The following is a 266,491-nucleotide window of genomic DNA, read 5'->3' as shown; positions in this document are numbered from 1 at the left end:
AGAAACATCAACACTCCTTCTTAGGAGTATATCGTCCATGCCCTCCCCTTATTCTGCCTGGCCTGCCTTTCCTATAATTGGTCTCAGAGTAGCAGCCCTGTTAATCTGTATTCACAAAAAGGAGGACTTGTGGCACCTTAGGGACTAACCAATTTATATGAGCATAAGCTTTCATGAGCTACAGCTCACTTCATCGGATGCATTCCGATGAAGTGAGCTGTAGCTCACGAAAGCTTATGGTCAAATAAATTGGTTAGTCTCTAAGGTGCCACTGGTCCTCCTTTTCTTTTTATAATTGGTCTGCATCTTTAACTCCCATTGAAGTTGATGTGAAAACACTACAAGGCCTGGTTCTTCTTGGTTTATAGATGAACAACATACCCCCATATCTCAATGTCTGTCCTTGGACCCGTTAACCTTTTACCCCCAATCAGGGAGATTGCAGATTATGTATTCCTTATGCCACCCGTTCCTAAACTGAATTTCGCACCTCTTGATAATCTGTACCTTATTGCCTGATAACCAGAAACTTCTATGCTTAAACTCTGTACCGTTTTCTTTTTAATTCAACATCATCTTAAATAAAATTATTATACCCCACTCCAGAAATTAGATCTTATCTTGCTTCCAAATATTTGTTGTCTACCTCCATCTTGCCTTGAGGGCAAGTTTCTTGATAAAGAATGAAATTCTACTTCTACTTTTCTGTTAACCTACAGCTATGTTTGTATTGATTCTCCAGTCCTGTGTATTATTGTAGCCCATCTCAGTAAAGCCAACAAAATCAAAGAAACGAGTGAGAAAAGTAGATGGCTTTCCTCTTCCGGCCAGCCCAAACTGTGGCAGGGTGTGGAGTAAGTTGTCAGTTTCAAGTGCCATACCAAGAACACAGATTTTACATCCTCCATGAAATAAATGCTTTAAGAACAGCTACAAAAATGGTATATAGAAAATGTGAATGAACACATATTTGCTACACAATTCAGAGGTGTGAAGGCCACTAGTAAAACTAAGCCTGTGTTAATGGTCACCTGCTAACTGCAGTCCCATGTGCTAATTGCCACTAAACTCTCTGGCCCAGTGAGAGTTCCTCCATATTAATCAGAATGTAATGCACCCACCTGGTAAGATGACTGGAAAAATAACTGTGTCCATGGTGTCCATCATGAAGAAGTTTCATGGTTGTCGTCCCCTAGACACACACACATTTAGCAGGCTAATTTTTCAAATGTTAACCTCTGATTTGGGGTATCTACATTTTTGGGCTCTGTGATGGGGTATTACATGTTACCAGTCTGGGTTCTAGGAAGTGCCACCCTGGTAGAAGGAGAATCCGCACCCCTGCTTTCTATGCTGGGTAGGCCAGAATCTGACCAGGACAAATTAAGTGACTGTGTAATACATGCAGCTGGGCTTATTACACTACATTAAAATAATAGGCAGGAAAGAAAAGGGTGGGAGTGTGTCATAAGCAGGAAAGGGAGGATTTTTATTTGGGACTCTGCTAAAGTTTGCAAATGGTAGGCAAACCTTGTTTTATTTGCGGACCTTTCTCACAGCTGGAAGGGAGAGCCCTTGACAGGCCCCAACTTTAGCTGTTTAAATCTCAGGGGGAATGGTATTTATATTGACATGTTAAGTGGTTAGATGTTTAACTGATGGTCAGAATGCACACATGCAATTTATGCATATAGATTAGAGGTTCAATCAGAGGCCGAGCTGAGAGCTATTTGGAAACTTAGCCCAACACATATGGGAATTACATTATGAGATGCTCATTAGGAAAGAAAGAGGTTGCATTCATATTGATTTTTTTTAGTTTAAGTCATAAAGTGAAGAAGGAAGGAAGGCTAATGTTTACAATCAAGCATGCTTATGCTGTCAAATTAATGAAATACACCAGTGCTGAAAGAGGCAGTAAATAAAAAGAATTGAAACCTAATAGTGTATTTATAGGGACACTTGACCACAGAGTGGAATAATCAGAAATGTAACTGTTTGGTAATGCACGGACTCCGTTCAGCCATTAGACATACATACCAAGGTCCTACCTTTGTTGTTAAAACAAGGAGAACCAAAAAGGAATATTTACACAACTGTTCCGACCTGCTGGAAAACCACAGGTCTTCAAGTGACTTTCTATTTTATAATGGACTACTAGAACAAGTTTAAAGAGCATCAATGAATATGGAGAGGACTTTGTATAAATTATAAGAACGGCCATACTGGGTCAGACCAAAGGTCCATCTAGTCCACTATCCTGTCTTCTGACAGTGGCCAATGCTAGGGGTCCCAGAGGGAATGAACAGAACAGGTAATCATCAAGTGATCCATCCTCTGTTGCCCATTCCCAGCTTCTGGCAAATCATATGAACTTTAAACTGTCCAGTTAAGCAGCTAACAGAGAAGGAGAAACTGCAACTTGAGCAAGCATAACTGCAAAACTGGCCAAGGGATGCACCACAAAGGGGCCCATAGAAAGTGATTTGTGGAGGTTAGTTGCTGACTGGACCAAGCCAGCTTGTGTTCAAGGTATGTAGCATAAATGCAGTACCAACAGTTATGGCCTAAGTTGTCTGACACAAGCTGGTGTGACAAGATGTGTTGCACAAAGAGACTAGAAAATTCCAGTCCCAGTTGCAAGAACTCAAAACCCAAAGTTGGTTCTTCCCTGATTGGATGGTGAGAAAGGATGACTCTCCTTGTGGTTGGACATTTTGAATCTTCAGAAGAAGTATGGCTCACCATCTGATTGCTTCATGCCAGCACCTCCAAAAAGAGGAATCAAGTTGTACTGCCCAACAGAAACAGGATAAAATGGCCTGTGTTCATCAGCACATTGCTTCCTGAAAGCCAAAGATAGCTGGAAGGGACAAGATTCATAGTCCTGCCTGTCCTTTGTTCCGCTTCTGTTTGGCAGAGTCTTCTCTTGCTGTGAATGATCACTGAGCTGAAGATGGACAGGCTTATTAAAGATCTGGTGATAAGTAACACCCACAGGCTTTTTCCTGGATGATGACCCAAATCAGTTAATTTACCACTTCCTAAAACTGAGTAGTTTAACTCAGTTATTAAGGAAGTGTACATGCTTGTGTATGTGTTTTAAAGCGTCTCACGGAGTTACAATATGTGACTTTGTTTTGTAACAAGTTCCAATCAAGACTGATATAAAGTAGCTTTAAAACTGAATAAGTTACTATAGTTAACTAGGTTTATAGAACACTGGTTCTATAATGGTTAATGGTTTCACACTGCCTTTCAAGTTCTAGATGTAGATAGACATGAAAGAAGACCAAGTGTGCAAGCTTTTTGACCTACACTTGGGGTATGTCTACACTATGAAATTAGGTCGAATTTATAGAAGTCAATTTTGTAGAAAGCATTTTTATACAGTCAATTGTGTGTGTCAAATGCTCTAAGTGCATGTAGTCAGCGGAGTGTGTCCACAGTACCGAGGCAACCATCAACTTCTGGAGCGTTGCACTGTGGGTAGCTATCCCATAGTTCCCACAGTCTCCACCGCCCATTTGAATTCTGGGTAGAAATCCCAGTGCCTGATGGGGCTAAAACATTGTTGCAGGTGGTTCTGGGTACATATTGTCAGGCCCCCCTTCCCTCCCTCCTTCAGTGAAAGCAAGGGCACACAATCGTTTTGCGCCTTTTTTCTTGAGTTACCTGTGCAGACACCATACCACGGCAAGCATGGAGCCCGCTCAGCTCACCGTCACCGTATGTCTCCTGGGTGCTGGCAGACGTGGTACTGCATTGCTACACAGCAGCAGCTCATTGTCTTTTGGCAGCAGACAGTGCAGTGTGACTGGTAGCCATCATGGACGTAGTCCTGGGTGCTCTTTTAACTGACCTCAATGAGGTCAGGGGCACCTGGGCAAGCATGGGAGTGACTCAGCCAGGTCATTTCCCTTTTAAGTTTCGTCTCATGGTGATTCAGTCCTACCGGCAGTGCACTGTCTTTTAATCTGCAGCCAGCAGAAGACGATGGCCAGCAGTCATGCTGCTCCGTCTTCTGCCGAGCACCCAGGAGATGACGATGGCTAGCGGCCGTACTGCACAGTCTGCTGCCAGCAAGATGTATAAAGATAGATGAAGTGGATCAAAACAAGAAATAGACCAGATTTGTTTTGTATTCAGTTTCTCCTCCCTCCCTGCGTGAAATCAACGGCCTGCTAAACCCAGTTTTGAGTTCTATCCTTGAGGTTTTGAGTTCTATTCTTGAGGGGGCCATTCTGTTTCTCGAAAAGCCACCCCCTTTGTTGATTTTAATTCCCTGTAAGCCAACCCTGTAAGCCATGTCATCAGTTGCCCCTCCCCCCGTCAGGGCAACGGCAGACAATTGTTCCACACCTTTTTTCTGTGCAGATGCCATACCACGGCAAGCATGGAGCCCGCTCAGATCACTTTGGCAATTAGGAGCACATTAAACACCACACACATTATCCAGTAGTATATGCAGCACCAGAACCTGCCAAAGCGAAACCGGGCGAGTAGGCAACGTCAGCGCGGTGACAAGAGTGATGAGGACATGGACACAGACTTCACTCAAAGCACGGGCCCTGGAAATGTGGGCATCATGGTCCTAGTGGGGCAGGTTCATGCGGTGGAACGCCGATTCTGGGCTCGGGAAACAAGCACAGACTGGTGGGACCGCATAGTGTTGCAGGTCTGGGACGATTCCCAGTGGCTGCGAAACTTTCACATGCGTAAGGGCACTTTCATGGAACTTTGTGACTTGCTTTCCCCTGCCCTGAGGCGCAAGAATACCAAGATAAGAGCAGCCTTCACAGTTGAGAAGCGAGTGGCAATAGCCCTGTGGAAGCTTGCAATGCCAGACAGCTACCGGTCAGTCGGGAATCAATTTGGAGTGGGCAAATCTACTGTGGGGGCTGCTGTGATGCAAGTAGCCAATGCAATCAAAGATCTGCTGATATCAAGGGTAGTGACCCTAGGAAATGTGCAGGTCATAGTGGATGGCTTTGCTGCAATGGGATTCCCTAACTGTGGTGGGGCCATAGACGGAACCCATATCCCTATCTTGGCACCGGAGCATCAAGCCGGTGAGTACATAAACCGCAAGAGGTACTTTTCAATAGTGCTGCAAGCTCTGGTGGATCACAAGGGACGTTTCACCAACATCAACGTGGGATGGCCGGGAAAGGTACATGACGCTCGCATCTTCAGGAACTCTGGTCTGTTTCAAAAGCTGCAGGAAGGGACTTTATTCCCAGACCAGAAAATAACCTTTGGGGATGTTGAAATGCCTGTAGTTATCCTTGGGGACCCAGCCTACCCCTTAATGCCATGGCTCATGAAGCCGTACCCAGGCAGCCTGGACAGTAGTCAGGAGCTGTTCAACTACAGGCTGAGCAAGTGCAGAATGGTGGTAGAATGTGCATTTGGACGTTTAAAGGCGCGCTGGCGCAGTTTACTGACTCGGTTAGACCTCAGCAAAACCAATATTCCCACTAAAAGAAAAGGAGTACTTGTGGCACCTTAGAGACTAGCCAATTTATCTGAGCATGAGCTTTCGTGAGCTACAGCTCACTTCATCGGATGCGTACTGTGGAAACTGCAGAAGACATTATATACACAGAGACCATGAAACAATACCTCCTCCCACCCCACTCTCCTGCTGGTAATAGCTTATCTAAAGTGATCATCAAGTTGGGCCATTTCCAGCACAAATATTCCCACTGTTATTACTGCTTGCTGTGCGCTCCACAATATCTGTGAGAGTAAGGGGGAGATGTTTATGGCGGGGTGGGAAGTTGAGGCAAATTGCCTGGCTGCTGGTTACGCGCAGCCAGACACCAGGGCGGTTAGAAGAGCACAGGAGGGCGCGGTGCTCATCAGAGAAGCTTTGAAAACCAGTTTCATGACTGGCCAGGCTACGGTGTGAAAGTTCTGTTTGTTTTTCCTTGATGAATCCCTCCGCCCCTTGGTTCATTCTACTTCCCTGTAAGCTAACCACCCTCCTCTCCTCCCTTCGATCACCGCTTGCAGAGGCAATAAAGTCATTGTTGCTTCACATTCATGCAGTCTTTATTCATTCATCACACAAATAGGGGGATAACTGCCAAGGTAGCCCGGGAGGGGTGGTGGAGGAGAGAAGCACCGAGTGGGGTGGTGGAGGAGGGAAGGACAAGGCCACACAGCACTTTAAAAGTTTAAAACTTTAAAACTTATTGAATGCCAGTCTTCTGTTGCTTGGGCAATCCTCTAGGGTGGAGTGGCTGGGGGGGCCGGAGGCCCCCCCCACCACGTTCTTGGGCATCTGGGTGAGGGGTGTATGGAACTTGGGGAGGAGGACAGTTGGTTACACAGGGACTGTAGCGGCAGTCTGTGCTCCAGCTGCCTTTCCTGCAGCTCAGCCATACGCTGGAGCATATTAGTTTGATCCTCCAGCAGCCTCAGCATTGAATCCTGCCTCCTCTCATCACGCTGCCGCCACCTTTCAGCTTCAGCCCTCTCTTCAGCCCGCCACTTACTCTCTTCAGCCCGCCACCTCTCCTCCCGGTCATTTTGTGCTTTCCTGCACTCTGACATTATCTGCCTCCACGCATTCATCTGTGCTCTGTCAGTGTGGGAGGACAGCATGAGCTCAGAGAACATTTCATCACGAGTGCATTTTTTTCGCCTTCTAATCTTTGCTAGCCTCTGGGAAGGAGAAGATCCTGTGATCCTTGAAACACATGCAGCTGGTGGAGAAGAAAAAGGGACAGTGGTATTTAAAAAGACACATTTTATAGAACAGTGGGTACACTCTTTTCCCGGTAAACCTTGCTGTTAACATTACATACATAGCACATGTGCTTTCATTCCAAGGTCGCATTTTGCCTCGCCCCAGGGCGTGGCTAGCCCCTGCCCCCTCTCCCTCCCTGTGGCTAACGGTGGGGAACATTTCTGTTCAGCCACAGGCAAACAGCCCAGCAGGAACAGGCACCTCTGAATGTCCCCTTAAGAAAAGCACCCTATTTCAACCAGGTGACCATGAATGATATCTCACTCTCCTGAGGATAACACAGACAGATAAAGAACGGACATTGTTTGAATGCCAGCAAACATACACTGCAATGCTTTGTTCTACAATGATTCCCGAGTACGTGCTACTGGCCTGGAGTGGTAAAGTGTCCTACCATGGTGGATGGAATAAGGCTGCCCTCCCTAGAAACCTTTGGCAAAGGCTTTGGGAGTACATCCAGGAGAGCCGCAAATGCCAGGGCAAATTAATCATTAAACATGCTTGCTTTTAAACCAGGTATAGTATTTTAAAAGATACACTCACCAGAGGTCCCTTCTCCGCCTGGCGGGTCCGGCAGGCAGCCTTGGGTGGGTTCAGGGGGTACTGGCTCCAGGTCCAGGGTGAGAAACAGTTCCTGGCTGTCGGGAAAACCGGTTTCTCCGCTTGCTTGCTGTGAGCTATCTACAACCACCTCATCATCATCATCTTCCTCGTCCCCACGACCTGCTTCCATGTTGCCTCCATCTCCATTGAAGGAATCAAACAACATGGCTGGGGTAGTGGTGGCTGAACCCCCTAAAATGGCATGCAGCTCATCATAGAAGCGGCATGTTTTGGGCTCTGACCCGAAGGGCCGTTCACCTCTCTGGTTTTCTGGTAGGCTTGCCTCAGCTCCTTAAGTTTCACGCGGCACTGCTTCGGGTCCCTGTTATGGCCTCTCTCCTTCATGCCTGGGATATTTTGACAAATGTTTGGCATTTCGAAAACAGGAACATAGTTCTGATACCATGGATTCCTCTCCCCATACAGTGATCAGATCCCGTACCTCCCATTTGGTCCATGCTAGAGCTCTTTTGCGATTCTGGGACTCCATCATGGTCACCTCTGCTGATGAGCTCTGCATGGTCACCTGCAGCTTGCCATGCTGGCCAAACAGGAAATTGAAATTCAAAAGTTCGCGGGCCTTTTCCTGTCTACCTGGCCAGTGCATCTGAGTTGAGAGTGCTGTCCAGAGCGGTCACAATGGAGCACTCTGGGATAGCTCATGGAGGCTAATACCATCTAATTGTGTCCATTATCCCAAATTCGACCCGGCAAGACCGATTTCAGCGCTAATCCCCTTGTCGGGGTGGAGTAAGGAAATCGATTTTAAGAGCCCTTTAAGTCAAAAAAAAAAGGGCTTCGTCGTGTGGACGGGTGCAGGGTTAAATCGATTTAATGCTGCTAAATTCAACCTCAACTCCTAGTGTAGACCAGGGCTCAGTCTATATAGAGACAAGGTGTGTGAGGTACTATCTTTTGTTGGACTGAACTTCTGCTGGTGAGAGAGATAAGCTTTTGAGCCACACAGAGCTCTTCTCCAGGTCTGGGAAAGGAACTCCCAGCATCACAGAAAAATGCAAGTTGAAACAGATTGTTTAGCATAAGTAGTTAGCACATTGTAAGGGACCATTCAAGGTAGAGTGGCCCATTAACAGCTCTGTAGTCATGGAACAAAAAGAGGGGTCAGTGGGTTACAGATTGTTGTGAGAAGCCATACATCCAGTGTCTCTGTTCAGCCTATGATTTTTGGTGTCTAGTGGAGTAATGAATTTAAGCTCCCAGGCTTGTCTTTTGAAAGTGCTGTGTGGGTTTCCTTTGAGATTGAGGGCTGATAGGTAAGATATAGAGTCTATCTAAAGTGTCATAAATGTCGGAGTTTATTTTAGGTAGTTAGGAGTGTTAGGCAGAGCCTCGGGTAAATATTCATTGGGAAATAGGTTAAAAAGGATTGACTACAATAGATCCACTAGGAAGGAGACCTGGGTGAATTGGCCTGTAGGTAAACTGGCATGACCCCACTGGCATGTAATCTAGTTTTGGATTGTTTTTCCTCTGTTGTGTTAGCAATACCAGAGATGGAGTTGATAACCAACTGGCACAAATGAGGCCCTATTCTGAATCAAAAATCTAAAAAAAAAAGTCCCCTCCCCAAGATTGTAATTGAGAATGTGTTATTTTCTATTGTGGCTATGTGATTCGATTCTGAAAACGTGAATGGTTATACCAACCAAATTTCTAGTTTGTGTTAGCCAAGTCATAGTCCAAAACCGTTTTTGCCTTCTGATGTCCTTCGCTATTAGTTAGTATTGTTAAGAGTAGCTAATAAAACATTATACAAGTAAACTCAGCTCTTGGGTCCTTTTCTTTAGTTATGCAATATACATTAAAATAACTTTAAGAAAGGTGGGACGGTCAATCAGTTAAGCAGTTGCTTAGCCCAGGTTTGCTTTATACCCTATCTTTTTTACACAGGGAAATAGGAATCCAGGAGGGTATGTTCTCTGTGTGTTTAGTGAACAATGTGAAAACTGCACACACCTGAGTAGGAACGAGACGGACATGTCTAAAACTAACCCTTCTCATTTAAAAAAGAGCAAATTAAAGGATCATTGTGTAAAGGGAAGCTTAGGCACTATTTGTTCATCAGTAGATGCTAACTCCAGACAGAAGAGAGGCTCACTGATTATAAATGGTATTTAGATGTCAAGGAGAGTGTGCCCTTTAGTTTGCAACAGTATCTTAAATCCATAGTAAGCAATTATGCACTAAGGTCTGACCGTCAGCTGCAATGTTACTTTTGGTCAGAAAGGAAGTAAGTAGCTTTTATTTACATATGTTGAATGAGGAAGTTGAAATTAAGTACATGGATGTTTAAAATGGTCTTAAAAGAGCAATAGGTTGGAGGTAGAATCTGTCATTCTGGTGAGTGGATGGTTATAATTTATTACATCAGTGATTCTGTACGTAGATTTTTCCTGCTGCGTAAAGTAATGAAGCTACTCCAGCAAGAAGGACCAAACAGATCTAATTTGCTCCATGCTATTCACACTCACAGGCTACCACTGCCAAAATGCTAAGAAAATTAAGCAAGCAGCCTGCTTAGAGACAAATCAGTCCTAGTCCTTCTGGAATCCTTGCATGCTCAGATTGCTGATGAAGGCTTCCATTACATCAGTTGAGGAAAAGCTAGAAACTGGTGAAACAAGTGGCATCTGTAGCAGGTTTGGGGACCCGATCCTGTGCTGAAAGATTTGAACACTCTGAGCTCTAATTGCAGTGCCCACTGAGGGAGCTGAGCATTTCATGGAGTCACGTCCACCTGTGATAAAGTTATGGATGGATGCAGCAGAATTAAAATTGTAGGTGTACAAGGAACACACACTAAAGAGCTCTAAGAACTATAAAGGCTGAAGAAAGGACACAGGCCCAAAGTGAGGTTACACAGGTTACTGGAAACTCCCCCCACCTCTCCTACCAAAATGCAGAATGTCTGACTACTTAGAGATTTCAAAGAGCGGTGAATCTATGGATCCTACTATTTTAACTGCTTGAAGTCTGGATCTTATCCTCAACTTCTGCAAGATGCTGCTGTATTTATAAACATGCACCCATTGTACTCAAGCCTCTGGGTATTTTTAAATTCTTAAGTATGATTAGATTCACAATCAATCTGTGAGAACATACCACTTCCTTTCACAAGGAAATAAACATACCATCTGAAAGAGGGGAAGATGTGTAAACAAAGACACAAAATGGCCACAGTAGAGTCACAGCAGCTTGCCTCTGCCAAATGTAAAGGACCAGCCCACAGAAAGCCATGCTGGGAAAAGTTCTTATAAGAGGGCAGGGCAACCCTACACTGAGTGATGAGAATTGGTAGAGACTTGGGAGTCAGAAAACAAGATGCTCATGAGGAATGGGATATTTCTGTGTGTTTAATTTCCCCACTATATCTCATGATGCTGGCCACAAGGCAATAATATGGGCACAGCTGGTGAGAAACTGAAATTTCTGTTCTACAAGACATTCTGAATTCCCCCCCCCACACACACACACCCCCAATTGGAATGAAAAGCTGAAATTTCAAAATGTCCCATGGAATGGGAATTCTGAAAAATTTAGATGCAGAACTATCAAAATGTTTTATTTCAATAACATTGAAACATAATATAAAATATTTAAGAGAACATATTACACATCATGCACTATATAGAAATATTAAAATTCCAAACAAGCTGAATCAAAATGATAGTGAAGACAAAATGTTTCAACATTAACAGACCAAGAAAATTGAAAACAATTTGTTTCAACTTTTTCCCACTGAAAATTTCATTGACATTGACGCGTTCCCACGAAATGTTTCAGTTTCAACTAAACTGCATTTCCCGATGGAAAGCTGTTCCATTGAAAAGTGCTCGACAGCTCTAAATATGAGAGATCAATCTGTTGTACTTAACAAATGTGAGTTCGGTCACTGAGGGTGTAATTTATACACACAGATTGATCTGCTGGCAATCTGACTGAGCCCTGCACTACACCCAGTTAACTGCCATTGCCTTTCTGTAGGAGCACTGTACCAGACCTGGAAAGGCTCGGTTTAACATTGCTTTAGTTGTATCTTTACAAGCAGCCCCTTCACTGAGGTAAAAAAAAAAAAAATTTTAGGTCTGTTCCCAAGAACAGGAGATGATTGGCCATGAGAGAATGAAGTTCCTAAGTGGAAGAATCACTCAATTTGCTTTCTTTTTTGGAACAGTATGAATTTTTGAAATATGTGATTGGCTTGTCCCCCGCACTGAAACAACTAGCTATAACAGTCACACCATATACCGTCAATAAACAATCCAGGTATGGATGGAGACGTGTTTCAAACTTCCAGGGAGACTGAGGAAGACAGAGAACTAGGGGCATGGATCAGTTACAGCCAGAGAAGCTTATAAAGTCTGAGACAAAGGGATGCCCAAGTCTATATCTGACAGGGAAATGAGTGTGGTGGGGCTTGCACCCTCCTGCAGACACAGGGATGGGTCTGTGGGGTGGAAACGTGTGGCGTTCCCCTTGTGGAGCGTCCCCTTCTGGGATTCCATCAGGGGGCTGGTGGGGTTGACGACTGCAGACAAAATAGAGGCTTCATTCTCCAAACCAGGCAGATTGTCTCACCACTGGGGCTTGGGCAGTCATGCCTAGTGGTCAGAGCTGGAGTCAGCGCCGTAGGTCAAAGCCAGGGTCAGGCTTCCAAGAGTGAGCCGAGAGGCAGATCCGTCACTACGGCAGACCGGGAAGTCCGCCTTGTTACACAAACACTTCCTGGAACATCTCCTGGGCTTCAAGCAGGGACCATGAGGGAAGCTGTCAGTCTGGCCTTGTGATGAGGCAGTACTTCCTGTGGTAATTATTTCCACAGGGTCTATGTAGTAATGCACAGAGGCCTTCCACGGCTGCCAGCTAGCGGCCCAGAAGCGTTGGCTGTCCTGCAGGCCCAAGTTCCAGTCCCATCCCTGCACAACCTCAAACAGATTCCACCTCAGATCTAGGCCAGAACCACTGGCATGGAGGCTTCTGCAACAGTCCCTGCCTGGTACGTTCCCACCCCACAACAATCAGATCCCTGGGAGGGCTGTGGAGAAGTTAACATTCCTTGCCATGGTGATGGTGCAGGGGGGTGGGAATTATCTGCATAGAACAACTAGCCCACCTCATATATAGATTCCTGGGCTTGAGACGCATCCTTCAGTGGGTCAGAAATGGGAGAGGGAGGGATAATGCCCTGGAGGTAGCCATGTAGGAGGGGACAGAATTGCCTATAGAGTCTGGGGGAATGATTACCTACCCCCCCTGTTAGAACCTGTTTAACAAGAGCCACACTCAAATGCCATGAGTGGTTTTTCCAAGTATTTGTTGCCAAACCCAGAGCACACATATAAATAATATCCTTAGCCAGCGTGCTGCTGGAAAACCAGGTGCCAGCTCATGCCAAGGCCCCTAGGTCTCAACTGAACATGGAAAAATACTTAGCTGGACCCAGTCTGACTCACCTGTTTTAGAATGAGAAGACTGTGTTTTAGACTTTTTGAAATTCTTGTAAGGCGCTGCATGCATTAATCTCATAATATCTGTATCCCATATTGTAAGGTAATATTTAAGTGTTTGCATTGTAATCCTCTGTAACCGTGTAAATCACCAAACATGAGAAAGACATTGACGAGTCTGAAATTCTGCCCAACAGAGAAGTCCCATCAACACCAGATGAACTATTATGGAACACAAAACAGGACAAATGACTGCTGATTATTCTTCCCTTCCCCTTGGAGATGGGAGGACTTCACTTGCAAGACTCATCAGCTGAGAAGCACCAGGAGGGAATGGGATAAAAACCCCTAACAAGAAGAAACACTATCTCTATGCTGCTTGGCTGCTTGAAGGCAAGATTTTGTAGGCATAAGTAAGAGAACTTTATAGGCAACTTTGTAACCTGGGTTAGCCCTAAGGTACAGATAGAGCTTGCTTAGTCTAGAAGCTTTTATTACATTTTGAAACGTAAGATTGTAACTCATTTGTGTATGTATGTTACCTGCTGTCACCTTGTAAAAAACTCTCCATTTCCTTTTCTAGTTAATAAATCTTTAGCTAGTTTATTATAGGATTGGCTACAAGTGTTGTCTTTGGTGTGAGATCTAAGGTGCAATTGACCTGGGGTAAGTGTCTGGTCCTTTGGGACCGGGAGTAACCTAAATATTGTGTATGGGACCATCTATCACAAAGGTAGGCTTATCTGGGTGATGAGATGGGTGTGCTGATCTAAGGGGACTGTCTGTGACTCCATGGTTAGGCTGTTATAGTGCCTGAGGAGGTTACACTTAACAAATTGTTGGTGAAAACAAAGGCCAGGTCTACACTACAGACTTAGATCAGTATAACTCAAGGACATGAGAAATCCACACCTCTGCTCGGTGTCTAACCCCCAGTGTAGACAGCACTGTGTCAATGGGAGAGCTTCTCCTGTCAACATAGCTACTGCCTCTCATGGAGGTGGATTAACTATGCTGACAGGAGAAACTCTCCTGTTGGTGTAGGCATGTCTTCACTTAAGCGCTCCGGGCGTGCAGCTGCTCTGATGCAGCATTTTAAGCGTAGACCTGCCCTGAGTACAGAACTCACAACCAGTCCGGGGTTTGTGCCCTGCTTCTAAACAGTCTGTCCTGAGGCTGGTGCACACAGTCCTCAGTCACCGCAGGGCAACTTGACAGCCAGGTAAATCAACTGAATTATTTCTAAATCTAAGCCCAGCTAAGAAAAGAGAGTTGCCAGCCAAGAAGCTGACACCTGATCCTCCGCTCCCCTGTAGACTGTGCTGCAGATTGAGAGGTTTGCACATTGCATTGATTGTTGTTCTGAAAAATAATTCGAATTGCTATACTGTTGCCTCTAGGACAAAAATCTGTGAAAAGTAACATTCGTGTTTTCAAGCCAATGAATTAAATCATTAGTGATTGGCTTAGATTTGCTTTCTGATTGTCTCACTGGCAGTAAGAAGGTTAAACAGATATCTTGAGTCCTGGTAAGTTTTCCCTTTTGAAAGGATAAACATAATTCAGAGACGTTAATGCAATTAATACAGCCCCTTTCTGTGATAGCTGTTTTCTTTAGTGCTGGACTCTGATCCCATAATGCGCTCAGATATTAAAATTAACTTTACATGTAATTTAAATGTTCTAACATTAAATTCAAACTTGCATTATAAACTTTAAAAACATCATATGTATCACAGACTCCTCTTACACTTTACCACCATTTTAATAGGAGTCCTATCTCTAGTCATATCCTCCTGACATAGTTTGGCATATATCCTTTATTGCACTCACATAAGAAATCTTCTTTCCTGTTTAACTTTAAGCTTTTAACTTTGCTATTACAGTATTTAAACTTGAGTGGTTATCTGTCAACTGTCAACAACTGTGTTTGTACAGCGCTTTTCACAATGGGCCCCTGATTTTTGATCAGGTTTCCTAGGCACTACCATAATATAAACAATTAATTATTATAATAATAAATCCGATGCTAGCACAGCCAGTGCAATTAGATAGCACTGTCTAGCAGTGTGTCCAGTGCAATCTGCCAGTCACTCTTAAAAATATGGATCCTCGGAATATTAAAGGCTGTACATGGAGTATACCTGCCACTGCCGACACCCAAGGTATTACTAAGAGAGCAAAAGGAACTTGCTGTGGTGAACTAGGGCTTTTTGGGGTGACGTATAACGGAGGCAGCTTTCTACGCAGCCAAGTTGAGAATCACTTGAGTCTAAGCTGCATAAGTCAGGAGAAAAGCTTCTTCTGTTCTTGCAGTTTTGAACAAAGGAAAAGTAACTAACTACACAGAGGAGACGTGGACTCAGACTATGAGCTGCATTCCGACTTTGCATTTCCCAGACTGGGGGGCTTCCAGCTTGGCCTGGCATGGCCATGGTCCATGTTCGGGCAGCACTGAGAGCTGACCTAAGATATGCTACTGCAGTAACACAGAATCACCAGCAGTGCTGTTGCTAGCCCCTTGGGGACCCTAAGCAGGAATATTTCCCCTCCCCCCCACAACACATACTAATTAATAGAGGGGCCCCTTGGAGCTGCTCAGGGCCCCTAAGCAATTGCTTAGTCGCTTGTGCCTAGCGCCAGCTCTGATCACCAGGGCATAATAACGGCTTGGTTACTTTTCCTCCTACCTGCAGTAGAACCCACAGGGGGCGCATCAGTGGGTGCTCCCAACGTAGAGGGGAGGGAGGTGCATAGAAGCAGGGCAGGATTGAATTTCCCCTTCTGAGCGCAGTCCTTGCAGTCCCTCCCCACTGAGGCAAAGCTTCCACTGAAATCAAGGAGAGTTTGCCCAAGGAAAGTATGATATAGCATCTGACTAGCCACAGAGGAGAAGTTTTCATTTGAACCAAGTGTTTCAAAAATGAGCGGCCACTGAATTTGGTGCCCAACGTGAGAAGTTGGAGCTTGATTTTTAGAGGCACTGGGCACCCAGAACTCCAGGTGACGTCAGTCGGAGCTGCATATGGCCAGCATCTCTGAAAGTGAGACACATAATGACTCAACTTGGACACCCAAAGACTGAGGAACCCAAAATCAAGGTCCTCTGCTGAAAACCTGGCAGCTGATGTTTGTGTTGCTTGTGTGAGAATTAAAATCCAGAGGCCTGGGAACATACTGGCCTAAAAACCTGTTATGAATACACTTTAAATACATAATAATTTGCTCTTGGTAATGCTAGGTGTTATTTGGTTGGGGCTTTTTTGTTCTTTAGCCTCTCTTCTTATATAAATAGTGATGGGTAAGTGGGTTCCTTCTGTTCAAACAGATGGTTTATTTACGAGCATAATTATTACTTAGTGAAAAGCCCGATTTGACATGTGTTCTGCAATCCAGGACACTGGTTTTCTCCTTTATTCTTCCTCCTCTAACAAGCGCTTTTGTACAGGTTCTCTCTTGCTATACCTCAGCTTGGATTTGTTTATTTTGGGTGGGACCGCTGCCTTTTGACCTAGTTCTGATAACTGTAGCCTGCAGTTGTTCTAAAGCCGGAAGTGGGGCACATAGGACCCAAATCTGAACAGGAGGAAGCAGGGTTGGACTGCCACAATTTAGTGATGATCTGAGTTTGTGATCTTGTGTCACTTTAAAAAAAAAAAAAAAAAAAAAGCTCTTAAGCAATGTAGGTGAGCTGCTTGGATTCGGGTGTGACTGTCGCTGCCGGGAATCACCTGCTGCACTGATGTTAGTCAGCACTTCAGGGGAGTTTGCTGAGTAAGAGCTCTGGCTTACTGCTCTGGGCAGATTACCCCACCCAGCTCTGTACTTTAAGCCCCAGGCATCTAGGCTGTCTCAGCAGGCCACCAGGTTTATCATAGGTAGTGCAGCAGCAACACCCATTGTTAAGATCAATTAGCACTTTCTAGTTTAAAAGAAAAAAGAACAGGAGGACTTGTGGCACCTTAGAGACTAACCAATTTATTTGAGCATCAGCTTTTGTGAGCTACAGCTCACTTCATCGGATTAGTCACTAAGGTGCCACAAGTCCTCCTTTTCTTTTTGCGAATACAGACTAACACGGCTGCTACTCTGAAACCTTTCTAGTTTAAGTTGCTGTGACATATATGAGACCCTGGAAGCACGGATCTTCCACAGGCTGTTCTACTGAGATGTGCCACACGCGATCAGCTCATGGGATATTCATAGTCTTTGGTGGTTAGAGTCCTACTGTGCTCTGTGAAAGCTGGCTGGCCACTGGTAAGCCTGTCCTAGCCCATACCACAGGACAGAATGGCAGGTACTAGACACAAGTCAAACCTGCTGGGATCAGGGCAGTGAATTGCAGGATGACTGCAAGGCTAGATCTGAAGAGGTCTGAAGCGGGAGGGCAGATATATTACCCCTGTGTCTGGCCATCTTCTCAGTGTTCCACCAAGGGGGTCATGTGGGGGTCTCTGCCGAAAGCTAAGAACTAGCTCAGGAGTGGCCAACCTGAGCCTGAGAAGGAGCCAGAATCTACCAATGTACATTGCCAAAGAGCCACAGTAACACATCAGCAGCCCCCCATCAGCTCCCCTCCACCCCTGCTCCCAGCGCCTCCCGCCCACCGGCTGCCCCACCAATCAGCGCCTCCCACTCCCTCCCCGCACCTCCCGCTCAGCTGTTTCGTGGCGTGCAGGAGTCTCTGGGGGGGAGAGGGAGGAGGTAGGGCATGGCAGGCTCAGGGGAGGGGGCGGGAAGGGGTGCAGTGGGGGCCGAGCCTGGGGTGGAGCAGTGAGTGCCCCCCGGCACATTGGAAAGCTGGCGCCTGTCGCTCCAGCCCTGGAGTCGGTGCCTGTACAAGGAGCCGCCTATTAACTTCTGAAGAGCTGCACGTGGCTCCGGAGACACAGGTTGGCCACCCCTGAACTAGCTGATCATCATGGTTATTGTGAGATGTTTGTATGGGAAACAATTTTAGAGTGAGGTAACATATAGGCTGGGTTTCAGAGGGGCAGCCGTGTTAGTCCGTATCAACAAAAACAACGAGGAGTCCTCGTGGCACCTTAGAGACTAACAAATTTATTTGGGCATAAGCTTTCGTGGGCTAAACCCCACTTCATCGGATGCATGGAGTGGAAAATACAGAGGCAGGTATAAATACACAGCACATGAAAAGACGGGAGTTGCCTTACCAAGTGGGGGGTCAGTGCTAACGAGCCAATTCAATTAAGGTGGAAGTGGGCTAGTGTGCTCCCAGCCTGTTGGGAGTAAAACCTGCTGCCATCTGGGGAGCGGGAGTCTAAGAGCCGACCCAAGCGACAGGAGGACAATAGACAGCAATGGAGTCGGCCTGTGCTTACTGTCTGCACTAGATGCAGGCTGGAGATTTACGAAGTGTCACACAGTGGGGTGTGTGAATTGCAGAGGGATAGGGCATGGCTCACGGAGCACCGGAGCGGAGTGCCTGTGTTTGCCAGCAGCCGGTGCCAGTGGGGCACGGTTCCCCTGGTGGGCACAGAGAGGGCGCCCTCTTGCTGTGAACGTGTGCTAGTGACTCATCCCGGACACCTTTGATCCCTGACTGATCTTGAAATTCCTTTCTGTATTGTCGTATCTATGTTACTATAAGCCAAGCTGCTAAAGGAAACGCTATTATGAAAAAAAGGGAGAAACGTGCTCTCAAACACTTTTTAAAATAGGCCTGGCAGTTGTTGTAAGTTAGCATGAGTGTTTGACCTAGGTTCTAGGGGCTCTTTGTAATATGTATCTTGCGGTAAACAAGAAAACCGCAAAAGAACAAAACCAAGCTTGAAATAACAGATTCTTAGGGGATTTTTGGTACACATAATCATCAGATTAACCATATTAAGGTGGGGGAGATATTGGGAAATGTATTGACACAAATAGCTTATGTCAACAATTGGAATCCCAGCTCTGGACAGCCACACATAGACATGAGACTAAGAGACAACCTCAGTATCATCACTGGACATGTGCGGGAAAAGGTATAAATTAAGGTGTAAGTCCAACCTCTAATGGGCATATCTGGGTGACAGGCTGGTGGAAGCCTGGATCGTTATATCTCACTTGTGACCTTCTCTGCTTACTCTTCTTTCCATCCTCTCCCTCTCTGATACATCTAATGGTCTCCAGGAGGTTCTGAGTATGCACAACGCAGGGGATTGTTTTGCTTAACTTATTTTGCTTTTCTATGATTGCTATTATACATGCATGTATTTAAGGACTAAAAAAGTCCTCATGTCTTTTGTGATTGATCAATCTCATCTCCTGTAATAAACTTATATAGCCACCTGAGTAAAATAACCGGTTATTAGTGACCTGTGAATTTTGCACTCTAAATTAATCAAAGGCTACAAGTGGTATCATGAACAGGATTGGTGAGACATGCAGTAGGGATTGCCGTGGTTTCAAAGGTCACAACTTTGACGGGATGAGGAAGATTTTCCAGGCAAAAAGTATCTGGTTTGTCTCCTCAGCCCGTATAATAATTGGAAAATAATTTGCAGAACTGCAGTGCAGTGAAAAGGAAGTACAGACACTTCCTCTTTTTGAATTCCTCTCTCTAATGTGAGACGACAGAAAGAGTAAAACTCCTCTGTGCTGTTCTGGTCTAAACATGGCTGATGGCATGAAAAGACAGCAAAGGTAGAATTCCTCCCTGTGGTTCCAGCTTAAGACGGCTGATGCCCCATGTGTAAAGTGGGAAGGTGGGAGAAAATCCAGAAACTGGATGCTCCCTGCTGTCAGCCAGGAGACAAAAAAATTCCCCTGGATCTGTGCTGACCACAAGGGGCATAAACAGGAAAGGAAAACAGCGTTTGAGCACTTTCTCTGTTATAAGCACAGAGATGCAAAATTCCTCTGGTTCTGCTCCAGCTGCAGACTGCTGAAGGCCCCGTGGGCACACCCAGGTATTTCACTTAAGGCAGAAGGAAAACAGCAGTGGGGTACTCCATGCTTGGTTAAATTGCAGTGAGTAAGGTGGGGATGCCCTCAGCTGCTGGTGCTGTTGTGGTATGTTCAGAATGGCTGGGGCTCAGCTAAATGACCTTAAAGCTTTGGAAACATATTATATTTCTACCCAAGAGGGTGGGCTTCCTACCTTGGAGGACGTGGTTAACTGCTCCGAACACTGGATATTTGTGTGTTTTGTTTACCACAGAGGTGAAGAAAAAGAACAAAGCCAGGAACTTAAAAAAGGGAATTAAATGGGCTTTTAAAGATTCCACTAAACAAAGGCGGATTAAGATCTCCTGGGTCCCTGGGCCACAGCAAGTGGGGGCGCCCCGGCGCTGGAACCATGGCCCTGCCCCACCCCTTCCACCTGCAGCCCTGCCCACGGCCCCACTCTGGTCTGCCCCCTACACCCTTGTTCCACCCATGGCCCTGCCCCCATTCCGCTCCTTTCCACTGTGGTCCTGCCCCCATTTTACCCACAGTCCCGCCCCATTCTGCCCCCCCATTCGCTCCTTTCTCCCCCGCACACTGTGGCCCCAAGACCAGAGAAACTCTGTCCCTCCGCCATGGCCCCGGGGCCACAGTGGGGAGTGAGAGCTCCTCCAGCCCTGAGGCTATGGCAGGGAGCGAGAACTCCTGCAGTCCCAGGGCTGCAGCTGGGGTCCGGGTGCTGGGGATTCCCCCGGCCCCCCCACCTGTCGATTCTGCTGAGCGCTGGGGTCCGGGTGCTGGGGCTTCCCCTGCCCACCCCGTGGCTTCTGCTGGGGTCCAGGCACTGGGGCTTCCCCAACCCCATGATTCTGCTGGGGACCGGGATCGGGGTGCTGGGGCTTCCCCTGTCAACCCTGTGGCTTCTGCCAGGACTCTGGGCTTCCGCTGCCCCATGGCAGATTTCTGCTGGGGGGCCCATTTTTCCAGCCCCCCCCCCAATTAGCTGGAGCCCCTGGGCATGGGCCCCATGGGCCTATTGGCTAATCCACCACTGCATTAATGGAGCTGTGCCACTGTAAGGTCTCCCATGGAGCTGCTCTGCCAGCAGGAGAGTGCTGTCCTGCTGGCAGAATTAAACCACCCCCATGACTTTGAGCGGCGTTCGCTGTGTCAGCAGGCGTAGGTGCTGGAACTAGGGGTGCTGCTGCACCCCCTGGCACCTTGAAGTGGTTTCCGTCATATCCAGGGTTTACAGTTTGGTTCAATGGCTCTCAGCACCCCCACTAGACAAATTGTTCCAGCCTCCCTGTGAGCAGGCGAGCCTCTCCTGCTGACATAGGTCTGTCCACACCAGCCCTTTTGCTGGTGAAACTTATGTCGGTCGGGCGGGTGTTTTTTTCAAAAGTGGTCATGCAGACAAAGCCTAAGAACGTGTTTGCCCTAATAATTAAAGTGTTAGATAATTGTAAAGGTGAGATTAATTTATCTTGTTAAAATAAAGATATTATTCAAGTAATTCTCAGAATAATTTAAAGTTAAAGGTATTAAGTCCTCAATTACAAAGCAATCCTCAGAATTCCTGTGTGATCCGCAGGTCCACTGGAAGATAAATATGAAATTAAAGAATTAGAGTTATCTTATGTTTGGTTGAGGAAATATGTAGGTGGTGTAAATGTAGCTGTTCTGCCAGGTGGAGTCAGCAGCCACAGGGGCTGGGATCAATATCCAGGGGTCCCTCTTAACAATATAACACAGAACCGGCTCGAGCCCCCACCCCGTAGCTGGGAAAATTAAACACCACTCTTGGGCACCTTTAAGGCTTGCTCTACATTACCACTTTTGTTGGTAAAACTTTTGTCGCTTAGGGGTGTGAAAAAAACCACCCCCCTGAGCGACATCAGTTTCACTGACAAAAGTGCCGGCGTGGCCAGCGTTATGTTGGCGGGAGACACTCTCCCGACGACAAGCTACCGCCGCTCATGGGGGGGGTGGTTTAATTATGCTGGTGAGAGCCGTCGGCATAGAGCGGCTACACAGGAAACCTTACAGCAGCGCCGCTCTAGTGGTACCGCTGTGAGGTTTGTAGTGTAGACATAGCTTAAGAGGCAACACAGCTCTGTGTGCTGGATACCGAGGCAGAGTAAGTGTGTTCATGTGAATACAGTCCGGTCCTGAAGCCTCTTTCCCCCGCAGTTCATTGCTAGCTGTCAGGGGAGAGCTCCTTCAGACCTTGTGGCACCTTAGAGACTAACCAGTTTATTTGAGCATACTAACATGGGTGTTACTCCGAAACCTTCAGACCTTGCTTCCACAAAGAAAGGCCGTGACAAGGAAGGAGAAGAAAAGCCTTGAAAATAATAAGTAACAAGCCCGGAAGGAATGAAGTAGGGAGGATGTCTGGTTCACAGAATAACTAATGAGATCGGGAGAAATTTCTACAGAGGCGGCCTCTGGCGGATAGGGATGATTTGCAGATAATTTGAAATAAAACTAGGCACTTCCCAACCCCCACCCCCATGTTAAAGCCGATCAGCAGTTCTCAAACTTCATTGCACTGCAACCCCCTTGTGGCAACAAAAATTACTGCAGGACCGCATGCCACAGGGGGCCCCCAGGAAGCTAACTTGCTCCGGCTTCAGTTTCACCCCCACGCGGTAGGGCTCAGGCTTTGGCAGGGCTGACATTAGACTTGCTGTGGCCCAGGGCAGAAAGCCACATGCCGGGGCTCGGGGTTCGGCTTTCTGCCCTGGGCCCCTGTAAGGTCTGAGGCCATATTAGGAGAGCAGCAGCCATGAGCCAAGAAGCAGAAAGTCGCATCCTCGGTGCAATATCGGGCTGTTCAGAAGGAGATCCTGTCCTAATAGCACCCACCATCACCAGATAAAGAAACGGATCTTAAGATGTTTAAACAAAACTCTGTCTGATAGCATTCTGTCTGGCAAGGAATCGCTTATCAACAGTTGTGGGTGTGGAATCTATACATTTTTATTGTTTTGTCTTTATGGTCCCTACTTCTCTAGTCATCTGGATCCCCCACTGAGCCACCCACACCCAGATTGCCCCACACAGAAGCCTCTCAACCCACACCTGGACCCCCCACCCCCACTAAGCCCCTCCACACTTGGATCCTGCCGGGCTGAGCCTGCCTGCCCACACCTGGTGCACCTGGCACAGAGGGGCAGGGCCCTGGGGTGTTTCTGGGGCAGGCCCGGTCCTTGCGCTGTGTCAGGGTTGGGTGCAGCCCCACCGCTGAGTCCATGTCCTGGGGGGGAGCTGCACAGTGATCTCCCACCTCTGTGCAACCAGTGGCCTGTGTTCCTCAACCATGGGGGGCGGGTGAACCCCCACTTTGGGGAGGCTAGCCCGCTGGCTGTGCCCCTTCCACCCGAGGCCCTGCCCCCTGCATGCTGGTGCCCTAAACCTCCTTCTCCCACAGAACAGGAAGAGCCCTGAGCGTCCCATTCCCCCCCCCCCCCCCCCGCAACTGGAGGAGCCCCGTGGCCTGCCCACCCCAGCCATGCTGGGCTGCCCCCCTCTTCAAGTGCCAGTCCGGTCCCAGCCATGCTGGACTGAGCTGCCGGCCCCCCTGGATGGGCCGAGCGCCGGGCCGAGCCACCCCCTGGAGAGGCCAAGTGTCAGGCCAAGCCGCTCCACGGCTGAGCCGCCAGCACCCACCCCGAGCACCGGGCCCAGCTGCCAGCCCCCCCGAGCCAGGATGTCAGGTCAAACCGCCCCCTGGACGGACCAAGCGCCGGACCAAGCTGCTGGCCACGGCCCAGTGGCCATGGCCCTGATGAGCTCCAGGCCAGCCCCAGCCACACCAGGCCGAGCTGCCGGCCCCCCCACTCCCAGCCAGCCATGTCCGGCCAGCCTCCCCCCTGTGCCCTGCCAGCCCAGCGCCTGGCCAAGCGAGCTGCCTCACTCTCCCGCCCACCGCTGCCTTGCTACGTTCCCGCCTCACTCCCCAGGCCCCGAGAAGGAGGGACAAGGTGAGCAGCGGCAGGCAGGCAGCAGCAGACAGTGTGGGCTCAGGGAAGGGGAAGGGACTGGGCCACCACGGCCCACGTGTCCAGTGGCAGGTAGGTGGCAGCTGCACCAGGGAAGGCTTAGCCTTCCCTGGCCTATTGTAGCTGCCACCCGTGTCCCCAGTGCCATGCCGGGGCCTCCACGTTTATTTAGCAAATAACATTTGGAGAATTTTGCAGAATTTTAAAATATTGTGTGGAGAATTTTTAGTTTTTGGCACAGAATTTTTTGGCGCAGAATGCCGTCAGGAGTAAATGGTGGATCCCAGAACACTCAACTGAACAAGTGCTAGAATGAACCAGTGGATAAGAAAAACCTTATTATACTGGAAAGTAACCGGTTGATGAGTATAGGCTAGAGATTACAGTTTATGTTTTTCTTTTACCTGTAACCTTAGGTTTCCACATGCTTAAACTCACTTTCTTTTGAAATTTATCTCAAGCTCTGTTAAATAAACTTCAGTTTGTTTTTACTATAAACCTGTCTCAGGGTATGTCTGCACTGCAATAAAACCCTGCAGCTGGCCCATGCCCGCTGACCCGGGCTTGGGCTAAGGGGCTGTTTAATTGCAGAGCTCTGGGACCTTCCCACCTTGCAGGGTCCTAGAGCCCAGACTCCAGCCAAGCCCGAATGTCTATACCACAATTAAACAGCCCCTACGCCTGAGCCCGTCAGCAAGGACTTTAATTGCAGTGTAGACCTGCCCTAAGTGCCTTGTGCTACGGAGACTATTGGACCGAGGTGAAACCGGTGAACTGGAGATGCACTGCTTTCGTGGAGGCACTGTGCATTGTGGGTGACCAAAACATAAGGGACTGGGCACTCAAGTGTAACCAACTGGGGTGTGTACATTGCTAGCCTGCACTGGCAGCACCTGCGTTGCCAGCAGCCAGTGGGTGGCGAGTGTTTCCACTGGTGGGCACGGAGAGGGCACCCTCCGGCCGTGAGCAGGCAGAAATGATTCACCCCAGACTCCTTGGCTAAGGAAAAGTCTCACAGTCCCCACCCACAGAGAAGCGATGGCTGGACTTAGGGTGACCTAACCAGGTGTCCTGACTTCATCAGGACTGTCCTGACATTAGGGGCTTGGTCTTACGTAGGACCCTATTGCCCCCCCACCCCCATTCTGATTTTTCACACTTGCTGTCTGGTCACCCAAGCTGGAGTCCTGAGACCTAAAGGGATGCCCTGGAGGAGACCATGGAGCGGGGAGAGGCGCAGTTAACTCCAGAACTGTCACAGTCCCTATCTACAAGGTTGACAGCTCTTAATGCCAGCGTTTCCTGCCTTTTGAGTGCTTTGCATTCTTCCCGAGACTCTTCCCATGTGGAATTCGTTCATAGACCCTCAAGGAACAGGTAATGCAAACAGAGCAGGAGATCTGGCTATCCACTAGTCTCAGAGCAACAGACACAGTTTCCTGCCAAAACCAATCTCCTCACCTGCAGAGGTGCTCTGGGCTGTAGCTGTCGGGACGAACAGATCTTGCGCATGTGAGCACTTCTGTGATTTGGTCTCAAGTCTCTCTCCCTTGTGCCTACACTGACTCCTGGGTTCAGAACCCACCAAATCCTCTCCAGGTGGACATGGCTTCTCTTTGGCGAGGCTCCCAAGTTAACAGAATCCTTCTCTTGCTGGGGTCAGTCATACACCGTCACACTAGATAATTATGACATGCCCTAGATAATTATTTTTTGCCTTCTCAAATCCTTTGAGTTTCCTGTGTTAATGACAAGTTGTGTCCTTCCTACGGGAAAGCCAAGAAGTCAAGAAAAGTCAGTGCAGTGGAAGAACCAGCTAAAAAAACTGCACGTTCTATTCCCTTGTGTGACATAATACCTAGGACAGGTAGAGTGTGTTGCATCTCCGAAGTGCTATACATCAGCTAATTAATCCTAGCGTAATTAGTAAAAAACGCCATGTTTTGGAACGGTACAGTGAAAAGCCAATGTGTGAGAGATGTAAAAACCCCTTGAGAACAGCAGGTGGGGTACTTGAACTTTCAACATGCTGCATTGGGATGGGCCTGTGTTTCTAATGAATAAGAAACATGGAATGACTCTTGCCTGATTGCAATTTAAGTTAATTTAGAGATGGTGATTTAATTTCCCCCCTTTTGTTCATATGTACTCAGGGAGTAAACACATGCAGGAAACAAAGAGCTTTATATGAAGAATATGAATGATTTAAAAAATGAAATCACTGTTTCTCATGCGCATTAATAAAGTATGTAGTATTTTTTTTGTCAAAACCTCCTGGAAATACCATCAGGTAGATCTGGGGAACTTTTTCTAATAGCAAAATGGTCTGTCCATGATACATATTTTAATCAGTAGTGGTATCAAACATTTCTGTTTGTTTGTGTGTGTGTAAGAGTCCTTAAACCCCTTTTTTAAACCAACAGCAACTCCTGCGATTTTGTCCTATATTTCCTGCCCTCTTCCCCCTCCCAAACACACCACGGAGCCTTCACATCATGACAGGAGAGCTAGATGCGGGGTTTCTTTAGCCAGTTATTACTGCTTCTGAATCAAGCAGCTAAAGAATAACTCAGCGTTTGCTAACTCTGCAGTAATTCCAATCTCTGACAACCCAGCAGTGAGGTGCCAAGTAGGAGCCTCCAATTCAAGCCACTGTTAAATCTCTGGATTGGCCGCTTTTCAGTATAGCAGGTTCAGGTATTGTTCCCATTGGAGTTAACGACACAGCACTGATAGGGTTCATTGGGAGCAGGATTTTCCCCTGGGTATATTAACACACTTGTATGGTGTTGGCTAAAGTGAAGTGAAGGTGTCAAAGTGTGTGGAGGCATTTGAAAAGGGAGGCTAGAGCCACGTTAGGGTGTTCACTAGCTCTGGTTTGTATTTCGTATTTTAATTTGGATTCCCAAACACTCGGGTGGAACAGGACGACCCCCCACAATCAACAGCCCTGTTGGGACAGAGTCTGAGTGTAAATCTATGACTTGCTGCTGTTATTTGCTAAACAACACAGGTGCCGATTCACAACTCCCCTTGGGGTCACGCTCCCCCGATTGAGAACCCCCCCTCTAGAATATAGCTGAGTCTCAGTCAATAGCTTTGCAGTCAAGCCAGTAACCAATATGTTCTGAACGTCATAGTAAACTGACTGAGCTCTACTGTTGTCTCTTGGTGTGTTGCTGAGAGATCAGTAATCTCATTCCGCTGATGGAGATAAGGCTGCAGACTACATTTTCTGACCCCCACTTTTACTTTGAGACACACATTGATTCAGTTTTGACCTATGGGATTTTTGGCTGAGTATGACCCACAAGTGCAGGTACTGTGCACCCTACTGGGTTGCTCAGATACGCTTCACGGGGTCCAGGGGGCCAGCGATTTATTTTATTTTCGTGCGTGGAGGTCCCTGGTTTTTACTCAAGACTGTTGAGGTCAGTGGGGAATGCCGCGCCTGGCTCCACAGCCGGATATCGCCTGTAGGTGTTTCTCACTGAAATAGCGGTTAGGAACTTCAGGCTGGTGGATCTGTAAATTCATCAGTATGCTCCAGTACTTCAGGGTGACTGACCGTGCCACTAAAGCCTTCTTCCCCACTTCACGGGGCGCTGATGGCATGAATGGTTAATCGGACCCTGATCCAAGGCTGGGACAGTGGGTTTGGCTTGTAAGGCTTCGAGCTGTGCGAGCCTGTTCTTTATGATCGGAGTTGCAAAGACTTGGTTGCACTGACCTGAGGGATGTCCTTCCCAGAGACACATCAAATGGCAGGTGAGCACATCGAAGTCCAGGAAGAAGGACGGGCACAAAATATGCTGCTTAAGCCTGCTCTTTCTGGGCTAGCTCAGAACTGATTCCCCCTGAACCATGCTTGCATCCATAGGGACCCTGTCCCTCCTTCTCATGCCCAACCCTGCTCACCTTCCTACCCCTGCCTAGTTATCCATCTTCCAGGTGATGGGTTTGGGCTGGGACTAGTGGTTGGCTCAGGTAACCTGGCATAGAGTGATGGGAGCCCAGGGCTAGAACTTCCTATAGGAGGGAGCCTGCCCTAGGGTGAGAGGGAGACCAGGGGCTAGGAAAGACCATGGGGAGAGCTCTTGGAGAGGCCCAGAAGCTGGAGTGGGCCTAGCAGAGCTCCCCTGCTCAGAGGCATCTGGGAAGCTGAGAGAGTGGGGCTCCTACAGGGGATCTAGAGGGAACCCAGTGTCAGAGACATCAAAACAGGAAACTCTCCATGCCAGCCAGAGGGAAAGGCCTGACTAGATCTACCTGCTGGAGGAAAACCCTTAAGAGGAAATTAGAGGTCTAGGGGGCATAGTGGATCGGTGAAGCTGGAGAAGAAGGCTGGGGGAAACTGGCTATGAGGTAAGGGAGTGTGATTGAAAAGCAACAGGCATGATAGGGTAGGTGGCGGGGGAAGGAGGGTAGCTGAGGCAGCAGAAGGGTCTGACTGTGGATGAAGTAAGAGACTGTTACATCTGAGATCATGGCAAGCAAAGTGCCAGGTGCACACCGTCCACACCACATGCCACTTCTTCACCTCGCGAGCCCCAACCTATGGCAGCAGCAGTGAGGTTCACGGGCTGCTTCACAGTTCACCAAGAATCTGCTGCAGCCATAGACAGGGCAGCAGGGGGCTGAGCTGTATGGACCACTCCCACCTCCCCATGGGCAGCACCACCCCTGACTAAGCACAGAGCCTGGTCTCAAGCCCCCTAGTCTCCCTCCCACCCAATTTCCTTTCAGACCGACAAAGGCCTCAGTGCACCAGACTCTGGGGCCATGTCTAACGTTCCTCGTCATCTGCCCACTCACACAATGCCATGACCATTCACAGCATGCCCACCCAGGAGAGCGGCTGCTGAATACCTGACGGTGCAGTGAGCACTGCCTTGCCCAGTCCAGGTCCAAACACACCAGGGGTCGACTCACCCACTGGTGAATGTGCACAACACCCCATAAGCACCCCATCCGGAGGCTGTCTCAGGGCAAAGGCCAGTTAACACCAGCATGGGAACAGGCAGGATTCCATAGGGGCCCAATGAAAATAACGGCCACGGCACGCCCTTGTGGGCACATGCCAACCCCGGAGTCACCCCGAGGAGAGCCCCCTTTTTGCCCCCAGGAAGTGCACCCAGAGAAAAGTATCAATTCCTACTCTCCACAGTGCATTCAGAGCACCTGACAGGGAGAGCAAGACATCAGAGTGTGCAGCCAAAACAGCAAGGGCCCTGAGCCAGGGACACAACCACTGAGAGACAGGACCAGCGCGCCCAGTGGGTGGAGCAGGCCGTGCCCGGCCCTGGAGAGCTCAGAGCAGAGCAGAGAGCCCAGCGGGTGGAGCAGGCCATGCCCGGCACTGGAGAACTCAGGGCAGAGCAGAGAGCCCAGCGCGTGGAGCAGGCCGTGCCCGGCACTGGAGAGCTCAGGGCAGAGCAGAGAGCCCAGCGGGTGGAGCAGGCCGTGCCCGGCACTGGAGAGCTGAGGGCAGAGCAGAGAGCCCAGCAGAGAGCCCAGCGGGTGGAGCAGGCCGTGCCCGGCACTGGAGAGCTCAGGGCAGAGCAGAGAGCCCAGCGGGTGGAGCAGGCCGTGCCCGGCACTGGCGAGCTGAGGGCAGAGCAGAGCAGGCTGGAAAGCAGTGCAAGAGATGCATGGTTTTATATATGTCCAAAGCTACTATAACATAAAGCACAAGCTTCTGGAGTGGCTCAGGTCACTTCCAACAAGATGCTCACAGCAAAATAGCTGTTTGGGCAAGGGAAACTACCAAGATCGGGGATCAAATGCCAGGCCTCCATCCTTGGATCAGGAGGCCCAAAGCTAGAAATTATAGCTACCAATGAGTTTGGGCCCAAATGCTACATCACTGGATACCCAGGTAGAATTCGGGCGGACCCTGGGGCACAGGTTTCCATCGCACACTCACAGTTGCGGGGAAGTGGTACCCAAGGAGATGGGAGAAGCCTAAAACTGTTCAACAGCGTGGCCCATGGCTTAGACTTCTGTAAAGAGGGGGGAACCATCGCTATACCAACACTAGATGGGGCTGAGAGCACCACCGACGATTAGGGCTGGCCAGCGCCTCCCATTATTAAAGAGACTTTTCAGTTGTTTCTAACTTCACCAAACCATAACCCTTTGGGCTGAAATGTTCTGGAAAATATTCAGCCAAAACAGTCCAGCCATTTCTGAGCTTGAGGCTAATGAAAAATATGTTTTCCTCTGTAGCAGGTCACTAACTCGCCAGCGTGGCGCCTCCTGCTGGGTAGTTCGGGAATTAGCTCTTTTCCCGTACTCAGAGCACCTCCTGCTGGCCAGCATCTCTCCTGCCTCAGGCCCCGATGTCACTTAGATGCTTTGGATCAGGAACTTGAAATTTGGCAGGGGAATTGGCTTTCATGTCAGGGAAAGGCCTGTTGCCATCCTCTTGAAAAGCCATCCAAATGTGGCTAAATTATAAATCTTTGGAAAATTCACCAGGGGGAGGGCACGACTGAGACAGGGATTTGGAATGGGGGAGACAGGGACTGGCTGGGCAAAGAGACTGGGACTGAGAAACAACATGGGGGAAGCTAGGAGGAAGGGAGGACAGATCTGATGAGTAACCCGGGTGCAGGGGGAAAACTGGGGCTGGCTGGGCAAAGAGTCTGGGATAAGGAGCCTGGGGAAGGAGGGCACTGACTGAGGATGAGCCTGGGGAGAGAGACTGGAAGCCAGTGGGATTGGGTAATGCGGGGAGGGGACACTACTGGAGGTTGGGGGGTGGGGGTGGGAAGGAGACAGACAGATCAGACAAGGAACTGGGAGGGGGACAACTGGGGCTGGCTGAGTAAAGAGATGTGATCTGAGCAAGGCAGGGAGGTGTGAAATCTAGCAGCTTTGGGGAGCCTGGGACAAGGAGTCCAGGGAAGTAGACTAGGATATCTGGTGCAAGGAGATTGGGATGGCAATGAGAGACCTGAGGAGTGGAGACTGGGATCAGCTAGGTGCAGAGAGAATGGGACTGGGATGAGAAGCCAGTGGTGGGGTAGAGACAGGACAGGAATAAGTTGGAGAGGATGAGGTGGGATGAAGGGATCAAGCTGGGGATGTGTGTGTGTGGGGGGGACGGACGGCGACAGGCAGAAGAATCTGTGCCCACTAGATCACACTGCCCTCCTGAGCCTGGAATGGAACCCAAGATTCCTGAGTCTTATCATTCCTCTGGTAGCAAGTATCCGTGAAACCCCCTGACAAAGTGTCTCATTCTCCTCTAGTGCAGGACCCCAGATGGGATGTCAAGTTGCTCGAAGGCTACCATTTACTCTGTTGTGGTGGCAGAGGTCTGTGTGGTGGATCTAAAAGTTCCAACCCTGCTGATGACCCATGTGAGGATCAATATACCAATAGGATTTAATTTCTTTTCCCTCCCCCATGTACGTTAAAAGAACATTATTAAGGTTGCAAAGTCAAGCACTCAGAAGTTCGGAAATACCAGAATTAAGGCTGCCTGTTCAGACTGTGTTGCTGGTTTTCTGACTCACTCTTAGCTCTGTTCACTAAGTCAGGGAGTAAAACCAGGCTAAAAAGCAGCACGATGAATAGGAGTTATTTTTAAATTAAATTGCTGCTTCTCATGGCCATAAATACAACATATTGTTTTTGTCTAAACCTTTTGGAAATATTTGTCTAGTAAAGCTGATTTTTCTAATAGTGAATTCTCCCTGTGTGATACACATTTTAATTTGTAGCAGTAAAAAACATTTCTATTTGTAAAAAGAAAAGGAGGACTTGTGGCATCTTAGAGACTAACCAATTTATTTGAGCATAAGCTTTCGTGAGCTACAGCTCACTTCATTGGATGCATTCAGTGGCATGCATCCGATGAAGTGAGCTGTAGCTCACGAAAGCTTATGCTCAAATAAAGCTTATGCTCAAATAACAGACTCCTCCAATGGCACTGTACATCTCCTGCTCCCTCCCAAACCCACCATGAGTGCCCGCATCATGGTGTGACGCTTTGGGGGTTCCCCCAGACCAGTAAGGGAGTGTCTCACTCCCTGGGTGCTTGTGTGGGGCACAGCTTTGGCCCTGACACCAGCAGCCTGCTCACATCACAATGGCCTCACCCTGGCTTCCACCAGCCTGGGCACTCCATGCAGGGTGACACCGACAGCCCTTCCACTCGTGAGTCTCCCCCAAACCATCTCCTCTGTAGTGCTCAGCCCCCCACACTGTAGCACTCCCAAAACCCCACCAAGTTGCCTGCGGCTTTAAAGAGACAGCACACAGTACCAGCCTGCTAGCTTGGCCGAGGATTTTACTCTTCAGTTTGAAACACAGCACGGCGATGGTTGGGTGACAAAACACAGTTAAGTTTATTAACACAGACCGGCTATGCAAGTGACACCACACAGAAGGAATTGGGATAGAGATGGTTGCCACCAAACAGTAAACATACACTTATCAGACTAAAACCTCACTGAAGCTAGAGCATTTTGTTCAGAGGTTTTCTCACCACAGTCGTTCTTTCTGGCTGGCCAGGATCCAACACAGAGCTCAAATTGCTGGGTTTATCTCCTCAAGTGACGGATGCCAAAATGGCTCTCAGCCTGCCGATAGCCTCAAAGTTTCTCTTTGCTTTCGAAGTCAGGAAGCCCTCCCGGTAGGGTTCCCAGGTGTCCCGGTTTTATAGGGACAATTCCAATAGTCGGGATTTTTTCTTCTATAGGCACCTATTACACCCCCTCCCTTTATAGCCTCAGGTGCAGCCCTGTCCTCTTGATTGGTCAAACTGGGAGCACCTGGAGTGCACAGGGGAACCCGCTTCATTTAAAGGGGCCTGCCACTCTGTGACCACAAGGAGCCATAGTTTGATGTTGGTCCCACAATCGCCCACCCAGAGTTGTACAGAATGACAAAAAGAGTCGCCTTCGCAACCAGACGGCTTTATCATCACTTGAGGAATTGTACCACACCATGCTGAATTTGTTTTAAATATTGTAAACGCTATCTGCTAGCCACATTTATTTTGCTTTCTGTCATTTCTTATTTGCTTTAAATCTTACTTTGGCTAGTAAAGCCCATACCTTTACAGTAACGCTCTAGTCTCTACTTTAGCTAAGGAATAGAGATCCAAAGATACAGTGAGAAACTGAGCAGAGGTAGCTGAATAATTACAGTTATTTAGCCAAGGTGTGTTTTATAATGAGTCTTTCTCACAGCTGTGTATCATCACTGGCATTGTGTGAATACCCCATGAGTTAACAGCAGTGACTGGTTTCAGAGGAGCAGCCGTGTTAGTCTGTATTCGCAAAAAGAAAAGGAGGACTTGTGGCACCTTAGAGACTAACCAATTTATTTGAGCATAAGCTTTCGTGAGCTACAGCTCACTTCACTGGATGCATGACAGCAGTGACTGTAAACCTCCATGCACCTTTCCCCATAGCCCTACTTATTTTAATACCAGACACTAGGGTGACCAGATGTCCCGATTTTATAGGAACAGTCCCGATTTTTGGGTCTTTTTCTTATATAGGCTCCTATTACCCCCCACCCCCTGTCCTCATTTTTCACATTTGCTGTCTGGTCACCGTACCAGAAACCCACATCTCAGTATGGTTAAAATATAATAGAACAAGACTGACTTTAATATTAACTATGACAAAGGTGTATGAAGTACCTGTTGAGTCAGAAAATGTATGTTTGTAAAAAACAATTAACGACCTACTTTTGGAATCGGAATTATTACAAGTTTCCATTTACCTATTAACATAGATTAAATCGGTTGTGGCCCCCCTTAACCCTGTCCAGACACCCCCACCCTCCTCTGGAACTAGGCTATGGTTGAGGCTGCAGCTGGGGGTGGGTCTGGGGCTGGGATGGGGGATGGAGCTGCAGCCAGGGGCTGAGGCTGGGAGCAGGAACAGAGCTGCAGCCCGGCCATGATGGGGGCCAGCAGCCAGGCTCGCGGCCATGTGTCTCCATTCGTGGCTCTGCCTCTGTCCCCAGCCTCCCCCTCTTCCCGGACTGGGAATGGAGCTGCAGCCAGGGGCCAAGGCTGGGAGTGGAGTCATTGCTGGGCCGTGGTGGGGGCTGGCAGCTGGGCCCCCAGCCACATGCGGAGCCGTGCCAAGGCTGGGGAGGGGGCCAGGCGCAGGGCTGGGAGCCGGCACAGAGCTGGGGGCAGGGAAGGGCTAGGAGGAGCTCCCTCCTCACCCTGTGGGGGCTGGCGCAGGCCCGCTGAACATTCCTCTGTACCCCCTTAGGGGGGTGTGCACCACAGTTTGGGGACCTCTGGATTAAAAACAGGACGCTCAAGACTTAGCCCCCCAGTCCTGCAAATGCTTACTCACATGCTTGATTTTAAGCCTACAAGTAATCCTACAACCTTCAGTGGGATTCCTCATGTGTTTAAAATTAAGCACGTCTGTCTTTACATAAACCACTGTTGAGTGTATTAAGTCACCCCTCTCTGATCCCCAGAGGGCATGAGTTGTTACAGCTACTGAGGTTTGGCTCTTGGTCTCAAGCTGTAGCCATTCATGCTTTGAGGGCCCAGCTTCAGTCCCTGCTGCGCCCGCCAAAAGGGGGCCAGGATTGGGGCTACAATGATAGACCAAAACAAGAGGAATGAAATCCTGGCTCCATCAAAGTGGATGGGAGTTTTATCTCAGCTCTTTAAATGTGAACGATTCCCAGGCTCTTCCCAAAGATACTAGATAAAATTGTACCATAATGATTAACAGTTGCCATTTATATATTAATAAATCTAGAATGTATGAGTAATAAAACAGTGCATTTAAGCTTTATCAAGTTTTCTATCTGTATATTAGTTTTATTTGTCCCATGTCTGACCTGTTCTGTCCTTCTGGAGCTTGTACAGGACATTGACAAGAAAACTCATATATACACACACACATTTGCAAATCCATAATTTTCATTTGTCAGCTTTTCAAGAGTAAATCCTTAGCACAGGACTGGTTTTTGGTTTGTTTGTTGTTGTTTTTTGGCCTGTGTGATTATGGAATGACAATCAGAGGGGGCAAAATGCTTCACACAACTTCCCATAGAAAATAGTCACCAAAAATTGTTAACCTAACCACCCCCAAAAGCCCCTTTAAGCTATCCCAGCTCTGCTGGTGCTGGCTACAAAGATCGTGCTACGGGCTTTGTCACATGGAAAAAGAGGCCATTGCAATTGCTATGATGTCCTCCAGGCCAAGATCAGCCCCATGGCAAACGAGAGCAACTATACGGCATTCAGTGTGCAGCTTCCCTCATTTCATTTTTTTGAGGGTGGATTAGAGTTTCTCACTCACCCTCTCTCTCTTTCCTTCGTGGCGGTATCTCTTGTTTCTTTCTCCCCTCGGTTCCCTAATATTTTTGTCCCCGAGGACAGCCTCGGGCTGAGGAGGCCTTTACTCTGCGTGAAGTCCCATTGGTTCCACCAGGACTACTTGGGGAGTAAGGGCCTCCTCATTGTCTCCCTCGGTTTCCCTCTCTCTTGCTCAGTGTTGCAGACAGTAGTTGGTGACGGCTGTACGCACATACGGATCATGCCAGGCAAAGAACCAGAAGTTTCACTGGCCAATGTGCTAACAGAAACTTTCTGAACGGCTAAATTAATATTCCATTCTTATCAGGTCCCCTGTTTCCCAGCCTGCCTGGTGTTTAATGATGGCTATTTATCTCCTTGTGCTTCAGCCACGTGATCCACCAGCCAGTGAAGAGATTATATTGTATCATTCAGATAAACTGCAAACACCACACTTGGCAATCAGCATCCTGCAAAAGTAATTAGGAATCTCATTTCCAAACGATGACTCATTCATTATGGTCTCGTTAACTGCATGTTTGAGGGGGTGCTACAACCACAGAGTCTGAAATAGATCGGACACTAGCAGCAGCTTTTCCATTCAAACAGCTCCTTTTAAATAGCGTTTGGGTCCAAGGCTGTCATTAATTCCTTCCGGCGTCGCACTCTGAGAATTTCAATATATCTCAGTCAAGGACTCTAAGGGCCAGATCCCCAGCTAGCGTAACATGGCTCAGTCCCACTGACTGGACCAGAACTCACTGATCTACACAAGCTCAGGATCTGGCTCTGTGTTTTGGGACTTACACTACAGTAGGGTTGCCAACTTTCTAATTGCACAAAACCGAACACCCTTGCCCCGCCCCTTCGCCGAGGCCCCACCCCCATCGCTCCAGCCCCCCTCTCTCAATTGCTCTCTCTCCTCCCCCCTCACTAACTTTCACTGGGCTGGGGCAGGGGGTTGGAATCGGGGGGTGGAGGGGGAGGGCTGAGGGCTCCAGCTGGGGGTACAGGGTCCGGAGTGGGGCCAGAAATGAGGGATTCAGGGTGTGGGAGGGGACGCTGGGTTGGGGCGGGGGTGTGGGGGCAGGTGAGGGTTCCGGCTGTGGGTGCGGGTTCTGGGATGGGGATGGAGATGAGGGGTTCTGGGTGCAGGCTCCAGTAGGGAGTTTGGATGCAGGAGGGGGCTCTGGGATCTGGCCCCTAACTCCTGCTGCAGCCACAGGGCATGAGGATTCACATCCCAGTCTGTGACAGAGAAGCTAGTAGTTTTAAGCACTAGCAGTTGCCAACTGAGCACATTTCAGAGCCTTCAGAGAAGAGACTGGGGTGTCGGTTCATTCATTGGGCTCATCAAGTCAATGCTTTTCCCTGCTGTTGTAGCATCAAGTTTGGTACCGTTATATTACACAACTTATTTTATTCTGGAAAGAGTTTAAATATTTGCTCAATCACACAAGGAGGAAACTCAAATAACGCAAAACCAGGGCCTGGATTTGTCACCTAACTACTTTCCAAATGAAACTCATTTACTTACAACGAGTTCCTTTTTTCTTTTTAGCAAAAACTTTTTAGCAGAATGGAAAGGTCCGTCTATTCCAGGACTCACATCATGAAAACAATAACCATATAGCAGCCGCCATTACACCCAGCAGCCCCACCTGCATGCAGTAGAAGAATGGCATATTATCTGTAAGCTGAAGGGCTTTCCCTCCCCTCCTCTGCCCCCCCCCCACTTTGGTATCTCAGGGCCAAATGAACTGTCAATGAATTGATGAAACGAAGTAAGTTATCCTCTGTCTCTACCTTCCGGGATGCTAAGTACCTGGAATTTTGTTGGACTACTTCTAAATATACTGGGCTAATTCCTCCCCCAGCTAAACCCTTGCAAACCAATTAAAGTAATAAGGTTACTCCAGTGCTGGACTGTGGAGGCAAGGATCTACAGGGAAAGATGGCAGTAGTGGGTCACCATAACCACAGGAACATATCTTCTCCTCTCAGAGAATGGTTCTGGAATCATTGCTTCACGTTGTGGTTCTTTGGAAGCTGTATGATTAAAGATGACCATTTATATCATTGATATTACCGCTGTTATACAATTGCAACACATCTTGCACAAAGCGTATCATGTAAGGTGTCAATGGAAAACTTACAATCTATGGAGTATGGTTATCCTGATTAAATCCATGTATCATCTTTATATCTGAAGCTATGAATATCGGATTTGTACTTGTATCTTAAACATGTTTTGTTCCTGGGTGACATCCTCCAGACAGATTTACATCAGGACTAGACAGCTATGTACTGACAGCCCTTTAAGGACACTCAGCTCACAATGGGCCATTGAAGAAATTCATCCCACCCAGTAAGCCTTTCCTGTGGACACCTCAGAAAGAATATGGGCAATGGCTGCCTCTGTGAGCTGGCAAAGCATGTAAGCACATGTGATACAGACATGTGACCCTGGACTCCATCTTGGTCCAGTAACTCTCCATGCACTAGGTCTGTAGGCTTTGTTTGGGACAGTAAATTTCCATGCACATGGCAAAGGATATAAAAGACCCCTGAGCCACCTTGCCTTTGCTCTTTCCTGCTCTAATTCTCTGAACAGTGGATTTTCAACTAACAGAAGCATCTTGAACTATGGGCTGAGGACCTTCCAGAGAGACTTTACAAGCCGTCAGTCTGTTCCATCCCAGCTACAAACCCAATATAAGAACTTTGCAATCATTTGTATGTATATGGTCTATTAACCGTTTACAACTCTTCTTTTCTTAATAAATCTTCAGTTAGTTTACTAAGGATTGGCTGACAGCATGATATTTGGGTAAGATCTGAGATTCATATTGGCCTGGAGATAAGTGTCTGATCCTTTGGGATTAGTAGAACCTCTCATATGGTGAAAATGGGTTTTCAATAACCCCTCACTATATTAGACTTGGTTGTCTGGATGGGAGCCAATGGCTAGAATGCCTAAAGGGGACTGTGTTTCCTGGTTAACCAGTGTGGTAGTGCAGAAGCCCTTTTGTTACTGGCTTGGTAAATCTAACTATAGAGTAAACCACCAGCCTTGGGGATTGTCTGCCCGGAGTGTGGCATTCCCAGTGTGGCCCATCCCAAGCACCTGATAACAGGTGGGCTCAGCTGCCTAAGTTCTTGCTTTGCCACATGCACCTGCCTTTTACTGCCTCGCGTTTGAACTTAGCATGGCATTTGTGTGTGTTGGAGATGATATACAATGCATAACATTGTACATTTAAACACAGAAGGCAACAGAGGATTGGCAGAGCCAACCTCCATCCTCACACTAGTCCCCAGCTTCTGTACTACCTGGGTCACACTCTGCCAGAAGATGGGCCCCTTTTGTGGGGCCAGTACACCCCGTCCCCCTGGGGTAGGGCCAGGGCATGGTAGCCCCATGGTCAAGTCCAAATGGCTGTCCGCAACCTCTGGGCTGTGGGGCCCAATGGCTGGCACCAACAAAACTCCCCTTGGCTACAGGGAGACACGGCCTCGGGGCCAGAGTCAGTAGGAGGGAGTTCAATGGGCTGCCCTGCAAAGGGGGTGGCCGGGTAGGGGGACCTAGGCCCTCCCTACTCCACTGGGTCCCAGCCCAGGGCCTGGTAGTGGCAAATGGGTTCACCACTAAGTCAGCGGGGAATCCACCCGCAACACGCCAGCTGCCTCTGGGACACTGGCTAGTCCCTTCTTGGGCTGCTCCCTACCATGACTGCTCCAGTGTGGGGCTAGTACACCCTGTTACTGCCCCACAGCTGGATCTGTGGATCTCAGGTCTCTTGGGCCCTGAGCACCCCGGTAGCCAGGATTTGAATCCACAAACCAATGTGCTTAATCTGCCCCTGCTTGAAAGGGTCCAAGTCCTTGGATCTCTTCAGAATTTCCCCTGCAGACATTCAGTGTGTACGTACCTGGGACATTGGCCTGTGGGATCTTGAATCTGAATAACTTTTGCTGATGATGCTGTGTTACCAAACAATGGATTCCTTAGCAAATACCATGGCTTACCAATGTCCCAGCAATTGTTTAGCAGAACTCCCTATTAATTTTGTTGAAGAGCTCTGCTTAAAAACCAGTCCGCACAATGCAGCCCCCTGTAATTACGTTGTAAGTAATTACATGTTTCTGTATTTGGCTTGGTAATTAATTAGGCTCACTGAGTCCAAAGAGCAATTACTATGTAATGCAGGCTGTGATTTAGAAAGTGGAAATAATAATTACTGAGTAATTACATGATACTGTATGAGAAAGTTGGTCATTTCCGTAGAATTAATACCTGCATAAGCCAGGGCTGAATTTGGCCACTGAAATATATTGTTATAATTAAGTGGTTTCCAGTTAATATGTGAGTAAAATAACATTATAATCAACCAATGCTATGTCTTTGTCTACTCCAGAATCTAGGGATCAGACATTCTTATGAGCTAGACAGGCCCATAAGCAGTAACATAGATAACCCGCCTTGCATTGCAAACATCAGCGTTGGTTGTTTGTATTCTAATGAACTGGGCCTGCCTTCCGATCTTTTTATGCTATGCGAGAGATGCTAACAGAAGTGACAGAAACAGCTGTATTACATCTCCTAAAATTAGGCAGTTACTGATGGCTTCTTCAACATAACCCCACCTTCCCACCAGGTTCCAGTAGGAATAGCTCTATTCAGCTTCCCCCCCATCCCCTCCCAGACCATTTGATTCACTTCACTAGTGCAGATGTTCTCTTTAATAATTGATACCAAACTTGGGGGGGGGGTGTTAATAAAAAAAATTCCTCCTTGATCCCCTAGCTTGCAGAATGCCTCTTTTCACGGTGCTCATTTGTAATTCAAATGTAATATTAGCTGATGTTTTATTAATGAAGGCGCACGGCCGGCGCAGTGGAAATGGCGAAATCTCAGAGGAGTTCAGCCAGTCCCCAGGAAAGGAGACAAGAAGGCAAAAGGACCTTCTGGGGTTTCTTACTGAAATCTTGCCCCTGGGCCCACAGGGATGATGAATAAAAGATGATGCCAATGTGGCCTCAAAGACTGTGTGGGTCACATCAAGGAACTTAGCCAGAAGCTTTTATTGAGACAAAAATCCCATGGATTTCAACTTAAACCTACTTTTTGATTACACAGAACTACGACTGTGTGTCCTTTATCATCTTGTGTCTTGTATCATCTTGCAGTTTCCTAGCTTGTGACCATAGCCTTAGCAAAGGGTCATGTGCGAGTTGCCCCCCCCCCCCGAAAGTGGCAGCCCCAGCAGGCATTGGGCCTCAGAGACAGCCCTTTCACCCCTCTCCTGCCCCATCCTTGCGCCGGAGGTGCTAGAAATTCACTGCTGGCCTATAGCAACAGTAAATTACTCCCTCACTACTACTGCACTGGCTCAGCTACCAGAAGGTCCGCCACAGAGAAACGCAGCCAGCTGCCCAATGCTCTATACTTGCCATGAAAAGCACTAGGTGGGAGGCTTAGGGAAACCCAGATGTCTGACAAGTGGACCGCATTACTGAGGCACAAGTTCAGGCGCTCTCCCAAAATGTATACCCCAGATGCTGCAGGTGACCGGCAGCCTGAAGATGGAAGATTTCACGAGCGCTGAATAAGAGCTGGCTCAGATAGGACCTCCCTCAGAGAAATGATCCTTAGCCCTCCTAGGCCATATCACCCTTCAGACCCTGAGGGTTGTGTTCCTTCTGGAAAGCTGCACCCTAAGGGCGGGTCTGAGGGACCAGGGTGCTTCTAAACTGGACAGAACTTGAGTAACAGGAAGCTAACACATAAGTGAACCTGGACAACCTGTTCTCTTGAAGGCTGGTGCAGCAGGCAGTCAATCTCACAGTAGGAGGCGCTCTCTGTGCAGGAGGAAGCCAGCCTACAGCTGGATCTGAACAATCAGTTTTCTTGAAAGCTTGTGCAATTAGCTGGCCGTGAAGGACATTAGTTAAGGGCGCCGAGATGTGATGCAATAAGGAAAGCAGTAGAAAGCTGAGAGGCATGTCTTGGCTGGCTGGCCAGTAGGAGCCCAGCAGAGATTCCTCTCCTGGGCCAGGGAGAATGCAGCCCCAAGCGAATTAGAGGGAAAACTGCCAGAGAAAAGCATGGCGGAGAGACATGAACCCTTGCTCAGAGGCCTGAGAAAACAACCATGTTTCTGTTTTACCGAGAGACATTTGGGGTCGCTGGGGCAAAGCAGAAAATGGAGGGAAAACCTGCTCCTGAAAACGAGGGCAGCAGAGATGATCCTTTCCCTGTGATTGAGAGATACATAGAAGCGTGGGTTCCTGCATGCCAACTTTGGAGCCCTCACTCTAGGGCCTGGCTTGGGAGGGGGGCCCTAGGAGAAGGGATGTGCAGCTTGCCCCTTTATGGTAGGTCTACACTGCAGCTGGCAGGGAGCCCCTCAGCCTTAGTAGACAGACTCGTGCTCGCGGGGCATGAGCTAGTGTGTTGAAAATGGAAGGGTGGATACTGCTGCACCAGTGGAGGCTGGGGCTAGCCACCCGAGCTCGGACCAACCTGACCCTGGGTGGGTGTGAGCTCAGGTGGCTAGCCCCAGCCTCCGCCAGTGCAGCAGCCTCCACTCAGCTATTTTTAGCACAGTAGCTGGAGCAGAGCTAGCTCATGTCGGTCTTCTAAGGCTGGGGGGCTCGGTCCCAGCCACAGGAAAGACATACCCCGGAAGGCCAGAAGGCCTTGGGCCAGTTCGGCCTGTGTAGGGTGTGGAACTTAAAAAGGAGAAAAGCCCAGCAGATGAGGGCTTGCTGGGAGGAGACTGAAGGGGCTGATCTGGGATAAGCAGCTGGGCTTCAGCTAGCCTGAAAGAGGCTGGAAGGCCTGAAAAACTGAGGCTGCTCTAATATGAAGCAAGAAGCTGGTCTCGCACTTGGAACTGGCTGAGGGCTTTGAGCTGAGAGGCTCTTGGTAGGCAGCTAGGCCTGGCGTGGATAGTTGGGGTGATTGGTGCTCAGGAGCCAGCGGTCAGGTTGCAAGATGGGCTGTGGCTCCTGGCAGCCTGCCCATAAGGGGGGGGGCATGGAGGGTGGAAGGCTGAGCCCAGAAGGGCTGAAGACTCTTGTTTTCAGACTTGAGCACTCTGGTTCCTGGAAGGCCTTGAACACTTTAAAGTGGCTTGGCTGGGGGGCTATGCCACCTCGACAGTGAAGTAGGCCGAATATTATTGTGGGGAAACTGAGGCAGAATTGCTGCAATACCAAGTTTTGCCATGAGGGGGCGCTCTCAGGGGGTGAGTCCTGTAACAGGGGGCTTAACCAGCATGTATATAAAAACAGGGCCTCAGTTTACATTGCATCTGAAAGATTCTTCCCCTTTCCCCAGCCAAAAGCAGGGTGATCGCTTTGCTTCCTGGGCTGAGGTTTGAACATCGGGGTGCAGCGATTTCAAACCTCCATCTTAACCCGAGACGCCAGGTCCAGAGGTGAGCTAGCTGTAGTGAGTGGGCCTGGGGGAGCTTGGCAGCCAGCACAGGGCTTTGCAGTGGCATTAGAGGAAAGGGAAACCACCCAGAAAAGCACAAGGAAGGCAGAGAAGCCTCAGGCCTAGGCACCCTTGGGTCCTGGAGTGGGTGGGGAGGCTGCTACTGAGGGGCTGGACAGCATCAGATCCCTTAGATGAGGAATTGCATTGTTTATATGGGGCTGGGCTAGCGGGGGGAAGCAGAGTCTGAGGAAGGGGTAGGGGATCTGGAAAGGTAGAAGGAGGGGCAGGAGAGTTACCCACCGAAGCAGAACTTACCAGAGTGAGGGCTGGCTGGGACACCTCGGGGCCCGGACGCTGTGGAGGTCGAGAAGTTGCTGTGGAGCACAGCTGCAAGCTGAAGCAGGGGGCCGGATACCAGGCAAGCCAGTTGCTAGGACCATGCGTGTCCCTGCTGCGGACAGTCACTCCTTTTTTCCAGAGGTTTGAGGAAAACCAGACACATGGGCACCTCTGAGGTGGGCACACTATGTTCATATCCCCCCGCTGGGGACGCCCACTCTGTTCAGAGGTCTGGGGAAGGCCAGAGAGACTGGCATCCCGCTGAGAGGGGGAATTCATGATCTCCAAGCGACTCGCTGGCCTCGGTGGATACCCCTTTTGGGGGCTGTGCTCAGGGGCAAACTCTGCCTGACACACTCCCCTTGGGCTATAACAGAACACGCAAGCTCCGTTTCTTTCCCTTCCTTTCTTCTGGGGGGAGAGCGAAAGCAGGCAAAGCCCCCATGCTCCCCTGTGGAGGAGGCAACGAAAAGGGAGGGAGCATGCTGTGGCCTTGGATTAGATAATCAGGGGTGGGGACTGTTGGGGGTTCGGAGCTCTGTCTCCCTCTTACTGCCTTGCGCGGGCACCCAGTCTAGCCCTGAGAGTGGCATCGCAGGCCCTGGGGCCGCTCCAGAGAACACAGCTGGGTTTGGATGCGCGGGGGGTGGTTCAGCCTGTCTGGGCAGCCAGAACGTTATTTGTGTATGTGATTATGAGCATGCTGTTCCTAGCCACCTCACTGCTCTGACGGCCTCTCGTATCACCGCAGGGATCCCGTCAGCGCTGCCGGGACACGCTGCAGGGTTAACCCAACTGTCTGCAGCGTATCACTATCACCGGCTCACAGCAGGAGGGAGCCCTGTCTGCGCCCACCAGGGGAAAACGCCTCAGCCATCATCTGCTGACAACACAGGCGCTCCGCTGCGGGCTCCAGCAGCCCTGCTCTCTCCTAGTTCAGGCTAGTAATTCACACACCCACTTTGTTACACTCAAACGCGCAGTCCCTTGTCTTCTGGAGAACCCGCAATGCATGCCAATCCGCTGCCTCTCTAGAGGCAGTGCATCCCCCGTTCACCGGTGTCACCTCAGTTTAACACTCTCCTTAGCACAAGGCACTTAGATGTGTCTATAGTAAAAACAAATTGAAGTTTATTTAACAGCGTTGGAGGTAGATCAAATAAAAGTATGTACAGGGGTTTGGAAACATAAGGTTACAGGTAAAAGAAGAACATACAAGGCTATCTTTAGCCTATGCTTCTTAACAAGTTCCCTTCCTGTCTAATACGGTATTTCTCACCCAATGGTCAGTCCTTACCGTGCTTGTCCAGCTGAGAAAGTTGGGATCCCCCTCACAGGAGAGCCTCCCGCGGGTAGAGTGTCTCCTCCCTAATGGATAATATCTTGTGCCATCTTCTTCTCCGATACAGCTACAGACTACTGGCATGTAGCCGGGGGGGGGGGGGGGGGATGGTGGGGGTGGTGGTGTGTGTGTGTGTGTATTTTGTCTTTGTAAATGCTCAAGCCTGCATCTGGGCCAGACAGTAAACACAGGGCTTGCGCTGGCCCCATGGATATTGAGTGTACTCAGTGCTGACTGCGTCAGTTCTGTGACCTCCCCCGCCTCAGGTGACAAGTTTCACTTCCAGCAGTTTTGGAGCACAATAGCCTACGTGACATCACTCTGAAGTGGTTTCCCGTATGAACATCTCGCAATAGCCACGACGATCAGCTAGTTCTTAGTTTTCGGCAGGGACCCCCCAAGACATCCTTCAATGAAACACTGAAAAGACCGTCGGCCACAGGGTAATACACCTGCCTGGGCATGTCTGCACCGTTGCCACTGCGGGCTTCCCAGGGGCAGTGTCTGGAAAGGAAGTGGAGAAGTGAGTCCTACCATCTCCTGCTCTCTTCCCTCTCCCATGTGGAGCCCACACACCAGGCCCAGCTCCATTTGCTCCCTGTGCTCTGTGTACGGGGGGATCCTCCCCGGCCCCTTGCCCTGGCTCCTGCTCACACCTGCTTACCGACACGCTCGTCCCTGTGTCAATGGCACTGACACGCAGGCCTCCTTCCTGGGGTCACGGAGAGCGCAGAAGGTGGCCAGCTGGCCTCTAAGTATCTCCTGCTCCGAACACAGGAAATTCTGTCACTACGGTAAATACCCCCAGTGACTGCACAAGGAGAACCGAAAGACACTCGGGGGACCCAGGCAGTTCTCTCATAAAAGTCATTTATTAGAACAGCGAACACTTTTCTTTAGTACAGCAGCTGTACGCAGCTATGATTGCAGTACAGCGTCCACTACGTGTTACAAGTCACTAGAAATCTAATAAGCATCATGAACATCATAAAGAACTGGGAATATAACGACTATGAAAAACGAGTCCACAGTGGCCCGGCAACTGAGTCTCATAAGAAATTAAACAAATAACAGATCAGCGTTGTCCCGCAACACAGCTCTTCTGTAGCTGAGATAAACTAATAGGTTTAAATGAACAAGATAGCACCCATTCAATAAATTAGGTAAACTTAATACCAGAACAACAATATAACAAATAAGAACATTCTAAATAGGATGGTAAGCACTAAAAGGAAATGATTATCTATTTACATGTGTCTTTTTGCTGGAACATTATTCCATTAGCTTCCCCTCCCACCCCATCCCCAGTTCAACTAACTATGTTTTTTCAACAAACCCAATTGCTTGGCAAGTTGGCAAATGGTTGGGCAACAAAATGGAATCTTTCTCCAGCCCCTGAAACTAATCTAGAGAGTGTCATCAACCAAAGGAAAGCGTAATAACATGCGGCATGCAGTCTCTTCACTACAGAAACGGTAAAAGTTAACGTTCTGGCATTTAAACACAGTGGTAATCATCTGTCGTTTTTACATGTGACATTTGTCTGAATTACCAGAAAGTTAAGTTTGTGAATGGAAGCAGAATGTAACTCAAGTTGATGTTAGGCACAGGTAGGCATGGCAACAAGCATATTTATTCCTGAGAATGTGAATGCCATGGACTGTGATTCCAACTCTCTTTCCCCTCTTCTTGCTCTGTTCTCTCCTGATCCCCAAGTGATGCTAACCTCGGAACAGAATGAATCCTCTCTATGAAAAAAAGGACACTGTCGGGTGGTTTTTTAAGGCTAGGTTTTCGCTGTAGCTATAAAAAAATAAATGCTAATATCAAAAGGGCCAACTGCAGGCCCTGTGAGATATGGCAGCACTGTGTCAGCTGGCACTGTTATGTAGAGCGCAGATTATAAAGCCACTGAGTGGGTGCAAATGCTCGTATCAAGTCCTCTTGCAAATCCGCACTGCCTTGCAGTGCTTGGGAACAGGAGGATGGTAAACAGCCCGGTCCACCTACTGAGCTAAACAGAAAAGCCTTTGGAAATGATAAATTATAGAACCAGAGCTGTTCAATTAACATCTAATTATTCTGCTGAAACCAAGTGATCATCACATCAGAAATGTAATTATCTTCTCAGGCTGCCTATCCATCTTAATTACAGTGGTCTGATGAAGCCCTGGCAAATCTCTTGGTATTTAAAAGTAATATCTTTGGGCCAAATCCTGCCCAGGGATGCACTGACTTCAGTGTGAGCCACATCCACGCGTGAGGGAAGAATTTGGCCCTATCTGCTATAATAGATATGATGGTCTCCCAATACTTGATGCATTCCACCTGGCTCTGTATAGACTAACTGGTAATCCAAGACCAATGTCTACAAATATGCTTGAGGGTGCTCCACAAGAAAGGCTGCAGGGAAAGTAACATCACTGGAGGTAATTTGACTGGCATCAGAAAATGCTTGCCCACAGAGGGTCCCCCCCCCACTCCCAAGTCTCTCCTTGGTTTCTTTAGACAGCATCTTTTGTCTGATGTATAACTCAGTCGAAAGTAATTGGAAGGGTTTCACTTGCGACGGCAGCAGCTAAACTGGTCAACAGCAACCACACTGTGAGGAGGAAATTAAAAGCCCACATTTAAAAATAACAGCAAATCAAACCAATGACCCAAACCAAAAAGCTGACACAGAGTAACATCTCAGGCTATCTAGGTACTTTATCAGCCAAAAGAGCTAAACAGCAAAGCAAACGCGCACAGTACAGTGCCAGAGTCGCCAAGCGGGTTTGCCGTGTGGTCGTGGAGTACAAAGACTGGAGAAGGCCAGTTTCTTCTCTTCTCGCTTGTGTTTCTTTTTTTGGTTTTCCAGTTACCAGCTGACCAAAGATTCCCCGGCTCCTAGGAGGTCTCTTCTTCACAAAGTAAAGCAGCTGTCTTGACTCATCCTGAGAAAAGGCAGCTGGCTTCAGTAGTCTCATTACTGCATGGATGCCCTGGACGTATAGAATTCAGGGACCGGCAAACCAGTGTGGAGAGTCACCTGCAACAACAGCCCTGTTACCAGAGAGCAATCGGCATTCTTACACACCTGGAGCTAAATCCCGACTTTGCTTACGTGAGTAAGGGGTCTAAACTCCACGTGCAAGCAGCACCGTGTGCAGCTGGCCTTCTGCTCTGGCATACAAGAGTGCCCTGGCTGCTCTGCTTGACCACTGAAACAGGCTACAGGCCACGGCGCATCAGGGCTGTGGCGGACCCGCAGTCCCTGGAGCATGCCTATTGCCATCAGCAGCGCACGTAGCGGAAGCAGCAGGAGCAGCGTGAGAGGAGCAGCACAGAGCGCTCGGCAGGACACGCCTCTGGTGACATTGTGGAGGCGCATGGGCTCCCTGACTGGACCTGGCTGAGAGTGTACAACTTGCACCGTTCTCATCCCACGATGATTCAAGCTTTGTTTCCCATCTTTAAAAACCACCAGTCTTCCAAAACGCCCAGAGGAATCTGCAGCGAGGAAAGGTCCCCGCTGTGATAGAGGGCAGCCAAGTGTATCACTGGGAGCCCTGGGCCCCCAGCCATGCATCCTTCCCCTGTAATATTCATCGTCTCCATGCTTCTCCTCCTTGTCCCCTCGTTTGGTATTCCCTGCTGCTGCCTCATGCCCAGTGGCGTGTTCGCTGCCTGCTCCCCCTTGTACCCGTGGCGCCGAGAACACCAGAGATGCTCTCCTGACACCTTTGGCAGGCCTGTCCTGACACGGTGCCTTTAATTCCCACTCATCTTTCCATCCCCGTGCAGAACCAAGAGCAGGACGCAAGGCAAAAGCCACAGAGCAGGAAAGGCTGGGTGGCACCAGAAAAGCATCACCCACATGTTGTCGGTAATCAGAGGAGCAGGGATCACACGACTGGGTGCACTGAGCTCCCGGAGGAAGGCTCTGTGCGGATGCTGGGTCCCTAGAACAACTGTGGGCTCCAGGAATTCTGCCTGCCCTTAGCGCCTCTGCTGTGTTCCAAGGCATCACTGGTCACCGCTGGTCTCCAGCAGCAGCAGGTCCCCTGGTAGCATTTTCTCTGGGCGGGAATATAGACATGGGAAGGGGCTGTCCCCTCATTGATAACTGAGCAGCTACAGATGCAGCAATTGTGTCAGAACAAGGAGTATGCAATGGAGAGGATTTCAAAGGCACAAAAAGGAATCAGGAGCCCAACTCCCTCACTCCCCTTTGTGTCTGTGACAATCTCTGCAAATACACGGGAGAGAACTTTCTATGCACAGATTTCACTACAGATCCAGGGAATACAGAAGAGCACTTCTCTTTCATCTGTTATGACATGCGTATTAGAGAAACCGATATTTGCTTTTCTCAGGAAAATGATTGACAAAGAGAAGACTTCATCAGTCAACCAGAGAGATGGCCAAACCACTGCTGGATTTCTGTTTAGGGAAAATAACCCATCTGGTTGTTTGAAGGGTTAAAATCCATTGCTGATGTAATAACCTGGTATATGGATTTGTGTACAGGCCCGAAGTCCAGAGTTTGGTCAAGAGGTCAGAGGCATAGCAATAGCTAAGAGAAAGCAGAATAACCAAAGATAACCTTGCTTTTGCAAAGATATGCCTGGTCAGCAAATGCCAGATGTTGGGGTCAATAATTGTGTCTTATTCAAAGTTGCAAATAGAATAAAGAAGCCCTGTTTCTGTTGTGTTAATTTCTTCTGTAGGGAGATGTTCTTCCCACACATCCAACCTTGAGTTTATAAAAGGTTCAAGCATGCCAGTATAAGATATGGCCTCCTCCCACCTCCCTTTCCCAGGAACCAATGCCTGCCTTAAAACACAAATAAGCAACTTGAAAGACAATCTTTATTGCCATATACTTTCACTGTTTCTTTGTTTTTACCCCTAGATGTGTATCTGTTGGACAATCAAAGGAGCTACTTCATTCCTATGGACCCCAAATTGAATCCAACATATATTCTGTACGAATACATTTATTAAAGTACTAATTAAATGCTAAATGTTAATTTGTTAACTTGAGACCATGGGCGGAGACATTATGTAACCTTTTGACCATTGGCTACTGTGCTATCATGTCTTGCAGCTAAACCTATCCGGGGGTGTGGAACTGCCTACCCTGTCACTTTCCCCACCCATGGAAAATCCATATATTCCATTGTAATCAATTGATTGACAGTCTCTCTGAGCCTAATAAGCGAGGTGACACTCCGTCAGCGCTGTACGTAATAAACTCCTATGCTTGACCTCTACTCGGTGTGGATTTATGTCCTTCATTGTTCTTGTAATTGGCTGACCTACACTCTCAAAACCTATAAGGATTGCCCGTTTTTGTGAGCAGTGTAACAGAGTCTGTAGCTTGCTTTATTGTCTAGATCACTGATATGCATACAACTGTGTAGAGTTGTCCCTTCTCAGATTTATTCTCCTTTATGCACAGTTTAATTCTCACATTCATCATGGGAAGGAAGCATAACTCATTTCTTTACTTACAAAATAACGTAGGGGTTTTAGAGTCAAATTTACAAATGAGTTTATCCAAAATAAAGTCTTCTGAATCCTAATAAAGCCATTTGAGTTACTCACACACCTTTAGGGGAAAAGGATAATGAATGTCTTGAGTTTATGAGCAGTACTTTTATCAGCATGTCCTTGGGCTTCTCTATTATTTGGGGATTTTAAACGTTACCTCTTCTATTGATCTGTCAGGAAGCAATGGGGTTTGATAAATATTCTCCTCTCTTAGGACAAAGTAAAGGATGTAGAGATGGGAATTAAACTCATCCAGCAATGGTGCTTGTGTATCACACCCATGTACACATACAAAGATACACATACAAGTACCACAGAGTGTTGAACACAGTGTCACGGCTCAATATAAAATCATAATGTTACTGAGGACTGCGTTGCTTAGCAATTTAATAACGGTATTCAGAATAATCACCAGAGTCTCAGATCTCCATAAAATCCGGTTAACGCTGGATCAGCTGTGAAGAAAGGGCCAGGCTACGGTTCTTAGAGCCTGTGGGGCACAGAGATGGGGGATGCCCTTTATTCAGGCATAATGCTACCCCAGTAGCTGGGAAAAATTCAACCACCAGCTGCATTCGCTCCGCCCCTAGAAAACGGGATGCAAAGGCTCCTCCCAGGGCTGCTCTCCTGTCACTACAGGTATGTTCCTGGGCAGGCTATGCCTACAACCTGCCCAAACAGCACGGTGCAGTAATGTTTGCACTTCTAGCCAATTCCCCCTTTATGCTCAAAGGCCTGATCCAAATCCCACTGAAGTCAATGGGACTCTGATTCATGGGTGCTGGATAGAGCTCATGGCTGCATTGTGTCTCTCTCTCCTGCCGAGGGAAGATTACCTTTGATGTCCATAATATAGTCCCAAATAAATAACTGAACCTACCACGTGGGCACCTCATCAAACTGCCTGAAAGGTCCTGACTTAACCGATTCAAGCTTATTTCTTCCTGGCATCTTCTAGGAAGATTTTAACAAGCCTTTGGCAATGGTGCAGCGCTTAGAGAAGCAAAGGGTGATGGCTGACCAAAACCAGGCTCAGTGAGTGTCTGCCGAGTGAATGAAACCAATAACGCCCTGAAGAGGACAATAAGGGGGATGGAAGCAAATAAAAATTGAGACTAAAAATACCAGAGTAGCTCAGAGCAAGACAAATATTAAACAGTCTTCCAGTCTTCATTGCAGAGATAGAGTTCGTGAATGGTCAAGAACTCAAAAGAGAGCCTGTGTTTGAAATTGCTGTGTAGAACATCCTTGGTATCACACAAGTGCATTTTAATAACTAGTGCGATTCCTGGAGGATGCTGATAAACTGAGTGGCCAAGCTCCTCTGAGCCAAAGGCAGCGGCACTCCCGTTCTCCTGCCATCCATGGGAGAGAAGAAGGATAAGGAACAAGCTATGCGCTGTCCAAAGGCACATCTTGATGTCAGTGGCTCACCAGTGACCTGGGTCATTACATTTAATCTTCCAAACTGCCCTGTTCCACAAAGGCTCTCACCCCTTCTAGCAGCTGCTGAGGTTTTTCTTACACTGTTGAGAACGCTCTAGTGGATAAGAATGGTGCTAAATGTACAGAAAGGCAGGAGGAGTTCGCCATCAGGTTCAGATCTTTCATACGCTGCTGTTGTGAAAACGCTTTCTTTGACAAAGCACATACCTGCACATTCCTGTTCAGACTGACGGCAGGGAAGAACAGGCCCTCCATGTTCTCAAAAGCCACAGGACCTTGCTGATCTTCGTTGATGGAAAATGTTAGGGTCCTCCTGGTTAAGTCAAGGAGCACTCCAACTGTGGCACCTTTTGTTATTCCCCCTTCGGTCCTGTTGGGGAAAGAGGAAGTCAGATGATGTGCATCACTTAATGCCATCACAGTCCTTGCTACAGAGTTTGTACAGAATGGCTTCCCTGAAATGCACAAAACAACACCCCTAATCAGAGCCGGATTTACACCTTACTCGCCGCTAGGCACAGCATCTTCAGCGCCCCCACGCCTACAGCTGGCCTTTGTGTTCCACAGTTTTAGAGAGGTATGGCACCCCTAATTTGAAATCCAGCCCCGTCCCTGATTCCTGGCAGTCTTCAGTGAAACAGTGTAATCTAAAAACACTTCAAGGGACAAATACATGTGTACACACTAACTGCACAGTACTGTAGCCTAGTGATGGGGATGGGCCAGATTCTGCCCCTTGGATACAAACACGGGGCTCCCATTATCTTCAACCGAAGTGTGTGCAGGGAGGTGTGTCTCAGGGCGGAATTGCGCCTCAGAGGACAATCACACAGTTTGCAGAGACTTGGGAAAAGACTGGCTTCTCTGAACTTTTAAAACAGCGGCTCAGCCATTCATAAGGAGTCACCTGGGAAGTCAGTGGGCGTTTGCCAGGCTGAGGAATGAGTATGGATCCCCGAATTTGGCCCAAACTGTGGATTACAGAACCCATGATAAAAGAAGTAAGGCAACCATTACACAATCAGAGCATCTCCCGGAATCGTACACACTAGTGCCGTAAGACTGTGCCACACGCCAAAGTCTGGTGTTCCACAACACATAACGAACATCACAGTCTATCACCACCTTTAAAATTCTAGTCTGTATTACTACGGAGTCTCACTTTTCACTTAGCAGCTGAGGCCCTGATCCAGCTCCCATCGCAGTCAATGCAAAGACTCCCAAACCCTATGGGTGAGTCCCAAGGGCCATAAAATAGCTTTGCACTGTACGGGGAACTCTTGTTCCCATGTTAAGATTGAGAGTAACAATGGACAGCCTAATGGACCCAACTTAATACCATTCCTCCACTGTATGGTGCCCGCAGACACTGTCCCTTGTTCCTTTCCCTCCAGGTAAGGAAGAGTCATAGGGAATTATGTGGAAGGAACACGTAGGAGACACAAAAGGGTAACATGCTGTCACTTTAAAAGTACGGCAGAGCCACAGGAGCTATGAGACCCCCTCCAGAGTGTATTCTAAGATGGTTGAACATGCCAGTCTCATCTCAAACACAAACACAATCAGAATAATTCTCTGATCTCAATGCTAATGGCATCCGGGTGGGTCTCACCGACCTACAACCCCCTAGGTTGAGCACAGCACGTCCATCTACTCATCTGGTCTAGTGGTGGCCAACTGCACTCAGTTGTTAACCATACGCTACCAGTGACAGGGCAGAAGAGCCTGTGGGAAGAATGCACTGCTTACAAAATAAGCGTACGATCCTGACACACTGGCCTGCACGGATAAATGGAGACAGAATTTCTACACCTCAGCACAGCACTCCGGATGGTATAAAAGTGATAAAGGTTTATTGGCACGAGTGTGGGATGAGTGCATTACTCACGGGTGGTGAAATATTCTGCAAGGATAGACGGATGAATGTTCAGAGGACTAGGAAGCAGAGATAGACCAGGATCATTTCATTCTTAGTATAGTAGGTGAAGAGTTCTTGTAGCAGGTACAATACCAAGGATGCCTGAACTGCCCCTAGTTTATGCGAAGCATAAGGACTTCACTTTAGGCTCTAGGGAGCAAATCCATTCCCAGTGTACATGTGTGCAGCTGCCATTGAAGAGTGGCTTACATCAGGGTTGAGTTTGGGCCTTGATCTCTGAGAGAAAGACAGTCTAGAGAAGACCTGATTCCAGGGTTTGTGGCATACCTGTTGGTGTGTGAATTGTTGTGCATGAACCAGCTCCGGTTATTGTCCACATACATTGCCCAGGCTTTGTCGTCCTTTCCTAGCATGACATCCTTGAGGACATCAACACGAGCCACGCCAAAGGCCGGGTCTGGGTGGTTATCGTAACGATCGATCGACAGCTCCCAATAATGGAGCCCTTTGGAAAAGCCAGTTTTCCCCAGCACAACCCTGTCATCATAGCTGTTACAGGTGACAGTCAGGTTGTCATTGGAAAAGAGGATGTCAGAGTGTGCAGAGCCGGGATCGAACGAAAACCAGGCCACTGGAAATACACAAAGGATAGCGGTTTAGTATGGCTGAAACAACCCATTCCAGCAACAAAGCCACACAGATGGGATGAGAAGCACCATGCACCACCTTGCAGGAAGGAAGCTCAACCAGCAGTGGGCTTAGGCTGTGCTTATCACCAAGTACAGCAGGGAACTGGCTCTCTATAAACTCAGAGGAAAGTAGAGAGAGACTAGACTGGCTCAGTAGAATTTACCCATGGGAAAAGGTCTCCTTGCTCACAAATGATCCCTGCGGTCATGGAATCACTGATGGAGCCTATTGATACCTGGGCCTGGCAACTGGCAGACCAGCGACACCAGGGTCATGGAGCCTGATCGTGCAAACTTTTACACAAAGGTTGGGGGGTAGGGCACAGGACTGGGATGCTGCAGAGCCCATTTCTATTCCTGGCTCTGCCACTGACTTGCTGTGTGACCTTGGGTGAGATACACTGCTTCCCTGTGTTCCTTCCCACCTGTTGCTGGTCCTATCTATTTAGCCTGTAAGCTCTCTGGGGCAGGGACTGCCTTTTGCTACATGTTTCTACAGCACCTAGCACAATGGGGACCTGACTTTGGTTGGGCCTCTAGGTAGCAGTGTAATACAAATATCAGTAATAGTTACTCTTACGACTAAAGATTACTCATGTGAGTAACGCTTTGAGGTTCAGTGTGGGAAGGGGGATTAAAGATTAGCAGACACTCTGTGTGAGTGTGCGTGAGGGGGCAGTGCTTGCAGGTCTAGTAATCAACAGCACACACAAAAATCTACATGGATAGACAGATTAAACAACACCGAGTAACTTCCCTAGCGAACCCTCAACCTTATTTTTATAAAATCTAGTTCATGTGAGCTCTGAAAAATGTTGAGAACCTCTAAATACACTGCAACTTGGATACAGTAAACCGGACAGGTGGAACATCACTTTTTTGACAATACACAGAGTAACAGAATTTCATAAACCACTAGCCACGTTTCATAGGTGATTTGTTCTCTCCTGTGGTCTGTTGTGCATTTACTGTAGTTCAAACGTGAACTGACATATCCACAACACAGTCTCACACCTGGGCACATATTCTCACCCAAGTAAACACTGCTTGAAAATAAAACAGATTTATTCATTGCTTTGCTGAGTCTTTTCACAGGCTAGCTCGCTTACTGGTTTTATAGCTCAATATAAAGGGTTCCATACCTGCCACCAGTTTTTTAATGTCAACTGTTGTCATTCCAAATGAAAGGCATGCAGGAAAGAAACAGGAAGTAAAATTGGCATTTATTAAAATAAAGAATTCAGAAATATATTTTTGATCACATACTTTTCCATGTACTGCACGTATCTTTTTTTTTTTTTCCATGTCCTGAAATTTGTGTATACACAGACTCACCATGGGCCTCCACTGTAAATGAAGTGCACTTTAAACTACACGGTGCACAAATCATTTGGTGAATTTAGCTGAGGTGGGTCATCTGAAAAGGGTTTGCTTTTTCCAAAAAGAATTAAGGGGCCTGATTTTGCAAGCTGCAGACCACGTGCGACTCCAACAGAAATCGCCAAGAAATGCAGATTTTCAGCACCTGTAAAAATCAGACCCAAATTCCTGATTCAGCCAGGTCAATGTCTAACTTTGAGTGCATGAATAATCCAATTAGCTTCAATGGGACTAATCATGTACTTAAAGTCTGACACATGCTTAAGCACCTTAGTGAGGTACAGTCCAAAGGTATTTTATTTTAAGGATAAAAGTTTGATGGGGAGTCCATTTCCACAGCCCAGTTTCAGGTTTCTCTTTAAAACCAACAAGTGGAAGAACTTAAAATTCCTTTAATACCAAACCAAAATGACTGCTCCTCATTCAAATCACTGGGATGGCATTTGAGAAACAGGGTGTAAAGTAGGAAACAGTCTTTGATTATAGCTAGCTGTTTATTTACTTTGTCAAAAAAAGGCTTAACGTAAAAATAAAAAAAAAAAATGACCAACAAAGTATGAACCACTTAATTGTAATAAATATACTTGCCTAATTGAGAGTAAGGCGCTGACTGTGTCTCAAAATTGCACCCTATAAAGAGATACTATATTTCACACATCAAAGCTAAGACGTAACAACCAGTCTCACAAAAAATATTTGTAAACACTTACAAAATTATCCATTCGATCCGATCACTTGAGGCCTGATTCATTAAAAGCCAAAGACCATGTTCAAGATTTTCAGAAGTGACTAGTGATTTTGGAAAAAGAACAGGAGGACTTGTGGCACCTTAGAGACTAACCAATTTATTTGAGCGTAAGCTTTCGTGAGCTACAGCTCACTTCATCGTGAGATGTAGTTCACGAAAGCTTATGCTCAAATAAATTGGTTAGTCTCTAAGGTGCCACAAGTCCTCCTTTTCTTTTTGCAGATACAGACTAACATGGCTGCTACTCTGAAACTAGTGATTTTGGATACCCAATTTAGAGACTCCTGGAAGGGGTTTGATTTTCAGAAAGAGCTGAACACTTGCTCTCTGACAATCAAGACCCTTTGAAGTGTCTCTGGGTGGGAACCTAAAAACCAAAAGTACCCAAAATCGGTGGACACTTTTGAACATCCTGGCCTCTATTTTCATAAGAGTCCAATGGATTGTACTGGCCTCTGAAAAAGAGCCTCTAGCAGCAAAAAGTAAACGTTTTCCCCATTCAGTAAATCTCCTTATGCACGGCACGTTCAAAAATACTGTCCACAACTTCCTCTGGGGAAAGAAATCAGAAAAAGATGGGTAGACAGCATCTGACGTAGAGAGAACTTTCTCCAGTAAGATGGAGAATATCTAGTTATTCTGCAAAAATCATTTGAAATCCACCTCCCCCCCCCCCCACAAAAAGAGCACGTGGATTAAGGTTGACCGAGCATTTGATCACTTTTCATGTTAATGTAGGTGAGTTTTACGTAGCTACATAACTCTAGTTTAGCTATTGCCATATTTGAAGAATAATTATGCTACAGTGCCTCTCAGAGAGAGCTAAGCGTCATTATACGACATTACACTGAACATTTACTGATGGCATTTGGTACTTATGAAAATTAGAGGCTGATTACTGAGCAGAGCCAGAGTGAGTGTGCACAGGTGCCATGCAACCTCCTTCCATGGTTCCCGTGACATATCCTGGAGCTCCTAGGTTCAGCCAGGAGACTGCTCTAACTACTGGCTGCAGACAGCTCCAAAGGGCTGAAACAGGGGATTGCATAGTGTAGGAGTTCACCACCCATCTCCTCTTTTCCCCAGCTTCACTGATGGCCAGGGAGGACGTGGTGTAAAATCCTCCATATTGTCTGCGTGCGAAGGAAGGGTTCTCCTTGCACTGGGGTAATCTGACTAGGGTCATTTACGTCAACTCTACAGCCAGATTCTGCCACCATCACAGGGCAAAGTGGCTGCACCACACCAGAGAATGGGGCCCAAATGTATCTAATTTGATAAAGACGCTATTGTAGCTTCATACAAACTGTTCTTCCCATATTAATCCGTAGTGATTTGTCAAGAAAAGGGGATATCTTTGCCCCGGGGGGAAAGAAGAACCAGCATGGGAGTGATGCGATCCCATTTTGTCAGACTATGTTAGGGCTGGACTGCTCCGGATGGGTCTGTGACAGGTTTCTATCTATTTGCATGTAAAAAAATGGAGGTGTTTTCTCTGTGCCAATGTTTTCCTCTAGCACATTCACACTGGTCCCTCCAGTCAGGGTACATCTTGTGTATTTCTCATTGAACCTCACGCAGCACTTAACTCCTGCTGTGTAAAATGGTGCAATGGTAGCTGAGGCAGTTTTAATGAATCATGCCCTGTGTCCCCTTTCGAAAGGGTTGTTTTTTTCCCCCCAAGGTTTCTGGGGTCGACTGTAATACAAATTACCCATCAGCAGGACAAATAAGAACAAAGTGGTCAGATGTGTTTGTAAAAATCCAACCCCTGTCCCCCGTTCCCACCCGTTTCCCAGACCTCAGCCCGTGATCCCGAAGATACACGCTCCACATACAGGTATTAATCAAAGCCGCTACAACAGATCTCGGTACATTGGATACAAAGTCAAAACGTCCAATAACAAAACATAGTTCAAGCCAGCAGCAGTACAATGAACAACAGAAAAGCACAAAGGAAGAAAGACTGCTGACAGGGGGTAGGGGCCCCTGTATGTTCTGGCAACGGTCATGCTGCAGCATTCCTCAATCCGAGTTGTGAGATGGAAACAAAATAAAAGGGACCCCACTCTCCCCTTGCTTAACCAGAGTAAGTGGGGGGTCACGCCACTGGAGTGACACTGGTTTAAACCCGGCACGACGGGAGAATGAGGCCCTGGGATCTTAGAAATAAGAAATGTGCAAAAAATTGTTCTCCATGATTACGAAACAGCACCAAAGAGATCAGCTATGCCTGCCGCTCCTTGTGCTAGTCGCTGTTCACCGCAAGGCAAAGGAGACTCTGGCTGCACTTTGCACAGTGAATCAGCCTAAACCCTTGTCACAACCCACTAAAGCAAGGAATATGGAGGCAGGCAGGGTACCTGGGGGGCTGTGCTTATAACCAACTGTCCTGCACGCTACTCGGAATTTTATTCATGTTCTTATTTCCTCCCCTCTGCAGAAAAAGAGGCTTTAAATATCAGAGGGCCTGATTTTGCCAGGTGTTGAGCACCCACCACTCAAAGTTAAGTCAGAGGGAGCGGTAGATACTCAGCACCTTTTAAAAAGGGACTCTACCGTCTTCAGATGAGAAGAGGTGTGGCTATGACCCACTCAATGCCCTGCTTGCTTTTGTGTTTGTTAACATATCTTTTTAAAAAGGTCTGTTGAGTCGAGCCTTAAAAAGAGTTGCAATGAACAAATCTTACTGCAGCAGCTGGCTTTCCTGGAACCTTCCCATATCTCCCCAGCATTCCCTCAGAGGCTTGTGCTAGGCCTATTCCCGTAATTCCAGCCCGGCTCCTCCCTTGGTCATAACAGCTATCACATAAGGAATTCTGTACTGCGCCGGGGCTTGCTAATCAATGCCGTTAAATGACAGCGACAATGGTATTGTTGTTACATAGAAATATACACCACAAAGCTACATCATCCAAATTCCCTTCACTTCGGGAGCAGGCCACTGACAAACAGAATAACGTGTCCCCCGGCATATGAATGTCATGGGAAAAAAACAAAACAAAACAAAACAAATACTTCAGAGCTGCCCAAAAGCACAGATCAAGAGGAAATGCCAGACGTGCTCGGCTCACCGGCTGAATTCAGAGACTGCAAAGAAGAATGCAAGCTCAGCGGGTGGGACGAGGATCTTAGCTCAAAGTAGGATCTCCCCGAGAAGCTGGGTTGTAGATTAAGTGTGGAGGAGAAAGGACTCATTCTACGGAGCTGAAATCTTTCCAAAGGCACTGGAAAAGGGAGGGTCTGTTCTTCTGACTCTGTGTCTAAACGTAAGATCAATGCAAACCCCACATCAGAAATCTGCGGGCTGACTTCAAACCATTACCGGAGCTGAGCCCCCGGTGCAAAACACAGACACTTTAGCATGCATAGGCTCAGCATGTGTGCTGGGCAGGAGGCCACAGGAAGTTCTGGAGCACAGATATCACTCAATAATACTGTATCATTGACACTGTGACCAGTAAACATATCTGGATCTTCAAAAACATGCTTGTGGAGCTGAAGACAAATCTGATCAGCGTTTCTTAGGCTAAATCTTCTTTGTAGCAAATGCTGGAAGGTGTCACAGTAACGTATCCCACCGCGGGAGATGCACATCTTACCATACCTAAGGCCCAGCAGATGTATTTTAAATGCTATCACATACTCTCTTGTCCATTGTACTCCTCACAGGAAAGGGCATGCTGCGCAGGGTTTGTGTTGGGCTGGTAACCTGTCAGTGCAGTTCTGCAAGGCTGATCTAAACTGTGTTACTAAAAGTGCCCTCAAAAACCCACCTTACCCAAAGGTGGTACAGGATGGTGTGTTTAACAACATCAGAAGAGCCAGACTGGGTCAGACCAATGGTCCATCTAGCCCAGTATCCGGTCTTCCGACAGGGGCCAATGCCAGGTGCTTCAGAGGGAATGAACAGAACAGGTAATCATCGAGTGAACCATCCCCCATTGTCCACTCCCAGCTTCCCATCTTGGCTAACAGCCATTGTTGGACCTATCCTCCATGAACGTATCTAGTTCTTTTGTGAACCCCACTATAGTTTTGATTTTCACAACATCCCCTGGCAATGAGTTCCACAGGTTAAGAGTTTCTGGATAACTCTTTGTACCTATCAACACCAACACCTGATCCTCCCAATAGGAGTTTTGTTAGGAGTTAACCCTGTGATCTGAAGGCCTGATCCAATGGCCACTGGAGCTTCTGGGAGTCTTCCCATTCACTTCAATGGGCAGCGGATCTGTCTCACAGTGACTGCAGGCTACCACGCTGTGTAGGTGAGATTTCATTGTCACACCATGGCAATCCAGGTCTTTTGTGACCACCCTATTCCCAAAGTGCACTGTCATTATCCTGATGTCTGCCCCGACAACCTTTCCGTACGTCATAGGCAGGCAGCTGTGAGCAGAAGCTCTCGATGAAGCTGAGGGCATCCCTTGTCTGGTGATTCTGAAGGCTTGTGATACCCATGGGAAACCTAAGCTCCAACCCTTATTCTAGTTTGCTTACCTTTCAGAGGACTTCACGGTAACCTGCTCCACCAGAATGGGCTCCAAGTCATTCAGAGCCAGCATGCAGCAGCCCATCCTAGCACAAAGCCTTACATGATAATTGGGTCTTATGATGGGGCCTGGATGCAGCTTGGTCGAATGAGAATATCGAGCTGATAGAAAAGGCAGAGGGATGCTGGGCGATAGCGGGAGGGAAGGAGGAGATGAGATCTGAGCATAAGGGTCTGCAACATGTACACTTGCCTTAAAGGGTATTTGATCTTTTGTGTCTGCCAACCCTACAACAGGGTAACAGCTTTGGAGAAGCCCGCTGTGCTGTCAGACTGCTCTGGCACTCAGTGTCTGGATTAAATTCTGCCCTCACACAGAGTCATGCTGTCACACTTCTGTTAAACCAGATCTAAGGTCTCCATCCCCAGCAATACTGCTCCCTACTGGGGAAGGCAGGTTGCCAGTCAGTCCTGTTGTGTTCTAATCCTCACCTTCTGCACTGCTCAGTGAATCCGAGTTACCTCTTGCCTGGCCTGTCCTTTGCCCTCATGAAAACCGGCTGTTCGTGTGAGGGTCTGTTTGTGTCCTAATCAGATCTGAAGGTTTTACTGAGCAGTGCACTAGAACCAGGCCATTCTCTAAGACCTCTCTTGGAAGCCGGTTTCACTGGAGCTCTAAAACTTCTATGAAATCACCTACTCTGGGCACCACAAAGATAAGAAAAGACAGACCGAAAAATAAACCAGATCCTCATCCAAGGATCTCATCAGCAACCAACGATAGAAAATTAAGTCTGGCTAGTCCACATTTACAGTACCAATGCCCTGTAAACCTGCTAAGGGAGGGTGACATAAATTGTTATCCGAGAACAGACAGGAGACGTGTCTGCTTGAATACCTCTTTCTAGGGCTACCCATAAAATAACCTGCCACCAACTTGGGGAGATGAAACGATCTCAAGCTATCATGCAGCCGCAATTGCGCTCAGTTCCTTGCTAACAACAGCAGACAAATAGCTGCCATTTTTAGGTTGGATGGTTAAATACAGGGTATGTGGCTCTTCCTGTCTGGGAAACAAAAAGGCGACTTGGAGAATGTTTTTGCTCATCTTGTGGGACTGTCTGCTCAAAAGGGCTCTGAGCATTTAACCTCCTCATAGCTAGGAGTCCATCCGGCCCTGCTGCAGGCATCTAGCATGACCCTTAAAAGAGCAAATTGTAATCTCTTAAAACGGACAGCAACATTGCCCTTTCAGACAACCGAGAGCACGTTTATGAAGATTGTCAGTCTGTCAGATTTACGAGGTCCCTACCACCTTGGGAATCTATTGCCTGGGAACAGTCCCATTGGCTTCGAGGAGCACTCTCACGTGTGTGCTTACAGCTAAGCAGGGGCTGAAGTACTGAGCTGGATCGAGGCTTATGTCTACAGACGCTGTGACACTTGAGCTTATCACCCTTGCCCTGTTCATAGATACTCGAATCCCCGTGGAACCTGCCTTGAAACTCAACATTTTTACTTTACAAAACACGCCCTACCAATCTCCTGCAGCTTGGACCGTCCTATTCTTCACGCAGGGTGAAAGTGCCCAGAGATATACTAGCACACCGCTACCTCCTCCCCCCGGTGAGGTTTCCCCAGATCGTCCCCTCTGAGCCTCCTGCCCCACTTGCTCCTCACACTGTCTCCCTAGTTAAGGGAGAAAACGTATTTCACTGCTCCTGCGGCTGTACGACAGGTCGTGGTGGGGGCGTGGCACATGGTTCCCTTGGTCTATTTCAGCGTGCACTGACGTCAACAGAAAGACTCCCCTTGACTTCAGTGGATTTTGGATCCGTCCCTTTATGCCAGAGCTGGAAATCAGTAATTAAACAAATGAACCAGACCTCCAAGTGCCTTCAGCTGAGCAGTTAGTAACGAGTTACTAACAAGAGATTAACCACGGTAACAGCACGGCCTTGTTCCGAACCATCTTCTTCTCTTTGCGCCTTCCTCTTCTTTTCTTCTCACTTCCCCTCCTACTAAAATGCTCCAGTAGTTTGCGGAGCAGAGCAGAAGGGAAAAGCACTCTGCCAAACCCATGCTCATGCAAATCTGCACCCAGCAGCCCAATTCTGCGGTATAGGCCAGAAATTATACCCCAAACCACTTGTCAGTGCAGCAGGGGTCTGTTCAATGATTCACTCAGATACACTTAAGCTGAATACAGGCACTATTTGTTTCTCTGTTTTGGGCCCAAAGAGCTCTGAGTGCTTCTGAGAGGAGAAAATGCTTTGGGACACATTTAGCTCTTTTTCTTTTTCATTGGAATAACAAAAAAGGAGCCATTCAGTAAAAAGACTCCAGTGAACAAAAGATCGGTTTCTGAAAGCCTGTCTCCTGGCAAATGCTGGAAAGAAGGCTCCAAGCACCACACCATTGCGCTGGGACCATCAACAGAATCCTTCTGATGGGCTCCTTTATCTGGGGCCTGCGCCATGTGGACCTTGGATACCACAATGCAAATATCCACCCAGAGGAAACCTGAGTCACAGGGACTGAGCAGGGGCTCCTGCACATTCCTGACCTGGGCTAGTTAAAGCAGTTTAACCCTGGCCGCCCCAGTTGTTTTGGTGGACAAATTCCATTCCCCAGGTTTGACTGATTCATGTAACAAGGGTTTTCCCTTTGCCATTGCTTTGGGCAGGAAGCTGAATATCAAAAGCTGCTTATGGGATAAAAATTGGAGAGGAATGGGAGGCCCTGTTGTGTGTTGTAAAGGCCCAATCCAGCTCCCGGTGCTGTCACTGAGAGTCTCTCTCTTGACGGTAATAGGGGGCCTTGACGATCCTCGGTATGTTCTGCACTATTTTCTCTTTGCAAAATAACAACTACGGGTAGAAACTTCCGAAAGTGGCTAACTGAGTTAGGATCACAAATCCCACTGACTTTCACTGGGAGCTGGGGGTGCAAGAGGTTATGGTACTCTGGCCACACCCCTGCCTGTCCCTGGGCTGGTGAGGGTTGGGACTGGTTGGTGTTGAGCTGCCACAGCGCTCTAAGCCAGCTGGAAAATCTCTGCTTAGCGCAGCTGTCCAGCTTTCCCTTTGGCAGCAGGAGTGGTGCAGAAGAGCTTTGTCGAGGGCCCTCAGTGTTCCAACTCTTTTGGAGATGGTTTGTCGTTCTGTACATCCTGTGAGCTCTTGGGGGAATACGGCACTTTTCATGGGCCCCACATCGGTCTGCACCAACACACAGAGAACTCATGCGGACGCCAGCGGGGGACGCATGGATGTGTCGGAGGCCAAGATATGGCCCATGATTTGTAATGAAAAGGCTTCCTTCTCCAGCCGCTCAGATAAGGAGGAAGAGCAGCCCTTGCTCCAGCTTCTCTCTGCTCTGTCTTCTGAGACATGTCACTACACTTCATCCATCTGTATTGCCGACATACTCAAAACAGAGGGAAGCATTATGGCTTCCTTCTGAACAATAGGCATCATCTCCTGACGCACGACAAGTCAGAGACGTGAAAATGGCTACATCCGAATCTGCTGCTATGCGTCTGTGCTGATGTTTCTGATCACAACACCTTTTTCCTTGGCAACACTCAAAAACCGCAGCTCCTGCGTACGGACAGGCTGTGTTTAAACTGCCTTATGCACCATCAACAGAATGACTAGTTACAGTGGTTTGAGCACTGGCCTGCTAAACCCAGGGTTGTGAGTTCAATCCTTGAGGGGGCCATTTAGGGATCTGGGGCAAAAACTGGGGATTGGTCCTGCTTTGAGCAGGGGGTTGGACTAGATGACCTCCTGAGGTCCCTTCCAACCCTGAGATTCTATGATTCTGGTTCCAGTATCTCTAGCGCTAACGATAACTGCATGAAGCGGAAGGCAAATGGCTTGGTTTTCTCGAGCCAGGCTAAGCTTGCAGTGCTGGCGGTTAGAGACACCTGGATTTGGCTTGAAAAATGGAGCGATGTGGGTCTGGAAATTATGGAAAGGGAATACTGGTAGGTGTGGAGAACTACAAAGAAAGGGTCACTTTTCTGCTAATAACTATACTTTAAAGGACTGCAGATGTGCTGGCACTGAGATGACAGCCCTTATCATGAGATTATTACCTGCTGTTTCTAACTCCCAAGTCATTTGTCTAAACTAGCCGTCTGACTCCTGACCTGAATGTCAGAATCAAGCCTATCTTCCAAGATGGATAAATTGCTTGGTGTGACAGATGTATTTGAAGGCAGGAAGAGAAAGGTTTCCCTCTGGTTATGCTTAACAGCAGCATTTAATATTCTAACCAAGGCAGCTGAAGGAGGTGGCTGTAATCAGCTTTGTACATGGAACTGGTGCGGCTTTGCTGTTATATAGAAAGAACCCCAGACAGTCCCACAGTCTCTCTCATCCTTACAGCACACCACAGAGTGCATCACTAAACACCATACATGACAATCATAGCGCAGCCAAGCATGGTCCTTGGTTTCTCAGCAATTTTTTTTTAATTTAAAGGGAATTAAAGACATTTGAGCTTCATTTTAAAATAATATAACTCCATCCAAGGTGCGAACCTGTCGTCATTCAAATCCTAAATGCTCTTCTCTGAGTCAATGCCTGTCATTACATCACCAGCTCTCCTCCCAGGAGAACGCTGTAATTCACTAAATATATTCAGCGAAGGAAAGGCCTGGAAGACAATTGCTGACATTGCTCTGGCCTGCTGACATAACCTTTACTCTTCCTGTCACAGTCACTTGTTTTGCAGTGTTTGGCTTTTTAAATCTGGAGCCATGGAATTACTCCTTGCATCGCAATGCTAAGCGACATGGATTTTATGGACCCTATGTGTGGGCAGCACTGTCTCTGGTGTATCATTTCACAGTGACATTGCTCAAGCCTCTTACCCTCGGACGTCTGTAGGACCAGGGTCTTGCTGTACTGGCTGACTCCTGTTTTGTTGAAGGCTTTGACGCGAGCACTGTACGTGCTGTTGAAGTGCAGACCATCCACAGTGCACATCATCTCTTTCCCAACGTACACCTCCTAGTTAGCAAACAGAGAGCTGCGTTAGGGTTGGAAGCACAGGCTCTGCAGTGCAGACTTCCTACGAAGATTTGCTGTACAGTGTTTCCACAGCTTGCTCAAACACAGACACGCAAGCAATGCACTTTTTGGTCATGCTACGCTGTCTGCAACGGGGCAAGAGATGGATGAGATTCACCAGCGCGGGATAGCACAACATGATAAGATTCGGTCTCGATAAAATGATCCTATGGGTTGCCACTGGAGCTCTGACAAACCTACCAGGTAAAACCAGTTGCTGTACGGTAAGGCCATTGCTGTTCATGTTGGACCAAATCCTGAAATCCTTCCTCAAGCAAAACTCCCAGAGAAGTCCAGGGGAGTTTTGCCTGAGTGAAGAAAGATTATAAACTCAATGAAGTTCTGTAATTGGAAACTTGCACCTAGATGCTACTTCCTTGTAAACTCAGGTGGCAGGACCAATGCTTTACTGAACATACATAAGAACGGCCACATTGGGTCAGAACAAAGGTCCATCTAACCCAGTGTCCTGTCTTCCGACAGCAGTCAATGGCAGGAGCCCCAGAGGGAATGAACAGAAGAGGTCATCATCAAGTGATCCATCCCCTGTCGCCCATTCCCAGCTTCTGGCAAACAGAGGCTACTGAAAGATAGGATTATTCCACAGATCCATGGCCAATTCACCAATGTGTTATTTTGATGCCAGTGTAACTCGGTTCAAATGAACAGAGTCACAATGGCCTAATGCTGGAGCGACCAGCAATGTATCAAGCCCACAGACTACTAAATCCTCGAACACGTCAGTTACAGTATTTGCTTTTAATCAGAGGGGATGTGATTTAAGCTCCTGCCTGCTTTCGTTTGTGTTGCTGGGGAAGGGTTTTTCTTGGTTTCCTTGGGAAATATCCTCCACTCTCTCCTTTCTTCCAGGAATCCTTTGTGTATCTCTGCTGGGAGTAACAGACTGGAGTAGCATGCGTCTGTTTAAACAGTCTCTGCTTAAATATGGACGTCTTGTTTTCAAGGTACTGCACATTTCACCAGGACTTTTGGGCCTAACTGACCCATGAGACTCCTTTGGGAAAAGTCCCATGGACAAAGAACACAAAATTCTGCTCTATATCTTTTCTCTCAGTCTTGAGCAGATTAATTAAATTAGGCACCATTGCTGGCAGTTACGTAAATTGCAGCTCTGCTCAGGTGCCGTGTTACCTGTCAGCACTCAGTAGTTAGCAGTGCAATTTGAGCTGTGAACTCACTTTACTGAGCAAATGTAATAAAAAGTGAAATACACCTGGCACTGGTTTACAGAAACCGCCTCACAGCTGTGTTCTAATGCTCTTACAGAAACGCGGGGTTTATTACTGCCTCACTTAACATACTGGGTTCCCACTTTATCATCTTATCACTGTCCAACAGGACACTCATTTGATGTGATTATTAGAAAACGAACTGCCACTGAACAGCTTAATCACTTTGAGTGCCCTGGCATGTGGGTCAGCCCCGACCATAAACACTTCAGCTCACTTTTACATCAATTTGTTCTCGGTCTTTTTTAATGATTTCATAGAATCTGGCTGTTTGGATTTAATGCACCGTCTAACCTAATGATCGGTAAATTAGAGAAAAGCCACACCCAGAACTTCCAGGGGCGGGGGGCCAAATCTCTGGATTCAAACTCTTCCCTTCTGGCTTGGGGTCCAACTCAGAACAACTCCGGAGGTGCATACCTTTTGGTTTCAGTTTGGATAAGGCCAATCTCATCCATTGTACTGGAGCCAAAATCTCTAAACTCACTATTCACATCTTCCCCTGGCCCCCACAAAATAACCCCAGCTACTGATGCTCTCCCACATCATGGAGATGTTCATGAGAGTTAACTCATTAGTGAGTGTCAAGTGCTTCGAAATCCTCAGATAGAAAAGCAAAATATTATTCGCTGCAGCACATAAACAGGTCAGACCTGTTTTTGGCAGACTCTGACATGCCTCACGGACAGAGTGCTTGGCTATACATTGATTTGCACTTCTGCATACGTGGCAATGGCTGAGATGCTGGCGTGAGGAGAAATAGCAGCTGCATCTCCGAGCACAAGTGGATAACACAACAGATCTGGTCGGCCATGTCAGGAGCAAAGCTTTAAGGACTCAGGCAAACCCATCATTCTTTATTGTTGCAACTGCGATTGAAAACCCAGAATTGCTCTGATCGGGAGTAATAATGCTTGAGACAGTCCAGATTGCCAAGTCATCTGTCAAATAAACTATGTGATAAGATTTCAATTTTGTATCGTAAATGGCTTCTGAAGATGTGACCCCAGGGTTTGGAATCCACTTAGTGATTTGATTGGCCGGTGATGCTTTTCTTCTGGATAATCTCCACTGTTATCTGAAAGATCCTACGACTTAATAAACAGCTGTGCCACAGGGGAGGCAAAGCTGATTCTAAACCACCTTTTGCCTCCCACTATCAAACGAACCCCCGTCACAAGTTAGAGCAGCCTCAGGAGTGCTCTAATCTCTGTCAGCTGGAGCAGTCTTTCATGACGACACCAAGCTGGGAGGGGTTGCAAGCACTTTGGAGGATAGGTTTAAAATTCAAAATGACCTTGACAGATTGGAGAACTGGTCTGAATTCAACAAGATGGAATTCAATAGAGACAAGTGCAAAGTACTTCACTTAGGAAGGAAAAATCAAACGCACAACTACAAAACGGGGAACAACTGGCTTGGAGGTAGGACTGCTGGAAAGGACCTGGGGGTTACAGTGGATCACAAGTTGAATACGGGTCAACAGTGTGATGCAGTTGCAAAAAAGGCTAGTATTCTGGGGTGTATTAACAGGAGTGTTGTATGTAAGACACGGGAGGTAACTGTCTCAAGCTGCTTGGCGCTGGTGAGGCCCCAGCTGCAGTACTGTGTTCAATTCTGGGCACCACCACTGAGGAAGGATGTGGACAAATAGGAGAGAGTCCAGAGAAGAGCCACAAAAATGATAAAGGTTTAGAAAACCTGACCTGTGAAGAAAGGTTAAAAAAACAGGGCCTGTTTAGTCCTGAGAAAAGAAGACGGGGGGGGGGGACACCTGATAACAGTCTTCCAATATGCTGACCATTATAAAGAGGATGGTGATCAGTTGTTCTCCATGTCCGCTGAAGGTAAGACAAGAAGTCATGGGCTTAATCTGCAGCAAGGGAGATTCAGATAAGATATTAGGAAAAACGTTCTAACTGTAAGGGCCGTTAAACTCTGGAATAGGCTTCCAAGGGAGGTCATGGAGAAAGGCCTTAGTGGGGGACGTGTAGCTAAGCACCCCCTTAGCACGACTGGGATCATGGCTAGTGATCATCCAGTCTTCATCCTTCACCACCTTGTGCAATGGTGAGCAAGGGCACGGCCACATGAGGGATGTGATTTCACCCACGCTGGAGCACTGCAGCCCCTTGCAAGGACCTGCAGGCTCCAGCCCTATCGGATTACATGAGCTGGTTTTAAAGCACTAGGTCACTATGCGGCTGGTGGTGCATGACTCCTGGGATCATGGGCACATTATGGAGGCAGCCCTCTCAGCACTGGGAGAAAGGAGGTGGAGAACTTGGCGCGGCTCGGCATGCAGAGACCCTGTCTGATTCTGGAGTGGCAGGGACTCGAGGCAGCCATGCCCAGTCCTGCTTGATTGGAAGGAACAGGAGGCTTTGACAGTGAGGCAGCTAAAGTAAAAAACTTGGTGGTCTTGAGGCTTTGAGAGTCCTCTAGAGAGGACACTGAATAGCTGAGTTTAATTGTCCTCCAGTCACATTGTGAATATATTTACTCCTGAGGGCATTCTGGGCAAAAAAATTAAAAAATTCTGAGCCAACAAATTAAAAATTCTGTCCACAATATTTTAAAATTCTGCAAGTTTTATTTGTTAATAAATAAATGCAGAGGCTCCAGCATAGCAGTGGGAACACAGGCCACTGGCTGCACTGAGGTAGGAGGTCGCCTTGCAGCCTGCCTGCCCACCCCCAGGACACGGACTCAGCAGTGAGGCTGCACCCGACCCTGACACAGCAGGGCCTGGGCCTGCCCCAGAAATACCCTGGGGCTCTGCCCCTCTGCACCAGGTGTGGGGCAAGCAGGCTCAACGAGGCAGGATCCAAGTGTGGAGGGGCTCAGTGTGGGGGGATCCAGGTGTAGGGTGAGAGGATTCTGTGTGGGACAATCTGGGTGCAGGCAGTTCAGGGCGGGGGTCTAGGTGTGAGGGGGATTTGGATGCACAGAGGCTCATTTTGGGGGGCAGGGTTCCAGTGCAGGGGTAATGGGACTCTGCAGGGGCTTCCAGGTGAAGGTGGCTAGGGTTCAGTGGAAGGGTCTGGGGGTCTCAGTTGGGGGTTTGGGTGCTGGGGAAGTGGGGCTTGGTGGAGTGGGGATCTGAGTGCAGCTAGTTGGGGGTTAGTGGTGTGGGGGCTCAGGGTGGTGCAGGGGGTGGGGCATCAGGGTGGGGGGTTAAGCGCAGGGAGCTCAGTGAGGGGTGGTCTGGGTGCAGGGGTGGAGGTCCAGAGGCAGGGGGTCTGGATGCAAGGGGGCTCCAGATGCAGGGGCTGAGGTTCAGTGGGGTGGGGTTCAGGTATAGAGGGCTAGGGTGGTTCTGGATGTAGTGGGTGAGGCTTGGCAGGGGTGTCTGGCTATGGAAGATCCAGATGCACGGGGGTTGGGTGGATGGGGGAGCATCTCCCTGTACAGTGACCCCTCCCCACCACAGCTGAGGAGCAATGGGGGCAGGAAGCAGGGGAAGATGCTGAGCTCCTTGCAGCTGGGGGAGGTTTCTTGGGGTGGGTCTGACACAGCCCCAGCCACTCCTTGCAGGAGAAGAGGAAGTCCCATCCTGTCCTGCCTCCAGCCCAGCTGGAACTAGCACCTGATCCCAGCCCAGGATAGGAGCCACTGGCTGGGGTGTCCCCAGCCCCTTGGTGATTTACCTCTCTGCCAGCTGCCTGAAACAATGTACCTGCTCTGCTAGGGAGTGGTGCGGGACTGCTCTTGCAGCTTCCCTTTGCTTCCCTGCCAGAAAGACATTTTTCTGCAGGAAAGCAAAGAAATCTGCAGGGGACATGAATTCTGCACACACGCAGGGGCGCAGAATTCCCCCAAAAGTAATACATCTGTGGGATTCTGAAACAAAAGGTGATTTCCTTTTACTTCCTGGCCCCAGCTAGAAAGCTTTATTCCCTGCACCTTTCTCTCATTAAACTCAATACATCCCCTCTGTCAACTGCCCAGCTTCTGCTCTGGATCTCGCCCGGCTGTGTCATGCGCAGCTGGAGTTCAGGAAACACGGTGGGCTGCTCTCTCCTGCCTGCTTTGAATGGTGATGAATATGCTAGAGAATAATTATGAGCATGTCGGATCAGAGAAAAATCACATTTTAATTGTATAATTACAGCAATTTAAAAGTCCCCAAGCCTTAAACGCCTCTGACTGCCTGTAGTCTAGCAAACCGCAATCCTCCATGGGAATTAGCAGCCTTTGCAAGAGATGTTTGGCAGCCTACTTTAAGCTGTTCAAAAATTGCTTTAAAATGAGTTCTTCTCATTTCCAAAGCATGCTGATCATCAAGGCAGATATTATCCAACAACAACAAAATACTCTGCCCTGCAGCCTCAGTTCACCTGACCTCCCAAATACCATTCTTTGACGTTAGTGGGAAGGAAGGATGAAGAGTTTGGAGAAGTTCTCAATCACTCATTATAAGGGTTAGGCATAAGCATCACCTGATTCTGCAGCCATTATGTGAGTAATCTTCCTGCTCATGTGAGTAGGAGCTGCAGGCTTCAGCCTTAAGTGAACTTCCACTCTCCTATCTACCCCCAGTAAACAAACTACACACACACCTGGGGCCAAATTCTGCGCTCGACGACAATGGGAAATAAAGTGAGTCAGACTGAACAGTGTAACCAGGGGCAGGATTTTGTGAGTATTTGCAGTGCAAATGCGTTTGGAAGTGGATTTGAAAACAAGAAAAAAATCCACCCGCAGTTTGGAAATATTTTTGCATAGATAAAAAAGGCAGGAATGCAAACTGATTAAAAAAAATTGAAGACCAATCCTTAGGTTCAGCCACCTCTGTGCTCCCCTGATCCCACGACTGGCTATTGGTCACCTTGCCCCTATGTGTAACTTAAATTTTTCAGCCACAGGAGGGCTCCTTCCAAGTGAAGGAGAGAATCAGATACAATGTCTGAAATGAAAAGTAGAGAGAGAGAGAGAGAGAGAGAGAACAGGAGTACTTGTGGCACCTTAGAGACTAACCAATTTATTTGAGAGAGAGAGTTTCTCCAAGAGGGAGCCTGATGTATGTGGTCATGGCTAAAGACTAACAGCTTAACTGTCTAACAATGAAAGTTACCGGGGAAGCCATTTCCCTGCAGGGTCCTGCTATCACTACTGTATCTTTGCAGGAGTGACTCTCATGTAGAATTGGTAGGCCCTGTGTAATAATCTATCCCGAGCCACTGCTACAGAACAACTGTGCGGTGTCTTCCATCATGGCAAGCACTCTTTGGCTGATAGTTTCGACAATCTCTGAACTGGTGTCTACAGTCGACTGTTGTGAGACCACTTCACTTCCCCCTGCAAGGTTAGCAGTTGGGTTTTCAATCCACAGACTTTTAAGGCCAGAAAGGACCATTCTGGCTATCTGGTCTGATCTCCTGGGTCACACAGGCCACAGACTATCACCCGCATCAAGTCCCTCACAATAAGAATATTCATTGGAATAAAAACCAGACTGAAGCTGTTGACAAAAAGTGAAAAATTCAGTTCACATCCGGCAGAAGCTTTTACTGTATAGAAATAAACAACATACGAACTCTTCTAAAAACAATACAAAACCGGCCTGATGCCCCACTGCCGTGTGCCTCGTGGGATCATTTACACCTGTGTAACCTGAGTGAAAACAGTACATGAGGCTTAAGATTTCTCTGATTCTACAAGGCAGTGGCAGGCTCTCCAGCCCAGTGTATCTCTGCAGAATAGAAGCCTGCTTCCTGTCTATCCGCAATGCTCCTGTGTGGCTCACTCATCACTGGCCTGGTCTTCCAAGTAAGGCATGTTTTATCAGTGAAACAGGTGCTCTCAATACCTACCCTGAACTGACCACCGTTCCCATCATCCAGCTCTAGAATATATCCTTCCACCTGCACGGTCGACAAAGGGGGCTGTTTCCAGGACAACGTGGCGCTGTTGTTGTGGGTGCAACATTCTTCTAGCTGTAGGATTGGGGGTGCCGGCACTGGAGAGGAAGCTAAACAAAAATTAGTGTAACCCTGGCTTCTACGACCACAGTGGACATCCGGCGTAGCAAGCGCATTCAAATAGCATGTAAACTCATGCACACTTTCGCCAGTATATGGAGGCCACGTTTATAAGCTTGTTACCTAGTCTGCATTTCGCACTGGATTTAAGGTAAAATCTCATGGGACTGAGGCACAGAGGAACAAGAAGGGACAGGGTTTTCTCACTTACTTCCCGTGAGAAGCTTTGCAGAATTTGGGTTTTCATCAACTTGTCAACGTGAAATTTTACTGGGGCTACTTCATTTTCTCTTACATTTGCTTTCGAATAAATTTTGGATGAGTGTGAAAACATAGCACCACACCCCCAGGTGTGAGAGCGAGGCTCCCATACATAAGCCTCCCATCACAACGGCATAACCAAAGACCAGGAAGGTCATAGGAGCACCTTCCCAATGTACTCTGAGAGTCTGGCTTCAGAGGGACAGGCATTATCATTCACGGATGAGAACACGGCGACTGGTTGCAGCATCGGGGAAAGAGTGGGTCTAATTCACCTCTCTGTTACCCCAGGCTTCCGCCATGCAAGTTCATTGCAATCAAAAGAGTTACAGCAGTGTATCAATAGAATAGCAGAGGGGTGAGTCGGGCTCACGGCCTTTGCGATGACTTGTGGCTCGAGGTGCACCTGATCTTCCTCACGGTGGGTCATGAAGGAGCAGTAATTCGGGGGTGGGGGGGGGGGGGGTCGCTGTGATGGGTACAGTGAGCCACATATAACAAGAGATAAATATGTTTTCAATTGTGCTAATTCAGTGCGAGTAAATGTTCTGGGTGGACATCGCTGTTGACCAAAGTTGGCCAACAATCTTCAAAAGAAGTACAGTGAATTTCACCACAAAATCTTGCGACTGTACCTCAGCCAACCCACAGTCACCATTCCAGAAGCGAACATAGTATGGACTCCATGGGTACGTCTACACAGCAGCTAAACACTCACAGGTGGCTCAGGTCAGCTGACTCGGGCGCACAGGGCATTGGCTGTAAAATTACTGTGTAGATGTTCGGGCTTGGGCTGTAGCTCGAGCTCTAGGGCCCTGCAAGGGGGAAGGTCCCAGAGCCCGGGCTCCAGCCCGAATCTCAACATCAACACTGCCGTTTTACAACCCCGCAGCCCGAGTCAGCTGACCCCGGCCAGCCGCGGCTGTGCTGCGGGTCTATTGTTCCAGTGTAGACGTACCCCAGGGGGCATTCATGGCTGGGCTTCTTTGCTGACTCACTCAAGCAAATTGCCAGAGTCAGCTGTAGGGGTGGGTTTTGTCGGTGCTCATGTCCATTAGGAAGTGTACTGAAACCATAGCAACAAATTCATTTCACGGAGGCCACCAAACATGTATTCTTAATGCAAAGGGAAAGGGAAAGACAGCTAAGCCAGCGGCAGACTTGCTTTTGCTAATTAAAAACAAACCCTTAGGCTAAATTATTAATACAAGGGAGGAAGGAGACTTCCCACGGCCTGCACGATTTGTGTGCAAGCTGCAGAGAAAGTTCAGCCCTGACTGAGTTTGATCAGACTTTCAGTCTTCACTGCTCTATTAAAAATACAGCTGGTGCTTTAAAACAATGGTCCAATTAAGTAACGGTGAGTCATGGGTGCGCTAATTGTCAAGGTGTTTGTCATGTATCAACTAATTGCATATCAGAACATCCAGCTGAGACAGCAATGAATGCCCAGGGCCAGATCCTGAGCCGGTGACCTTGAAGTCACTAGAGCTACCCCAATGGACACCACAAGCAGTCAAGAGGTGTAAGCTTGGCTCCACCCAATCACAGTTTGTTGTGTCACAGCCAATTAGCATCTTCTTTCAACTGCCAGGGACTTCACAAGTCGGAAATTGCTCCCAGGTTGCGACGGATCTCTGCGCTCTGTGAATTAATGAGACTTCGCAGAGGTAGACCACCGTGGAACCAGTTGCCCACGAGCAGAGAATATAATCAGGAGGAAATTAAAATTAAGATGAAGTGCTTAAAAAACAAACAACAAAGAAAAACAAAACACAAAAAACAAACAAACAAAAACAAACCCCAAGGAAAAAGCCAAATGATCTGGATGTTGTGGTTCTTTGCTACAATGTAGCGTGCAGAATGTTTCTGGCATGTCTGAGATGATAACGCTCTCGGGCTCAGGCAAATTTGCATTCTTGTTTGAAAGCTGTGCTTTCAAGTCAAGTCATTCAGACTGGAGATAGACAGCACATTATCTAGGCAATGCAAACCACCACTCAGCAGCGTGTGTGAGAGCTGTGGGTATGTGTGAGGGATGTAGGAATTTCTTTACACTGCTTCAAAACCCTCCCCACTTCACACGCGTGAGAATTCCCACTGAAGCCAAAGGGACAGCGCACATCAATCAGTCAAGCAGGATTTGGCTCCGAGTGTGAAAAACCTCGTCTTCTTTGAGATCTGCACAATTGGGAAGCAGGTGGCCTCAGCATCATGGGTTCGGGAATGTTTCCAAAGCACGGCCAGGTGCAGCTGTGCTCTCCCTGACTCTCGTTTAGAAGAGAACACCCTGGGCAGCCAGAGATGCAGGGACAGCAGGTTGTTCCTCCAGTTAAGACAAAATTGAGCCAGGAGGCAAAGAAAAAAAAGAAAACAAAGGCTGGTTCTGATTTCCTGAGCGATCTCATATGAGTCATTCAGCCTCTTTGTGCCGTGGCTTAATAATGCTGATACCTATGGGTGTTGTGAGGCGAAAGCAATTACAACTTGTGAAGTGCACTGGCCTTTTTGGAGGGAAGGTACTATATCAGATCCCAGTGCTGGGCACCTCCTGCAAAACACGGGCGGCCCCGCCATTTTCAATTGTTTGTACATGGTGCATGCGCACACATGCACTGAGCAAGAGACAGTCCTTCCCCCAAAAACTTCTCCTCTAGACACAAACGGTGGCAGAAAGGAAGGATTACTTTACTACCCCTATTGTACAGCTGGGAAACTGAGGCACAGAGCGACAGAGTGACTTAACCAAGGCCCCGGAGGGAGCCTGTGGCAGAGCTGAGTATTGAATCTGGAACTCCGGAACAGTTGCTTAACCATAGGACCTTCTCTGAGGTTTTAAACCCACCTTCTTAATTTTTATTTGTAAGGAAACAAATATCTTAAAAAACCAAAGTCCCTAGTAGATAAAATTAGCTCCAATGTGTTGCCCCTTTACATCCAGTGATTTTTCATTAAACCCAGAGATTGTGGTGCGCACAAGCCAATGACAGGTGAGTGTTATTTGTTAAATGTACTGAAGATAGGCTTACCTTTCATCTGCACAAAGTCGAGCTGATGGATGGATTGCAGCAAAGGCGCACTGTCCAGGTTTAAATCAAAGTCTGTGGTCATCCTTGGGGTTAGCGTCCCTTTTCCCCACTGGTCCTCGGTCAAGTGCACTCTCCTGATCAGAGCATCGGAAATCTGATTGCAAGAAAGACCTCAGCTATTACACGCCACTCCAGCAAGTGCTTTGTGCCCTAGAAAGAGCTGGTTCTTTATGACAGTAAAAGTCAACAGGTCTTGAAATCAAAGGCTTGCCCACGTTGAGTTTTGGAGTCACTAAAGTTTCATGGTGACTTGAGTTTTGCCATTGACTTCAATGGGGCCAGGGTGTCACCCAAGGGCTCTACCAAGGCCATTCATTTTAGGTTTAGATTTTGTACAGTACTTCAAGCAAAACCAAATCATGTACCTGGAGCTACTGAGCATCTTAGTTAGGCCAAACGAATCAATGCCATCTTATAGGGGTGACCCAATGCCCAGAGACGTCAATGCAAGGGCTTCTACTGGCTGCAGTGAAAAGCCCTCCTTATGAACTATTATTGTTCTTGTGAGCCACGTATTGAGTCTGTCTCCCATTAGGGTCCTGGAGGGCTGCGTGTTGTAATATTTATTCTGGAGATACAATAAGAATCTTCCTCCAAACTCTTCTCCCAGTGTCTGTGTTCCAGTGTTCTCACAGGATGAATTCATTCCTGTTTTGCTTCCTACCTTACATGCAGCCTTCTCCAGCCTGTTTCAGTCTCTGACATCCATGTAAGATTTTTTTTTCTCCTTACAGAGGGCCAGTTTCTGATGTCCTTGCTCACTATGAGTAGTAATTTCGCACAGTGCCATTGAAATCATGCAGAGAAAGGTGCTACTCACGTGGGTTAAGGGTATCAGGACCTGCCTCATAGCTAGTGCCGCTGCGTTTCTTGTGACCAACCAGCAGTACACACTCTTAGAGCACAGAGATATGTCTCCCTTGTTCGGTCTTCATTGACAGGTAAAATCTCTAGAAGTACACAGCTAATACAGGATCTGATCCTCCTCATGCTACAGCTGATGGGAGTTTAGCTGCTGAGTTCCAGTGGAACAGGACTGGGCCCCAAAATTAAGGAATCTTCTTAACATCATGCCTATGCTAGACTGAAATTGGCAGGAAGAAAATCTCCCTAGATGACTGGGGCCAATCCAATATGCCACCTGGGAGCCCTCTTCCACACCCCACAAATCCCTAGGGTTGCATCAGCAACCTTACACTAGCTGGTAACTGTGGGGCCTGTTACACTAGAAAGCAGAAGCACCCTGCTGCTGGCCATGTCTCCTCTCCGTGGCCAGGCCCCTGACATGGCTCCTATGCTGGTGGCAGGAAGGGGATGGGGTTGGGGTAGAGCTTTAATAATTCTTTACAAAGTATTTTTAGACCATTTTATTTATATATATATATATATATACACACACACACACACACACACACACACATATATACATACATACAGAGAGAGAGAGAGAGAGAGAGAGAGAGAGTGCGCGCGTGCGCTATTATTAAGTATTACTAAGTATATATTATTAAGTATTACTAAGTATTATCTAGTGCCTAAATATTCCTGATGGGATTGGCACTTTCTTCTAATGACAAAGAATATGGACCAATCAACCTGGGGCTGTACTCCTCCGTGGTGTAGCTCCACTGATGTCATCCTAGTTACACCGGGGATGAATGTGGCCTCTGGATCTGCACTCGCTCACCCTCCCAGCCAGCCCAGCTCTTCCGTCCAAAGGCGCCTGGAAGTGAACAGCCACACACCCACCTGTAAAAACCCACTGGGGTCGTTCTCTTTGATGACCTCCAAACAGTACTCCATCAGGCCTGTGGTCTGGCGCAGCTTGACTGTGCAGTGAGAGATCTGGTCTCGTACCACCTGCAACGGGATGAGGAGAGGAGTTTCCAAGTGCAGGTGGAAGCAGTGAGGGTTGAAGGGCATGCGCCCGCCCCTAAAAGGTTAACAGGGGCTTTGCCATTGGGAACAGGATCAGACTGAAGAACTCTATCAAAGGACGGGAGCAAAAGACTAAAGAGAACATCAAAGACAGGAGTTAAATAATTGGCCTCCAGAGCCCTGAATCCATGAAGAGCACACAACTGGATTGGATTAATTATTCAGACTAGTGGGTTAGATGTATCTCTGCTCACAGCACACCATTAATACGAGGACACAACACAGAAACAGCTGAGTTACAAATAACTGTTTACTCACTATACACAACACACATGGCCCAGCTACAGATAGACACTCTGGTAGGGATCTAGTGGCTTCTGCAGCAGAAGACAGGGAGACCCACTAGAGGGTTTCCAAAGTATTCTAAAAGGGGGCTACCTAATTCCTATCATCCCCAGCTGGTGTCAATCAGTGAAGTGACTCTGTTTCCAAGGAAGACATGCCTGTTTATCAGCTGAGGGTCCGGCCCTGTATTTTTAAACTAAACACATATAAACTTCAACATTATCGATTACTATTAGCAGTAATAACACCTAGTCCTTATCTAGCATGTTTCATCAGCAGTTCTCAAAGCGCTTTTCAAAAGAGGTATCACAATCCCCAATGGGGAAACTGAGGCACAGACTGGTGAAGTGGCTTGCCCAAGGGCAACCAGGAGCAGAGCTGGGACTAGACCCAAGGTCTCTTAAGTCCCAGTCTAGTGCCCTTATTTACTTACAAGGCTACACTGCCTCCTTCCCCTAGTGGTGGGCTGTAGTGAAACTAACTTCTTGCCAAATGCCAGTGCTGTCAGTAAAAATAGGGTCCTCAGACGCCTCCTTCCTTTATTTTAGGGCTACATCTTTCTCCATGAACTCTTTCCACCTCGGCAGAACTCAGCCCTCCCTCTGCTTTGAGAGCTGCAGGTGGGAAGTGCTAGATAAGAACGAGGTGGCACTACGGATAGTAGCTGATAATGCTGCAGTTTATATTTTTTGATCAACATATAATCATGTCTTCAGTCTTGCACGGTGCTGAGTCAGAGGCACAGGGCACATCAGAGCAGGCCCTACGTTTGCAGGATGCAACCACTGGTGTCACTGGGTAAGGAGAACCGTGGAAACACATGCAAATTAATCCACAGATCTGGAGGACAGGTCAAGGTGAATTACTTAGCGCTACCCACAAATGACCAGCAAGAATCCGTCTGCAAGAATGCCTGGCACTCCACAGATACAGTCACTACATTTCTCTTTACAGTCCCTGTAAAATCACTGCTTCTTTATGTAATTTACTCTGTAGCTCTCCAGACCATGTTCTCTATGAAGACGCATCAGTTCAACTGTAGGGGGTCCCTAGAAAGGGAAGTGCTGCATGACCCTAGTAGTAGAATACAAATGGGTGCACTGACCCTGATCTACCCAGAAAAATAGCAACAATTTATATCAGATGTCTATACAGGCAGGAAATCACAGAACATCACCGTGCTGAATCCTAGTAACGGGAACATTAACATGCCCATCTTTGACCCTTCCCCATGGTCCTTTTTCACGGTGAGTCACTGGAAAGAGTCAATCTTTCTCAGCTCTGGCCCTTGGGTCTCCTGACAGTGAGTTCTGGGAGATGGTGTCAGTGCTTACGATCGGCTGGCACTTCAGGGCAAAATTCTCCCCTCTGACCTTTACTGCCAATCTCTTACCTGCCGCAACGGATTTTTGCTGCATACTCTGCACTTATTCAGCATACAGGACTTCAGCTGATGTCGATGGAAGTTTTGTGCACAGGGTACGCAAGAGAGATGTTTCGCGGAGGATAAGAGATCTGTAGCACAGGTCAGTGAGAGTAATTTTACCCTTTTGGCTGAATGCTCTAATGGAAGATCTGAGACGTTTTAAAAAAAAGAGCCCAAAGCTTTGTAAAGTTCTCCTTTAGGCCTCAATCAAGCTAACCGATTCAGTAGATCCTATTTGTTTAATGTGGACAGTACAATGTGGACAATGTTTAATACAGACAATAAAGCACAGAATCAGAGAAGATTAGGAAGGGACCTCAGGAGGTCATCTAGGCCAACCCCTGCTCAAAGCAGGACCAGCCCCAACTAAACCATCCCAGCCAGGGCTTTGATGGGATGTTCCATCTTCATATGCAGCAACAAACCATTTGAAAAGCCTGCAGTCAACGGAAATGGAGGTCACAGTTTTGCATTCATTGCTACAGTAGTTACACCACAGTATCTATGCACCAGCCAGGTATGTGAATACACAGCCTTACTGGCAAGGTAGCTTCATCTGATGACAAGTGAAACGTATCACCCGAGCATCCTCCTTGCTCAGATACCGTAAGGTGAAAGGAAGCATGCGCTAATCTTCTGCCCCCAATGTGACTGGCTGTTAAGAGTGCAATTACTCCTTCAGGCCAATCAAGGAAATCTTGCGTTTCTCAGGTATAATTTAAACCACCTATACAGAATTACATACCACACTGAAAACTGTCCAGAGCTCCATGTAACTCAGGCTGATATGCCCACTTATGCAGCAATGCATTAGTTAAAGGATTGCCAACAAATAATTTTCTATATAGCTCCTGATTTGTATCGACTCTCCACTGTGTGCAAAAACCCTTTTGCTGGTTTTATCCCTCTTTCTAGGAAAACATTATATTCAATTGGATTGCTGTGAAACTGAAGCCAGAGTAATCCCCTTTGGTTTAATTCTCTGGGTCTGAATTTGCTTTCACTTACACGGATGCAAACCAGGTCCAAGTTCACTGAAGTCAGGAGTTGCACCAATGTACTGAAAAGACAACTCTAGTCTGTCCATGCACCAGCAACCCTAACCATATCAACCCAAGAGGATTCACAACTCCAGAAACAGTGTTAACTAGTGCACTGTTGAGGTAAAACCAGCAGGGGGAGCTCACACATTGTTTTTTGGTATGTTCCACTATACCAAAGTGAAAAGAAAAGGAGGACTTGTGGCACCTTAGAGACTAACCAATTTGTTTGAGCATAAGCTTTCGTGAGCTACAGCTCACTTCATCGGATGCTTATGCTCAAATAAATTGGTTAGTCTCTAAGGTGCCACAACTACTCCTTTTCTTTTTGCGAATACAGACTAACACGGCTTCTAATTTGAAACCTGTCATTATACCAAAGTGGTGAATGCTAAAGTTTGCTTTTAATTTTGTGGCAGCAGGCAGTAGCGATGGGTTATCTTTCAAGGCCAGGACATAATGCAGAGAGGCTGCCCTCACCAAGGTATGGCAATTAGAAGAGCACATCAGAGTTTTGCCCTAGACATATTAAAGATTTCCCTATAATTTTGAGGAAGATGTAATTCAATGGTAATTTGACACCCAAGTGAGCAGAAACAATTACCCTGAGAGGGAGGAGCACGGCCTAGCGGCCATGCCAGTAGACTAGAGCCCTGGGTTCTACTCCTGGCTCCGCCATTGACAAGCTGTGTGACCGTGCCCAAATCACATCCCTTCTCTGTGCCTCAGTTTCCCTCCTTTGTCTATTTCGATTGTGAGCTCTTTGGGGCAGGGACACCTCTCACTATAGGTTTGATCCGTGCCTAGCATAGAACCTCTTAGCAAAAGTGTAATATAAATGATAATATATTGCCTATCTTCATAAAATACACTGTCTTCTAACACCAACCAGCCCCTCACACCTCTTCTATTCCTTCTGCCAGCCATTTCTCAAGAAGCTCCTCTGTATCCAGCCTTATGAACTGGGGTTTGGCTCTTGTTGTCAAAAAGCTGGTGCCTCATGGGGAGTAATGTTCCTGGCTCAGCCGCTGTTCTTTCCACAGCACACTTCAGCGAGTGAAGGTCACGGCTTCCACTCACTTTGGTCGCTTGATATACTTTGACATTTTAAATTAGCCAGTTTTAACGACAGCCCCATGCACAGCAGCTGTTTGCAGCACGATGTGTGGCCCTAAACTCAGGGGGCTAAAGTCTGCTTTACCTTTCGGGGGAACGGTGCGTGAACAGATTCCCTGCCAGCCAAGGCGTCAGGCTGGTTTCCCTAGTCGCCGCAGACATGGCCTGCCTCTGCTCTGCAGTCCAGCTTTTTAAACCACTTCAGAGCATAGTTAGGGCTAGTTTACAATGGCCAGGGGAATCAAGCTCCTGCCTTGCCTGCACTGTAAAGGGGAAACAGAAGTAGGACTGGGCCCCGAGAGTTTCATCGCCTGAATAAGCTGAGAGTAACTTGTTCACGGGCCAATAAAAATCTAACCCCGTCTATACCTTTAACACTGCTCCTCTGGGACTTGGCATCTCACTCCAAAGCCATCTCTGCGGCTCTCACCATTGTGTCGAGCATATTCACTTCATGTAAAGTCCTGAGACACCGCATGGATTATCGTTAGCCCTTAGTTTCTTGGTTCTTTGGGGCTGATTCCCTGTTGCCTTGTAACCTGGTCTAGTCATTTACATTGGGCAAAGTGGGTGTAAAAGACTTCTTGGGCCAGATTCCTGTCTCAGGTGCTTCGGTTCTAAACCCCTGTAATCTGACCGTCTTCAGTGGTGGTACACTAGGGTAAGTAAGGGGATGTCTACCCGTGGCTAGCCCGGGTCCGCTGATTCAGGCTCGCGGGGCTCAGGCTGCTGAGCTGTCAAATTGCAGTGTAGACATTTGGGCTTGGACTGGAACCTGGGCTTTGGGACCCTGCAAGAACAGAGGGTCCCAGAGCTTGAGCTCTGGCCCAAGCCCGAACGTCTACACTGCAGATTTGTAACTGTGCACCCCGAGCCCCATGAACCTGAGTCAGCTGACCTGGGCCAGCCGCGGCCACGTCTTTTATCACAGTACAGACCCCGTGGCTTTCTCAGATTCTCTCCTCATTGGCAACCTTTTGGACGACCTGCTTCTGGCCATACAGCTGCTCTGCATGATAAGAAGTCACTGCCCAGTCATGGAACCTGCTCTGGTTCCTAAAGTGCACGTTGCCCACAAACACCAACGCCCAGTGAACGCCACCTGAAGAGACTGTGTGTTTCTCTGTCGGTCGGACCACTGATGGGCTGTATAATCGCCAGGCCAAATGCACATAAAAGCAGCAGCCTTCCCTTCATCCCATCCTGCTGTGAAAACGCTCCCTTGGGAAATGCACATACTGCTAGGGAGGCAACAAATATGGGATTGGAAAAACAAATCTCCTAATCTTCTTTGCGACTTAAATCTTGGTTCAGTTCTTGCCGGATAATGAATTCATGGGCTTCTCCCTACAAAGCCAATGCTTTAATATCATCATCAGTGGAACCACCATCTGCTATACCTGGCAATGCATGTAAATCTCAGACGGTTTTATTTCGGCTAAGTGTTAAATTAAGAAAATGGTTGCAAGGAGAGACTAAGGTCAGTGGCAAGCCAGTCTAACCCAGGAGCCTACAACAGATCAGAAGCCCAATGCTGGTTCACATCAGGCCTTGTACTCTTCCTGCACTGCCTGTGTTACTCGCCGCAAAGCAGAGCACACTGAAGCGTACGTGCAATAGACAATGCGAGTGACCGTACGGGTTGCACTGCAGAGCGCAGGCCCTGGATGTGTGCCGATGAAGCACAAGACTGAACATGGGAATTTTAAACCTACAACATTATGCAAAGTCAAAACATTTACAGTGGTCATCAGCAGTGTGATTAGCTGGGCCTGGACCGGGTCCAACACGTTTATGAAGCAGGATTAATGAAATTCCTGCGTATGTCAACAGACACTGAGCGTTCAGCTGTGAGCACAATCGTCCTGTAATTTGGGCCCACTGCTCACACCCACAAAGCTGGACTCATCTGGGCAGGGCAGGGGAGACTGCACCAGTCTGCAACTGCAGGGCCTCCCTGTAATTCATCTGCTTGAGCAGGAGGGAGCACTGGAGCTTGCATCCCCATGGAAGAGGCTGGGGGGCTCCACCACTTCAAACCTGCAGATCCCACCAGATTATATAAGGGCCTGATCCAAACCCCTCTACGGTCAATAGAAAGATTCTCATGGACTCCAGGGGGATTTGGAAAAGCCCAGAAGAGTCCAGCAACTCTGCTGCACGCACTACTTTGGAACGATACAAACCAAACCTTGCTGAATTATGGAACACGCTGGGAAGAGGCTAATAGGATGTAACTGACTGGGTAAGTCATGTTGGGGAGTTTGGCAGTGCTGGGCTGGTTGGGAAAGAGTTCAGAGCAGCTGCTTATGATTTGGTGGTGATCTCTTTGACAACGCAAAGGGATTTTTTTCTTTACATGCTAAAGGGGGGTACCAACCAGAACCCTCTGTTGCTAATTACTGCCTGTCATGGAGCATTTTTGTCAGCCCCTGCAGCTCACTGCAACCTTAAAATAGGCAATTTATTCCAAAAGCTTTTCTTCCCGGTAAGATGACATTAGCTGTAATTTACATTTTAATACAGCCCCTAAAAGACAATAACATCTGCACTCATCTCTGCACAAGGGTCTGCTTTCCTTTTCAGTATTCGACACCAGGTTACTGGATTTTGCAACCTTCACTACCAACTCTTAGCCCCTCAGAGGTCCAAAGGGTGAGCTAGGCCGGAGCTACCATGCAGGAGGACTCCAGTTTAGGGCACCCCATGAGACTCCAACTCCTGCATGTCACCTGTGATCACTCTCAGGGCTTGTCTCCATGGTGCATTGGTCTGCACCAAAGGTGTGTAAATCTTAGTCTGCACTAGTGTGTTATGAGCTAACTGGCTCATGCAGATCCTGCTGGTGTGCATGAAAAGTTCCCTAGTGTGGGTTAACATAGTACTGTTTGAAACAGAACTACATTAATGCACATTAAGAAACTTTTAGTGCATGTCAGCAGTGTCCACATAGGTCAGTTAGTGTGTGATATGCTTATGACTAAAGCACCGTGTAGACAAGCCCTCGATCTCCTGAGATGATTATTGCAACAGTCAGGAAGGAATCACCCTATACAGCATTAGCCAGCAGCATTATGCTTTTTCCACGAGTGGAGGCCCATCGCCAAAGACAGCCCTCAGTTTGATGGACCAATGATTTGATCTGGCATGGAAAATCTTATGTCCCTATTAGATCTGGCTGAAAAATGGCAGTGGGATGGGGTGGGGATGGGATGTTGATTTTTGATTTTTGGCTGACATTCAATACTGAAAAATTGTGGTCAAAACTAGGAAAAAGTCAATGTGGAATTTCTGCTGTGGTGCCTCGTGCTCCTGTTCTCCTTTATAGACTGGGTTCTCTGGTCAGACTACATCTCCCACGATGCACCATGATCTACTCTCTTGGAGGCAGACCCTGTGCATCATGGGAGTCCTTGACCATCGTGCAGCATGGAAGATGTAAGCCGGTGTAGGAGCTTGGCCCATAGAGGAGAATCATAGAATCACAGAACATTAAGGTTGGAAGAGACCTCAGTAGGTCATCTAGTCAAACCCCTGCTCAAAGCAGGACCAATCCCAACTAAATCATCCCAGCCAGGACTTTGTCAAGCCGGGCCTTAAAAACCTCTAAGGCCTTAAAAACCTCTAGATTCCACCACCTCCCTAGGTAACCCATTCCAGGGCTTCACCACGCTCCTAGAGAAATAGTTTTTCCTAATAGCCAACCTAGACCTCCCCACTGCAACTTGAGACCATTGCTCCTTGTTCTGTCATCTGCCACCACTGAGAACAACCTAGCCCCATCCTCTTTGGAACCCCCCTTCAGGCAGTTGAAGGCTGCTATCAAATCCCCCCTCACTCTTCTCTTCTGCAGACTACATAAGCCCAATTCCCTCAGCCTCTCCTAGTAGTCATGTGCTCCAGCCCCCTAATCATTTCTGTTGCCCTCCACTGGACTCTCTCCAATTTGTCCACATCCTTTCTGTAGTGGGGAGACCAAAACTGGATGCAATACTCCAGATGTGGCCTCACCACGGCTGAATAGATGGGAATAATCATTTTCCTTGATCTGCTGGCAATGCTCCTACTAATACAGCCCAATATGCCGTTAGCCTTCTTGGCAACAAGGGGACACTGTTGACTCATATCCAGCTTCTCATCCACTGTAATCCCTAGGTCCATTTCTGCAGAACTGCTGCTTAGCCAGTTGGTCCCAAGCCTGTAGCGGTGCATGGGATTCTTCCGTCCTAAATGCAGGACTCTGCACTTGTCCTTGTTGAACCTCATCAGATTTCTTTTGGATCAATCCTCCAATTTGTCTAGGTCACTCTGGACCCTATCCCTACCCTCCAGCATATCTACCACTCCTCCCAGTTTAGTGTCATCAGCAAACTTGCTGAGGGTGCAGTTCACGCCATCCTCCAGAACGTTAATGAAGATATTGAACAAGACCAGCCCCAGGACTGACCCTTGGGGCACTCCGCTCGATACCTGCTGCCAACTGGACATTGAGCCGTTGATCACTACCTGTTGAGCCCAACGATCTAGCCAGCTTTCTATCCACCTTATAGTCCATTCATCCAATCCATACTTTTTTAACTTGCTGGCAAAAATACTGTGGGAGACCATATCAAAAGAATGGGAACATGCGGTACCTAAACTAAATCTCCCATAGTGCACTGCAGCGGCATTCCAAATCAAAGTATTTTGGTTTTCAGGCATTCATTTTTTGATGAAAAATTGAGAGTTTCCACAGAAAGTGGAGACTACTTGTGAAAAAATTCTCTTTACAAAATCCAATTTTCTGTCAAAACCCAATTTTGACAGAACATTTTCGAGCTGCCTTAGACTCTGAGTTAATAAGGTGATGTTCTTGGTGCCCTGAGAGAAGAGTGCCTAAATTGTTCCCTGCTCTTAAGAGTCCCTTCTCCTTTCACTGAACATCGTCCCACATACCGAGTTGAGGAAATTCCCATATCCCACCCTTCCAGAGGGAAGAACATAGCATCAATGGCAAAGGTTGGTCCTACAGAAAAGGGGGAGGTGGGTCTGACAGTCAGCCTTACCTACTAGCCAGAACAGAGCTGCACCAAAATCTTGTGTCAAATCAAAAAGGGGTATGACACACGAGCAAAGACAATACACTGCCCCCCTCTGTCTGCTGTTGGTAGTAACAGGGCCTGTGTCCTAGAGTGGAGAAGCTGAGCTCAGACATCACTGACTTATTATTATGGCCTGATGATGCTCCCAAGAGAGGTCGTTCCATAGTGCACTGTGATGACGGTAGTTTCACTTAACCAATGAGATTATTTTCAAAATCCAATAGCCCAACTGGGACTTTTCACAAGAAACCCTATAAATCGAAAGCAATGGGCCCATAGGCATCACAAGGCATTTTAATAGCCAGCCAGACTGAAAGCTAAGGCCGGTTAAATTATTGACATTTGCCTTGTCTCTTTCTCTTGTTTAAAGCTGCTGTTCATTTCTGGCTGATATAAAAATCAAATACCTAGTGCCCCCATTAACCATTAGACCAGGGGTCGGCAACCTTTCAGAAGCGGTGTGCCGAGTCTTCATTTAGTCACTCGAATTTAAGGTTTCGCATGCCAGTCATACATTTTCACGTTTTTAGAAGGTCTCTTTCTATAAGTCTATAATATATAACTAAACTATGGTTGTATGCAAAGTAAATAAGGTTTTTAAAATGTTTAAGAAGCTTTATTTAAAATTAAATTAAAATGCAGAGCCCCCCGGACCGGTGGCCAGGACCTGGGCAGTGAGTGCCACTGAAAATCAGCTCACATGCCGCCTTTGGCATGCTTGCCATAGGTTGCCTACCCCTGCATTAGAACAAATAAGCAAGAGGTGGGGTAAATTCTCTATCACCTGGAGTCTTTGAACCAGCCTGGGATGTCTCTTTCGACAAGACGTGCTCTAGGTCCCCCACAAGTTGGGCCAGATGTGTAGGGTGAAGTTTCTGGCCTGTATTATGAAGGAAGTCAAAACAGATCATCATAATGGTCCCTTCTGGTCTTAAAATCTACAACTGAAACTAAAGAGGGGTTGTTTTCTCAAATGCAGACAGAGAAAAGGGTTATCAGTCAGGGGAGGAAGGGTGCAATGCACCTTTCATGGTACAGAACTAATGGGAGCAGTGGTTAAAATGCAGGTGGAAAGAACAACTGGAAAGAGTCTGACATTCAGGCCTAACTTACAATGCCTATGCGTAATTTGTACAAAGTATTTCCAGTCGGACATGTTTCAGTGGAGATCAGAGGGGGTTTGTAACTGGAACAGCAGTGGCATTAATGGTCATCACGATGCCGGAGGTACCATATGTAGGAAACTTGAATGATCTCATTTGAGATGAGAGGAGATTGAGATGACCTCTCGAGGTCCCTTCCAATCCTATGATTCTACGATTTCCATCTACGGATTTGTAAGGTGCAGTTCCGAGCCCAGATTCCAGTGCAAAATACACAAATGGAGAACAAACCAAAAAGCCCCGGGGAAGTTAGTGCTAATAAAACAATGTAGTAAAAGCAGCAGAAAGCAAAGTGGTATGAGAAGGCTAGAGGCGTAAAACCTCATTAGTAAAGGGACAACTCAGGGTAAAAATAAATGTTGATAGAAAGTCCATTTACATTTGACTTCTTTAACAGGTTTCCCAAGCTCATGCATTTTGCAATGTCATCTCTTTCTTCTGCAGTGCTTGCTGCCTCTCCGGATCAATGAGCCAGCTCTCTGTTCTAAGAAGAATGAGTCAGATGGCTTCTGAGTCAGGAGCCCCCAGGTTCAACTGCCTCTTACTACTGATCCCAGTCCTTACTCTAGAGTCTCTGCAGGATGGTCTCTTGCACTTGGCGTTAGTGCCGTCTCTCCATGTGCAGGCAGAATGCCAAAATACTGTGTCCAATACATGAAACCTTTTACAATCAATCCTCCCTCAGGCAGCAGAAAAATGAACGGTCCAGCCTTTAACCTCTCTTCATAGCTTTTCCCTCTCCCTTGTCCACTCTCCAGTACAGAGTCACCTCCACAAGGTGCTCAGATACCTCCCATGGGCACGAGCAAGATATAGAAGACTGAGAGACAATGTGGGGACTGGAGAGTTTTTGTAAAAGAAAGCACAGGAAGGTCTCATGTTGGCTGCTCAAAGGGTAACACACTGAGGCCTGGTCTACGTCAACCTAATTATGTCAGTAATCACACTACAGCCCTGCTCCCACCAGTGTAAGTGCCCTGCTACACCGACATCATAACTCCACCTCCACGAGAGGCGTGGGGCTTCTGTCGGTGTAGTTAGGGCGACGCAGTGCCCGTGCAGACACTGCGGGTTATTACACTGCCTGTTGGCTGTCATTCTTGTCACTTTCACGGCTCCCTGCTGGCGCTGTGACATTGACAAGAAAGCCACTCACAGCTGGGGCTGTCACACTGGAGTGGGAGGTGGGCTCCAGCTAGAGCCCTGCAGGGCTCTGCTGGGCTGCCACCTGGGCTCCCCACTCCTCGCTGGGTGCCCTGCTGCCCCTCCTGGGTCCCGGCTCCCCACTCCCCATTCCAAGCTGGGCTGCTCCCTGTTCCCCGCTGGGAGCCCGGCTACACCTAAACTCCGAGCTCCCTGCTGGGAGCGGGGAGCCGAGAGCCTGGTGGGCAGCCAGGCTCCTGGCGGGGAGCTGAGAGTTCAGGCTCTCAGCCCCCCACATGTCGGTGGAAGCGCTGCTAGTGAGGACGTGCACCCCCGACAGAAAGGGCAGCGTGGACATGAATCACCACAGTAATTACTGTAAGTCGGTAATCGGCTGTAAGTCGATCCAACATAGGTCGACTTAAGTTTGTAGTGCAGCCCAGAGTAAAGAGGCTCATTTTAATCGTGTGAGGCTCTTAGTGGTAACTTCAAGCAGAAAAAATACTCCACGAATTCCCCCCCCCCCACCCCAACTCCCAAAACTCTAACATTTCAGCTTGGATTTTCAAAGAATCTAAAGGAATTAGGTGCCTCATGGGAGTTAGGTAGCTAATTACCTTAAACTTTTTTTTGGAAAAATCTCAGCTCTAATTTCTGAAGCCAGCTCCCCTGGATCCAGAAGCGTTACGTGAGTACAGGACGTGAACGTATTAGCCTTTCACCTCTGGAGATCTAAGGTCATACACTGGCTGAGGTCAGGAGTGGTACAAGTTTTGTGACCACAGCATAGCCCTTAACACACATCTGTCCACGTAATCAGTCTCTCCAGGGAATCTGACAATTGGGGTTCAGAAGTGAGGACTCCAGCAGCTAGGTTAGTGTAGTTACAGGTTAAAATGCATTGAGGGCAAACGTCATCCATCCATCCAAAGGTCAGAATGGTCCACTTAAGCCTTATTATTGAGAGCGTAAGTGAGGTAGGGTTATGCTTTGGGTTGCCCCTATATGAATTTTACCCTTGGAGAACTGTGCAGAGAAGCCTGTATGTCACTCGCCCAAACTACTGGGCTTTGGACCATATTGGTCTCTTGCTTTCGGACAGCATCACATTCTGCAGCATCTAGAATTTAGAAATAAAACCAAAAGTGAGCATTAGAAAAATACAGCTTGGGGGGGGGTTATTACAGCAAAGGATGAAGGTGGATTCTTGGGTGGCGATTTAAAATGATGCCCACCACTGCTTCTCACAAGGACAGCACTTTTTGTTTCTAAAAACTAAGTCTTTAACATGGAGCACGAATAAGGAGGGGTTTGCTCTGGAAGTTCTGATCTCCACATGCATTTTGCAATATCAGGAAAAAGGAGGGGAGCGGGGAGAAGAAGAGTGAAAAACTGTCCCATTTTAGGTAATTTTCTTACAAATATTTCCACCCAGGGGACAAATGTGAGTTGGCTCTTTGGGCAAACGTGGCGATGTGCCGCTTTGTCTGTGAAATTGTGTGTCAGATAAATGAGGTCAGCTCGGAAGCCCTGTTAACACACATTCCGGAATGCTGCATGGGAACAGAAATTTTGGCTACATGGACAAATCTGCGGCATCGACCCAGCACACAGAGCAAAGCTCTGCTCTCTCTCCTCTTCCTCTCTTATGAACAGAGCCACGGCACCACTGCAAGCAGGTGGGTCTAGCAGAAAGATCCTTTCAAGAGCTGCTGCTGCGTGGCAGTGCAAACTGAGTGCCCGGTGCAGAATGCAAGTGCGACCGGTCTGACTGAGCAATGTCTTATGCCCACTTAGTGCCGGTATAAATGACTTCAGGGGAAGGAGGAATCATGTCCTAAGCTGCACTGCCGAATACTGGATAGCTTCCCTCTTGACAGATTCCCGTAACATTTCCGCCCTCTGTACAGCAATTCCAATGCTCCACCGTCTCCGTGCAAATGCTATTGGCTTTGTTACATTTCACAGTCCATGCCAATCACAATGCTCCCTCAGGTTCAGTGGCAGCTGCAGTCCCGTCCCCTTTGGAATGACAGCGGCTCTGTAGTTTCAAGCGCAACCCTGCTTATGTTTTGCATCCCCTTCCCATGGTGGCGGAGTTCCCGTTTGACCCTGACAGCAGTGCCAGCCCAACCGCTATTCCTGTGCCGGCACAGCGATAGCAGAGGGCAGGCTTCGGGTCCTCTGTGTTGGGGTTAGGGTTAAGTGCTGCTCTCTGTGGCTGGACAGCCCGTGTTGCTGTCCACTCAGGCCCCCGGAACGGTGACCCACTTTCTGTCTTTCCCAAGGCAGCAGCGGCTGATCCCTCAATCGGTCACTGCTAAAAATGTATGTCCTATTTCCAGTCTGAATTTGTCTAGCTTCAACTTCCAGCCATTTGCTCATGTTCAAATTTTCTCTGCTAGATTGAAGAGCCCATTCTTAAATATTTGTTCCCCATGCAGGTACTTGCAGACTGTGATCAAGTCACCCCTTAACCTTCTCTTTCTTACGGTATGTAGATTGAGATTCTTGAGTCTATCACTAGAAGGGATGCTTTCTAATCCTCTAATCCTTCTCGTGTGGCTCTTCTCTGAACCCTCTCCAGTTTATCAACATCCTTCTTGAATTGTGGGCACCAGAACTGGACACACTATTCTAGCAGTGGTCGCATCAGTGCCAAATACAGAGCCCAATGACAATTCCTCAGCCCAAAGGGGCAGCCCACTGGAGCAGGGGCATTTACGTGCGTGGGCTAGGGGAGTGGCTGGTGGGTCTGTGAACTGCATAGCCCCATTGCCCAACACGCAGCTCTTGGGCTGATGGTAGCAGCCATGGCACAACTGAAGAGGTGCCCCATGCATGCCCCATCTCTGGCCTCCAGGGGAAGGATGCTACCAGACCGCCATGCTGTGTTTATTTATCCAGGCTTTATGCAAAGGGTGAGCATACCAACTTAACAATGCAAAAGCCCCATGACACGTGTATACACACGCGTTGCATAGGACTCTGTCGCACAATTAAGACAAAACCATATTATGTAACACTCCCAGATAATCTTCAAAGTACCAGTTCTGCTACCTTTATTACTTATTCCCTAGCATGTGAACTAAAGGGAACAGTCTAGTCGTTTAGTCTAAAAATGTGACCTACATTGAAACTGTTACTGATCCGCGGGGGATGGCCGCTGGATTTGAAAGACCAATTGCTTTGGAGAGTCGACCCCACAGCAGTAAGAAATTAAAACCAGCTTTCAATTGTCACTGCTACTGGGGGACCCTGAATATGGCATGAGCCCTTCTTGCTGGCTCTTTGAACCCGGTCGCATCGGGCAACCTTCCCTCTTCCCAGGAGCCTTTGCTGCAGCTGCATTCACAGACCAGCCCTGGCCAACATTTTCACATGTGGCTGCCCGCAGTAAGGCCCCTAAATAGAAGTGGCCGGTGGGAAGTTGCTGGGAGTTGTGGGGACGCAGCACATCAGAAAGGGAGAGCGCTTTTAGATGGGTGCCTAAGTAGGAATGTAAGTGCCTGGCTTTAGGGAGCCAAGTCTGAAAATTCAGGCTGTGTTTAGAGTTTAAAAGAGTCCCATTTGTGGCTGGGTATTTTTCTCTGTGATGGAGCACCAGCACTGGGTTCGGGGCTCTAAAACACTGGCAGGAAAACAGTTTCTGCACCCCGCAGAATTTACTGCCCACCAGCCTGTCCCACTCTTGCTGACGTAGCCGGGCCAAGCTAGACAGCTGGCTGGCTTTGATCAGACTCATCACGTTGCCCCGTAAGGAATGCCCAGCTACACAGCAGAGCGGCTTTGTTTTTAAACTCTGACTTCTGTCAGCACTGCAGGGCAAAGCAGAGGCCCTGACTTTGGAGGTGGGAATTCAATTGGTGGCCAAACAAGGACAAGAAAGAAAGGTGTCAGGGACAAGGCTGTTATGCCTTCATGAACGAGAGGGGAGGTGATCTGTGCACTTGTGAAATGGGGAGGTGGGGCACTGGTCCACACGGCAGCTTCCTTGCTAAGATGTGACTCATGCGATGAAAATGTTTGAGAAGCCCTAAGCTAGAGCATCCGGTTTCTTCATTGTGAGGGTGAACGTGAGATTAACGACAATGCCTTTCAGGCTCCCTCAGCTCTCAGGGTGGGAAAACCTGGCTAGGTCCATCCTGGGAAAGGCCTACAAAATGAGTCAAAGCCATTCAGATGGCCCAACGCCGTGCTATGTGCCAAACGTATGAGGAGAGAGAGAGGAGACGTGAAAACTCCGCAAGCAGGTTTCAGCCGAATAACAAACACACTCAGATAACAGCCCCGGAAAGCTCAGCATGAGATAGTTGTGTCTTCTCAATACCTCAGGCTCTGGGTGACCCACTTCAGTGGGATTGCCCTGGGCCTGCGTGGCTGGCTTGCTGATGTACAGTTACACCAGCCAATGGATACCATGCTAGCACCAACCTGTCAACTCACGCCCACCTGACAGTCTCTGTTTAGCCCAAGCCCCAGAGTCCCCTTGGCAGCCACAAGCCAGCTGAAGAGCGCAGGCACTGTTCCTCAGGGAACCGCAGAGTGATGAACTGAAGGGTAACGCTGCCTTCCCTTCTCCTTCATGTCCCACTTTCAGCTTCACTTCTTGCACCTCCTCTCCTGGGCTATCTGTCTGGGGGTTTCCTGTGGCACCCCTGGAGTACCCGACTGTCATGTCTGACCTGATCCCCCAACATAAAGGTGCGTGCCATGCAGAGCAAACATAATCACTGTCCTCTTCCTGTTGCATTCCTGTACTGCCCCCTTTGCACCCGGCTAATTCAGGGGCTGATCTTACAAGATGCTGGGGGCCCTCACCTTAGGGTGACCATATTTCCTAAAGTAAAAATGGGATGGCTGGGGCTTGCCTGAGCTCAAGGAACCCCCGCTCCTCACCACCCGGGGCTGGCTCCCCCCTGACCCGAGCTCCATACCCCATGACACCCATGGCTGGGGCTGGCCCCCAAACCCCCTGTTGCCCGTGGCTGGGGATGACCTCCCCAAGCTCTGCGCTGCCTGCAGCTGGGGCTGAACGCCTGAGCCCCCACTGCCTATGGCCAGCTCCGTGCCCCGTGCAGCCTGCGGCTGGGGCTGACCCCCGCACTGCCCAGGGCTGGGGCGGGCTCACTCCCTCCCCCCCGCCCCGAGCTCCATGCCCCATGCGGCTGGGGTTGAGCACCCGAGCCCTATGCCTCCCGTTGCTGGGGCTGCCCCCGAGACCCACTGCCTGGCACCTTGTGTCGCCATACCCCCAACGTTCCTCTGCCCCGCCCCTTGGGGGGCACACCGACCTTTGTGGTAAACTGGGCATTTGTTTGTTTGCTCTTCCCAACTAATCAGGGCAAAAGCGGGACAAATGCCCATTTTTGTAAAAAGAAGTCAGGACGGCTGGGACAGCGCTTACAAACGGGACTGTCCCGGCCAGAACGGGACATATGGTCACCCTACCTCCCTCATCTCCCACTGAAGTCAACAGAGCTGAGGGCTGTTGTCGTAACTGCGGCCGAGCAGGGCCTACTTTAACGGTAAGCCTACCTGCTGAACAGGGGGTGAAGGTTCGTGAATGGTCACAACGATCTGCGACAGAACACGGGTTAAGAAAAGATGTGAGGACGACTGAATCACTTCAGTCAGAACGGCTCCGCCGATTTCACTCAAGGGCTGGGTTAAAATTACGACCGGTAACCAAGAGGCGCAGAGGCTCAGAAATCAGAAAGCTTTGAACTGACCTTCAGCTTATGCTCGTGCTCCTTGTTGACTCGGGACAGCAGCTGGGCTTTCCTCCTGTTGAGCGCATCAATGAGGGCATCACACTGTGCCACCAGGCAAGCTTCGAACTCCACACTGTTCTCCTGTGTTAACAAAGCACAGCTCACAGCCCCGGGGATTTCCCTGCGCCTGCTGCAGCCCCTCCAGCAGGGAGGAGGGCTCGTCTGGAGGGGTCCCCCCCACATGTTAACTGCTCTGACTCTGGAAGCTCCCATTGGCCCCTTGCCCCTCTAGACATGTCCCTTCAGCCTCTCGCTGGCCAGTCAACTGGGATCGGAAATAGCTCTCGGGAGGTGGCTTGGAGCGGAGTCCACGTCTGGGTAAGGGTGGGAGGTTTTCCAGCAGCAGACTGGCTGGTCAGGGAGGGCGTGTGGGGTGGGGTGAGGGGAGGGAACTGGGAGTGGGGGGGAGCCTGAAGGGGCTGTGCAAGGTTGTCTTGGGGAGGGATAACAGGAGGCTGGAATGCGTTTGGGAGCTTAGATTAGATGCTGTGAGCAAATATAGAAGGAACTGGAATAGCAGAAACCAGGTGGAGTTTACTGAGGGTGAATATATTTGTCCCAGTGTTTTAAGGGTTAAACAAGTTAGTTCTTCCTGCCTTCACCTAGTGAAAGAGTTACTTTGTGCGACATACTAACCCTTAACTGCAGGAACCCTGGGTAACAGCTCTGGACCCCTGTGATCGCTCTATATCTAGCAGTGTTTATTCAGATCCCAATCCTGCAAGGCCCTACTCAGGGATGTAATTTTACTCACGTAATCAGGCCCATCGAAGGTAATGGGACTAGTGGCATGAATGAGAAATACTTAGGGAGTAAGGGTGGCAGGAGCAAGGAGATAATGTGGGATTGTGAAGGCATGAATAGCCACCTGTGAACTTCTCTGAGCCCCCTAAGAGCTGGAGGGCAGGCTACATGGAAGGTAAGTTCCTTTAAGTAATTAACCATACACATCTACGCAGTGCTGTAAATGGCTTTATTGCCTTAGGGCTAATGTGTCTCATCCCCAAAAGATTTCAGTTTTCATCTGTACGTTATCAACGTTATGCTCATTTGGGCCTTTAATAATTCCTGAATTCTGAAGAATTCCCTGAGCTGTCGGAATTTATATTCGTTTGGGGGTGTTCGTTGGGATGGGGAAATCCTGATGTTTTGAGGCTATTACATTCATTTGGTCATTTCACGTGGTTGTGAGCCTTGATTCCGGGGGTTATCAAACCAAACAGTCACTGCACACAACACTGAGTGGTACCTCTGTACCCGGCGAAGGCACAATCTCGTCCCTATGTCCAGCAGAGCTCTCTCAAAAGGCTGCGTAAAATGGGGCCAAGTTGTTAGCAATTGGCCCAGCCTATAACATGAAATCTTGTCAATAACACATTGGTTTTAAATCAATCACAAGTATCAGTGCAGTGCTATGGTGACGGTTTTGGGTCATCAGGTCAGAGGTTCCAGTTTACCTTTTGCAGGGTCTGATTCTGCAGCCCTTACTCAGGTGAGACATCTCACTAAATTCAACGGGCTAGGTTACCATTATCGTTATTTATTATGTATATTGCCATAGCACCCAGGAGCCCCAGTCCTGGACCAGGACTACATTGCGCTAGGTGCTGTACAAACACAGAACAAAAAGATGGCCCCTGCCCCAGAGCGTACCCCTGTAATCTTCACTGGGAGTGCTCATGTGCTTAGAGTTGAGGACACGTTAAGTGCTTCGCTTAGCTGGGGCCTCCCTGAATCGAATATGGCTACTCGTGTGAGCAAGTGAAGCCAGTGGGACAACGCGTGTGAGGAAGTGCTCACCAGGAAGGGCGAGGGCTGCACTATCTCACCCAGTGGGCCTACTTGCATGAGGAAGAACTACAGGCTGGCTAGACTTTGCCACTCACACTGAATATTACCTTACTCTGAGTAGCCCCACTGGGTGAGATGTGGCTGCTCATAGAGTGAGCTACACCTCTCAGTGTGATTACGTGTGGCTGAATCAGGCCCTGAATGAGCAAGTGCTGGAGATCAGGATCATAATGGGGAGGACACGGCTAATTCAGTAACTGCCTACATGAAATAAGTTCCTGGACATCCAGGCTTTGGAACTGTCAAGTGCTTCCATCCACACTGCTCCCCCGGAGATAGGTTCACATCAGCCACGTACAAACGGGGGCAGGAAATCCTGCTGGAAAAGGCATCTGACCTAAACCCACCACGCTGGGAGGAAGAAGCTAGGCACAGGGGAAGGCTGCACTTTGGCTGGGAGGGGGCGGGGAAGTGGGTATTTGAATTTGGCAGCAGCAGAGACCGATTGAGGGATCAGCCGCTGCTGCCTTGGGAAAGACAGAAAGTGGGTCACTGTTCCTGAGGCCTGAGTGGACAGCAACACGGGCTGTCCAGCCACAGAGAGCAGCACTTGACACAGTCAGATTTTAAGCCACTTCTGTCTGAAGGTTTGTTAAACATTAACCTTGAAAGCATGTTTTACTGCAGTGCCATGCTCATTCCACTCATGTGGAAGGCTTCGGTTAGGAATCCACATTCATGCCATCCCCAGATCTCCAGGGACAGGGCAGCTGGCATTTAGCCTCCACTGAAAAACCATATGCAGCTCTGTCTCCAGCTGGGGATCAGAAAGGGCCAGACTGTGGCCTGCATCCTGCTCCTGATACCCCTCTCCCACTGAATCACACTTTGCTGTATGGAAGATCCTGGTGATTTCAGTGCAGTAAGGTACTGCTCAGTGAGGGGTCAGAATCTGGCCCCAAATGGCCTGATTTTACACACACACACACAACAGCGTGACTCCAGTATTCCCAAAGAATAGCTAAAGAATTGAAGCAAAAGAAACTTCAAACAAATTCCCTTAAAAATCGGACCAACATGTTTAAGCTCCCACATGTTGTGGGTGGGGCTAGGAAGACGAGCCTTTTACATTGCTTCTCCTACAACTGGCTCACTGACAGCCCTGCTGATTGCAAGTTAGAAGCAGAACTGGTATCTGCTGCTAGAGATCCACATTCCTTTGTCAAAGCCAGGACAGGCTGAGCGTCAGTGTTGCTCTGTGGGCAAGGAGGTGGAAGACTGGCTGTGATAATTGTCTAGTAGCAGCTGCTCCTTGCAGATACACAAGGAGGCATTAGTGACAATCCCAGAGAGAAGGGGAGTGAGTGGAGCTAGCCCAGCAGTGCAGGAGTCTGGAGGAGAGATGCAAAGGGGTCCCTTGGTGTGGGGCCAGCAGTGTACGCGGTAGGGAGGTCACCAGGCAAAGACAAGACACAGAGGTGATGCATGAAGTCACAAATGGCGTATTAACCTGTTGGGGGTTTGTTTCTCTAGCGGGTTGGTATGGTACCTGGATTTGCTGAACCATGTTTCGTAGCTGCACCAGGAACTCTTTGGCTTCCTTGGCTCTGTCTGACAATCCATTCAGTGCCTGGGAGAGCTGGCTCTGCATGCAGAAAGAAATACAAAGCAGGTTAGCAATAAACAGGGCATACAGGAGCAGGCAGTCAAGGGATGGCATTAATTCACACCAAGAAACATGTATTCTGGCCTCAGACCTTAAGTGGAAGAGGCATTGTCTAGTGATTGCCCTGGAGTTCAGGGTCCAAACCCAGACTCCCTTCAGCTGTGTGACCTTGGGCAAATCACTGGAGTTAACCCTGAACTTCAGTTTCCCCAAATGTAAACAGTGAGAGGAAGGATGGTCCAGTGGTTAGGATACTACCATGGGACTTGGGAGCCTTGGATTCAGCTCCCCTTGAGACTTTCCTGTGTGACCTTGGCCCAGTCACTTAGGGCTTGTCTACACAAATATTTAGTTTGCGGCAAACGAGGATGTGAATCTAACCCGCACTAGCCTTTCACTACAGGGCAGCTCAAAGATGAATGGGTGGGTTTGACGAGCCTTTAGCTGAATAATAAATAGACACAAAGGCTGAAAGTTTCAAACTCAGGATCCTAAAGCTAGGCAACTAAATCCACATGCAGGCACCCATGCAAGTGGCCTGAGTTTTAGGAGATGAGCACTATAGTCCCATTGTGCTCGGCACCTTTATCTAAATACTTATGGTAGTTTATCAGCCTGGTACACAAAATGGAACAAATTAGTGGCACTCCTGGCTCAAAAGGTGACTTTTTGGATGTCAAAGTGAATCTCTTTTAAACTACCTTACAGTGGTTTCTATGTCCCCATGGCAGATAATGACACCTAACTGCATTGTTATTTTGATTTTCCTAGATTTATAGAGCCCCCTTTGCCGCAGTACCCAAGCACCCTCAATTGGAGCTATTAAAATAACTTTCGACTGAACGGGTTTCCATAAGAAAATGCTATTTTCCCAAAATTGAAATGTTTTTGCAGAAATGTGGCGATTTTGATGAAATTTTTGATGAAAACATTTAGAAATTATTTGAAATTGAAATGGACTTTTATTTCATGTTGACTACTAAATATAGTATACTATAGTAACAATTCACTTCACTTCTCGACTCCTTTTCCTATTTACACAGGGTTGGGGGTGCCAACGATTCTTCGTCACTCCTTACGGTCCATGGCATGAGTCTGTAGGTCTTGAAGTTCCAGTCCTTTTCTCTTCAAATTTGTCTAGCCAGAGTCTTCCCATCGTATCCTCAGTCTTCCACGTCCTTTCTTGCTGTCCTCTTCTTCCCACGCTTTCTTTCTGCTCCCATTTTTATCACACGTCCCGCCCACCTCAAAATGTGCACTCTCCAGCCTATCTACCATTAAGAGTCCCAAGTTCATCTTCCCCCTAATTTCTTCTACACACACTGTGACTATCCCTCCACTTGCCGGCCATTAATTAATTAAATTATATTATATTTATTAATGTTTCAACATTATCTAAACTAAACCTTTCAATAAGGTTGTTTCAGTGTTTCTGAATAAGTTATTTTTGGAACTTCGGTCCTGTGAGAAATTTTGAAATTGGAACTTTTCATCCTGAGTCAGGGGGAAAACATATTTCAAAAGGTTGGAATTTCCCACGAGCTGGAAATTCCATTCTGCAACCAGCTCCACCCAGAATCTTTATATATTTATCCTCATAACTCCCCTGACAGGCAGGGTAGTGCTATTACGTCCATTTGACAGATGGACACCGAAGCACAGAGAGGCTAAGTGATTTGCCCACGGTCATACAGAAAATCTGTGGCGCAGCAAGGAATTGAACACAGCTCTCCTGGGTCCCAGGTTAGCACCTGTCCCTTTCAACACTAACCGTGCAGCAACCTCCCACCTGGTCTACTCCAGCAGGACCTGACAGAGCTGAGTAGCAAAACACAATACTGTTGCTACTACTAAATATCTGGCAGTTTTCATTTTCATAGGGCTTTCCAAACATTAACTAAGGGATCCTCCCAGCTCCCCCGTGATTTTGATAAGTGTTATCTCCAGATCTAGGCAACTAATCAACAGCCAACAACCTACTCAAAGGATTTAGCCTCTTTTGTCGGTTGCAAATTGTCAACAAACACACTGCAGTTTTTTTGTTTGAAACACACACTGGTTGAACAATTCCTGCAAACAGTGCTTGAGAGCAGGTTCTTGCAAGTTGCACGTTATTTAAATTAGAAGGATTCTGACTGGACGCAGAGATGACAGGCTATGTTTCCGTTCACGGATTGGATGGGTACAGCTCGTTGAATCACGTCTCCAGTGCGAATGCCCATGAATACAAATGCAACATTCGCTTTCTGAAATACGCCATCACGTTGGCTACAACGCTGCTGTTTCTATGAACATCCCTGCAGGCGAAGGTATTTGCTAGAATATTTGTGGAACGTGATTGCCAGAGGGACACAAACACAGCCAATGAAAATTCATTTAGACATCTCAACCATTGTCTTATCAACCCATTTCTGATCACTTCCATCCGACCCCCGGGATAATGAGGTAGAGCAGCCTGGAGGGGGATCAGTGTCTGAGCTGGAATTAGAAGTCAGTCCCGGGTTCAGACAGCTACACCAGGACTCATGCTCAATGCACACAACCCCATCCACGGCACCATTCTCCTAAGTGCACTTTGGGTGCCCCTCTGGAGACACCACATTGACTCTGGTAGCTGCGGGGTGCTCCTCACCCCTGAAAATCAAGCCTCACGTGTCTCAAGACAGGCACTCAAAATCAGCAGCCCCTTTCAGGCCTGGGATAGGTAGTTGAGCCCCAGATTTCAGCACTCCTTCCCCCCCCGCCCATAGTTCCGGGGGTCCCGTTTTAGGGCTTTTGCTGTGGGCTTGTCTCCAAAAGTTTTGCAGAACGTAATTGGCAGAAAAACGATTTCAGGGGTAAAACATATTTCTCCTTCACGTTATGGAAGTGCCTAGAAGCCCCAGCATGCAAGGTGCTGTACTAGGGTGGGCAACTTTCTCATTTGTGAAAATTGGACACTGAGTGCCAGAACATCCTCCATCTCCTGCTCCACCTCTTTCCCTTCAGGCCCTGCCCCCGCCGCTCCTCTTCCCCCTGCCCCCCCCATCGCTCGCTGCTTTCTCCACCACCCTCCCCCTGCCAGCTGAGGGTGGTGGAGGGGTGACTGGAGCAGGATGCTGGAGAGAGGCTGGGCTCTGGAAGTGGGGGCTGAGGGGGGCAGGGTGGGGGAGGGAGAGCCGCGCTCTGGGGGCGAGGGTGGGTGACACAGGCAAGGCGGGGGAGCTGCGTTCCAGGGGTGGGTGGGGGAGTGGGGCAGGATGGGGGAGGGGCAGCCCTGCTCGGGCAGGATGGGGGAGCCGCTTGCACCTCTCTCTGCCAGAGCCTTCCTGAGTGCTCCACCAGGCTCCAGCAGCAGCTGCTGCTCTTCCCGCCCTCCAGTGGTGGAGGCTGGTTACTGCAGGTAACGAGACTTCTCGTGTCCAGTCAGCAGTGCTGACCGGACATTGCCAGATTCCCTTTTTGACCGGATTTTCAGGCAACCCTATGCTGTCCATGCATACGTGTACAGTCCCAATCTCCAGCTCCAAGAGTTTACAGTCTGAACAGACAAGGGGAGACATGGTGGAGGGACTTGCCCAGGGTCTCCCTGCAAGCCAGCGGCAGAGCTGGGAACAGAGCCTAGGTCTCTAGAATCCAAGTTCCAAGCTGCAGCTATTGTCCCACCTTATTAACATGAAAGCCCCCCCCCCCACACTCTGGAAGTCCCAACCGTCTGACAAGTGGAGCTGTTTTAAAGGGGTCAGCGGTGACAATAACTGCACAACAGGTGTGCGATGCGACTGCTCCTTCCTTCCTTTTAGCCCTCATTATTGTCAGCGTGGCTGGAGGTCTGCGGCTTGATTACTGGCAAGGCTGGCTCTCAGCAAAATGGAGCTCCAGCTGCAAAACTGCTCGCTCCCGTGACTACATCCTTGCAGTCAATCGCTCCTATATTATGCAAACAGGGAGCTGACATGATGATGCACAGCAATGCTGAATGTTGCTCAATGGCAGCAAATGAGGAAGGGATACCAGGGAATTATAGGCAACTGGACAGCAGCAGAGCAGAGGGATCCGTAGGTATAGGAAATCCATCGGCCGGAGCTTTTTTCCCTCTCTCAGGCCCCAAGAGCTGTCTCTGTTTATCTAATTCAGTGATTCCAAAGAGATCTGCAGAGCCGGGGCTGGAGGTGGGAAACAGGGCAGGGGGCCGTCTTTTATTTGTGGAGATTGAGCTGGAAGGCAGTAAAAACCCTGGGAACCACATTTTGTCTCACACACAAAAAAAAGAGCTGTACAAATCGGTCCCAGTAGTTCCGTTTCCATTTGCTCCTAGCTAGCAGCTTCTCCCCTGTGCAGAAAGGTAGCCCAGTGATTATTGCTTGTTGCTTTAGTTTTGCAACACACTTAATTCTTGCCTTTGAACGGTAATGGAGATTTTCTGCATCCGGGCTCCACGTCAACCCCCCCCACCCCCCCGGTAAAACCATGAGCAGACTGCTGGAGCCAGGGAGATGGAATGCCTTTCTCTCCACCATAGTGCATTAGCCTGTGCTCTCCACATATGTTATGTATAAGAGGGCAGAGGTACAATTCAAACAGCTGTCTCTTTAATTTCTGGACAGGAATGAGTGTAGTTTCTTTGCTGTTTACTTTGCAATTCACTTCAAGTAATTTGCTGGCCGTTTTTAGGTTTGTGTTCTTTTTTTTGTGGCAGTCCCTCGAGATGCAAAGTCAAATGCTGCAGCTACTGAGTCAGTGACGTGCACCGAGCTCAATTTGTCCTCTGCATGCCGCGTGTTCTGTGCGCCGCCAGTTTCAGCCTCCTGTGCTTTTTGCACAATGCTCTTGCAGGCTTCTCTCCATTGGTCCTGATTTCAAGACACTATTTTTCCACCTTGGCGTCTTACTCCAAATCTCTGCTCACCACGGGCATGCAAGGAAACAGGATGAAGAGCTACTGACTGACAGCGCAGGAAGGGACAGGAGATCATAGCGTGCAGTGCCTGGCAACATTGTGCGAGGCTAAAATTAAAAAAAAAAAAAGAAATTTGTATTATCAAAGAGATTAGACTGTAAACGAGTGGCAACAGTTTAATGGCCCAGAAAATCACCTTAGTGCTGTTTTCACAGGAAGCTTTAATACAACCTCCATGATTTCTGCATTTCCTGTGTAATTTATTGTGGCAGAGTCATTAGGACAGGGAGCTAATTGGTAAAGGTGTGTCTAATAAAAACAGCCTCGCTCAGTCAGCCCCGCACCCCTCCCCCACCTGCATCACCGTGGGATAAAGGGATGCTGCTGAGACCCTTTTCCCAGAGAGCAGCAGGGCCTGATTTGGATCTCCCTTACCCTGGTGTAAATCAGGAGAGTGCAGCGGAGAAACACTGGTGTAAAAGAGGCGTGGGATCAGAACCAGGCCCTACAGAGTTGACCCCTGGCTAGATCAGCGTAACTGGGCACGGTGGTGGGCGAAATTCTTTGCTGGTGCAAACTTGTGCGGCTCCAGTGAAGGCACTGATGCTGCACGTATTTACACCTGGAGAGAATCTGACCCATTCGTTTTTAGTATCTGGGTCTGAGAATTCCATCATCCAATTACTGTGGATAAAAGCAGCCTAGAAAATAAACCGACGGTTCCATTTGCTTCGCTGTTCACCTGTAATGGTCCAGATCCTTTGCCACTGCAGTGACTTTCACCCAGCCACAAAGCCTTGTCTTCAGCACCGTGGTCTTGCTTCCACACTTAGTCCTTACATCAGCGCCGAAATGAAACATGCAGCGGCTTCAGGGTGGCAATACAACACTTGGCTTTCGCCTCCCGTCAGCACGTGAACGTTATCTCAGTGCCAGGTGGCCCCCTTCCCTGCAGGATTCTGCTCTGCCAGCCCCCATTACTCCCTTAGCTTTCAGAGGTGGGCGAGAGTCATTTCCATAATTAAAGCCAAGCCACTTTAATGAAGCGATCTGCACTGCGGAGGCCAGGGGGCTCTGCATCGCCTGGCAATAGCCCGTCTTCAGTCACTTATTCTTCCCACTGTGGCCCAATGCCAATGCTTGTGTTTGTCTTTACACAGCTAGCCCTACCTGACTGTCAGGAGCAGATGCTAAAGAACCTGCTGACCTACTACTGGGCATCTTCCCCCTACCCAGGCTGTGGTGGTGGGCAAGGACCCAGCCAGTGGAGGGTGCTGTGTCACCCAGTTCAATGCCCTGTCAGTAGAGGGCTCCATAATCCCCAGCGGGTGTGTGTAGGGTGGGAGAGGTTGCAGAGGCAGGAGCCTGGCAGCTTGCTGTAGAGAGAAGCGTGGATCGCAGGCAGCCTGAGAGGTGGGACTGGACGCAGGGCTTGGCAGCACAGGATACAAAGCAGCAGCCCACAAGCAGGAGGCGTGGGGACAACCCTACACAGGACGGCAAAAACGTGGCGGGCCCGGACCCTGCACTGAGACTGTTACCTTTATAGCTCCCTACTGCACTCCCCCAGGGGCAGCTGGGCTGGGGTTTTGATGAAGTCTTGGAGCCCACGGAATTGTGAGAGCCTGGGCAAAGCCTCCTCTGTGATCCCTGTCAATGTGTGAGTGCCAGGGCCCACAGAGCCCAGTGCCCAGACAACTTGCAGCACTGGCCTCCAAAACCGCTGCACACGGGCACTCTGCCAGACTCTACATGGCCCTGGTGGATACCAGCGCTCTGCAGCGGGGTGGCTTACAATACACTCCCAGCTGTGGCCTCGCAATCTGAGCGTGCGCCTCCAGCCCAGCAGGCTTGAAGGATCCGCTGAGTGAGGATGCCTGAGAGTACAAAGGTGATACTGAAAACCCCTTTCCAGCAGGGCTGGAGACATGTTCAGCACGAAGACCTCCAGCAGATATCTGTACAACCCACAACAATTAGCTACCAACTATCTGCTTGCTATCCCGGTATACCCAGCTGTGAATGCCCTTTGCACTGCACCCACGAAGACAATGTCTGACTAGGCCACCTGCTATTGCAAAGAAACGTGGCGAGACCATCTAAAAGCTCCAAGTCATCATGTTTGGTCCATTAAGCAACGTTAATTCGTGCTAAATGACAATGCAGCACCTGTGGAAATGCATGCGGGGGACTTGCATGAATGCAAAACATACTCATTAAGGTTAGTGCAACAACATGGAATACAATCTGCATTCACAATGACAGGGCACAGAGAAACAATGGCTTACTGGTTTTTTAATGTGCAGCAGTAGCTGTTAATTGGTCTGTCGGGTCTGTAAAGCCTAGCCTGCTAGTACATTTCCTAAGAACCTCTGCCCTTGGAAGAGACCCTAACTCTACAACAGGCTTTTGCTTCTGAGGATTTAAACAGTCAGGCGCATTAAACAGACACACAGATTTTACATGAGAAAATAACTCAGCAAGCCACACTTGTGTGGGCGTATTTAGTGCAGGCGAAAGACACCACCAGCGCTGCAGCATCCACAGAACGGGGACAGCATGGGTATGAACTGGGGGAGGGTGTTGTGATGGGGTTTGTACCCCAGACCGGCACAGAATGAGTTTTCTGGTGCCAGACGGCAATCAGCGCTCCTGCTTGCACCTGAAGGGTGGGCCAGGCCCAGTTTAGGAGTAGGCCCAGCAGCGAGGAGCAGGGTGACTAACAAAGGTAGGACTTCAGGGCAGTAGAAGAGAGGCAGGAGGCCCTGGGAGAGGGTCAGCCTTGAGGTCCTCGCCTGAGAAGGGAGCTCTGGGAAGCTATAGGGGAGGAGCAACCTCTTGTAGTGAGCCTGGCCAAAACCAAGGTGGGACGTTTCTCTGAAAGCTCTGGTCTAGGAGTTATCTGGGGGAAGGTCTCTGGTCTGCACTATACAGGTCAGGCCAGATGATCACAATAGTCCCGTGTGGCCTATGACAAGGGCCAGACCCCAGTGAGGTAGCCCTGGAGTTGGGGTTCTGGAGGAAGGAGGCAGGAGACACAAAGATCCTTAGGGGAGGCAAACAGCAGCTGGGTGTCTAGGGAGAAAGTCCTGGGAGGTGTTGCTTAGTACAAGAGCCAAGCAGAACTTGGCTGAGCCTGGGAAGGGGTGAAGGATCTGCTGAGAAGTGAGCCCAGGCGGGACTGAGGAAAAGGGCCTAGAGACAGGCCAAGAGAGGAAGCAAGGAGTCTGACGGAACAGGCCTTAGCTGCTCACTACAGGGTCCTGGGACTGGAACCCAGGGTACGGAAGGGCCTGGGTTCCCCGATCAGCCCCCGAGGACCACGGTGGGAAAGGCCCCTGATACAAAGAACCATCGACCCTAGAGTCGGGCCAAAGTCCGGATGTGAGGTTGTTGGAATGTTTGCTGGAACTCTTGCTTGCCCCGGAAGGTGGGACTCTTAGTGACTTGGCCGCAGCGAAGAGTCACGAGAAGAAGCAGACCACCGTAGGGCGGGAGTGGCTGCCGGCCAAGGGCGCCAGAGGAAGACAGCCTGCAATGCCATGCCCAGCACAAGCGGATGCGCCAACTGGTGAGTCACAGGTCTGTGCGTGTGTGGGGGGAGGATCCCAGAAGAAACAGAACAAGTGACAAAGATTTAGAAGGACCAAGTGAGGGTGAGTAGGGAGGCGTGAATTGGAAGGAGGCCGGATGACTGAGGTGGGGAGGCATGAACGAGGCAGATGCCGAAGACGTGGGAGCACTGCTTAGCTCTCAGGCCGGCAGAAAAGACGTTTTGACAGTCACTAGATTCACGAGGCAGAGTTAAGGTGAAGTTTGGTCTAACGTCCCGTGTGATGAGCTTGGTTTTCAGCTGATTTCGCTCCACGGCCCAGCTCCTCAGTTGGCGTCAATCGGCATAGTTCCACTGGTGCCCGCGGGACTGCTCAGGCACTTAAAGTTAAGCCTGTGCTCAAGTGCTTTGCAGTGCGCTCAGCCCCTCGGAGGCTCCGACATGGGACATAAGTGGTGCATGGGTCACTTGTACGAACTGTTTGCACGGGGTGAGCTTGGAGCGTTCTCCGCCGTGGGCACTGGTCCTTTCGAAGCAGTGGGATTTCAGTTAGGCTCTGTAACTATGGGCCACTCCTGCCCAGGAACAGGCCGTGAACAGCAGCAGAGGTTGCAATCCAGAGCTAAGGCAAGCAGGTGAATGAGCACAATTAAAATGCAGGAACGCTCTGCTCGTTTTGCTCTTCAAACCAAAGGCGGTGGCTCCTTTTTCCAAGCCAGCCCCTGCTTGTCCTGACACACTCCCCTCAATGTGCTAGAAGAGGCGTGCATAGCGCGCATTAGCGTTAATGGGAGTTATGCGTTTAAATCCCCATTCCCACAGCACCGAGATGGGAACACAGCCCCGTTCTGTGCCCTTTGTAATAGCTCTGTATCCCTCCTTTTCAGGGAGGGCTTACCAAGGGATTTTTGTCATTCTTGGATTTTCTGCCATCCCAGAGCTGGAATGAATGCACTCCAGTACCAAGACAGCGAAAGCTTGTGTTATAGGGATTGACTGACATGCTGTGACTCCGGGAGAGCGATAGGGCAGGGCTGTGGGTTTCCAGGCAGGACAATGTGTGTTTTCTCCTTATTCAGCAGAAATCTCCTCCCTCTTCTTCAGTTTCACACTGGGGGAGCCCAGTGGACATGGATGGAGTTACTCCAGATTTAGGCTGGAATAAGTGAGAGGAGAATGAGGTCTATTGTTTTTAAATCCATTCAGTCTCACTAGACTTTGAATGATAAAAACATGACTGAAGGTCTCATTTCTACGAGGAGTTGTGGTAGCCTGACCGGTAATGTTTCCAGCCGGGGCCAGGGGAAGGGTTGGGAACTGATATAGCTGGCATTGCAGTGACAGGAGCAAGATGGAGCTATTTGGGGTACTCACTGCGCCAGAAATTCCTTCTTAGGTTCCTGAGCTGGACAACACAAACAGACCTCGCAGTGATCTCAGCTGCTGCCCAAGCTACCCTATCAGCTAGCTACGGGTAAGTGACCAGGAGAGTAGAGAGGACAGTAAGAGGATTCCTTTCTTGGAAAACTCAGAAAACGTAGTATGCGCAAGAACCTGTTGTATAATAACATGAGCCCAGGCCATTACGAACTACTGTGCGAATCTGCACGGAGCCATAGCCCCATGTGGCAGAGAGCCTGGAATACGTCTTGTTCATTTGGACTTTCCTTTGTTGTTGTAACAGAAATTACCTGGGCAACATGCCAAATATTATAAAAGAAAAATAACTGCTTCTCTGGTCTATAGCAGCCTTTCTTGAGGCCTTGTTCACACACTTGAATTGTGCTGGTTTAACAAATCAGTTTTTAAACCGACTTAAATAAAAGGACACAATCATCCTCTGTGTGGACACTCTTAAATTGGTTTCCAACCAGTTTATATCGGTTCATCTTAATTCAGATTAAAGAACAGTTTCAGTTAAATGGGTGCAACTTTCACATGCCCTGAAAGTTACTTGTGTCCCAGTCCTTACTGGGGTACGTCTGCCACTTCCAGGGCACCAGGCCTCTACGGCAACGGCTGCAGCACCCTGTCAGAGAACGTGGAATGAGCAAATATTTGGGAAAGGCACCTGGCATGGTGCTCAGTAGAGAAAGGCAAGCTGGTAGGAATCATCTGGACCCACAGACAAAAAGACAGGAGGCCCCTAGTCTCACAGCACAAGAACAACGGGACATGCCTTGGAAATGAAAGGTGGCAAATTCAAAATAGATAAAAGGAAATGCATTTTCACTCAACGCACCGAGACTGAGGAACTCACTGCCACAGGTTAATCGTTGAGGTCAAGAATGTAGCAAGATTCAAAAAGGGATCAGGCATTTATGTGACTATGCAGAGTTACACCACCTAATGTTAACATACTTTTTGGAAGAGGTATTAAACCTCATGCACCAGGGTTTGCCAATCTCTAACTACTAGGGATTATGGGAGATCCAAAATGGAGGGTCTGGTACTGGCTATTGTTGGAAATAGGACCCTGGACTAGAAGGATCTCGAGCATGATAGTCTGGTTTCCTAACAAGCAGGTCTGATGAGAATTACCTCACTTTAAGCTTTATTGGCTTTCAGTAGCACATCGGGAGATTAAAATCTCAATGTATTGGCGACTGCAGACGTGAAAAAGGTCCGACTGGGTGAAAAGCCCACTTAATGAGCCAGCGGGAAGATCTGCCAAGTAAACTGTTGACAATGCTCACTGAACCGTCAAGAGAATGCACAGTGAAATCGGGCAGTGTGCCCCTTTTGACTAAGGGCATCCAAAGTATCTCTTGACACATGTGATGAGACGTATTTGGATCAACATATTGTTGTAATGTTCTCTTCTTAGCAATGTAGATGCCACAGTAACCCTTTAAATCTGGACAGTTAATCAGAGCATTACACCAAAAGCACAGACTAATATTCTGCAAGCAAGCTCATCCTCTGTGTTAGTGACGGTAATACTGGCCTTTTGACTGTGAGTTTAGCCAATGACATTTTTAAATTAAATGTATCGATCACTATTGTAATGAAGGCAACAATAGAAAAACTGTATTGTAATGCATATTGCAATGTTTTCACTCTCCCTGATGGATAGTTTTGAACCTGGTGGGTCCCAGGAGAATTTTAACTTCCACTCCCCCCTCATTACTCAATATCTCTAAGAAGCTATTGAGAGAACTGGCGAGACAACACGAGTACACAGCTAGGAGTACACAAAACACCCCTCCTGCACCATCCCCCAGCTCCTTCAATATCAGCACCTAGATGAAGAGCAGGAGGGATGCTGTCTCCTCTCTAACATCCCTCACTTCTGCGGGCATCTGTCCTCAGCTTGTTAAATTGGGGTCCTTTTAGATCTCTGTGCTTCTGGATGACCCAATAAACACAGCAGCCAAAATCATCCACTCATGACTGTGATTGTAGAGAAGATTGTGCCCCATGCTAGTGGATTCAGGTCTGGCTAAGCATCCAGGGTCACTAGGGCTGAGTCCTGCAATCTGTGTTACCTAGGAATGGAGCCGTACACCCTGAAAAAGCACCAACAGGTACAAAATGCAGCAGCTCATCTGTTTGTCAACACTAAACAGATCACCCAGCTGCTCTGCACTGGCTCTCCATTGAATAAGCAGCCCAAGGTCTCTATTCTGATATTCAAAGCATTGGGACTGGCTCCAGCTACCCTTTCCTCTGCAACCATGACAACCCAGGGCAGCTGCCTTCCACTAGAACAATGATGGGTGAGACTTCTGAGTGCAGGAGCCACCACAGACATACAAGCTAGATCCTGGAGCTCATGGGCAGGGCTCCCCTGCCCTCCCTTGGCTCTTGTCATGCAGACAAGCGGAAGGCCAGAGTCCAAAGTGCAAGCAATGCGATGTTTATTGGGGTTAACAAGCAAGCATAACCACCGCTCTGTACACCAGCAGAGCTTCCTTCCCCGTTCCTCCTTCTCAACAGGCTTAATTATACCAGTAGTGCTCGCCCCTGGTACCACCCCTTACAATTGAAGGTCATATTCAGTTTTGGAGGGTCTTGAGTCCGGGGGCTTTGGTCCCACCTCATGGAAGGGGTAGGGAGTGAGGTTGTGCACCAACCAAGGCCACCTCTCCTTTGGCTTTTAGGGTTTCTTATACCTCCCCCCCGGCCATCCTCTTTGCCCCTCCCAACTGGATGCTTGAGGTCGTCTTGAGATAGGAGTCGAGGCAGTCATATATTAAACTCCCACCAAAATCAGCAACCCTTTAGCTCTATTTCTTGTCTTTTCTCATTATGCTAAAAAACCCCACCTGGCTGGGCAGAAGCAACACCCAGTGTCTTTGTTCCTTGTTCACACATGTTAGCAAGGATATAAGAATACAAAAAATCAAACGGGCAAACAAACCCAACTTTCTATCTCAGGCAAACATACAGGCCTAAATACTATCGTGCCATCCCTAACACTCATGAGCTGGGACCGCTCCATATGGAGAACTAAAGGGCGAGCTCATTTCTTCAGCGTAGCTTCATCAACAAGTTCTGCACGTGGGCCTCCCCCGACTGCCCCCCTGTAACTACCCAGGCTGTTTTCCCTACAGGGTGGGAAGGAGAAAGGGAAAAGAGAGGTAAATTATTAATATTTCTAAATACTTGACAGGCATTCAGGTATTACAGTGATGGGGCCCACAAAAGTATCTCCCTTGGTAGGTAGACAGAGTGGTTACAGTGGGGCGTGTGGCATAAATGAGTTCATACAAAAAGAGGAGCAAAAACGTAATCTTTGACCAGCTCTGCTAGTAACCCTGAATGTCTGAAGAACTATAATGGAGGTTGGGGCTGATGTCATGAGCGGTTTTCTTTTTAAAGCAGGAGAGCTACGTCCTTCCGCTCTTGCTGCAAGGTTACTGTGTGTGACACCTGGCTAATTAGAATTGGGTGTTTCATTAAAAAATAAATAGCAGAAGTTGATGAAGCTAAACGGCTGTTGGCTTTCTGTTCTGAGAGGGAGGGTTTGAGTTTAGGACTAAAAGCGTCCCAGCAAGCTCCACCTTAGTGCACCCTTTCAGCAACTTGACTTGCTTGGGCTGACAGGGGATTTGCACTCAGGACCTTCAAGTGCTAAAGACACGAGCCTCTGCCACTTGAGCTAAAACCAAAGGCTCTGTAACTGTGAGTTTGTGTCCAGCCATGAGAGTGGGACAGAGACCCACATTCTTTTAGTGAGGGTTAGAGTCATTTCTTGTACGAGACAGCCATCGTACAGTCCCTTATAGCTCAGCCAACCTTTTGGTGCAATTGAAACTAATCTTCAGGCGATTGTATTCTCAGGTGAAAACTATTTGAAAAATCAGAGGTTTCCCAGGGTCCTTACCAGGGACGGGCAAAAACTTGGCAGTTTCCACTGAGTTTTTATCCTGCGATTTTTGGATTAATTAAAACCTGAAATGCAGGTTGTGTCTGCGCACCTAGAGTAATGGAACAGCAACAAAAAAGGACTCCCAAAAACTCCCCTGTGAGCGGAGAACAAGACGTTTTCACATCTCCACCAGCCAAGCAGTGCTCAGCATCCCCTGAAGCCCTTACACTCCCGTATTATGCTGAGAGCCGTCTCACGCAGCCCTCTGAATGTTAAGGAATGAAGGCTGGTGAGGCGGCAAGTAATAAGCAAAGAAGCACAGAAATCCTAGCAGCTTCAATAGGGAAAGGACTGGTTTAATTTGTCTGTCAGTGGATCATGGATGGCCTTGCTTAGGGTGCCATAACTGTGCAGCTTCACTTCATGGTGGACAGGAAGGATGGCCTGGTGGTTCAGTCACTGCACTGGGACTTGAGCAATCTGTGTTCATCTCTGCTACAGACTTGCTGTGTGACCTTGGGCAAGTTACTTAACCTTTCTGCTCCTCATCTGTAAACAAGGAGCATAAAATGCCCTTTGTCTTGTTTAGAGTGTGAATTATTTGGGGACAGGGACTGTCTTGTGTGTGCGTGTGTGTGTGTACACAGAACCTAGCACAATGGGCCCAGATCGGACCTTTCAGTGCTGCTGCAGTACACAGTACTAATACTCTCTTCTTGCCCTGCAAGATCCCCAAAAGATATATTCCCTTACACTAGCCTGGGGAGCCGTACCTGGTGGCGACTGCCTTGATTTCTGAGCAGGTGTCAGGAACAGGGAAGACAGTCCAATCTCTGTGATGTTCTGCACTGAGATACTGACCAGGAGAAGCTCCATTCATGAGGCTGGAAAAATGCAAGATATGTCCCCACTCATCCACTCGGATGGCTGGAGATAGCCCCAAACACATAACAGGGACTTTAAAACATTCCTGCTCTTCCTCTATACACAGGGCTAGAACCGGAGCTGGTGTAAATCGGCATAGCTCCATTGACTGCCACAATGCCACTTCAAATTACGCCCTCTCAGGATCTGGCCCATTGTAAAGCAGTGAGTAACTCATGCCAGATAGCTAGGACCTGGTATAGTTTCCTGTACTGCGCCTCCCTGCCCCTTGCAGCTGCCTAGCCTGACGGGTCAAGGCCACACCAGCAGAACCTCTGATTATACATTCCCCTTTAATTTCAGATTGGATGCTGGGAGCCTTCCCCGTCGCTACTTCTGACTCATCCCCCAGCCTCTCTCATTCCCCCCACCCCCAGCTGCTCTGCTCTACTAATCCTGGTCCCCCAAAGCAGCATTTGCAACCCAGTCACAAGGCAGCCAGCTAATTACATTCAGCACACCCTCTAACGACGACAGGCTATTAATTCCAAAGGCTTGTTTCGTGAAGGTCACGGAAGAGAGGGGTTTTCACAGCTGCTGACGAAGAAGAAGAAGAGTATTGGAATTCCTTCGCGCTCTGGAAGCCTCGTGGGTGGATGCAGAATACCCCGCTGTGAAACCCAGCGAGCCACTTTGTGTCCCTGGACAGCTGCCCTCGTTGTCAGGCCCACCCCGCCCTCCGCACAGCTGTCTGGAAATCTCTGTAATGCCTCAGGCTGGAAGCCTGATCAAAAGCCACATGAAGTCAATGGAAAGGCTGCCATTGATTCTGAGCTGTGGATCAGGCCTCATGTGCTTATGTGAGAAGCAGACTTGGGTGAATGATGCTTTCTATTGCCTGTGGGTCTGATGCAGCCCCACTGTCCCTGTGCTAGTCCCACATCCTTCCCTCTTTGCACGGCAGATGGGCCCACATATCAGACCTCTCTCCAAATCTGGGGATATTCGGGTCGCAGGTATTTGGCTCGAGCCCACCTTCGCTTTACACAGCTCGCTGTTAGGACGCTCTCCGTCTGAGGTAAAGCTCCCAAGAGAGCAGCGAAGAGCCAGTAGCAGAGGGGAGGGTGTGCATTTCTCAGCTGATATGTGGACTGGGGCTCTGGGGCTGGAGCTGCAGGATAGAGGCCCCTCCTCCGACCCGAGCAGGTCCAGGACGGGGGAGGGCTGCCCCAGCTGCACCTGGGACTGGACCGCTGTGGCCGTGCTTGGGGCCAGCCTGGGCCGCGCCGCAGCAGAGCTGGGGCTTGGGGAGGGGTGCCCTACGCCCCGGATGCAGCAGGTTGGGGGCCAGGCTAGGTGAGGGTTGGGGGAGGAGCGCCCCTCCCCTGGCCGGTCCCCGGCCGTTGCAGGTCCCCAGGCAGGTTCCCTGAGCGCCTGCAAGGTGCTAAATAGGGTGCTGCGCGAGCTTACAGGGAACTTAGCTCTCAACCTTTCCAGACTACTGTACCCCTTTCAGGAGTCTGATTTGTCTTGTGTACCCCCAAAGTTTCACCTCACTTAAAAACTACTTGTTTACAAAATCAGACAAAAATGCAAAAAAGTGTCACAGCACCATATTACTGAACAATGGCCAACTTTCTCAGTTTTACCATATAAATTATAAAATCAGTCAATTGGAATAGACATATTGTACTTACATTTCAGGGTATAGTCTATAGAGCAGTATAAACAAGTATATACCTGTACCCCTGGTTGAGAAGCCCTGTACTAGACCAGCCGGCTCCAGGGCCAGCATTGCTACCGAAATCAGGCCGCGCACGAACTAGAGCTGCTGCAGCCAGTGCCTTTGCTTCATTAAGGTCCTTGGGTACACTTGCAAGGGTCGCTCCTCCTGCAGCTTCACATCCGAGACATGGCTGCATGCCAGCACAGGGCAGGGACGGGGTAAGAAACTTGGCTTCCGTCTCTCTCAAAGTGGCCTGCACTAAATGCCACAAGGTCTTTTTCAGTTCCATGCCAGCTGTTTCATCATGACAGTGCACTGAAGTGTGGCTATGATCCTTGCTGAGCGCTTGGTCATAAATGCTGGGACCACGGAGGAGTGTCACGGAGAAATACAGATTACCAAGGATAAACCGTAGCGGCACAGAGCACTAAAAGCTATGGAATTAGGCTGTGTGCCATGCCTGTGATGCTGTGCCCAAAGTGACCCCAGCGGGGCAGATATGCTGCTGCAGACATGGAGACATTGATGGGCGAATAGACTGGCTGCTGGGTGAATTGATACTGTGTGCACAAATACGAGGACAGATGAATGGATGCATGGCTATGCACAGATTTGGTAGGTCCATGCTTATGACATGCTGCAGGGTTTGAGGGTGGCATTAAGAATGCAGTAGACACTTCTATTAGCAAAGAGGAAGGGGACTAATAGTTATTTACCTTCACTGTCCCCAGAAGGTATCATGCAGAATTCCTGACGTTGCACCGTTTTGGTGCCCATCAGTGGCAGAGACAGACACACAGTAGTTCTGGTGCACCTCTTGCCCCTAGTCTTGGATGCTGTAACGTACAAGGGCAGCTCCGCACTGCACGGAGTGCTTGCTAAAAATACGTTTGGCTATTTAGGACAGGATCTTTGCATCTGCTAAATGGGGAACATCAGGTTTTATTCAGCTGGGTTTGAAGATTCTCTAGAGTCTGAGAAAGCTTTCACCCTGCGGGCAAGCTGTGTTAATACAAAGCGCTGGATACACTGGAGGCTGACAGGCTGAGTTCCTGTATTTCTGTTTTAGTGCAAGAGCTGGGGGGTGGCTGGGGCTCTCGGTTGCCAATATACTTTATGTACTATGGTGATGGACAGCAGTGCAAAACCCTAACATGGATTTTTTTTCTGGGATGTCGGAACCCTGTGATGTTGTCACCTTACAGCGCATGCAGCGGGAAAGATGGGTGGGTGAAAGGACTTAAAATCCACATCAGCACCAACCCCCCCGCACCTCCCATCCTTGTTTTCAGCTTGTCTCCTTATTTCATGGGGGAAAGGATAGCAACTCTTCCAGGAAAGAGACTTCAGAAAACAGCCTGGAGATGGGGGTAGTTGCCAAAATCACCACTGGATTTGTATTACCCCATTGACAGGAGCGGCGAGCCAAAATTGGGGTCTAATAGTTTGTTCTGGTTAGAAGGAGATAGTCGGGTATTTCTCTGAATCAGTTTTATTTACAAAAAATGAACAAAGTCCCGTGTCTCTGAACACAGAAGGAATCAAAGAATAGGAAAGAGCTTCTTTTGCTCACAACCCCAAGAATACTCTTTTCAGCCTGCACCTCTGACCCAAAAGCCTCTCCTCTGGCTTTTTCCAGGGTCAGACACTGTGCATTCAGCTGCTCCTTCTGCCTGGCTTACTCTCCCATTATCAGTGGAGAAGCAAAACACACACACAAAATACTCAGCAAAGCTGGTCGCCCGCACAGGCCTGGTCATCCTGCGCAGGTTCACATTCCCCTTGTGTCTTAAGCGGGGACTTGTGATTAACTTATCCCTACGTCATGTGAATAGCAGGGCACATTCACACCCCTCTGTCTCAATGAGGTTTGTGAGCCATCCAGTCTCCAGTCTCTCAGCATAACAGTATGAAATATTTTCACTTGAGTTTATTTTTGTAATAAAATATTGCATAACATTCTCGTGATCTGCTGTGATGTTTAGACCAATACGGAAGATGGCTTCTCTGTTAGCCAAAGAGTTCTTGTGATATTTCTCATCAGACTTGTCGGGATGAACACCTGGTCATGGAGCCACAAGAGCTGCGCTATGCCCAGCTTCGAAACAGTCCCTGGGAGGAACCCCTTCAGCGAGCCAGACCCTCAGGGGTTCCACTCTGCCTTAAGGGTAGGCCACGTGGCCTCTGGGCTCCAACACTCCTGTTTCACACCACGAGTTCTGCCCCAAAAAACAACGAGGAGTCTGGAGGCACCTTAGAGACTAAGAGGTTTATTTACTCTGCCCAGTGATTCCCACTAAGGCAGACTCTGGGTCAGAGACTTTTACACTCCTCAGTGACCCAGGGCCCTGACCAAGTCTTTGCAGTGACACCAGGCAGCGCTTTCAAAACAGAGGCGGGTTTATTAGTCAACTGGAACAGAGCCTTGGGAAGGCCTTAACCTTTGCTTCTGTGTGCTAACCTAAGACACCGTCCACATTGCCCAAGCCTGTGCAGTCAGCCAGCCAAGCTGCCGAGGAATCTTATCCCGAACTCTGGAATCTTCTCAATTGCCTATTGAGCTCTAGAGAGGAAAAACTCCTGGCTCTGTCCCCATACAAAACCCATGCAGCAGGCCCCCCTCAACCCTAAGCACTCCAGACACAATTCTGTCACATCTGTGATTCATCCCGGTTCGCCTGATAACCAGGGAACACTCTGCATTGTACAGCTGTGAGGTCCTCCTGCCACTTGGCACCTCACACAGTGACAAGACAAAGTACGTGGGTTACGAGGGGGGAAATCTGGACAATTCTGAGCAGCTTTACTTTCCCTCCTCGATGATACAGGCCTTTCTGAGAACTGCCACCATCTCTTGACCTCTCATTAGCCCTCTGGGAGTGCCTTGAATGCTCAAAGATCTAGGGCTGGACCCTCAACAAGTGTAAATCAGCACAGCTCCATTGATTTCAGTGGCGCGCCATGGATCTACACCAGCCGAGGATCTGACCCATAAAGTACCCGTCCTAATTACAAGCAGAACTGCTGGCTTCTAATATGCATTCCGCTCTGTCAGCTTCCATTGAGGATGCTCTGCTCTTCACAAGAGGAAGCATATATACTGCACAAAGCGCTCGTGTCCTTCCTCCAGCATCCAAAAGCAAAGCCTGGGCTTTGTCTCCCAGCTGACGTCATTTCTGTTTGCCCTGGAGTGCCAGGCAGGAGCTCCGTGCCGTTACCAAGTCACAGGTGCAGTGATGGCCAATGTCGGAACGGAGCCGGCAGGTTCCTCTGCCAGAATAAAACCTGGGCGAGGGAGGTTATCTGCCTGCAGCCCTGCCTCCAGCAGCGTGCAGTGTAACAAGCTTTCTCCTGGGTATTTGGCTGGCTTGAGCCAATGTAAAGGCGGCGCTAAACGACGAGCGCTTGTTCTTGGCAGCGGAGGCCTGCCGGTGGCACGGCAGCTAATCTTCTTCCCCCTTCTCCCGCTCCCATCTCACACCCGCCACTATCTCCAGCCCACAGATTCGGCGTGACCGCCATGTAAAAGGCGGCTGTCACGGCTGTCTAGACAGGAGCCACAGAGGCGGAGGCTGCCGGCCAATCCCAAGGCTCCAGTCAGTAACGGCGAGGAACACAAGCCATCTCAGAGGTAGGCGGCACGGGGCCATTCAAGTTCACACAGCCTGGTGCTGCTGGCCAGCTCCTATGTACAACTGTGAGACAAAACGCACATCTCAGCCAAAACCACCGTGTCCCCTTATTGCCCCCATCCCTAGAAATATATCAGTCCTGTCTGTGCTGAGCATTTCCCCCTTCCCATGGGAGCTGCCCAAGAGTTTGTCAATGCGTCGTTAAAGTCACAGTATCGTTTACTGCGATGCCTTTCTAAGCACCTTAGCAAGGGCCAGGGTCGTCTGTCAAGTGTTGGGGTGACCGAGGTCAGCTGTTATCCGTTCAGGCCAGGTTAGATTTGTGTAACCCAGGGGCTATTAAAAATGCTCATGCGAACGCAAAGGCTATGCTCAGTAATCAAGAGAGACAGGGATGGGGAATTGTGTGTATAAACCCTGGGAAAGCAGCAGGGATAGGCAGACAGAGCTGTAGTAGGACAGGGCATGCTCACAGGAGACAAGAAAGGAGACATTAAAAGGTACGTCTATACTGTAATTATTTTACACACAAACATGCCCGCCCCACTGGCCCCGCACACACAGAGAAAAGAACAGTGCATCTCCTTTCGCAGGCAGAATACATTCAAATGCCCGGGGCTGTAAATAAGATGGGGATCGATCCTTTTCAGCCCTTTCAGAAATCCTTTCATTCCCTCTTGTGCGTCTCAGAGATTTCCCTTTCCCTGGGAGCTCAGCTTGACCCCTGGGAGAGACAGTCAGCGCTCAGCCTTCTTCTGGCCTCTTACACTGTTGCTGTTAGCAACTTCTAATTTACATTTAAGCCCTGGCATGTTTAATTTCACACTGTCTTGGTAACGTTCTAATCTCCAGTAGCAGCAATGGGTATGTTCTCTAGCAGCCCGTCCTTACTGGGGCCTGATTCTCATTTACACCGACACCCCCTGCCACTGCTCTGACAAGGATACGGACGCTCGCTGTAAGCCCCTTTGCACTGCTCAGGGGGCGTAAAGGGATCATAGCGCAAATGCCAATCAGGCCCTAGGTTCTCTAAAGGTTCTTTCTAAAGGTGGAGTTTTGAAAATCGCCTGCTGCAACTTTATCACCATCTGCTGTAAGCATAAAGTCAGCTAGGAACCAGGAAAACAATTCAAAGTGACTAAGGCCTTGTCTATACTACAGAGTTTTAACGACAAAAGTTATGCCGCTTTAATTAAACCGCTGATGCACGTCCACACGATACTCCTTATGTTGGCAGAACGCATCCACACTAGCAGCTCCTGCATCGACACAGAGAGCAGTGCACTGTGGGTAGCTATCCCACTGTGCAACTGGCTGCAGGGTGCTGTGGGAAGGGTTTGCAATGCCTCTTGGGGCAGGAACCGCGTCACACGATGCAGGTTTCTCAATCCCATCCTTCCGTGGGCATCCTAGTAGACTGCCTGCCGCTTTTCAACCTTTGTTTGAAGACACTTGCAGATCTGACAAAAGCAGGTATCTCGGCAACTGGCGTCAGACCAATAAGCGTCAGCGCATACAGCAGATAATGTGCTGATACCAGTAAGCTAGGAGAGGAATAAAAGAAATAAGCTATTTGAGAAATTAGTGCCTCTCTCGGATGTAGTGCAAATTGCTGCAGATAAATCACTGCGAAAGGCAGGCACACACGTTACAACCATAAACGTTTCATTTTCTGTAATGACTTACTGAGTCACGCCTAGAGGAATGTCGGCATAATGACTGCTGATTATGGCCGTTTGCTCTCTGGCATAGGGCGCGCGGATATATGGCTGCGAATGCGCATTTGGTGGCATTTCCAAATTGTCTGGGAAATGGGAGGTTCATTTGTCACTGCTTTTACGTCCTTTGCGATGAATGTGATTGCAGCCGCGGGAAAGGCAGAGAACAGTGCAGGCAACTAACAGTGATTCAGCTCAGCGGGCTGCAGGCAGCTTCCCTCTGGGACTCAGTCTGCGAGTAATGGGACAGATCCTCAGCTGGTGGAGATCTGCGTTGCACCACTAAGTCAATGGAGCGCTGCTGATTTATCCCCGCTGAGGACTTGGCCCATTAAGGACTGATCTTACAGGAAGAAAGAGTACATAACAAAACAGTCTAAATTCCTCTCTGGAAAAGCTGAAAAAAATTCCCCTCCCAAAGACAGTGACCCGCCCCCCCCATGTATGCAAGTGTTGCCAGAGAAAAGGAAAGGATAGTGGGCTAGACTCTCCAGTTCAGCTGAGCTGTGCTCAGTGCAAGGCACTATGTGTGTGCAAGGGAAAGGTGGCTTTACACCCCCTCTGCAGCTGTCCAATCCTCCCAATGGCCAACCACTGGGACCTTACGCCATTGTAGATTGTAACAGCCTCAAGGCTGCTCTAAATAATGGTCACGAGGGGCCATAGTGGCTGACAGAGATTACTGGGGCAATTGGTCATCCTGGCCAGGCCCCCTTTTCCCTGGCCATGACCCTGCGTTGGCAGGATTGGAGATGTTGATCGATCATCTTGCCTTGCAGCCCGTTAGTTTTTAATTCTGCCCCCTCTCCACTTTTTCATTTTCCTGCTGGCCCCGATTTTCCTGGTTTGGATGGGGGAGAAGAGTTTTTCTGACAAAACAAGACCCTTTTTTCTCTCAGGTCTGTTTTCTCTGAGGGTTTGGAGCCTACGGGCAGACAGGCACCACGCAGAGGAACCTTACCACGCATGAGTCTCTCCAATAGGCACCTCCATCCACTGAGCTGTCGGAACATTTACCCAATACGTGCCTCGACCAGGAACGCAATCAGCTGCCAGTCTCAGCACACAAGGTAACCTGTGTCAGGAGGCGTGATGTGGTCACATGGACAGGAAACTGTCTGAGTACAGACAGAGTTACAGACTAGTCCCTCAGCCGGTGTCGTGTCCGTGACCGGTGTCATCACTGAGCTATGCCAATCTGCACCAGCTGCAGGAGCTGGCCCTGGGAGCAACATGTGGTCTAAAAAGCAGCTTCTCATTTACTCTGCCCGGTGATATGCCCACTAAGTGCTAATTCTGGTTTGACAATGGGGTTTTACTTCTTTTGTACGTCAGCTGCTATTAGAACAGGGGCTAGGAAATTCAAACTAGCAGAATAGAATCCCATTAAAAAGACTCAAAAAACCCCCAACGAGACAGGACTGTTTCAAGGCTGATGGAGCCCCCATGCGCCCTGAAAGGACAGAACATCCCCTTTCCAATGAAGCAAGTGTTTGTGAATGGGAGTTAATATGATAATTTTTTACTTTCAGTTTCCTGGGTCATGGAGTAGCCCAGGCTCATTGTGACTTGATGCTTGAGTCAGCTCAATTTGGAGTTAGCTCGGATGGCAAACTCTTACTTAGGTTATAGATAATTTTGGGGCAGAGGGAAATTTTTGTTGTGTGCGCGGAATGGGGCCTTGAGCAGGTCCTGAAGGCACCACTGCAATACAGGTGACATAGAAGAAGAAGAATCCCTCTGCCATCCTTATGACTCACCTCCTTGGACTTGGCTCTGGAAGATATTTCTGACTTTTTCCGTAATTGGTGAGGCATGGCACACATTAGATTTCTAAACTGGCTCTTTTAATTTTCTAAACGAATCAAATGGAAATAATTTCATACATTTATTTTGTTCATTCTTGTGACAGTAAAAATCCCATACACCTTTCTCTTGGGACTGAGACCATATTTGCCCAATTACTCTCTCTTAAGACAAGGTATCGTTCCTTACCCTTTCAGATGCTCCACACAGCTTCTGAGCATCATGATAGACTCATTGCTTAGTATGGAGCTGTACACAGGGGAGGCTGCATATGTGGTATCCTGGCTTGCTGAGCTACTGCAATTCTTGTAGGTTCTGATGGGACCTACTGAGGTATAGTTTGGTTCATCTGACTCTTCTCAAAGAGCTCCTTGTAGTATTCACCACCATCTGGACCATACTCTATTCTGTGTCACAACTGTGACCCTACCAAAGGTACTGGTGTAAAGGAGGGAAGACTCTGGCCCTGCCAACAGATCTATCCCCCCAATCCTTGATAAAGGACAGATGTTACAGACACAGCTGATCTTAGAAAAAGTATCAATAAAATACATCTGTTGCTTATATTAACATGGAAGCTTCAGAAAGTTGGGTTCAGATATGGACTGAAAAGTGGGGTGTTTATTATTCACGTGTATGCAAATTCTGTGGTTTTGTTTAGTTTAGGGCCCAATCTCGGCTCCAAGAGCCTAATCATGCAAACAGATCCATATATGTGGACGCTACTCCTCTGGTGGTGTCCTGGTTGGGCAAATGGGACTTCCTGAGTAAGCAAGATTCCGGACATACTGGTCTGTTTGCAATCAGATGGATAAAATAAACAATGCTAAAGATGTCTGTAGAAACAAAGAATTAGCACCAAATTAACGTCCAGTAAAGACTGGCAAAGGTATCAGTTCACGCAAAATGCAGATATCGTCAATTCCAGCATGGGATAAATAAATCATAGAATATCAGGGTTGGAAGGGACCTCAGGAGGTCATCTAGACCAACCCCCTGCTCAAAGCAGGACCAATCCCCAACTAAATCATCCCAGACAGGGCTTTGTCAAGCCTCACCTCAAAAATATCTAAGGAAGGAGATTCCACCACCTCCCTAGGCAACGTATTCCAGTGTTTCACCACCCTCCTAGTGAAAAAGTTTTTCCTAATATCCAACCTAAACCTCCCCCACTGCAACTCGAGACCATTACTCCTTGTTCTGTCATCAGCTACCACTGAGAATAGTAATAAGGAAAGAGTAATAAGATTCATCATTATAAACTCAACAGGAGCACCAGATCTAATTATAAACTATACTGGATAGCACCTAAATTGGCTTCTTAGGGAATGTTCTGCAGGTCAGAATGCAGAGGCTCCGAAAGCACAATCATCCAAGTCTATAACAGCAACTTAAATTTAATTATGATTGCTTTAAAAGGTAATAAATTCACTGAATTGTATTAATTAGAGCGGCCAGCAGTTGATAAAACTGAACTTCATTTATTAAAAATTACATTTAACAGATAACTTTTATTAGCGCTGAACTTTCATTATACCACTGCTATAGATAACACCTTTCCCTTAGGGTTAATAAATCTACATTCCCACACTCACCACATCTCCCATATAAAGGAGCAGCTACAAGGATCTTATTGGCATACTGATTCTCTACCATATCAGAACACAGCCATTGTCAGCTGACAGGCGTAGTGCATTAATTTCAAACCACAGAGAAGTTGCTGAGGGCCAGGTTTATAAAGGTATTTAGGCATCCCTGGTTGCAGATTAGATGCTTTTGAAAATCCCACTAGCAGCTAGGCACCCAACTCCCATTGATTTCTATTTCTATTTCTTCAATTATGGCAAAGAAAGGATTTTAGCTGATCACAATTCCGAACAAGTGAGCCGCTGGTCTGCCCACAAACATGGAAATCCTTTCTGGCTTTTTGGGCCAAATTGTCAAAATCCAAGGCTTAAGGTCTGCATGCAAAAATGGATGTGCAACTGTACAGCGACACTCCTGGGAACCGTCAGTTATATGTGGCAATCAGGAGATTGTGCATGCACATGGCCCTATGGCCTCCCAAATAGTCACATATACATCCAATCACATGCAGAGAATGGTAGGTGTGCAACTGGGTGTCATGGGTGTGCATTTTTGCATTGGCAGATCTCAAGCTTCCTGTCTTTAAATTTTGTCCCTGTCCGTATTCAGCCTAATCACTTCTCTTCCACTCTGGGTATGTCCACACTACGAAATTAGGTCGAATTTATAGAAGTCGGTTTTTTAGAAATCAGTTTTATATATTCGAGTGTGTGTGTCCCCACAGAAAATGCTCTAAGTGCATTAAGTTCATTAACTCGGCAGAGTGCTTCCACAGTACCGAGGCTAGCGTCGACTTCCGGAGTGTTGCACTGTGGGTAGCTATCCCACAGTTCCCGCAGTCTCCGCTGCCCATTGGAATTCTGGGTTGAGATCCCAATGCCTGATGGGGCTAAAACATTGTCGCAGGTGGTTCTGGGTACATATCGTCAGGCCCCTGTTCCCTTCCTCCCTCCCTCCGTGAAAGAAAGGGCAGACAATCGTTTTGCGCCTTTTTTCTTGAGTTACCTGTGCAGACGCCATACCACGGCAAGCACGGAGCCCGCTCAGGTAACCGTCACCGTATGTCTCCTGGGTGCTGTCAGACACGGTACTGCATTGCTACACAGCAGCAGCAACCCCTTGCCTTATGGCAGCAGACGGTACAGTAGGACTGGTAGCTGTCATCGTCATGTCCGAGGCTCCTGGTCGCCTCTGTGAGGTCAATCAGGAGCGCCTGGGCAGACAAGGGCGCAGGGACTAAATTTGGAGTGACTTGATCAGGTCATTCTCTTTAGTCCTGCAGTCAGTCCTATTGAACTATCTTATGGTGAGCAGGTAGGCGATACGGATTGCTAGCAGTCCTCTTGTACCATCTTCTGCCGGGCAGGCAAGAGATGAGGATGGCTAGCAGTCCTATTGTACCATCTTCTGCCGAGCAGCCATGAGATGTGGATGGCATGCAGTCCTTCTGCACCGTCTGCTGCCAGTCAAAGATGTAAAAGATACACTCCATCTATCAAAACAAGAAATAGACCAGATTTGTTTTGTACTCATTTGCAACCCCCCTCCCCCCGCCCGTCTAGGGGACTCATTCCTCTAGGTCACACTGCAGTCACTCACAGAGAAGGTGCAGTGAGGCCAATCTAGTGAGGCCAGACCAACCTGCTTGTTCCAATAAGAACAATGACTTAGGTGCACCATTTCTTATTGGAACCCTCCGTGAAGTCCTGCCTAAAATACTCCTTGATGTAAAGCCACCCCCTTTGTTGATTTTAACTCCCTGTAAGCCAACCCTGTAAGCCGTGTCGTCAGTCGCCCCTCCCTGCGTCAGAGCAATGGCAGACAATCGTACATCTGAGTTGAGAGTGCTGTCCAGAGCAGTCACAATGAAGCATTCTGGGATAGCTCCCGGAGGCCAATACCGTCGAATTGTGTCCACAGTACCCCAAATTCAACCCGGCAAGGCCGATTTAAGTGCTAATCCACTTGTCGGGGTGGAGTAAGGAAATCGATTTTAAGAGCCCTTTAATTCGAAATAAAGGGCTTCATCGTGTGGACGGGTGCAGGTTTACATCGACTTAACGCTGCTAAATTAGACCTAAAGTCCTAGTGTAGACCAGGGCTCAGGCACTTCCTCAGTTACTTCCTTTGTAGCTCTGCCCTTCCACTGTTTAAACCTGTTTACACTGATCTGAATTGTGTTTAAGCCCAATGAACTGTTTAAATAAAGATTTACCAGTCCTGGCCCAAGCCCTGAAATATCCAAGAAAGCAGCAGTGTAGCAGGTCCAAAGACTCATAGGGCAATTTTTCGTTCTATACCGTGTCATACCGGTGCGCCTTTCGTCATGTCCTATAAAGGTCTAGGTGTTGTGCACCAGTCTACTCATAAACAGCCATGACAGTTAACAGATGTCTCCGCTTTGCCATTGAATCGCCTGCAAAAGCTGTTTGTTGTCTCACAGGCTCCTCAGCCTTGAACAATCTCCCTTGATTTATGAAATTTAAAGGCTCACATCTCATCAGTGGATTCAGTTTACATTCTCTGGGCCTGATTCTGGTCTGCCTCACCCCAATATCAAATCAGGAGCGACACCACTGAAGTCAGTGGAATTCCACAGATGTTTGACAAATGGGAGAGGAAAAGTGGGCCTACAAGGTGAGCAGCTAGAAGAACCTCTTGTCTAGTGGTTAAAGTACTGATCTGGCATTCAGGAGACCCTGATTCTGCCACCCACTCCCTGGGTGACCCTGGGCAAATCTCTTAATCTCTCTGTGCCTCAGTTCCCATCTTATCGGTTTAGATTGTAAAATCTTCGAGGCAGGGGCCTGTGGCTGTACAGTGCCCATGATGCATGGACAGCTTCCTGTTCTTGTGCTGGGCTTATATACAGCTGTGTATCAGTCAGGACCCCCATCATTCTGCCAACTGGATTCCAGGACTAGAGTCCTTTGTCAGAGTCCAGCTTCTATTCTGACACTAGCTGGTCGCTGGGTGGCAGGTTGATGCTTACTAGGGACAACGAGCCCTGTAGAGCAAAGATCAAGACCTGCGGTCCCTGTTACCCAGGACATCCGTAGCAGAGCAGGAACAGAACTCAGGTCTCTTGGGTCACAGGGGCCTTAAAGACAAGAAAACATCCTGTCTCTTCTTGCAACCATCTGCCTCTTGCACTGTCCACTCTGGAACTCAACTGAGTCAAGGGCTCCTGAAGAGCAAATAGCAAAGCGTTCCTGGAATTAGCAACTTCGGGGAGATATTCAGATGACAGCTCAGTGTCTAATTCCCATTGAGAGTCAATGGTTGGGACTTTCAAAGAGAATACGGCACCCCCTCCCTTCTGTGCCTTTGAAAATCTCCCTGTGAAACCTACACAAGGGAGGGGGAGGGTCACATGAACATTGTGATCTGACTTCTGGTATTTCCCGATTTTCCTGCAAGATCAGAGCCTGTTACCAAATGGAGAGCGTGAGGTGAGAATCTGGACCAGGCCGGGCCAGGATCTTTCACTGGGGTCAGCAGTGGTCTTAAGCTGAAGACAGTAAACCTGGGATCAGGGTCAGGAGCTGACCCTAGGCTGAGCCAGGAGTCTGGGATCAAGGCAAGTCACAGTAAGGAACAGCAAGGCAGAAGCACACCAAAGATCTGGGTTGCTCACACACCTCCCAGAAATGGTTTCATGGTTTATGTGGGGAGTGTCAGCCAATCAGGGAATCACACAGGGCAGTCACTCATGCCCCTTAGGGTGGGACTTCCTGCAGGACTCAGCCTCTCAAGACCTCTTAGTGGCAGCTGTGGCTGGGCCCCTGGTGGCAATGAAGAAGCAGCACCTGCCTCGAACATCACAGACCCGAAGTCTCGGCCTGTGGGCTCTTAGGCCTGATCTACACTACGGGGTAAGGTCAAATTTAGCCGCGTTAGGTCGATTTAAAAATGACTACATCCACGCAACCAACCCCATTCCGTTGACCTAAAGGGCACTTAAAATCGACTTCTGTACTCCTCCCCGATGAGGGGAATAGCGCTAAAATCGACTTTGCTGGGTCGAATTTGGGGTAGTGTGGACGCAAATAGACTGTACTGGCCTCCAGGAGCTATCCCAGAGTGCTCCATTGTGACCGCTCTGGTCAGCACTTTGAACTTCGATGCACTAGCCAGGTACACAGGAAAAGCCCCAGGAACTTTTGAATTTCGTTTCCTGTGTGGTTAGCGTGGTGAACTCAACAGCACAGGTGACCATGCAGTCCCCCCAGAATTGTAGAGCGTAGAATGTTTCTATGCTCCCCGAATCATCACCGTCCCTGAGGTTATCGCAGATTAGAAGGCGAAAAAAACACGCTCGCGATGACATGTTTTCCAAGCTCATGCAGTCCTCCCGCACTGATAGGGCACAGCTTAACGCATGGAGGCATTCAGTGGCAGACGCCAGGAAAGAATTCAGTGAGCGCAAAGAACGGAGGCAGGGCACGATGCTGAGGCTAATGGGGGAGCAAACGGACATGATGAAGCGTCTCTTGGAGCTGCAGGAAAGCCAACAAGAGCACAGCCCCCCCCGCTGCATCCACTGTATAACCGCCTACCCTCCTCCCCATGTTCCATAGCCTCCTCACCCAGACACCAGAGAACGTGGGGGGGGGGGGGACGCTCCGGGCACCCAGCCACTCCACTCCAGAGGATGGCCCAAGCAACAGAAGACTGTCATTCAAACAGTTTGATTTTTAGTGTGGCTACAATAAACAATGTGGCCTTGTCCTTCCCTCCTCCCCCACCCCACCTACCTTGTCCATTATCTCTTTTTTTAAAAAATTAAGAAAGAAAGAATGCATGGTTTCAAAACAATAGTTATTTTATTTTGAAGGGGAGAGGGTGGTTGGCTTACAGGGAATTAAAATCAACAAAGGGGGTGGGTTTGCATCAAGGAGAAACACACACAACTGTCACACCGAAGCTTGGCCAGTCATGAAACTGGTTTTCAAAGCCTCTCTGATGCGCAGTGCGTCTTGCTGTGCTCTTCTAATCGCCCTGGTTTCTGGCTGCTCAAAACTGTACGCCAGGCAATTTGCCTCAACCTCCCACCCCGCCATAAACATCTCCCCCTTACTCTCACAGATATTATGGAGCACGCAGCAAGCAGCAATAATAATGGGAATGTTGGTTGCGCTGAGGTCTGACCTAGTCAACAAACAGCACCAGCGAGCTTTTAAACGTCCAAAGGCACATTCTACCACCATTCTGCACTTGCTCAACCTATAGTTGAACTGCACCTTACTACTGTCCAGGCTTCATAAGCCATGGGAGCAAGGGGTAGGCTGGGTGCGACCACGCAGTGCTGCCAGCTGGGAGAGCAGCCTGAGGCAGAAGCCTCCAGCTTGCATGATATTCCAGGCAGGACTGAACCTCCATGAGACGAAACTTAAAGAAGAGAATGACCTGCAGTCTCTGGCTCCCATTCAGTGCTCTAAGAGGAGAATAGCTATATCTGTCCATGCGCCCCCTGATCGACCTCACCAAGGTCTGCCAGGAGCACCCAGGAGACGTATGATGGCTATCAGTCCTACTGCACCATCTGCTGCGAAGGCAAGGAGCTGCTGCTGTGTAGCAATGCAGTACTGCGTCTGCCAGCAGCACCCACGAGACGTACCATGATGGTGAGCTGAGCGGGCTCCATGCTTGCTGTGGTATGGTATCTGCATGGGTAACCCAGGAAAAAAAGGCACAAAACGATTGTCTGCCGTTGCTTTCACGGAGGGAGGGAGGCCTGACGACATGTACCCAAAACCACCCGCGACAATGTTTTTGCCCCATCAGGCACTGGGAGCTTAACCCAGAATTCCAATGGGCAGTAGAGACTGCGGGAACTGTGGGATAGCTACGCACAGTGCACTGCTCTGTAAGTCGATGCTAGCCACGGTAGTGAGGACGCACTCTGCTGACTTAATGCGCTTAGTGTGGACATATGCAATCGACTGTATAAAATCGGTTTCTAAAAATCAACTTCTATAAAATCGACCTAATTTCATAGTGTAGATAAGGCCTTACCCTAAGTAATCTGCAAGGCACTAGAGTGAAGCAACCTTGTTACCGAAGACTCGGCACCCAAAATGACACTCAGTCCCTTGTATTGTGTTACATGAGAGGAAAGGGCTGTTGGTTCATTCATTACTAATCAGAAGCTTTTCAACAGCCACAAGAAACAGCCTTACTTATTGTGTCGGAGGGGGAAAGGAAGACATCTCATTCAGTGACAATGCCTGTCTGTTGACGAGATCTATGGTTCTGCCACCAATCTCTTCAAAGTGGAGTCATGACGGTTATGGAATAACTGCCTATTGAGGTAGTTCTGTCCCACCCCCAACTGTAGGTGGTTGGCTTATGTGTAGAAACAGAAAGGTTTATCTCTCTACTTTTATCCTGTGTAACTGCAGATGTTCCAAATTATCCAAACTAAATAAGAACTCCTCAGCCACTACTCCAGCACTAAAGCATTGTTGCCTTCTTTCTTTTACCCTGTAGCACAACTTTCAGTGAAGACAGTAGCCAGTCAAGAAAAATCTCTTCCCACAATGCACAATTAGTCTGTGGAACTCACTGCCACTAGATGATATTGTGGTCAAGAGTTCAGTGGGATCTTAAAACAGGTCTGGGCATTTATATGGATAAAAAGAGCATCCAGAGTTACAATAGTGAGGACTGAAGAGAAAACAGGAATTCTGGAGGTAATGGAAGCCCTCATGCTTCAGGGCATAAGCTGGGTTTGAGGAGACTTTTCCCCCATGGGCAGGTTAATCCACAGTTGCTTTCTGCAGGGTTTCTTGCACCTTCCTCTGAAGAATCTGGCACTGGCCAGTGTTAGAGACAGGACATTGGACCACATGTCTGATCTAGTCTGGCAACTCCCATGATCCTAAATTGTATGAAATTGTACACTACACAACACAGTCCTTATCCATCTGTTTTACTGACAGGCCTTTAACAGGACGTGAGTTCTTTGTTCTTGGCTTTTTGATGTTGCTGTTGGCTAGGCCTTTAAAGTTCACATGTAATGGGTAAGGTATGACAAGTAGAAAACGGTGATGTTCATTCCCTAAAGACATTCTTGGCTGCTTTTGGTAGTTTTCAAGGAAACATGTGTTGGAGTTTGAAGTGCTGCACAGCTGCTGTCATGGAAATGGAATAATAGAGCTACAAGACAGAAAATAGTTACAAACTGAAGCATCAAACCCACTGTGATGGAACTGCAGCTGCTCTTTAAGGATTTATGAATCCTGTATATTGGTGATTGGGATATTGGCTGTTTGGATATATTGATCTAGTTTAATAAGGCGCTGCAAGAAAAAAAAAATCTGGAATGAAAATTATTCAGGATAAGCCACTTTTCTGAAAACACTTGAGTGTTGCTAAGAGACAATGCCAGGACAGGAAAAGGCCCACGAACACGGGAGATCAAAAGGAGGACAGTAGTTTAAGGGGGTCTGGAGGGGTAAGGGGGAGTTGTTCAGAGGACCCAGGTTGAGACACAAGGACCCTGCTGGATTGTCTGAAGAAATCAGGCCTGCCTAGGTTACCATCAGGGGATGGTTAGCCTGCAGGTAAGGTAGACATGCATGCAGGCTGCTTGTTGTTTTAAAACAAACAATACTTTGACATAAGAAGGCTGGTTGGTCCCAGGCTCCCAAAAGGAAGAATGACATGTGCCAGAACTCTGTCGGACCCCCTGGGTAAGCAGGGTTGATCCACAGGGACAGCAGCCCAGGCCCAGTCTAGAAATGGGAGAATTGAAGACTACCACCCCAGGCTAAGTAGACACGTGTAAGGGTGCACTCAAAGAACCCAGGAAGGGGACAGAGGTGATGCTGCTAGCCTTGTAATGGGGACACCTGTTACAAAAAATTAAGGGTCAGCTCCTCGGCTGGTGTAGCTCTAAACCAGTGTACCTGCCTTGTCCACAATGGACCTCCGTTGAGGTACCCGAGCTGGAGATCTGGCATTCAGCGTGGAAGGAAGGTGTTTAACATTGCTCACGGAGTACAAAAAAGTGAAATTCAGTCTGACTCAGTTCCGTTCTAAGGGTGAGCTGTTGCCCGTAAGCCAAGGTGAAACACTTGTTGGAGTCAATGAGCCAGACTCAGCTTTGGCGCGCCACTGACTCACCTAGGAGCAGCAGCCGCTTGCTCCTGGCCTGGTGTTGGTCTGCAGTGAATGTGCATGGGGAGCAAGGACAATGTATGGGGCCCTACAGACTTTTTTCTTTCTGGACTGTTCAGTAATTTTCAAGCAACGTGAAGATACTGATTTAAATATATAATAAAATGGGAGGGCCCATGTCATGTGCTGCAGATCCTCTGTCATCCTGGGCAACTCAAATGTCTCCGTGCCAGTTCCCCATCAATAAAACAGGGTGAACATACCAGCTTTCTCCCACCAACCCGTCTGCCTGGCCCATGTCGTTTATCAGCTCTCTGGGGCAAAGGCAGTCTCTTTCTCCTCTGGGTGTGGACGCTGCCTGATGGAGTGCAAGGCTGGTCCATCAGTTTGGGCTCTAGCCGCAGGAGACCCACACTCAGTTCCATGCTCTGCCACAGGTCACAGTGGCTAAGTCACGTAATCTCTCTGATCCTCATGGGGACAATGATGGTAGCACTGCCCTACCTTGCTGGGGTGTTGTGAGGACAAGCACAGTAAGGACTGTGAAGTGCTTGGATTTGATGGTTATGGGGGGGACTTAAGTGTCAGAGACAGCCCCGAACTTGGCTGGGGGGTGGGGGTGGGGTTTTGCATTCTGCCATAATACAAACAGATAATCACACTAGTGTCACTGGGAGAAGTGAATGGTGCTGTCAAGCTAAAGCTCTGTAGCAGCCGGGATAGTTTCCAAATATACTGTCTTGTTTTTCCACAACACACCACCTTTTTTATTGCTAGTTCTGATGTTTAACAGGACACATCTGTGTCAAACAGTAAAGGGTAAAACTCAAACAAGACGCATCGTCTGGATCTCTTACTCTTCCTGCTTTGTTCCGCCCCTGCTCTGCATAAGAGAATGGAAGACTTGTCACATGGGAGTCAATGCTCCGGAAGAGCACTTGCTTCCAATTGACCACAAGTCTCTTGTAGATTCTTATCATCCAGCTGGGGTTTCTAGAAAGAGTTTCTATCACCAAGGAGCTGTCAATGGTGCTGAAAATGTCTTAACTTGTTTGAAAAGCACAACAGGACCTTAACTGCTTTTGCCTCAAGTCAGCGTGACTAATTTCCTAGAAATCCTTCACTTCTAGAAGGGCTGGGCACAATCCAAAGGATTTGGGATTGAACCTACTTGAAAACCTGTATCTTTCAATTGTAAACGTGCTTCTTGTTCTAGTTTATTGTATACAAGCGAAGAGAGGAAAGCAGAGGTTTAAAAGTCAGCCTTTCCACAGCCTGTGTTTCTAGACTGTCTTTCAGAGCTCTGTCCCAAGGCTCTGTGCAATTAACCAGAACAAATTATCAGCACATGTGAACAGTTAAAGCTATAGAGACTACACATTTCTTTAGCTTTGCTTTGAACGATGAGACAGTCTGGATATCCCTACGTGCCAAAGGCAGTGAACAGCAAAGCTGAGATTAATTAACAACTTCTAATTATGTAGCTAATGAATTCTGCTCTTTTTCGGTTTGCGAGTTTTCTAGTAACGGTTTTTTATTTTTCTGACCTTGTCTGTTGTTCACAATTGTTTGCCAAATAATTTGGGCAGATAGAGTGCAACCTAGGGTTTGTTCCTGGATTGGCTGCTGTGTTTGCTATTAGTTATTTGCACCATATAATTGGTCAGCTAAATCACATGGGAGGGATTGTGCCTGTTCTCTGACTGGACAATTGGTAATAAAATAGGGCAAGTTTTCTTGCTCCATATTACTTAAGGCTGCTTTTACTTTGTATAACAGGTATTCCCCACAGGCTACACATGTTATTACTGGAATACACTGATTCATTCGATATACTTTTAAAAGTAATTATGAGTTTGTGGGTGATTGTGAATGAGAGAGCAGGGCTGAGCCAGACATGGGAGTGGAGCCATGTCAACCTAGCAGGGAGCAAACAAGAGGAGAGTAAACAGGTGAGTTTCTCCAACGGGAAGAGAGTGCATGATACAGCCATTAGAGGAACCAACCGGATAGCTCTCTTCCATATAAAGATCAGGCTACCAACCCATTAATTTACTGAAAGTTTCTTTCCATTCTGAAGGGCCAAATGGAGGGACTTGGAAAACCGCTGAATTTAGACACCACAATGGTGAGGATTGTCTAAGTGTGTAGGATATATAGCGAGAAATATTTACAAAACCGGGGGGGGCACAATTTGAGAACAAAGAAAGTAGCCACAAACTACTTTAAGTAACAATATAAAACTAAAAAGCAAGAAAATGTAGTCATCATCCACTAAAACCCCTCCATACTCCCTACACTGTGCCCGAAGAACTAGTTCTCAGATGTAGTCCAGAAGCTAGGAGCTTGAAACAAAAGAATGTTGGACTCACCAAAGACTTTAGCTATCCATGCATCTGTTGGGTTATTAAAGTTACACAGAGGACAACTTAAAGCAAAGAATTCAATCAGAGGTGAAACCATCCTGGATATATTTCTCACCTAAGAGGACAACATGATTAAGAACCAGATGGTATGGGAAGGCTGGACGTAGTGACTGTGAGCTATCTGAATGCCATATACTCTGGGATGAGTTCATAGCACATGACAATGCAAAGCTATTAAATGTCAAGGAAGCATCTTCAAGGTAATTAAGAAACACACTCAGTGTGGTGCAACCAGAGGACTTATTGAAGTCCTGATGGGGTTTTGGTTTCAAGCTCATGTGGGCTATAAAACTTTGGTCTTGTTCTGGTTGTTGGGCTTAGAGTGCAGGTGCTGGGTTGGGGGCCTGTACTATACAGGAGGTCAGAGGAGATGATCTAGTGGTCCCTTCTGGCCTTAATCTTTGTGACATTCTGACTCCTTACACTCAGTCCAGAAGCTAATTCTCTGGCCACAGTGTAGGACATTTTGGGTGTCTTCAGTGGCTGATGACTACTTCTCACCCTCTGGCTTATTTTTATATTGTTACTTAGTTTGCTGGTACTTTCTTCAGTATCAAATTGTGTCCTGCTGGTTTTGTAAATTGTCCTGTCTGTGGAAGAAAGTTGGGCCACGCTAAAAGATCCTATACCCTAGATGAAATCATTTTCAAAATAACTTAGGAACCCAAATCGCATTTGAACATGGGACTTAGTCACTTTTGAAAACATTCCCCACCATAATTAAGGCACAACGAGCCACAGCTCCACTGCAAAAGACATGCCCTGTACGGCCCCATGAGAATCTTCATGAAGATTTCATGGGAACATGAATTGCACTGGGGAAAGAGTAGGAGGAGGAGGCAAAACCACACAGGAATATAGTCAAGGAAAGATACGTGCAGTTAATGGTAATGCTAAGAAATTGATTAAGAAGAGATGGTCTTTCCATTGAGAAATAAGGAAGGCACCTGCATCAACAATAATTGCAAATGGCTGCGCAAATGAACACCATTTTTAAAAATCGCTCTTTAATAAGAAAAATAATAGACGCGGTATGGACAATTAGGAAGTAACGAAGATACTGTCAACACATCTATTAAGAACTAACAGACAAGCGAACACAGTACCTGAATATATCCATGTCAGCACATCTGGATTATACCCATTCAGGGGTTTTCAGGGAAGTAGTTAATGAACTCACTGAACCACAGGCAATTACTTGTGAAACGGCAGCGAGAACCAGGGAAGCACCAAGGGACTGGAAAAATCCAATGCAATACAGTAAGAGTCTTTCAAAAAGAAAAAGATGCAAGGCTACCAGTTACCCTCCAGTCAGGGCAACTTAAATCTTAATAAAATAATGGACCCAACAGTAAGTGAATAAATCTGAAAGCATCTAGATGACGGAAGCAGGAACAGTAAACAGCGTGGTTTTATAAATAACTATGTATGCTCGATTAGGGGACACAATATGGTAAGACTTTAGTAAAGCATTCATTCATATTGGCTTGGCTATGATCTGAGCATTGCAAATAAATGGAAAGCCAGCAGAAGGACCAGCCACAACGGGTAATATGCAAAGCAATGCACCATGCTGTATGCAGGAGGGGGGTCTAGTGGAATGCCTCAGACTTTGCAGATGATACTAAATTGTGAGGTTCTGCAAATGTCAGTACAGGCGGAGAAATAACCCAAAGGGACCGTCTGGGACTAGTAATATGGACAGGAAACAATAAAAATGAAACTCAGCCTGAAAAAATACAGCATGTAATAATCTCAATCAGATACATTCAATGGGAGCAAGACACTTAGGAAATAGTAACGCAAGGAAAAACCTAGGGGTGACCGTGAAGAGCAAATAAGCGGTCTTTGCAGTAGGTAGGATGGGAGGGTGGGCAAAAAGGTGGCAGAAAGAAAGCTGCCCCCTGAGGATCCAGCCTCGTGTCTTTAGGCCTTGATTCGGGAAAGCATTTAAGCATGTGCTTCACTTAAAACACAGTAGTACAACTGAAGTCGCAATGGTGAGGTACCTGTAACATTTTTAGACACTCGACAAATTATGAACAAACAACAATAATGGTTCTTTATTTTTTTACGCCTGGAGGCCAGGGCCCCCATTGTGCTAGGTGCCGTACAAACATATAAGAAAGAGGCAGTCCCCACCCTGGATACCTTACCATCTTCGAGTCAGACCAGAGACAACAGGTGGATACAGACAGACAGACAGAGGGAGCACAAGGAACAATGAGATGGTCAGCATGCAAGTGCAGTGGCCACTGCACACCAGGTGTATTCCCACAGTCAAGTTTTTTGTAGCTGTCACCATAACGGAGAGTTTTAAGGAGGGCTTTGAAGGAGGACAATGAGGTGGGTGTTTCCAGGGAGCTACTGAACGTTTTAAAACATGGACAATCAAGATTGGCATTACTTGTGGAATAAAGGCAGGAGACTGGCATCTCAGTAGAGTATGAGATAATAGGTAAGGTGTGGCTAGGTTGGGAAGGGCCTTGGAAGAGACGACAAGCAGTTTGTGTTTGATGCAACAGAGAAAGGGCAGCCGGTGGAGGGTTGCAAAGAGAGGGGTGACATGGTCAAAGCAGTGGGCTAGGATTTGTCAAGAGCAGAGAGTAGGATGCTGCAGTAGCTGAGACACAAGATGAGATCCTGGATGAGAGATGTGGCTGTGGGGCTGGAGAAGAAAGGTCCAATCTTGGAGCTGTTATACCGAAAGAATCAGCCAGATTCAGGCACAACCTGGAGGTGAGGATCTAGCGCAGAGGTGGGCAAACTATGGCCCGTGGGCCACATCTGGCCCGTGGGACCCTCCTGCCCGGCCCCTGAGCTCCTGGCCCGGGAGGCTCACCCCCAGCCCCTCCCCCACTGTTCCTCCTCCCCTGCAGCCTCAGCGCGGCAGGCTGTAGTGTATTAAACTGCTCCGCGTAGGAACATGCTGCTGGTAGCAGCTACGGGGAGCAATTTACTACACTACACTGGCGCAACGCTCTGGGCGGCGCGGCTGTAGTGCCGCCAGCCGCCGGTGCTCTGTGCTGCGTGGTAAGGGGGCGTTGGATAGAGGGCAGGGGAGTTCAGGGTGGTGGGCGGGGGCGGGGCAGTCAGGAAAGAGGGGGGGTTGGATGGGGTGGTGGGGGGCCGTCAGGGGACAGGGAGCGGGGGTGTGTGTATGGATGGGGCAGGGGTCCAGGCGGGGGCCGTCAGGGTGTGAGAAGCAGGGGGGGGCAGATAGGGGGTGGGGGCACAGCCTCCCCTAACCAGCCCTCCCTACAATTTCCAAAACCTGCTGTGGTCCTCAGGCCAAAAAGTTTGCCCGCCCCATATCTAGCGAGTGGACCGAGACAAAGATGACAGCCAAGTTATGGGTCTGAATGACAGGGGAGATGCTGATGGTGTTTACAGTGATGGAGATGTATAGACCTAAATACCCATTTGAGCAGCCAAATGTGGTTTTGGACATTTGGTTTGGGTGCCCGGCTTGGAAAACAGGACTCAGTCCCCAAGGTGAAGGTATGGAAAGCAATGCTACTGCAAGGTCATAGTAATACAAGATCCAGAGCCTCAGTCCTGGAGTTGCTCATGCTGCCAACTATTAAAAGGTAATATAAAACGAAACGCAATGGAACATTATTTTTACCTTCTCCCATGTTGCTGCAGTAGTCGCTCCTCGTTCAAGTGGGGGTGAAGGGGGTGAGGGTAGGCTTAGCTGTGAAGATGACACAATGTATCTTCCTTTGAATTTTACACTTCCTTGTAAAGAGCTCTGCACTGCAGTAGCAGATGGTATCTCAACACCCAAGCAAGCCTTGGAGGCTTTTAGCTTTCCACACAATACATGACGAAAAGGCCACTTAAGCCAAAGTGAGTACAAAACCATCCCGAAATGACATCTCCGATATCTTTTTAAAAGGAAACCTGAAAATAGGGGAACAGAGTCGTGGGAGTCTGGGCTGATCCTCATTCAGCAGGACACCAGAGGATCCTTTACATCAGCAAAAGTTCAGGTCCCCAGCTTTTTTCTTCTTCGATGTTTTTTTTTAAACCACTGCTTTACCTTAAGGAAAATGAGAAGTCTCTTGGAATCCGCTCTTTGAGGATTTTCAAACCTTGATGAGAGAGGTGGTTTTGTAACATTCATAAGTTCAACATCAAACATAACACTACCCGGGCGAATCTGCAGCGTAATACACAGTGTACGGAGGCAGTGTGCGCCAGAAAACCCTGAATTCCAATCTGCAGCTATGCCACAGAGCAAACAAACTTGAAAGAGAATGGGACAGACTCTGTCTGGCACAGAAAGCAAACAAACCAGTGATGTGCTGGAAGGGACTCATGGGAGATGCATGTTAAAATGCTCTATATTCTCCTTGCTATGCTTCATGGGCAAACAGCAGGGGAAGTGAAACTAATGGAGATTGGTTTCACTCCCCCCGTTACTTGCACATGGACATATGCAGCAGGGAGATTAGTGGAGGGGAGAGAGGAACTGGTCAGGGTGAGGAGTAGCTGTTGACCAGATTGGGTGTAGGTTAAAGGTATCTGACTGGGCACAGGACAGGATGCTCTAACTAAAGGCCACAGTGAACATGTCTCCCTCATAGCACAACCTGGGGGACCTGACCTTATTCCTAATGCAGATTCTCCCAGTGGCCTCTTTGTCTGCCTGGTAAATGGTGGCCATTAAAAATTGTGCCCTGCCATGCAAAAATACAACCCATTTTCCAGACAGACTTTCAACATCCCAAGCATTCTGGGCTGGTCCATCCTTGAATAAAGAGGTGCTGGTTACTGGATTGTGTCAAAGGCTAAAGAGATCTATCTATCTATATACAATCCAAAATTTCCTCCTTATCAGGGCTTGACCTTTTTGGTAATTCGAATCATAGACTATCAGGAACGGGAGGGACTTCAGGAGGTCATCTAGTCCAACACCCTGCTCAAAGCAGGACCAATCCCCAACTAAATCATCCCAGCCAGGGCTTTGTCAAGCCTCACCTTAAAAACCTCAAAGGAAAGAGATTCCACCACCTCCCTAGGTAACGCATTCCAGTGTTTCACCACCCTCCTAGCGAAAAAGTTTTTCCTAATATCCAACCTAAACCTCCCCCACTGCAACTTGAGACCATTACTCCTTGTTCTGTCATCTGCTACCACTGAGAACAGTCTAGATCCTCTTTGGAGCCCCCTTTCAGGTAGTTGAAAGCAGCTATCAAATCCCACCTCATTCTTCTCTTCTGCAGACTAAACAATCCCAGTTCCCTCAGCCTCTCCTCACAAGTCATGTGTTCCAGTCCCCTAATCATTTTTGTTGCCCTCCGCTGGACTCTTTCCAATTTTTCCACATCCTTCTTGTAGTGTGGGGCCCAAAATTGGACACAGTACTCCAGATGAGGCTTCACCAATGTTGAATAGAGGGGAACGATCACGTCCCTCGATCTGCTGGCAATGCCCCTACTGATACAGCCCAAAATGCCATTGGCCTTCTTGGCAACAAGGGCACACTGTTGACTCATATCCAGCTTCTCGTCCACTGTAACCCCTAGGTCCTTTTCTGCAGAACTGCTGCCTAGCCATTCAATCCCTAGTCTGTAGTGGTGCATGGGATTCTTCCATCCTAAGTGCAAAGACTTATTCATGTGCTTAACTCTACGCATGAGTGGTCCAACTGACTTCAGAGAGTCCTTTGAAATGTCCACTGAAACATATACGTAAAGCCAGGCACAATGTATCTTTAAGATCTAGGCTTCTCCTCTCCATCCACACAGCTAAACCTCTTCTCCAGATTCTCATGTCACTTCCTGACTACTGCCGTGTTGCCCAATTCTATCCAGTCACACTATTGCTGTAAAGCTCAATTTCCCAGCTGGTCACTTTGACCATCTCTCTCTGTGTCCTTCCACTGGCTCCCTCTTTTCCACTGCATCAGACATACACAGCTTGTCTTTGGTTTCCTGGCCTAGCCCAACCCTACCTACCGTCTCTCCTATGCTATTGCAATGTCAACTCCCACCTCAGCTCTTTGATGCCATCCTCCATGGCCTGCTTGTTAAACTGTTCAAGCAAGCACCTTCATGCTTTGGGAGGAACTCCCTGTCACTGTCTGCAAAGCTACCCCATTATCTTCTTTCAAATCCCTCCTTAAACTTCTCCTTTGCCCTGATGCCTACCAAAAACTTGACAATGGTTAGGCTATTGGTATGCTCAGGTCACTGCTTCTCATGTTGATCAGCACTGTCTCATTGTTTCCTGGTATTCCCCCATCCGACTTCATCCATCTGTTGTCTCTTGTCTTATACTTAGATTGTGAGCTCCTTGGGGCAGGTGCCATCTTTTTTCCCCCCATGTGTGTTCAGTGCCTAGCACAATGGGGGGCTTGGGTCCATGACTGGAGGCTCTGAGATGCTCTCACAATGTTATGGCTACTCGTGGCAATAAAAAGGTATCATCAAAAGGAATAAAAGCAAGGATTCCAAAGCCAAACAAATATCCACCAAGCATAACAATGACTTTGGAAGTAATAATATATTCACGTTTGCTCCCAAAGAGCATGGAGCAAAGTCAGAAGATAAATCATAGACGAAAAACTGAAGGGTTCCTCCTTAAAATTCTGGGGACCTGGGAAAGGCATCTCTAATGCTAATGTGCTGATGAAAAGGTGCTGGGCAAAGCTGCAGCCATTCTCAAACACCCGCAGACTCTGAAAACGAAGAGCCTTATAAATCACCAGATGGGGCTGACAGGGGGTTTCTGACATTAACATGCCTCGCAAAGCTCCAAAGCTTCCAAAGTCATAAAAGAAATCCCAAAGCATGCAATTAGTTAGGAGCTTTGATCCTTGAAGATTTTGACCGTGTCTTAATTATGCCTTCATTAAACTTATTGTCAATATCGAACACATAAGGGAAAAAACCATTAACTAATTAACAGAGCTTACCCATGTGCGTCCTTTCACTTTGAAACCACGTTGTTTATCTCATCAGGGTGGTGGAGTTAAGGCTCTAAATAAAGAACATCAAAATGTACCTACTGCAAATGTGGGAATTCCAGGAGCAAACACCGCGGCAGGCGCTGAGCGATCACAGGCAGTTTTGCTGTGGAATATCACTGAGAAAGCATTTGCATCCAGTTGAGCTCAAAGGCCAAACGGTTGTTTAAAAATGTATTTACCTTGTTTGATCCTAACTCCAAGAAATAAAACTAGGGCTGCGAATTCAGCAAAACACTTAAAAACACAGCCTCTGCACAAAGCCCTTCAGTCAATAAGACAGGGAACACTGTGGAGAGTAGGCAATGCAGGAAGTACCGCCCAAGAAACCTAGAGTGACAGTACCCTGCAGCCCTCTGATTGGCCAAGTGCCCCTACTTAACCCCAGGGGTTGGCCCAGGAAGATGTCTGGCAAACCACACAGACCTCAGCCTGCTGTAATGCCAGACTTTGTCTTGTCTTTTGCCTCTGACTCCAGCTTGACTTTGACCTTGCTCCTGCCTCCCGATTTTAACCTGGCACTGCCTCTGATCTCCGGTCTTCAACCCCAGCCTGGCTCTGAGCCTGACTCTTGTTTATGGGTCCTGGCCTTGCGATTCCTCCAACTCCTGCCTGGTGACTCTGGTCCCTAGTGGGCAGACCTCAGCCCAGATGTGACGCCTACGCCCCTGACACTGATGTGTCTCTCCCTGCTCCACTCAAAACAGCTAAAACTGAAAGTAAAAACAAACCCTTTGTCTCCGAGTTCTGGCTTAAGACTGGTTCTTACAGTAGCTTCCAGCCTGTTCTATCTTCGCCCTGGACTCTAGGCAACCTGGGAAATGGAGTCCCGAGCCTCTGTCGCCCCTAATACCGTAGTCCAGGGGCAAGTCCTCTAGAGACTCAGCATGGAGCACCCCCGCTAAAGGGATTACAAGAAGTTAAATTGTGGGTCCAAAATAATGTAAAGTATTCATTTTTAAAAATGGAGACTGCAATAAAACAATATTGATTTTCCAAATATTTAGCAGAGGTTTAAAAACTCTGCACAGCCTTTAGATACCTGACTATTTCTGCTCAGAGTCCTTGGTAATCAACTTGCTGAATAAGCTGCTTGCTACAGGCCAGATTCGCAGCTCATGTGAATCAACGCAGCTCCACTGAAGTCAATGGAAGTATGCGGATTTGCACCAGCTGAAGATCTGATCCTATACATTTCCTTATACTTAGACTAAGGCAAATGTAACTTAGGGTAAATTAAATTGTTACCATATTTTCTTGAGTTTGACGGCGAAACTTTAGAGTGAAGGCATTGGTAACGGTAAAGTGAAGTATAACATACCACGTGTATAACAGCTCAGCACGCAGTAATTAAGTAAACATACACTGTACTCCTCACGTGTCTTTTCGGATTATACTTGTCTTACTGCTGCTATTAAATATAATATTTATTTGTTTTTATGCTCAGCACCTCTTCCCTTCGTATGACAGAGCAATTACTATCTACAGGCAGGGAATTTCTATGTTCAATTAAAGGGAAAAGCTGACGTGCCTTGGTGGGACTGATAAAATGTCTAGATATGTGCTGTATAAGGCCAAACTCAAATATCCACTAAGCATAACTGGGATTTTGTGTTTGATAGCGATTACCTATTTATAGCCTCAATACTATAGATTGAGGACAAAATTCTCAAAACACGAACAGTGCTTTTGAGTGCCTCTGATTTTTGGATGTCCACCTGGAGGTGCTTTAGATTTATAGAAGGCAGGTGTCTTTCTGAAATTCAGGCCACTTTGAGGTGTCTCAGGTTTGGCACCCAAAATCACTAGTCAGTTTTGAAAATCTTGACCCGGAGTCTTTTTTAATTCAGATTTCTATACACAGGTGAAATGAGTTACTTTGAGATATATAATACACAGGAATGCTCAGAGAATTGCCTTTGCCATTTTGTATAAATTAATGTTTTAGGAGTTAATTTAGATCATGGGCTTTGCTTCTGTCTACATTAGCGGTGTGTTCTGAATAGCTCTAGGATCAGTAACTGAAATCAGTGGCATTATAAAGGTGCAAAACCTGCATGAGATTTTAATCACGCCTTCTCATCAAGACTCATGTCTCTATATATTGCACACAACTGTTTGCCTGCACATTTACCCACCACTTAGAATCAAAAGGTTTGAAAGACTGGATGACCCTTGCAGTCCTAACCCACTGCCGAGATTCAGGATTGGCTACTTACAGATCCATTTGTCCACTCACTCACACATGGGCTCACTCATATCTCCCAACCTACCGGCCCACCCAATTGCCCAGCCACTGGCATGCAAAAGTCCTAATGGGGCAAAAGTCACAGATGCTTTTTCAAAACCAAGAATATCATGACAACCATGAGTCTGATGACAGTTGTAGCAACCTTACTGATGGCAAGTACCTGGCATACAGCCGCAGTCTCCTTTCCTCTGCTAGGAGCAGACTGCTACAGTGGGCACACTATTTTCCCAGGTTCCTCATGACACATTACAAGATGTCATATGCTGACTGCACCTGCTACTTAGGAAAGACTCTTGGATGCGGACCGCCACAAATTACCTTGCGCGGTCTCATTCGCCTGAGGTGAACTCCATATAGCTACAAAGGGACCTAACAATTAAAACAGCAGCCCCACAACGCTGCTGTACACTTCCTACCCCAAAACAGCACAGCGAAAGAAACCTGGCTGAGGTGCGACGCATGAAACGAACGGCTTCGAAGCGCGGCGTACAGCCTTCGTTTCTCGGATCTCATTGTAACTCATGGAAACAAAATGGCGAAGCTCATGGAACTGCCCCAACTTACCCGAAAGGAAGATGTGTCTTTGCAGAAATTCTACCCGATTTATTTTCAGAGCCTCAGACGACGATGTACACCGGGGTGAAATTAATGGCGCTGTACCAATTTACACCATCTGTGGATCTGGCCCATACTCTATACAAGCAGCACCTGCATCTAAATACACATCTACTACCTTGTCTTTTTTCAGAGCCTCCTGCCTTATAAATATTGTTCCCCTGTATTGCAGATACTGTAAGTACGTATTTACTGAATACAGTAATTGTAGTACTTGGACAGATACCAAATAACTGGAAATTGTAATCAGCGGAAGCAGAAGCTAAATAGTAGCGAGAGCGATAAAGAAGAGTCACATTTAATATCCACCATCATTTACTGCAGTAGGTTACAAGAAAAAACCCTCGATTATTGACAGTCTCAGAACCTCACAAAACAGGACGCGTTGCTTCGATATTCCTTTGCTAGTCGCGGAATGCATGATGAAGGAGCACTGCAGACAAAGCATCTGCTTTTGGCTGAGCACCTTTATGGGAGTTTCAGTCCACTCCGAAGCAGAACCATTCCCTTGTCCATTTTCTGGAACGACACAATGAAACTTTTCTCTCTTTGGGGGGGGGGGGGGAATATTTTTTTCTATTCTAAAATTATGCTTTTCATGCATCCGAAACCAGAGGCCATTTTTGAAAACTTGGGGCCAGCAGTTTGGCCTTAAACTCAGAGAGCCATTGGCCACGAACAAAACCTAAGCCTCCCGACTCAGCCTCCGTCCGCTTGACTACACTGCCTCAAGCACTAGCTCTGAGATGGTCTGACATGAGTTGGCCATAAGGTAGAGAGGAAAGGAAGCAGCCAGTGCTGTAGGAAGGGACTAGAAGGGAATAAACCCCTTCATAATCTCCCCTCTTCACAACCCCTGACTTGTGTTGGGCCTGCAGAAGAGGAGAGAAAAACTGGATGACCCAGCCCGTCCACACAGCTTCCACAGGGAGAGGGAGGCGGTGTCTTTTAGCGCCTTGTAAAGACAGAATCCATCACCATCCGAGAACGTGACATGGTGTACAGAAACCGACAGAGGGTCTAGCCAGCAATCCGTGTCTCAGATTTATCGACCAATCAGTCATCCGTTAGTAGCTTCAGAAACGCAGCATAATAAGCAGCAGCCACTGCACAATCAATGCAATAAAAACCTTCTTGCCGTTCACACTCAATCTACATCGGGGTGGGCAAACTACGGCCCGCAGGACCGTCCTACCTGGCCCCTGAGCTCCTGGCCGGGGAGGCTCACCCCCGGCCCCTCCTGCACCGTCCCCCCTTCCCCACAGCAACGTCGCCACAGGGGCAACGCGGCTTGCACCCGCCCACCTCCCAGGGTTTCAAATAAGCCTGTCCTGCAGCTCTGAGTGGCATGGTAAGGGTAAGGGGAGAGGAGCGGTTGGATAAGGGGCAGGAGGCCCCGGGGGGCAGTCAGGGGACGGTTGGATGGGGCGGAGGTTCGGGGAGGAGGGGGCAGTCAGGAGGCAGGGAACGGGGGGGGGGGGTTGGATAGCGGGTGGGGTCCCGGAGGGTTGGGGGGGACAGGGAGCGGGGGGGTTGTATAGGAGGTGGGGTCCTGGGGGGGGGCAGTTAGGGATGAGGGTCCCGGGGAGCAGTCTGGGGACAGTGAGTGGGGGGGGTGGGTTTGGATAGGTGTGGAAGTCCAGGGAGGCCTGTCAGGGGATGGGGGTGTGGATAGGGGTCGGGGCAGTCAGGGGACAGGAGAGATTGGATAGGGTGTGGGGTCCCGGGGGGAGGGGGTGGTGGTTAGGGGTAGGGGGTCCCGGGGGGAGGGGGTGGTCAGGGGACAAGGAGCAGGGGAGGTTGGATGGGTTGGGGGTTCTGAGGGGGGCAGTCAGGGGCAGGAAGTGGGAGGAGGCGGATGGGGGGTGGGGGCCAGGCTGTTTGTGGAGGCCCAGCCTTCCCTACCCGGGCCTCCGTACCATTTCACAACCCCGATGTGGCCCTCGGGCCAAAAAGTTTGCCCACCCCTGATCTACATTATCATCTGCCATTAGCAAACTGAAGGGGAAAGGATTTGGGGCTTATTTCTCCTCTACTTTATTATGTAGCTAAAGGCTGAAACGTAAGATAACACTGGGTATAAACCCTTCCCTTATTACAGGATTTTCCAGCTGATTACAATATCTAAACATTGCACCATGGGGAAAAAAACAAACTAACAAAACCAGCGATGAGAAACATCACCTGGGCGTTAGTGCGGGAGTTCTGGCTGATGCATGGCTTATAAATCTATCTCAAGCTCCAATCTGTTTGCATTCCCAGAGAATTCAGCACATCAACCAGATCACGAGGGAGACAACAAAAGCTTCCACAGGACAGAAGGCAGGAACGCTAACCTTGGATATCTTGAAGTCCATGTGGCCGAGCGCTGCCTTCTTTGGAGAGTTTTGAGTTCATTTCCTACAAGGAGGCAAACTTAAACCTTTCCCTCACCGGAAAAAAGGAAACTGGGACCTTTACACAGAGAGGCCTGTAAATTAAGAAAAGAATAAGAGGGAGCCGGATAAACGACAGGCAAGCAGTAAAACACTGCTCTGGGACAATGGAGTGGCATTTCAACGGCTTTCTCAGAATGTAAAATTAGGGAAAGAGGACTACGTGCAGAGGAGGGACAGTGAAATACCTGCCATTTTGGGCTACATAGCAATTCGGATTATTTATTATTAGTCATTCTTAGACTTGCACCAAGCCCAAGATTGTTTCCACTTCCATAAACCTGACCAACTTCTCTCTTCTGATCCCTAAATTCAGAACAGCATTTCAGCCTGTGCCTAAGTGCCAGTGACTTCACCTTACAGGTAAGCTCATGTGCTTTCCCGGATGGGCATGGTTTAGATTCTCCAGCTAAAGCCCTTGGTATGTTCTGAGAGAGGATTCCAAATAGCACCTTGGATTAACAAAGTCCTTGCCCAGTCCCATGGAAGCTTTCAGCATACCTTAATGTTTCAGAAAATGTACAGCAGAAGTATGTTAGGTCCATTACCATAATTATTATATTAATTTACATTACACTAACTCTTAGAGACCCCAGATAAAATTCGGGTCCATTGCACTAGGTGCTGAAGGTATGCACAGCAGGAGACAGCCTCTGCTCTTAAGTGTTTGCAAGCAGAACAGACAAGGGGGAGTATTACACCCGCATTGCACAGATGGGAGCTGAGGCACAGAGAATAAGCGACTTGCCAAAGGTCACAGGAAATCTGTGGCGGAGTAGGAAATTGAACCCACATCTTGTCAATCCCACTCTAGTTCCTGAATCACAAACCCACCCTTGATCTTTCAAGTATCCTCAGAAGGGTGTCAAAGAAATGGTAACAGTTCCCATTCTTGCTGCATTATAAATCTCTCTCACACATTAACGCAGGTACAGATGTTGAGAGCCAGATTCACCAGTGTTCTCTAGCTGCTTTGTGCCACTCTGGTTAGATCTAAGTCATGGCTGCTTTGAGACAACACAGCAGCACAAAGTGTACTGGTGAATCTGGTCCCAGATCAATACCTCTAGCTCTCAAGATCGATATCCTGATATACCAGCATAGAACACTTGCAATTTCAAGGCCTGATTCACCACCAGATTTTCATTCCAGTGGCGTGACGGCTGTATGAAACCAGAGTCATGTAGTGACGACCCAGTCTTATTTTCAACAATCAGCACGCAATCCAAATCTGCGTTCTCGGGCCTCTTCTGCGGGTCCATAAAAACTGCTCCCAAAGCGCAGGGCCGACTGGCTCAGAGGAACTGATGCCAACAGCAACTCGTAGACTAAGCCAAAACTGCCTAACGCAGGCTGCTTGGAGTGAGGGGGTGGGCGGAAAGCAGTATCTTCTCATTAGCCTACAGCTGATGCGTGTGAGCGGCGTGCAAAGGTCAAGAGGTAAGGGGGAGAAGGAAAGTGGAGAAGTCAGAAGAATGCCTTGGCCGAGCTGATCTCCTAGCATATGTTGCCAGGACAGCAGAATGGCAGGCAGAATATTCACTGGCCATCTGCTCAGGTTTATGGATTAGTTCATTTGGCTCCGACTATGAACAATATTATCGTACAGGAGATGTACAAATGTCTCCGCAGCGCTTTCAAATGCTACATCCATCCTCAAAGAGAGAAACCCCTGAAACACATGCAGTGTTCACTTCATCTAATGTCTTATTTAAATTCCTATTAATTCTCTTTGAACCACAACAAAAGATCATATTAGCGTAATACCAGGGGTACAGAGGGATTCCATCACAGAAGAATCCAGGCTCTAAGCGTGGGGTGGAATACAGAAGTAGCTACAAACCGAGAGCTATGGCTTAAATGATGCCACAAATGCATTATTCAGCCTCTAATTGTCAAAACAACCTTAAGCTTTCATTCATTTGCACACACCTATACAATCCTGCCGCAGAGAACTGTGACAAGAGGGGGGAAATTGACAGGCTAACGCCCCAAGGTCAGCATGTCAAAAAGGGAATCATGGAACTGAATGCGAAGGTTTCAATCATAGGGACAGAGCGTCAGCTGTGCAAACAGCATGGTTTCGCTGATGTTTGTGGAGTTCCAGCTATTTATGCCATCTGCAGATCTGGCCCGTCATTTCTGAGGACTGCTTAAACCAGACTTCAATAGGTGATTATTCCGTTTCTAAAATGCAAGTGCCAGCCTCAGATGAAACAGATACAGCATTTAAGAATCAGACTGGGAACTCCACAGCAGGCATTCAAAAGCTTGAGCCAGATTCTACACCCAAGAACATCAGTGCTGCTTTATTTGCTTCAATGGAGCTATGCCACTGTACACCAGCTGAAGTTCTGAGCCCCTCATCTTTGGGCGATGGCTAACACCGTGCACCCCGGGGAGCCTGCAATAGTCACACCATGTTAACGTTCATGTCTGCTCCACTTTTTCAGATAATAAAAGGCTAGTCATAGGAAAGACGTAATTAGGGCAGGTCTATCAGGGATCGATTTATCGCGTCTCGTCTAGATGCGATCAATCAATCCCCGAACGCGCTCCCCTTCGACTCCGGAACTCCAGCTCACAAGAGACAGAAGCAGAGTCGACAGGGGAGCGGCAGCAGTCGACTCGCTGCCGTCCTCATGGCCAGGTAAGTCGACCTAAGATACGCAACTTCAGCAATGCGAATAGCGTAGCTGAAGTCGGCATATCTTAGGTCGATCCCCCCCCGCCCAGTGTAGACCTGGGCTGAGCTTAAAAACCTTTATCTACTGAATGCCCTATTAGGAAACAGAGCACTGATCTATTAGCATTTCTATATTCTTGTAACACAGTCAATTTGATGGCTAATCAGATGCAAAAATGTATCTTTGAAATTAGATGTATTTATTGTGTTTACTGTGTTTTTGGTCGAAACAACAGACTGGACTTCTACATAGAGTGTTTCCGCCGACATGCACGGGCTGAAATTGTGGAAAAGCAGCATCACTTGCCCCATAACCTCAGCCGTGCAGAACACAATGCCATCCACAGCCTCAGAAACAATTCTGACATCATAATCAAAAAGGCTGGCAAAGGAGATGCTGTCGTCATCATGAATAGGTCGGAATATGAACAAGAGGCTGCTAGGCAGCTCTCCAACACCACTTTCTACAAGCCATTACCCTCTGATCCCACTGAGGGTTACCAAAAGAAACTAGGTTTCAGAGTAACAGCCGTGTTAGTCTGTATTCACAAAAATAAAAGGAGTACTTGTGGCACCTTAGAGACTAACCAATTTATTTGAGCATAAGCTTTCGTGAGCTACATCCGATGAAGTGAGCTGTAGCTCACGAAAGCTTATGCTCAAATAAATTGGTTAGTCTCTAAGGTGCCACAAGTACTCCTTTTCTTTTTGCAAAAGAAACTACACCATTTGCTCAAGAAACTCCCTGAAAAAGCACAAGAACAAATCTGCACAGACACACCCCCGGAACCCCGACCTGGGGTATTCTATCTGCTACCCAAGATCCATAAACCTGGAAATCCTGGATGCCCCATCATCTCAGGCATTACAATCCTGCTGTCAGGATGCCAGACTCCCTCCTCAGGCCCTACGCTACCAGCACTCCCAGCTATCTTCGAGACACCACTGACTTCCTGAGGAAACTACAATCCATCGATGATCTTCCTGAAAACACCATCCTGGCCACTATGGATGTAGAAGCCCTCTACACCAACATTCCACATAAAGATGGACTACAAGCCATCAGGAACACTATCCCCGATAATGTCACGGCAAACCTGGTGGCTGAACTTTGTGACTTTGTCCTCACCCATAACTATTTCACATTTGGGGACAATGTATACCTTCAAATCAGTGGCACTGCTATGGGTACCCGCATGGCCCCACAGTATGCCAACACTTTTATAGCTGACTTAGAACACGCTTCCTCAGCTCTCGTCCCCTAATGCCCCTACTCTACTTGCCCTACATTGATGACATCATCATCTGGACCCATGGAACAGAAGCCCTTGAGGAATTCCACCACGATTTCAACAATTTCCATCCCACCATCAACCTCAGCCTGGACCAGTCCACACAAGAGATCCACTTCCTGGACACTACGGTGCTAATAAGCGATGGTCACATAAACACCACCCTATACCGGAAACCTACTGACCGCTATTCCTACCTACATGCCTCCAGCTTTCATCCAGACCACACGACACGATCCACTGTCTACAGCCAAGCTCTACGATACAACCGCATTTGCTCCAACCCCTCAGACAGAGACAAACACCTACAAGATCTCTATCAAACATTCTTACAACTACAATACTCACCTGCTGAAGTGAAGAAACAGATTGACAGAGCCAGAAGAGTACCCAGAAGTCACCTACTACAGGACAGGCCCAACAAAGAAAATAACAGAACGCCCCTAGCCATCACTTTCAGCCCCCAACTAAAACCTCTCCAAGGCATCATCAAGGATCTACAACCTATCCTGAAGGATGACCCATCACTCTCACAGATCTTGGGAGACAGGCCAGTCCTTGCTTACAGACAGCCCCCCAACCTGAAGCAAATACTCACCAGCAACCACACACCACACAACAAAAACACTAACCCAGGAACCTATCCTTGCAACAAAGCCTGCTGCCAACTGTGTCCACATATCTATTCAGGGGACACCATCATAGGGACTAATCATATCAGCCACACTATCAGAGGCTCGTTCACCTGCACATCGACCAATGTGATCTATGCCATCATGTGCCAGCAATGCCCCTCTGCCATGTACACTGGTAAAACTGGACAGTCTCTACGTAAAAGAATAAATGGACAAATCAGATGTCAAGAATTATAACATTCATAAACCAGTGGGAGAACACTTCAATCTCTCTGGTCACTCGATTACAGACCTAAAAGTTGCAATATTACAACAAAAAGACTTCAAAAACAGACTCCAACGAGAGACTGCTGAACTGGAATTAATTTGCAAACTGGATACAATTAACTTAGTCTTGAATAGAGACTGGGAGTGGATGGGTCATTACACAAAGTAAAACTATTTCCCCATGTTTATTCCCCCCCTCTTCCTCAGACGTTCTTGTCAACTGCTGGAAATGGCCCACCTTGATTATCACTACAAAAGGTCCCCCCCACCCCGCTCTCCTGCTGGTAATAGCTCACCTTTCCTGATCATTCTTGTTACAGTCTGTATGGTAAAGCCCATTGTTTCATGTTCTCTGTGTATATAAATCTCCCCACTGTATTGTCCACTGAATGCATCCAATGAAGTGAGCTGTAGCTCACGAAAGCTTATGCTCAAATAAATTGGTTAGTCTCTAAGGTACCACTAGTCCTCCTTTTCTTTTTGTGAATATAGACTAACACAGCTGCTACCCTGAAACCTGTGTTTTTGGGTAGTTCAACAAGACATCTTGCAGCCTCAAGTCGACTATCTAATTTGTTGTTAGGGCAACTGCTGGCTTAAGAGAATGTTCAAAACAAACGTTCATTTTCTTTTTCTAGCTACAAGTTCTGCCCCCTTGTTTAAGATATTATAATACTACATTTCTCCATCCACCTGCCAGGATTATCAATCAATTCCAGAATATTGTGTATTGTAAAACATAAGGGCCAGTTCCTGCCCTCCGTTCCACCTGGGTCACACTCCGTTACACACCAACAGAATGATGTGGCCCCAAATGTGCAAAATAAAGATCTGTTGCAACTCGAGCTATGAGAATTACAGATTTTTCAGTGTGGTGGTTGAACTTAAAGAAAAAAAAATTGGTTCGGATCAACCCGAAACAGATTTTTTTTCCAGTTTCTTTGGTAAACTGGAAAAGTAACACACACAAATCATTTGGGATCACATGAAACTTTCTGTTCAAACCAAAACGCTTCATTTCATCTTTGTGGGTTTCATAACATATTTAAAACAGAATAAAATTGAGTAACATTCCAAAATGAAAAAAGTCTTTCTGAAACAAAAAAGTGAAAACATTTTGTTTTGACTTTTCTCTTTTTTCAAAAAAATTTATTCGACCGAAACAATTAGCAGAAATCGACCCAGATCTATCAATTGTTTCGGTCCACCTGCATTGGAATTTTTCAGTGTAAAAAAATAATTTGCATGAAAAATTTCACCCAGCTCTAATTGCAACCAATTCCCCCATGAGCTTTGCTCGAGATCTAAACAACTGGGAATTCTGTGGTCAAACAACAATTATTTAAGGACAGCAGATGTTGAATTTCAAAAAAATTACAGCTTTATAACCATTAATACACAAATTGTCAACATCATGTCAAAATATACAACATAAATATTCTTAAATCAAACTCCAATAAATTCTCAAGCAGCACCTTTTTGGTACTTTGCCTTTCTGTAAATTTCAATTATTATGGGTGGAAATACTTTTTCACCAGTTTGTGAAATCGACGTTTACCAACATTTATGAATAAAAATTGAATTCTTCCAAGCCTAATTATATTTTCCATTGTCCAGGAAGCTTAGTATTTTTCCCTCAGGAGGTCGACATAATAGGAATCATTTAGATCCTTTACGATAACTGGAATTCAGATAGGTCAGCCTCAGTGTTACCTGCATGGTGTTTGTCAGGGATTCATTCTAGTAGTCCGGTTTGGTTAACTACTTCACATACTCCAACAATTCTTCCACTTGGAATGAGTGGGGATACCTTGCATGAGCGTAAGGATAAGCTGGACTGTTTGTCAGGCAATCTACCACCCCGAATAGAGCAAAGAAAATCCTAAGTACAGAGGAAGGCTTAGCCATGATCAAATTGGAACAAAAAACTGCTGTCCATGTAATGTTTAAAAGAAGAACATCACAATGTGTAGCGTTGCGGCAGTGTAATGACACGGGGTTGAGCCTCATTTTTAAATGATTCTCTTTGAGGAAAAAAGGCGTTTTTTAAAGAAAAAGCCCTTTCTGCAAAGGCAGCTGTTAGCAGTTTGAAAATGACTGTTTTAAACAACAGCTTAGATGGAAATGCCACCATGTGATGTCAAATGAGGTCAGAAGTTTCTTCACATTCTAAGAAAGAAAGTTTCATATTTCAGAATGATTTGTTCTTATGTCTAGAGAGCATATGCCCTATAAGAAGGTTCCCAGCCTCTAAAAGACTAGCCCTTTTCTTTTGTTTCTTGAACAACCCTCTTATTTGGTTAAAAGATTAACCACAAGTGGTTATTGTCATGGAAATACAGTACAATTTCTCAGTTATGCACAGCCAAGATTTCTAATAGAGTGATGGAAAGGGTAGGAGCTTCACAGAATGGGGGAATATAAATTAATAAACGAGACGATCTATTTAAAATATGACCCCTCTGACCGTGGGGGATTGTTTTTTTATTGAGGAGTGAGAAGAAACAGCACGGATGAACAGAAGCGTAATCTCCTTGGGACAGTATTCCTGGCTGAACTCTGCGGGCGTACTCTTTGTTTGTTCTCACTGTGCACCTTGTGAAGCTTAAATATAAACAATTTTTTTTTCCACTCTTAACATCTTTTACTTAATACCCTGTGCAATGTTTACACTGCATGTTAAATCGTCTGCTTTCTCATCCTTGGAATACAGAGAATCAAAGGACACACGGCTACCAGCTGCAGCTTCCAACAGAAATACAGGACGTCTCATTCACCTCCCAATGACACTGGTTTTAAACCAGTCTATCTCCACTGACTTTCCTCCTGATTTACACCAGTGTAAGTGTGAGGCGAATCAGGACTAGGAGATCCTCATGTATGGAAATGGCTGAAATTAATTTTCCATTAAAAAACAAGGAATTTGGGCCAGGTTTTTAAAGGTATCTAGGTGCCTAAAGATGCAGATAGGCATCTAGTGGGATTTTCCAGAGCACGTAGGCACCTAACTCCCATTGGCCACTAGGCACCTATCTGCATCTTTAAGCACCTGAAGACCTTTAGAAATCTGGTCCTAGATACTCACCTGGTGTAACTCAACATAACTTCACTGAAATCAACTCATTTTAGGAATCACCACTCAGGTCAGTGGAGCTGTACTGATTTACACCATCTGAAGATATGGCCCAGAGTCCATTTTCATTTGCAAGTGTTTGGAAGGACTTTTACTAGCATCCAATGCAGCACAAAATCCTCCAGAATGTGCTGTAAAACTGGATGTATTAAATTAGCTTTGATTAATGAGCTATTCCGGATTGCATATTATTCTGTTAACTGCAGCATAGCTTGAAAAAAAAAAAATTGACAGAAAGCCATACGAAATACACATTTATGGAAAGCAAGACTAAAGACCATCAGGGGCCAGATCCTCAGCTGATGTAAACTGATGTAACTATTGACCTCAATGAAACTTTGACCTCACTTTGATTTCAAAGGATCTGCGCTCATTTCCATCAGCTGAGCATCTGCCTCCAGAAATCAGAAAGAAAAATGAAGGGATCGGGAATGAAGTTAGCCATTGGGAAGCAAGAATGAAGAGGCTGTGGGGAAAAAAAAAAAAAAAAAAAACACACACTGGGATTTTAGTAAAACGCTGAAGCTTGAGAAAGTGCAGATTCTAGCCACTCTTGTTTTAATAGCGAATACTTTACTTCGCAAATGCAAATACAGCTTTGTCTGCAAAGCGACTCCTCGGATCTGTCCCATGAGCATCATGTATTAAGGGAATCCCTCTAGAGCCGGCAACTATGTGTCACAAGACAGTGGTTACCTACAAAAGCTTCTTTCTCCAGCAGATGACATAAAGCTGGGCCAGGCAAGTAAGTTAATTAATAACGCTGTCTTCCATTCAGTACCTTGACTCTGCCGCCTGCTCTGACTCTTACTGTCCCTAAGGCAGATACTAGCGTGTAGGAAGCATTATTCACTTTCTATTTGTGCAGATGAGCAGAGCAGCAGGCAGAAAATTAAGTTCACAAGAACTTTCATTTCATGACTCATAAAAGATTAGCTCTTCTTTGCATCACTTGCCTCATCTGTTCCATCATCATCCTGGATCAACAGATATCCAGATCACACGTTAGTCAATTAGCCTCTCCCTACTGACAGCCTATAAAAGATTGGAGTATCACTTGTGAAGCCCTTGTTTTGCTACTGTGAGCCATTAAAATTGCCATGACCTGAGATTCCCCAGATGATGCAGGGGCAAAGATCCACCATCAGAGAAGAGGGCTACCATGGACTTGTTCTGGGAGGTGAAATTCTGTCCTGGGCAGATCAACCAGTACAAGGCCCATCACCACTTAAAATCCCACTTGAAACCTATAATCTAGGGCCCAATCCAACTTCCACTGAAATCAGTGGGAGTCTTTTCACTGAGTGCACTGGGAATTGGATCGGTCTCCTAATCTGCTCCGTTTTCAGAGTCATGGGTGGACACTAGTCCCGTTCAAGATCTATTGGTTAAAAATGCAAAAGCAATTTTAAAGAGATAGATGTGGAAAAAATGACAGCCCATCATTCCTGTTGCTTCGCTCCCCACCCTTAGGGGAAGAAGGATGTTACCTCTTGTTCATTAAAATTGAGCCTGGATCTAAACTCAGAGCTCTTGCTTAGTTTCCTAGGGAAAATTGTTCAAACAGCTACATAGAGAAAATGCAATTCTAAAAGCCCATTGCAGAACTCTGAGGGTAGGTTAGAAATGCCAGCTCTCAACACTGGCTCGAACTCAGTGGCACTGCTCACAGAGCACTGTGTCGCTCAGCATCAGTAAGGGTGGAAACGTTTGGTTCACCCGGGTGGTGGGGGCTCCCGTCAGCAGGTCTCTCTCACTTGTGAGCGATGTTACACTGAACGCCTGAATGAGGCGGTTGTCAGAATACATCAGGGAGGGAGAAGAGCTGTTTCAGCTAAAGAACAATGTTGGTAGAAGAACAAATGGGGATGAATGGACCCTGAGTAAATTAGGCTGGAAATCAGAAGAAGGTTTCTAACCGGCAGAGGAGTGAGGTTCTGGGACGGCCTCCCCATAAGAGGAGCAGGGGCAGGAAACCCTAACTGGTTTTAAGACAGAGCTTGATAAATTTATGAACAGGATGGTATGCCGAGGTTGCCCGTGATAACTGGGACTGGACTGCATGACCAGGAGGTCCCTTCCCATCCTACGCTCTTATGGTCTTACAGGGATAATCCTCTGATGCCAAGTCACATCAGGAAGAAAGATGATGGAGGAGAAGAAGAAGAAAAGACCACGTTGATGTGCCTGAACAGCTGGGGAAGTCGCATGGCGTATTCAGGTACCCAACTCATAGCATATATTGGCTGTTTGTTGAGATGCTTAGCTTGCACTATTAAAAACAAACAAATTAAAAAAAAGGGTGTGGAATCTGAAGGAGGGGATGTGACATCTCATTTGATCTCTGCTGTACCTCTGTCTTAGTTCCTTTCTGCTCTTCTTGATACCCCAGCAACACACTAGACTCCGAAAGGGCCTCCTGCTAAGTCCAAGTGTGTCGACTGAAATTTCAGCCCAGCCGACCCCAAAAGATCACTGCTGCAAGCCAGCAGCGAGATTTCTAATTCCAGCAGCAGGAACAGAACTGTGCCTAGCCATGCAGCAAGGGTCTGCCACAAAAGCCCCCTTTTTTCTTCCAATTCCCTTCCTGTATCTTTCTTTCTGCCAGTCATGTGTGTATCCTGATTTGTTGCAAATGGTTGCGTTTGTGAATAAGCCATAAAATTTGATCCGGGTGCCAGTGTATCTGCACTGCAAGTGAGTCATCAAATATTTCAGTGATCTCCTGTGGCAGTTTCCTGCATGCTATGTCAGGGCAGCTGAATCCCTTAATTGTACAAAGGATGAAAAACAAATCTCTGGGTTGCACTAATGTGGGTTGTGACGGGGCATCTGGGACTAGGGCTAACATAACAGATCTTCCCAACAATGACATTCCTACCCAATAAACCCCAAGCAACCCAAATAACGCCCCAAAACAACACTCAAACAAATCAACACAAAACAAGTCCATCTAAAAAGGCAAAAACAAAAACACAACCCCAAGGAGAGTTTTTACCCCAAAGAGGAAGAAGTGCCAGTGACCTCATTGAGTCCACTAGGGATTTTGCTAGTGCTGTTGATACGATAGTGATGGGCAGCAGGCTAAAACCCTTAGAGAGACAGAAATAACCATGCCAAGGCCTTTTCAGTGACTAACTCAGAAAACCTGTAAACACATTTAATCCTTGGCAAAAGTCTGTGTTGGCATTCTTGTGGTATAGCCTTTATAGTGTGGGTCTGTCTTGTCTATTTAGACTGTAAGGTCTTCAGGGCAGGGACCACCTACTACACCATCTGTACAGCACTTTGCACAATGGGCCCTGGAGTGGGGCTGCTGCCCCACTCCTGAAGAACAGGGATTAAAAGCAACCCTGAAAAGAGCTGCGGCTGTGAAAGGCTAGGCTGATTGGGGGAAGCAGCCACAGCTGGCCCTAGAAAAGGGCTGTAAACCAGGAGCTGAGCGAGTCTCTCTAGCTCTGGAGGGAGAAGGACCTGGCTGCCTGGGAGAGAAGGGTACCTGAGGCAGAACAGTGCTGGGGAAGGGCAAAGGGAGCTGGGGAGCTCCAGCCTAGTAAAACCCCAGGCAGAGACCTTGGTAAAGGCCCAAAAGGTACGGGGATAGGCAAAGGCAGCAGGTCCTAACCCCTTGCCAATGATGAGTGGCCATTACAGACTGCAGTCTGCCCCAGTGAGCACTGGCTAGATGATGGGCAGTAGCCACTGAGGCAAGGTGGGTTTAGAGGGTTGGGGGTTCCCCTGGGAGGGGAGACCCAGTGTAGGGGTACTACGAGGGCAGAACCCAGGATAAGGGGCACCCGGGTCTGGGAGGGACACGGGGCCAGTGGCAAGTGAGACACCAGCCGGGAGGAGGCGCTCCATATGCTGGAGAGCTAATTCCCCAAGATGACCAGCAGGAGGTGCCGCGCCGGGTCATCGACTTTGCTACAGGCCCCCATGCTTGGTTGGCCCTCAGGCACTGCTGTAATAAACACGATTAATAACAAATAAACTAATAATAAAATAATGAATAACAAACATTATACTCTCAGATTTCCCACTGAGATCAAGAGGAGCTTGGGAGGTGCAAGGAATAGGACTTAGACCCATGTTGTGGTTTTCCCTTTGACAGAACAAGTAATCAGGTTTGTCTGCAGAGAAAGTCCAGAGAGCAGCAATTTTTATATATTTTTAAAATGAGGATGTTTCAGACTGTAAAGCCATTTTCCTCTATGTTCGCATGAAGGCGTTTTCAACAGCTGCCATGGAAAACAGGACAGCTAAGAAAAGGATCTCTCTCTTTATCTGTGTGCACTTTCAAAGTCACTGCTCTCTGAAATATGTACGGTTAAATGTGCCCCAATGCAGTTAGTGTTTTGAAATAATCATCTGAGAGAACAATGCATTCAGCCCGCTTTCACGGGGATGGTGAAAAACTGGGTCACTCGTTAAAGAACCGTATAGAGGGAGCTGGTTGATCTCATTCCTAAGTAAAGCATACTGTATTTAACAGCAATTGCATGGGCGTATCGATATATAAATATTGCTTTCAAGGCATTCTTCGTTCATCATAGATTTAACCAATGATCATGTTAATCTTTTATTAAAATTAATGATAATGTAGCGCAAAGTATATTTTGCATGTATTATAATTATGCAGGTGGTTCACAATGTACAGGCAATCTTTGTCATTCCTTCTTGCAAGCTTCAGAGCGGCATTTGAGCCAATAATCCATCTCTGTCACAGCAAAATGACTAAGCAAATAGGAACAATATTTCTCAGTCTTTGAAAGTAGCTCTTTTAGCCAGGCTTGGTTGTGTTTAAGGGTCTGATCCTGTGAGGGTCCCCTAGAAGGGGCCGCTGGAGGCCTCTTGGTACCTTCCCCGAGGCACACAGCCCCCCTGCATGATCAGACCTAAAGCTATGGCTATACTGCAGCTGGGAGGTGTAATTCCCAGCTCGGGAAGCGTACACATGCTAACTCTAGTGCACTGAAAATAGCCGTGTGGCTACAGGGGCGTTGGCAGCAGCTCGGGTACAAGCCCAGCTGAAATCCTAGGTACATACTCAGGGAGCTACCCCCAGCTGCCATGCTGCTATTTTTAGCATGCTAGCTGGAGCAGAGCTAGAGCATGTATGTCTATCCACGCTGGGAATGACACTCCCAGCTGCAGCACAGGTGTGCCCTATGCATAAACAGTTGATGTTATTGATTTATTGTGATGTATGAGATCTCAAAGGCACTGACCCATGCTCTGGCTTCTCTGTCATAAATTCAATTACACAGCCATACCCCCACTCAAATGCCAGCTAACAGACGATCCCCTCCTGCCCTAACACTAAACCCCTCTCGGTCACAGCAGGCAGCTCAGCAAGCCCTTCAAATACCTGCAGACACTTCGGATGACTCAGGAGAAAGCACGATTTAACATTCTGATTCAATTCTCCAGGAGAAGAGGAAATGTGAATGAGAAATGATAACTTCAAACAGCATTAAAATCTAATTGTGTGTGCTCGTGTGGCACCGAAGACAAGACATTACAGAGCAAGAATTCTCCACTAGAGTTTTATTTTAAAAGGACATTAAAAATGAAGACACACTAGAAAAGCCAAGCCTAATCAAGAGAACAAAAGCCCCAAAGACTGTATGTGTATGCTTAAACTTTAAAGTCACCAGGACTGCACATTTGCTTAAACTTAAGCACAAATTCAGCGCTTTGCTGCATCAGAGCTAAAGAGCACCAGAAGATAAGGGGTTAACTGGGATAGGCTCAGAGCCAAACCATAATGAAAAAACCTCTTACCCATGATGCTCTATTGTTTTGGAGACATTTACATGCATGATTTGGGGGGTAAGGTCCTCCACTACCGTGTATCAGCAAAGCTCCATTGACTTCAAAGGAGATGTATTAGAATCATAGAATCATAGAATATCAGGGTTGGAAGGGACCTCAGGAGGTCATCTAGTCCAACCCCCTGCTCAAAGCAGGACCAATCCCCAATCAAATCATCCCAGCCAGGGCTTTGTCAAGCCTGACCTTAAAAACTTCTAAGGAAGGAGATTCTACCACCTCCCTAGGTAACGCATTCCAGTGTTTTACCATCCTCCTAGTGAAAAAGTTTTTCCTAATATCCAACCTAAACCTCCTCCACTGCAACTTGAAAATTGATTTACCCCAGCTGAAGATCTGGCCCCGAAGGGTCCTCCGTGTGAAAACAGGATGCTCTTGATAAATTAATAGACAATTCTCCTCAATGGGAAAGCTGTTTCTCTCACCCACTGTAAAACCTAGCACAACACTCACAGTAGTTGAGGGCTCATGGGATAAACACACTGATGGACCACAACACGGAGAAGAGTTTCATTAGTAGATCTATGGGTTAGTCAGGCTGTAAGATGCAGCAGCCGGATGATATAGACATCAAAAGATCAGTGTGAAAACTACTAGTTGCTATCAATAATGTTACATTCTTATTTAATTTTTATTTTTCTATAATTGTGAAGGTTAATATCGATGTTTACTTTTAAGCATTTTTTCCCTATTTTTATAGATTTAAATGTCCACAATTGCAGGAAATTATGGGGAGGGACAGAACATCAGGCAAGGAAGTGGTCAGACAATAATGATTTAATGACAGTACATGTTGAAATTCAACAAGTTAAAGCTTTATAACCATTGAAATATAAACATAACATCACATGTCCAAATATACAATGCAAGTATCCTTAAACCAAACTCTAATAAATTCTCAGGCAGCAGGTTTCTTACTCTGCCTATCTGTAAATTTTGATTATTGATGGAAATATTTGTTGTTGGGGGGGTGGGGTGTGTGTGTGTGTGGCGAAATCGATGTTTACTGACATTTACCAGTCAAAATCTAATCCTTCCAAGCCTAATAATATTGTACTTAAAATGCAGCCATTGCATCCCAGCTGTAGCAACACTGCAGCTCTTTAAATGCCAGAAGAACAATCCTCTTTCCAACACACGTACACTATTGCCTAGTGTAGCACAAGCCTTTAATTCCTTTTCCATTCGGAACAGCACAGCTGTCAAGCGAAGTGACAGCCTGTCAGCAAGGAGAACGCCCCCCACCCCCATGCCCAATTTACAGAGAACTGAATTACAGCACAGCAGTCCTGGTGTATTCTCCACAGGGCTGTTTGCCTCCATATGTTGTGTCAAAACACAACATGAATAAATGAAGATGTTCCTGGAAAGTATTTCATTAAGGGCTGGGAGAGATGGGCACACATGTCAATATCTCTTACATCACACCTACTCCTTCCAATGTGCCCCACCCTCTAGCTCCTGTTTATTACAGAGGGGCAATTATTTCAACGTTAGCCCGAGTAACGGTGCTGTGCTTTCATGTCTCATCAGAATACACATTTCACTGAGCTCTGTCTGCCTACATCCAAGTCACTTCTGCCCTAGTTACCTTAAACGGGAGGTCACCAACATACATCTGAGCAGGCATGGTATGGTATTTACCAGCGGTGGATTTACCAGGTCAAATAATGTTTTGGGGTTTTTTTTTTTTAATCGCTCCAGGAAAACCTAGTTAGTCTCCATTTACGGCATTTTCTATTTTAAAAACTGTTTTGTTAATGCACACCCCATTACACTTCATTTTAGTTACCTATTCTAATTGTGGTTACATATGGCTGCGGATTAATTTAGGGTTGTGCAAAGAAAAAAGTTAAACTGCAGTCGACATATTTAATATATATGATTATAAACCTGAGCATCACAATGTCTGTGTACATTTCGGTTTGGTATTTTCTTAAGGAGGTTATAGGTGTCATGACTCAGATGTCAGTTTTCAATATTTTATCAACAATAATCAAAAACATGGAATTGACAATAATGCAGAGCAGCCATCAGAAACATGCAGAGTTGCAGATTACCACTCCAGGTCCTTTTGGCCACGCAGCATCCTGTAGCAGAAGACCAATTTTGATGTAGCGGATAGACCAAGCCTATTCCTCAGTTTTGAATGGATGTATCCAACGTTTGAAAAGATTCGTTCTATGCCCACTGAATTTGCTGGACCACCAGTTCTATGAAGTCAGATGGAATATCAGCATTCTTCAAATACTTCCATCATGTTACAGGGGAAACTTTTTCCTTGATAGTGGATGAAAACATTGTTTTGGATATGGAGTTTCTTCTACTTTAAATGCAAGTAAATATGGCAGAAAGTCGGGATTTTTGCTGAGCAACCACTGCCTGGCAATTTCTTCTTGTTCAGCTGCCAATTTCTTTCCTGCATATTTTGGATGAAGGAGTTTGGTCAACATGTGTACAGGAGTAATGGCCTCATGAAATCTCTTTTGTACTTTTGCTTTGTGTGCTGCAAGATCTTTATCAGTAGATCCAACCATATTTCGCATGCAACAGCAATTGCTGATGTGTCCCTTTGGAGTGTGTCAAATGCCCCGGCAATTGGTTTCAACTGATTGATCAAGTTCTTTGCCTCTTGGTAAATACCTTGATTAATTATACCGACCACTCTCCAAGTTCTGCCTCATGATCACTCACAATCCTGAGATAATGTGGCTGATTTTTAATGTATGTTTCCAGACATGTTATTTGACTGTTCCATTGTGCGTCACCAGGGATTTGGGGTCGTACAGATCCTCGGCATTCTTTTAACCAAGCTGCAGACTGATGGTGATTGCGAAAATACTTTTGTAAAATCTACAACACGTGTCACCAAAGCACTTGGGGTAAGGTCTTGTCCAAGAAGATTGAGTCAATGTGATGCACATCCATACGTAACTAATGTGTCGTCATCTAGTTCCAAATCACTTCTGATACTTTGCATCGTTCTCTCATTGTCTGTCAGGTAGCTCTTACCACCACAACCACACAGTTCATTGGCTAAATCCTTGGCTTCTCTTGCCAGCATAGCATAGTACTTTTCAGTCTTCTTATTACTTCCAGTATCAACTGCCGATACATAAACCACAGTTTTCCCTATCTGCACCCAGTTCGCTATCACTGGGTCACTGTGCACATTACTCCAGCCATCTTGTATTAACGTAACTGCTTTTCCATGTAATTCATGGCATGCTTCCACCCTCAAACCATCAGTAACGGTGTCTATCAGTTCACCTGCCACCTGCTTTCAACTGGGTGCTTTGAAGCCTGGCCTTAGGCAGCAGATCATTGCTTGAAACGTTGGATGCTCAATAACAGAAAAGGGAACATTACAGCCATAAAAAAAATTCTGCAATTTTCAAATCTATCTTTCGTTTCAGTTCTGGAGTTGGTTTTGTTACCAACATATGCCTTCGTGGTTGAAAAACCGTGGCACTTCCTCCTCGTTGTCTTTGGCCAACCTGGATCTGGCTTTCTTTCAATGTGCTTGGCAATGGTAGTGCAGTATTGTCAATACCCTTTGTCCTTAGCAGCTGATTCTAATACTCGCACATGTTTAGCCAAAGTCAGTGGTTCCGGCATCTCATTGTTCTTTTCGCTGCATTTTGCAAAATGTTTCCTCATACGGTCCGCCTTCCCACTCACTTTTTCTTTGCAATTTCGGCATCTAAGACTCTCTGTGCCACCTTCCTGAACTCTCTCAAAATAACCATGAATTGGGTCAACCGGTCTTCCACCTTTGCGCATCTTGAAATATTTCAACATGAGTCACGGTACTCACATTGTTCAGCTCCAACACTTGCACTCCAGCCAGCCAGGTCGAGAGAGAGTACAGGACTGGGCAGTAGGTTTGGCAGTTTACCTCAGAGAGAAACTTCTCAACCTGGGAATCCCCCTTCTTTGTTTACTAAACAAACACCTAATTTTCACTGCTAAACACAGAAGGGGAACTCCCAGATTGAGAAGGTTCTCTTTGAAGTAGCCAAGACAACAGCACTCAGCTTTAAGTAGAGGCTCTTTTAGGGTTTATTTTATTCCCTTTCATTAGAACTAAACAGACCAGATTACTGCAAATCTAGTATCAGACTCTTAACTATTTTTCAGTCATTTTCATTCATGTATTCTAATAAAATCCCAGGTTCTCGATTTAAACCGGTATTCACCAGCTCCCCGGCCAACTCTGCATCCCAGCCCTGGATTAAAAATGAATTTCTCAGCATGGGGGGAGGAGTGGGAATCGCAGCCCCCTCTCATTATTCTGCTTCATTACAGGAGTCTCCTAACCCGCCCTTTGCCAAAGAAGGTGCATGATAAAGTGGGAGAGCACAAGAAAGCAGCTGATCCGTATACAGTAAAGCATGTAGCCAGAGAGCTGCCTACCCATTCCCAACCTTCCTCCTCATCTCCCCCCAACTCCAGATGACTGAGGGTACACAGAGATGCACTGCCCACACATAGCCCTTCGTCAGCAATACTGCGTCAAGCCTGGCACTCTGCGCCCCAGGAGGCCTGCACACTTGCCCTTTGCAAACCGTCATGCCCCGTTACCTGCCTGGCCGGTACTCTGAGCAGATGCATCTGCCCACCCTAGGCCAGCCCCTGCTGTGCTTACCCCTTCCTTAGCCAAAGCCCTCTCTGAAGTCCAGGGGAGCCTGGGGAAGGATGAATGACTGCAGGCAGCACCAGCCTGGCTGCTTATGGATAACGCACAAGAATTACCTTGGGGTGCACTCCCCCCCCCACATCTTCTGCCCATTTCAGAAAGAAAAAGGCCTCGGTTCACAGCGCTGGGGCTAGCAAAGGCGGAGGGGACACCAAGCACGCCAGTGCCTAGACACCACGGAGACGGGCGCTACAGAACAGCCCCGGGGGGGGGGGGGGTGGACAGACAGACTGGCTCCATAGACAGACAGACAGACCGACCCCCCCCCCCGGCTGGTTCCCAGCTGCAGGTCTGAGCCCTGCCCCCCTCTGAGCAGCCCTTGACCCCCTCCGGCGGCAGCCCTCACCTTGTGCAGCTTCCACATGGCGCCCAGGGCCTTGACCTCGTGGCTGGAGTGCTTGCCCTCCTCCAGGCACTGGTAGCACACGGGCACCTTGCACTGCACGCAGTACATGCTGTGGTTCTCCAGCTCGTGGTCCGTGCAGGTGGAGATCTTGCGGGGGCTGAGCCGGCGGCTCACCCGGCCCTGGGCCGGCGGCAGCAGGCGGTGCTTGGCCAGCGGGCCGCGGGGCGGGTGGCAGCGCAGCCGGCAGGGCTCGCAGTAGAAGACGTCGCACTGCTCGCACATCACCGTGGCCTCCTTGGGCGCCTTCTCGCACAGCTGGCAGCGCAGCGCGGCCGCCTTGCTCTGCTGGTAGCGGTCGATCACCCCCTCCAGCACCCGGTTCTTGGGGAAGCCGCGCAGCCCCCGCTCGTCCAGGATCAGGCTGCGGTGGCACTGCGGGCAGGTGAGGCAGGCGTTGCGGGGCACGGGGGCCAGGGCGGCCGGCGGCGGCGGCAGGTGGGGCGGCGGCGGCGCGGCCGGCGGGAAGACCCGCACGCCGTTGGGGGACTTCTGGCACGGGGTGGTGGGCGCGCTGGCGAAGCCGCCGTAGGAGCCGTAGCCGCTGTCCGCCTCGCTGTACAGGCTCATCTTGTCCAGGTCCAGGTAGTCGTAGTCGGAGACGCCCGAGGCCCGGCGGCTCTGCGGGGACTCGGCCTCGGGCGTCTGCACCAGGATGTTGCGGGCGCAGGCCTGGCACAGGCTGTGCGAGCAGGGCAGGATGAGGGGCTCCCGGTAGAAGGAGCCGCACACGGGGCATTTCAGCTCCTCTTCCATCTCTTCCATCGGCGGCGGGGAAGGGCGCGGAGCGGAGCCGGCGCGGGGAGTCTTTGCGCAGCGCCCTGGCCAGCGAGCGCCCGCCCGCCCGCACGCACCGCCGCCGCCGCTCCACTGCCGGCCCCCCGCCCCATTGGCCGCCGCCGGCCCCGCCCCCCCGGCGCCATTGGCTCGGCCCGCCCGCCAGGCTCCGCCCCTGCAGACTGCGGGGTGAGAGGGGGGCGCTGCGGGAGAAGGGGCGGCGGCGGCGGCGCCCCTGGCAGGTGCCGGCGGGGGGCGCGGCGCTGGGCCTGAGGGGCTCCGTTCCCAGCGGCCCCCCGCGCGGGACTCTCTCCGGGCCTCGGTTTCCCAATGCGCCCCTCCTGTTGGGCTGCGCGAGTCTGGCTCTCGCTGTGCAGCGCCGCGCACAGTTGGGCCACTGGCTCAGCTGGGGCCCCGAGGTGCCCTTGTCCTATGAATAAGGGCCCCCCAAGTTCAGCCTGCCCCTTCCTCCCTCCCGTCTGCTCCGAAGCCCCCCCGTACCCAGGCCCCTGCGCCTTCTGCGACCTAAAGTTGGCAGCCAGCCCCCCGTACTCTGCAGCAGCCTAGGGCAATCCCTTCCTTGGACAATTGGGCAGGGGGAAAAGTGGTCATCTGGTACATTGCCAAGACAGCAAAATCCGCTCTTCATAAGCCTCTTTATGAGCAAGGCATAACAATCCCCTCTGGTAGGGATGCTACAGCACCCTCCAGAGAAGGTGACATACTCCACCGGGGCAGGATTGTCTCTCTTCATTATTCCCCCTTGTTTTCAGACACTGGAGCTGAGACAAGTTTAGTACAAGTCTTACAGTCTCTGGGAGAGAGGTCTCGTGGGCTCCCCTGTTAGAAGTAGACATAGGGACTACAAAGGTCCCTGAACCTAAGCTGGAAGCACACCCAGAGCAAGTCTAGCACTGTACGTGTGTATGTGTGAATCTCTCCTTATTGGGTACATGTAGTCTGGTGTTAGACACAACAGAACACTTCACTGGAGTTTCTCAGGAAAGCTCCCTCGGTGAGCATTTGCAAAATAATGTTAACAGTTTTGCTTCTATCTTATCGCTGAGCTGTGTTAATTTCCTCTAGATATTATTGCAAAACATGCATCTTGAAATCCCTCTATAGTAAGATTCCCTATAAATAGCTGTGTACAGCATTGATTTACTTGGTGAAGAAATCTATAGGGTCTGGAGTAGGAAGGAAACTAATTGTTTCAAAATGCAGAGAACAAAAGTAGAATTTAATTTAAAAAGTGTCTTGCAACCTTTGCATGCTCTGACTTTTATAACTTAAAGCACTTACCGATTGGGGCACTGCCAATGTGTTTGATGAAAAAAGTAAGATATATAGAGAGTTCTACATTCTTGCAATGAATATGTTTTTCTTTAGACCCCCCCCATATGGTATTTACTGTAGGTCCTATACAAGAACTATATAGTGATACAAAATGTACTAGTCCAGCGGATAATCACAGAATCATAGCAATGTAGGTCTTGAAGAGATGTTGAGAAATCACCAGTCCAGCCCTCTGTGCCGAGGCAGAACCAAATAAACCTAGATTGTCCCTGATAGGAGTTTGTCCAACACGTTGTTAAAAATCCCCAATGATGGATATTCCACAGCCTGCCCTTGGAAGCCTGTTCCAGAGCTTAACTATCCATAGCGGTAGAAAATTTTTCCTATCTAACCTAAATCTCCCTTGCAGCAGACTAAGTCTATTACTTCTTGTCCTACCTACTGTGGACATGGAGAACAATTGATCACTGTCCTCTTTATAACAGCCCTTCAAGTATTTAAACTTTTAAGCCCTTAACTGTTATCAGGTCCCTCCTCAGTCTTCTTTTCTCAAGACTAAGCATGCCCAGTGTTTTTAACTTTTCCTCATAGGTCAGGTTTTCGAAACCTTTCATCATTGCTGTTACGCTCCTCTGGACTCTCTCCAATTTGTTCACATCTTTCATAAATTGTGGCACCCAGAACTGGACACAGTCCTCCAGCTGAGGCCTCACAAGTGCCAAACAGAGTGGGACAATTACCTCCCATACCTTATCATAGAATCATAGAATATCAGGGTCGGAAGGGACCTCGGAAGGTCATCTAGTCCAACCCCCTGCTCAAAGCAGGACCAATCCCCAGCTAAATCATCCCAGCCAGGGCTTTGTCAAGCCTGACCTTAAAAACCTCAAAAGAAGGAGATTCCACCACCTCCCCTAGGTAACGCATTCCAGTGCTTCACCACCCTCCTAGTGAAAAAGTTTTTCCTAATATCCAACCTAAACCTCCCCCACTGCAACTTGAGACCATTACTCCTTGTTCTGTCATCTGCTACCACTGAGAACAGTCTAGATCCATCCTCTTTGGAACCCCCTTTCAGGTAGTTGAAAGCAGCTATCAAATCCCGACTCATTCTTCTCTTCCGCAGACTAAACAATCCCAGTTCCCTCAGCCTCTCCTCACAAGTCATGTGTTCCAGTCCCCTAACCATTTTCGTTGCCCTCCGCTGGACGCTTTTCAATTTTTTCACATCCTTCTTGTAGTGTGGGGCCCAAAACTGGACACAGTATTCCAGATGAGGCCTCACCAATGTCGAATAGAGGGGAACGATCACGTCCCTCGATCTGCTGGCAATGCGTCTACTTATACAGCCCAAAATGCCATTGGCCTTCTTGGCAACAAGGGCACACTGTTGACTCATATCCAGCTTCTTGTCCACTGGAACCCCTAGGTCCTTTTCTGCAGAAAGGTCCCTAGTCTGTAGTGGTGCATGGGATTCTTCCATCCTAAGTGCAGGACTCTGCACTTGTCCTTGTTGAACCTCATCAGATTTCTTTTGGCCCAATCCTCTAATTTGTCTAGGTCCCTCTGTATCCTATCCCTATCCTCCAGCGTATCTACCTTTCCTCCCAGTTTAGTGTCATCTGCAAACTTGCTGAGGGTGCAATCCACACCATCCTCTAGATCATTAATGAAGATATTGAACAAAACCAGCCCCAGGACCGACCCTTGGGGCACTCCACTTGATACCGCCTGCCAACTAGACATGGAGCCATTGATCACTACCTGTTGAGCCTGACAATCTAGCCAGCTTTCTATCCACCTTATAGTCCATTCATCCAGCCCATACTTCTTTAACTTGCTGGCAAGAATACTCTGGGAGACCATGTCAAAAGCTTTGCTAAAGTCAAGGAATAACACGTCCACTGCATTCCCCTCATCCACAGAGCCAGTTATCTTGTCATAGAAGGCAATTAGATTAGTCAGGCATGACTTGCCCTTGGTGAATCCATGCTGACTGTTCCTGGTCACTTTCCTCTCATCTAAGTGCTTCAGAATTGATTCCTTGAGGACCTGCTCCATGATTTTTCCAGGGACTGAGGTGAGGCTGACTGGCCTGTAGTTCCCAGGATCCTCCTTCTTCCCTTTTTTAAAGATGGGCACTACATTAGCCTTTTTCCAGTCATCCAGGACCTTCCCCGATCACCATGAGTTTTCAAAGATAATGGCCAATGGCTCTGCAATCACATCCGCCAACTCCTTTAGCACTCTCGGATGCAGCGCATCCGGCCCCATGGACTTGTGCTTGTCCAGCTTTTCTAAATAGTCCCAAACCACTTCTTTCTTCACAGAGGGCTGGTCACCTCCTCCCCATGCTGTGCTGCCCAGTGCAGTCGTCTGGGAGCTGATCTTGTTCATGAAGACAGAGGCAAAAAAAAACAAACCTACAACAGTAAGCTTAGGGAGGACTAATGACCCACCAGAGTTTGGCAGAAAGCAGCACGTTTATTATACTGATAGCTAAGCTCAAAAGTAGGGTGGGGGGAGTCACACTCACACTCACATACTCACGCTCCCAGGACAGGCACGGCTCTGGAGATGTCAGGATCCTTCAAGGTAAGTGTCCCACAGCGCAGCGATGGACAGGGTGATGAAGGTAAGTCTTCCCGAGGCACGATGAAATGCAACGCGGCGAACCACTGGCCAGGCGGTCCGGGTGAAGAGCCTTCATGGGAGGTACAATCTTGTGAGTGCACTCCTGAGCACATGGCCCTTTCCCCTTTTAAGGACCTGCTCCTCATGGCCTGCGATTAGAGATGATTTGGCCACATCTGGTTGGTCAAGCTCCACCTCGGGCAGTGTCCATGCAGTGTCCATGCATTGGGCATGTGATCACTGCCTAATCAGTGTCAGACACCTTGTCTACCTGGGAGCTCTTCTGCTCTTCTTGCTGCTCAAGCAGCTCATTCATCCCACAAGCATTCCAGGAGGGAGGGGGAAAGCCACTTCACAGGTATTCAAAGAGGGAAAAGAGACAAAAAGGGGGTGGGGGGGAAGGTGTAACAGACCTTTTGAACATACAGGTTATACAGAGCATACAGATCACTGCTGCTCCTACAACATACCCCAGAATGATATTTGCCTTTTTTGCAACTGCCTCCCATTGCTGACTCAGAAAGATCTGACGCCCTCTAACCCCCTGATCCTAACCACCTGGCCACGTATTCCCCGTTTTGTAGCTGTGCATCTGATTTTCCCTTCCTATGTGAAGTACTTTGCACTTGTCTTTATTGCATTTCATCTTGTTGATTTCAGGCCAATTCTCCACTTTGCCAAGGTCTTTTTCAATGTTTGGGTCTAGGTTGAGCTGGATGGCCATAGGGCTTGAAGAAGCCGTATGCACGGAAATCATCCTTTAGCAAGAGGCTGAAGACGATTGGAACGGCTGTGCATAAAATAAACCAGGGTCACATGGACCTGGCCAGATAAGGGACATCTGGCAAATTTCAGCCCAAATGCTGTTGTCATCCAGATGAAACAGAAGTGATGCGCTGTGGCCCAGACCTAAGGATCCAGAAGTGCTTTTGTATGGCTCACAACACACGTGAATCAAGCCAAGCCATGGTGGTAGGACTTCAGCTCATCGGTACCACCTCTCCGCAGCCGGTCCATTGATGAGCACACCCAGAGCACAACTCTGCAGAGTCCACCACTCAGGTCATCCCAGCACACTCCTAGCACTGCAAAATTGCGATGGCCATGGGCCTATTAATGCTTCCCACAACCCTCAGAAACCTCCATCCTCAACGTACAGAGAAATCAGAGCATTGGTGAGAAATTAAATATTATGGCTGTATAACAACTCGCTCTAGCTGCCTTTGGTTAATCACCTGCAACTTGGCATAGTCTGCATCTTGGGTGGATTAAAGGGATATTGGTGGGAACTGAAACCGCCTCTAGTACAACTCACCAGCCATTTAGTTCAGAAATTCAAGTTGTGCGCCATGGTCCCACCTGCACTGAACTACCTTAGCACAGGGCAGAACCCTTGAATGGATTCCAGCAGGGCAGAAGGCAGCAATCCCACCGGGACCATACAACCAATGTAAACGTGTATTGTTACTGGGCAACATCTCCCCATGTTCTGCACCACTGCCTCAGACCTTGTTAACGTAACCCCGAGCTTCCACACGGTATAGACAGTGAATACCTTCCCCCCAGGAGCACCTGCACAGTCGCCAACGTGTCAATGGTGCCCTCTACGGAGCACAAATCTCTCCACATCGATCAGGCTGGAGTCAGGATGACCCAGAATCATGGAGAAGGACAAGTATTAGTGTCCCAAAAGAAGTGTCTGTAGCTCATCAACCATTGCTGCACACCATGTCTTCTCGCATGGCTGTCAAGGCCCTAAGATAGAAGACAAAACAGCATCACAAGGACCATAAAATTTAGTTCCTGCAGATGTCAATCAAATAGCATTGTGTGTCGCCCTCCATCAGTAAGCGCGCAGTGTGCTCATGGAACAGACCCAGATATTGACAGTGATTGTTAGTCTTGGCTAATAGGACATAGGTGGTGACACTCAGAAGACCCCAAGACTTGAGCAGTAGGTGGAGAGTGATAGACAATTTTGACTAGCAGGATATATGGAATGCACTCACGGACACACACCACTGGAGGCATTTGGTGGTGTGCATTTGTGAGAGTGTGAGCACAGCTGCCCGAGCAGCTTTGGTAGATATCGATAAGGTTAAAGTGGGATTTTAGTGGGGCTGGCTCACTGAGGTTGTGCAGATGCACAATTTGCAGGAGGTGGAACAAAGGGACGGCTCCTTGTGCCATCCCCACCATTGTAAATTCATGCAGGGCCATCCACAGTCGGGTGTATCTAAAATTTCAGGGCTCATCAAATTGCATTCAATGTGCTGGGAGGAGTGGGGATGACTTTAAGGCACACAAGGAATACAAGATTGTCCTTGAGTCGTACAAGGAAGGAAGAATAAATCAAGAGAGAGAAAAATATTTTTCTCTTTGCCCCCTCTTTCTATTTCTTCCTTCTTTTCTCCGTTGCTTTTACAGCGCAAGCTCACAGTGTATGGTGGTAGGGTTGCAAGCTAGTTTGCGAAAAACTGAGATGGGATTGAGATCGCCTCAACTTTTCTTCATGCAGGCTGGGCTTTTCTGGATTCCTTGCAGAAGCTCTCAATTTTTGCATATCTATTGAGAACAGTGGGGAGGAAAACCGGTATGTCCGCTTAATTCTGCTGGGTGTCCCTCATTTGCAGACACCCGGTATCTGCCCATGGTTGCTTCCACTAGCACATTTCTTTCACAGCTTGCATCCCTCTAGCTGCCCTTTTGCCTAAATGAAACCCTCCTTCCTTGTTTTGTCTGTCTGTCTGGTTTCGCTCCATCATTTGTCACTGTGACAGGTAGGTGCTGCTCTTTCTGTTTTAATTCCATGTGTAGCATGTAAATAGGGTAGGTATAAAGAAGCAAAGAGGATGGAAACGAATGCAGCCACCGGATTCTCTAAGAAGACCCCCGCAGTCAGAAACACGTTGCAGTTTTCTTTTTGACACAGTGGCTTCTCTCTTTACTTTTATCTCAGCAAGAGCGGAATAGTATCGTGCTTTGATGGCCTGCTCCTTACTCTTGTCCTGCTTGTTCTCACCCTGCGAGATGTACACGGTGTAGCTTAAAATCTGCAACAACTGCTTTCCCCAGCCTTGGGATTCATTAGAAAAATATCACTGTGATCAGCAATTAAAAGTGAAAGGAACAGGAAATTGTCTTGTTTTACAGGCTTTTGCTTTCATCATGTCTTGTTTGCCAGGTTCTCCTGAATAAGTAACAGGGGCAACCTTATCGCAGCATTAAAATGGCCCGGGCTTATGCTGCCGGAATGAAGAGGCTGTTATTATTTCTGTTGCAACAAAGCTGTGTTTTGGGGTGTGTGGAAAGCACCACCCGGCTGACGTAAAGTCAATAGGACTGTTCTTACGAATAAGTGCTCTTAGTAAGGGTTGCAGCATATCGTCACGTTTCCACAAGTCTTGTAACTATGGATCCCAACTTACTGCTCTCAACCATTCATAGCATGCCCCTATGCACCCTCCCAGTCCACAGGTGCGTTTACATTGTCTGCTGCGAATGCGGATTAAAAATCATGAACAACCCGTGTAGATATGGACATGAGCAATAACAGCTCCTCACAAGTTACCAATCATCCATTTGGCCAAGTTCATCCCCTAAAATCAACACAGTTATTATACCCTGGATGAATTTGGAATCAGGTCCTTTTCCAAAGGCTCTCTCATGACCTATTGTATTAAATACCCTATATTTCTGTGAGGCTTCTTAAATCGACAGAAAAACAAAGCCCAAAGAAGAGTCATCCTACAAAAACTCTGCCAGATAATCTCAGGAGTCTGGCCTAAACAAAAAAGGAGTCCAGTCAGACTCAAGGCTTCAACTCGGCCATCCCTCTTTGCATAAGGGATTCGATATGCTGTGAGCAATATTCCATATATCATGGGTTCGATCCAGTGTGGTACTAACTTGAAGCCAGTGACACTACTCATGTGACAGGTTTCAGATTAGCAGCCATGTTAGTCTGTATCCGCAAAAAGAACAGGAGGACTTGTGGCACCTTAGAGACTAACAAATTTATTAGAGCATAAGCTTTCGTGAGCTACAGCTCACTTCATTGGATGCATACAGTGGAAAATATAGTGGGGAGATTTTATATACACAGAGAACATGAAACAATGGGCTTTACCATACAGACTGTAACAAGAATTATCAGGAAAGGTGAGCTATTACCAGCAGGAGAGCGGGGGTGGGGGGGGAAACCTTTTGTAGTGATAATCAAGGTGGGCCATTTCCAGAAGTTGACAAGAACAGTGGGGGGGGGGGGGAATAAACAAGGGGAAATAGTTTTACTTTGTGTAATGACACATCCACTCCCAGTCTCTATTCAAGCCTAAGTTAATTGTATCCAGTTTGCAAATTAATTCAGATTCAGCAGTCTCTTGTTGGAATCTGTTTTTGAAGTTTTTTTGTTGAAGAATTGCAACTTTTAGGTCTGTAATCGAGTGACCAAAGAGATTGAAGTGTTCTCCAACTGGTTTTTGAATGTTATAATTCTTGACCTCTGATTTATGTCCATTTATTCTTTTACGTAGAGACTACGTACTACTCATGTGCTTACAGTTAGGCATGTGCTTAAGTTCCTTGCTGAATTGGGGCCTGCAGTGGGAACTGAGGGCACTCAGCCCCTCTCAAAAGTGCTCAGCACCTTGCAGGATTGAGCCCCATATGAATAGCAGAGTAAGCTATTTTGCATAGTGGCTATGGTTGGTGATTTAATATCCCATGGGAGTATTTTCCCCGGGGGAGTGTTGGTGCATCTCCTTGCACAGATTGTACCCTTTGAGCTGATGGAATGTTTTCTTTTTCCATCTTCCCATTTTATGTATTCTCTGCACAATTTCTCTGGACAACTCTAGGAAGAGCATAATTGGGAAACATAACATGAGGTGATCAGAGGATGTTCAGTCTGAAAGAACATCTGGTGCAGCCTCAACTTTCACTAAAGCGCTGGTAATCAGACTCCCATTCAGACCAGACATACAGTTTGGCTGGTGGGAGGTAACATGCCCCCTGGACTGCCCATCCATCACAGTGCTGGCTAAACAGTGATTCTGAATTTCCATCTGATCTGGGGAAACCTGTTCTTCTTCCTCAGTGATCTTTCACTGCAAATGTTTAAGGGACTGTACTGGTCAAAACAGGAGCAGTCTAAGCCATTTTACTGTGCAGGCAGAAATAGGTTTTGGCACCTCCCATCTGAGCGACCAAGCCAAAAAAAAAGAGAAGAAAAGGAAAGAAAACCACCACAATCGACCCATGAGCGGAGTAAAAATGGCTGGCCAAGCAGAGTGGAGCAAAACTAAATAAAAAAGCTAGTCTGGTGCTCCCTGGAAGTCGCCTCCCAGGGTGACTACTTGGCTTTCCTGGCCCTAGAACCAGCCTTGGGTCAAAATCAAACTCATGATGTCATGGCAGGGCCTTGTCAGTGCTGGAGCATCCTCGAGGGAGCTGGACGTGGCAGGTTGCAGGGAACTGCTTTCGTTAAACTGTTTCCTCATGAATAAAATGAATGCATGGGGGTTTGTCTCAGAGTCCCCGAACTCTCTGTCTCCACTTCTCTATCTCCATGGCAGAAACAGGCCTGGGTGTAAATGAGAATCTGTCTTTCTGTAGCCTCTGTGCCCTGTTATCATTATAGAGAAGTCCCCTACACTCCCCCTTGTGCTTTGTCCTCCTTGTTATGTCATGTTTGTGAGCTTGTGGGGCAGAGACTGTGGGCCACGTCTTCAGGTCTGTCAAAGCTGGAGACAGAGGTGGTCTCACCATCTTCCGAGCTCTTGGGAACAGGTCGGGAACCTGGCACAACTTCAATCCGCCTCAGGGCTGGCTGCTGTAACTGGCACCAGCTGGTATAGGCTCCTAGAAGCTTTATCCTGGTGGGAGTCACTGGAGAACTGTGCATTCCAGCCATCTTTGTCCCTTCCTGCAGCATGCCCCCTATGCTGGAGGTTGGAGACAGGAGGTGATGGCTATGCCAACTGGGCATTTCTTCAACCCGGGGGCATCTCCAGCTGCCCATTTCAGAAATCTTTAAGTTGTCCAGCAAGCACAGAGCAAAGGGGATTTAACACATTTTGCATGATATAAAATAATAACAAGGCACTGAGGGCTGTGTATAGCAGAATTACACACAGTGGATTGAGAGATTCCTCCTGTAAAATTTCCCGGACAAAAGGAAGGAGAGGAAAGTGATTGCCTCTCTTGCCCACAGGTACACTCTTTCGAATGATTTCTGAGCTAATGATCTTGCTTTCCAAGCTAAGTGTGAAAGAGGCAGGGCATGTGGTGGGGTGGGGAGTGGCAGCCCTCAGGAAATCGGTAAGATATTCCCATCGGATACTGGAGCAAAAAGCAGCGTGAAGCTGAAGGCTGTCTGTCGCCAATTAATCTGCCATCTCCATCTGCAGTAAGACGATCAGTCTCTGCCCGTCTGCGAAGAGATGCAGCCCATTAAAAGTCTCCCGGCAGGTAAAACTCAGAGCCTGGGTGAGCCATCCCCAGGATTTTATGAAGTTGATAGATCAGCTGGTGGCAATGTTGCTGGTCGTGTTTGAAATCAGAATGGGGCATCTCTCCCTCACCCAGTGATGGAAGCTATTTAACAGCCAGCTCTTTAGCACCCATTCCCTTCTTAAGGAGTGAGATGAAAATCTTGCTTAAATGCCCGGATATTTGTTTTTAAAAATGAACCTCCTGGTGTGTGTATTTAAAGATCAGGGAGAAATTCCATTAAGGGAGAATCACATCCAAAATATAATGTGGGGTTTTGCAAGGCTTAAAGGCGATCAACTAGCATCAAGAGGCTGCATTGTTTTTCAGGGAGCAAGCCTTTTTATCATGACTGAAGGGGAAAGCATGTGTCCTTGCGTAACCCCAGGCAGGCTCTAAGACACTGTACAGGGACGCCAGGCTCCTCTGGGGACTCACAAGCTGGTCACAGTCTTTCAAAGTTGGCCATTTTGAATTTCAAAAATGTGAGTGTCCAAAGTTGAGAGAGAAAAATGTCATCCCTTTGCCCTGCTCCTCCCGCTCTCTTCTCCAACAACTCCTCCCGCTCTCTTCTCCAGCAACTCCAGCCAAGTCATTCTGGTGGCAGATACTTCAACGATCATGTCGGGCAGTGACTGTGGAGTCAGAGGCCATGTCTACACTCCAAAGTTACGTCAACTGAAGTCGATGTAATTAAACTGCTGTTGAGTGACCACACCACGCTCCTTCTGTCGGTGGAGCGTGTCCACAGTAGGTGCTCTTGCGTTGACAGAGAGAGCAGTGTCCCATGGGTAGCTATCCCACTGTGCAACTCACCACCATCTGCTGCTGGGAGTTCTGGGAAGGGATCGCAGTGCCTAATGGGGTGGGCTCACCGTCCCGTGATGCAGTTTTCTGCGTCCCATCATTCTATGGGCTTCTGACTACCTTTTGTATTGCTTTTCAACAGCCCCTGTAAACTGTGTGCCTGCCGTCTCTGCCTGGAAGCACGGATCTTGCACTGCTCTCCAGTCTTGTGATGAGTGTTATGAACACAACATGACTGATCCTACAGTATTTCATGAGCTGCAAATCTGATGATGACACCGTGGTGTCTGCCCTGCTGTGCGCCATGGAAAGGAACAATTCCAGACTGCTGTTGGCATTCATGGAGCAGCCACACAGGGTGGACCATCAGTACTGGGCTCAGGAAACAAGCACTGAGTGGTGGGATCACATTGTGATGCAGGTAAGTGGCTGCAGGACTTTCAGATGCGCAAAGCCACCTTCCTGGACCTGTGTGCAGAGCTTGCCCCCCTCTTCTGGCGCAGGGACACCAAATTGAGAGCTGCCTTCCCAGTGGAGAAGCGAGTGGCGATCGCTGTGTGGAAGCTGGCAACTCCAGACTGCTACAGATCAATCGCAAATCAGTCTGGAGGTGGGAAGTCCACCGTGGGGGTTGCAGTCATGTACGTGTGCAGAGACATTAATCACCTCCTGCTACAAAGGACGGTGACTCTGGACAATGTGCAGGAAATAATGGGTGGCTTTGTGGCAATGGAATTCCCTAACTGCAGTGGGGTGATAGGTGGAACGCATATCCCCATTTTGGCCCTAGATCACCTTGTGATGGAGTACAGTAACTCCTCATTTAAAAGTCTTCTTGGTTAATGTTGTTTTGTTGTTACGTTGCTGATCAATTAGGGAACATGCGCGTTTAAAGTTGTGCAATGCTCCCTTCTAACATTGTTTGGCAGCTGCCTGCTTTGTCCACTGCTTGCAGGAAGAGCAGCCCTTTGGAGCTAGCTGGTGGGGGCTCGGAAGCAGGGTGGACTGGCAGCCCCCCCATCAGCTCCCCACTCCCCTAAGTTCCCTGTGCAGCAGCTGCTCAGCAGGCTATCAATTGCCGGCAGTTCAGCTGTCCCTCCCCGCACTGCCATGTGCTGCTCCTGCCCTCTGCCTTGGAGCTGCTCCCAGGTGTCTCCTGCTTGCTGTGCAAGTGGGGCTAAGAGGGGTGCTAATGTGAGGGTGTTCCCCTAGCCCCCGCTCCTGCCCCCCCGTTCCTTTACCCCATCTCCACAGAGCGGAGGGGACGGGACAGGGCTCAGGACCGAGCTGGCAGCAGCTGCTGTCTCAACTTGCTGATCTACTTAAGAAAGCAGTGTATTTAGAGTGGGGTCAGAGTACTTAAAGGGGCAATGCACGTCTCTCTCTCACACACACATGGTGTGTGTGTCTCTGTCTCTCTCTGCCATGCTTTCTCCCCTCCCTCCATTCATGCTGCCTTGTAGAGTGCGAGGCTACATTAACAACAATGTGTTAACCCTTGAGGGCTCAACCGAGTGCTAGTTCATCATTTAGCAGTAAGGCATTCCCTGGGAAGTGTCCCACCCTCTTCCACCCTCTGACTTCACCACCTCAATCAAGCTTCACAATCATCATTGCTGTGTACAGTATTAAATTGTTTGTTTAAAACTTATACTGCGTGTGTATATATATAGTCTTTTGTCTGGCAAAAAGAATTTCCCTGAAACCTAACCCCCTGCCATTTACATTGATTCTTATGGGGAAATTGGATTCACTTAACATCATTTCACTTAAAGTAGCATTTTTCAGGAACATAACTACAATGTTAAGCAAGGAATTACTGTACATCAAGAGAAAGGGCTATTTCTTTATGGTATTGCAGATGCTGGTGAATCACTGGGGTCGTTTCACTGATCTCAATGAGGAGTGGTGCATGACACAAAAATCTTAAGGAACACTGGCCTGTATAGAAAGCTGCAAGCAAGGACTTACTTTTCAGACCAGAAGATTATAACTGGGGATGTGTAAATGCCAGTTGTGATCCTGGGAGACCCAGCCGCTTGCTCCTGGGCTCATGAAGCCTTATATCGGAAACCTTAACAGAATCAAGGAGCGCTTCAACCACAGGCTCAGCAGGTGCAGAATGACCATTGAATGTGCCTTTGGCAGATTAAAGGGTCAGAGGTGCTGCCTTTTTGGCAGGTTAGACTTTAATGAGGAAAATATCCCCATGGTCAGAGCAGCCTGCTGTGCTCTACATAACATTTGTGAAGCTAAAGGGGAAAAGTTTCCGCAGGGATGCAGCATTGAGGTGGATTGGCTGGTGGCTGCTTTTGAGCAGCCAGATACCAGCGCTGTTCAATGGGCTCAAAAGGGTGCTGTTCGAATTAGGGGGGCTTTGAAGAAGCATTTTGATAATGAGCCCCAGTAATGTGCCTTTCTATAATACTTTGAGCCAGGCATTGCTTTCTTGTACTGTAGTCTGACCCTTGTAATGATTGCTGTGTGTTCATTCACTGTTTCTGCAAATACACTGATTGGCACTGTGTATAAATTTCAGCAGCAACCACTGTGATTTGTAGACAAATAAAAATTCATTTTCTTTCTATAAGTACATTTTTAATCATCAGCAATACAAAAATTTCTATTTTCTAAAAGGGACATGACACTTGAGCATTTTTTGAAGTGAGGCTCTCACAGCTGGGTGTATGTCCATCTGTCATTCTGAAACGTGTTCCTAGGGGTGGAATGCCTGGGGTACTGGGACAGCCTGGGAAGATGAGAGGAATGTGTGTGGGGAGTTTGGGGAAGGCATGGAAGGCAGTTCTGTATGAGCTACGGAGGGAGGTAAGCATGCATGTGTTCCACCTGCAGCACAATCAGGGAGCTCAGCATGTCTGTTTGGTCCTCCAGAAGCTGTATCATTTGCTCCTGCCCCTGTATCATCTGCTCCTGCCCCTGTTTCCTCTCCTGGCTATCCATTCTCAGTCTTTCATTTATAGTCTCTCTCCCTGCTCTCTGCTCGCTAACAGCTGCATCAGACAAATGTAACACCTCCCTGAACATGTCTTCCTTACTTTTCCTGGTTTGTCTCCTTATCACTCGGAGCCACTCAGCTGGTGTGCAGGAGGAAACCCTCAAGGGCACATCTGGAGAAGCTAAAGAAACAATAGACCGAGGCACTATTATGAGTGCACTCATAGCCTTGATTCAGAAAAGTTAGATAGATCACTTTCTCGCTCTCCCTTGGCAGACACACAGTGCGGTGAGAGCCCTAACCATGGTGAGTTTGGCCCAGGGGGGAAGGGCAAGATAAGAACATAAGAATGGTAATACTGGGTCAGACCAATGGTCCATCTAGCCCAGTATCCTGCTTCCTACAATGGCCAAGGGTGCTTCAGAGGGAATGAACAGAACAGCCAATCATCAAGTGATCCATCCCCTGTTGCCCATTCTTGGCTTCTGGCAAACAGAAGCTAGGTACACTTCAGAGCATGGCTTTGCATGAGAGATGAGAGAAAGGGTGGTGGTGGTGAGTTTCACAGGGATATCAATAGAAGTGCTCAGGGTCACTATTGTGAATACTGACACTGTTTTCCACAGGCGGGGGAGGGGGGTAATAGTAGCTGATATCATGCTCCTTAGGGTAACCAAGGATGAAAGGGTGTAACTCCTGCATGCGTGTGGCTACAGATTGGGTCCATATGCCGCTAGCCTGTGTGCTGCTATGATGCTTGCAGAGGTGATTGCTGATTGGCCTGGGGGAAGAAACAAGAAGGAGCCTTCAGCAGAGAATTGCAGAGTACCTCCAGGAAAGTTTCCTAGAGATCTCTACGGAGGACTTGCAGGACATCCCAGTGTGCATCAACAAACTTTTCTGCAGGGCCCCCTCTGCCTCATTGCACAGGGGAATAAGAAGCTGACACAAACAGTGCTGGTGCTGGTTATTTCTATCCCTCTTCTACCCTGGAACAACAACAACAACAAAAAGAAGAGCTCTACCTCATATCTCCCTGCAATATCAAAGCACAATGAGTACTTACTGTGGTCAAGCATGCCAGAGCTGGAGTGCTGGGACTGGCTAGAGCCCTCTGGACTTAAAAAAAAGGCCCTGGCTCGCCATACCATAGGCGTTGACTCCGTTGGTGCTCCGGGGTTGGAGCACTCACCGGAAAAAATTAGTGGGTGCTCTGCATCCACAGGCAGCCAAGCTCCTCCCGCCCCCGAGCACGCCCCGTCCCCGCTCCTCCACCTCCCTCCCTCCCAGCACTTCCTGCCTGGCTGCCACCAAACAGCTGTTTGATGGTGTGTTGGAAGGGAGGGGGAGGAGCGGAAATGTGGCACGCTCAGGGGAGGAGGCTGGGAAGAGGTGGGGCTGAGGCAGGAATTTAGGGAAGGAGTTGGAGTAGGGGCAGGGAGGGGTGGAGTTGGGGTGGGGCAGGGTGGGAGGGGGCAGGGCCTCATGGAAGGGGTAGAGTGGGGGCAGGGCTGGGGACAGAGGGGGGTTGAGCACCCACTGGTGGAAGCAGAAGTCGGCGCCTATGCACCATGTTACCGGATGTCCCTGCCTCCTGTCCCCCATCCTTCTCCAGCTCCACTTCCGCATCCACCACTTTGTCCGTGTGGTTCACCCCACTGGCTGCTGCCTCCAGTCCCCCCTTAGTATCCATGGGGCTCTTGGCGGTGGAGGTGGGGTCACCACTGAGGACGGCATGCAGCCTCTTGTAGAAGCGGCATGTCTGTGGCAACACACCAGACCGACAATTGGCCTCCATTACCTTCTGGTACCTCTGCCTCAGCTCCTTGATCTTAGCGCGGCACTGCTGTGTGTCCCTTTTGTGCCCCTTCTCCTGCATGACATGAGCAATCTGCTCACAAGGTATCAAAGTTCCTACAGCTGGAGCAGAGCTGTGACCGCACCGCCTCTTCTCCCCACAGACCCGGCAGATCCAACAATTTCGTTGTACTCCAGGCAGGAGCATGTTTGCTGCGGGGAGCCACCGTGGTCAGCTGGGAAGATGCTAGCTGAGCTCTCCACACCAAGCAAACAGGAAGAGCAATTTTAAAAATGGCAGATGATACAAAACGACTCAAGGTAAGTCCCAGGCAGACTGCGAAGAGCTACAAAAGGATCTCTCAAAACTGGGTGACTGGGCAACAAAATGGCAGATGAAATTCAATGTTGAAAAATGCAAAGTGATGCACATTGGAAAACATAATCCCAACTATACATATAAAATGATGGGGTCTAAATTAGCTGTTACCACTCAAGAAAGAGATCTTGGAGTCATTGTGGATACTTCTCTGAACACATCCACTCAATGGGCAGCGGCTGTCAAAAAAAGCAAACAGAATGTTGGGAATCATTAAGAAAGGGATAGATAATAAGACAGAAAATATCATCTTGCCTCTCTATAAATCCATGGTACACCCACATCTTGAATACTGCGTGCAGATGTGGTCACCACATCTCGAAAAATATATATTGGAATTGGAAAAGGTTTAGAAAAGGGCAACAAAAATGATTAGGGGTATGGAACGGCTTCTGTATGAGGAGAGATTGATAAGACTGGGACTTTTCAGCTTGGAAGAGATGACTAAGGGGGGATATGATAGAGGTCTATAAAATCATGACTGGTGTGGAGAAAGTAAATAAGGAAGTGTTATTTACTCTCTCATAATACAAGAACCAGGGGTCACCCCATGAAATTACAGGATAAAAACAAACAAAAGGAAGTATTTCTTCACACAACGCAGTCAGCCTGTGGAACTCTTTGCCAGAGGATGTTGTGAAGGCCAAGACTATAACAGGGTTAAAAAAAGAACTAGATAAATTCATGGAGGATAGGTCCCTCAATGGCTATTAACCAGGATGGACAGGGATGGTGTCCCTAGCCTCTGTTTGCCAGAAACCGGGAATGGGCTACAGGGGATGGATCACTAGATCTGTTCTGTTTATTCTCTCTGGGGCACCTGGCATTGGTCACTGTTAGAAAACAGGATACTCTGGGCTAGATGGACCTTTGGTGACCGGGGATGGCCGTTCTTATGTTTAAAGGAGGAGGGGCGCATGCTTGTGTACCTGGCTGCAGGGCAGCGGATTTTAAACTGGTAACCAGAGCGGTCATGATGGGTGTTTTGAGACACCTCCTAGAGGCCTCTGAGGGCAACATAAGCAACGCAGTGTCTACACTGATGTTACGTCGCTCTAACTTCATCGCAAAAAGCTCTCTGCATCTCATCCAGGTGGTTTCAATATGTCAGCATAGCAGAAGCGTTAAATCGGCAGAAGGAGCATTGCAGTATGTCACCTCCACTGTTTTGTTGACGAAAGCTGACTTTTGCTGACAAAACTGTGTACGGTGGACGTGGCCAGAGTGGCAGGCACACCTTGCTAACTCCAGCCAGGCTAAAAGGGCCCGCAGTGGCTCTCTCTCGTACACTTTCATTTGCGGGCGGAGGAACAAGACAAGGCGGTCTTTCAGGGAAATGCAAGGAACAGTAAAGTTTGGAGAGGAAGCATAGGCTGAGGTGTGTCTTCTGTTCTTATTTGAGATACCCGTTTGTGGGTACGTTTGGATTTTTGAATGGGCCTGTTTCTCTTCTCACGTACGCTGGGATTTATACTGATTTAATGCCAGTGACTTCACTGGAGTTACTCCCAGATGTGAGGGCTAGCTGGACCCATTGCAGTGTGTGCATATTCTATTGAGTGAGGGGGGGAAAGGGACAATCTTGCCTGCTTTACACCACGTTATGACAGTTAAGACTTCATAATTCCACACCCCAGCATTGGGCACCAACGTCAGTATCTCTGCCTTGCTATTCAGTTACATTCCTACTACAGGTTTCAGAGTAGCAGCCGTGTTAGTCTGTACGCGCAAAAAGAAAAGCCATAAGTACTCCTTTTCTTTATTCCTACTACAGCTGTTCAAAATCTTTCATGTCCCAACATTCCTTGTCAATTTTGGCTTTCATCCCTCTGTGCTTGAGGAGCCCCGTCTGTGAGGGCCGGATAACCCCACCTGCCTCTCAGGGAGTGGGGAGGCTCATTGTGAGTCATGGAGCTTACGACATTACGACAGCTTCGAAAATGCAATTAGACATTCCCTCGCCTTGTGCAAAAGATGATTAAAGGTGGTGGGAGATATAACATGGGAGGTGGTGTGGGATGTACAGCTGGGCAAATTAAATTAAACACTCCTGTTCTGTATTCAGTGTCTTGATACTGAGCCAGAGGTCTGGGTCACCTGTGTGCTGGGTCTAGCACTGCTCGAAGCAAGGCTCAGTTGAATCTGTGATCATTGAATCTGTGACCCTGCTAATGGAAATCTCTTTCTAGATAATCCTTAATACTGAACAGGAGACACCTCCGTGTGTTACGTTTCAGGCCGCAGCGACTCCAGGAGATGGTGTCCGCAATTAGGACTTGCAGCTGCCCCTGCCCAATCTCCAGGCAGCCCGTGGGCACAGCTGAGCCCCAGCCTGGCTCCTGATTGGCCAGCCGGATGGGCCAAGGCACTCAGCAAGCCTGCTCTCAAGCCCAACAGCAATAACTGATCTCTGGCTTCTCTGCTGTTGCTGTCGGTCCTGTGCCTGCCTTGTCCACAACCCTGCCCCTTCTCCAGCTCTACCGGCTGTGGTGCCAGACTCTTGGCTCGGGTAGCCGGCTTCCTGGTCCCCGTTCATGACAGGTGGTGTACCTACAGCTGCAGAGCCATGTGAGAGGACCGGCAGAGGTGTCATTTAGCTTGTACCCTTTTAAGTAGATGATAAGATTTGCAAATGTGAAAGGAGAAAACAGGGGCCTGCTCCGAAGCCCACCCAAGTTAGGAGGCATCTCGCCACAGACCTCAGTGGGCTTTGGATCAGGCCCTACTTGAATTCTGAAATAAATAGGTGCCAAGATGTCCCCTCTTCCTTCTCAGCCTCAGTCCCAGCGATGAGACTCGTGGCTTTCCGACTGACTGGCAATCTTGCTATATTTATGCATTTAATATACAGGGAGCGCGGCTGGCTGGCTCACACAGATTGTCAGTGGAGACTTCGAGGGTTCTGGTTCCCAACTAGCTCCAATCACTTTCAGTAGGAGTTAGGTCCTAGGTGCCGGTCTCCATTTGTAGGTGCCTAAATCCCTTAAAAAATCTGGCCCGATGTCTCTTTCCATCTATGAAGCATGTACAGGAGCACAGTTTGGGTGCCACATCCATACAATAAAATAATAATTATTAATAATAATCAACGCCCATGTGATCACACCAACGGAAATGGACAGGGGCCCATGAGTGCAAGTGCGGTCAGTATTTGCCCTTTTGTGCTATTTGGTGGAGACGACTCTTTTCTTTCTTAGGAGTCTGGTTCCTTAGCATAAGGAAACCACCCCTGCAGTCCAAATCCCAATGAATAGATTATTACTAGAAGGATTTGAAATATTTAGTGATTTTTTAACAGTCTGTAATTAAAAACACAACACACACATGCTTTCTGTATTAAAATCATCAGTTGTGTGCCTGTAGCGAAATATAATGGTTAAAAAAAGCAAACACTTAATAACTATAATGCTGCCTTAGGAGGCAACATGCTCTTGTTAAAAACTCACCGCTCCATTGTCATGAAGCATTTGTTATAGTATTAAATAATCTCCATTTCTTGCTGTTGGCAGCGGAAGAAAACACTGGAATATTAACAGGGAGAATTTTCGCCTATAGGATTCAATCAAGCGGCAGCCTGCTGTGTATTAAAACCCTGGAGAAGAAGTCTACTACTGCCCGCTCTGTCTGAAGTCATTCAAGCCCCTGAGTATGGTCCCCGGAAGGCTGTGTAATTTGCTGAGTGAGGACGGAGGAATAATGTGTATGTGTTTGCTGGGGCGGGGGAGGGGAATTGTGGGTAATCCCTTTGAAATGCCTTTGAAAATATGTGCCATTTAGTGCACTCTAAAAGTAGACAGCAAACTTGCTCTTCAGGAGATTGCCAGGAGCTGGGACTGGATGACGGGGGATGGATCTCTTGATAATTGCCCTGTTTTCTTCATTCCCTCTGAAGCACCTGGCTTCTACCTGAAGTCAGGGTACTGGCCTAGATGGACCATTAGTCTGACCCAGTATGGCCCTTCTTATGAGACTCTTGTAAGACTCATAAGTTGGCCTGGCTAGTATAACAGTACCCAGGGAAGTCCTTCCCTCCAGGCTGAATGCTGGTCGCAGGCATCCCACAGAAAATCCAGACACTTACATTATGCTTCCGAGCTAGGATTACTCAACAGTCAACAACTCTACTGTTGCTAATTAACAAGAAATTGATGGTGCTTGTGAAATTATTTTCTTACTCTCAAGTGTTTTTGAATGACTCCTAATTTTAATCAAGAGAGAATTAAATCTGGCCCCCAGTTTGCTAATGAATCTGAGGAGTTAAACTAAGAGTATCATGCTCCTTTGACTGTTTCACCTGCACTCTGCCCACTTTAATCTCATAGATTCCAAGGCCAGAAGGGACCACTGTGATCATCTAACCTGACCTCTTGTATAACACAGGCCACAGGATGTCCCAGAATAAATTCTTTTTTTGAATTCGGTTATATCTTTTACAAAAACATCCAGTCTTGATTTAAATCTTGCTAGTGATGGAGAACCTACCAGAACCCTTGATAGGCTGTTCCAGTTGTGATCTCCGCTGAGATCCACTGTGATCTCCACTTCAAACAGCCCCCATTTTTAAGTGATCGCGTGATCATGATCTAAATTGATTTGTGATGTGCAAAAAGGATATAGTCAGACCAGTAATATTTATATGCTTGATGCTTTAAGCAAGCCAGTTTCTCAAAGGTGAAAACAAACAAAACAAACAAACCCCTCCTGGTTCAGGAAGGAGGTGAAAGTGTGACAGAGTGCACTAGGCTCAGAGGCTCCTTGCTGGAGGCCTCAGGGTTCTGCCATACCCATCCCAAGAGAGCAGCAGTAGAGGAGTCCTCCAAACAGAGGACTGCAGGGAAGCAGCCAATCAGAGAGGCTGGAGGGAACACCCAATCAGGGCCCAGGAGGGCCATATAAAAGGAGCTGCAGAACCAGAGACACTCAGTTCTTTGCTGGAATTAGAGTAGGGCAGGTAATGCTCCTAGCTGGCTAAAGGGAACTGCAGCACCATGGACAGCTCAGTGCTGACAGGAACCTGGGCAGCAAGGAAGAACTCCTGGCTGAATGCAGGGCCTGAACTTAGGTGAGCCCTGAGGTAAGGGCAAAGCTTTGGTCAGGGCTGGGGCCATGCGGATGTGGCCCAGGAAACTGAAAGCAGTGTAGTTAAAGGGCCATGGTGGCTGCTATTCTTAGGATCCCTGGCCTGGGACCCCCCCTACAGGCCACTGGGGAACTGGCCTACAGTCAGACAGTGATAAACCCCTAGAAGAGGGACTAAACTGCTAAGAAGCCCAGCTGGAACAGACCAAGAAGGCAAAACTATTGTCTCCAAGGCAGAAGATCTGGGGGTATGGCCCAATAGCAGAGCCGGGACTGTCTAAAGAGTGCAGACACCGGAACAGAAGAGAGGTATGCTTGTGAGAGGTTGGTGTGACACTGTTACAGAAAGCTCAGTTAAAATAACAGCAAATGAGGAAGCTGATAGTGACGAGTACAAATCTGCAGCTAGGAAATGCAGGCAATTGACAATGGAAGCTAAAGGTATCAGTGTAAAATCTACGGCCAGCAGATTTAAAGACGACAAGAAAGAATTCTTTAATTATATCAGAAGCAAACAAAATTCTAGCAATGATATAGGCCTGACACTAGACAAGGATGGTAAAATTGTCAATCATGATGTAGAAGGGGCAGAAGTATTCAACAAATAATTCTGTTCTGTATTTGAAAATAAATTAGATTATGTATTCATTAATGATAATACTTTCTATTCCATCTGTAACTAGGAGGATGTTAAACAGCAACAATTGAAGTTAAATATTTTAAAATCTACAGTATTGGATAACTTGCACCAAAGAGTATTAAGAGAATTGGCTGAGAGCTCTCTGAACCACTAGAGTCCAACACTAGTCAATATCTTTATCAATGACTGGGAAGAAAATATAAAAGCATTGCTTGTAAAACTTGCAGATGAGACACAAACTAGTGGATTGATGAATAATGGTGGGACAGGTGAGGAATCGAGGCTGACCAGGATCACTTGGTTAAGCAGGGGAAGGGGTGCTTGTTTGAACAAAGTCATGCATCTAGGAACAGAACATAGGTGCTGGAACTGATGGGGAATCCTGGAATGCAGTGACCCTGAAAAGGACTTGGGGGGTAATGGTGGATAACCAAGTGAACACGATCTCCCAGTGCTGTAACTAAGAGGGTAAACCCAATCCTCAGACGTACAAGCAGGGGAATAGCTAGTAGCAAGAGAAAGTGGTGTTACCTCTGAATCCAGCATTAATGAAACCATTACTGGAATACTGTGTCCAGTTCTGGTGTCAGCACTTCAAAAAGGGTGTTGGAAAAGGCTGAGAAAAGATCTACAAGAATGAGTCAAGATTACATGCTGTGACAGGTTGGTCACAGAGACCCCTTGGGACTGCCACCTGATGTGCTGAGACTACCTCTGAGCCCGTTTTCCCTGCCAGCTTGGGACTTCAGTGCCCTGCCTTGTTGTGCCAGACAAGCTAGCCTGCTACAAACACAGACCAGGTCTGAACCATGTTCCCCAAAAGCCGCAGACTTAACTGAAAATGGCTTGGAAAGTGTTCCTGTCTCTAGCACCCAGACACCCAGCTCCCAATGGGATTCAAACCCCAAATAAACCCGTTTTACTCTGTATAAAGCTTTTACAGGGTAAATTCATAAATTGTTCGCCCTCTATAACACTGATAGAGAGATATGCGCAGCTGTTTGCTTCCCCAGGTATTAACTACGTGCTCTGGGTTAATAAGCAAAAAGTGATTTTATTAAATATAAAAAGTAGGATTTAAGTGGTTCCAAGTAATAAGAGACAGAACGAAGTAAGTTACCAAGGAAAATAAAATAAAACACTCAAGTCTAAGCCTAATACAGTATGAAACTAAATGCAGGCAAACCTCACCCTCAGAGATGTTCCAATAAGCTTCCTTGACAGACCAGACTTCCTCATAATCTAGGTCTCACACCCCAGTAGTTAATGTCCTTTCTTTCAGGCATCCCTTTTGGGGGGAGAGGCTATCTTTTGAGCCAGCTGAAGACAAAATGAATGGGCTTCCAGGGCCTCTCTTGTGGGTGGAAACCCCTTTGTTCTCCTGTGTAAAATCCCCTCAACAAGATGGAGTTTGCAGTCACCTGGGCAAGTCACATGTCTATGAATGATTCAGCTTTTTGCAAGCTGACGCCATTGTTTACATGTTAGTTTGAACGTTCCCAGGAGAGCTCAGATGTGGACTGACGTGTCCCAAAGTCCATTGCCAGTTAAGTGTTTCTTCATACGACTATTCTCAGTAAGTGTCCATTCTCAAGAAGCTTACCAAATGCTTCGCTGAGGCTACTTAGAATCAAACAAATACATAGCCAATATTCATAACTTCAAATACAAAGATGATACACACACACAAACAGCATAATCATAGAATATCAGGATTGGAAGGGACCTCAGGAGGTCATCTAGTCCAACCCCCTGCTCAAAGCAGGACCAATCCCCAATTTTTGCCCCAGATCCCTAAATGGCCCCCTCAAGGATTGAACTCACAACCCTGGGTTTAGCAGGCCAATGCTCAAACCACTGAGCTATCCCTCCCCCCAAATCAAAAAATCATAACCAGCAAACTACAACCTTCCCATAGATACCCCACTTGGCCTCCTCTGTATAAGAACTGGTGCAACCATAGGACCCTGGTTGCAACAATGATCTATACTGTCACAGTTTATGTCAATAACATCACTCATGCCTTATAATGAGACTTAAGGAACTCAATCTATTTAGTTTTATTAGAGAAAGTTAACAGGTGACTTGGTCACAATCTGACAGGTACCTTCATGGGAAAGACTTCTGGCCATAGATGGCTCTTCCATCTATCAGAACAAGGTATCACGTGAGCCAAGGCATGGAAGAGAATACAAAGGTGTTTGAGGAGAATAAGACTGATGATTAATAAAGGCTGGCATTGCTAGGTAGCCATCCATGGCCTGTTACCCAATACGTCATGATAGGTATGGGCCTTAAAAGTGAAGACAAGGAGCCAATGAAGGGATGCAAAAATGGGGGTGATGTGGTTGGAGCAATGAGCCAGGAAAAGTTTTGCAGCAGCGTTTTGAATGGATGTAAGAGGGATGCGATGGGATTCGCAAGGCGAGAGAGGAGGAAATGAGAAGTTGAGGGCTTGGATGTGCTGCCAGGAGGAAAAGCCAGCCTATCTTGGAGATGTTATACAGGAAGAAGTAGCGAGATTTGGACATTGCCTGTTGACTAGGGCAGAGTCCAAGGGAAGGTTACAGGCCTGAGTGACAGGGAGAGTGGTGTTGTCCAGAGTGATGAGGAAAGGAGGGCAGACGGGCAAGGCATGGGAGGAAACATGAAGAGATCTGTTTTGGCCTGGCTAGGCTTAGGTTGGTGGCTTGACACGGGATGAGGAGATGTTAGAAAACTTAGCTGGGATGGAAGGAGACAGACTACAGCATTCTCCTTCACATAGCCTAAAGCTGCTCTGTAGTATTGCTGGCCACATTCGATTGGTTGCCACATCCTACCCCAGAGATGGCTGCATTGCAGCTGTGGGTGAACTTGTTCTAAATAGCTTGTCATCCTGTGAAACACCTAGAGGCTGGCAAAGCATACAGCATATGTGCCATGCAGCTGAGTGACAGTTGCTGTAGGAACCATGACTGAATTTTCAGATCAGAGAATTGCTAGAAATGTTGTTGTGCGCTTTGAAGTCGAAACAAGACACCTGAACAAACGGAGTACATTTGTGGTACAGAGTCTAGCTCCAGATATGGCTCTAATGATTGGTTGAGCACGAGCCATGTAATTCTGAGGCAGTTTTGCAAATTCTTTCCCAAGCCAAAACCACGCATTACCAATATGCTGTTCTGATATGGAAGACTTCTGGAAATTAGTGCATCCCTGCCTGGGCAGAGAGAAAGCAGCTGGAATCTGGGAGTTAGGTGTAAGAATCTTCCCAGACAGTTACAGTCTGCCCATAATATTTACGACTTAAATAATGGGCTGGATCCTCAGATGATGTACATTGGCTTAGCTCTACAGGAAATAATGGAATTATGGCCATTGCCACCTGATGAGAATCTGGCTCAGTGCCTGAGTTAGTGTCAGACATGTGCTAAACCAGGCTGAACAGGTCATTCAGCAAAGACATACCTCTTATACAAAAGCCTTTTCCCCTCTCTGATATCTTGCTGGCAATTCCAGTTTGTTTGATGCTGGAATGTCTTCAACCTCTCTATCTGTCCTAGGCATGTATAAGGCACCTATGGTCTTGGGATTCAAGTGCCAAAGCATGATCAGTAATACAGCATTCTGTGACATCCCAGATAGCAGGAGTCTCTTAGCAACCCTTGATATCTTGTGATGTCAAAGCAGGATGAATTCTGGGATAATTTCAGTGTACCTGTGATGTGTCAGGGAAAATAACTTTGAATGCGCAAAAGGAGAAATATTTATTAAAGGTAAGGACAATGTATTTCTGTACTACAGTCCAGTAAATAGAGAAATTCAGCGCATAAATGGGCATAGGGCAATATTCATTTCATCTTTGCATTTCAACCCTAAATGCATCATTGTGAGAAGAACAAATATGATTCTTAACTCCTGGTTCTGTTCTCACCCAAGTCTGTGCTCACAGCTGCAGAAGATACCAGGATTTGTTTAGGTCATTTGGGTAGGGAAGTGAGTTTTTCTTTCATTCATTATTCTAGTAATGGGAGGGTAATTATCCATTCACCCGTTAAGAAGGGAAACAACCTATCTGTGGGAGTGGATGGGGCACTTCACTGATACAATCTCGGAATCTCTAAGCAAAACTGCAATCAAATAATCCATGTCATTACCATACCCTCTGCCTACATGCCGCTGAGATGAACCGCGTGTCACGCCTTTGGCTGAAACCGTCTGTAGAAGAAAGGGCTGAAAGAGAATGAGAGGCCTCTAGAGATATTGCATTTCCTTGAGTATGGCTGGCGTGTCTGATAAAAGTTGTCTGCAATCTATAATGCATTGTGTAATGTAGTTGTAATGTTCCCGGGAGTCAAAGAGCTATAAAGTAATTTTTTTAATTGGCTGGGGCTGGAGGTGAAATACTACTGCAAGAGGTGTTTCCATGCTCCACAACGTGAATCTGCAAGGAAACAAGCCTGTACTGCACCTGCACCCGTTGTTCTTTACATCTCTGCTGTCTTGTATTCAAATGAGACAATCCAAGCTCCTCCTTCTAGCTGTAGCATCTTCCTCTGAGAAGCAGCAGATGGCAGGGCCCAGCACTTGTTTCATTCCAGTGAAGACTGTTGTGGCATCCTCCGGAACTAAAGCAGGGTGTGTTGCCCACGCGTTCGCTGTGTCTAGCGGCTGTGTCTGTGGCCTCTTAGACCAAGCGCAATGAAAAGATTACAGCTGGAAACGAGAGTCAGTTCTATTGCCGGACATTTCATTCGATTGGAACTTCTCTATTACAGTGCTATGATAGTAACACGTGTGTTCAGCTCGAAAGATTGTACTTACGGATGACTGGGCGTGCTCCGACTCAGCTTTTGTGTAATCCATGTGGGAAGTATCTATGGATAATGTCCAAAGGCTCAGCCAACCTCAGGGCCCTGTTGTGCCCTATAGGCCATGTTTAAAAACATGTAAGATAGTCTCTGCTCCGGAGAACTCACCATCTAGATAGACAAGAGGGACAGATTTAATATCCCCATTTTACGGATAGGGGAAATGAGACACAGAGATCAAAGATAAAATTCTCTAATGCACTTATGACTTGGGCTCCTAAGTTCCATTGAAAGTCAATAGCACATAGGTTCCTAAGTCACTTAAGCACTTGTGAAAACTTTACCCTAAAATGACTTGCCCAAGATCACTGAGGAAGTCTTTGGCAAAGCCAGGAGTTTATTGCAAAACTTCGAGTCTCGACCACAAGATTTTCTTTCCTATCGAACAGATGGCCCTGCTAGTAGATAAAATCCACCAAACTGGTATTATATACTCATCATGTATTGGAAGCAGTAGCTTGTGAGGGCAGGTCAAGAGGCCAGTGACGCTGTATCTCTATGCCAAAGAGTCTGTGAGAGATCGTTGCAATGTGAATACGCAAGGAGCACTCACAGAAAACTCAAAGCTCAGAGGTTCATCTAAAATGTCGGGTACATAAATTCACCTAGCCCTAGAGAAGAGCATGTCTAATGACTAGAGAGATCCCTTAGGCTTGAAATAAGTCAGTAGGGAAACTACATAAGGATTTCTTCCATTACATTAGACGGTGGTTATTTCTTTCATCCTCTTTATTTCAGGTAGTTGCTGAAGGTAGAGCAGAATGCTATGGTTTGCCACCAGAATTTGGGCTGGGACCCAGTTCTGATAACACTACAGCAGGCCATGCAAGAAGTATTTGAGGTGTACTCCTTTGGAAGAAGCATACCTTTTGAAGTCCTCTCTTCATAATCTGCAAGTTGGGTCTGTCTAGGACAGAGGTGGGCAAACTATGGCCCCGCGGGCCACATCTGGCCCATGGGACCATCCTGCCCGGCCCCTGAGCTCCCGGCCAGGGAAGCTAGCCCCCAGCCCTGCAGCCTCAGATTTGGTCCATTGCTTCTGCCGGGCAGCGCAGTGGCGTGCCTGCAAAATCCTGCTGCTCTGAGCAGCATGGTAAGGGAGCGGGGAGTGGGGGGGGGAGGTGGATAAGGGGCAGGGAGTCCCGGGGGGTAGTCAGGAGACAGGGTGCAGAGATTCTGGGTGGGGTCAGTCAGGGGACGGGGAACGCGGGGGTTGGATAGGTGTGGAAGTCCCGGGGGGCCTGTCAGGGGGTGGGGATGTGGATAGGGGTCAGTCAGTCAGGGTACAGGGAGCAGGGGGGGTTGGATAGGGGGTGGGGTCCCAGGGGGGGCGGTTAGGGATGGGGGTTCCCGGGAGGGGGCAGTCAGGGGACAAGGAGTGGGGGGGTTTGGATGGGTCAGGGGTTCTGGGGGGGGGAAGAATCAGGAGGGGGCAGATAGGGGACGGGGGCCAGGCTGTTTGGGGAGGCACAGCCTTCCCTACCCAGTCCCCCATACAGTTTTGCAACCCCGATGTGGCCCTCAGGCCAAAAAGTTTGCCCACCCCTGGTCTAGGAGGTCACTCTTTGAAAAGAGTCTGGGATAACCACCTTTGTACAAGTCGGGATGACTTGTTTAGCTTCTGAGCATGCCGAATGTGAGCCTGAGAAAATTCTGTCTGGTCCTGCTCCCACTGAAATGAATGGCAAAATCTGACCCCACTGGGAATTGGCTTAGATCTGAGCACTCGTGCCATTCAATATTCGGTCTTTCTTCCAATTAGCCAATGTGTAGTGGCCCTTAGTACATGTTGCACCAGTGTGCTGACCGAGATGTTTGGTTAGTACAATAGATCCTCCATCTCCTAGGTGATGGGTGAGCTACTTCAGAGAACATAAGGCTGGAGTCTGCCAGCTTGGCTCATATTGAGTAGCACCTGACTCTGCAGGTGGACTCACTGACCTCAGGGGGGTTGCTCATGAAGTATACCACTGCTCAACGCAAGGGTGGCAGAATGTGGTCCATAATGGCTGTTGTGTTTGACTGGTCATTGGTGCATTAGCATCTCCTTTGGAAGGTGCTTGGGGTTACCTTGGTTAACAACTCTGGGTTAGCTCTTGGATTGACTTAGGTACCATTATGGAGAATTAAGACCAATTCCTCACCTATTCTGCTCAACCACTTTTCACAATTTTGGCTCATGTTTGGCGATTTTTCCCAAAGCTCCTATGTAGAGGTGGAGGTCCTGTTGGAAAACTCAAGGAGACTTTTGAAATCCCCACCCTTTCTCTGCCCACGGGTAGTAAATGACTATACTGCTGGAAGATAACCTAAGGCTTAGGTAGAATGGCAGCAGACAAGGGTTCTGGCACACCCAGGTGAAAGCCACCCATCAGCAATGCATTTAGTGCTAATAACAAACTCCATCAGGTCATTTCTTTGTGGGGGAGGGATTTGGGATGGTGAAATGATTCTGCTTCTCAAGTCACTCTGAAGACCAAGCATTTCTGACATAATGCACCTGCTGGCAAAGGCAAAATGAGAGGAGATCCTGCTTGAGGCAGCATCTAAGCCAATCCATTGCAACAAGAAACCATTGATCCTGGCTGCCACTCCCTCCCCTTGGAAGAACCGGATCCAACTCCCATTAAAATCAATGGGAGTCTAATCAGACCCTTACTGAGTTGGCTGAGGATTCACTTTCTGCACAGGAATGCCTGGGTGATGTAAAGGTGGTGTAGCTGACTCTGTACCGCCTCCCACAGCGTAGGGAGCATATCAGAGGTGGACAGCTGATGGTGCTGCAAGCCTGGGCTTCTAGAACAGCTTGTTGGGGCTGCTCCAGCCAGTGCTAGTGGGAGCAGCCCTGATGTCACTTATTCCCACCCCACCAGATGCACTGAGCACAGCTCTGGATCTGGCTCAGGGACGTTACTGGCAAAGTATTTATCCATTCACGTATAGGTACTGCTCATTGCTAGCAAAACTTACATCATGCATTGTGATGGACTCCTAAAACCATGCTATCTGCGTGAACTGTGCAATGGAAGAGTTCTTGGTTTTTAAAAGGAGAATAATAGGTTTGTTTTCAGAAATGAATTAATAAAAGTGTATAACAAACAGCATTAGCTAGAGGTTTCAAGGGTAGATAATGAATAAAGAAAAATGGACCAACTAGTTTATTCTAAGGTGGAAATTATATAGAGCAGTTCATAGCTAAAGACTTCTTTTTGGAAATCTGTTTCAAAGCTTATGGATAAACTGAGTAAAAGGCAAAAATCCCCAAACCCACCACTTATCTGACTTCTTCTTCTAGTCTAGTGCAAATATTTGTTGCTACCATAGTAACCAAATTAGCTAAAAATAAAAAGCTTTCCCATACATGTCAAACCACAACCAGCTTTCGCTGCCATACAACATAACTGACCTAAAATCTATAATTATTGAACAATGTTCAGTGTCACAGTAATTGCTTGGGGAACACTGTCTCTAGGCTAGAGGTCCTGAACAACTTTAATAGTCAATCCGCTTGCCTTTATTCTTTTGATATTAATGTCGTTAACATGATAATTAGGTACTTAATGTGGCTGTTTAACATCTGCTTCGATGAGTTATGTTGTTGAATGAAGACTTTTTTCCAGGAAATCTTATTTCCCATTATTTCAGAATAATACATTGCTAGTCCGAGACCCTGCCTGGTGAGTTATTTTAATGAAGTTTTGGCTGTGCCATGAACGTCTCCCTCCTCCCCGCCCCCCAGATCTGGCAGTGTGCCTCAGTCTTGCTTTTGCACACTCAGTCTCACTTGAGCAGAAGCTGATAATCGTATCAGATCACATATTGGCTATGAGGTGATCAAAGGCTTAAATGCCGTTTCCTGCTGTGAGAGGGTTGCTGGCCCCTTTAAGGGAAGTCCGGACCCAGGCTAGACAACCACAGTCCCTGAAGACAGGGCTGTGCAACCCGCAAGCCCAACGGAAGAGACTTTATTGCAAGTTTACTTGTATTTAGTAATGTGGAACCCCAGCAGGGGAATTTTGTTTTAAACCCTTTTGGACCGTGTGGAGTTCTTAAGGGGCCCTGAGAGAAGAGAAACTGAGGCAGGGAGTGCTTGCCTCATCACAGTAGGTCAGCGTGCAACATCCACTCAGTTGTAACAACATGTATCCATGCTGTGTGTGCACTGTTGGAAACAACTGCATGTTACCAGTGTGAGCTTCTCCGTGTGCTTGACATGGAGTGTCTCCATTTAGGGTGAATGGCGGGGGCAGAGGTGTTCCCTAGTTGCAGGAAGTGAAATCTAAGTCTAGCACCAAACTTCCAGTGGCATCTTCACACATGCTGTCATTTGACACATTAGCTGGAGCGCTGAGTTACTGCCAGCTATCTTGGAGCATTTCCTAATGGTGCATGGGAACGTGGCAAAGTGACAGATGGCCTGTTCAGGGAGGCCCAATGTGCAGTTCAGTGTTTTGCTGATGGAGATAGCAGGCTTGGTTGATTTAACAGTCCATAAGCATATGGGCTTGTTTATTGGGTCAACAGCTTCCTAACTGAAGAAACAGGAAGGTGGACCTGGTCCAGTAGTATTGAACAGGCCTTGATTTCTCTTGGCAGCTGTCTGTTTGAAGGAAAAGTGAAGAGTTCTGTGATAGGCCAGTACTGGGGCGGAATCAGTACTGTCGAGCACAGGGTCGAAGTCAGAATTGGAATCACTAGCTTCAATACTCAGCAAACCCCGATGCAAATAGGATATTTTGGTGCGTGAGGACGGGCAAGCCCATTGGTATGCAGTGACACCCGCAGGGGAATTAATGAGGCAATGAAAGTGAGGAGACTATAGCTTACCTTTCTTGCACACATTTTTCCAGCGCTGACAGCCTGCTTCTAATTAAGGCTCTCCCCTTTGGCTGACAAAGCCCCATTTTTCATCCTGCTTGATAGAAGACCACTGCCAAATTGGAAAAGGGTGTTGAGAGGAACCGATCTCCTTTTCAGATTAATAGCTGGGGTAATAGAAGAAGCCAGCCTGGACTTCTGGCTACGCAGTGTCGGTGGGAAGATGGGCCCAAAGACAGGAGGTGACCTATGTTATCAACATGAGTGGGTGGGAGCTGAGCAATTTGTATTTGAAATACTAGCTATTTCCTGGTATTTCAATAAAAGGCCTTTTCAAAGGAAGTGGGAAGAATTCTCTGGCACCGTCCCTTGCAGAGTGGAGTTAATGACTGTGAACCTAGTGAGATGCCAGCCCAGCCTAGCCCTCGCAAGCCTGGTCAATTCAGACATTCGGATAGCAGGTGCTGAAGCAGACGAGCAGCCTGCACAGTGAGAGGCAGAGAGCAAATGCCTTCAGGGAGTCCAGGTCTGACCATCTGAAGCATCTTTCTGGTGGTTCAAGAATGAATTAAGCTACCAGCGCCTGGGACATGTTCTCCCAGAAGGTTCACTTGGCCAGCCCTGAGACCAGCATAATCCATACAGGAAGAGGAGGTGAAGGCCAGTGCCAGAGCAAAAAGAAGCAGGTTAAGCTCTACCATTAGTGCAAATGGCAATGGGTTTGTTACCAGTGATGCATTGAGCCTCTATTCTTTCTCCTCTGAGCAGGAAAAGCTGATTGCAGGGAGGACCTGTGTGGAAAAGTCACAGGTGGCTTATCTTCCCCCAGCAAGGAATAGGAGGTAGTGGAGTAGACTAGAAATCACCTTTGAATTATGTGAAATAGGGAAGTTTTACTACGGGCAAGGCCTAGTTCTATGGTCTCTATTGAGGCAAAGCTCCTCTGGACACTGGAGGGTTATGGCCAGAGCTGTGCCAGAAAGGAGGAGGAGGAGGAGTGCCTCCCTAGGTCTCTCAATACCCGTGGGGTGCCCCATTGGCTTCAGTCCACCCATGTGCAGCTCACTTCGGGATCGGGACTTAACCGTGAGAGCACGTCTCTAATAGGAGATCACGCATGCGTATCCCCCCAGATTTTCCTGCTGCCGTTGGCTCTGGAAGCTATGGCAACGTTTCCTGATGACACTCAGGACACAGAGATCTGCATCAGAGGGTACCAATCTGGATGATCAGTCAGAGCACACCAAGAGGGAAGGGAACAAATATCAGAGCGATGATCCATCCAACGTGGGCTCAGATGCTATCGTTTGTACATTCTCAGAACTGTCCGGTGACTAATCGTGGCAGCCTCCAGCATGTCTGGCTTAGTAATAATATGGAGAGAAACCGAGTCTTGTCCATTAGGCAATTTGTGATTTATCCTTTAGCTTGACTTTGTGGCTTCTAAACAGGGAGACGCTTTCTCTTCTGCACCAGGACTAATGAAGTTCTTTGCTATATGTTACCCAAAATGCTAAGCGGAGGCACTTGCTGAAGCAGGGAGGACAGCACTTTGGCTCCGTGTAGCTAGGTAAAAATCTTGACTCCTTTGCTTCGTCAAAGGAAATGTGACAGAAGGGGAGCAAGCGTCGCCTCGCTCTGGGCTGCTATTCGTAGGCATGGGTGTGTGTGTGGGCAGAGTACATTTTGTACAGAGGAAGCTGGAGCAAAATGCATGAATGATCAAGATACAGCAGCCAAAAGGAGACAAAATAATGGTGGGGCCTAATTTCCATAAAGCACAGGGCACATCCAAACTATGGGCCTGTCAGAGGTGCTGAGCGTCCACCAGCTCCCACTGACTTTAGAGTTGAGGGTGTGGAGCACTTCTTAATACTAGGCCTTCTCTAGCTTGAGTGTGGATGTATTATTTCTGCTACTGGTCTCTGAGCCCCAGCCTGCTGTTGCCTTGGAACCCCGGCTTGATCGTCTGCTGCGAGGCTCGCTTACATTCAGTACAATACGCCTGCTTTTGTGCCAGGGGACTGACTGCTCATTGCCACGCCTCTGATGCCTTTGATTAGCCACAGCTAGGCGGCTCCCGGTGGCAGACAGCTGCCAGGAAATAGCTTGGACTCTCTGGGACTCGAGCTGGAGATGAAACGGCTGTTGTTCCTACCCACCTCCTCTCCCCCAGGAGAAGGTTACTTGAAAAAGGAGACTCAAACTTGCCTGCATGTCATGCCTCTCAGTAGGAGCTTCTGCCACACAGCTCCATTCAGTGGCTGGGTAACACTCCATGTAGGAACGTAAAGAACTGGAGTGTCCCTTCCATGCTGGGGACACTGCAAAGATTTGGAGGAAAAGAGATGCTTACATCTCCTTCTCAGCATTGCTCGTATTCACTCACCACTAAAGGGCCTCCCATAACACTCCACTTCCCCTGCCTGCGTGCGCATCCACCAGATTCTGGTGAGGGGAAAGAATGCTGCTTCCATTAGAGCTCAGGTCACAGCCATGGAAATGGCCCAACCTTGTGCTCTTTGCAATGAGAGTCCTGGAGGTTCCTTCTTTCCCAGATGAAAGAGGGACAAACAAAGCAAGGACCCTGATTCTCATCATCTAGCCCTAAAGCAAAACGAGGTTGCATAATGTCACTGACTTTATTCACATCGAGTGCTTGAGATGAATCAAAGAAACAGAAGACGGCATTACGATGAATGGAAAATGAGTGAACAGCAGATGAATCAGTCCTGTTCGCTGATTTCAGAAGAAGGTCTGATGAAGTTAGTGGAGATCATGTATGAATATGATCCAGAGTTGAATGTGGTCAAAACAAAAAATATGGTGTGCAGTAAATCTGACAGCCATACACCAAGTGAAAAATTATTGCTACCTAGGAAGCCTGATTCCAGAAGATGGAAGATCAGATGCTGAAATCAGCATCAGAGTGGCAAGAGCAAAAGAGATCATAAATGATCTGGAAAAAGGGGTAAACAGTGAGGTGGCAAAATGTGCAGATGAGAGTCTCAATTATCTTTAGTAATTTTGTATCTGTTCATAGGTATCAAAGTTCCTACAGCTGGAGCAGAGCTCAGGTCACAGCCATGGAAATGGCCCAACCTTGTGCTCTTTGCAATGAGAGTCCTGGAGGTTCCTTCTTTCCCAGATGAAAGAGGGACAAACAAAGCAAGGACCCTGATTCTCATCATCTAGCCCTAAAGCAAAACGAGGTTGCATAATGTCACTGACTTTATTCACATCGAGTGCTTGAGATGAATCAAAGAAACAGAAGACGGCATTACGATGAATGGAAAATGAGTGAACAGCAGATGAATCAGTCCTGTTCGCTGATTTCAGAAGAAGGTCTGATGAAGTTAGTGGAGATCATGTATGAATATGATCCAGAGTTGAATGTGGTCAAAACAAAAAATATGGTGTGCAGTAAATCTGACAGCCATACACCAAGTGAAAAATTATTGCTACCTAGGAAGCCTGATTCCAGAAGATGGAAGATCAGATGCTGAAATCAGCATCAGAGTGGCAAGAGCAAAAGAGATCATAAATGATCTGGAAAAAGGGGTAAACAGTGAGGTGGCAAAATGTGCAGATGAGAGTCTCAATTATCTTTAGTAATTTTGTATCTGTTCATAGGTATCAAAGTTCCTACAGCTGGAGCAGAGCTGTGACCGCACCGCCTCTTCTCCCCACAGACCCGGCAGATCCAACAACTTCGTTGTACTCCAAGCAGGAGCGTGTTTGCTGCGGGGAGCTGCCATGGTCAGCTGGGAAGATGCTAGGTGAGCTCTCCACACCAAGCAAACAGGAAGAGCAATTTTAAAAATGGCAGATGATACAAAACGACTCAAGGTAAGTCCCAGGCAGACTGCGAAGAGCTACAAAAGGATCTCTCAAAACTGGGTGACTGGGCAACAAAATGGCAGATGAAATTCAATGTTGATAAATGCAAAGTGATGCACATTGGAAAACATAATCCCAACTATACATGTAAAATGATGGGGTCTAAATTAGCTGTTACCACCCAAGAAAGAGATCTTGGAGTCATTGTGGGTAGTTCTCTGAACACATCCACTCAATGTGCAGCGGCTTTCAAAAAAGTGAACAGAATGTTGGGAATCATTAAGAAAGGGATAGATAGATAATAAGACAGAAAATATCATCTTGCCTCTATATAAATCCATGGTACGCCCACACCTTGAATACTGTGTGCAGATGTGGTCACCACATCTCGAAAAATATATATTGGAAAAGGTTCAGAAAAGGGCAACAAAAAGATAGCATATGACTGTACAAAATGGACGACCAGAGTTGCAAATCTCTAGTCAGAGATGCCACATAAGAAAAAAGGGGAGCGGCTGGCAAGGCAGCAGGGATAAACTGGTCAAAGAAATGGATTGTGGGCCTGAGTCTGTTACACAAAGAACCTTTTTATGCCTGCCTGGCAACATAAAGGCGCTGTAAAAACGATCCCTGTCCATCTATCTATGGTACTGACACGGCTTCCATTACCATAGTATCTGAGCACCTCACAATCTTTGTATTTACTGTCACACCACCCCTGTGAGGTAGGGCAGGGTTATTTGCCCCATGTTACAGAGAGAACTGACTCTGAATGAGTTGCCCAAGGTCACACTGGAAGTCTGTGGCAGATGAGGGGATTCAACTCAGCTCTCCAGCATCCCAGGCTTGGGCCCTAACCCCTGGGTCATCTTTCCTCCTTGCTATATTACAGGTCTGCTTGGCAGGAGCATCAACCTTCCCAACACTCCAGTGCTTGCCCTTGCCCTTGCCCTAAGCCCTTGCCAATGCATTTAATGTCCTAGATGGCCTTTATTTAACCCCCTCAGTGCCTTTTAATGCCCCCCAGTGATCCTGAAACGTGCCAACAAGCAGCTCATCAGCTGTGTTTGTAACTCCACTGTTTTACTATAGGTCATAGGCCCTGGCTTACCGTGGGCATCCACTGGGCTATTTTCAGGGACCATCCTAAGCCAGCAGATTTCCTGACAACCCCAGGAAGTGTATTAGAAAGAGCCTTTATAAGTAAGACATGAGCTAGCTGTGTGTCTCCTGTGAGGCCTCTGGCCAGTTCCCCGAGGAACGTCTGTCAGGCAGTGTTCTTGCTAGCTGCATGCTTAGCTTGCATTAATTAGTGCAGGAATGTTGTTAAGAGCACTATTGAAGTGCGTTGCACAGGCTGAGCATCTCGCTGGGTTTGGAGGTGAGTTATGCTCGCTACGTGACAAAGGATAAAAGGAGTGTGCTAATGGAAATCTGACACATTTACGGCAGGGAGAAACCAGCCCTTTAAAATGTATTCGCCCCACGGTACAAAATCTGCATTTCAGCTGCCTTGCTAGACCCATTAGGTCAAGAGCACAGGTTAGTATCTGAGGTTGCAGCATTTTGGGTTTGGCTCAGAGTGAGCACAAATCCTCTAGCTCTAGTTTTAGGGGGTAATTTTTTTGTTTTGTTTCTTATGAGCCCTCAGGCCAGTCTGTTTTCATTCCTTCTCAATACATTTCCGGCTGCTTTAGGCTGCATGGTTGTAGCCAGCAGGGCATCTCTTTCAAGAGCCACCGCCAGAAGTGCTGCCCGGGAGAAAATTGCCTCTCTTTGAGGTCCACCTTCTCTCTGACCGCAGAGAAGAAGCAAGTGCCTAAAACTCAATATGGTGACATTGACTGGGATTACCACATGGGCTGACAGCAAGTCTCAGAGCCTGTCTGTCCAGACTCAGGCTACGGTGCTAAAAACATCCAGGCTCTGAAACCTCATTCAGGCTCAGTCTGAAACCTATCCCCGCTCCCGGAGCCCAAGTGGCTCCATGGCTATTCTTCAGTGCCATGGCACAAGCCTGGCTTGTATCCTAGTTTGCTTTTATGATATTTACTGCTTTGCATTATATTTTGCTTTGTATTATATTCAGCAGTAATGCAAGAAACCTACAGGCCTGTATCCAGGGCTGAAAGTGAGCCGGTCGGGGCCGGTACGGCGTACCGGTAAGAACCCGCACCGGCCCATACCCAGCCCACATTAAAGCGTTTCCGCGGCAATGTCCCTGCCCCTTTTGCCTCCCCTGTCGGCGGCCCTGCTGGTAGGGTCCGTACCGGCAGGGCCACCGACGGCCGGGGGTGGGGGGGGGAAGAAGGGGCAGCAACGGTAAAATGCTGCCATGGCAAAGGACCCTGCAGCGCTTTAACGTTCCTGCCCCTTTTGTCCCGCCCTGGCCGCCGATGGGCGGGGGGGGGGCAAAGGGAGCAGCTGCCCTGGGGCCGGCGATTTAAAAGGGCCTGGGTCTCCGGACGCAGCAGCGGCGTCCGGAGCCCCGAGCCCTTTAAATCAACACGGGAGTCCTGGGCGGCGTGGGCCAGCCAGACTCGAAGGGCTGGCTGGGGGATGCTGATCCCCCCCAGCCCCGCCCCTTCCACCCGAGGCCCCGCCCCTTCCACCCGAGGCCGGAGCCGCCCCGCCCCGTAGTGGTAAGTGGCCTCAGTTACTTTCACCCCTGCCTGTATCTTGTAAGACATTAGCTTCAAGTTAGCATAAGGTTTAAGGCCTATGATCTTTGAACAGATAAATGGCCCAGTGGAAAAACCCAAGTATTTGGGGAGCTGAAAATAGAGTTTGAGGGGAAGTTCTGACCACAGGTAAATAATTCAACCACAGAAGTGTCCTGGCAGTGAACTAGCCTACATAACAGGTACATGAGCTACATTTAAGGCTAGCCTGCTTGCTTACCTATATACATATCTTTTCTTATAAGTTTCTTATTTTCTTATAGGTTTAATTATATATTTTATTAGAAAAGGTTTATGTTAGGGTATATTTTGGCTGTAACACAAGGGACCTGCAGGCCACGTTCTGTACTGTGAGCTAAGGCAAAGTTAGCATACATATGTCTGGGACCTTTCACCTAGAGCAGTGCTTCTCAAGCTATCTGATGTGGGGGACCGGCAATTTCTTTTTCCAATGTGCGCGGACCACCACTTTGAGTAGCACTGACCTAGATAAATGGAGCTAAAGCATATGGTCCATGTATGACTGCAACCTTTAACATAGAGGATGCGTTAAAGCAGGTTGGCATAAGGGCTTTCCTAAGTTAATACCCTTTTAAACTTAACAGGTACACCACAACTTAAAACTTGGAGAAAACCAAAATAACCAGTTAGGACAAAAATAACAAATGTAATATGTAACCACAAAAGGGCCAGGGTAATGAACTGACTTATATAATAAGTTAAAATCATTTATATTCTAACCCATAGAAAAAAGACACCCCAATATTAGTGAGGTGAGGAAATACAAATAAGAAGGAAAAAATCCCCTACTGAATATGCATCGAACATAACAGCGTCAGTGTAACACAGTATAAAAGTGGCATCCCAGCCTAGGGGCAGTGGAAAGAGAGATGTAGTCCTTCGGAGGTGCCAGAATGATGGCCACTGGTGATGATGGGGAAGGTGATGGTGATAAGAAAAATGATGGCTAATATTTCAGGTTGTTCTACAAGGAATGGTGTAAGTATATGGGTGTGTAAATGTACATTCTGTATTATCTCTGTCTTACTAAGTTGGGGTGTTTGTAACTGTGCTAAATGTATTAATAAACTATATTTGTAAATATAAAAAAGTTCCTATAGTGTAAGTGATGCAGCTGTGCACATCAGGGCTCCCAATTATAGAATAATTTAAATAATACTGGACCTGATCTTGGGGCAAAAACCTGTCAACCCTCAAAGTGATTACTTAAGAATTCCCAGTTATCAATATAATTAATACATAACCTAAAATCAGACTACAGGCTGTAGACCTGGGCTCTGAGACTCGCTTCCACGGGTCTCTTTTTGCCGGAGACAAACCCTGAATGCTTCGGCTAGTGCCCTAACCACTGACTTGAGACACCTCTGCAGCCTCACACTCCAGTCCTGTTTTTAGAATAAAATCGATGAATAGAAGGCCCGTAATACTTGAGCTGTTTTCCCATTGCTGGGAGAAGAACTATTCTTAGCCTTATCTTGAGGACAAAAAGCTGATGAGCCGTCCTGTGGCTCGAGCTCCTTGATTCTCTGCACAGCCCATGTTAGAGCACCGTTGGCACCATCAACCAGCTGGAGATAACTGGCATGCACCATGCTGTGCCTACTTCTCCTCCCCATCCCTGGTGCATGCTGTGTGCCAGGGGCTGTGGGGATGGGGGCATAGGAACCAGCTACCCCAGCCTGCTCGGGGCGTGGCTTGGAACAGAGTCTCTGCCCTGAGGGTGTCTATACTGTAATCACCAGGTGTGATTGCAGCTTGTGTAGACAGACCTGATCTAGCTCTAATTTCGCACGCACAAGTACTGGAGCAACGAAGCTGGGGCCGCATGCATTTCAGTGCGGGTTGCACAAGCCTGCCTAGACACGTGGGTAATTACTCACAGGGCTGGCCTGTACAGAAGTGCAGGCTGCCGCAGCGTCCCTGCACTGGTACCGGAGCTAGCTAGATTACAGCTGCTTGAGCTGTGAGTGATTGCGATGTAGGTGTGCCCTTAGACTCCCATTGAAAAGCGCAGCACTCCTGTTCACTGAAGGCAGCAGTTCCGCAGTGCATAGATGTTACCATTGCTGGAAACCTACTGAACTACCAACATTGGGGCCAGACTGGGAAAAACAAATCCAGACCCCAGAATGTTCTGCGACGCGTGGGGAGGATGATTGGGTCAAGGCCCGGAATCTGCTTCTGCGGTTTAACTCCTAGTTTGGGATCTGACCTGAAGGGTCCCACTTTCTGCATCCAGTTTGGTTGTGGCCCAAGGCGGCAGAAACCTCTTGTAAGACCTCAGTGCTGTCTAATTCTTAACCGGAATCTAAATCCTAATTCTGGGTTAGCCTCAAGCCTGAACCCCAGACCGTAGCATAAATCCAAACACTGCTTCCCAGGCCCAGCCTACAGGGGAAAAACCAGTGACAGACACAGATGCTGCTGTCTCCCCTGAATCCTGTAAGGTTTTAAAAGTCTGCTTTACCCGAGAAAATAATATACTTACAATTCCACTCCCTGCTTCACTCATCTGACACTTGTATAGAGGCTCCTTGTCTAAGACAATTAATTTGTAACAGGATTTGCCTATAAGTAGCACTTTGCAATATGTGGCAATTTATCACTAGTTCCTCTGTTTGCTGCACGAATGTTAACGAGGCACTCTTTTGCTATTCCTGGGGGTGGGGTGGGGGGTGTAATGATGCTGGTTTTGGTGGGACCCAACTGAGAGTGCCAATTCAGGACAAATTACTTCAAGCAGGGCAGTTACAGCCCCAGGCTGGGTTTTTTCCACCTCTAAGGCAAACCAAACCAGCCAGCCAGAGAGGACTCTGGTTTTACCTCACTGGCTAACCACAAGTCACACAAGCAATTCCCTCAGACACTCCAGTTTCCCAGTATCACCACCAGTGCCACTCATTATGGGGACAAATGGTTATGAAAACCAACACCCCAGTAAAAGATAAGGTTCTCTCGATCCCAAAGGACCAAGCCCCAGACCCAGGTCAATGTACAAATCAGATCTTACCCGCAAATCACACTGTTGCCAATCCTTTAGAATCTAAAATCTAAAGGTTTATTCATGAAAGGAAAAAGATGCAGATGAGAGCTAGAACTGGTTAAATGGAATCAGTTACATAAAGTCATGGCAAAGTTCTTGGTTCAGGCTTGCAGCAGTGATAGAATAAACTGCAGGTTCAAATCAAGTCTCTGGAGAACATCCACAGCTGGAATGGGTCATTCAGTCCTTGGTTCAAAGCTTCAGCGTAGCAAAGTCCCTCCAGAGGTCAGAAGCAGGATTGAAGACAAGATGGAGGAGCTGCAGCAGCTTTTTATAGTCTCTTGCCATGTGGTCTTTCTTTTCTTTGTTTCAAAGACAAGCTGTCCACCGCCTGGCCTGGAAACACCTCAGAGTTCTGTCCACAGGCAGGTCCCTGCATACCTTGTTGAGTCACAAGGTGTGTCTGCCTTCTCTCAATGGGTCAGTTGTATAGCAGATGGTCCTTAATGGGCCATCCAGCAGGTTAGGCAGAGCTGACACCAACTTGTCTGGGGTGTCACCCAGAAGCATAGCATAAGTTTGAAATACAGACAGTACAGAGCCAATATTCAAAACTTTAACTACAAAAATGATACACACATATAGATAGCATAATCATAACCAGCAAACCATAACCTTGTCTGAGACACCTTACTTGACCCCCTTTATACAAGATTTGTTGCCACTACAGGACCTTGGTTGCAACCATGTTCTATACGGTCCCAGTTCAAGTCAATAACGTGACAGGGGGTAATAGGTAACTTTACTGTACCAAGTGTCACTGCTGTCAGCTGATTGCATTGCAAGATGGGTGCCTCCGATTTACTGTTGTGCTTTTAAAACCCTTTTCTGAAGCCACGTAATCATAGAACTACAGTGAAGCCTTTAAAAAGTGAGCTTTGTAAATCAACTGAATTGTGATTGGCTGCCACAGAATAGGTCATTTCCTTCCTTTAGCCAATCAGAACTGTTAATGCCGTTATTGACCCTGCCATTGCAGCGGCTCAGGTGGATCGTCACACGTTGAAGTCAGTGAGGCCCAGGGGCCTGCCCAATTGCAAGATGGGGGATGTAGGGGTTCCACTGTAACACCATGCATCCACCTGACAAAATAACGGCCTTTCTCCCAGGCAGTTAGTTTAAAGGGAACAGAGTCAAGGCCGCAGCGTGGTGTTGCTCTGTGGGCTGTCTTTCGAAGGTGCCTGTGGTGATGTGTGCAAAATTGTGACTGCAGCTGAAGCATTCAATGTTTGGGTTAATGAGTCAGTTCAGTGTAAAATTTTACACCCAGATCGTGCAGACCGGGCCTGTCTCATAATCACTTTGTGCCCCCCACCATCTGTCTATATGCTCCTATTTTCTCTTGTCAGACTTAGCCCTAAAGAGCTTACAGACTGTCTTTTTTTTATTTCATTTTCGTACAGCACCTAACACAATGAGGCCCGGGTCTTTACCTGCAATACGATAGTAACTATAAGAAGACCTATTAGTATATGTGTGCAAAGGACACACTATCTATTAGGTCAATATGTGTATAACCCTTACTGACTGTTAAAGCAACGGCTGTATAATGTGCCTTTTATTTGCAGTGTAGGGCTAACGTTTTCAAAAGGGACTTAGGCACATGAGTCAAGATTAGTTTTCAATGGCAATTAAGAGCCTAAATACCTTTGAGGTGCTGGGGCCATAGGTTCCTAAATCCCATTGGCTCTAAGGGATATTTAGGAGCCAGAATCACTTGTGAAAATGGGACTTGGGTGCTTTTGAAAAGATTATCCTGGAGCTTAATGGCTTTCTGGGGGAGCCATTCTCTGCATTATAAAATATTATTTCTATTATTGTAATGCCTAGGACCCCTAGTCACAGACCATGACCCCAGGGTGCACAGAACAAAGGTCAGTCTCAGCCCAAGGAGCTTACAATCCCAGTGCAAGCTAAGAGGCAATAGCTGGATGCAAACAGCCAGGGGTACAAGGAAACAAAGAGACAATACTGGTCAGCCTTGATCGGCTGTGGGCTCTGCGCACAGCAGCCTGTCATCCAGGTTCATGCAGGCATCGCAGCAAAGGGGAGGTTTGAGGAGGGATTTGAAGGAGGACAAGGAGTGAGTTTGGTGGATGTTTACAGGTAGCTCTTCCCAAGTGTGAGAAGCAGCCCGCGAGAAAGCACAAAGGGGCTGATTTGAAAATGTAACAAAGTGGGCGCTGGAGGCTGGGATAATGGGCTGAGTGGGGGTAGGAGCTGACATATCGATGGTGAATGAGAGATGGGAGGTAGAGTGGGGTTCGGCCGTGAAGGTCCTTGAAAGTGAAGACAAGTAGCTTATGGTTGACATGTTAGAGAACAGGGAGTCAGAGGAGGGATACAAAGGGTGTGTGTGACATGGTCAAAGCATGGGCTAGGTGAATTATCTTTGCAGCAGCCTTCTGAAGGGAAATCCGAGGGCAAGATTGCATTTGTCCAGGCCAGAGAGAAGGAGGTTTCAGTAATCAAGACGTGAGAAGATGAGAGTTGTGGCTGAATGACACACAAATGTATTCATATACTTAAGATTAAAAACTGGACAGTTAATTCACCCATGTACACAGCCTAGCAAAGCTATTAATGCTTGGTAGCTCACCTCAAACCTTTCTCTGTCAATGAGAATCTGCTGTGGGGGGAGGAGGTGTGAACTCCTATCACTGATTCCTTTTATGATCTGTCATGTATATCCTGTCTTCTCCATTGCTGCTGAAACCTGCTCCAGGCTCGGGAGTATAGAGAGGCAGTTGCCCAATGCTCTCAAAGGGGGAAAAACCCAGCCGTGTTCAGCAAGCTTGCAGCAAAGAGCAGTCCTAGCTTTCTGTCTCTGTCCATACGTGCCCGTTTTATTGCTCTGTACAAACCTATTACAGAGCAAACAGGGACATAAAACAGGTATGAATGCAAGTGATCCCCATTCTGTATGTTTTGCATTGGTAGCTTGGATGCTTTAGAGGCTTCTGAGAGCTGTTTGCGAAGGCCGATTGCATTTTTCTGCTGTCATGGCAACCTCTATAGATTCTGATCACGGCTTCGGCCTCCCCTGCTGCAGCTGACCATAGAAACGTTACCTAAAGCAATGTCAATCAACAAAGCAATGGGAGATACCCGGCCAGAGGTCAGACGGGGTCTCAGGGAGATCCCACGGGATTTATAAGCCAAGAACATGCTCTGTGAACAGGGATCTCTCTGAATTGCTAATGAAGGACAGAATCCTCCCACTATGGCTTGGCCTGAATTTTTTTTACCTTTTTGGATCTAAAGCAAAGCTGTGGGTGGGTGCAGCATACTCATTGCTGGAGAGAATACTTACATAAGTCTTAGCTGACGCAGAGCCTGCTGTGAGCTCCACTGTGTGAAGCCTACACGCCCAGAGATAATTACATAGTCCTGTACCACCGGCATAAAATAACATGAAGGCTTTAGACACATTTGTTCTGAAATGCTGCTCCCTGGGGCAGTCTCATGAGACACATTTCCTCCCAGGCAGGATCCTGGGGGTGGTGGTGGCAGGCCGCCTCTCTCTAGCCTGCACCGTGTGTTACGGCAGAACTTTCGGTCTAAGGGAGAGCTGGTGGCGACTTTGCACTGAGAATTTCTGGTTTAAGCCAGCAGGGCAAAAATATTCCATCAGTCTGTGTCTCATGTGGCTCCAGCTAAGATGCTCCCTGGACTGCCTCTCTGTTTGCTACGCCCACCAGTGGGTTCCTCCCGTTTGTGGTCTCCAAGAATAAGTGCAGTCTGTCCTTCCTTCCCTAGATCTCTGAGGTCAAGGCTCCACCCTATGGAGTGGCCTTGGTGATACTTCAGAGACACTGAGTGGCACTGGGCTGGCCCCAGTTAGCCCACGTGGTATCTCCTCAGCGTGAGCTTGCTGCCAGGATGAACTAGTTCCTCATGCATTGGTTATGAGACCTAGGGCACGTGTGAGTACGGGCTTCTAATTGCCCAATGTCATTCTGAGCTTTGCACATTGGGCCTGATCTTAAAGCCGTGGGAGTCTTTCCACTAACTTCAATAGGCTTTGCTAAGGGCCTTTAATGTGGGAAGGCTCAGAAGAAGCCCATCTCCAGTTTTTCATTTCACCATTTTGAGAAATGGGCAAATTAAAAAGAAAAGAAAAGTTGAGAATTGAATGAGGAATTTAAAGGATTGAACAGATGGAAATGATTTGACTTCCACTTTGTTCTGTGAGCAAGAGACTGATGAGCTTGGTGATGGCTTTTGTGTTGCTGATTTGGTCCATGAATGCAATATGGCATTGAATGGAAGTGTCACTGCAACGCAGACGGATGAGTAGATACTGTTACCCCTTTGTGACCCAAGCAGCTAGCCAAAATTTGGGGTCCTGTGGGTTGCCTCCATTAGAAGGAGAAATTGATGAGGGAATCAGGTGTTTCTTTGGTGCAGGCTTGTTTATTTACAGAGAATGTACACAGTCATTTCCTTGAACATGGTAAGAATTGAACAGGAGATGATTTCTTTGCTCACAGTTCCAAGCCCCTTCAACTCAATGCTCAGAGCCAAATGCTCTCTCTTTACTTTTTTTTTTTTTGGGGGGGGGGGGGCGGGCTGTGTTCCCAGATCATCTCCAGTCTCTGCCCTGGGCTTTCTGCCCCTTCTCTGAGTCTGTTTCTGTGGTGGTTTTTCACTGCTTGTGTGTCTCCTTCTGTAGCAGGGTGGTCACTGAAGGGGTTAAAGCAGCCCTGGAGGGGGTTGGGGCTGGGAAAAGGGATTAAGAATAGTTGGGGGAAGCTGACTATGTAGCTGACGACAGCTGTGGCAGGCTCAATCAGGCCACAGCTGGCCCTATAAGAGGGCTGTGGGCCAGAAGCTGAGGAGTCTCACTCTAGCCTGGGAGTGGGAAGGGCTAGCTGCCTGAGAGCAAGGTACCTTAAGCGGAGCAGTGCTGGGGAAGGGCAAAGGGAGCTGGGGAGCTCCAGCCTGGTAAACCCCCAGGCTGCAGGCCTTGGTAAAGGCCCAGAAAGGTACTGGGGCTACAGAGGGGCAGCCTGGGAATAGGCAGAGGCAGCTGGTCCTAACCCCTTGCCAAGGATGAGTGGCCACTACACTGCAGTCTGCCCTAGTGAGCAGGGGCTAGATGATGACTGGCAGTAGCCACTGAGGTGGGGTGGGGGTTCCCCAGGAAGGAGCAACCCAGAGTGTGGGGGTACCCCTGGGGCAGAACCCCAGGGTAAAGGGCACCGGGGTCCAGGAGGGACATGGATGCCAGCGGCAGATGAGACACTGGCCTGCAGAGGGCGCTCTGAAGGCTGGAAAGAGCTAATTCCCGAGATGACCAGCCGGTGAGTCGTGGCTTTGCTTCTCTCTCTCTCCCACACACCCCTTCTGCTCTGTTAAAACAATACAAAGCAAAACCCCACTGCCCACATGTTCCTTGCATGTGCCTGTGTTTTGTGTGGTGGTGCCTGTTTCAGCTACCTGGTTTCATACAAGAGCTGAATTGTGCAGTGCTCCCCAGGGGGCAGGAATACGGGCCAGGGGCTGCTTTTGGGCACCCCGGACCCTGCCCCAGGGCTGGTGGAGGGTCTAGAGCTCCCCACAGTGGCCTGGGCTCCCTGGGTCGCTCTTACCATGGCCCAGCTCTGGCTTCTGGCCTGGTCAGGGGGCGGGGCATCAGGGTGCAGAGGCGGGGCCACTGAAAGGGGCTGGGCCTCATGGCAAGGGGGGGGCTAAGTCCCCCCTCAGCCTCCTCACTGTGAAGAGGCTGGCATTGCGGACTTTGCAGCAGATCAGCTCCCCGCCATGAAGCTCAGGCCCTGCCTGTGCCACTCTGTGCCTGCCAGAGGCATGCACTTTGGGGGGGCAACATGGCCCTCTGATACCCAAACTAAGCCTAGATTAAAAAATGGGTGGGCATAGCCCTCCCACTTTTAAAAGTGCGGGGACCATGGCTCTCCTGCCCTGGTTCCAGCGCTCCTGATCACAACATGTGGTGTACCTCATCCAGTGCATTAAATGCCCCAGTAACAACCCTGTGGGTGAAACCAGGCAATCACTACACTCTCAAATAGCTTACACAGGAAACTGATAGGGTTGTCTTTTGTTTTTGTTCTTTGGCTTTTATCATTTTCCCGTGAGGCGAACACTTTTCACAAAGCAATCACTTTGTGTCTGACCTCTCAGTCCTCACCCTCCCAGGAAACCTGCACCACACTTGCAAAAGACGAGCCTGGGAGCTTAAATTCATTACTCTGCTAGACTCTCAGAATCATGGACTGAACAGAGACACTGGATTTATGGTTTATCACAACTGGCTGCAACCACTCGTCTAGACCACTAACCCCCTGGTTTTGTCCTGTGCCTGCAGAGGTTTCAACAGGCCACTCTACCTTGAATTATCCCTTACAATATGTGCTCACTACTTATGCTAAACAATCTGTTCCACCTTGCATTTTGCTGTCATGCTCGGAGTACCTTTCCCAGAGCCGAAGAAGAGCTCTGTGTGGCTCGAAAGATTTTTCTCTCGCCAACAGAAGCTGGTCCAATAAAAGACATGACCTCGCCCCCCTTGTCTCTCTAACATCCTCGAACTGACACAGCTACAACTACACTGCATGCATAAGCTAAGACCATGCAAGGAAACGACTTTCCCGAAAGGATGCTTTAGCGTGGAAGATCAGTATGCATCCTGCAATATTGTCCCTGGCTTACTAGTTCTCTCGTCAGCCACGGAGTCTTTCAGGAAGTACAGGCGACAGGACCCACATTTGTAATGTGTAAATCACATGCACAAACACCCCCTTTCAAAAAGAATCCACACTTTCAGGGCTTGTTTGTCCAGGAAAGAGCACAAGCCAATTTTGCTTCCATTGTAGGCTGCCTTTTAAAGGTTAACCAATTTATTTGAGCGTGAGCTTTCGTGAGCTACAGCTCACTTCATCGGATGCATAAAAGTGGAAAATACAGAAGATGTTTTTATACACACAAACCATGAAAAAATGGGTGTTTGTCAAACCTTTACAAAAGGTTTTCTCTCCCCCCACCCCACTCTCCTGCTGGTAATAGCTTATCTAAAGTGATCACTCTCCTTACAATGTGTATGATAATCAAGGTGGGCCATTTCCAGCACAAATCCAGGTTTTCTCCCCATGGCCCGCCCCCCCCCCCCCACAAACCCACTCTCCTGTTGGTAATAGCTTATCCAAAGTGATCACTCTCCTTGTAATGTGCACGATAAACAAGGTGGGCCACTTCCAACACAAATCCAGGGTTTAACAAGAGCGTCTGAGGAACGTGGGGGGGGGGTAGGAAAAAACAAGGGGAAATAGGTTACCTTGCATAATGACTTAGCCACTCCCAGTCTCTATTCAAGCCGAAGTTAATTGTATCCAATTTGCAAGTGAATTCCAATTCAGCCGTCTCTCTCGCTGGAGTCTGGTTTTGAAGTTTTTCTGTTGTAATATCGCAACTTTCATGTCTGTAATCGCGTGACCAGAGAGATTGAAATGTTCTCTGACTGGTTTATGAATGTTATAATTCTTGACATCTGATTTGTGTCCATTTATTCTTTTATGTAGAGACTGTCTGGTTTGACCAATGTACATGGCAGAGGGGCATTGCTGGCACATGATGGCATATATCACATTGGTGGATGTGCAGGTGAACGAGCCTCTGATAGTGTGGCTGATGTTATTAGGCCCTGTGATGGTGTCCCCTGAATAGATATGTGGGCACAGTTGGCAACGGGCTTTGTTGCAAGGATAGGTTCCTGGGTTAGTGGTTCTGTTGTGTGGTATGTGGTTGCTGGTGAGTATTCGCTTCAGGTTGGGGGGCTGTCTGTAAGCAAGGACTGGCCTGTCTCCCAAGATTTGTGAGAGTGTTGGGTCATCCTTCAGGATAGGTTGTAGATCCTTGATAATGCGTTGGAGGGGTTTTAGTTGGGGGCTGAAGGTGACGGCTAGTGGCGTTCTGTTATTTTCTTTGTTGGGGGGGTGAGAAAACCTGGATTTGTGCTGGAAATGGCCCAACTTGGTTATCATACACATTGTAAGGAGAGTGATCACTTTAGATAAGCTATTACCAGCAGGAGAGTGGGGTGGGAGGAGGTATTTTTTCATGCTTTTTGTGTGTATATAATAAGATCTTCTACACTTTCCACAGTATGCATCCGATGAAGTGAGCTGTAGCTCACGAAAGCTTATGCTCAAATAAATTGGTTAGTCTCTAAGGTGCCACAAGTACTCCTTTTCTTATTGACTTTACAGCGGTCCATAATCAGGAATCCATAATTCTATTGAAAGTATAACACTGAACTCCCGAACAAATCTGAAATCGGATAAAATCCCTTTAGAACTGAGCAGCTCAAGTAATTAATTCAGCTACACAGAAATGCACAGAGCACAGTATTTTCATCATGTGAATTATTTGTAGAAGTTGAAGAAACCCAATAAACCTGGGAAAGTTGCCTACTGTAATTTGGAAATGAAGTAAGCACTACAGGTTAAAGGTCATTGTTCAAACCTTCAAAACATCAGTTCAATGCTATATATTTCCTGCAGGCTTCCATGCAGCGAGCAGTAAATAAAGGATGAATGTTCCCTGAATACCACCAGCTTTCTTTTAAGTTAGGTTTTAAAAAATGGATGCAGTCTGTGTGTGGGCTACAGCCGAACTGTTCCTGGCCCGCTGGGACTGGCTCATTATATAGAGGTCAAAGGTCAGGGATGTGTGTCACCCTGGTTCGTTTCCATCTGTGCTGGCGTTTGTCTTTATGGGTTATTGATGGAATGATTATGTCTATATTTTCCCCCTTGTTTTCATTCCCACGGATCCATCTTCCAGCTTGTTCCTTGTATAAGGCTGCTTATTATAGTCTGGGATGAGATAAACTTAACTGATCCTGGCATGTGAGAACCCCGTAGCCTTTTCTAATGCTTAGGCTTCCCCTCTAAAATGCTTATACCCTGGAGAAGAGCTCTGTATAAGCTCAAAAGCTTCTCTCTCTCACCAACAGAAGTTGGCCCAACAGCAGATTTAATAATTTTATTAAGATGATGTTGAAGTAAAAAGAAAACAGTACAGAGTTTAAGCACAGAAGTTTCTGGTTATCAGGGAATAAGGTACAGATTATCAAGGGGTGTGAAATTTGGTTTCGGAATGGGTGGCATAAGGAATACATAATCTGCAATCTCCCCGATTGGGGGTAAAAGTTTAATGGGTCAAAGTACAGACATTGAGATATGGGGGTATGTTGTTCATATAATGGCTATGTTCAGGTGTGGAGTAGAATGCGTGGATACGATGATGAGGATGGATTTACCCTCATTTGGTGGGATTTAATGTTCACACATCTTGTCTCTCTAATATAACTGGGTGTTCATTTTTGCTTAACAGGCAGCTGTCAGCAGTGCTGAAGTGGACTGGCAGCCTCGGATTGGACAGCACTTGCTGGTTAAGTTTCCACAGTCTGTCCCAACAGCAGCCTCAAACCTGATCCAGAAGGACTACCCCCGTTCAGCGATCAGGATTCTATTTGGTTTGTGCTTAGAGCCTATTGTGTGGCAGGAGACCGTGCCCTGCCCTGACATGTGGCTCCATAGTGTGGTGGTGAGAGGATTTAGACCCAACTACCTCGTCAAGACCCGTGTCCCAGCTGGGTTAACGCACGACAGTGTTACAAGAGGATCAATGCCGTGAAAAGGGCAGTTATCAAGCAAAATAAAACAAAAACATGCAAGTCTAAGCCTAATATATTAAGAAACTGATTACAGATAAATCTCACCCTTAGAGATGTTCCAATAAACTGCTTTCACAGACTAGACTCCTTTCTAGTCTGGGCCCAATCCTTTCCCCTGGTACAGTCCTTGTTCCAGCTCAGGTGGTAGCTAGGGGATTTCTCATGACTGCAGCCTCCTTTGTTCTGTTCCACCCCCTCATACGGCTTTGGCACAAGGCAGAAATCTTTTGTCTCTCTGGGTCCCCACCCCTCCTTCTAAATGGAAAAGCACCAGGTTAAAGATGGATTCCAGTACCAGGTAACATGGTCACATGTCCTGTGAGACCCTTTGTAGCCTGACTCACAGGAAGACTTACAAGTAAACAGAGCCATTTACAGTCAATTGTCCTAGTTGATGGGAGCCGTCAAGATTCTAAACCACCATTAATGACCCACACTTTGCATAACTACAATAGGACCTCAGAGTTATATTTTATATTCCTAGTTTCAGCTACAAGAATGATACATGCATACAAATAGAATGACCACACTCAGTAGATTATAAGCTTTGTAATGATACCTTACAAGAGACCTTTTGCATGAAGCATATTCCAGTTACGTTATATTCGCACTCATTAGCATATTTTCATAAAATGCAATGGAGTGCAACATCACACAGAGGTCTTCGGAGAATTGTGAAACTCAACCATTCTAGGTCCTGATCCTGCAAGGAGCTCTGCACTCATGCGGTGCCCCAGTGCCGTTAGTGAGTGGCTGTGTGGCTGGAGGGGCACACAAGGCAGGATCAGGGCCTCGGAGAGCTCTGTGCCTCTCTCAGATCCAAACCCATGGTTTTCTTTTTCTAACGTGTTACAGCTTGGCTGATGCTACAGCTACATCTCTGCCCGTGGGTGGCGATTAGCTGGAGTGTAAATTGGAGGTGGGTGGTTGGAAAGGTGTTGGCAGCACAGATAGGAGAGAGAATAGGATCTGAGCATCTGAAATCTTCATCTACTTATCCCCGTCCATTTGGCGATATACAATTTAGCACAGTTTAAAAAGGATAAAAGCACCTTCTTTTGGGCCTGAAATTTAACTGCTTTTAAAATATGCTTCCAAAGCCTTTTGGTTTTTCAAATGTTTCTGGCCTAAGGTCGAAAAGTTCCTGCCCCCTCTGGGTGATGGGCACATTCCTGAGTTTTGGCTGAGCTTTTCAAAACAACCTATGGGATTTAGGTGCATATCCAGTTCCTATTAATTAAATGTGTGTGTCTAAACCCCCTAGACCTTGCTGAAAATCTCAGCTCTCATGCGTAGGATCTTGCAAGCTGGGCTTTGCAGACTGAGGCCGGTAGCATTTTCATCTAACTATGTCAGATTTGTTTTTCTGATATTTTAAATGAGGATGTTTTCTTTATTTGCCACATCACTTACAGGACATATGGTGTAGAAGCCTCTGAGGAACAGGCAAACACACAATGGTATTCTAAAAAGGGGGGAGTTATTAAATATCTTCTTCGGTGGGGACTGGGAACCGAGCATCTGTTCTTTAAATGTGGGCAGAATTTCACAGTGACAGATTTTGAATGTAATGTTTCAAGCTGCATGAGCTGGGGAGGGAAGAACCTGCCTCTGTCTGACTTATCCAGAACCAGCAGCAGCTTCTGAGCCAGGCTTTGGAGAGGTGATCACTGCAGGCCAAGCAGGCTGATTGAGAGTTTGTGGACACTGGGCAACGATTCAGCGGCAAGCTCTTTCCAGGTTCAGTGCATTTCTGTAACAAGACTTTGTATGTCTAGCAAAACACCAGTACAGCTTGCTAACTGACCCTCTGTAACGAAGCTGCCTCTGGTGGGACACTTCTGAGAGTATCAGTTCAGGACAAATGGCTTAGAGCAGGGCAGTTACAGCCCAAGACTGGAGTTTCTCCACTTCTAAGGCACACCAAACCAGCCAGACAGAGAGGACTTTGGTTTTACCCCACTGGCTAACCATAAGTCACACAAGCAATTCGCTTAGACACTCCAGTTTCCCAGTATCACCACCAGTGCTGCTCGTTATGGGGACAAATGGTTATGAAAACCATTACCCCAGTAAAAGAAAAAAGGTTCTCTCGATCCCAAAGGACCAAGCCCCAGACCCAGGTCAATATACAAGTCAGATCTTACCCACAAATCACACTGTTGCCAATCCTTTAGAATCTAAAATCTAAAGGTTTATTTAGGAAAAGATACAGATGAGAGCTAGAATTGGTTAAATGGAATCAGTTACATACAGTTCTTGATTCAGGCTTGTAGCAGTGATGGAATAAACTGCAGGTTCAAATCAAGTCTCTGGAGAACATCCACAGCTGGGATGGGTCATCAGTCCTTGCTTCAAAGCTTCAGTGTAGCAAAGTTCCTCCAGAGGTCAGAAGCAGGACTGAAGACAAAATGGAGAGGTATCCAGGGCCTTTTATATTCTCTCTCCTGTGGGCGGAAACCCTTTGTTCTTCTGTGCAAAGTCACAGCAACAAGATGGAGTTTGGAGTCACATGGGCAAGTCACATGTCCATGCACGACTTCAGTTCTTTACAGGCCGATGCCATTGTTTACATGTTAGTTTGAATGTTCCCAGGAAAGCTCAGATGTGGATCGGCATCTCCCAAAGTCCATTGTCAGTTAAGTGTTTCTTGATTGGGCACTTACTGAGAAAAGCCCTTTCTCAAGAAGCTCACCAAATGCTTCACTGAAGCTACTTAGAATCAAACCATATTGAGATACAAGTACATTGCCAATATTCATAACTTCAAATACGAAAATGATACACACATACAGACAGCATAATCATAACCAGCAAATCATAGCCCTTTTATAGACACCTCACACGACACCCTTTGTGCAATATTTGCTGCAAATATAGAGCAGTGGTTGCAACAATGATCTATACGGTCACAGTTTATGTCAATAACGTGACACCCTCCTAGGTAGTGCTAAAAACCAGGCCTAGAAATGTAGCTATTGCTAAGCCGGGTGGGCCAGACCCTCAAGTGTATGGCTACATTGCCATGAAAAACCTGCAGCACTGCGTCCAGGAACCTGAGTCAAATGATTTGGGCTCACAGGGCTCAAGCTGCAGGGCTAAAAATCCATGTAGCTGTTCGGACTCAGGCTAAAGCCCGGGCTCTGAGCTCCTGCCCCTTCACGGGGTTTCAGGGCCTGGGCTCCAGCAGCCCGAACCTCTACACTGTAGTTTTTAGCCCTGCAAGCCTGAGTCAGCTGACCTGGGCCAGCCGTGGCCATGGGGGTCTTTTATTGCATGGCACAGGTTGCTGGGCCAGCTGGAAAGAGAAGCGTGGAGGGCAGCTGAGATGTCAAAGAGGAATTTTCTAGGAGAAAGCAGCCCCTTGGCTAATGTCACCTGAAACATTACCCTTCCCCGAACTCCTCTACAGTCTGCCTTTGTGCAATGGGTCTGCTATTTTGGGGTCCTCTTCAGTAGAAAAGTTGCACACCTCTCTGGCCATGGGAGCCCCAGGTGGCCCTGTTGTGTGGTCTGAGCCAAACCCTGTTGGGGTGGGGGGAATTGCCCTATACTTGATGAGCGCTAACAAATGTATCTCCTAAATAATACAATGAAATGTGTATAGTAAACAGTATATATCAAAGTTAACTGAAGTCCAAAGAAAGTTTAGTTTGCTTTGAGTTCTGGGCAGGTTTCGATCTATTCTTACCTTATCCGATCTTGTTTGCCCATTCCTAATTTTGTAATGCAATTTATATGTGCTTATGAGTTTCTGCACAAGAGTTGGATATCTGCTGGTGTTGCTCCAGGAAGCCACAAACCAATTAACCAAATCTAATAGGATTAGCTTAAGTCTCCTGCAACTCATTAACAACCCTATAATCAATATTAGAATTCCACTTTAGTACAGGATGCAGAATTAATCACATCCTTGCTGGCTACGTGATAAGTGTCCTCAAATCACCCTTTTAGCCTTTGATTTCTCAGCCGCACAGACAAGAGTTTATCTTTCCAGCATCAGGGCATGTATGAGACAGGTCCCGAAGTAGGAGTGTTAAAAATGTTAACATAAGGGATGAACGATAATGTGTCTTAAACAAAGCATATCAAGCTCCAGGTATTTTTGAGGAGAGTTGAGTTAATTAAATCTAAGAGTTAGGCTAGAGCAACTTAAAACAGTTAAATTCAGAAACAATGAATGGTTTCTTAATAACATATGAGGTGTTCCAATTGTGCCACGCAGCTGGGTGGAATGTTTTGAATGTAGAAATTATGAAAATGTTCATTGAAAATTTTAAATTTTGTGTGTGTGGGGGGGGGGGGGGAATGGGAAAAATTCACTGACTTTTTCATTAAATATTTCATCCTACACTCCCCCCCCCCCCAATTTCGAGCTGCTCTTGTGTACAGATTAGATGAGACTCGAGTGGAATAAGGAGCCTGAAAACCTTCTTGAAATTGAAATACAAGTAAACAGGCAATTAACCGGTAAGCAAAAGCTGAGCATGTCACCTCTTCTAAACAACCTGCCAGACAGATGGCTGTGGAGCCACAAACTTCTGTTAAAACAGACGCAGAGTGGGATTATAGAAACACAAACTCCTGCCATTTCAAAGGAAAAGCAGAGCCATGCTTATACACGCCCTGAACTGGGGAGAAAGCAGCTGTCTCTGTGTGACCTACACGGCTCTCATTGCTAAAAGCGGCTCCTCGTACATCGGGGGGTCAGAGAGATGAGTGTCAAACTCAAGTGGGGAGGAAGAAGTTCTATGTACCACGGAAATGTCACTTCCTCTGACTGGATTTATGGAAAGTGATGTCATAGGTGTGGTTCCTCCGCAGACATGTCAGAAATTGGAAGGTGATGTAAAGAGGAGGCAGATGTGACTGGAGTAAAAGCCTCGGCTGGGGTCAGCAGTCTGCTTCTTGCTAGCCAAAAATGTTTGTATGGGCAAGGATGGTCTAATGGTTCTAGCACTAGCTTGTGACCCAGCAGACCTCAGTATGGGGTTCTGATCTGCCACAGACTTTCTGTGTGACCTTAGGCAAATCACTTAACCTCTCTCTTTCTCATCTGTAAAATGGGCCTATTGGCACTTCCCAACCTCCTCTGTGGATTAATACATTAAAGATGGTGAGAGGCTCAGATGCTGTGGTAATGGGGGACTAGACAAGTAGCGTCAGAAGATGAAAGACTGGAGACTAGCTCTGGCCAGTAAGGAGGCCCCCTGCTGGAGACTCCTAAAACTTATGCCTTGCTAATGAGACAGCCATGGGCTTGGCCAACTCACTGAGTATTGAACCAAGGACACGAGAGCTAAAAGCATAAACGTCTTGAACTAAAGAGTCAAAGCTCTGTAACTGAGGGCTCTAACAGACTAATAGCCTTTGTAGACTGGCACAGAGGGGACTTGTAACACACACTCACCAGTGGGCTACACTAAGTCCCCTATCATGAAACCTTTGGCCCCTCCCCTGTCTTGATCTTCCCCTGCCCTCACATCCTCCTGCATGCATCCTTTTCCCCTCTCCCCCCCCGCCCACCACACCAGGACACGGACTCTCCTGTGAAGTCTCCCAAAATTCTGTCCCCTCCCTCTCCCCGTCCCCTGTACAATGGAACCACCCTGGTTCCACCATGAAAAGTCCCGAGGAGGAAGGAGCAGAATTCTCGCCATCCGCACGCACTTTGCGAGGGCTAGTTGGTTAATAGGTGTGCCGTGCTATGAGAACTTTATTACTGCCTTCCATATATTGGAGGCCTGTGGGCAGAGGTCCCCTTCCAGTGGAAAACACATCCTCCTTTTCATCCAGAATCACAGAAGGTGGCGAAGGAGCAGCTCCTGGAAGAGGGTGTGTGAGATTTACCCAGCCTCTGCTGCCTGGCGAGCCAAATGCCTTCTGTGTAAAAGGGTGATCAGCCCCGTGGACCCCTAATCTGCAGGAATGTCACCCTGCATAAGTGAGCAGAGAAACAGAAAAGCCAAAGGCCAGCGGACAGGCCCCTGCTTTATCAGCATACGGAAAATGGCAACAATACTTAGCTTGCCATGCAGTCACAGTCATTGCAAGCCAACTCATCTCAGAAGTGGTTGCAGGAGAGCTGGACCCACGCAGCAGAGGAAAACAAGTAGGTTTCCAAAGGTTTTGAAGCCAGACGGCACAACAGAACCATACCTTACCTCACCAACACTCTTCCTGGACAGTGATCTTCCAGATTTAAGTGTCCTCCAGAACTACATCCTCTGAGGCTCTTGCTCTCTCCATTTCCAGCCCAGTATCCACTGGAACAACCCAAAGCAAAACTGAGCATCGTATTCCAGAAGTGCAAAGACTCCTCAGTCCCTTTACAGGCTCACAGAATTTCCTTGGACTTTCGCTCTGTTTCTCTAGGGCCTTGTCTACATGACAAAGTTAAGCTGATGTAAGGCAGCTTACGCCAACCTACCTATGGAGGTGTACACACTGCAGTGCTCCTCCCGCCGACATTACAAAACCACCTTGACGAGCCGCAGAAAGCTTAGGGTGACATATTTAGAGCGATGCAGTGCCAGTGTAGACACTGTGTTGCCCTAAGTGGCCTCCAGGAGGTATCCCACAATGCCCATCGTGACCGTTCTGGTCACCGTTTTGAACTCCACTGCCCTGCAGCCAGGTACACAGGTGAACACCCCTCCCGTGTTGAAGCTCTGGGAAGCTTTGAACTCGCTTTTCCTGTTTGCTCAGCGTGAAGAGCTCACACAGCAACTGCTCCTGCTGGCTCCGTGCAGCAAACGCACTCCAGCCTGGTATACATGGGAGGTGGTGGATCTCCAGCATCTGTGGGGGGAGGCTCCTGCTGCACAACTTGCTCGGGGCATGGGGAAGAAGGGCTACAATAGGGACACAAAGCAGTGCCGTGTAAAAATCAAAGAGCTGTGGCAAGAATAGCAGAAGGCAAGGAAGGCGAATAGCCACTCTGGCGCAGAGCCACAGACATGCCACTTCAACAAGAAGGGGCTGGGGTCAGGGTGATGGTGAATAGCCCGCCCCCCGGCATTCAGCTTCTCTTATAGCCTTGTGTTTGCAATGCACAGCACAATACTGAAGACCAGTGCAGGATCCAGGCTTTCTGACAGAGGGCTGGCACACAGGCTACCAGGGCAGTTGAAAAGCGGCTGGAAACCTAGTAGGATGCCCAAGGAAGGATGGGATTGAGAAACCTGCATCATGTGACGCTGAACCTGCCGACGTGAGGCATTGCAAACCCTTCCCAAAACATCCTGTGGCCAGTTGCACAGTGGGATCGCTAGCTACCCATGGTGCACTGCCTGCTGTGTCAATGCAAGAGCTGCCACAGTGGATGCGCTCCACAAACACAAGGAGCATGGTGTGGATGTGCAACAGCAGTTTAATTACAGCAGTGGCTGTGTGTTGATGTACCTTAAGTCAACTTTGTAGTGTAGACATAGCCTAGGTTGTACCCCCTCTTCGATCACTGTGCTGACTGCCTAGCTCAGGTCTAGCTATATGACCGATTTTGCCTTTTTTATGTAAGCCCTATGGCCAGAAGTTACAGAGGAGAAAGTGCTCTCCACTCCCTCTTTTGGTGAAAAGGGAAGAGTTTGACCACAGACAGCTTCATTCGCATAGGCTGCCTACCCACAATTCCTCTAGCGACACTTGTGGAGTCACCATAATGCTATATGAACTTGGATTTTGTGGGGTAGTGGGCTTCTAAATAACATTAGAAAAGCTCCCTTGGGACTGGAGACTGACTTGCAGAGCCGCTTGGACTCCTGCTACTTACAGCCAAACTGTGAGTGGAGTTTTGGGGATGGGTGCAGTGGGGAATGGGGGAGGGAGATTGTTACCTGTAGGACATTCTCGGGGGTGGGTGGGAAGGAATTAGATGGCCTGTGTACCGGTGGTGATTTTACATATCTATTCTGTTACTGTGGTTTCCCAAGTATGCGGCTCAGTTCCCTTTCCCCTAATAAAAAGGGCAAACCTGAAGCTACCCTTCTCAACGATATTTGCTTACTGCTGGCAAAATGTGGTGCCAAAGGGAAGCTGCCCAATAGAATAAGGAAGGAGAATTCATTCTTACAAGTACGGTCAGCAAAACTCTGCGAAAGGATAAACAATTTGCTCTCCTCGAGCCTGGCTGTTATATAACTGGCTCCCCAAAGCATGCTCTTTCCAATCCGTGCAGATAAAAATATCTGAGAAACACAAGGCTCTGTGACTAAGGCATTGCTAAAATAGATGATGATGCGAATCCCTTCTTAGCTACTGCTTCCTATTCTGCTTTATTTTCTTCTGTGCTTCTCTTAGCAGGCAAGGGAGCCAAAAGCAGCCCCTTGGCTAATGTCATCTGAAACATTACCCTTTCTCGAACTCCTTTTGACTCTGCCTTTGTGCAATGGTCTGCTATTTTGGGGTCCTATTCAGTAGAAAAGTTGCACACTTCTCTGGCCATGGGAGCCGCAGGTGGCCCTGTTGTAGGGTCTGAGCCAAACCCTGTTGAAGAAAGTGCAAAGATTCCTGTTGACTTTAATAGGCTTTGGATCAGACTCCCAGTGAAGATGATCAGCCTGGGTGAAATTCACCCCCTGCACAAGGCCTTTGAATGGCTTAAGCCCTTCTGAAGTCTGACTTAAATGGTGCGTAACCCTTGAGTGGGTCCTTTGCATGTGGAGGCAGATTTGCTGACTGGAGCCCAGAATGCAGATGCAATCCCACCAGGGATCCTGCACTGTGTTGGTAGCAAAGGGGAAGCACGTTTCCTGCACTTCGGAGGGTCGTGTTAAAATAGGGATGGGACATTCGCAGCAGTTGCAGGCTGGGTTCTGCAGCTGCCTACTGTGATGAGTTCGGTCACAGAGACCCCCTTGGGACTGTCACCTGATGTGCTGAGATTACCTCTGAGCCAATTTTCCATGCCAGTTTGGGACTCCAGAACCCTGCCTTGTTGAGCCAGACATGCTAACCTACTGTAACACAGACCCAGGTCTGGTCCACGCCCCCAAAGCTGTAGGCTTTAACCAAAAACAGCTCTGCAGGTTACCTGTCTCCAGCACCCAGACACCCAGTTCCCAATGGGATCCAAACCCCAAATAAATCCGTTTTACTCTGTATAAAGCTTATACAGGGTAAACTCATAATTTTTTCGCCCTCTATAACACTGGTAGAGAGAGATGCACAGCTGTTTGCTCCCCCAGGTATTAATCACTTACTCTGGGTTAATTAATAAACAAGTGTTTTTATTAAGTATAAAAAGTAGGATTTAAGCGGTTTCAAGTAATAACAGACAGAACAAAGTAAGTCACCAAGCAAAATAAAGCAAAAACATGCAAGTCTAAGCCTAATACATTAAGAAACTGTTTACAGGTAAAATCTCACCCTCAGAAATGTTCCAATAAGCTTCTTTCACAGACTAGACTTCTTCCTAGTCTGGGCCCAATCCTTTCCCCAGTACAATTCTTGTTAGTTCCAGCAGGAATCTTAAGCGAAAAGCAGGGGCTTTCTCATGACTGGACCCCTCTTGTTCTGCTCCACCCCCTTTTATAGCTTTGGCCCAAGGCGGGAACCCTTTGTCTCTCTGGATCTCCACCTCTCCTTCTAAATGGAAAAGCACCAGGTTTAAGATGGATTCCAGTATCCTGTGACATGGTTACATGTCCTGTGAGACTTCATTTTTCCAGGGCTGGCTAGCACATACCCAGGGTGGGTTGCAAGTAAACAGAGCCATTTACAACCAGTTGTCCTAGTCAATGGAAGCCATCAAGCTTCCAAACCACCATTAATGGCCAACACTTTGCATAGTTACAATAGGACCTCAGAGTTATACTTCATATTCCAAGTTTCAGAGTGGTAGCTGTGTTAGTCTGTATCAGCAAAAACAACAAGAAGTCCTTGTGGCACCTTACCGACTAACAAATTTATTTGGGCATAAGCTTTCGTGGGCTAGAACCCACTTCATCAGATGCATGGAGTGGAAAATACAGGAGCAGGTATAAATACATGAAAAGATGTGAGTTGCCTTAAGTGTGAGGTCAGTCTAATGAGAATTCAATTAACAGCAGGATACCAAGAGAGGAAAAATAACTTTTGAAGTGGTAATGAGAGTGACCATGAAGAATTGCCACTTTTAGGTCTGTTATTGAGTGACCAGGGAGATTGAATTGTTCTCCTACTGGTTTTTCAATGTTATGATTCCTGATGTCAGATTTGTGTTCATTTATTCTTTTGCATAGAGTCTGTCTGGTTTGGCCAATGTACATGGTAGAGGGGCATTGTTGGCACATGATGGCAATGTGATATATGTGATAACATTCAAAAACTGGTAGGAGAACACTTCAATCTCCCTGGTCACTCAAAAACAGACCTAAAAGTGGCAATTCTTCAACAAAAAAAACTTCAAAAACAGATGCCAATGTGAAACTGCAGAACTGGAATTAATTTGCAAACTGGACACCATCAGATTAGGCCTGAATAAAGACTGGGAGTGGTTGGGTCATTACAAAACCTAAACCTAATTTCCTCAATACTAATTTCCCCCTACTGTTACTCACACCTTCTTGTCAACTGTCTAAAATGGGCCACTCTCATTATCACTTCAGAAGTTATTTTTCCTCTCTTGGTATCCTGCTGCTAACTGAATTATCTCTTTAGACTGACCTCACACTTGGTAAGGCAACTCACATCTTTTCATGTGTTTATACCTGCTCCTGTATTTTCCACTCCATGCATCTGATGAAGTGGGTTCTAGCCCACAAAAGCTTATGCCCAAATAAATTTGTTAGTCTCTAAGGTGCCACAAGGACTCCTCGTTGTTTTTTCATATTCCAAGTTTCAGATACAAGAATGATACATTCATACAAATTGGATGACCACACTCAGTAGATTATAAGCTTTGTAATGATACCTTACAAGAGACCTTTTGCATAAAGCATATTCCAGTTACATTATATTCACACTCATTTGCATATTTCCATAAAACATATGGAGTGCAACGTCACACCTACCATTGCTGGTGATCTGGCAGACTGCAAGCCCAGCCACCTCCTGCCTGCATTATGGAAGTGGGCTTGGGGAGAGTAGGCATGGTTTCCCCTGACTGCAGGGAAACAGCTGACCTCAACCTCCCCACACCACTCCAGCTCTGAGCTCCTATCTGCTGACCTGCACTCACCTGGCGATATGGCTGGGTTCAGATTACCACAGAAACCAGCTGCTGAGAGCGCACTTGCCCACGGGTGACATTTACCCAATGATGCAGTTTGGTGCTGTTAGGGAACACTGTCATTTGGCCCTTCTGGGCCTGCACTGAAACCCAGATGAGTTGGGGGGATTGGCAGGAATCAGGGGCAAGAGGGAGATAGCTGCAGTGGCGGGGACAGGGAGAGGGTTGGGGGTTGTGGCAGAAAGGTCTGTAACCACTAGAGAACACTCCCCTGCAGAACCTGGAATAGGACCCATGGGTCCCAACATTCCTTTTCTAGCAAATAGTGGCAAAGTGTGTCTCTCCCTTCCCTGTCGTGGCAACTTCTACTGCTATCACTTACTCCGGCTCAAGTGGTCGAGGGCTGAGCTGTGGATCTAAAGGTCCCAGTCCTGCTGAGTATCCCATCTGGGGCATATGCATAGTTCCGCAGGATTTTGGTTTTTAAATTTTTTTAATTTTTAAACTTAGGAAATTACATCCAAAAAAACTGTGTTAAAAGAACATTATGAAGGTTGCAAAGTCAAGCACCCAACTGTTAAGCAATGCCAGAACGAACGTCGTCCATGCAACCTTAATTTGTCCCCCTTGCGCATATGTCTTATGATACTGTCTTTAGTTACATGATCACATACTTCCCACCCCCCCCAAGTGATGCCACACAAGTCACATAAACCAAACTCTTCACAGGTGGCCACTGGGCATTCCCCATTTTCTGAGTACCCAACTGGATGCAGCTGGAGTCTGATTTGCAGATGTGCTGAGAACTTCCAGATGCAACTGATGTCAATGGGAGCTCTCTTCTGAACATGTAATGCTAGGGACATCTCTTCAGAGAATGGATGTTTTCCTAAAAGATCTGCTCTAGGAACAATATTGGGGACGTTCTCTGGTCTGTGCTATACAGGAGGTCAGACTGGAGGATATCAATGGTCTCTTCTGGTCTTGGAATCTATGAATCTATGTGGCTATGCTTAAAGCTCAGCCCAGTTACATTCTACCGGATCTCTGGTGCGATGAGGCTGGTATTTACCAAAAAAGCTTTCCCCTAGTGTGGTGTTAAAAATACCCATGATCTTTTGATTAAGATTCCTATTTCTTTGAAATCCAATATAGGTGGTTATAATTTCCGCTTTAGTGATAATACACAGGAAGCTATTTCAGACAGGTCCTATCATCCTTCTGAATCAGCTGGATAAACATCCAAACTTCTCCTGTTCACCGATCTTTGTAATCTACAAAAAACGTGCTGTCAATTTCCATTCACCCGTCTTTTCTTTTGCTAATGCGTCTGGGTAACAGAACTTCATTAGCATGTAAAATGAAGCATCTCCCACTGGAAGGTTACTTGTGCAATGCCTCATCAACTGCACCGTTCTTGGTTACGCCTCAATACAGAATCCAGCTTTTTTTTAAAATGTCAGCAATGCAAATAAATCTGGAATCATTCATAAGGATCTGGAGTTGATCCAAAAAATTTTGCCCACAGAAATTTTCAAAGAAAATGAAAACAAATTTATTATTATTATTATTTTATTTTAACACCCAAAACTTGAAAACCAAAATATTTTGGCCAAAAAAAAAAAGGGGGGGGAGCTGCAATGCTTCATGGGAATTATAGTTTGCTTCTCCTGTCCCCATTTTCTTCTGTGGGCTGGGATCCCCAGCTGGATCAGATTTCCCTGAACACCTGGCAGTCCCCACTCTTGCTGAGGGGAATCTGTTCAGGCTGGAGTCCCTGGCCAGGGCCATGTTACACCAAAAAACCTCATTTTGTCAAAACCCCAATTTTCTGTTAAATGGTGTTGATGGAATTTTTTGACCCATCCTATTTAGCTAATCAGATTTCCTTAAACTCCAAAGGGCTGGCAGAGAGATCAGGAGGAATGAGTAGAAGGCTGGGAATTGGGAAGTTGGGAGTTCTAATCCCAGGTCTGCCACTGACTTGTTGCATACTTGCAGGCAAGACTCGCGGCCGCAGTTTACCCATAAGTAAAGTAAGGATAATATTTAGCCCCCTACCTCCCAGATGTGTTGTGAGGGCTACGTTGTGACATTAGGCACAACCTTCCGCATGGGTAAAAATAAACCCTGGGAGGCCTTGTGACTAGGGTATGTCTACACAGTCCCCAGCCAGCAGTGAGCCTCTCAGCCTGGGTCCATCGACTTGGGCTCAGGGGGCTCATGCTACAGTGCTATAAATAGTGGTGTAGAGGATGTGGCTTGGGCTGGGGGGACTTTCAGAGCCTGAGACCCAACTTCAAAGCACTCTCTATACAGCCCCAGAGACCTGGGCTATACAAATTGTCGACCCAGGCTGGGAGGCTCCCTGCTGCAGACTGTGTGGGCGTTCCCTCTGATGCCTTGTCTGCACTCAAAGGGTACAGCTATACCAGCTAACCCCCCTACTGGCGATGCGGCTTCTACCGGCAAAAGAGGTCTTTTGCTGGTATAGTTTAAACCAGTTCTTCAATGGAATAAACTACATCAGCAAGAAACACAGACCAAAAACCAGCCCCTGCCCAAATGATCTTACAATCTATGCTGCTTTGCAAATAATTTCTGGAAGCTAACACTGCCCTGTAAGCCCTGGTGGCGGGGTGAAACTGACATTTCTTTCTCCTTACAAAGGAGGAAACCTGTCAGATTGCTGGGGTTGGTACGGCATAGACAGGCTCTGGCAGCTTGTCATACATACTTGGACTGTGAGGTTTTATTGGAGTCTGACACACACTCTCAGAATAGGTTATTTTCTCCCTGAATAAATACTTGCAGTGGATCAGAGAAGGACAAAGTGTTTCCAGTATAACTGTGTTTGTTTAGGATCGTTTACATTGGACTACGCTCTTTTGCCCTTCTTAGATTGTTCTGTTTTGTGTCACGTATCTTTGTCATGCTTGTTTCTTTGTAGCATTTTAATGCTCAATCACACACACACACATGCACAATCTCACACACACACCAGGGGTTCTCAACCTTTATTGCACCACGACCTCCTTCTGACAATAAAAATTACTACACGACCTCAGGAGGGGGAACCAAAGCCTGAGCCCACCCATGCCCTGCCACCCTGGGTAGGGGGGGCTGAAGCTAAAGCCTGAGCCCCTCTGCTCTGGGCAGGGGGCCCACGCCAAAGGTCAAGGGCTTCCCCCCCAGGCAGGTGCCCTGTGACATGAGCCCCACCACCTGGGACTGAAGCCCTCGGGTGGTGCGGCTCAGGTTTTGGCTTTCGCCCCAGGTCCCAGCAAGTCTAAGCTAGCCCACCTTGGGGTCTCTACCCACAGTTTGAGAACCGCTGATATAAACAGATCTAAATACGTATTCTGATGTTCCCACCCACCTTGAGTGGTACCTTACTCTGCAAGTAATCCTATTGATTCCAGTGTGACTACTCAAGATGAGCAAAGATGGCAGAATCCGGCCCACACTAATTTGATAAAAGCTAGAGAGGGGCCTTTAGAAATAGGCAGGCACAGTGCCTCTTAGCAGGGCCATGGAGTGCAGTTCTCCTAACCCCCTTTGATAAACTCCAGCATGTGCTCCCCACACTGACCTTAGGGGGAGGAAGTCTGGCTGGTGCAAAGGGGGGCAGGGACTCCATGTCTCTTCTTTGTGGCCGATGGCTGAAAGTTCCTTGTCCTTTCTCCATTCCTCTCCCTGCACCTGCACACAATACAGCCCAGAGTAGATTGCACTAAACTCTAATATGATAGCTAGGGTGCCAGTCAGAAGATGGCTAGACACCCCTCTGCAGCCTTGTATTGTCATTTGCCTCTTGCAATAGATCTTGCACTCTAAGTGCTCCCGGTGGGAGATGTAGCTGTTTGTGCAAGGACTGCCTGTGCAAATGCCCTTTCCGCATGCCCAACTTGGGTGCATCTTTTGGGAAATCTAGCTTGGTTTCCTCCAGCTTGTGAAAGAAAACCTGCCTTGACTATTCAGCACTGCGCACAGTGACACCTGGTCAGAAGCATTGCCCAGCGAGGCTGGATAACTGCAAACTTTCCAGATGCTGTGGAGTTCCAGCAAAAGAGGCGCCCAGTTTAAGGAGCTACTCTCTCGCTAGACCTTGTGGGCACTCAGTACTATTGAAAATCAGACTTGGGTGTCTGAGTCTCTACTCAGCCATCAGCAATGGATGACTAGTGCCTCGAGCACTTGAACCGCAAAGTAAGAAAACAGCGCTCCTGGGCTGGGCAAGGCATGAGCCAGCGAGGGGTAGGTGCCCTCCTTAGAGAGAGCAGTAGGTCGCTCCCATAATCTTCCTAACAGATGGGTAGTTTCTTTTAGCACCCAGTGGAAACAGAGGGCAACCCTGGAGAGGGCAGCAGAACATAAACCACGGCAAAAGCTGGCCCTGTGTCATCCAGCTGGATTGGGGATGAAGCCCATTCTAGAGGCGGGCAGGGCTGCATTATGTCCAGTGCCAGTGAGAAAGAACCTCTTCATTACAGCTCATGTGGCACAGATGTATGGGAACCAGATTATTAATCCCTTTATATCCCATAATAAGTGTCTGTCTCCCCATCCTTTCACACACTTCCACGAACAACAACAATAAATCCAGGCATTGTTAAAACCTTATTAAAATTCAGTGGAAGCTGGCACTGTGGGCTGCAGAAACCGAGGTGGCTCCTGATGCCAAGTCAAAAAATTTAGACTGTTCCTCCCAATGAGCCTGTAAACAAACTGTCTGTCAGACATCCAGACACAGAGATGGAAAATATTCAAGAGCCCAATGGCTGATGGGGCTCGACGTGCGTTCATTTATTCTTATGTCTGTTGTGAATAAACTACACAGCAATGTTTTCAGAGGTTTATTCCCTAGTCCTGTTATATTAACATAAAGAGAATGATTTTTGCATTTGGGGTCACTAAACAAAAATAAATCTCTCTGACTAGCTAACTGAAAGAACACCAGGACATGCGATCCACAAATAGGGCCAATATTCTGTTTTCTTTTTCAATTCCATTGCTGTCAAAAGTCATAATATATGGGATAATGTACGGAGGCTTGCTCTCCTGGATGTACATTATACAACAGATTCAGAGAACAGAGTTATCAAAATATCCACAAATATAATAAATACTGGGGACATGTAACTACCCAGATGTTAGTTGAAAGCCAGAAGGAATTATTATGGTTATCTAGTCTGACCTCCTGCATAGCATGGGCCATAGAATTTCACCTAGTGATTCATGCAAGGAGCCCTGTCAGTTGAGGTTGAACAAGAAGAGCCCATCATTTAAAAAGACAAACCATTTAGATTTAAAGACCCTAAGTGATGGAGAATTTACCACATCCCTTGGCAATCCATTCCAATGATTAATCACCCTCCCCGTTAACAATGTGCATCTTATTTCCAGCTTGAATTTTTCTGACTTCAGCTTCCAGCAATTGGGTCTTGTTATACTTGGTCCACTAGATTAAAGAGCCCTTTAGCATCAGAGCTCTCCTCCCTGGGTAGGTAGCTGCAGGCAATGATATACTCCTGGGCATATTTAGTTTACTGGTCCCTGAAATGTCTATAGTCCTGTTCTGGAGGCCTGATTCTGCTGCACTCCTCGAGTTTGGCCTGGGTGAGTACCACAGAATAAGTCCTAAGCATGCACTCTATGGGTACCGTATTTGGCTGTCTGCTCAGCTGGGTGTGAACTCTCCTGTTAGCTCCAGGCTGTAGATTGGCTGTTCCAAGCTGTGTCTTTCAATCATTGCCTCTGCACAATCATAACTATTGAAGCAACTTCTCCTTTATGGGCCGGATCCTGCTGCCATTGGAGTGAACTGGGGTTTTGCCCCTGAGTTCTATGGGAGCAAGATTTGGGCCTGTATTAACAGTCGTGTGGAAAGGTTTGAGTTACAGTGACTGCCTCCTCGGGCATCTCAAAGATTAAGAAGTTTATGGGAGCTACCAGCTGGGCCATGTGCCTGGATTTTTGCTCATGCCTGCTGTTCTTACGCCGTGTCTCTGCAAATGACTTTCCCTTGGACACTGGCCAGTAGATGGCTGAAAGGGGGAGGCAAGGCTCTTTTGCTGATATTGCTACCTTTAGCAGGTGTTGGCATTCTCTTCGCAGCTGCTGCTGACTCACTGTGGCTAGTTAAAACTGTCCCTGGGAAGTGGGAGTGGCTGTGGGGGCTTCCATGGAGTAACAACGTAATCATAGAATACCAGGGTTGGAAGGGACCTCAGGAGGTCATCTAGTCCAACCACCTGCTCAAAGCAGGACCAATCCCCAATTTTTGCCCCAGATCCCAAATGGCCCCCTTAAGGATTGAACTCACAACCCTGGGTTTAGCAGGCCAATGCTCAACCCCCTGAGCTATCCCTCCCCCCAAAAAGGAAAAGGAACTAGGGGCTGGGGTCAAGAGGTCTCTGCCAGGGAACCCTGAAATCAACTTAGCTTGTGGAGAAGGCTCAGGATTATTTTATTACTGACGTTACTACTGGAGCCAAACTCCAGGAAGCACATTTGGACTAAACATATTGGCCTAGATTATCTGCTGCATCCAGCCTCTGCACAATACAGCAGCGGGTAGTTGGGAGGTGCCAGGATCTGGTTGTGGCTCCCTGATTCTCCTGTCTGCTCTGTGCTGGCTCTGGTACAGTTTAGAGCAGCTTTGGGGTTGCTCTGCTCTGTGGCACCTGGCTATTGTCCCCGCAGAAACGTTTTCCAGCTGGGGATTGCCAGAGCATAGCTCATTCTGGCTCCACACCCTTTCACCCCCAGCTTGCCTCATGTCTGCAGGGGTAGCGCATGTGCTGGCAATGCCAATGTTACACTCCTTGGTTGCTCCAGCACACGAGGGGAATCCCTGGCTAGACAGCTCCAGTGGCTTTTCAATAGCACGAAGAGGTCAGAGAATCAGCTGTGTATCGATACAGACTCACTTCAGAGCAGGCGGGAAACTACATTTCCTTACAGGGCTCTCTAAGAAGAAGCTGATGCCCTCCTCACCCCCGTTTATTTATTTAGCATTGAAAGCGCCCCAAAGCAAGCTGGATTTCAGTGGGAAATGGGGAGTTTGTGAAGCACGCTGGGAGCTTTCCTCCCAGACAACAGGGTGGGCTGACGAGGGAGTGAGGCAGAGGAGATGGAGCAGCATGGGATGAAGTGAATGGACACTATCCACCCTCGCTGGCAGCTCCTGCAATCATTAGCAGGCCCACTGAAGAAATAGACGATCTGGCGGTAGCAGTGGATGGAATGGCCTTGGCAACTGTCCTCAGCCCAGCACTTACTGCAGGGATTAAAAATACCCCCCCCCCCCCATGCACTGAGGCCTGATTCCACAAAGCACTTAAGCAGGTGCTTAACTGCGTCCCTTCCTCTTCAGCAAAGCGTTTATAGATTGTGTTCACTGGGCTTTGGATCAGTCCCTAAAGGATGTGCTTGATTTGATGTGCTACAGTCTCATGAAAGTCAGTGGGCTTTAAACACATGCTTAAGCGCCTTGCTGAACTGGGGTTGACATGCGAAGGACTCGGGTGTCTTCCTAATGGTGCACTGGGGAAGCTAATGGAAGACAACTAGTCGCCGACACTAGGCGACTAGTCGGGGACGGTTGTTTTGCCAGTTCTGAGTATTGAGCCCCCCCATCTGGAGGGAACCTTTGTTTGAAAGGGAGTAAATCACCCCAGAGATTCCCTCCTGACTCTGTGTGGTTGGAGGAGGGAAGAGGGCAAAGCCACCTGCCAGAGAAATTGATAATAGAGAGAGAGGTTCCCAGCTCCATGCCAAACTCAGCTTGTCTGCTTGGATCCAGGGAGAAAGGAACCTTCCACTCTAGTAGGAAGAATCCCATGCACCGCTACAGACTAGGGACCGAGTGGCTAAGCAGCAGTTTCCCAGAAAAGGACCTGGGGATTACAGTGGATGAGAAGCTGGATATGAGTCAACAGTGTGCCCTTATTGCCAAGAAAGCTAATGGCATATGGGGCTGTATTAGTAGAAGCAATGCCAGAAGATCAAGGGAAGTGATTATTCCCCTCTGTTCGGCACTGGTGAGGCCACATCTGGAGTATTGCGTCCAGTTTTGGGCCCCCCACTACAGAAGGGATGTGGACAAATTGGAGAGAGTCCAACAGAGGGCAACTGAAATGATCAGGGGGCTGGGGCACATGACTTATGAGGAGAGGCTGAGGGAACTGGGCTTAGGGAACTGCAGAAGAGAGGAGTGAAGGGGAATTTGATAGCAGCCTTCAGCTACCTGAAGGGGGGTTCCAAAGAGGATGGAGCTCAGCTGTTCTCAGTGGTGGCAGACGACAGAACAAGGAGTAATGGTCTCAAGTTGCAGTGTGGGAGGTCTAGGTTGGATATTAGGAAACACTGTTTCACTAGGAGGGTGGTGAAGCACTGGAATGGGTTACCTAGGGAGGTGGTAGGATCTCCATCCTTAGAGGTTTTTAAGGCCCGGCTTGACAAAGCCCTGGCTGGGATGATTTAGTGGGGTTGATTCTGCTTAGAGCAGGGGGTTGGACTAGATGACCTCCTAAGGTCCCTTCCAACCCTGATAGTCTATGATAGCAGAGCTGCCCTATAGCTCCTGCTGCTTCAGTGCTGCCGTAGCCTGGTGGCTGACGTGCACTGACCACCAAGGGCCCGGCCGCCAGATCTGCATAGTCACACAACCTTGCGTCCGTCCCTCCTCCGCAAGGTGCCAGCTGGTGCAGCTGCAGTAATTTCCTGGAGCAGGGGAGGAAGCAAGGAAGGAAGAAATACTTACTCTCCAAGTCTCAATCCTTTCCCAGTGCGCCTCCTGGGGCAGTGTCCCCTCTTCAGCCTAGCCTAGCCACCAGGGTCCAGCGGGGAGAGATGTCAATTTTTCAAGAGGGGAAGGGGGGAAACCACACTAAGCTAATACTAAAATAACCTCACAACAGGAAACAAATCACTTAGCCACAGTAACTAAGCGACCAAGACAACCCCATTTATTTAATTATAGAATGTGAAATAATTAAACCCCAGCATAGCAATTCAATATAAGTACCCGAAGTAGCTAGCCGAAAAAAGAGAGCCAATGAATCCCGAGCACCAATACCCTGCCAGAATGCTCACAGCAGGGCCCTGGATTTGCAGGGGTGAAGCAGCACAAGAGAAAGATGGTAATTCCTTTGCATTTTAGATCACTACCTGCTGCTTTCTGTTACGGGGTAACTGCTCCATCTGAGCAAATTATCACAGGCAGAGGGGATAAAAAAAATTGATTAAAAAAAAATCAAGTTTATTTTTGTGCTTAGCTAGGTATTCTTCTCTCTCTCTCTCTCTCTCTTTTTTTTTTACGATTTACATTAAATGTAATTTTCTTTTAAAAAATAAACCTGTTTAAAATTAAATTTGAAATTATGACAATTTATGGAAAGGCCTAAATTACTTATCTATTCATCATTTAAAAAAATACTAAAATGCTGCATCAATAAGCCCGTCTCAGATTTGAATGAGTTAAATATTTCTTTTTTAATTACATGTAGAACGGGCACGGGGGAGGCATTTTAAACTTTTGAGTTGAACTCAAACTTTATAAATATGTTACAAAATCACTACACTAAATATCTCCATTTTGATTTGCTGGTGTGACTGTTCTCAGGGTACCCTCACTGTGAGTCACCTTGTTACCCCTGCCTCCAGGGTGAGGGTTTGCTGCTTGTGCTCAGCTGGGTGTCAGCTCCATGACACCATGCAATGGGGTGTACCAGGCCCTTTGAGGCCCCCTGCTGGAGGCCTTGTAGTCCTACCACACCCTACCCCAGGAAAGGAGCAGTGAAGGTGGGTCCTCCAGGCCTGTCTAGAAAGGCTTCAGGGAAGCAGCCAATCAGAGCCCACCAGGTTCAGTTAAAAGGTGCTGGAGGGGCCTGAGCAGGTCAGTTCCTAGCAGGGACCAGAGGAGCAAAGAAGGGTGCTCCTTGTTGGTGACTGGAATTCAAGACAGAACTAGCAGAGGAGTTCTGGTGGCATTGGCATTCAGTGAGGAAGAAGAGGTGTTGAACGTCAGCTCTGAGGGAAGGGTGAAGAGGAAGGGACTAAGTGGGAAGCAGCCTAGGGAAAGCAGCAGTGATCTTGAACGGGAAGCAGTATGTGGTGGCTATCTATAGGGCCCCTGGGTTGGGACCCATCCCAAAGTAGTGGGCTGGCCTGGGTCCCCACACTGGCCACTGGGGAAGTGGCCTAAGCCCCAAGGAGGGGATAAGACTCGGTACTAGAAGCCTGAGGAAAGGGGCTAGAATTTTAATGGGCCTAGAGTTCGGACTGAAGACCTTGAGGAGGGCCAACCATTTGTTTGGCCATGTTACCCCAGAAGGGGTTCCTTCATGCATTTGTCTGTGTGTGACTTGGGTGGAGGACTGAGCCTCTGAAGACCCACTTAACAAGGACAACAGCCAACAAGAGGTGAGTGTGTCCCATCATACACCACCAGCCTGTTAGCCCGCCAAACAATCTCCTCTCGGCTATGCCAGCCCTTACTTTGCCTTGCAGGTTAACAGGCCCTGAGCCCCTTTGAAGCATTCCCCTGTAGTGTCCAGCATCTGTGCTCCCTCTCCTCATGCACCCGCTCCTCTAGCTCCATGTGTGGCTATTTCTAATGCCTCTTTTTGTAGTGTCCACTCCCCTTATGCACCCAACACTCACAGAAATACCAGTGCTGCTGTCCCCAAGGAAACAGTGCACACATCAGCTTGAATGAGTCCACTCAGGATCAGCTCCTTGTAGAATACCACAGCACTGATAGAGTTGTTTTTACTATAAATATAAGTTTATTACCAAAGATTTAAGATTCCAGAGACCGGGTGTAAGGATAATGGAAACAGAAGGGTGACAAATAACACGATTGTTCGACTGAACTTAACAGGCAAACCTTCTGTCTAAAGAAGTTTATCTCATCCCAAATATCCTTTGCAGCATTTCAGCCATGGTTGGTTGTGATCCTGTTTTCATCAGTGTAATCACACTGCCCGATCACTTCCTAGGGGCAGGTTAAAGGAGTGATTTTTCTTGCCTTCTCCTTATATCCTCCAAAATTCATTGTCTGTACCTGCATCAAGAAAACCTTGGTGGTTTATTCTCCGGTGTGTTGCCTCCCTATTGATTTCACATCCTCCTTCCTCTGTTGACATTAATATGTAAATAAGGCTTCCATTGTGTTGGCTTACAATGCTTATTTACATGTTGACCATGAGACCGGTGAAGAAACATCTTTTGTCTGACAACCTGTTTGCCAACTCTGCCTTTAGACTTTAGAACTTTATACACAACTTTATACAGACTTTAGAACATATACACAACTCCTTACACGGTATCTGTACATATATTTCACAAGGATATCAATGACCAGCATGACCCTGGCTTTTATTTAAGACCTCACATGACCTTTGAACCAAAATGTACAGATCAGGATATTATTGGAAACCCTCTTGCCAGTTGTCATTGAGGGGTCCATGGGTCACAACTGATATTGTTTTTCCAAATGGAAGTACTTCCAGGTTCTGGGGTGGAGAAAAGCTTTTGCCTTCATGACTTTTGCTGTCAGAGCAGGCACAGAGAGAATACTTCCTTCATTTGGTCTAATTCCATTGAGTTGAGAAGCTGACTGGGAGATGGGAAAAGCAGGAAAGCTTGTTATCCTCTCCCCTGCTTTTTATTCATGGATGGGAAGAGGAAGAGATCTACTAGCTGAAGACATGGGATCAGATTTTCAAGCACCTAAAGATGCAGTTGGCAACAAGGGGGATTTTCAAAGCACCTCAGCAGATTGGGAACATGGGGTGGGATTCATGAAGGGACTTACGTGCTACAACACAGCACCTAGAAATTCCCAGGAACACCGTGATCCACAAAGCCTTGGTAGGCACCTGGGCTCCCTATACAATGAAGGTGGGGGGGAGAGAGAGACCTCTAAGAACGCGATCCACAAAAGCCAGCACACTAGGCGTGGACTGCCTAAGCTAGCCAGTAGGAGATGCCAATCAGATGGGAGTGCACTAAGTCCCACCCCTCTCTGAGATAGGCGCCTAGCTCTACTTAGCAATCTGCAAACAGGCACCTGCCACCGGGAGTCAGACAACTTAGGTGTCTGAGGCGTTTCTTGTGGGAATGAGTTAGGTAGCTGCCTCGCGCCACATGATCCAGCCAGCGGAGAACATTGTGGTGAAGGAGCCCACCTCAGAACTTCTAGCCCAGTGGTTAGCTTGCTCATCCAGGATGGGAGAGACCTAGGTTCAAGTGCCCTGTCTCTGCCAGAGGAGGAGAAAAGATTTGAATGGGGGTCTCCCACATCCCCGGTGAGTGCTCTAACTACTGGGCTAAAAGCGATAAGGTGGGCTCCTCCCCCCCTCCTTCTCCCACTGGATTTTGAATGGGACTGATCCAGTAGGTGATGCCCTCTGAGCACGCTTAATGGTTCAGGTCCCACACGTGACTGAGGCAGCTGACTGCCTGTCTTGCCCTGGTTCATGGATCGCGCCTGGCGGGGAGATCAGTGCTCAGATGCTTAGAGGGAGGCAGCAGTGCACATCTCAGAGGCAGTAATATGGGTGCAGAGGGAATGTTTACGTGCCTACGTAGTTTCGTGGCTCAGCCTAGCTCCTGTGGATTTCAATGGGAGTTATGCACTTTTCAAAATTCCACTAGGCAGCTTTCTGCATCTTTAGGCTCCTACATAACTTTGAAAATCTCCCCCATGGTAACCAGGAACAATCTCTCAATACACTAAGCATAGCGAATGGTAGTTTAATAAATCCTTTCCTTTGTTAGGTTTCGATGCAAAATGTTAGAGAAACTTACTTTTTTCCCTTGCGTGTCTAGCATATTCAAGGCAGTTTTAGTTAAATAAAAACAATTTTGAAATGCTTGTTCTGTACGCGTTTAATTTAATTCCAGCTTCCATCCAATGCAGCTTGACACAAATCCCAAGTAAAAACTTATCGGGTAAATCAGAAATGTCATTCACCATGTTCTAAATAAAAAATATTTCAACTAAGAAACACTATATCTATACACATTTATTTAAGCAATTATGTATCCTGGCTAGCAAAAAGAAGCACCAAACTTATGTAAAATCTATATTTAGTTGCAAATCAACATGTTTTAATGGTTACCAACCAGTGAGAATGAACTTTTTTTAAAGGAAAATAAAAAGTATGAATGCAAAACAGGATTAAAATCAATAATTTAAATCAGCAAGCAAGAACCCATGATTTAAATCGCTGATTTAAATCCACCTTGATCACCGTACAATCAAACATCACAAAGCCAAGTTACTTGTTAGTCTCAGATTTCAGCTTTAACTCTCCCCTTTCATATATATATATATATACACACAGGCACACGAGCTCTGACTCCAGAGATGCATGCATAAAGGGATTTCAGCTCACGGTGAGTCAGAGCGATAGCTCTTTAATTGCAACGCCAAGAATTAAAATGGCATTGGGTTATTTTTAGTCAGAGACTTTTATGCACAAGTAAAGAAGCTTTAAAGACTGCTGGAAAAACAAAAAGGGGAGGAAAGTGGTACGTTGAATGGTCAAATCCTTGGATGGGCAGTGGTCGCACAGCCTGGCTTGAATTCAAGATTTAAGCCCTGGGTGTTTGCAAAACAATAAGAGGCAAATTTTGAGGAAAAGACCTGTGCACAAAACCAGCTGGGTCAACGTATGACACAGCATGCTCCGTTGAGGCAATGTACGGTCAGTGGGGCCAGGGACAAGGAGGCAGGAGAGCAGGTTTCTGTCTCTGGCCTGCTGCTGTGTGACCTCGAGTATGTCACTTGGCCTGTTTCCACTGTATCCTTTGTCTATTTGGACCATACACACTTTGGGGAAGGGGCTGTCTCTTACTGTTGGTACAGTGCTTGGCATGCTGGGGCTTCTAATACACCGATTAATGATACTCCTACATTACTCCAGCTGCATGCATAAATTGCACAAATAGATGGTGATTAAAATAAGAACCAGAATAAAAAATGAAGGCAAAACTAAAATGCCAAGTGAAGGAGATGCTGCAGCAGGCAAGTCTGAAAGTTGGTATGCTCCTGTTTTGGAGAGCTTTGTATTTCACAGACACCATACACTGAACATCCTCCACAGGCATGACGCACAGCCTGTAGGCTGGGAAGAATGACTGTGGCTCACAGCTTGGCGAGGTTCTAGCTGAGGAGTGGGAGGCCAGCTGGAGCACCCGATAATACTGTAGCAGCCAAAATGTGCGCCATCGGGCAGTGGTTAGGGGTGATGTTGGGAAACGCAGTGAAGATTTAACTGCCTTAACCACAGAATCCCCCACCCCCGTTGCTGGAGCAGCACCAGTGAGTATTCACGGACACATGGCTACCAGACCTTTCATCTCAGGCTTAGGCCCCTGGTCTCTTGAGATCTGGGAAATGCCTCTGCTTGTCCAGCCCCTGCAGAGAGAGCACGTAAATTGGCCTGTCAGCCAAAGCTGCAGCTTAGACTCCATTGTCGAATCTCCAAAAGCACGGGAGACAATCAGTGTAACAACTTCACTTACAGTGAAAATCCAATTACTGCAACACCGGCAGCTTTGTTCGGGTGACTTTCCCTTATGTGGCTGCCACCTTTTCAGGGACATGTGGCACTGATGAGTGCATTGAAGACCACATACGCCAAAGTTGGAGGCTCAGGTGCCCATGCATGCCCATCTGCATCGATCCATGCCGTGACAATAATGGCATGCGCACACAAGTTGGCTGCCTAGGTGTCTAACTAGCTCCATCTGCATGTGCCTATCCCAATGTGCACGCGTAACTGCAGGAGCTGTGTGCACAAATCCAGATGCTTCAGTTCGTCTCCTGACTCTGAAGATAATTTCAGGCAACCAGTCTACAAAACACCGTGCAGCTCCACGTAAATATTACTGTGGATCTCTGCTCTGATAGATTTTAAGGCCAGACGAGACCACTGTGATCATCTGGTGTGATTTCCTGTTAACACAGGCCAGAGAACTTAGCCAAAATAACTCCTAGAGCAGAGCTTTTAGAAAAACATCCCATCTTGATTTTAAAATGATCAGTGATGGAGAATCCACCAGGACCCAGTAAATAATAGTGGTTAATTAGCAATTTACCATTAGCAATTTATGCCTTATTTCCAGTCTGAATTTATCTAGCGTCAACTTCCAGCCATGTTAGACCTTTGTCTACTAGACTGAAGAGCCCATTATTAAATATTTGTTCCCCATATAGGTACTTAGGCTGTGATCAAGTCACCCCTGAACCTTCTCTTTGTTAAGATTGGTCGATCGGACTCCTTGATTCAATCACTATAAAGCATGTTTTCCAATCCTTTAATCAGTCTCTTAATTCCTCCTCTGGTGGCCTCTGCACCTCTCAAACCTCTCTGCCAATTACCCCTTCTCCCCCTCTTGCCATCTCACCTTCTTCCATGCTGCCCTCTGGAGCGGGAAGACCCTTCTTGGCCAACGAGCAATTTCTCATCCACTTTCAAACCATCCTGAAAATATGCTGTTTCTGCACTGCCTTTCAATGCAAACCTTCTCTTCCCTAGCCTCCCCACACCATGCTGTGGGAGCGAGGAGATGGGGAAATTCCCTGCCTGTAGGAAGGTTTGAGCTTCAAACTACGTCTGCACCATCTCTGTCTCAGCTGGGCTGAGCCACCTGTCTGTCTCAACCTCCATGGGGAAGGAACAGCAAGCTGATCCTTCCATGTTCTGAACAACCGTGGGAGACAATGTTGCTGCTCTCTGAAAAATAAGCTACTCTCACCTTTTAGCCTGTCAGGTTCTTAATGTCTTGCTATAAGACTATTGTATCTTTCTAATTCATTGTCCTGTAAATGCGTGGTCCCGTAATGACTGTGGGGCCCAGTGTATGGCTGTTAATAGGCTAGGAGGAAGGAGGGAAAAATTGTTCTTCTGAACCTCTGAGGATAGAACAAGAAGCAATGGGCTTAAATTGCAGCAAGGCAGGTTTAGGTTGGACATTAGGAAAAACTTCCTACCTGTCAGAGTGGATAAGAACTGGAGTAACTTGCCTAGGGAGGTTGTGGAATCCCCGTTATTGGAGGGTTTTTTTAAAGAGCAGGTTGGACAAACACCTGTCAGGGATGGTCTAGATCAGTGGTTCTCAAACTTTTGTACTGGTGACCCCTTTCACATAGTAAGCCTCTGTGTGACCCTCCCCACCCCTTATCAATTAAACACTTTTTAATATAACACCATTATAAATGCTGGAGGCAAAGCGGGGCTTGGGGTGGAGGCTGACAGCTCGTGACCCCCCATGTAATAACCTTGCAGCCCCCTGAGGGGTCCCAACCCCCAGTTTGAGAGCTCCTGGTCTAGATAATACTCAGTCCTGCTATGAGTGCTGGGGACTGGACTAGACCTCTCGAGGTCCCTTACAATCCTATGATTCTATGTGCACAAATCTGATTCCTGGAGTCAATGGGTAGTGAGAGAGATGCTGGGAGTGGAGAAGAATTGTCCCCAGCTGTCATATGCTTCCTGCTGTTTCCATCGGACAGAAAATCCCATGAGCGCAGTGGGCGAAATGAAACTTACTTCTGTGCAGGAAGCCCAAGGACTAGACATGACTTAAGCTCAATTTGAAGATGTATGTGGTGCACTGGCCTTGTGCTTACCTGCTGGCTAGGTGTGAATTCCATTGACTCCTTAAGAGCTTCCAAAACCCACTGAAGGCAATGGAGATATTCTGACATCCACCGGCTTTGGATCAGGTCCTAACGTTCTCTCTGCTTTCTGTGTAGATGTATTTCCCCATTTGTTTCTGTTTGGCATTTCTCCCAGAACAATTTTCAGTCTCCTCTTCATCAGCTGTGACTCTAAGGGCAAGAGGTTCTGAGCTGAGAAATGTCTCCCTTGCAAAGAGAGAAGAAGGGAAGCTGGGTCCCATCAGTGGCTTAGAAATTCCCAACTTTCGTTTGCCCATCTGTGAAATTAATTTCTTTTATTGGACTCTGGTGAGTAGTTATGAAGTGCTAATGAATCTGACTCCCTTAGCATCCACGGCATTTAATATAGTGTAAGACACAATCCTGCACTGGCAGGCCCATGGACAAGAGGAACAAATAGATTTCCTCTGTCTTTCATTTCTGTGATTCTGCGATTCAGAATCTGGAGTGATTGCTAGGGAAAGGCATCTGCAACAACCTCCAGTGGTTTAAAAAACAAACAAGCACAAAAATACTCTTTTTCTACAGATTGAATATCATAATGGCACAGAAAAATATCATATCAGAACATTTGGCTCCGTGCTGTCATGAAAATAAATGGCAACAATGTAAGGACATTAAGAGCCAGGCGTTCAAGAGTTCTACCCCCACAACCGTGGCCAGTTTTTCAAAAGAGCTTAGCTCCCATCTGCAACCTAGCAGCTGAGGTCTCTTCAAAATCTGGCCCTAAAGACTCAGTTCTCCTCATAAATACACAGGCATCATCCCCAATGACTTAGGTGTACCCATGCTGTTCTTGAGGGCAGATTTTGCTTCATTATTTAGTACAGTAAATGTCCCCAGCCTCGAAATGAATAAAGGCAGGGGACTGCCACAAAGAGCTTGCAATCTATGGGGCCAGCCCCACAAGCCCTTTCGTGCGCAGGCAGCCCTTACTCATCCCAGTAGTTCAAGACAATGGGACTACTCCGGAAAGGAAGATGAACAGCAAAAAGTGCAGGAGTGAGAAACTGCAGAAAGATCTCTGTCCACAAGGAGATTAATGAGTCGTATGTAGCGATATCTAGTAGGTTTGTACAAGAGCTCCCTCTAGTAGTGAGACTCTAGGAGAGACCATGTTATTGTAACTCAGATGCTGTGTATTAAAGAAAAGGAGGACTTGTGGCACCTTAGAGACTAACAAATTTATTTGAGCATAAGCTTTCGTGAGCTACAGCTCACATCCAGTGAAGTGAGCTGTAGCTCACGAAAGCTTATGCTCAAATAAATTGGTTAGTCGCTAAGGTGCCACAAGTCCTCCTTTTCTTTTTGCGAATACAGACTAACACGGCTGTTACTCTGAAACCTGGGTATTAAAGAAGGACCAACACGCTGGCCTCCTGAAGAGAGCAATGATCCAGGAAGGAAAGCTTTGCCCAAGATGGAAATTGGCCTTATTATGTTTGTGGCATTGCTGCATCAGAGTTGTATCTGAGAAAATACGACTTTTTTTTTTAAATGGGATAAGGCTGTATCATCTATGTTGTTGTTGTTTTTAAGACTAAATAGTTATATTCTAGTAGGAGAGGACTTGTAGAGCGGACTCCATTTGATGGGATTGACTCAGGGCAGAAGAACTATATTCTAGTAGCACGCAGATGTCCCATTCAGGATCAGAACTCCATTGTGCTAAGCATTCTGGAAAGACATTGACGGTTCCTACCCCGAAAATCCTTATTTTCAATCATGCCGTTGTTAGATGTGGGGAAATATTCCTAATGGAACAAAACAGGTGTAAATGAAACTTAGCTGCAAAATTGATCATTGGCTTCAGTGCTAGGTGGCTACTGAAGTGGTCAGAACAATTCTGTCTGTATCTGACTCTTGAGATCCATCTGCTCTTCGTGGCCTATGATTAGGCCTTCTAATTTTTGACTTTAACTAAAACACTGATAAAACATCTGAAAATAATGTAAAAAATGATGTTCATCCAATAAACACCAGAAATGGTTACTTAGGGTATGTCTACACTATGAAATTAGGTCAAATTTATAGAAGTTGTTTTTTTAGAAATTGCATATATATAGTCGATTGTGTGTGTCCCCACACAAAATGCTCTAAGTGCATTAACTCGGCGGAGTGCTTCCACAGTACCAAGGCTAGCGTCGACTTCTGGAGCGTTGCACTGTGGGTAGCTATCCCGCAGTCTCTGCCGCCCATTGGAATTCTGGGTTGAGATCCCAGTGCCTAATGGGGCAAAAACATTGTCGCGGGTGGTTCTGGGTACATGTCATCAGGCCCCCGTTCCCTCCCTCCCTCCGTGAAAGCAACAGCAGACAATCGTTTTGCGCCTTTTTTCCTGAGCTACCTGTGCAGACGCCATACCACGGCAAGCATGGAGCCCGCTCAGCTCACTGTCACCGTACGTCTCCTGGGTGCTGGCAAGACATGGTACTGCATTGCTACACAGCAGCAGCTCATTGCCTTGTGGCAGCAGACGGTGCAATAGGTCTAATAACCATCGTCATCATGTCCGAGGTGCTCTTCGCCGCCTCGGTAAGGTTGGTCAGGAGCGCCTGGGCAGACATGGGCGCAGGGACTAAAATAGGAGTGATTCAACCAGGTCATTCTCTTTAGTCCTGCTGGCAGTCGTATTGCACCGTCTTCTGCCGAGCAGGCAGGAGATGAGGATGGCTAGTAGTCCTATTGCACCGTCTTCCGCCAGCCAAAGATGTAAAAGATAGATGGAGTGGATCAAAACAAGAAATAGACCAGATTTGTTTTTGTATTCATTTGCTCCCCCCTCCCTCCCTCCCTCCGTGAAATCAATGGCCGACAATCGTTTTGGTGAGGTCTGTCACGGGCACCTTGAAAAGTTTAATGGAGATTCAGCCCTGCCTGGAATACCGGGGAGGAGAGGTAGCTCAGTGGGTTGAGCATTGGCCTGCTAAATCCAGGGTTTTGAGCTCAATCCTTGAGGGGGCCATTTTGTGTGACAGTTGTTCTTGTTTCTCCTTGATGTAAAGCCACCCCCTTTGTTAATTCCCTGTAAGCCAACCCTATAAGCCATGTCGTCAGTCGCCCCCCCTCCGTCAGAGCAACGGCAGACAATCGTTCCGTGCCTTTTTTCCATGCAGAGTCCATATCACAGCAAGCATGGAGCCCGCTCAGATCACTTTGGCAATTATGAGCACATTAAACACCACGCGCATTATCCAGCAGGATATGCAGCACCAGAACCTGCCAAAGCGAAACCAGGTGAGTAGGCGACGTCAGCACGGTGACGAGAGTGATGAGGACGTGGACACAGACTTCTCTCAGAGCATGGGCCCTGGCAATGTGGGCATCATGGTGCTAATGGGGCAGGTTCATGCGGTGGAACACCAATTCTGGGCCTGGGAAACAAGCACAGACTGGTGGGACCGCGTAGTGTTGCAGGTCTGGGACGATTCCCTGTAGCTGGGAAACTTTCGCATGCGTAAAGGCACTTTCATGGAACTTTGACTTGCTTTCCCCTGCTCTGAAGTACCAGAATACCAAGATGAGAGCAGCCCTCACAGTTGAGAAGTGAGTGGCAATAGCTCTGTAGAAGCTCGCAACACCAGAAAGCTACCGGTTAGTCGGGAATCAATTTGGAGTGGGCAAATCTACTGTGGGGGCTGCTGTGATGCAAGTAGCCAACACAATCAAAGATCTGCTGATATCAAGGGTAGCGACCCTGGGAAATGTGCAGGTCATAGTGGATGGCTTTGCTGCAATGGGATTCCCTAACTGTGGTGGGACCATAGACGGAACCAATATCCCTATCTTGGCCCCGGAGCACCAAGCTGGCGAGTACATAAACCGTAAGGGGTACTTTTCAGTAGTGCTGCAAGCACTGGTGGATCACAAGGGACGTTTCACCAACATCAACTTGGGATGGCCGGGAAAATACATGACACTTGCATCTTCAGGAACTCTGGTCTGTTTCAAAAGCTGCAGGAAGGGACTTTATTCCCAGACCAGAAAATAACCATTGGGGATGTTGAAATGCCTATAGTTATCCCTGGGGACCCAGCCTACCCCTTAATGCCATGGCTCATGAAGCCATACACAGGCAGCCTGGACAGTAGTCAGGAGCTGTTCAACTACAGGCTGAGCAAGTGCAGAATGGTGGTAGAATGTACATTTGGATGTTTTAAAGCACGCTGGCGCAGTTTACTGACTCGCTTAGACCTCAGCAAAACCAATATTCCCACTGTTATTACTGCTTGCTGTGCACTCCACAATATCTGTGAGAGTAAGGGGGAGACATTTATGGCGGGGTGGGAGGTTGAGGCAAATCGCCTGGCCACTGGTCACGCACAGCCAGACACCAGGGCAGTTAGAGCACAGGATGGCATGGTGCACATCAGAGAAGCTTTGAAAACCAGTTTCATGATTGGCCAGGCTACAGTGTGAAAGTTCTGTTTGTTTCTCCTTGATGAACCTCCCCTTTCCCTTGGTTCAATCTACTTCCCTGTAAGCTAACCACCCTCCCCTCCCCCCTTCGATCACCGCTTGCAGAGGCAATAAAGTCATTGTTGCTTCACATTCATGCATTCTTTATTCATTCATCACACAAATAGGGGGATAACTACCAAGGTAGCACCAGGAGGGGTGGTGGAGGAGAGAAGGACAAGGTCACACAGCACTTTAAAAGTTTAAAACTTATTAAATGCCAGCCTTCTGTTGCTTGGGGAATCCTCTGGGGTGGAGTGGCTGGGTGGCTGGAGGCCCCCCAAAGCGTTCTTGGGCTTCTGGGTGAGAAGGCTATGGAACTTGGGAGGAGGGCTGTTGATTCCACAGGGGCTGTAGCGGCGGTCTGTGCTCCTGCTGCCTTTCCTGCAGCTCAACCATACACTGGAGCATATTCGTTTGATCCTCCAGCAGCCTCAGCATTGAATCCTGCCTCCTCTCATCATGCTGCCACCACCTTTCAGCTTCAGCCCTCTCTTCAGCCAGCCACTTACTCTCTTCAGCCCGCCACCTCTCCTCCCGGTCATTTTGTGCTTTCCTGCACTCTGACGTTGTCTGCCTCCACGCATTCGTCTGTACTATATCAGTGTGGGAGGACAGCATGAGGTCAGAGAACATTTCAGCGCAAGTGCGTTTTTTTTTTTTTTGCCTTCTAATCTTCGCTAGCCTCTGGGAAGGAGAAGATCCTGTGATCCTTGAAACACATGCAGCTGGTGGAGAAAAAAAAGACACATTTTATAGAACAATGGGTACACTCTTTCACGGTAAACCTTGCTGTTAACATCACATACATAGCACATGTGCTTTCGTTACAAGGTCGCATTTTGCCTCCCCCCACCGCGTGGCTAACCCCTTCCCCCACCCTGTGGCTAACAGCGGGGAACATTTCTGTTCAGCCACAGGCAAACAGCCCAGCAGGAACGGGCACCTCTGAATGGCTCCTTAAGAAAAGCACCCTATTTCAACCAGGTGACCATGAATGATATCACTCTCCTGAGGATAACACAGAGATAAAGAACAGATGTTGTTTGAATGCCAGCAAACATACGCTGCAATGCTTTGTTCTACAATGATTCCCGAGTACGTGCTACTGGCCTGGCGTGCTGAAGTGTCCTACCATGGTGGACGGAATAAGGCTGCCCTCCCCAGAAACCTTTTGATAAGGCTTTGGGAGTACATCCAGGAGAGCTTTATGGAGATGTCCCTGGAGGATTTCTACTCCATCCCCAGACACGCTAATGGACTTTTCCAGTAGCTGTACTGGCCACGAATGCCAGGGCAAATTAATCATTAAACACACTTGCTTTTAAACCATGTATACTATTTAAGAAGATACACTCACCAGAGGTCCCTTCTCCACATGGCGGGTCCGGGAGGCAGCCTTGGTGGGTTCGGGGGGTACTGGCTCCAGGTCCAGGGTGAGACAGTCCCTGGCTGTCAGGAAAACCGGTTTCTCCGCTTGCTTGCTGTGAGCTATCTACAACCTCATCATCATCTTCCTTGTCCCCAAATCCTGCTTCCGTGTTGCCTCCCTCTCCACTGAAGGAGTCAAACAACACGGCTGGGGTAGTGGTGGCTGAACCCCCTAAAATGGCATGCAGCTCATCATAGAAGTGGCATGTTTGGGGCTCTGACCCGGAGCTGCCGTTTGCCTCTCTCTGGTTTTCTGGTAGCCTTGCCTCAGCTCCTTAAGTTTCACATGGCACTGCTTCAGGTCCTTGATATAGCTTATGTCCTTCATGCCCTGGGAGATTTTGACAAATGTTTTGGCATTTTGAAAACTGGAATGGAGTTCTGATAGCACGGATTCCTCTCCCCATACAGCGATCAGATCCTGTACCTCCTGTTCGGTCCATGCTGGAGCTCTTTTGCAATTCTGGGACTCCATCATGGTCCCCTCTGCTGATGAGCTCTGCACTCACCTGCAGCTTGCCACACTGGCCAAAGAGGAAATGAGATTCAAAAGTTCACGGGCCTTTTTCTGTCTACCTGGCCAGTGCATCTGAGTTGAGAGTGCTGTCCAGAGCAGTCACAATGGAGCACTCCGGGATAGTTCCCGGAGGCCAATACTGTCGAATTGCATCCCCACTACCCCAAATTCGACCCGGCAAGGCCAATTTCAGTGCTAATCCCCTTGTTTGGGGGTGGAGTAAAGAAATTGATTTTAAGAGCCCTTTAAGTCGAAAAAAAGGGCTTCGTCGTGTGGACAGGTGCAGGGTTAAATCAATTTAATGCTGCTAAATTCAACCTCAACTCCTAGTGTGGACCAGGGCTTATATGTAAGAGCTTGTCTACATGGAGTAATCCAGATAATGGAGGTGTGATTTCTAAGGCACACTTATGTGTTGTGCAGTAACTGGTCCGTGTAGATCCAGCTGGTGAGCACTAAAGGTTCCCTATTGCGCTTTAACATAGTGGTGTTTGAAACAGTACTTCGTTGAAGTGCACTAGAGAACATTGCAAAGAGATTACTCAGTGTATAGCACTCTAATGTGTACAATTTGTATACAGAAAGAAAAGGAGTACTTGTGGCACCTTAGAGACTAACCAGTTTATTTGAGCATGAGCTTTCGTGAGCTACAGCTCACTTATATACATTACTTATTACGGTATAAACAACCCCCAATTTTTGGATCTCTACATAAAATGACTAAAAATTAACCCTGAAAAATTAAATTAATAAATCTGAAAAACAAAAGCCCTACTGATGATTTAGACTCTCTAATAAAAACAACTGGGTCCTATTCCCTAAGCCTGCTACTTTTTCCTGTAGTTTGGTCGTTCTCCTGAAAAGCTGACCTGGTGACCCTTCCATATCTATAGATCCGCCTGTAGGAAGTAAGTTCCCTATGGTGTATTTCTATGTAAAGACTGTAAAAGCTATAAAGCATTTTCTGATATTTCCCTATGAAGGCTGTCGCCTGAAGATACATATACATCTCCCTTCACCACAGAATCAGAACACCTAAGTAGGTGGAATATGAATGCATATGGACCACTCTATACTGGGAGATTTATAACATAGTTGAGTCAAGGTGCTGAGGAAAATGATGAAGGTGACTTTACCTGCAGTCTTGCAGAGCTTCTGCTTGCATCTCCTATGATAACCTGTGTTATTGGCTGGAGAAAGCAATCATGGTGATTACAATGAAAGCTTCCTCATGACCACCCCAAAATAATTGAAGTGGTCTGCTAATAAATGTAGAGCAGAGTTATACTCAGTGGGCCAGATTTTGCTCTAACTTATATCTTTCTCTACTGGAGTAACTGACTTTAGGGGAGTTACTCTGGGTACACACTGGCATAAAGAAAAGCAGAATCTGGCCCATTACATTTGGGGGTGGTCTCTTACGACAGGAGTTTGGCTAATATGGGTGGTTTCTTGAACAGGTTTCTCAGTGACATTTTTAAAGGCAGAGGCAGGAAAGCAAAAGTGGGTGAAAGAACATTTTGCATCAGCCCACACAGCAGCAACAGCACCCATGGTTAAGTGGAGTGTGGGCGAGCCTCACAAAGCTTTTCACAACAAAATTTCAGATATGTATGCCAGAGAGAACACCCTCTGAATAACTGAGAGCAAATCTATTCTTACAAGATCTGACTCAATTTATTCCTTTAAAAACTAAAATTTTAATATGCTGCTTGAGAAAAGGAGTTGAACAAATCCATTTACTTCAATTAAAAGTAGTTTTCATTGTAATTTACTAGTACATAATGCAAGACTGGCCTGGAGTAATAGCACACTTTGCGAGTCGTCCCACTGAAATCAACAGGGCTGTTTGTGGAGAAAAGTACTGTTCGAGGTAAGCAGAGGAGGTAAAATAAGGTCCTTCAGTGAAAACTGTTTATAGATTGTTTCACAATGGCAAACATCACAACTCTTTGGAGTTTTGATTTGTTGTGTGTCCTTTATTCACAATTTAAAATTCCCCAAACCAAAAACTGAGTTACAACAGAACTAAGGTCATACATAAATATCCATTTGTTCAAAACACAATTAGAATGCTGTAATTACAAGAATTAAATGTCAGAAAGTAAGGAAATCCATAGGTAAGGTTCCACAAAGAACCTTAAATCTGCCCCCATATCTTTACCCATCATCTACAGTACTTAAAAGAGCCATTAATTGTTGTTATTACTGGACAATTATAGCTTTTGACCCCAATCCTGCAATGAGCTCTGTGGAGATGGATCCCTGAGCGTGTACAGAATTCATTAAAGGTTTGGGGACAGACTTTTTTTTTTTTTTTTTTTTAAATACAAAATATACTGTCATGTCTGCTCCCTTCTCTCTTCCATAGCACCTGGTTTGATGTGGTGAATGGGGTACTCGGAGGTCTGTGATGTCGATATGGATCTAGAGGCTGAGATCTCTGGTTTACATCACTAGGATGAATATGAAAGGTCTAGTGGGATTTCCAGTTCTAGAGGCAAGGAGGAAGAGCTAGACTAGGCCTTTGTTTTGTAGTGGAATGGTGAACGGGGGTGCTGTTTCTGGAATGTCAGAGTCATATGTTGTGCTCTGAACGTAGCTACAAGATGGGACACGTGATGGTCAAGTCTCCGCTTTGTATGCTAAACCTGGGATTTTTGTCAAAGTTAATAGGAACTTTCCATTATGCCTCAAGGTGAAATTTCACCCTTTTGCCAATAGGAGCTGTGGGTTTTTTTAATTTAAATTTTTTTTTATTATTATTATTATTTTTTTTAGCAAAAATGCTTTAACGGAGGTGGTCTTGTTTTACAAGTGAAGCCATCTGATACTCATTTGGAAAGATTCTGGTCTCAGTAACCCATGTTTAAGTAGAGTTACTCTGGAGTTACACTGATGTCATTGGGCAGTGTAACATTACCATGCAGTGGAGTTACACCTGGTATAACATGTCCAGGGCAGTGTAGAAAGACAATTTCTCAGCTTAGAATGTTCTTTTATTTCCACAAAAAAAAGGTGGAAAACGTGGATTGGCTAAGAACTGTGCACACCCCAGTCTAGGCTAACACAACCTATGCTATCCCATCCTCCTTTCCCTGTTAGGATCTTGCCTTTCAAACTATAAATTCTCAGGGCCAGGTCCTGGCACTATATGTTTATACAGTGCCTATCAGTGGTTGAGGTTTGTACCTGCTATTGTAATACTGCCATTGTTCAATAATAACATGGTCAACTATTTGCAAATAGTGGAAATGCTTTTTTCTGTGGTTTTAACAGCAATGTGTATTTTCCACACAGCTCTGTCAGTCTTTTTCAGACAAATTGCCATGTGTTTTATTACCATTTCTCCTCTTGAGACCAGACAGTTATTACATTTTCCCTCAGCCTTTAGCTGTGATGGAGACAGAATGAAAACCTCACAAGACTTTTATCTAGAAACGTGTGATGGGTGCCATCTTGGCTGATGCTGGAGGTTGAAGGGGGCATCTCCAGAGCTAAAAGCATGAGCAGCTACAGCTTGAACTAAAAGACTGGGGACTATGAGTGAGGGCTGTAACAGACTCCCATTCTCTGTGGATTAGGCACAGAGGGACATGTGTAACACACACACAGAGCCTGGTTTGATTGTGCATTTGTCTGTTTTGGCTTTTCTGGGTTTCAGTGTTTATCAGCTCTTTCCCTGAATGCATCTCTCTTCCTCAAGAGCACCTTTTCTATGGTGTTTACCATGATCCCAGCTCTCTCGTAGTTCCACACGGGTCCAGCTCAAAGCCCTGGATCTAATCAACACATTCTAACTTTGAGGACTGTGTTGGTTGAAATCTAAGCTTGAATCACAGCTGTACCCAAACACCTATGCACTTCTGGTGTTTGTAAGATGAGCTGGATCTGAGTTTTGCTGACTCTAGGGGACTCAATCTACTTATTGTAATTCTCTTGCGTCCCATGGTGTTTTTCCCCCACTATAAATGCTTCAGTGGTTGAACTCAGTTGCCACGAGCACTTCCAAAAGCTACAGAACCAAATTCTGCACTGTGGTCACTGGCACAGGTCCCACCGATTTTTGGACCCATTCTGCAAATGTTTATGGTTTCACAGTCTTCTGAAAATGTTCTTAAAAGACATCAGCTTTTGCTAGATCTTAATTTTGAGTTGGAGCCAGATGATTTTTTCTAAAGTGAACTATCCCACCTTTCAACTGAATCCTTTTCTCTGCTTTTCCTGTTCTAATTTCCCTGGAGTCGACACTGTCATCGTTGCTACGGTCTATATTGTCAAGGTAAATATTGTTCCTCTTGGCTCTGAGGCCAGGCACGCAGCAGCTTAGATCTATATTGATTAGAGATGAGCCCAAATTAGGAAGTGAAGATCCAGAACTGGATTCAAACTTCCCCAACATTCAGAGGGTTTGGATCTAAAGTTTTGCTTTGGGCTCCTCTAACACGGAGTCATAATCATGACTCCAGAAATCAAATTAAGAACCAGCTCCAGACAGCAGGCAGGTCATTCATGAAGATAGCTTTTTTAGCTTGGATATTTTAATGTAACATGTTAATGTGACATTCATACCACACTATAGGCCTGATCCAGAGCTCACTGAAGGCAATGGAAGAGACTCCCATCAACTTTGATGGGCCATGGATCAGGTCCTATGGAATGACATTTTTCTGTTGATATTTACTATCATTTTGTATCTTCCACCTTAGATGGTAGAAGAGTACAAGGTGGAAGGCATACACATAACAAACGCTGCCCTGTATTCAAACAAGAATGCTTCGGAAGAGGCAGTCTTCTAGCTTGCTTAAGAAGGATCAGCAGATATAACTCTGCTCTCAACCAGCTGCTCTCATGGCAAGCTTTCTTCGCTGTTCTCCTTGATAATTCAAGTTTGCATATTCCCCTCTAGGTAGTAAGTCTGAAGAAGAATCTCCAGTTTGATTAAAAATAATTCTCCAATTTAACTGGCTGTGGAGTTTCTGCCACTATCCAGCCAGTTCTGGCTAACTTCAGGCACTGAACCAAGAACCAGAAGCAAAATGGTTTCCTCCTGTCTGCAAGCTGCTGTAATATTGTAGTGGCAAGGCATGGCAAAGCACGGAGCTTGATCTGGATGGCAGAGACCTGATTAGAGAAAGTTCGGAGTCAAAGACCGACACAGTTCAGTCCAAACGGGAATAAACTTTCTCAGGAAAGGGGAGTCTTCTCCGACCTAGAGAATGATAAGTGGGATGATATGATTCTATTGATCTTTCTGCACTTAGCAAACTGTTTCCAAGCAGTATTACGACACCAGTAAAATGGCGGGGCTGTGTGGTAGAGCATTGCTCCCATTACGACAATACTGGTGAGATTCTTTGACTCCGAAGATAGGATTGTTACCTTAGCTACAGCACAGGAGAACCCATTAAACTTCAGAAACTGTGCAGGGTGGACGTTGTTTGATCATCACAGCCTACGTAACAATACAAAGGTCTTATGCCCTCATGCAGGGGCTAGCGCAGGGGTCGGCGACCTATGGCACGCGTACTAAAAATGGCACGCGAGCCAATTTTTTTTTTTTAATGGCACACTGCTGCCGGCTGGGTCCCAGCTGCCGGCCCCGCTCAGCCCGCTGCCGAACTTAGGCCGGGACTCCAACAGACAGCAGCGTGCCATTAAAAATCCTGCCCACCCCGGCCCGCTCTTCTCTGCCCCCTCCCCACCCCCACGGGGGCAGGGTGAAGAAGCTTGGTCCTGCCAGCTGCTGTTGCAGGGCAGGCGAGCTCCCCCCTTCCCCACCTCTTCCCCCAGCGTGCTGGGTGCCTGCCCCGCCCTCCCGCTCATCAGCTGATGGCCCTTGCGAGGGAGGGGGAGAAGCGGAGCTGTGCTCACTGCTCCGGGGAGGAGGTGGAGAAGAGGTGGGGATGAGGCCTTAGGGAAGGGGGGTGGAATCAGGGCATATCCCCTTCAGCCCCCTGCCGTGAGCCGCTCTGGGCAGGGGGCTGGGAGCACCCCCATGACCCTAGCCCGTGCCCCCTGCCCTGACCCCCCTGTACCCCCTCACACACACCCAGCCCTCTGCCCTGACCCCCTGCATCCCCACGACCCCAGCCCTGACTCCAGCCCCCCCATGCCTTGACTCTTGCACCCCCCATATTCCCACCCCCACCCTGGGCACCAAACAGGAACTCCTACACCCCCCCCCACACACACACACACACTCCCATCTGCACCCCTTGCACCAAATGGGAGCTGCCCTGGTTAGCACATCACACCCAAACCTCCTGCCCCAACCCTGAGCCCCCTCCCTCATTCTAGCTCCTGGCCAGACCCTACACCCCAACCCCCAGCCTGCTCTTTCACCCCCAGCCCTGTGCTCAGTGCACCCCCACCCTCAGCTCAGTGCAGAGAGAGGAAGAGAATGGGCTAGAACCAGGGAGAAGATAGGTACCCACTCTGTGGGCAGGGCTGGGATCCCAGACCGGCAGCAGGCTGAGCGGGGCCAGCAGCCAGGACCCTGGCTGGCAGGAGTCGGCGGCCAGAACCCCAGACTGGCAGTGGGCTGAGCCGCTCAGCCCGCTGCCGGTCTGGGGTTCTGGCTGCCGGCCCCTTGCCACCCGGGGTCCCGGCCGCAGGCCCCGCTCAGCCCACTGCCGGCCTAGGTGAACGGAACCCCAGGCTGGTGGCATAAGATCAGCATTTTCATTTAATTTTAAATGAAGCTTCTTAAACATTTTGAAAACTTTGTTTGCTTTACATACGACAATAGTTTAGTTATATAGATTTATAGAGAGACCTTCTAAAAAAACGTTAAAATGTATTACTGGCATGCGAAACCTTAAATTAAAGTGAATCAATGAAGACTCGGCACACCACTTCTGAAAGGTTGCCGACCCCTGGGCTAGCGAATGGGAATATGACCACATGCTACAATGGGCATAATAAATAAATTACTGTTCTGTCTGCCTGGTTTCAGCTTCAAATGTCCCATCGGTGCCACTTCCTATGAATAAAGTGATGATGTATTTAATGCGACACATTAATCTGCCCAAATCCTGAATGTCAATCAGACAGCTGCACCCAGCGGGCTGCCAGAAACTAGCAGAGGGCTTACAGTACATTCATATCTTTTACACCTGTTCTGCAGTGCGGATGCCTACCCCAACCTCGGGACCTCTTTAAGGGAGAGACTGGGCCAAAACCAGTGCCACGCTATTGATTTAAATATAAATATAACTGGGAGGAAAATTTGGTTTCTCGTATTTAAACCTGGCCTCCTATTTTCCATTATTTCTGGACGATGAAATACAAAGCTCTGTGCAAAAGGAATCTGTTCATAGATTCCAAGGCCAGACAGGACCATTGTGATCATCCAGTGGGTTGGGGTCATGTGGGTCATGATCCTGTTTTAATGGAGTTGCCAGGGCTGGTGTTAGACTTGTTGGGACCCAGGGCTGAAGCCAAAGTCCAAGCCCTACCTGAAGGCTTCAGCCCTGGGTGGCAGGACTCAGGCCTCAGCCCCCCTCAAGCTTTGGCTTTGCCCCTCCTGCCTCAAGAGCAGAGGGGCTCAGGCATTGGTCCCCCTTCCCGGGGTCACGTAGTAATTTTTGTTGTCAGAAGGGGGTTGCGGTGCAATGAAGTTTGAGAAACACTGTAGTGACCCCCTGTATAACACAGACCACAGAACTTTGACAAAGTAATTCCTGGAGCAGATCTTTTAGAAAAACAATCTTGATTTAAAAATTGCTAGTGATGGAGAATCCACCACGATCCTTGGTAATTTGTTCCAGTGGGGAAAGATCCCAAATCAGTAACGGAACATCGGGGCAGACTCTCAAATTACAAACAATTGCTTTTTAAAACAAAATATTTTAATAGCATTTTCGTCTCTCCTTTGACCCAGGAACTAAGGACCATCACAAAGCTCCCCACTTTCAGCTACAAGTGCAAGGCACATGTCTTTGACTGGCCTTTTCTAACATAAATACAGAGCAGCATGGACATTACATTGTACCCCACCCCACCCCACCAGCGCAAACCCTACCAGAATAAGACACACCACTGCACACACCTCACCCCCTGAGTGAGGATGAGGGAACAAACAAGTAACAGATCTTTGTCTGATGGCTGAATACACTATTGGAAGGTGCTCAGATAGTGCGGTGATGAGCCAATACAGAACAGACCCAAGTTGCTGAGTTTGCCCTAGGGCTGCTAGTCCTATGGTTAATAACAGGAGGCCCAGATTCTCCATTGCCTCATACTTTGTGCATCATTTACAGCAGTGCGAAGTGGGTTTAAAACCCCACTCAGTGAGAATGGTAAGAATTTATGCCCACGTTACGCTGATGTACATGATTACACAAGAGGTAGGACAGTGGAGATTCTGGCCCTTAATTTCCCGTTGCCTGCGCAATGCAGTGCCACTGACTGTGTCTTGGTCATTCCCTCTCCCCATTCCTTGCCTTTGATTTTTTTTTTTCTCTCCTTAATTCATAGTAGATACATGTGACCAGTTTTGTGGCAAACTCTTATCGGCTGTGCAGGTAAGGACACCTAGAGTTAGGGTTGCCTGACATTTTACCTTTATAAGACCCTGTTTTCAGCTCCTTTCAATTTTGTCAAACTTAAGCCATTCAGGCTGAAATTTCCCATGCCAGGTGTCTACTAAGGCTGAATTTTTGTGGAAAGTTTCAGCTTAAAATGGTTCTGCTTTTTTTGAGATCGAGGTTAAGAAAAAATGTTTTATCCAGGTTAAAAAAAAATTCTTATAGCTATATCATTGACTAGGTCTAGCAACTCCACGCTTTTCAACAGGGACTTGAAATTTGCCATTGGGTCACCCTGGAGTCAGGGATGTGCCTTTTGCCATCCCTGTGAAAATCTGCCCAAATTTGGCCAAGTTATAAAGCTCTGAAAATACGAATGAGGATGGGAGAAGAGAGGCAGGAGCCAGGGATGGGAGAGAATAGAAGTCCACATTATGATAGTCTTCAGTTACTGAGGATGGATGGTGCTCTGAGAATTGAGTTGTGTAGCAAATGAAACTGTTTGTGTAGGATTCCTACCTCATAGGGGCAGGGGTGAAAGTAAGTTTAGGGACTTACCAGTATGGGGCTGGGCTGGGGCCGGCTCTGGCCCCTGGAAGGGGCGGGGCCTCGGGCAGAAGGGGCGGGGCTGGGGGAGGTCAGAGCCAGCCCCTGCCCACCCTGTACTGGCGAGTACCTCCTTCCCCCTCCCCGGGGTAACAGTGGCAGCCGGGGGCTCTGGCAGCAGTTTAAAGGGCCCAGGGCAGTAGCGGCAGAAGAACCCTGGGCCCTTTAAATCGTCCCCAAAACCCCGCCGCTGCTTCCCCAGAGCTCCAGGGACGGGGCTCCGGCCGCCACTACCGCCCCGGGCCCTTTAAATCGTCCCCGGAGCCTGCCGGAGCCCTGGGGAAGCGGCAGCGGGGCTCCGGGGATGATTTAAAGGGCCCAGGGCTCGGCCACCGCTACCGCCCCGGCCCCTTTAAATCGCCACCCCAGCCCCACCGTCCCTACCCCAGGGCTCCAGCAGCGGGGCTCTGGCAGCAATTTAAAGGGCCAGGGGCTCCAGCCACTGCTGGGAGCCGCAGGCCCTTTAAATTGCACCGGGGGAAGCCGATCCACCCCGGTATGGCGCACCGGCTCTTGCCAGTGTGCCGTACCTGGGCGTACCGGCTTACTTTCATCTCTTCATAGGGGTATTGTGAATAAATTCATTAATATTTGTGAAGAACTAAGATTCCACGATAAGTGTACCACAGAAAAGCTCAGTAGGAAATGAATAATTGTGCATTCAGTGCAGGGCGTGGATGGTGTGTAGTAAATAATGCATGGAGGCATGCATTGAACGATGAGAATAAAAAGAAATATTGAATACCTCTCCATTCGGTAAGTGCCATCCATCCAGTGTGCTGTGTGATGCCGTAGTCTTGTGGGGAAAAACGGTACGTGATCATGTACTTGTTTTGCAGTAACACCTATGAGCCAGTCATGGACCAGAACACACGGGGCTAGATGTTTGTACAGACACAGAACAAAAAGCCCCTGCTCCAGAGACCTTCCAATCGACATCTAAGACAAAAGACAGATTGGTACAGACAGATGGAGAGATACAATAAAGCAATGAGCCAGCGTTGGTCGGCATGATTGGCAGTGGTCTCAGCATGCCAGCAGCCCAGCTGTTGTCAAGCGTTTTGTGGGCACCGCAGCAAAGGAGAGGTCTGAGGAGGGATTTGAAGCAGGATCATGAGGTAGCTTTGCAGATGGTCACGGGGAGCTTCTAACCATGAGGGGCAGCACAGGAGGAAGCGCCCTGGACTGATTGAAGGCCAGTCGACAGGGGATAGAAATGATAGGTTGGCGGGGATGGGCTGTGAAGGGCCTTGAAAGTGAAGACAAGTAGCTTGTGTTTGACGCAACAGAGGAGGGATGCAAAGAGAGGGCAGACATGGTCAAAGCAATAGGGCAGGGGAATGATCTGTGCAGCAGCCTTCTGAAGGGATAGAAGTGGGGCAAGATTGCATGCGTGAAGGCCAGAGAGAAGGTTGTTGCAGTAATTGAGACATCCAGGCTCTTATCTTATGAGCTTGGATAAGAAAGGCTGGATCTTAGAGATCTTATACAGAGAGAATCTGCAAAGTTTAGACATAGCCCGGATGTGAGGAACTAGAGAGAGGTCGGAGTCCAGGGTGAAGCTCCAGTTATGGGCTTAAGTGACAGGAAGGATGATGGTGTTGTCCCCAGTGACTAGGGATAGAGCCAGTGGGGTGGGTTTGGAGGGAGAGATTAGGAGTTCGCCTTTAGCCATGTTGAGCTTGAGCTGACAGCTTAGACATCCATGAGGAGATGTCAGGAGGGAGGCTGAGATTTTAGTTTGGACAGAAGGAGACAGGTCTGGAGTAGAGAGGTAGGGCTGTGAGTCATCAGCATAGAGATGGCAGCTGAATTTGTGTTTGTGGATGAGATTACCCAGATATAAGGTGTAGAGGGAGAACAGAAGGGGGCCAACGACAGAGCTCTGTGGAGACCCCATGGAAAGATGGAGGGGGGGTGACGAGGATCCTCTAAAGGACACACTAAAAGAACAATGAGAGAGGTAGGAAAAGAACCAGGAAGGGACAGAGTCATGGAAGCTAGCGGAGAACAAGATATCCAGAAGAACATGGCCGAGAATGTCAGAGGTGACTGATGGGCCAAGGAGGTTGCGCACGGAGGACTGGTTCTGAATTTTGGCTGAAAACAGGTCATTAGAGACGTTGGCAACAGCCATTTCAATGGAGCTTGAGGGATTGAAGTTGGACTGGAGAGAGTCTAGGGTGGAACTGGAGGAAAGAAACTCCAGACTGCTATTCTAGGCAGTTCATTCAATGAGTTTACCTCCCCATATCCCTTCTCCCTTTCGTCTGTAACTGGAGAAGCAAGTGGGGTCAAGTGTGGGGTTTTTCAAGATGAGAGACTCATTTATTGCGAGGGGTTGAAAGCACCTGTGGACACCTCTGAACCAGTTTCAAACAGGACAGGACAACTGTGCGGTCAGTCTCTTCAAATGGGTTTTTTCTAATGATCCACTATGCAGCTGTGGTCAACGTCAGACTATGTCGCATATCATTGTTGAGTGCCCACTGACTTATTGTGACGGCAAGCTACCAGCTCTCCACCTGGCTGAGAACGCCATTAAATGGCTGGGCACATTGCACATATACCGATGATGATTGGGAGGGGAAGAGCCAGAGGTGAGTGAGAGGTTAAGGAGAAGGGTTGGGGAAAGAATAGGAAGAGGGTGTGAGGGAGATGGGATGGAGTTACTGGGGCAAGTTGAGGGATTAGAGGAGGAGAGCAGATGAGAAATCTCTAACTGCAGAGAAGGAGAAGACCGTTGTAGGAGGGGAAGGGAGGGCAAACAAAGGGGAAGGTCATGTCATATTTTGTCAAATTTCTCTTTGACAAAATCAAGTGAGATCCGGTGTAGAGAGACTAGTGGAGGCAGGAGTTTGCCGGGGGGAAGGGTTTGAGGAGTGAATCAAAGGTGGTAAAAAGCTGACTGGGGTTGTGAACTTGGGATTCAGTTAAGTTGGAGCCGTAGAGTCATTCAGCTCGGAAGATGGCAGAACTGAAGGATGAGAGCATGGGGTGGGGGAAGTGGATGTTCGGGGTGAGCCAGGGCTGGGGGTTGGCAGGGAGGACCTTGCGGTGGGGGAGAGGGACAGATCAGGTGGCTAAGGTGCAAATTTTAAAAAACGCCTCTACTTTTTAAGTCGATTTTCAGAGCAATACCTGCAGGCTATGAAAGAGTTAAACCAAATGAATCAATAAATAAGACAATACCCATTGTCGGAAACACAATCTGTTTGACTTTTTGGTTTTCAAAAATCTTTCTACTCTGGTTCCCATGGTAACTACTGTGGAACACGTGAACGGAACACCGCCTTCTCCTAATCGTCTCTACACAGTTGAAAGTGATTTGGTAGTTCTTTCAAATGTAAACCACCGAATTAGCTTTTGCACTAAGAAAACAAGTGAGATAACTGAAGAGCAAACAGTCTCTGGGATAAGAAAGATTTACTGTTCCTAAGTGAGACAGTAATCAGATTATTGAATAATTAGCATTTGGTGCAATCTCTCTGGCCTGCAAAGGAAAATGCCGACAGGCAGTGGTTATGAGAAGGATGCTGTGATGCTTATACATCCCAAGAAGATGACAAAATTGTTATACAATGCACAATAGTGCAACTTTAGTATGTGTTGCATTTTACACCCCGTCTCAAAATGCATTAAGGAATGTGATACAAGACTGAACAAGACCCTGCGTAGAGTATAGTACACGCCAAAACAGCAACACTCCATAAAGCAGAATGAAAAGTCCCTAATCCTCTCAAATGGCACTGCAAGGCGAAAACTGCATTTGCAATCACAGGGCCTGATCTAACTTCCAATGAAGCCAATGGGTCTATACGTGTGCTCACAGTTAAGCATGCAGGGATTAATTCACTCCCACTAGCACATGGACAGCTGCATCACAGCAAGATTCTTCCCTGTGGAAGGGCAGGTGATGTTTGCCTTGTCCTCTCTCCTTCCAATTATGGAAACGAGCACCTGGGTTGCAAAAAAACATCACCTCCTTGCACTAGCTCCACTAAAGGCCAAACCCACACGGTCCCGGAGTAGGTTTCCGAAAGCCACCTTTTCCAAAAGGCCTATACTAGAAAACAGTTCTATCAAATTAGATGCACTGGATGCTTATACGTAATATTTCATCTGCCTGCATAATACTAGATACTATGGAATGTAATCTCGGAGCAATTTTTCAGCCTTAGGATTTTGGGGTCAGTTTTACTTGGGATCCTGAACTGTATTGTTTAATGTCCACTACTTCAAATGATTAGGTGCAGATGACAGCTGCACGGTGTCTCGTAATCTGCAGGGGATTCTGCCAAATGTGTGCCCTGGACCAGCTGATCAAGGTCAGGTCGCTGACCATGTGACTCATCCAGCGGTTGCCTGGCTTGTTTGTATAACAGTGGGGCTTCTGAGCTGGCTGTATGGTCAGGCGAGTCACCATGGCAAAACGCTGTTCAATAAGGTCAGCTCTCAACAGCCAGGTGATATGAGCATGTTTTGTTCTCACATTATATACTCAGGTTTACTCACTGGATGCTATTTTTGTTAGCTCTGTGTCACCAGAGCATGCAAGTGTTTTTAAAAAATGAACATGCAAATAGAGCTGTTTGAAACTTTTCAAATTTCCAAATGCGGACAATTTCAAATTGTGAATTTTTTACAAAAAGGAATAAAATCTGAAATTTTAGGAACAATTCGTTTATTTTTTGACCATCTGTATGTGTGGTTGGATTTCCAATTTCTACATTTTTGAATATGGAAGGAAAAAAGCTAAGTGTTTGGGTTTTTTTCAAAATTTGTTCCTTTTTTCTTTTGGTCAACCAGTCCAACCAAATAAACCCTGGGAATTTTTCGAGGCTAGGCATGACCTAACGAAAAGGACAATTCCTTTATTACGTAGATAAAATACTGGGCTTTTGTCTTCTCCCTTTAAGAACATCTAATCAATTCCAGAACTGATACAGCCAGCCATTACAGCAGTACAACTGGCCATATGTTAGAAGAAACAGGACTGGAGTTGTTAATGGAAATATAGATGAAAGTGATCTAGGAATAGTTATACTGCCTCATCTTTAATATATTGATAACTGTATTATAATGCCATTAGCAGGCAAATATAAATTCTCCAACACTCATTCCGCATTCCGCTCAGAAGAAGCGTCAACTCTGCCACCTTGTGCCCAGATTGAAAAGGAACACGAAAAGCCGTTCTCCAGCGACACAGTACAGCTAACTGTCACATACAGAAAACGAACTACCCAACATTGTGGTTGAGATTTTAAATGCACAGATGTCAGAAAATTCACATTTACGATTCCCATCACAACCATAACGTAACCACATGCGGTGTATTTAGTAGTTTGTAGCACTGTTTTGTGCTTTCTGTAATGGTATGGCAAAGGGTTTTGTGTCGTCTGGACTGCCCCTTCAGTCGTTCCTGTAATGGTCCTGGGAGACCAGTTACTGCAAAAACAGTTTTCAGATGGGATCCAATTTCCTATTGTAGACTGGTGGTGAGATGGAGTGCCATTGGGTGCTAAAAGCCCAGACCCCACCAGCTGAGTCTTTCCCTTAGTGAAAGCAAACAACCACCACTGAGTCTCAGACCTGGTCTACACTACAAACTTAAGTCAACATAAGCCACATTAAGTTGATCTAATAAGAACATAAGAACGGCCATACTGGGTCAGACCAAAGGTCCATCCAGCCCAGTATCCTGTCTCCCTTCTGCCAACCTAAGTGGCCTGTAAAGTCGACTTCTGTACTCCATCTCCTCAAGAGGCGTAGCGCTTGATTCGACATCCACGGGTCGACATGGGGATAGTGTAGACGCTGCGTTGTGTCATTTGAATGAATTGGCCTCCAGGAGGTGTCCCACAGTGCTTGACTGGGACCACTTACAACTCCACTGCATGTCAGCCAGGTACAGAGGAAATAGCTGCTCCCCTGTTAAAGCCCCGGGAACTTTTGAATGTTCGTTTCCTGTTTGATCAGCGTGAAGAGCTCGCCAGCACAACTGATCATGGAGACTCA

General features: G+C 47.6%; 1 protein-coding gene and 1 long non-coding RNA gene across 12 annotated transcripts; one reads left to right on the top strand and one right to left on the bottom strand.

Annotated features, from left to right (window-relative positions):
* Positions 1 to 45,010: 45,010 nt before the first annotated feature.
* Positions 45,011 to 166,105, bottom strand: TRIM9 (tripartite motif containing 9). 11 transcript variants are annotated; one of them, XM_074956530.1, is made up of 13 exons: positions 165,210 to 166,105; positions 98,258 to 98,392; positions 94,915 to 95,037; positions 77,740 to 77,850; positions 75,931 to 76,084; positions 72,473 to 72,630; positions 65,208 to 65,346; positions 58,905 to 59,093; positions 55,671 to 55,712; positions 54,845 to 54,868; positions 53,341 to 53,644; positions 51,342 to 51,504; positions 45,011 to 47,181 (listed from the first exon to the last, which is right to left on the bottom strand). In XM_074956530.1, the coding sequence occupies exons 1-13, from the start codon at positions 166,029 to 166,031 to the stop codon at positions 47,119 to 47,121; spliced, it is 2,427 nt and encodes an 808-aa protein (XP_074812631.1). In that variant the 5' UTR covers positions 166,032 to 166,105; the 3' UTR covers positions 45,011 to 47,118. The 11 variants fall into 11 exon arrangements, with proteins under 11 accessions (XP_074812631.1, XP_074812632.1, XP_074812633.1 ...); XM_074956531.1 differs by having other exon boundaries at positions 72,473 to 72,618; XM_074956532.1 differs by having other exon boundaries at positions 98,297 to 98,392.
* An 11,357-nt stretch (positions 166,106 to 177,462) lies between these two features.
* LOC141990236 (uncharacterized) lies at positions 177,463 to 201,588 on the top strand. Its single transcript, XR_012640113.1, has 3 exons — positions 177,463 to 177,693; positions 182,190 to 182,346; positions 201,428 to 201,588. It is a non-coding gene; the product is annotated as an uncharacterized LOC141990236 (long non-coding RNA).
* The last annotated feature ends 64,903 nt before the right edge of the window (positions 201,589 to 266,491 follow it).

This window comes from Natator depressus, chromosome 6 (assembly GCF_965152275.1).
Source record: "Natator depressus isolate rNatDep1 chromosome 6, rNatDep2.hap1, whole genome shotgun sequence".
Lineage (NCBI taxonomy): Eukaryota > Metazoa > Chordata > Testudines > Cheloniidae > Natator > Natator depressus.
This window is presented reverse-complemented; position numbering and strand designations above follow the sequence as displayed.

Bases quoted from the DNA above. Each gene is read 5' to 3' on its own strand.
- TRIM9 (XM_074956530.1), bottom strand. From the start codon at position 166,031: ATGGAAGAGATGGAAGAGGAGCTGAAATGCCCCGTGTGCGGCTCCTTC. The intron at 54,869-55,670 runs GCAAGTATATTT...GAATGACAACAG, and splicing joins AGCGCCTTACTCTCAATTAG to TTGACATTAAAAAACTGGTG. The intron at 47,182-51,341 runs GTATGTGCTTTG...CTGTTGTTGCAG, and splicing joins GTCTGAACAGGAATGTGCAG to GTGACTCTCCACACTGGTTT.